The following is a 288,358-nucleotide window of genomic DNA, read 5'->3' as shown; positions in this document are numbered from 1 at the left end:
ATTTTTTTTGTTAAATAGATGGCTTCTCACTCTGCCTTAAGATCTGTGTCTAGAAAACATAGGTGAGCCTCATATATATATGTTATCCCGTATGGGAGGGGGTTAAAAGAGTGCCACTATGGGCCAAAAATATTCGATTATAAATATGGCTCTTGTTTTTACAGCCCGAGCAATCCACAAGAGAATTCACCTAGAAAACATAAAGAGAAAACGAATAGGTGTGTGAACTGCAATCAAATTGCACCTAGTGGACGTAACTTATGTCTAGATTGTCTGACTGAAGCCGCTGAAGGAAGGGAGAGAAGAAAGTCTCCACAGACAGAATTGAAAAAATGGATTGCAGAGGCGATCGCAGAAGGGTTCAAAACCACAAGCAAGATGTCCTCCTCTAAACGCCTGAGAAGAGAAGAAATCTCCTCGGAGTCCAGTGATAATAGGGAGATGGAGGATATGTCAGACGAAGAGGGTGAAGCTAAAAATGTTTCAAAAAGTCTGGATTCTAGAGCAGTTGACAAATTGATCAACATAATCAGAGAGACCCTGAGATTCCCAGAGGAAGAAGCTGAAATGAAGGAATCTGATAGATATTTTGAGGATTTGAGAGCCAATAGGCCTACTTTCCAAGTACACGCTACCATAAAAGAGATAATTTCTCAAGAATGGCAAAAACCAGAAAGAAAAGCGACGCTGAAAAGTAAGGTGTTCAGATTGTATCCTTACGCTAAGGAAGACTGCAAAACCTGGAATTCTGTTCCCAAGATTGATTGGGCAGTCATTCATATGGCAAAAAAGACAGCCCTTCCTATTGACTCCATGGCTTATTTGAAAGAACCTATGGAAAAAAGGCTAGATGCCAGCCTGATAAAGTCGTACCTGGCTTTAGGATCAGCACTACATCCAGCAGTAGCATTAACAACATTAACAAGAGCTTTTAAGGTATGGCTAGACAACTTAGAAGAAGATATCACTAAAGGAGTTCGCAGAGAGCATCTACTGGAAGGAATGAGAGATCTGAAGCTGGCAACTGAATTTTGCTCAGAAGCATCTCTGGATGTTACCAGAATGGTGGCGAAGAGCATGGGCCTCTCTGTAGCAGCAAGGAGAGCTTTATGGCTACATTCTTGCGGGGCAGACTACGCTTCAAAAGCATCCCTGTGCGCACTTCCTTTTCAAGGGGATCTCCTGTTTGGGAAGGTGTTGGATGAAGCGATACATAAGGCTGCAGATGGGAAGAAAGCGTTTCTTCCTCAAGTCAGAAAATACGGCTCTACAACATGGAAAGATAGGCGATATAAAGACCGGGCCTTTCGAGAAAGTAAAGCATATAAACCGGGGAAAGAATATTCCAGACCAAACTGGAGAAACACCCAGCAAAAATCTTCCAGAGGAAGGGGAACTAGACAAGGTAAAAATTTCTGAACGTGTGCCGGCCCAGCCAGGTATTACAGGGGGAAGACTACATCTTTTCTATCCTGTCTGGGTCAGAAGTGTGACTGACGCCTGGGTCCTTTCAATATTGGAAGAAGGATACAGGTTAGAGTTCGAAACCATGCCAACAAAAAATGTCTTTACCCAGTCTCGGGTAGCAAAAGGAGAAAAGGAGAAAGCCATGAAAGATTGCATCTCAAAACTCCTGAAAGATCAAGTAATAGAATGCGTTCGCTAGCTTCAGATGCGGCTGATGATGACGTGATCACGTGAGCGCGTCACGAACGCACGTCGAGAGGCGGATCTATGACGAGCAGACGAGGGCATGGTGGAGAGAGATGAGGGGAGTTGAGGACGGACGCCGAGAGACGGGAAGCGGATACTCCAGATACTGCCGACTTGGCAGCTTAAATCCCTCAAAGTCAATCTATAACCAGAGAATCTCAAGCGACCATAAAGGAGAAAGGGGAAAGAAATCAGGATCGAAAAGGAGAGACTAAACCTACGGCTCAAAGATAAGTGCACATTAAGCTTTATTAAGAGTTCTATTGAGAGGAGGTCTAAGTCTGGGAGCCGAAGGGTCTGCCTGGTTTGTTAGGGGCTTAATATGCTGAAGATATAATGAATGCATATATGCATAATTAAGTTCAGAAGTGTCGCTCAATAGAACTGAATGGTTAAAACGGTAACCTCATTTAAGAGGTGGGCTAAGACGGGGAGCAAAGGGTCTGTCTGTTTTTTCAGGAGAGTAATACTCTGAAGATACAATCAGTGCATAATTAAGATTAATAGTGTTGCACAAGAGAATCGAAGACACTGGTTAAAATTGTAGCCTTATTTAAAGGAGAACTTTTCCTTTCAAACATAGATAGGAGCTCCAAAATGGCGTCTAAAAAACAAATAAAAACCAGAGACAAAAAAGATGACTCCCAGCCAACGAGATTATCGGGGTTTTTCTCACCAAACAGAGAAAAATTGGGCCCTAAAGATAGCGACACGATATATCAAGACCAGAATACACAAACAATAAGCACTCATAATGCAGAACAGAAGAATTATGTCTCTCAAAACTTTCTGGTGACCAAGTTGGAGGAGCAAGGGACACTTATAGCCAATCAGATCACCAATAGTCTGAATATAATTAAAATTGAGATGGAGAGAATGAACACAAAACTAAGCTCTGCATTAGAAAAAATTAACACATTGGAAGAGCAAATTAACAATTTGCAAACAGATTATATCCAAACAGAAGACAAGTGTTGAATCTGCTGAGAAACAAAGATAATCTATCTGAGAAATTCAAAGGTATTACCACATTTCAAGATCTCTCAATTCAAACTCGACGTTGGAGAAAAACCTTTTACCAAGCACTAGAACCATTGAAGCAAAACAATATGAAGTATAGATGGGTACAACCATCTAAAATAATTGTGTGGTGGGAAGAAAGATGGAGACCATTTACCTCTGCTAAAGACCTAGAAGATTGGACTAAATCATGTGGGCTTTCACAATCGAAAAGATCCAACTAATAATTAAGGGACTAATGAGAATGTTGATTTTTTTTTTTTTCTCTCTCTCTCTCTCTCTTTTCTCTTCTGCCTCCCGGAGATACGAAGTAAAGGGGTATAACCAGGAGAAATATTGAGATCCGGGAAGACAGAAGTGGACTATGGTTATCAGTTAATATTCTAGAAGTTTTGTCTACAATGTATATAATCCTAAAGATAAGAAAGTGTTTTTTTTTTTTTTTTTGGTGAATATAACACGATAATGGTACTTAAGGATAAACTAAGAATTAGCAGTAATTAGTAGTAACTATAGAAGGTTAGAACAACACTTAGGAGTGTTTTGAGAGAAGTAGGATGAATGACCAATTAATATTATGGCACAAGTGGGTTTATTATAGTAGGATAATTTAGGTTAACCCAGAATCATTATAGATAGAGTTAAAGTCTCCTAGTAGAGAAACAGTCACAATAAGTAAGATAGGAGATAATAGTGTGTACAAAGAAGGGAGAGGGTTTATACTGCGTTATGGGAGGTATTGACACAAAAAGTATTGAAGGGAGAATTGAATATGGGTGTCTATTAAAGAAATACATAAATTTGTCTCCAGTAGAATATAGTCACTACAATTTATGGGTTGTAATAGAATGTGTAAATTAGCACAAAGAAATAGTCACTATGATCACATTGAGAAGTAATAGTTAGTATAAGGTCGTAAGAGTATGTATATTTTGGTACTGGTAAACACATTATAAAAAGGATATTGAAAGATACTGAAAGAGTAACTGGAAAAAAGTTATCACCAAAGAAGTATAGACAAAGGTCTCTAATTAGAGAAAGAGTTATTAGAATTATATCGGACTGAACAAAGGCACTAGAAACAAGGAAAATCCATGAAAATGTATATTGTTGAATAAGGATAACCAAGGGTTAATTTTTTTTTTTTTCTCTTCCCCTGTCTCTCTTCTTCTTTCCTCTCTCTCGCTGGTTTCCTCCTGGTCAATGCCCTAGGATGCCGACCATGGATCTGCCTGATGCTTTTATTAAGCAGAAGTCTCGGGGTAATTGGATACCCACGAGACGGGGTCTTTCCACAGAGGTTAGGTTTAGTCCTTTGTGAGAAAGGTTTAGGTGAGGGACTAAAAGATGTCCCAAATTTTTGTAATGTTGTGTGTTAAATTTATGTGTTATCTGCGGGGCTTTAAAGTCAGGAGGTGGGAAAATAGAAGGAGAGGTTTAAAATATGGTTAAGTTTATGTCTGTAAATGCTCAGGGCCTGAATACGATGTATAAAAGATCTCTGCTAAGAAATCAAATGATAAAAGAAAAAAAATCGATATTTGCCTAGTTCAAGAGACCCACTGGAGGCAAAATGAGAAACTAACATGGGGTGGAAAGAAGCTCCCAAGTATTTTACATGCCTCTATGAAAGAGAAAAAAAAAAGAGGAGTTGCAATGCTAATCTCAGATAGGGTTAAGTAGGAGTTACTTTATCAAGAATTAGATAAGGAAGGAAGATTTATGATTTTGGTATGCTTGATAAACGAAGTTAAATATACCATAGTTAATATATATTTACCCAATGTAGCCCCAGTTTCTCAACTGAATAAAATACTAAACAAAGCAGAACGAGTTAAAACAGGGATATATATAGTTGCAGGTGATTTTAACTGTATATTAGACCCACAAAAAGACAAAAAACTGTTGAAAGGGAGCGTTATGAACAAAACAATTATAAAAAATGCCAGCTCACTGACTAATACTAAAAACAAATTTGATTTATTTGACGTCTGGCGGCTTCAAAATCCAGAACAAAGAGACTACACCCATCTCTCTAGAGTTCATTTTACATACTCAAGAATTGACATGATATGGGGCAATTTAAGTCTGGTGAATAATTTAGTAAAAATAATTATAGTAGAAAACGTATGGTCTGATCACAGTATGTATATATTTGTAATAAAAGATAATCTGATAGCTAGAAATAATACAACGTGGAGATTAAACAATTATCTGCTACATAATAAAAAATGTAAGTCTAAATTAGAGAGACTGATAGTTTGCTTCTTTAAGGAGAACGACCCATCGGAAACATCAAACTTAAATAATTGGTGTTCTTTTAAAGCAGTTATGAGAGGTTACCTTATAAAGATAAATCATGAAGTTAAAATTAAAGAAAAAAGATTGGGAGACCTGTACATTGAATTATATAGACTAACCGAGGATAATAAAGCAGACCCTACAATAGAGAAAGGAAGACGAATAACAGAGGTTCAAAACAACATTACACAGTGCTTGAACATTAAAATAGCAAATAATGTTAAAAAATTAAAACTGAGATTTTATTGTAGAGGGAACAAAACAGATAAGATGTTAACTAACAAGTTGAGGAAACAGTACGCCAACGCTCGGATATCTAAGATAATATATAATCAGGGCCGGTGCTAGGATTTTTAGTTACACAGGCGAAGATGCATTTTGGCGCCCCCAACCCTCATTAAAAAAAAAAAAAAATGCATCTTCACCTGTGTGTCTTTCCTCCCAAGCCACAGGCACACAGGCATCATTTTTCAGTCACACAGTCAAAGTCATACAGGTACACTGTCATACAAAGACAGAAATAATCATACAGAGACATACAGACACATACAGTCAGAGACATACAAGCAGAGATAGACATGCAGGCATATAAAGACATACATGCATACAGAGGCATACCGTCATACAGACACATACATACAGACAGGCATACAGAAACATACATACAAAGACATTCAGGCACATACATACAGACATACAGGCATAAAGAAACATACATACAGAGACATACAGGCATGCAGACACATACATACATACATACATACATACAGAGGCATACCGTCATACAGACACATACAGAGGCATACCGTCATACAGACACATACATACATACAGAAACATGCATACAAAGACATACAGGCATACAGAGACACACACATACGTACATACAGAGACATAAAGGCATACAGTTACATACATGCATACAGAGACATATATACAGACATTCAGAGACAAACATACATCCAGTTACATACATACATGCATACAGAGACATACAGAAACATACGTACAAGACATACAGACACATACATACATACAGAGGCATACCGTCATACAGATACATACATACAGACAGGCTTACAGAAAAATACATACTCACACACACACACAAACTCACAGACACATACTCGAACACACACACACACTGACAGACACACATACACACACACACACTGACAGACACACACACACACACACTGACAGACACACACACACACTCACTGACAGACAGACATACAGACACACACACACACTGACAGACAGACAGACACACACACACACTGACAGACACACACACACACACACTGACAGACACACACACTCACTGACAGACACACACACTCACTGACAGACACACACACACACACACTCACTGACAGACACACACACACACTCACTCACACACACTGACAGACACACTCACACTCACATGCACACACACATACACACACAGTAATTAATTATCTAAATTAAAATAAAAAATTCCCACCCAGCCTCCCTACCTGGAGTGCTGGCGTGGGTCTTTCATTGGTGGTCCAGTGGGGCTGCTGGGAGGCGTGCGGCTGCAGTTGATTAGGAGGAGGCGGCGAGGGAGCTCTCTGATCTCTCTGACCGGCTCCCTCGCAGGCTGTTTTCTGATGCCGCGGGAGCCGGAATATGACGTCATATTCCGGCTCCCGCGGCATCAGCAAAAGGCGCGCGAGGGAGCCGGTCAGAGAGATCAGAGAGCTCCCTCGCCGCCTCCTCCTAATCAACTGCAGCCGCACGCCTCCCAGCAGCTCCAGGGATCCAGGAGGTGACCAGGCAGGAGGGAGCACTTCCCTCCTGCCGGTCACTGGAATTTTGCGCCCCCAGAGCCGGTGCGCCCTAAGGCGGCCGCCTGTGCCGCCTTATGGACGCGCCGGCCCTGTATATAATCAAACAACTTATACAAATCCAAGCGATATTGGTAACTGCTTTAGAGAATACTATAGTATATTATATAATATCCCTGACGAAGTCTGTATAGAAAAGGCTAAACAGTATCTGACTAGTACAAATTTATCAAAAATAGATCAGACTCAGAAAGATAGTCTCAATAAGCTGATTACAGAGGCGGAGGTTATCGCGGCTATATCGAAAACCCAGAAACTAAAAACACCCGGCCCAGATGGATTCTCCAATCTGTTTTTCCATACATTCAAATCTATCCTGAGTAAACAACTGGCACTAGCATTTAATAACGCGGTTCAAATAGGAAGTTTTCCGGAAGAAATGACAAGAGCAAATATGCTCCCCATCCTGAAACAGGGAAAAGATCCAACTGCCGTGGCCAGCTACCGCCCCATATCATTAATCAATTCTGATGTAAAAATATTTTCATCTATTTTAGCAGACCGTCTTAAGAGTATTATAAGGGCATTAATCCATAACGACCAAATTGGTTTTATACCAGAGAGATGGGTGGGCTCCAACTCAAGAAGAATTATAGATATCATAGATAATGCTAACAAAAAACTTATCCCTCTTATGACCTTAGCAGTCGATGTAGAAAAAGCTTTCGATAGGCTGAACTGGAAGTTTTTAGAATTATCTTTGAAAGCATACGGAATAGATGGTTGGATGTTAAGAGGCATTATGTCCTTATATAAAAACCCTACAACTAGAATAGTAGGCCCAAATGTTTGCTCAGACTGGGTATCAGTAAATAATGGGGTGCGACAAGGCTGCCCACTTTCGCCATTATTATATATTCTTTCAATAGAACCTTTAGCAGAAAATATTAGGAAAAACGAAGATATAAAAGGATATAGAATAAGGGATAAAGAATTTAAAATCAGTCTTTATGCGGACGATATCTTGTTATCAATTACTGATCCAATCAGGTCCTTGAATTATTTGATGGAGGAAGTTAGACTGTATAGCCAATTAGCCAACTATAAGTTAAATAATGAAAAAACAGTAGTGATGAGTATTGAACTGGATAAGAAATCAAGAGAAGCAATTAGTAATAAATATGCATTCACATGGGCATCACAGAAATTCAATTGCCTAGGTATATCCATCACAAAGAATATAGAGAAAATGATGGAAGAAAACTTCCTAAAGTTATTAAAAAGTACAAATGTATTACTTAAAGAATGGAGAAATATGCAAATCACTTGGTGGGGCCGTATTAATGTTATTAATTCCTACATTATTCCCAACTGGAATTATTTATTTCAAATGATCCCACTTAAGATTCCAGATACCTGGTTGACGCTATTACAAAGCAATCTTGAAAACTTTATAAATAAGGGTAAGAAAAATAGAATTAACAGAAACATTCTTTCTTTGAAAACTAAGGAGGGAGGCCTAAACTTCCCCAATATAAGAGTTATGTACTGGGCAAATGTGATTACTCATATATATAGATCCCAGACGGGGACAGCTAAAGAAGAAAGTTGGTTTAATATAGAAATGGAAGATCTGAGATTAAAACATCCTGAGGGTCTGATATGGAATACAAAAAATGCGGATAAAATGGGGATTGATATTAATAATAACTTGATATGGGCTCAAATGCTGCCTGTTTGGGAGGAAATTAAAAAGAAATTAGACCTTAGGTACGCAATTATGGACACGGCAGATCTGAGGATAGTAGAAGCTAATATGACAGATTTGTCCCTACATGCCTGGAGAGCACAGGGAATAAATAAAGTGTCACAGATATTATCCTCAGGCAAAATAATGCCTTTTGACTCTATTGTGCAAAAGTATCAACTCTCCCAACGAGAGAGGTTTAATTATCTGAGGTTTAAATACTTTCTGCAGAAACATCTTATCAGAGAGTCTGGAAAAGCTCCCACTCTGATAAAATTCATATTCTCAAATCAGACTGTTCCTAAAGTCCTAGCTAAAGCTATAGATGTAATTAGAAATATTAAGGAGGTATCTAGCTTCCCTCAGAAGAATAAATGGGAAAAAGATCTAAATTGCTCTTTGGATTACCAAGATTGGTGTAAAGCTATAAATAATACTCGCAGTCAGGTCCAATGTTTAAATCTATTAGAGACCCATTATAAGGTCATTTACAGATGGTATTTAGTCCCTAGTAAGCTATCTCAGATGTTTCCAGGAGCTACTTCCAGATGTTGGAGATGTGACAAAGAGGATGGATCATTTCTCCACATATGGTGGAGTTGCTCAAAGATTCAGATCTCAATTGAGAGATTGATAAGTTTTATAAAAGACATAACAGGAAAAGCTCTAGATAAGAAACCGGAGGTAGTTTTGTTGCATATGCACTGGCCGAAAATGCCACATACAGTGAGATGTTTTATAATTCACTGCTTTATTGCTTTTAAAATTGTTTTGGCACGAAATTGGAAATCCAATCAAGTATTATTGTGGGATGACATTAAAACTCAAATCAATCTTCAGGTGAAGATGGAAAGAGATTTAAGTATACCATACCTGAACTCCCCAAAAAGAATGGATTTATGGCAAAGCTGGGTTAATAAATTAGAAATTATCTCTTAATCTAAATTGGAATATATTGACCTGTACTTATCTGATTAGCAAGAGTCCTGAGCACAGATAGATCTCTCTCCTGGTCCATTCCCCGCAGATAAGGGCGTAATAAGTCATGTGTCTGTCTATTGAGGTTTTTGAATGTTGTGACTATGTAAGGGTGTAAATTGATCTGTGTTGTATTGTCGGTCTTTGTATTGTATTGTATTGTTTTTTTTTTGGCAAAAAAGAAATAAAAGAATTTATACTATAACAACAAAAAAGTAATAGAATGCGTTCCAAAAAGAGAAAAGAAGAAGGGTCACTATTCTACTGTTTTTCTAGCCCCAAAACCTCAAAAGAAGTGGAGGCTTATCCTGGACTTAAAGAAGTTGAATTTAACACTAAAAAGAAAATCATTCAAGATGGAATCTATTTCAACGATTATTCCAAACATCAGTGCAGGGGATTGGATGACATCAATCGACCTAAAAGATGCGTACCACCAGATCCCAATCAACATGGGGCATCGGAAGTTCCTCAGGTTTTGTGTTTTTGGAAGTCACTACCAGTTCAGGGGTCTCCCATTCGGATTAAGCCTGGCTCCGAGAACATTCTCAAAGGTGCTTATCGCATTAGTCGCAGTAATCAGAAAGAAAGGGATAGAGATATACCATTACTTGGACGATTTTCTGATTATAGGACCATCCAGCCAGACGGTAGCACTCCACACCAAGTGGGTCGTGAATATTCTCGTGAAACATGGATGGAAACTAAACTTGGAGAAGAGTATGATGGTTCCCTCTCAGAAGATTATATTCCTGGGGGCTACCATAGATACAGTAATCGGGCAAGTGAATCGATCAGTGGAAAGAATGGAGAGGATTCAGACAAAGATAAGGAATCTTCACTACAAGAGTTGCATTACGGCACGGGAATTTATGAGCCTTATAGGTTCCCTTACATCAACTATAGGCCTGGTGAAATGGGCACAGTGGAAGATGCGCCCGATCCAGTCGCAGTTTCTGCGAGAATTCAAGACGCAAGAGGAAAACTGGGATCGAAACATTCCTATTTCTCGAAGAACATTAGACGACCTGACTTGGTGGGAGAATACCAAAAACCTTTCTGTGGGGTTTCCCCTGGAGGATCCAACTTGGATCACGGTAACGACAGACGCAAGTATATGTGGTTGGGGTGCACACTTAGAAAGGGATTGGATTCAAGGATCCTGGACTCAGAGAGAGAGCAAGCTGCACTCAAACCTAAGGGAACTGAGAGCAATTTTATATGCCCTGCAAGGGTTTCAACACGTAATATCGAATTCTTGGGTGAAGGTCCAGACGGACAACAGAGCAGTGGCCTCATATGTAAACAGACAAGGCGGAACCAAAAGCAAGGCTCTGTTACGAGAAATATCTCCATTGATGGAATTTGCTCAAGACAAATTGCAGGGCCTGAAAGCAGTATATCTACCTGGGAAAGAAAATGTTCTGGCAGACTATTTGAGCAGAACAAAGATTCTTTCGGGAGAATGGCAATTAAACCCAGAGGTTTTTCAACAGATAGCATCAAGGTATCTCAAATATCTAGCCTGGCACAGAGGAGGAGCTTGTACTGTATAAATTGAATGCCTGTTGCTTCCAGTAAATCAGTCTTGTTCCAGCATTAAGCTTTGGCTCATGTGTGGATTATCTGGCGATACCAGCGATATTTATTCCTGTGGATTCTAGGCGATACTCTGCTATTGGGAAAAGGAATACTAGACGGTGATACAAGTTACTACCGTCACGTAGCCAATTAAATAGGCCTTTACATACTGCCAGACAAAACTTTAAAAAATAAAATAAAAATAAATGTATCAACTCAAGGCAGTCCTTCAGTGCAAAATCTATCCAGATATTATAGAGGCCAGTTATTCAGTCATTTTAGAGGTCAGCCAGCCCACCAGCCTGTCAGCCTGAGCCTGCCAGAAGTGGTCATGTCCTCCTCCAGCTCCTCAAGTGATCTAACCATGGATATAGTGGACGGGGCATTGGCCACTCTGGCCAGGAGCAAGGAGAAGCAAGAGGTAGAAGCAAGGAAAAGAGGCAGTCCAGGATCTTAAAGGCTGCAGATCCTGGGAGGAAAAAAAAGTATGCAGAGAACTTTGGTGCAGAGGAGAATGCAGTACTGGTCACCAAGTTGTGCCAGTACTACCAATGTATTTTTGGGGGAGCAGCCAAAAATACTTCTCGTTCAAAGAAGAATCATCTGTGGAGGAAGATTGTGGCAGAGGTGAAAGCTGTTGGTGGGAACAACCGCACTGAGTACGTGGTAAAGAAACGGTAAGTGCACTTATATTCCTAAAAAAATCCTTTATTTTATTCCATGTGCTTTTGCTACACACCCCCACCATTGGCAGCTATGCTTTTAAAGTCTTTTAAAAGTGAGGGTTGGTTCACTTAAGCACATAGAGGGAAAAATACACCATGTGCAGCTCAGGAACATTATAGTGACAGGAGTACAAACATGTATTGCTGTCACTATAAATGTGAAAACACAGTTTAGCCTCCCTGTCAGCAATGTAACTGTAATTACTCATCCTTATAGCAGAGCTGCGCAGGTTCATCACAGCTGGCTCCACACACACACTGCATCCTTGGCTGCGATCGTCATAATTGACCAAATCAGCCAATCCAATGCTTTCCCACAGGAAAGCATGGGGAGGCTATCATGTTGCAAAACGCTACTGTTCTATCATAAATCTATATCAGATTTCAATACCTACGTCACTTCCGGTGCCCCCACGTCACCAGAAGTGATGCGAGATCAGCTGCGCACAGGCACACGGGGTATAGAATTCTGGTAGAGGGACCGCGAGCATGTGCGCCGCCTATGATGGCGCTTGATCAGCTGGGCCTTTAATCTGAACGGTGTACCACGCATGTGCGTGGCACATACTTCAGCTATCGAAATCTGATCTACAAATCTGACAGGTGTACTACGCAGGCGCTTGGTGCATCTTTTAGATTTCTATACCACAGCATTGGATATTTACCATAAAGGGGACAAGAAGTCCAATGATGAAGAAGCACAAATTACCATACCCATGACATTCCATTCCGCCAGTTACAACATCTCTACAAATATTAGAAAACGTATATTGGCATCCGATCAATCTTTGAGCAATATATTCAGAAGACCGCCTAGAATAGCCTATAAACATAATAGGAATTTCAAAGATATACTTATTGTAGAATATTGCATATTCTGTATGTTCCTATTCAAATACATATTAAGGTTTGGCTGTCTAATGGGTTAAACAGAACAGATGGCGTTTGCTATTCTTTACCATGAGGTATCTGGAATTTGCTGTATAAGAGAGATTTGGGGTGGTCTTTATATGGGGAATTACGTTATGACGTAATTTGGGCTATAAAGGGCAGAGGACAAAGGACCACGCTCTCTTCCTTCCACAATCCGTTTTGCGCTCCTCTCTGATGTCCTGAGTTGCTGATACAAAGACGACTCTCTGTAACGTCGTTAAGAAATACCATCTGTTAAGTATATTATTGTTTGCTACGCTGAAATTTATGGGTATTGATAGAATACCAGAACTCCCTAGAGGAGGTGATCGCTCCAAACTTTTGCTGCAAAAGGAAACATTCTGGATGCGACAATTAGATACTGTCCAACCAAAAGGTTTAAATGAATACATATCCTTTAATTCATTTTTGGAAACCAGATGAGTCATATATGATGTTTTTGGGTATCTAATTAGGCTACATTTGGATTTTATTTGGAATCTTGTTCCCCTATAGTATCTCCACCAGGGGATAACTGTTTTAGGTTTACCGCTGTAGTCTTCGCATTGGTTAGGATTAATTGAAGATTATGCTAGCGCAGTGTACTAATAATCTTAATTTTAATAATGACAGGAGGCGAGTATTTGCATTAACTTTCTTTACTAACTGCATAGCAGCAAAGAAAAAAAAACTGTTAAAAGAAAGAACCAATCAGAGTGCGTCAGAGCAAGCATGACCAAACATTTTCTTTTGGCTAGAGCGACATCACAAGTCTGTAAAATAGTAACTTTGTCCAATTCAACTTGAACTCTTAATCCAACGTGGAAACATTAGGGAATATAGTCTTCTCCATCCCTGATTCTTGTTAAACTGAAAAGAAAGAGAGACTAGTATCAGTGATACGGAACAGGCCGTATGAAGCATATGTCTAGGAACGTATGTAGAAACTCCTAAATTACTATACTCGACTGGTATTAAGATGTTATGTTAGTTAAATCATGTTGCAAGTAGTGATGTCGCGAACACGAAATTTTCGGTTCGCGAGCGGCGGACGCGAACTTACGCAAACGTTCGCGAACCGGCGAACCGGGCGAACCGCCATAGACTTCAATGGGCAGGCGAATTTTAAAACCCACATGGACTCTTTCTGGCCACAATAGTGATGGAAAAGTTGTTTCAAGGGGACTAACACCTGGACTGTGGCATGCCGGAGGGGGATCCATGGCAAAACTCCCATGGAAAATTACACAGTTGATGCAGAGTCTGCTTTTAATCCATAAAGGGCAGAAATCACCTAACATTCCTAAATCACAATGGATATGGATTGACACCTGACATATGACATATTGACACCTTGACATATGGATTGACACCTGTCCTCAGAGACCCTGATACACACTGACACATAGCAGAATAGGGACTGTTCCCCCTACATAGGGTCACTTGGCAGATGTGGATTGACACCTATCCTAAGGATCCCTGATACACACTGACACAGAGCAGAATAGGGACTGTTTCCCCTACATAGGGTCACTTGGCAGAAATTGGTTGACACCTATCCTAAGGATCCCTGATACACACTAACACAGAGCAGAATAGGGACTGTTCCCCCTACATAGGGTCACTTGGCAGATATGGATTGACACCTATCCTAAGGATCCCTGATTCACACTGACACACTGATACACCCCCTACATAGGGTCACTTGGCAGATATGGATTGACACCTGTCCTCAGGGACCCTGATACACACTGGGGGGGGGGGACCTACTGTCCTCCCCTCGCCCCCACCCCTGCGTGGTGGGTGGGGGCCATAAAAATAATGAGGGGGGACCTACTGTCCTCCCCCCGGCCCCCACCCCTGCACGGTGGGTGGACCTACTGTCCTCCCCCCGCCCCCACCCCTGCGCAGTGGGTGGGGGCCATAAAAATAATGAGGGGGGGACCTACTGTCCTCCCTCCCAGCCCCCACGACTGTGCGGTGGGTGGGGGCCATAAATCACAATGGGGGGAGGACCAACTGTCCTCCCCCTGCACCCACCCCTGCGCGGTGGGTGGGGGCCATAAAAACAATCAGGGGGGGACCTACTGTCCTCCCCCCTGGCCCCCACCCCTGCGCGGTGGGTGGGGGCCATAAATCACAATGGGGAGGACCTACTGTCCTCCCCCTGCCCCTACCCCTGCGTGGTGGGTGGGGGCCATAAAAATAATGAGGGGGGACCTACTGTCCTCCCCCCGGCCCCCACCCCTGCGTGGTGGGAGGGGGCCATAAATCACAATGGGGGAGGACCTACTGTCCTCACCCTGCCCCCAACCCTGCGCGGTGGGTGGGGGCCATAAAAATAATGAGGGGGGCACCTACTGTCCTCACCCCCTGGCCCCCACCCCTGAGCGGTGGGTGGGGGCCCTAAAAAAACAATACTGTCCCACCCCAGCCCCCACCCCTTAGTGGTGGGTGGGGGCCCTAAAAAAAAAATCCCCCCCCCCCAATCAAAGGTGACTAGGGGTCCCCAAGCCACTAGTCACCCACCCCCCGACCCCAAAAAAACTTACCCCCTACCTACCCCCCTCACCCTAAAAAATAGTGAAGGGGGAATAAAATAACTAACCTGTAAAGAAAAATTCAACTTACCATTTGACGTCTTCTTTTTTCTAAAATCTTCTTTTTTCAGCCCCAAAAAAGGCCAAATAAAAAGCCATAAGAACCGACGCAATAAAAAAAAAAAAAACGAGCGCAAAAAAAAATTTGCCATCTTCACCCATGGAGGGCTCCGCGCAGACTGAGCTCTGCAGGGCGGGGGAAGGCTTATACAGCCTTGCCACGCCCTGCAATTAGGCTAAGAACACTCTGATTGGCTGGTTTAAGCCAATCAGAGTGCTCTTTGTCATTTTACACAGCGTGGGAAAATTCCAAAGAACTTCCCCACGCTGTGTAAAATGACACAGAGCACTCTGATTGGTTAGATTCCAAGCCCACCAATCACAGTGCTCTGTGTCATTTTACACAGCGTGGGAAAGTTCTTTGGAATTTTCCCACGCTGTGTAAAATGACAAAGAGAACTCTGATTGGTGGGCTTGGAATCTAACCAATCAGAGTGTTCTGTGTCATTTTACACAGCGTGGGAAAGTTCTTTGGAATTTTCCCACGCTGTGTAAAATGACAAAGAGAACTCTGATTGGTGGGCTTGGAATCTAACCAATCAGAGTGCTCTGTGTCATTTTACACAGCGTGGGAAAGTTCTTTGGAATTTTCCCACGCTGTGCAAAATGACAAAGAGCACTCTGATTGGTGGGATTGGAATCTAACCAGAGTGTTCTGTGTCATTTTACACAGCGTTGGAAAGTTCTTTGGAATTTTCCCACGCTGTGTAAAATGACAAAGAGCACTCTGATTGGTGGGCTTGGAATCTAACCAATCAGAGTGCTCTGTGTCATTTTACACAGCGTGGGAAAGTTCATTGGAATTTTTCCACGCTGTGTAAAATGACAAAGAGCACTCTGATTGGTGGGCTTGGAATCTAACCAATCAGAGTGCTCTGTGTCATTTTACACAGCGTGGGAAATTTCCAAAGAACTTTGACACGCTGTGTAAAATGACACAGAGCACTGTGATTGGTGGGCTTGGAATCTAACCAATCAGAGTGCTCTGTGTCATTTTACACAGCGTGGGAAAATTCTTTGGAATTTTCCCACGCTGTGTAAAATGACAAAGAGCACTCTGATTGGCTTAAACCAGCCAATCAGAGTGTTCTTAGCCTAATTGCAGGGCGTGGAAAGGCTTTATAAGCCTTCCCCCGCCCTGCAGAGCTCAGTCTGCGCGGATCCCTCCATGGGTGAAGATGGATCATTTTTTTTGCGCTCGTTTTATTTTTTTTTAAATTGCGTCGGTTCTTATGGCTTTTTATTTGGCCTTTTTTGGGGCTGGAAAAAGAAGATTTTAGAAAAAAGAAGACGTCAAAGGGTAAGTTGATTTTTTCTTTACAGGTTAGTTATTTTATTCCCCCTTCACTATTTTTTAGGATGAGGGGGCTAGGTAGGGGGTAACCTTTTTTTGGGTGGGGGGGCTGGGTGACTAGGGGCTTGGGGACCCCTAGTCACCTTTGATTGGGGGGGGGATTTTTATTTAGGGCCCCCACCCACCACTCAGGGGTGGGGGCTGGGGGGGGTCCCCCCTCATTATTTTTATGGCCCCCACCCACCGCGCTGGGGTGGGGGCGGGGGGAGGACAGTAGGTCTCCCCTCATTATTTATATGGCCCCCACCCACCATGCAGGGGTGGGGGCGGGGGGAGGACAGTAGGTCCTACCCCCATTGTGATTTATGGCCCCCACCCACCGTGCAGGGGTTGGGGCCGGGGGGAAGACAGACGGTCCCCCCTCATTATTTTTATGGCCCCCACCCACCACGCAGGGGTGGGGGCGGGGGGAGGACAGTAGGTCAGGGATCCTTAGGATAGGTGTCAATCCATATGTGTATCAGGGATCCTTAGGATAGGTGTCAATCCATATCTGCCAACTGACCCTATGTAGGGGGAACAGTCCCTATTCTGCTCTGTGTCAGTGTGTATCAGGGATCCTTAGGATACGTGGCAATCCATATCTGCCAAGTGACCCTATGTAGGGGGAACAGTCCCTATTCTGCTCTGTGTCAGTGTGTATCAGGGATCCTTAGGATAGGTGTCAATCCATATCTGCCAAGTGACCCTATGTAGGGGGAACAATCCCTATTCTGCTCTGTGTCAGTGTGTATCAGGGATCCTTAGGATAGGTGTCAATCCATATCTGCCAAGTGACCCTATGTAGGGGGAACAGTCCCTATTCTGCTCTGTGTCAGTGTGTATCAGGGATCCATAGGATAGGTGTCAATCCATATCTGCCAAGTGACCCTATGTAGGGGGAACAGTCCCTATTCTGCTCTGTGTCAGTGTGTATCAGGGATCCTTAGGATAGGTGTCATCCCATAGTATCTGCAGTAGGAGGGAGGGAGTATCTGCAGTAACACAGGGTGTCTGGAGGAAGTATCTGCAGTAACACAGGGTGTCTGGAGGGAGTATCTGCAGTAACACAGAGTGTCTGGAGGGAGTATCTGCAGGAACACAGGGTGTCTGGAGGGAGTATCTGCAGTAACACAGAGTGTCTGGAGGGAGTATCTGCAGTAACACAGGGTGTCTGGAGGTAGTATCTGCAGTAACACAGAGTGTCTGGTGGGAGTATCTGCAGTAACACAGAGTGTCTGGAGGGAGTATCTGCAGTAACACAGAGTGTCTGGAGGGATTATCTTCAGTAACACAGGGTGTCTGGAGGGAGTATCTGCAGTAACACAGGGTGTCTGGAGGGAGTATATGCAGTAACACAGAGTGTCTGGAGGGAGTATCTGCAGTAACACAGGGTGTCTGGAGGGAGTATCTGCAGTAACACAGAGTGTCTGGAGGGAGTATCTGCAGTAACACAGAGTGTCTGGAGGGAGTATCTTCAGTAACACGGGGTGTCTGGAGGAAGTATCTGCAGTAACACAGGGTGTCTGGAGGGAGTAACTGCAGTAACACAGAGTGTCTGGAGGGAGTATCTGCAGTAACACAGAGTGTCTGGAGGGAGTATCTTCAGTAACACGGGGTGTCTGGAGGAAGTATCTGCAGTAACACAGGGTGTCTGGAGGGAGTATCTGCAGTAACACAGGGTGTCTGGAGGGAGTATCTGCAGTAACACAGAGTGTCTGGAGGGAGTATCTGCAGTAACACAGGGTGTTTGGAGGGAGTATCTGCAGTAACACAGAGTGTCTGGAGGGAGGATCAGCAGTAACACAGGGTGCCTGAAGGTAGTATCTGCAGTAACACAGAGTGTCTGGAGGGAGTATCTGCAGTAACACAGAGTGTCTGGAGGGAGTATCTGCAGTAACACAGAGTGTCTGGAGGGAGTATCTTCAGTAACACAGGGTGTCTGGAGGTAGTATCTGCAGTAACACAGGGTGTCTGGAGGTAGTATCTGCAGTAACACAGAGTGTCTGGAGGGAGTATCTGCAGTAACACAGAGTGTCTGGAGGGAGTATCTGCAGTAACACAGAGTGTCTGGAGGGAGTATCTGCAGTAACACAGAGTGTCTGGAGGGAGTATCTGCAGTAACACATAGTGTCTGGAGGGAGTATCTGCAGTAACACATGGTGTCTGGGGGGAGTATCTGCAGTAACACAGGGTGTCTGGAGGGAGTACCTGCAGTAATACAGTGTCTGGAGGGAGTATCTGCAGTAATACAGAGTGTCTGGAGGGAGTATCTGCAGTAATACAGAGTATATGGAGGGAGTATCTGCAGTAACACAGGGTGTCTGGGGGGAGTATCTGCAGTAACACAGGGTGTCTGGAGGGAGTACCTGCAGTAATACAGTGTCTGGAGGGAGTATCTGCAGTAATACAGAGTGTCTGGAGGGAGTATCTGCAGTAATACAGAGTATATGGAGGGAGTATCTGCAGTAACACAGGGTGTCTGGAGGGAGTATCTGCAGTAACACAGAGTGTCTGGAGGGCGTATCTGCAGTAACACAGAGTGTCTGGAGGGAGTATCTGCAGTAACACAGAGTGTCAGGGGGGAGTATCTGCAGTAATACAGAGTGTCTGGGGGGAGTATCTGCTTGTAACATTTATATGCACTAAAAAATAACAAATAGAAAAAAATAAATAAAATGGTTGCAGCTTCCGAATGAATCTAAAATGGATGCTGTCCAGTTGGTGGGAGGTTCTGCTAGGGAGGGTGTGCTGCTGATTGGCTGCAATGTGTCTGCTGACTGTGAGGTACAGAGTCAAAGTTTACTCAATGATAAAGAATAGGGGGCGGACCGAACATCGCATGTGTTCGCCCGTGGTGGCGAACGCGAACATGCTATGTTTGCCGGGAACTATTCGCAAGCGAACCGTTCGGGACATCACTAGTTGCAAGAGATAACAGTACTCTTCCCCTATACATATGTATTCGTACTTAACTCAAATACTGGAGACAACTTATATTCGTTAACCTTAACCTACCTACATAAGGGTGGGAACGTCAAGATGAAGGGGAGAAAATACTCGCCTCCTGTCATTATTAAAATTAAGATTATTAGTACACTGCGCTAGCATAATCTTCAATTATATAACATGACAGGAGGCTTCGTATTTGCAATTTTAATGCTTAGGTAGAAGAGCGAATGTGGCGTTGGACGAAAATAGAAGGTCCGAAACATCAGTTTGCGGGACCAATCAGCCCTTTGTAATATGTCTGATAATGATGTGCCTGCCATGACAGCTGATGATGCCGCTGCCCCTCTCACGGAGTGCGCTCCAAAGGCAGATTCTCTCCTGGCTAGGGAGAGGAGCCACGTGATCCATCTGGCCAGCGTGGTAGTTGAAACCGCCCCGTAATAGTCAACATATCAGAGGGTCTTGTCCGACCGCTCTCCCTTGGGACGGCACGTGGGCTGACGAGATAGCAGATCTGATAACATTGATGGTGCGATACGATTTGCCTTCCTCGAAGTTAACCGAGAGAAAATTCATGATATCTGAAACAGGGGCTGTAAAGGGATCCAGGTTCCATCCCATGCACCAACTGGTCCATGCGGATAGGTAGCTCTTTCGTGTTCCCGGGGCCCAGGAGTCCCATAGGAGGTCTTTAGTTGTTGCCGATAAGACGTTGGTACACCATGCTCCTCTGAAAGAGTCCAGGCCACCAAGGTTAGGCGGCCGTCCAACAGCATCGGGTGTGAATTCCCTGCTGGGTCCCTGAGTAGACTGTCGTCGTTCAGCAATAGAATCAGGTTCTGGCAAGACAATTCGAGAAGGTCTGGGAACCAGGGTTGGCTCGGCCATAGAGGAGTCAGGAGGGTTAGTCTTACCACTTGTCTCTGGATGTGGTGTAGAACCCTCACAATCAAGGTGAATGGGGGAAAGGCATATGCCCCTTGTGTTGGCCAATGTTGGGTGAAAGCATCCACCGCCAGGCATTCCGGGTCTGGGAGTCAGCTGTAAAATTGTGGTACCTGGTGGTTGTTGCATGAAGCAAACAGATCCAGTAGGAAATGGCCTTTCTGTTCGTATAGGTAAGCGAACACCTGTGGGTTCAATTGCCAGTCGCTGGTGTCTCTCCAGTGTCGGGAGTACCAGTCTGCTGTAAGGTTCGACTCCCCTGGTAGATGTTCTGCGCGCACGTGATGTTGCATGAGAGGCAGTAATCGAAAATCTCCTTCATTAAATTCCATAGCTTTTTCTAAAGACGCAGCTGCATTGATCATGGCTTGAAGGTCACTTGTATTAATTGTGTCCTCAATTTTAGTTCGAGCACTATTCTACAGGCACAGGTATAGGTATAAGAGGTGAGGGTCTGTTTGGGAGGGACCTGAATAGGCCGTCGGCCGTATTAGTATGACTCGCTCAGTGGCGTGAAATCGGACTCACACTGGGGCTCACCCAGGAGATCGTAAACTGCTTGGACAGGTTCCTTTAGGCAGCACTTTGGGGCTCACCCTTGCCAGGTTACTAGGGTATACCTAACTGGCAGTCCCACTCCCCAGGGGTAGTAACACCAACCTGTGTAGGTCCAACTCAGATTTCACTTCTGATATTTCGCTGGAAATGCTTCCAAACGAGAGTCTTAGCTTGCTGTGATTTGTATTCCTGCTAAACTTCACAAAATGGCCGCCGCGGTTCTCGCGAGAGACCCTGGGTGGCTGACAGGGAAAAGCCCGCGAAAATGGGAAGTCCTGAATCGCAATTTTTTTGTTGTTGTTGTTTTTTAATTCTTTATTTTGCATGCAGGGAATTACATCTGATATTACAGTGCCACAACAGCATCATCAAGCAGTACAGTGTCATGCAACATGAGACATTAGTATGGCAGGCTAGGTCATTGCACATTTTTTTATTAAATTATAACTGGAGAAGCATTGCATATAAATCCAATATATCAGGGTGCGACACAGTGCTAAAGGTAGCTGGAGATGGGGTAACTAGATTCTCAAAACGCACTGGTCTTTTAATTAGTGCATCGCCTCTGAGGTGCACTAATTAATAAAGGTGCATCGCCTCTGAGTGTCACCTGGGTGTTGCCAGCTATGTTGGAGCGGTAGTAGAGAGGGCTAAAACACATATATGAACATCATGTTAACATTTCTCACTAGATTTGGTGACATGCATAGTGTTTGTTTAGGCAATATATGGTAGGTCATTTGCAAAATTAGGCGAAACTGTAGACAGGTCTTGTCATCAACTTATAAGTGAAATACTATAATAACTAAGTACTGCCCTGTGATTAGCGTAGCCTAAGAGAAATGATAAAAATTGCTACGTTTAAGGCAAACTTGCATAATATAGGTAGTCCCCAGGAGGCCTCCCATGTAGGGCAACATGGATTCCTATGGGGGACCTTTGCAAAGTCATCCGTTGCCCCTTCGGGGGAAGGCAGCGTTCGGCCACCAGTGCACCTCTAAGAGATGTGGTGTTCAGAAACTGCACATTTTCTTGGAAAATACGTTGAAACAGTCTAGTATCGATTTTGGCATGTAATGAAAATTATACACTTTAAGCTAACATTAATAAACCAATGCTGAAGTAGTATGCGCTTCTTTGATTCAAGCTAAGTTAGAGAAAAACTTATCTATTAAATTGTGTCAAACGATAGTCACCAGTCTAGAGCTGGGCTATATAGGTCAGTGGTGAGCGTCTGACTCTCTAGTCCTGGTCAGTCGACCAGTCGTTAGGATTTTGTCTTTGCGTCTGGGGCTGTGGTATGGGTTGCTGTGGTCAGTTGCCGTATCAGGAAGGTGCATGTCGTGAGGTGCCTATTGTGTGACCTGGAGGCTAAGTCCTGTCCGGTGCATTATCGTGGGAGTCTGAGCGTCTTTAAGGTCCCTTTGTTGCTTATGAGACTGGACCTCGTGTCTGCTAAGTCTCAGCAGGACAGTCCAGTCCCTGTGAGAGAGCGGTAGCTGTATGGGTTATGCTGTGAGGAGCGTTGGCCCGTCAGTGTGCCGGAGAGATAGATGTGGAGTGGTGGGCATTTGCGCACCTCTAATCCTCCTGTTGGGTTGTATGCTGCGCCCGATTTACCCTGGGTCACGGAGGGGGGGAAGGTGGGGGGTGTTCTTGCCGGGGGACTGTCTGTGGGGTACAGGCCGGGGCCCGAATACGTGTATCTTGGTGAGGTGTCGTGGTAGAGGTATCATGGTCAGGGTGTGAGCCCTCTGTCGTCCCACCGAACCCCTATACGGTTGTAAAAGAGAGCATCAAAACTGAAACATAAACTGTAAATTAGAGGAGGTTGTCCTGGTTAGAGGCCTGCTGGGGCCCTCAAGAGTTCAAGTTGTGGCCGCTGCATAGGCTCTCTGTCATGGCTCCGTTGCAGTTCTGCTGCATGTACGGGGTCTAGGCCTCGAGAGCATGTAGGTGCCTCTTGTCCGAGGGAGTCCGAGGGGAGATCTAGGCCTCTCAGTGCTGCTGCAGCTTCTTGCAGGTCGTGTATCACATGTGTTGCGTCTCCTTTGGTGACAAGCAGTGTGTTGGCTGGACCCCATCGGTACCGAAGTTGATGTGTGCGTAGTAGGGAGGTGAATGATCTCAGTGTTCTCCTCCACGCTAGTGTTCCTCCAGAGAGGTCCGCATAGAAGGAGAGCTCCATCTCCTCGAAGAGGTCGGTTGGCTGACCTCTAGTGACTGCCAGTACTGCGGCTTTGTCCCTGCGGCTTAGGAATTGGATCACCAGGTCTCCAGGAGCTGAAGTTGGTGCCTTGACTGGTTTTGGTATGCGAAATATGCCAGTTAGTTGGGTCGCTTTTGCCGTTTTGGGGGTCAGAAGTGCAGATAGGAGCCGCCTGGTGAAGTGTGGCAGTTCAGCTTCTGTAATGCTTTCTGCTACTCCCCTGATCTTCGAGCTTGCGTTCCGTGAGGAGATTTCGTTGCTTAAGCTCTGAGACCGCCCGCTGCAGCTCTTTGATTTGGTCTGCCTGGGTGTTGGAATTACCTTCCACAACTCCTAGTCTGCTTGACAGACCACGCAGGTCGCCTCGGATTGTGGCCACCTCTGCTGACATTTTTTGATGGTGGTCCACCATTAGCTTGCTGATCGCTTCCATTGTGACCGGCGTGGAGGCCGCTGTGGGTGGCGGGGGTACCCGGGACAGAGAGATTACACATTCTTCTCGGTGGCTCACTCCACTTACTCCCGCATAGATTTATTCTTGGTCAATCAGACAGGGATCCCCTGGATCCAATCTGCGCGAGTAAACCTCATTTCGTGGTCGGACCACGCTGACATAGAGCTTATACTACGAATCCCAGGGCCTAAACCACCATGGAAATGGAGGTTGAACGGCACACTTATTAAAGATCCCGAGGTGGCAAAGCTTATTCAGGACGAACTAACGTCCTACTTTGACAAAAATGACATGCCGGGCTTAACACAATCTACAATATGGGCCGCTCATAAGGCGGTCATCCGGGGCACCCTCATTAAACTAGCAACTCGGCGGAAAAAACAGAAGGCGGAAACCCTCTTCGAGCTCCAAAAGGCGCTGAGGAGGGCCGAAGCCAAGCACAAACAAACCCCCCCCCCCACACCACAGGGACTCCAGGACCTTCGGGCACTCCGTCACAGGATAAGGGCCACGGCGGTAGAGGATCTCGGCAGGGATCTAGTCCGTAAAAAACGCCTTTATTATGAACGCTCTAATAAGATGGACACCCTCCTGGCCAGGGCACTCAACCCCAAACAACAGTTCAAAACCATAACGGCGATCCGGGACAGGACAGGGCAGGTGACACACAACCCCACGTAAATTAACCAGATCTTCATACTTGAGCTCCTAGACAACATCTATAATCACTCCCCAGAACTAAACGGAAACAATGAAGCATATGCACAAGCGGTCGCAAATTACGTAACCAAAACGAATATGACACGTCTAACGCCGGAGGACATACTAACGTTGGGAGCTCCGATAGAGGAGGAGGAGGTAGATAGGGCAATCACGGTACTTAAAGGAAACAAGGCCCCAGGACCGGATGGCTACGACGGCTCCTACTATAAAATCCTTAGAGACACTTTGATCCCACGGCTAGTGAAGGTGTACACGGAATGGATGGACGGAGGTCATCCTAACCCAGAAACACTAACGGCAGACATCACTCTCATCCCCAAACCAGGTAAAGATCCGACGGAGGCGGGGAACTACAGGCCCATCTCGCTGATCAATTTTGACGTAAAGTTGTTTGCTAAAATCCTAGCGACGCGCCTGAACCCCCTACTGGGAACATTGGTCCACCCAGACCAGGTTGGCTTTGTGCCATCTCGGCAACTGTACAAGAACACCAGGAGAGGGGTGGATGGCATTTGGTGGGTGGTGAGGACCCGGACGCCTTCTCTGATCCTATCCTTGGACGCGGAGAAGGCGTTTGACAGGGTCCTGTGGCACTACATCTTCTCACTCTTGTACACAGAACCGCGGGCGCAAACAGCCGTTCCAGGAACAGCTTCGACCCCATTCAAACCCACCAACGGCACCAGACAGGGCTGCCCCCTCTCCCCGTTGTTGTTCGTCCTAGCGCTAGAGCCACTTCTGCAACGGATGAGGGAGGATAGGAACATAACAAGCATTAGGGCGGGAGGGGAGGAATACAAAGTATCTGCGTACGCAGATGACATCATGGTCACACTCACCAACCCCCAGGGATTCTTGCCACACCTTCTCTCCCTCCTCGAAGAATACGGCCGGGTGTCAGGCTACAAAATTAATTTAGAAAAATCAGTGGCCATGCCACTGGAACTGGATACGGTAGAGATCACAGCCATACAAGCCAACCACTCCCTCAATTTCTCAAGAACCGACGTTAAATATTTAGGGATTAAACTAACCACAGACCCAGAGAGACTGTACGACGCGAACTACACACCCACATTGCAAAAACTATGTAGGGATATAGAAAAATGGCAAGAAAAGCCAATCTCATGGATTGGGAGACTACATGCCATAAAAATGACGTTGCTTCATCGCCTACTGTCCTGTTCCAGGCCCTGCCGATTAAAGTTACTAAGCAAGATCTAACGACACTACAAAGACACATAGATAACTTTATATGGGCACAAAGATGACACAGGATAGCTAGACAGGTGCTGTATCGACCAAAGTCAAGGGGAGGATTGGGACTTCCAAATCTGTACCAATACTACTTGGCGGCTCAGTTAGCCCAAATAATAGTATGGCACGCACCAGAAGGCTCACACCGGTGGGTCGACCTGGAAACGAAGCTCATGAGCACGGATCTGCCACAATTCTGGATATGGGTGCCCAAACAAGACAGACCAGCCCTACGAACCACTTGCCCGGCAATTCTAAATTCCATACGAATATGGGACAAGATAGCTACCAAGTACGCACTTAAACACACACCCTCGCCATTGACACCATACTTGAGGAATAAAGCGTTTGAACCCGGGCTGAGCGCACGAGACTTTAGGGGCATAGAGAGTACGGGGATGCAGAGATATAGCCACATGTACGAGGGGGACACCTTTAGAACGTTCGACAGTTTGAAACTTTTAACACCCCTAACTACAAAGGACGTATTCCACCATATGCAATTACGAGACTTCACCAAAACCCCAGAGGTTAAAAAAGCAGCACACACACCCATGACGTTCTATGAACAGCTCTGTAACACTGAAACCTTACAAAAGGGCTTAATAACAACTATTTACGCACAACTCAGCACCCATACCAAAGATGCTAAAGACCCACGATACATTGGCCAATGGGAAACGGACCTAGGGGGGGCACTGGAGGGAGAGGACTGGGTGGACATATGGGAAGCGACAGCCAAAACTTCAATCTGTGTACTGCACCAAGAACAATCATATAAAATGATCATGAGATGGTACACTACACCAGTGCAACTGCATAGAATGGGGAAAACCACGACAGACACATGTTGGAAGGGTTGCGGTGGTAAGGGCACCTTCGTGCACATGTGGTGGGAATGCCCTGAAATACACATATATTGGAAGCGAATACAGACACTACTGGCTGACGTACTAATGAAGCATGTTGATCTAGAACCGTGGTCGGTCCTATTATCCAAACCCATAGACGGCTTACCCAGAAAAGAACAACAACTCTTTAATAAAATTACACTGGCAGCTAGAACGGCTCTTGCCCAGACGTGGTTGAAGCCCACCCTGCCCACGGATAATGAAGTGATAGTGAAGATCAAAGACACATATTTGATGGACAAACTCACAGACCAAATTAGGAACACAGAGAAATCATTCCATAAAATATGGCAACCCTGGGAAGACTACCTTGACGATTAATGTCACACCACCATGACAAAGATAGAGGCACCAGAGAGGGCCTGGATCCGCCGTACGCCCCAACGAACAGCGTTCCCCGTCCTTCCCCCCTGCCCCCAGCACCACGACCTGGCCCACCCCCTCCCCCCTCCTTTATTTTTATTTTTCATTATATACAAATCGGACAATGTGACGAATTTAAACAGACACCAAACCAAAAGTAACACCACACCACTAAACTGATATTACGCTGTGTAAGTAACGCACCGCGATCACCTTAAGCACACGACCCGGCACTGGGGCCTCCCCATGATACTCCCCTCGGTCCCGAAGGGAAAGATGGGACGGCCCATGGGATGGGTCGACACTAGTCACAATTGACAGACTCGAACCTACACGACTGAAACACCACCACGACATGACTCTAACCCACATACAGCGTTGGCCACGACACAGCCGACAGCACAAAAACCCGAACTGCGCTACGCAGACAAACGATTGTATGCACCCAATGTGAATAGGTTGGAGAGTGACTCGAATTACGTATTGCACTCTCATCGCACTCTCCCAGTTTAAGGTACATTTCTTTTTTACATTAATGTGTTGTGTTGTAGTGTTCTTTTTACTTTATGTACGGGCTAGAAACGCCCACTGCGGTTACAAACGACACAGGAAGGCAAAATACCAATGTCATGTACCTTGAAAAAACACCTCTTAATTATTGAATGCCAAACGAAACTTATCGGTGATCGGCCGCTGCGTGAGCCGCTGTATATCACCATGCCACCCTTAGTGTCGACTCAACACAAAGAAATTAAAGCCCGACCTGATTTAAGCAAAAAAGAGATTGTATGTTACCACTGTGAATCGGTTGGAAAGTGTCCTGAACTACGTATTGTACTTCTACAGTGTAACGTATTTTATTGTATTTTATTTTATTGTATTGTTGTGTTCTTTTTACTTTATGAACGGGCAAGGAATGCCCTCCTCAGTTAAAGACGACACAGAACGGCAAAATACTAATGTCACATAAGCTGAAAAACCACCTGTCTATTGTTACATACCCTGTAAAACGTATTGGTAATCGGCCCCTGCGTAAGCCACTGTATATCACTATGCTGCATTCCGTGTAGAATCAAAAATAAAGAATTAAAAAAAAAAAAAAACATACCAAATTTCAAAGAGACTTTCGTGACTTTAAAGAAGGACAAATCGGGGGCGGAGCCTAACCGGGTAAGAAGATGGCCGCTTAGCGCGCAAACTCCCACCATCGGGCGCAAACTAAAGCCAGCAATAACGCTAAAATCGGCACGCAGACCCCCCAAACACACAGGCACACACACCAGGACGCCAGCACCCACTTACCGATATGGGCGGCAGCCGCAAAAAGCAAGATCAAACACCCTCGGTAGCCACAATGTTCCGGTCCCAGCGCGGTCCGGCGCCATCTTCCCCACAACAGGCGGACGAAACAGCCTCAAATTCAGATCAGAGTGAGGCAGCCGATCCAGCAGCAGCCCCCCTAACTAAAAGAGATCTGCAGCTCCTGCTCAAAGAAGCAGCCACAGACATCAAGACACACATGGCAGCTGAGCTGGAGAAGCAGCTGCACAGCATAAAAGCAGAAATAGCAGACCTGGGAGAGAGAACAGACCAGGTAGAACAGAGAGCAGACAAACTCCTAGACACCTTAAAGGCACAGGAGGAAGACATTGCCACAATGAGACACAGAATGGAAACTCTGGAAACAGGTATGGAAGATCTGAACAACCGCTCAAGACGCAACAATATAAGGATAAGGGGCCTCCCTGAGACGGTAGCGCTGGACATGTTACCCGCCATGCTACGCAAAATTTTCTTGTCCCTCCTACCAGACGCTACACCACAAGACCTGACCATAGACCGGGCACACAGGGCACTGAAGCCCCCCAGTCAAAACCAATCCGCACCCAGAGATGTCATAGTACGCCTACATTACTTCACCTTCAAGGAAGCCATCATGACAGCCACCAGGAGAAAACTGCCAAAATTCGACGCCACAACGTTGCAATTTTTTCAAGACATATCACCCATCACCCTTGCCAAACGCAGAGAACTCAAACCTCTCACTAACGCACTGGCACAAGCGAACATTGCGTACCGCTGGGGGCACCCATTCAAACTCCTAGTACGCCAGTATGACACCACACATGTCCTTCAAGACATCTCCAAAATGGCAACCTTCGCAGCAACACTGGCCATCCAAATCCAGGAACCACTGGTAAAGTCTACAAACCCAGCGACCAGTACCAGAATCCCCCGGGCACCACTCTGGGAAACACCACGACCACATCAGAACCATCCAGCCAAGAAGCAGCTGCAACTCATCTGACAAGCACAAGACCACGACTCGTGAATACAACAAAGCTGAAGTCCAACAGGCGCAAAGGAGAACCCACAGGGACTGCTCTGGGCGGCAGAGCGGAATAACCGCCATTGACCGTCCCGGACGAAAAGAACTCTAACATATATCCTTTACTGAAACTGTATAACTGTTCATAATTACAAAGTTTAGTGATAGGACTGAGCAAGAATACTGGGACGCTACTTAAAGAGTTGGGGGAAAGGGGACGGAATAGAGGGGACAGGGAAAAGGCGCTAAAAGCAGGATAGGGAGAAGGGGGTGGAGGGAAAAGCAGGGACAGGGGACACATCTGGGTATCAATGAAACGGGGGGAGGAAAGGGAGGGAGAGGCGGGGAACTGTGATGATCAATGTTAACAAAAGCACACCTAAACACTGATCCAGGACCTCAGCGCCCTCGCACATAAACACGTCATACACCATAGCAGCCCAAAAGAAAGGGGACCCCAGGCTAATCACCCCAGCCCACTAGCAATCTCCAAAACCCATAGGATAGGCCCAGTACAGACCCCCTGCGCGCGAACCCTAAACTAAACCAGCCCAGCGGGACGCACTGAGAGGACCCCCCGTGTGATGCACCACAACACACGGGACAAAAGGCGCACACCTCATCCAAATCAGGATGAAGCCGCGTACCCCACTCCACCATGCCTGGCAAAAGACCTAAGACCAGGCAGTTGTTATTGTTTTTGTTGTTACTGGTTAAATATGTTAAGTTGGTCTCACTTGGTCTCACTAAGGGGTAACGCAATGACCTCCCAAACGGGGTCCCGCAAGTCTACATGGGACAGGCAGGCAGGTCACTCCAATACCCAGATGAAACAAACCCAACCACACCACCATGCCAGCTAGTCTAACGTGCATCTCTATAAACTGCAAAGGGCTAAACAATCCTACAAAACGACACAGACTCATGCGATGGGCCAACCGCACCAAAGCAGACATCATCCTCTTACAAGAAACACATTACTCCACAGAGCGCCCCTTCCCCCTCCTGAGACGCCACTTCAAGGCATGCCACTTAGCCAATTCTGATACAGGTAAACACAATGGAGTGGCAATCCTTCTGAGGAAATCATGCCCACTACAGGTCAAGTCTACTCACAAAGACCAAGTCTACTCACAAAGACCACCACGGACACTACCTAATGATAACAGGCACAATAGGGCCATCTAAATATGCTATCTCCTCCATATATGCCCCTACAACCCCGGAACCTGAATTCTGGCCCACATTACAAGCCCACCTCAGTCTACACCCGAATCACCAAAAAATCATAGGAGGCGACTTTAATGCAACCATCTCCCCAACGATAGACAGACTGCGACAACCACAGTATCCAACTACACAAAACCAACCATCCAGATCGGCCAAACTCATGGCAGACTTTATCTCCAACACCAAACTTATCGATATATGGAGAATACACCATCCAACTGCACAAGACTACACATTTTACTCCCACCCACATAAAACGTATTCCCGCATTGACTACTTCCTAGTCTCCCCGTCACTTCTCCCAATTACGACAGCAACAGCAATAGGCAATATAACCTGGTCTGATCACGCCGAAATATCCTTAACATTTCAGCCACCACAAATCTCCAAACCCTGGTGTGGCAAACCTAGCCACTTCTGAACTATATTCATTACAGGTTGTCCGTAGGCTGAAGGTATACTGTGTAACGTTAAATGTATATGTATTGTCCTATGGCCGTTCGCATGCTGGCAGCCGTATGCTGCCAGCATACAAAGCATTCGTACGACGAAACACGGCTATCCTGGCCGTTCGCCGTACGAATGTGGACTCCCCAGGTAGACCACACATTCACAGGTCGTGTGGCACCAATTAACCGACTGCAACATTGTTGCAATCGGTAATTAAGGGCTCTCCTAGGTGGCCGTCGTTCGACTACCGACCATGCGGCGGTCGGCCATCTTGGATCCTTTGTCTCTGCAGCGGTGTTCGGTCGTCGAGAGCCTGGAACTGAAAACGGCTACTCAATGATCCGAACACCGCTGGACTTCCAGAGCGTTCGGGAGTTCCGCGTTCGGTACATTATGTGTCCCGTACTTATTCGGTACTTTTAAACCCACTTTAATGTTTAACTGTATTATGTGCGGCGTTCGGTTAGTTTAGCTGGGATCAGAGCGGTATTCTCACAAAATGTGCGCTCCGACCCCAGCTATCTACCGAACGTTCGGTTATTCCAAAGTACCGAATATTATGTGAATTATGTATTTTAATGTCAATTGTCGGTTTTGCTGCACGAGGGGATAATCCACTTAATCGTCCATTTTGGTGGGAGTATCCTTCTCGTGCAGCAATGCCTGTTGGGAAAGTCACGATGCATGTTGGGAGAAATCCCCTGGATTATCTGTATGGAAACCCCTTGCATGGGGAACTGCATAAATACGCTGCTTGTGAATAAACCGAGTTAGTTGACTCCCAAACTGTGTTTCGTCCGGTTATTGGGAGGATTGGGAATATTGCCTTGCTTTCTACTCTGACTGTGGATTTCCTGGATATACCGACGGATATCGTATACTACTATACTGCATTCCGTTACAATTGGTGGCAAGCGACGGGATCCGAACCTTACAGCCGAAAAAGCAGCGTTCGTGTAAACTGGAACTACCGAACAAGGAAAGCAAGGGCAATTCGTATGGAGATTGATTATACCATACTGAAACGACAGACTTTAAAAGAGCTACTGGAAGCCAGGGGTAAGATAGCCAGCAACAAATCTAAGGCTGTGCTGATCGCTGAACTGATGGAGGGAGACAGAACCCGCAGCGCTACACCCCCACCAGCCATGGAAGAGACCCCATTCCAAAAAGAGCTACGAACCAGGTTGGCGTTCCTACCGCAACCAGTACCGCTGGAAATATTGACCGTGATGGTATCGGATGTACAGGATTATCTGATGGCAACCAGCACACCAGCGACACCGCCTAGGGCAGAGTCTGTTACTGCCTCCACCTACGGACAGGTAAAGCCCAAAGTCCCACATCACGCATTTAAAGCGTTTTGTGAAGGAAAGGACGAAATTGATGGGTATTTGCAGGACTTTGAGCGGCTGTGCGATTTGCACGATTTGGAACCCGCAACATGGGTGCCGCTGCTGGCAGGCAAATTATCGGGTAGGGCAGCTGAAGCCTACCGTGCTGTACCCCGAGAGGACAGCAAAGATTACCCTAAAGTAAAGAGGGCGATCTTGGAGAGGTATGCTATTACCCCAGAGGCGTACCGGCGGAAATTCCGGGGCTTGCGCAAGCCTGAGAAAGATTCTCATGCCGAATGGGCGCACAAGCTGGACCAAGCATCACTAGGCTGGATACAGGCCAGCAACGCTACTAACATGGAGGAGTTGAGGCAGTTAATGCTGCTGGAACAGTTTTTTAATGGTTTGTCCCCAGAAGCACAAGAATGGGTGAGAGACCGTAAACCACTCACCCTACCCGAAGCCGCTAGATTGGCGGATCAGCATTTTGATGCCAGGAGGCATCACGGTGCCCAAAATAAGACTCTCCCTCGGATTACAGGGCCACCCAATAATTTTATCCCTACCGGCCCCACCGTACCCCTGCACAGGCCGGCACTGAATACTCCACCACCCCCCTCCCGATACAACGGCCGGGCTAACATTCAGTGTCACACCTGCAAGCAGTGGGGGCACATTTCTCGAGAGTGCACCCAAAACCGGAGCCGGCAAGCTTGGAATCAGGTGCGACAAAATTTGGCACCCAGGGCTGCTGCGCACCATTACCAGGTAGCACCCGCCACCCAAGAATTACTGAGCGCTCAAATTGAGGAACCTCTAGGGGTGCTGCACGAAGTAATGTCAGTCCGAGCCACCGACAACCGACAACATCATCGGCAGTTAGTGACCCTGGAGGGGAAGGAGGTACAAGGGCTCCGGGATTCGGGAGCCACTTTAACTTTGGTTGCACCACATTTGGTACCAGGCGCAACCCACACTGGCGGCTCCGTGGCAGTACGGGTGGCCGGGGGAGCAGTATACCGGCTACCTACTGCCAAAGTTCATTTGGATAGGGGTGTGGGAGAGGGAACTGTGGAAGTGGGGCTAATGCAGAATTTACCTGCAGATGTTGTGCTGGGGAATGACTTGGGCCAAATGACTTCCGCTTTTATCCCCCAGGCTCCGTACCAGGAGGCTCACCCCGTAACCACCCGGCAACAGGCTCGCACCACGGCTACACCGATACACTCTGAGGCTCAGGTAAGAGACCATGTTCCCCAACTGACCCCCATGTCCTGGGATACCCCGACTACCTTTGCGACCGAAGTCCAGACCGATCCCACCCTCCAAGTATATAGGGACCGGGCACAAACAGACCAAGCAGGGTTAGAGGGGGAGCGGTTCATCTGGGAGAAAGAGTTGCTATACCGTGTCACGGCAAAAGATGTGGGGGGGTCTGTCACCTTAACTAATAAACAGCTAGTGGTACCCCAGAAGTATAGACAGGAGCTGCTGAGAATTGCTCATGACATCCCCTTGTCAGGACACCTAGGGATGACCCGTACCCGATACCGTTTGACACATGCCTTCTTCTGGCCCGGGATCTCTCAGGATGTGCGCCAGTATTGCACCTCCTGCGACGTCTGCCAGCGTGTAGGTAAACGAGGGGATCGCCACAAGGCCAGGCTATGTCCCCTACCCATCATCGCAGAACCCTTCAGCCGAGTAGCGGTGGATATCGTAGGGCCCCTGCCAAAACCCAGTCCCTCTGGCAAAAGATATATCTTAACTATAGTAGACTACGCCACCAGGTACCCCGAAGCTGTGGCCCTCTCTAATATCCACGCTGAGACCGTAGCGGAAGCATTAATGAAGGTATTTTCCCGAGTAGGGTTTCCCCAAGAGATCATCTCGGACCGAGGTACCCAGTTTATGGCCGAAGTTACCCAACATATGTGGAAGGTGTGTGGCATTAAGCCAATAGTTAATTCCGCCTACCACCCCCAGTCCAATGGGCTATGTGAGAGGTTCAACGGGACCCTGAAGCAGATGCTTCGGACGTTCGGGGAGACCCACAAAGACTGGGAGAGGTTTCTGCCTTACCTACTCTTTGCCTATAGAGAGGTTCCCCAGGAGTCGACAGGATTCTCCCCGTTTGAACTACTATTTGGAAGGAGAGTGCGGGGACCCTTGAACTTAATTAGGGAACACTGGGAGGGAGAGAGTACCACTAACGAAACCCCTATCATATCATACGTCCTGGAGTTCAGGGACCGTCTGGAGGCGCTAACTCAGGCTGTACACACCAACCTCCAGGCGGCCCAGCAACGCCAGCGACGCTGGTACGATAGAGGAGCCAGGGACCGCAGCTTTCAGGTGGGACAGAAGGTTTTGATCTTAAAACCCGTCTGCACAGATAAGCTGCAGGCCATCTGGCAAGGCCCATATCAGGTAGTGGAGCAGCGATGCGACACTACCTATGTGATCGGCCCCTGCTCAGGGGTAGGGAAGAGACGCATGCTCCACGTGAACATGCTCAAGCCCTACCATGAGAGGATCGAGGATGTGACGGCAATCTGTGCCTCCTCCTTAGAGGATCAGGAGAACTTACCCTTACCTGACCTACTAGAACCCGAGGAACAGATAGAGCCCTCCCGGGGAGTTCAGCTGGGGGAGCGGCTAAGCCCCCAGGAGCGTGCCCAGGTACAAGCGCTGATTGTAGCCAAAGGAACTACCTTCTCCAATTTACCTGGATACACTCCGCTAGCCACCCACCGAGTGGAGACCCCGGGACAGCTACCTATGCGCCAGGCTCCATATAGGGTTCCGGAATCAGTCCGTACCCATATGAAAGCTGAACTAGACGAAATGCTGCAGCTAGGGGTTATCGAACCCTCCGATAGCCCCTGGGCATCGCCGGTAGTCCTGGTACCTAAAAAGGATGGCACCACCCGATTCTGTGTTGACTACCGGAGGCTAAATGACAAAACGGTGTCTGATGCCTACCCGATGCCCCGGATAGACGAGCTGTTAGATAAGATGGCACGGGGCCAGTATCTCACTACCATTGATTTGTGTAAGGGGTACTGGCAGATCCCTCTAGCCGATGACGCCATCCCCAAGTCGGCGTTTGTCACCCCGTTTGGCCTGTACCAGTTCAAGGTCATGCCCTTCGGGATGAAAAACGCTCCGGCTACCTTTCAGCGGATGGTAGATCGGCTACTGGACGGTTTTCAGGAGTATGCCTGTGCCTATCTAGATGATATAGCCATCTTTAGCCAGACCTGGGAAGACCACCTACACCACATAGGGGCGATCCTAGATCGCATTGGAGAGGCTGGGTTAACGCTAAAACCTAGCAAGTGCCACATAGGTATGGCCGAGGTGCAGTATCTGGGCCACCGTGTAGGGTGTGGGCAGCAGAGGCCCGAGCCAGCCAAGATTGAGGCCGTAGCCAAGTGGCCTACCCCCAGGACTAAGACCCAGGTGCTGGCGTTCTTAGGGACGGCCGGCTATTACAGGAAGTTTGTTCCCGACTATAGCACCCTGGCCAAACCCCTAACGGACCTGATGAAAAAGAACCTTCCCCGACTGGTTGTCTGGGCCCCAGAGTGTGAGCAGGCATTCCAACGACTCAAGACAGCTCTCACTAATGCTCCTGTGTTAACTGCTCCTGATCCAACTAAAAGATTTCTTGTTCACACAGACGCTTCAATGTTTGGATTGGGGGCAGTACTGAGCCAAGTGGGAGCCGATGGCGGAGAACACCCCGTAGCCTATTTAAGCCGCAAGTTGCTACCCCGGGAAGTGAGCTACGCCGCCATCGAGAAAGAATGCCTGGCCGTGGTGTGGGCCCTTAAAAAGTTACAGCCATATTTGTACGGACAACCTTTTTCCTTACTCACAGATCACAACCCGTTGGTGTGGCTAAACCGTGTGTCTGGAGACAATGCCAGGCTGCTGCGCTGGAGCTTGGCGCTGCAGCCCTTTGACTTTACTATCCATTACCGGCCAGGAAAACAAAACGGTAACGCTGACGGGTTATCCAGACAGACTGAACTCGAGAAGTGATCTGTGAGTACTCTCCCGGACATCCCCAAGCCGATCCGTTGGGATCAGACTGTGTATGCCGGCTTGGTTCTGGGGGAGCATTGTGGCAAACCTAGCCACTTCTGAACTATATTCATTACAGGTTGTCCGTAGGCTGAAGGTATACTGTGTAACGTTAAATGTATATGTATTGTCCTATGGCCGTTCGCATGCTGGCAGCCGTATGCTGCCAGCATACAAAGCATTCGTACGACGAAACACGGCTATCCTGGCCGTTCGCCGTACGAATGTGGACTCCCCAGGTAGACCACACATTCACAGGTCGTGTGGCACCAATTAACCGACTGCAACATTGTTGCAATCGGTAATTAAGGGCTCTCCTAGGTGGCCGTCGTTCGACTACCGACCATGCGGCGGTCGGCCATCTTGGATCCTTTGTCTCTGCAGCGGTGTTCGGTCGTCGAGAGCCTGGAACTGAAAACGGCTACTCAATGATCCGAACACCGCTGGACTTCCAGAGCGTTCGGGAGTTCCGCGTTCGGTACATTATGTGTCCCGTACTTATTCGGTACTTTTAAACCCACTTTAATGTTTAACTGTATTATGTGCGGCGTTCGGTTAGTTTAGCTGGGATCAGAGCGGTATTCTCACAAAATGTGCGCTCCGACCCCAGCTATCTACCGAACGTTCGGTTATTCCAAAGTACCGAATATTATGTGAATTATGTATTTTAATGTCAATTGTCGGTTTTGCTGCACGAGGGGATAATCCACTTAATCGTCCATTTTGGTGGGAGTATCCTTCTCGTGCAGCAATGCCTGTTGGGAAAGTCACGATGCATGTTGGGAGAAATCCCCTGGATTATCTGTATGGAAACCCCTTGCATGGGGAACTGCATAAATACGCTGCTTGTGAATAAACCGAGTTAGTTGACTCCCAAACTGTGTTTCGTCCGGTTATTGGGAGGATTGGGAATATTGCCTTGCTTTCTACTCTGACTGTGGATTTCCTGGATATACCGACGGATATCGTATACTACTATACTGCATTCCGTTACACCTGGTCATGGAGACTCAACCCGATCCTGCTACACGATCCACAAACAGTACAACAACTTAAATCAGAACTCACAAACTATTTCACCACGAACGAAGACTCAGTCCAATCACAAGCAATCCTATGGGCCGCACACAAAACGGTACTTAGGGGCTCCCTCATCAGCACAGCAACAGCATGCAAAAAAACACGCCTAGCACACATAGAAACAACTCTTAACGAAATTAGAAACCTAGAGGCCAAACACAAGCATACACCCACCCCTGACCTCACTGCACAATTCCAACTACAAAGGCAAATCCTCAAGAACTCAATGACAGCCGATGCAAATAAAGGACACGATGGACACGACAAATGTTTCACGAAAAATCCAATAAAGCCGATACCCTCCTTGCACGCAGGCTACGCAAAAGAACACAGGTCAAACATATAGACTACATTTGCACACCTTCTGGTAACACCACAGATATTCCAGTGAAAATTGCAGAGACATTCCAAACATATTTCTCAAACCTATACGACCACTCCCCACAGCACAGACAAAACACCTCCAACCTAACGGACCGCATCCACACATTACTCGAACTAACCAAATTACCCACCTTACCAGACGGCGCACTCGCACAACTCTCGGACGACGTCTCGGAACAGGAGGTGACAGCCACCATTGGAGCCACCAAACCAAATAAAAGCCCGGGCCCAGATGGATACTCAGGCATTTATTACAAAACATTCCTAGACACACTACTGCCACATATGATAAGGCTATATAACTCCCTACTACAAGGAGAACAACTTACCCAAGCCCAACAAACCCCTATCAGACCCAGGCCACTACAGACCCATATCCCTCTTAAACGTGGACTTGAAGATTTTCACTAAAATACTCTCCAACCGGCTCTTGCCATTTCTCACCAAACTGATCCATCCAGACCAGGTGGGCTTCATCCCCACCCGACAAGCCAGTGACAACACCAGAAGGATGATAGACCTGATCTGGGTGGCAAACCGACACAATATTCCGACCCTTCTCCTATCCCTAGATGCCGAGAAGGCCTTTGATAGACTTCTCTGGCCATTCCTTTTTGCCACCTTGGAGAAATTCGGCTTCCCCAAATCCTTCCAAGATGCAATCAAAACAATATATACCAACCCCACGGCCAACCTCCTCATACCGAACACAAACCAACCTACCTTCTCCATAGCCCACTGTCCCCCATCCTCTTTTCCCTATCCCTTGAACCCTTAATGCACCTCATTTGCACCACACACACGATAACAGGTATCACAGTACGCACACAAACATACAAAGCAGCGGCGTACGCCGACGACCTGCTATTTTCACTCACGAACCCGTCACACTCCCTCCCACCGCTCCTCAAACTCATAGAGGAATATTCCGAGATATCGGGATACCGACTAAATCTAGATAAAACCGAGGCACTCATGCTCAATATAGAACCAAACCACAGACAAGAGATACAAAACACATACCCATTCAGATACAACACCTCACACATCTCATACTTAGGAATTGCTCTACCAGCGGAACTACACTGCATATACGCACTGAACTTCACTCCGCTGATAGAAAAAACAACAAATGACCTGTTCTGCTGGGGGGACTTGTCTTTGTCGTGGCTGGGACGTCTAGCCTCGGTAAAGATGAGTCTGCTACCACTCTACCTTTACCTTTTCCAGACCCTCCCCATCCCAATACCCAACTCGGATTTCAAATACATACAGACAATTCATCTGGGTGAATAAACGACCCAGAATAAAATGAACAACGATGTACATCCCCAATAGAACCGGAGGTCTGGGTCTACCCCATCTCCAACACTATTACCATGCTGCCCAACTCACCCACATACAAAACCTCCACGCACCACCAGGGATCAAACGGTGGGTTGAACTGGAACATGATCTATTTGACTTCGACCGCCCCTCCCTCTACCTCTGGGTACCAAGAAAATCCAGACCCATGCCACCACCAACACCCCCAACACTGTCAAACTCCATTGCCATATGGGACAAACTCACCAAGAAATACCCCATCACCAATAACCCAACCCCCATACTGCGCAATAAAGCCTTCCTCCCAGGCATGAAGACTTTGCACACTATGAATACAATGACCTCTATTGGTTCTACCACTTCTTTGTTGGTGGGAAACTACTACACTACAACGAACTACCACAACCACACCAAGCATACAACACTCACGACCTCTTCAGATACATACAACTGAGGAGCTTCCTGGAACTCCCAGAAAATACGACAGCAGCCACCACCAGATTTACAACTTTCGAAAGAACATGCATACAAAACCCAACCCATAAAGGACAGATCACTAAAAATTACACACTATTAATCACTAACCAACCACCGGGAGCAATGGCATATGTGGCGGCTTGGGAGAGGGACCTGGGACCACCAGACGACCCGACAGACTGGCAGGAGGTGTGGGAGGCCACGGCATCCATATCCATATGCGTAAATCATAAAGAACAGGCCTACAAAACTATGCTGAGATGGTACCTAACACCTACACGGCTATACCACATGGGAAAGGCAGACACAGTCCTGTGCTGGAAGCAGTGCGGACACAGGGGCACATATATACACCTTTGGTGGCAATGCTCCAAGCTGACGCAATTATGGACAGAAGTAGCACATCTTATCTCCAACCTCCTCCACACTGACATACCCCTAGACCCCTGGATATGGCTCCTGTCCAAGCCATGGGAACCCCTAACTAGAGCACAAAACAACTCACGAACAGACTGGCCTTAGCAACTAGACGAGCAATAGCAGAACTCTGGGGCACCCCGAATATACCCACATTAGCTGTAGTCATACGCAAAACCAGGGAGGCTATGGAGATGGACAGGCTCTCAGCCAAGATCCACAAAACATCACATCACTTATATAAAATTTGGGACCCATGGCTGAACGAGCCCTCCCTAACATGAGACCCCCCAAACACTAGGCCAAACAGCAGGGAGATCCCTGGCACAGACTGGGGTGGAGGGCCCACACAGGAGCTCATCCGAGCAACCCATGAGCAGGCCCAACACACAAGATCACACCCAAAGAGCACGCATGGCCCGCAACAAAAGATACACAAAAAGCAAGTAAAAAGTAGGCGCTCGTAATAAAATAGTCTAGAATATAACTAACCAACAAATATTATATATTATGAAGCTGCACCAAAAACAAGTGTAAAACTCCTCCAAACACTCATGTGAATATACTTAAAATAATAAGGTGCGCTGTGTCTTTAAGACCCAATTATACAAAGTGCAACAAGTGCAATCTATATAATAAAGTGCAAAGTGATACAAAGTGCACTTAAAGTGTGTAATATTAATATAAAATATTATACATACATATGTCCTCTCAAATGGAAATATACATAGAAAAAAAAGACACAGAAAAACCCAATAGTGTAAAACCATATTAAAAGATAAAATTAAATTATAAATGCCAAATATGTGTGTAACGGATCTCCGTGTACTCCGACCGAGTACCCTCCGTTGATGGATGATCCTAGCGCTTCCAGAGGACTCCAAGCACTCCACCAGACACCATAAGCACCGCAGGCTGCAGCTATCTCCTTTCAGAACGAAGCAGGAACAAGCTCTTACAAGAGCTAAGTGATTAAGCTCAGGGGAATATGCAGAGCATAGCAATCCCCAGTGTGATACAGCAATTCCCTCCAATAACGAGACAAGGCTACGTTTTGAAGGGTCAAGAAGAACTGAGGACTGGGACACCCAGCCTGCTTTTTATTACAAAAAGGTACACACAGGACACTCCCAGGGGGAGGTTGAAATTAACCAATCACATACATGGTACCACCCCCACGTCTCCTCCCCTCAGATAAACACATAACATAATTATAGCATACAGTAAAAATACAGTTTTCACACATACACTGTAACTTTAAAACTATACATTCAATAACAATAACTCCATAACAATTACATATTTGGAATCAGCATACTTCAAACATAAACACTTCCAAAAATCTGCCAAATCCCCCCAGTGGATCAAAAGTTAGCTGGAGGTCCCTTTATGACCGACCGCAAGCACAATTTCCTGCCCAAAACAGTTCCATAGATTTGGGCTGTGCGGCCGGTCAATTTCATGCTGAAAAAACGACTAAGTCCCATTTCAAACGGGACTTAGTCTCTGGAGCTGAAAACGAAGTGTAGGAGAAGGTAAGGGTCAGCGGTGTTCGGTAAAATGTGTAGCCAATTTCAGTTCCATGAATTTGGCTACACATACCGCTGACCTCGTTCGAATGAACAAAGATGGCCGCCGCCACATGTTCGTTTGTCGAATGGCGGCCACTTCGAATACTTCGGCTGCATCCGAAGTGCCCATTTAAAGCTGCAGCACTGTTCCAAATTATTTAAAGGGACAGTCTTATAAAATCCAATCTGCTAAAAGAGTCTTTAACAGGTAATACCTTCCTGGGTATTTTGCTGTGGTGATGTGGTAACATGCTGTGGGGACTGGAAGGGCAGAGGCCAGCAGCGCTCTGCCCTGATGCCAGCTCTTCTGCTGGGATAGCCTGTAGGACATCAGGATCAGGGACAAAGGTAGGGCAGAGGCCAACTGCACTCTGCCCAGCTGCCAGCTCTTCTGCTGGGGTGCTGGGAACATAGTCCGGCTCAGTAGCCAAGGGAACATGGACGTCAGTAGGGGTTAACATCGCCTCTGTTAACCCTGGTGCCACGCTAGGAGTTAGCTGGGGAGGGGAATTTGTACTTACCCCCTCCTCCTGTTGTCCCGGTGAGGGTAGTTGGGGATCTGGACAGGCTGTCCAGCATCCCTGTAGGTCAGGCACAGAGACCACAGTCCCATCTGCGCCGTCTGGGAGATTGGTGTCTCCCCTTGTTAGGGTAAGCTGCCACTGGGGAGAGGGGGTGCTGTGCTCCTCTCACTGAAACACAGGCTGCCGCTTAAGAGGGAGACCGCCTGTCTCCACTCCCGTAACATTGTCCTGCTGCTGGAGAGAGGGACCAACTGTCTTTGCTCTCTGTAGGACACACTGCTGCTGGGGGGGAAGGTCGACACCTTCGGCCCCCTGTAACTCACACTGCCGCTGGGGGGGAAGGACGACACCTTCAGCTCCCTGGGGTTCACACTGCCGCTGGGGGGGGAAGGACGACACCTTCGGCCCCCTGGGGTACACACTGCCGCTGGTAGGAAGGACGACACCTTCAGCTCCCTGTAACACACACTGCCGCTGGGGAGTGAGACCGACTGTCTCCCCTCCCTGTAAAACATACTGCCGCTGGGGATCTGGGCCGGGTGCCCAGCATCCCTGTGGGGCCGGTAGAGAGACCTCGGTCCCATCTCCACCGGCCACTTCGGTTTCTTCCTCGTCCCACTCTACCTGTGGCTGGAGTTTCTCCCAACGTGCCCACTGGCCTTCCCTCAACGCCCTGTGTTGTAGGTTCCAGGTCACCATGTCCCACACGAACCGCACGTATTTCTCCTCTGGATTGGGTCCGTAAAACTTCAGGCGCAACCCTACCATCGTGCCAAACTCTAGTACGGAGTAGCTATACGCCATGCTTGCTGTAGCCACTGCTGGTTCCATTATCTTAGACAAAAAAATGAATGCCTTAAGAGAGCAATTAATACCTTTTGCTGATACAGAGGAATATTTTAACTCTACTTTGAAAATTAAAAAGAATGTAGAAAAAATAGAGTATGACACTAAAAAAATCAAAATTAATAAATTTAATAGAGATAAATACGACTACGCACATAACCAAGTACGCACTTACAACACAAAAAAAACACAACCCCCAAATAAATGGAGAAATGACGATGCCCATATGAAGAACACATACACGGCTCCGAATAGAAACCACTTTAGACCAAGAAGATTGCAGAGCAATGATTTTCAGAGACAACATTTTCCCCAATATAAAACACACTATAGGTATAGATCACCAAAGAAATTCACAGAGCCACTCAACAGAGACTACCGATCACGGGCCAATCATGAAGAGAAACTACCAAAAAAATCATTTGAAACTAAACAAAACACAGCCTCTTCACATCCAATTATCAACAGAAGAGACCACAACAGATACCACAATTACAAACACAGCATAGATGATTCCCCCTTAATAGTAAGACCCAAAACACATAAATTCACATATATACCTGACTCACCCAAATTTAAACCAAGAGAAAGAAAGAACTCATGAGAAAGAGTTACTACTAAAACACACCGTAGACACGAAGAAACAAAACCAAGCTCACCAATAGATGACGTAAAAAGCAATAGATACCATGCCCTCTCTTTTTGCGAACCATTCGATGAGACTTCTTTTTTAGAAATTCCCACGAACAGAGAAAAACACACAAATCGTCTAAACATTACACCTATCAAAAGTCGCAAACGAGACTTAGAGGAGGACGATCTGGTAGAAGAGAGCAAAAAAGGAAGAATCGAGAGATTCTAGATAAAAACAGTATAAAAAGCCCTACTGGCATTTTTAATTTATCAGAAAAACCTCTTAACAATACCCAATTGAATGTCTTAAAACAGGGACTGAAGTTTGCCCCAACTAAAAAGTACGACCCCTTCCTGGCATACATTGACATCAACAAATTCGTAAGGAATGCCACTCTAAAACGTTTTTATATGGGCAAAAAAAAATACTAACATCACAAACATAAGTAGTAACGAAAATCAGACCACTTATAAAAAAAGTTTTTTAAAAAATAAATCCACTTTCTACCCAGCCCATTGTAAATCGAGCGCCTTAGAGATGTTTGAAATTAAAGTATGCAAAGACCTAAAAACCTTGAATAGCAGCAAAAACGATAAAACTAACATCAACAAAAGAGAGAGACAAACATTAAAAGACCTCTACAATGATCCATCAATAGTGATCAAGCCCGCCGATAAAGGCGGAGGGCTTGTAATCCTATCCAGCGACAAATATGAAGCTGAGGCCTATAACCAATTAAACGATATATCTACTTATACTAAATTAAAAAATAACCCTATCATCGGTATTAAGGACAAATTAAAAGCCTATCTAGACAAAGGAAAAGATCACGGCATAATAGACGATAGAGAATATAAATACATACACATACTACATCCCAAAATTCCAGTCATATATTTTTTACCCAAAATCCACAAGGACCTCACCAATCCTCCGGGTCGTCCCATTGTGTCAGGCATAGGCTCACCACTCTCTAATTTGTCTGAATATATTGACATTATGTTACAGCCCTATGTTGTTAAAACCAAGCCCTATCTGAAAGACACGATTGACCTTATTAAAAAATTAGAAGCGGTAACATGGCAAGAAGATTTCACATTAATGACCTGCGACGTCAAATCACTATATACCATCATTCAACATGATAAAGGATGTAATGCAGTGAGGACAGTATTGGAAAAGGACGACTCTATGCCCCAAGAACAGATAAATTTCGTAATAGAGGGGATAGACTTAATCTTGAAAAACAACTTCTTTTGGTTTAAAGACCGGTTCTATCTACAAAACACTGGTACAGCCATGGGCACCAGGTTTGCACCCAGCTATGCCAATCTCTATATGGCCGATTGGGAAGATCGCATGGTCTGGAGTGGGCATGGCTGGGTGGACAGCCTGGTAGCCTATGTGAGATATATTGACGATCTCCTTTTTATATGGAAAGGCCCGATCTCCTCGACACAGGAATTTGTATCTTTCTTAAACACCAATGATGAGGGCATCATTCTATCAGCCAATATTAGCACTACGTCAGTGACCTACCTTGACCTTGACATATATATAAAAGATAACAAAATACACACTAAGACACACTTCAAAGATGTACACGTCAATAATTACATAAAAACTGACAGTTGCCATAACAAAGTATGGCTGGATAATATACCTAAGAGCCAAATCCTGAGACTCTGAAGGAATTGCTCTGAAACCCCAATCTTTAACAAACCGGCACATGAGTTAAAGAAAAGATTTATACAGAAAGGGTATAATAACAACAAAATAGAAGAGACTATCAAGGAAACTTTATTTTTAAATAGGAAAGAACTGGTACATAAAAAAAAGAAAGACGTGAAACAGGATTTTACACTACCTATTGTAATGGATTTTAATAATAAAAATAAACAACTTAGATACATTTTAAATAAACATTGGCACCTTTTAAAAGAAGATGATGTATTAGGTAAAATTATACCAGATAAGCCAAAGATAATCTTTAGAGGTGCCCCCAATTTAAAGATGCACATCACAAAAAACTTTACAAAAATTGACCCGAAAAAAACAGATAATTTTATGGCTACAAAAAAAGGTTTTTTTAAATGCAACTGCTGCATAGCATGCAGAAAGACAAAACCAACATCCAAAGTAACTACCGACTTCAGATCCAACAACACAGGAAAAATTTATAATATTAAAAACATCATTACTTGCAACAGCAAAAATGTAATATACTTATTAGAATGCCCATGTGGGCTTCAATATATCGGCAGAACTATCAGACCCCTCAAAACCAGAATAGCAGAGCACTGTAGGAACATAGAAAAGGGCTTTGCCAACCACGCTGTCTCTTCTCACTTTTGCACACACGATAATAACCCTAAACTACTTATGTTCACGGGTATTGCAATTGTTAATAAACACTGGAGAGGTGGTGATATTATCAAACAGATCGGAAAGACAGAAATGAAATGGGTATACTATTTAGATATCCTACACCCCAAAGGTCTGAACATCGAATTCGATTTATATAATTTTTTATAATCAAGTATTTTTTAATAAATTTTAATTACTGACCAATATATTATATTTTCTACTATTTTTTTTACTTTTTACTTTTTATCTTTTAATTACCTATATTTTCTAATTTCATATATACCCTAATATTTTTTTTTTTTAATATATAGTTTTTATGAGTTACGCCTTTTTAGCCATAGTTTATCTTTATATCCATTTTTTTTTTTTTTGTAAATTCTTTATTATGACGAACAGGTGAGTACAGAAACACACAGTCATACACCACAACAGTGTATATATGGCAAATCAGTTCGTAAATTAACATCGAAAGTAAGCATTTTTATCTTCTAATCATCTGATATGCAACAAGCGTCATATGGCTGTTCAACAACCAATAAAGCGTAGGCAACTCGAGCAAAGTAAACAATCAATCAAATATAGATAGATGCATCTTTAAAAGCTAATACCGTTCCAGTAACATCAAAAACCTCTCAATGAAAGCTAAATAATGGGATGTCTCAGGGCCCCCGTTCCGTGGCACCTTCAGGTGGCCCGGTTTATAAGTCTAATAGCCGGGAGAGTAGGTAGTATTCATATTTATAGTCATGGTGAGATGCGACATATATGACTGAGGGCCCCTGCGTAATCCCAAGTGGGAGCAGTGTCGAGGACATGAGAGTATTTATCGATGAGCTAAGTACATTGTGTAGCAATTGAGAGTGTGAATGTCAAGCACATACAATGCACCACTAAGGGTGTAACCCTCAAATCCTCGTCCTAGTCTAGGGTCCCCTGGAGGAGAACCTCCAGTGGCCACCCATGTTACAGGAGTGGTTTGGGTGCGTCTGTCCACTTCAGAAGTCCGTCAGTCAGATGCCTGATGAGGTGCCTTGGAGTGTCGCAGGGCGTATGTTATGTTCCCTTCCTCTCGTCGGTCTATTGAGTCATACTGTGGAGTCGTTGGTCAGTTCGGTCAGTGTCCTAGTCGTCCCTGTAGTCAGTTTTTGGTGATGGCACTGGAGCGCCTCCCTGGGATCTACTGCAAAGTTCTCCTATTGCTCGCGCATCCTCACAGTCAGGTACCCCCGGTCCGGCCCCCCTGGGGCAGTCCGAGCCGCCGCCACTGTGTCCCAGAAATAGGTCGCGTGGGGATGAGTAAAAAGCCTCGTATATTGTTGGAAGGAGAAGAAGGGGGGGGGGTGGGGGGGTGGATGAGGGGGGGGGAAGGGGGGAGGGGTTGGGTTTAGATGTGGCACCAGACATCAGCGCACGTTCGGGCACTCCAGGACCGTACGAAGTGGTGTGTTTCATGGTCTCCCTGCTCCTGGTCGTGAGAGGTATACATACCACGGGGTCCAGGCCTCGACATGTTTGGTGCTCCTTCCTAGCAGTTCTGCATATCGCGCCTCAGCCGTGTGAATGTCCTCAACCCTCTGAAGCCAATCCGTCACAGTCGGTGGTTGTGTTTGCCTCCATTTAGCGGGAATGGATGCTTTGGCCGCATTTAGTAGGTGTCGAACTATCGACCTCTTATATTGGGCTATTGAGCCTTCGGTGTGATGGAGTAGGGCCATTTCTATGGTGAAGTCAGGTAGATCCCCCAGGATGATCCCCATCTCCCGTTGTATATCCTCCCAAAACGGCTTAATCCGTGCGCAGTCCCACCAAATGTGTCTTATTGTGCCTGTGTGGGTTTCGCATCTCCAACATGCGTCTGAAGATCCCGGGAATATTCTATGTAGTAGGGAAGGAGTCCTGTACCAGTGGGATAGCAGCTTGAAGTTGACCTCCTGGTAGTTGGTACTGATGGAGCTCTTGTGCTGCAGAATCAATATCTGTTCCCATTGTGTGTCAGTGAACGTCCTATCCGTCAGCTCTTCCCATCTTCTCTTGAACGCCGTGTTCCTGGAGCGTTCTCCCGTTATTAGCCGTTGATATATGACTGAGACTCTGCCATCGGCAGCTGAGTCGGTCGTGCAGAAGCGTTCAAACCACGTTTGTTCCCTATGTATTGCTACCCTGTTGGGAAGGTTGTAGTAAAAATGTCGTAGTTGCGCATAATGAAACCTATGCATGAGTGTCGGATGTGGTATTCCACTCCAGTCCCGAAGGTTCTGTATACCCGCGTTACTGAGGACTTCGGATATCGGGACAAAGTCTCCATTTCCTTCAACTGGCCAGGAAGAACGGGGAAGTCCTCCGCCTATATCAGAATTGAAGGTGATCGGTATCAGGGGGCTCGGCTGCGGGGAGATGTGTTGGTTACGTCTCAGGTGGGACCATGTCTTCAATGTTTGAGCGACGGGCGATTCAGCGCCTAGCATTGACGTTGCGTCCACCGAAGTATGCCACGTGAGTCTGTGGAGGGCTTTGTTGATACCCTCTCTATTCAACGCCACCCACAGTTTGGTGTCAGGTGCCACATGCCAATCCATGATCCGCTGCAGTACCGTGGCATGAAAGTATTTGCGAATATCTGGCAAAGCCAGGCCTCCCCAATTCTTGGGTAGGCATAACCTGTCAAAGCTGAGTCGAGCCCTTTCTCCCTTCCAGACGTATTGTATCACCGCTGACTTAAGAGATGTAAAAAATCCCGTCGGGATGTGCCAGGGGATGGTGTGAAAATAGTAAAGTAACCGCGGGAGAATGTTCATCTTTATTACCGATATACGTCCCTGCCAGGAGATGTGGTCGTAGCTCCAGCTTTTGAGATCGTTTAGGATTGTGCGCAAAAGGGGGATGTAATTCTTGGCATACACTTCTTTCGGGTTCCTGGGTATCCAGATTCCCAGGTATCGCATCTGGTCCCGACACCAATGAAAGGGGTATTCACGTTGAATTTGCTCTCCTACGTCCGTCGGGGTCGAGACATCTAATATCTCGCATTTAGTTAGATTGAGTTTCAGTCCCGATAACCGGCCATACGCATCGAATTCTCGCATCAATGCCGGCAGGGAATCAGTTGGGTCGCTCACGAAGAAGAGCATGTCGTCTGCGTATGCAGCTACCTTATGTTCCTGAGTCCCATGCCGAAACCCCCTGATCTCCGGGGTATGCCTCACCCTATCCAAGAACGGTTCCAGCGAGATGGCAAACAAGAGTGGCGATAATGGGCAACCCTGACGCGTACCGTTGTGGATGGTGAAGGCGTCCGTAAGAGCGCCATTCACCCGTACTTTAGCGCAGGGGTCTGTATAGAGCGCCTCTATCCAAGCCATCATCCCTCTTCCTAGTCCCACTTTTCGTAGTGTCGCCATCATGAAGCTCCAGTTTACCCGGTCAAAAGCCTTTTCGGCATCCGTGGAGAGCATTAGTAGGCCTGATTGTTCCCTAAGGGCTAATGCCTGAATAGAGAACGCCCGGAGCGTGCAATCTCTGGCTTCCCGTCCCGGAACGAAACCCGTTTGGTCCGGGTGTATCAAGCGTGGCACATACTGTTGTAGTCTGGTGGCAATGATCTTAGTGAAGAGTTTCACATCCGCATTGAGAAGCGAGATCGGCCGGTAGCTGCTGCAGTTTTCGGGGTTTTTGCCAGGTTTAGGAATTACCGTGATGGTGGCTGCCAACGTCTCCTGGCGAAACGTGTCACCCTGTTGGAGTCGATTGAGGGCTGTCATTAGATGCGGCGCGAGAATGTCCCTAAATGATATGTAATATCCCGCCGAGAGTCCGTCCGGTCCCGGAGCTTTCCCTCTCTTTGCTGTCTTAATCGCCGCCTGTACCTCTTCCGTGGTGATCGGGGCCTCCAGCAGTTCCGCTTCTTCTGGTGTTAGAGCGTCGGGTTGGAAACCTTGTAGGTAACGCCATGTTGCGTCTTGTAGGTTCGCTCCGTGGGCGTCGGGGAGTGATGGTGTGGAATTGTATAGTTGTCTGTAGTAGTTACATAATTCAGTGGCAATTGCTTCAGGGAATTGAGTAAGTGTGCCATCAGTCTTCCGGAGTTCATGGACCTGTGCCCTCGCTTGTTGGGGCCGGATCATGCGAGCCAGGAGTCTCCCTCCCTTATTCGCATGGATGTAGAAGAAGGCCTTGGATCGTTGTGTCACCCTATGGTGTTTGCTGGCAACCAGGTCTGCCAGTTGTCGGCGAGCATCCAAAAGTGGGCGATAGTGTTCTTCAAGTTGTGATCGTTTGTGTTGTGTTTCCAAGCGGGAGATTTGGTCGGTGAGCTCCAACATACGTCGCTGCGATTCCCTCTTCTTACGAGAAGCAATTCTAATGAGGTGGCCTCGAAGTACACTCTTATGCGCCTCCCATAGCGTCACTTTTGATACCTCTTCCGTGTCGTTTTCCCTGAAGTAATTAGTGAGGTGTTCTGTCAGGTCAGCCAGCACACCCGGGTCCGAGAGGAGCGACTCATTTAGTCTCCACTCCGTCCTGGTGGGCCTGAATAGCGGGGAGTCAAGCTTCACGGCCACTGCACTGTGGTCCGACCACGGTGTAGGTGCGATTGTTGCCGACTGCAGGTGTTGGAGGCCTTCTTGTTGGATAAGAACATAATCAATGCGAGAGTATCTCCTATGAATGGCGGAGTAGTGCGTAAAATCACGGGTTGTTGGATGAATGGTCCGCCACGCATCCACCAATCTCGAGTCCCGCATGGTCTTCTTGATGGCCCTAATCGCGGATTGTGGGATACTACTGTGTCCTGTCGAGGAGTCCAGCAACGGATCAAGTGGTGCGTTAAAGTCCCCCCCTATGATGAGGGAGCCTTCTGTGAATGCTGCCAGTTGGCGGAATGTTTTGCACAAGAACATCGCCTGTTTTGCGTTTGGCGCATAGATAGAGGCAAAGGTGTATGTCTTCCCCGTAATCGTGCCTTTGATGAAGAGAAACCTACCATTGGGGTCTGTCTGTCGGTCCAGCAGAGTGAAGGCCAGATTAGCGGCCAACAGTATCGCAACTCCTACCTTGCGGGTTTCGGGATGAGTGCTGTGATAGTTAATTGGGTAAACTCTGTCCTTCAGTCTATGGGTGTCCGAGGATTTGAGATGTGTTTCTTGTAATATTGCTACCGAGATCCGTTTGCGGTGAAGTTCTCGTAGGAGGTGTGCGCGCTTCTCAGGTGAGTTAAGGCCTCGGCAGTTCTGCGTAAGGACATGTAGAGGCGCTGCTGTGTACGCCATTGGGATAGTGCGGGCGGGGTCGCTGGCGACTCCGCAGTCGTGTTCAGGTGTTCTGGGTCCAGTGGCCCTCGCGCGCGCCGCCTGCCGGTGTGAGGGGGGGGGAGAGGGGGGGGTGATGGGAAAGAAGGATACAAGTGCAGTTAAAGAAGAGGAAAGGTAGAACCTTCGTAAGTTACAAGTCCCACGAGTTGGGGGCGGCTCGGCCCACACCCAGTGTAGCCCGTCCCAGGAGGCCCCTGGTGTAAGTGCTCAGTGTTACTATGTCAATAAGAATTAGAATTATCCCCTCCACTCGAGGGTGTCCTGTGTAGCTGGGTGGATAACAAGACCGTACCGTTCCCTAGCAAGCTAGGGCAGCCACGGTCTTGGGGCCCCCAGTAATGTGGTCTACACAGGTGTATGTCGGGGTGGCGGTGTGGCCGAAGAAGTCCAGTGTCACTGTCCAGTCAGTAGTAGATGCACAGTGTCTAGTGGTGTAGTAGTGTATGTATTCTCAAAGGAGTGTCCGTGTCCCACGTGTTCCTAAGTTGAATTCAATGGCCAATACTTGTGAAAATATCGAGTATTACGGTCACGTAGTATGGGGGGGAATGGGTCAACAACCGTAGGGATAGACGGTGCGGGTGGCTGCTGGTCCTACCCTGTGTCGGGGCGGATGGCCCATTGCTGTCGTAAGGTAGTTCGAATTGTGGGCCGTGTCTGGCCGGGCTGGCCGCACAGGGAGTTCGATCTAAGACCCCCCGTCACCCATAGCGGGCTCCGTCCCTGTTCCTCTATTCCGGGGACAGGAAGCGGGGCAGGCCGTCCATGGGGGAGGGGGGGGGGGCAGGAGTCAGGCGGTATGGGTGTGCGTGTGTTTGTCCGCCAAGAGTGAACATCGCAAGTGGTTCCTATCATACAGTGCAGGAAACAAACAGTGCTGCCTAATAAACACATGACATCACATCTTAGCATTATTCAGAGACCAGCCGCCCCCCCTCCCAGCCCGACCCCCCCACACCCCTCCAACCCCAGAAATCTGGTACTATTGGTACATTCGTAGGTGTAGTCCCAGTTAAGCTCACTTTGCGACCTTTATCCCTTTCATAGCCCTAGGGCTCTACAGCATCTCCGCCCTTCTCCCACCCATAAAGCTATCACACCCAACATAGCCCGGCATATCAGTATCAACGAAATAAGATCTATATTCACATAAAAATCCCCCATTCTTTTCCCACCTCCCTCGATCTATCCCCCTTCTGGTGCCATAGTCAGTGGTAAGTTATAGCTACGACCGGACCAACTCTCAATACAGCATCAGTAAAACCAAAATATATCAAGCGCTTGAGTGTCCCGTGATTAACCAACAGTCTCATGAAGCGGCCTAGTTCGTGTTCCGCGTGCACAAGTGGGGCATGTCTCGCAAGAGTCCCATCCCGCGGGCAAGCTAGATGGTGCATCCCATCCCCCTCAGGCCCCCCTCCCAAGCAACTCAGAACAGCTTCCCTTCTCCCGGGGCGTGTTGAGAATGTGTGGCAACACCCGGCCATGAGGAAGTCTCCATATACGTGCACGTGTGTACAGCATTTCAACAGTCCCGTATAGTGACATAGGTTGTGTCTTACGTGCACATGTGGGATATGCCCTGCAAATACCCCCTCCCACGGGTAGGCCAAACGGTGCGTCCTCCCCCCTTCAGGCCCCCCTCCCTAATCAACTTGGGGTAGCTTTCCTCACCCAAGGGTGTGATAGAAGAGTGTTGTAACACCCGGTCATGGATAAGACCCCTTACATGTGTATGCGTAAACAGTACTTATCTGGCATCTGATGTACACGGGATAGCGTTGTCATCTGTGGTTGTCAGCGGGCCGTGGTATGTTAGTGTGTCCTGGTCGGTCTTCCTTGCTTGGTGGATACAAGTGGGGGGGCAGAACTTTATTCCTCCGGGTCCGTGGGCATCAGTTGCCTGCGGGCCTGTGGGCGCCTAGGTGTGACGTCTCGTCGTCTTCGTTGCAAGTTCGGGGTGTGTAGTCCCTGCCTCTGGTCCAGCGGCCCTAGGATCCAGTCGGTGACCTCTGTAGGCGGGAGGTTGAGGCGCTGTAGGAACCTGGGCACCTCTTCCGGCCAGCGTAGCGGGAACCAGTCGTCATGATGTCTGGCTAATAACATAAAGGGGAAACCCCATTTGTATGGGATCCCCCTATCCCTGAGTAGCGCTGTGATGGGTCTCAGGGCCCTACGAGCCTCAAGCGTGAGGGGAGATAGGTCCTGATAGAGGGCAACGTCTGCGCCATTGAAACGCCAGGTGGGACTTGCGCGGGCTTTGTTCATAATTTTCTCCTTCAGCTTATAGGAGTGGAGGCAACATATAATGTCTCTCGGTGTGTTATCAGACGTGCGTGCTCTGTTAGCCCTATGCGCCCTGTCAAACGTTATGGAGTCTGGCGCTTCTGGGCCCAGTATGTCGCGGAACAGCGTCTGTAGTGTTGCTTCTACGGCCTCCGCCCCTTCAGGTTCCGGTAGGCCGCGGACCCTAATGTTTGATCTGCGGCCCCTGTTATCAAGATCTTCGGTTTGGCGTCTCAGGTGTAGGAGAATATTGCCTTGTCTATGTATAGCCAGATTTGATGCTTCAACCCTCTCCCCAACAGCTTGCACTGAGGCCTCAGCTGCCTGTATCCTGGAGGCCTGTGTGGAGATTTCGGCCTTAATAGAGTTTACCTCTGTGCGGATCGCCGAGTGTAGATTCTCGGATAGGGCCTGCATGTCAGATTTAGTGACCATTGCTGCTGCCAGGGCTTTAATTGCCTTTATGTCTGCACTGATGTCCGCCAGCGTGGGTGCAGCCGTCTCCGGAATTGGTGAGGAGGCCGGGGAGTCGGCCATGCTTGCGCCGGCTGCCTCGTGGTATTCGGCGGGTGCCGGGGCCAGGTATCCATCCATGGGGCCCGTGTGTGCGGCAGTCGCTGGATGCCTGGGTGTTTGGGAGCCGTCAGGGCGTTTAGTGCGCCCCATTTTCGTGCCGTGCTGATGTGTAAGCCTGCTGTATTAGCTAAGTGGGTCGGAGCTCGTCCTTTACGCGGCCATCTTCGTTCACGGCCAAACCACGCCCCCTTATATCCATTTTTACCTATATCCATATATGTTCATATATGCCTTTGGGGATAAGTCTTTCCTCTTTTTGCCATATACATTCCCCCTCTTCTATTACAATATATTCTTCTGTAATAAATATCTGTTATCATAGTGTACCTATGTAGATACCACCAATACTGCCATAGTTAGAGAACTGTGTATATTTCAATATTTTAATATTTTAATATTTATACCTTGTTATTCATCACCTGTTAAATTATATGTCCTTCATTTGTTATTCTAAATATGTTTCCATGGCAATTTCAATTTTACTTTAAAAGATTTCGACCATGCATCTCACTGATATTCCTATGTTCTATTATATACTAGCTTAGTATACTTATACTGCATTTCTTTTCCCTATTACTACTTTCCCCATCTCCATCCATGGGAGACATAGGTTACCCATGCCTGGAACGCAACGCACGCCATTTTTGATGATGCGTGCGTTCCAGGCAGAAGACATGTGACCGTTGAACCACAGGTCGCGTCACGTCACTTCCGGATATGACGCGTGCGGTCCACGATGGTACGCATGACGGCCGGAACTTGCCGACTGTCCCCTATCTTGCCACATCACTTCCGGTATGCATTACGGAACCGGAAGAGACACTCACCAGGTAGCATTCTACAATCAACTCGCCCCTATTTATGCAGGACACTGAGGAATCATCCCACACTTTTGATAAAGCCTCTGGAGAGGCGAAACGCGTCAAGTGGGACCCCCTTCCCTTTGGACAATTGGACTTATACTTTTATATGCTTTATATTTTATAACAATAAAATAGTGTATTTTATATTGCATTGAGCCATTTATCCTTTATTATTTTACCTGCATTTCAATGTCCTGCTGACTACCTGGTTCCATCATATCCTTAGGTGGGGATAGTACCACCCATGCTGTAATCACTAGAGCAGGTCTTGCTCTACAAATTGTAAGTACAATACCTTTATTTAACTATCCTGGATTTACAGTACTTACTACACTATCAGAGTGTCTCTCCCTTTTATTTTTTATATTCTCATCTGGAGGATCAAAATCATCTGTACCAGCTTGTATCCTTAGACGGGGATTATACCGTCCACGCTGAACAAAGTAGAGCTCTTTTATAGCTCTACCCTATGTGAGTGATTTTCCTAAAGTTACCCAGCACAAATATTTGCACTGTTATAAACTGTATTGCACTATTATTTTCCTCTGTTTTTATTTCGAGGTATTTTACCAACCTTCCCCTCAGAGGTGTATGTACGTATTACCCTTGGGCGCAGTATACGCCATATTTTATATATTCTTTGTTTCACTAATATACAAGTGTAACGGATCGCCTGGCACCCCGACTGGGTACCTCCGTTAATGGATGCTCCTAGCGCTTCCTGAGGACTCCAAGCACTCTGGCACCATAATCACCGAATCCGAGAAACCTTTAAATTCTCCCAAGCGTATGAATGCTGTAGACCATTGAATAGGAACCATACGAATAGGCTTGTACTCCTAGCAGTCAACTGGAACAGCATACATTAAATCCTTCCCCCAATAATGAGACGACACATCACTTTGAGGGTAAAACAGGAACTCTGGACTGGCTCATCCAGCCCGGCTTTTATTCACAAACAGGTACATACAGGACGCTCCCAGGGGGAGGATGAAATTGACCAATCACATGGATGTACCTCCCACACCTTTCCTCCCCTTAGATTAACACTTAATCCAATTATACAGTACACACTTTTCCCCAATTCCTGGATGTACCCCAAATACATATGATACACCCCTAAAACAGGTATCCCCTGATAGCCCTGATCTGGGTGAGCAACATACTCAAAAATCACCCAGATCGGACCAGGGGTTCGGGAGTTATGAGCAGGCAAAGTTTTGACCGACCGCATGGGTAAAGTATCCGAAAACAGTTCCATGCATTTTGGCCCTGCGGTCGGTCACAAACAAGGGAATGAAAAACAGGCGAATTGCCTGTGTTATAGAGCCTGGAGAGGGTTTGAATGAATTCCCTTGTTTGAGGGGTTCTTTCTACCGAACGGCGGGCCATTCGGTAGTTTCTATACGAATTTCTGGAAGTATGGAGGTCTCAGCGGTGTTTGCCTAGTCAAGTGTCCGATTTTAGTTCCAGACACTCGACGGCAAAACACCGCTGTTCGGTAGTTTAAGATGGCCGCCGCCACGTGTTTGTTTCCCGAATGGCGGCCACCCAGAGGACAAAGCATACATTACACTGATTGCCAATTACCCGTTTGCAACATTGTTGCAAACTGTAATTGGAGGCACACTTATTCCTGGGTGGTCTGGTTGTTCGGTAGTTTCACTCAATATAATAAATGGAGTGATTCTACCGAACAATCAGTGAATGCTGCATACATATCCCAGGTTAAACTTAACACACAAATACACATATAATATTACAGGCAGTACACTAGAATATGTATCACAGTCTTAAAGGGACAGTAGTCCCAAAAGTCCCAATATGTCCATAGATGCTGTTAAAAGGGCCAGTAGCAGCAATATACAGTACAATATGCCCCAAATAACCCAGGGGCCATAGTCAGCAGGTAGGAGGCTAGCAAACAGGCTTCTCCAGGGCCCAGTGGCGAGGTTGGTTTCGCCACAACAAGGTTTTTGGGAATACTTGTATTGTATACAGCAGCCCTCACTGATTCACCACGTTATAGCGAGCGCCTATATACTCTGTTTTTTTTCTATACTTCATATTCCCTCATAGGCAGCCCTATACTTCTATAAATATGACACTATTCGAATATCGCGATAATTACACCATAGATATTGAAGAAGTCTTCAATGAATTAAAAAATACAGAAGATGCTAACACTAACAAACCCCTCATTATATTTGATAATCTTCAAGAACTTCTTAAAGAACTTGAATTTTCACTCACTAAAGAAATGAAACTTAGATGGGAGATAGCTACACTCACAAAATACGTTGACGAAAAAATCACCCCTAGAGGTTTAAGACTTTTCAAAATGCCAACATCAGATACCGACAATACCAATTTTATGAACGAATGGTATAACCATTTGGAATTCTGTACCTTTGGTTTAATGAAGAGCCTAATCAAGGTCAAAAAAGAAAGACTCATTATCTTAGACAAAAAAATTAATGCCTTAAGAGAGCAATTAATACCATTTGCTGATACAGAGGAATATTTTAACTCTACTTTGAAAATTAAAAAGAATGTAGAAAAAATAGAGTATGACACTAAAAAAATCAAAATTAATAAATTTAATAGAGATAAATACGACTACGCACATAACCAAGTACGCACTTACAACACAAAAAAAACACAACCCCCAAATAAATGGAGAAATGACGATGCCCATATGAAGAACACATACACGGCTCCGAATAGAAACCACTTTAGACCAAGAAGATTGCAGAGCAATGATTTTCAGAGACAACATTTTCCCCAATATAAAACACACTATAGGTATAGATCACCAAAGAAATTCACAGAGCCACTCAACAGAGACTACCGATCACGGGCCAATCATGAAGAGAAACTACCAAAAAAATCATTTGAAACTAAACAAAACACAGCCTCTTCACATCCAATTATCAACAGAAGAGACCACAACAGATACCACAATTACAAACACAGCATAGATGATTCCCCCTTAATAGTAAGACCCAAAACACATAAATTCACATATATACCTGACTCACCCAAATTTAAACCAAGAGAAAGAAAGAACTCATGGGAAAGAGTTACTACTAAAACACACCGTAGACACGAAGAAACAAAACCAAGCTCACCAATAGATGACGTAAAAAGCAATAGATACCATGCCCTCTCTTTTTGCGAACCATTTGATGAGACTTCTTTTTTAGAAATTCCCACGAACAGAGAAAAACACACAAATCGTCTAAACATTACACCTATCAAAAGTCGCAAACGAGACTTAGAGGAGGACGATCTGGTAGAAGAGAGCAAAAAACGAAGAATCGAGAAATTCTAGATAAAAACAGTATAAAAAGCCCTACTGGCATTTTTAATTTATCAGAAAAACCTCTTAACAATACCCAATTGAATGTCTTAAAACAGGGACTGAAGTTTGCCCCAACTAAAAAGTACGACCCCTTCCTGGCATACATTGACATCAACAAATTCGTAAGGAATGCCACTCTAAAACGTTTTTATATGGGCAAAAAAAAATACTAACATCACAAACATAAGTAGTAACGAAAATCAGACCACTTATAAAAAAAGTTTTCTAAAAAATAAATCCACTTTCTACCCAGCCCATTGTAAATCGAGCGCCTTAGAGATGTTTGAAATTAAAGTATGCAAAGACCTAAAAACCTTGAATAGCAGCAAAAACGATAAAACTAACATCAACAAAAGAGAGAGACAAAAATTAAAAGACCTCTACAATGATCCATCAATAGTGATCAAGCCCGCCGATAAAGGCGGAGGGCTTGTAATCCTATCCAGCGACAAATATGAAGCTGAGGCCTATAACCAATTAAACGATATATCTACTTATACTAAATTAAAAAATAACCCTATCATCGGTATTAAGGACAAATTAAAAGCCTATCTAGACAAAGGAAAAGATCACGGCATAATAGACGATAGAGAATATAAATACATACACATACTACATCCCAAAATTCCAGTCATATATTTTTTACCCAAAATCCACAAGGACCTCACCAATCCTCCGGGTCGTCCCATTGTGTCAGGCATAGGCTCACCACTCTCTAATTTGTCTGAATATATTGACATTATGTTACAGCCCTATGTTGTTAAAACCAAGTCCTATCTGAAAGACACGATTGACCTTATTAAAAAATTAGAAGCGGTAACATGGCAAGAAGATTTCACATTAATGACCTGCGACGTCAAATCACTATATACCATCATTCAACATGATAAAGGATGTAATGCAGTGAGGACAGTATTGGAAAAGGACGACTCTATGCCCCAAGAACAGATAAATTTCGTAATAGAGGGGATAGACTTAATCTTGAAAAACAACTTATTTTGGTTTAAAGACGGGTTCTATCTACAAAACACTGGTACAGCCATGGGCATCAGGTTTGCACCCAGCTATGCCAATCTCTATATGGCCGATTGGGAAGATCGCATGGTCTGGTGTGGGCATGGCTGGGTGGACAGCCTGGTAGCCTATGTGAGATATATTGACGATCTCCTTTTTATATGGAAAGGCCCGATCTCCTCGACACAGGAATTTGTATCTTTCTTAAACACCAATGATGAGGGCATCATTCTATCAGCCAATATTAGCACTACGTCAGTGACCTACCTTGACCTTGACATATATGTAAAAGATAACAAAATACACACTAAGACACACTTCAAAGATGTACACGTCAATAATTACATAAAAACTGACAGTTGCCATAACAAAGTATGGCTGGATAATATACCTAAGAGCCAAATGCTGAGACTCAGAAGGAATTGCTCTGAAACCCCAATCTTTAACAAACAGGCACATGAGTTAAAGAAAAGATTTATACAGAAAGGGTATAATAACAACAAAATAGAAGAGACTATCAAGGAAACTTTATTTTTAAATAGGAAAGAACTGGTACATAAAAAAAAGAAAGACGTGAAACAGGATTTTACACTACCTATTGTAATGGATTTTAATAATAAAAATAAACAACTTAGATACATTTTAAATAAACATTGGCACCTTTTAAAAGAAGATGATGTATTAGGTAAAATTATACCAGATAAGCCAAAGATAATCTTTAGAGGTGCCCCCAATTTAAAGATGCACATCACAAAAAACTTTACAAAAATTGACCCGAAAAAAACAGATAATTTTATGGCTACAAAAAAGGTTTTTTTAAATGCAACTGCTGCATAGCATGCAGAAAGACAAAACCAACATCCAAAGTAACTACCGACTTCAGATCCAACAACACAGGAAAAATTTATAATATTAAAAACATCATTACTTGCAACAGCAAAAATTTAATATACTTATTAGAATGCCCATGTGGGCTTCAATATATCGGCAGAACTATCAGACCCCTCAAAACCAGAATAGCAGAGCACTGTAGGAACATAGAAAAGGGCTTTGCCAACCACGCTGTCTCTTCTCACTTTTGCACACACGATAATAACCCTAAACTACTTATGTTCACGGGTATTGCAATTGTTAATAAACACTGGAGAGGTGGTGATATTATCAAACAGATCGGAAAGACAGAAATGAAATGGGTATACTATTTAGATACCCTACACCCCAAAGGTCTGAACATCAAATTCGATTTATATAATTTTTTATAATCAAGTATTTTTTAATAAATTTTAATTACTGACCAATATATTATATTTTCTACTATTTTTTTTACTTTTTACTTTTTATCTTTTAATTACCTATATTTTCTAATTTCATATATACCCTAATATTTTTTTTTTTAATATATAGTTTTTATGAGTTACGCCTTTTTAGCCATAGTTTATCTTTATATCCATTTTTACCTATATCCATATATGTTCATATATGCCTTTGGGGATAAGTCTTTCCTCTTTTTGCCATATACATTCCCCCTCTTCTATTACAATATATTCTTCTGTAATAAATATCTGTTATCATAGTGTACCTATGTAGATACCACCAATACTGCCATAGTTAGAGAACTGTGTATATTTCAATATTTTAATATTTTAATATTTATACCTTGTTATTCATCACCTGTTAAATTATATGTCCTTCATTTGTTATTCTAAATATGTTTCCATGGCAATTGCAATTTTACTTTAAAAGATTTCGACCATGCATCTCACTGATATTCCTATGTTCTATTATATACTAGCTTAGTATACTTATACTGCATTTCTTTTCCCTATTACTACTTTCCCCATCTCCATCCATGGGAGACATAGGTTACCCATGCCTGGAACGCAACGCACGCCATTTTTGATGATGCGTGCGTTCCAGGCAGAAGACATGTGACCGTTGAACCACAGGTCGCGTCACGTCACTTCCGGATATGACGCGTGCGGTCCACGATGGTACGCATGACGGCCGGAACTTGCCGACTGTCCCCTATCTTGCCACATCACTTCCGGTATGCATTACGGAACCGGAAGAGACACTCACCAGGTAGCATTCTACAATCAACTCGCCCCTATTTATGCAGGACACTGAGGAATCATCCCACACTTTTGATAAAGCCTCTGGAGAGGCGAAACGCGTCAAGTGGGACCCCCTTCCCTTTGGACAATTGGACTTATACTTTTATATGCTTTATATTTTATAACAATAAAATAGTGTATTTTATATTGCATTGAGCCATTTATCCTTTATTATTTTACCTGCATTTCGATGTCCTGCTGACTACCTGGTTCCATCATATCCTTAGGTGGGGATAGTACCACCCATGCTGTAATCACTAGAGCAGGTCTTGCTCTACAAATTGTAAGTACAATACCTTTATTTAACTATCCTGGATTTACAGTACTTACTACACTATCAGAGTGTCTCTCCCTTTTATTTTTTATATTCTCATCTGGAGGATCAAAATCATCTGTACCAGCTTGTATCCTTAGACGGGGATTATACCGTCCACGCTGAACAAAGTAGAGCTCTTTTATAGCTCTACCCTATGTGAGTGATTTTCCTAAAGTTACCCAGCACAAATATTTGCACTGTTATAAACTGTATTGCACTATTATTTTCCTCTGTTTTTATTTCGAGGTATTTTACCAACCTTCCCCTCAGAGGTGTATGTACGTATTACCCTTGGGCGCAGTATACGCCATATTTTATATATTCTTTGTTTCACTAATATACAAGGTTTTTGGGAATACTTGTATTGTATACAGCAGCCCTCACTGATTCACCACGTTATAGCGAGCGCCTATATACTCTGTTTTGGTTCCATTATGTTGCTGAAGATAGGGACGCTGCACAACTCCACACGTTACCGGTGTCTCTGAGCTGCTTCTCCTCGCACTAGGACGCCATCCCACCGCTTGCCACCAATGTAACGGATCGCCTGGCACCCCGACTGGGTACCTCCGTTAAAGGATGCTCCTAGCGTTTCCTGAGGACTCCAAGCACTGCAGCAGACACCACAACCACCGAATCGGAGAAGCATATGAATGCTCTCAGGCGTATGAATGCTGTATACAGACGAATAGGAAAAACCATGCGAATAGGTTTACACTCCTAGCAGTCAAACTGGAACAGCATACAATAAATCCTCCCCCAATAATGAGACGACACTTCACTTTGAGGGTTAAGCAGGAACTCTGGACTGGCACATCCAGCCTGGCTTTTATTACAAGAGTACACATACAGGGGGAGGCATAAAATAACCAATAGTATCACGGGTGCAACCCACACATCCCCTCCCCTTAGTGTGACACATAATCCCATTATTCATACAGTTTAAAATATACTTTTTACACAACTTTCATAACTCTAAAACCATACATCACATTCACCTAAAAATACATATCCACAATCAATCCATTCAGGGGAACAATCTTCCAGGGGCCATAGTCATGAGGAAGGAGGCTGTCAAATAGGCTTCTCCACAATCCAGGGAAGCAGGGCAATTTTCCATTTAAAGGGCCAGTTACAAATAGCGATTTGTAACAATGTGAGTGCAATATTTACATTATTTACAATATTTACAAACCATTAACAGGTTTTATGGTGTTTTGGAAAGTTACAGGGTCAAATATAGAACGTTCCATTTTCAAATTGAAATTTGCCAGATTAGTAATGTTACCTTTGAGACGGTGTGGTAGCCCAGGAATTAGAATTACCCCCATAATGGCATACCATTTGAAAAAGTAAACAAGCCAAGGTATTGAAAGTGGGGTATGTTTAGTCTTTTTTAGTAGCCACTTAGTCACAAACACTGGCCGAAGTTAGCGTTCATATTTGTTTTTGTGTTTAAAAAAGCAAAAAACGAATATTTGGCCAGTGTTTGTGACTAAGTGGCTACTAAGTAAGACTGTACATACCCCACTTGCAATACCTCGGGTTGTCTACTTTTGCAAATGGTATACCATCATGGGGGTAATTCTCCTTCCTGGGCTACCATACGCTCTCAAAGGCAACATAACTAATCTGGCAAATTTCAATGTGAAAAAAATGAAATGCAAGCCTTATATGTGACTCTCTAACTTTCCAAAACACCATAAAACCTGTACATGGGGGGTACTGTTATTCTCTGGAGACTTCACTAAACACAAATATTAGTGTTTTAAAACAGTAAAACATATTACAACAATAATATAGTCCATAAAAGTGCCGTTCGTTTGTAAAAATGCAAAAAAAGTCACTTTAACTTAAAATATCATTGTTGTAATACAATTTACCAGTTTGAAACACTAATATTTGAGTTCAGCGAAGTCTCCCGAGTAAAACAGTACCCCCTATGTACAGGTTTTATGGTGTCTTGGAGAGTTACAGGGTCAAATCCCCTCCCTGTGCTGTCATGCATGTCAATCAAATTTGAATTAATCAAATCACATAATTATGTTAAAAGATTACTTAAATATACATGTAGAATTTTAATATATATATACATATATATGTATTTAAATTCTATGTGTATACTAATGTCATCTTTTATGTAATTATATGTATTTATCTATATATATATATATTTGCGGTTATTTGTATTTTATATATAGATAGATATATATAGAATGTCATTCTAAGTTTATTTTGTTACCAATATATATATATATATATATATATATATATATATGTATATATATATATATATATATATATATATATATATATATATTAAAAACAAAATACAGTTAGAATGAAATTACATATGGATATATAATTTATATTAAATTTTGTTTCAATATTTTATTTATTTATTATTGTAATTATACGTATATATATATATATATACGGGTGACGGACCTCGTCCGTCACCCATTAAAATTAACCCCAGATAGCCGCAATCGCGGCGATCGTGGGGTTAATGGTGCTCCGGTCTGCCTCTGCATTAGAGGCAGACCGGGAGCACCGGATCCGGCTGCCCCAATACATGTGCCCGCTCTGACAGCATGCCAGAGCGGGCACATGTGCTCTCTATACTCACCTCCGCCTCCCTGCACTTCCGGGTTCAGTGTGAAGTGCAGGGAGACGGATCAGTGTTGATCCTGCCCCCTGCTGGAAAAAAAATAAAGTTTATTTAAAATCCCACCCCCCTTTACCCCCACTTTACCCATTTTAATAAAAAATTAACCCCTTCCCTGCCAATTGATCACTGACTGCAGTGATCAATTGGCAGGGATTACATTTTACTATGATCTGATTTTTTTTTTAACCCCTGAGGGTTAATTCTTTTTTTTTTTAACCCTCAGGGGTTCAATTTATTTTATTAATTAATTTAAATATTTTAAAATTATAAATTTAGCTAGCTGGGGAGGGTGGAAGTTAGTGGGGAATTGGGGGATTTAGTATTAGGCTAACTAGGGGTTAACGTTAAAAAAAGTTTAAAAATAAGCTTTAAAAAGTTAAAAAATTAAGTTCAAAAAAAGTTTTAATAACGTTTAAGTATAAAATTTAAAAAAATAAACCCTTTACCCAGTCCAAATAAAAATTAACCCCTTCCCTGCCAGTCGATCACTGCCTACAGTGATCAAAATACAGATCACAGTATTATACTGTGATCTAATTTTTTTTTTAACCCCTGACGATTAACTTTTATTTATTTTGAACCCTCAGGAGTTAAATTTATTTAACTAACTATTTTAAATATTGTATAATTAAATATTTTGCTAGCTGGGGTGGGTGGGAGTTATGGGAAAATGGGGAATTTACTGTTAGTGCTGCTTACTACTAGTTAGGGGTTAACGTAAAAAAAAAGCTTAGAAAAATGTTAAATCTGTAAAAAAAAGTTTTACTAAAGTTTAGGAAACTTAAAAAAAATTAATAAGCAAAACAAAAGTTTAAAAAATAGTTTTAAAAAGTAAAAAAAGTTTTAAAAAGTAAAAAAATACATTTAATAACGCTCATTACCACTACACCTGGTACAAGCTAGCGGAAAAATGATCCCACGCTAAGGTTCAAAATATGCCTTTTTAAATACCCTGGGATGTCTTCTTTAAGAAATGGTATGGCTTTATGGGGTATTTGGTTTATATAGCCTGGTAAAATACTCTAAAATGGGACATGGGCACAGCGTAAAAATTCAAAGTTTGAAAAAAAATGCAATGGCTGTGTCCCAAATGTGCCCCTCCGATGTCCACATATACCTGGCAAAGGTACATACGGAGGTATTTTTGTACTCAGCAGACATAGCTGAGCAACATATGAAGTATTATACAGTGGTAGTACACATAAGGTTTGCAAAATATACTGTGCAAACTCACTTTGTGTGTCAAAAAGGCAGAAAAAACGCTTATTACCACTACACCTGGTACAAGCTAGCGGAAAAATGATCCCACGCTAAGGTTCAAAATATGCCTTTTGAAATACCCTGGGATGTCTTCTTTAAGAAATGGTATGGCTTTATGGGGTATTTGGATTATATAGCCTGGTAAAATACTCTAAAATTGGACATGGGCACAGCGTAAAAATTTAAATTTTGAAAAAAAATGGAATGGCTGTGTCCCAAATGTGCCCCTCCGATGTCCACATATACCTGGCAAAGGTACATACGGGGGTATTTTTGTACTCAGCAGACATAGCTGAGCAAAATATGAAGTATTATACAGTAGTAGTACACATATGGTTTGCAAAATATACTGTGCAAACTCACTTTGTGTGTCAAAAAGGCAGAAAAAAACGCTTATAACCACTACACCTGGTACACGCTAGCGGAAAAATGATCCCACACTAAGGTTCAAAATATGCCTTTTGAAACACCCTGGGGTGTCTACTTTAAGAAATGGTAGACCTTTGTGGGGTAGTTTGAATTTAAAACCTGCAAAGATGCTTGGAAATTGCACATAGGCCCGGCGTCAACATTCAAAGTTCGGTCAAAACTGATATGGCTTGGTCTCCTATATGGCACTGTAGCTTCACAAAATAGTGCCATAGACATACAATGGGGTGTCCTTTTACTCAGAAGACTTAGCTGAGCATAATTTGGGGGGTTTGAACTTAGTGGCACACATGAAATATACAAAATGCCCAGCAAAAATGCAATCCGTATGTAAAAAATGCACAACATTATTTTTTACCACATACTTTGGCATGTAATGGTAAAAAAATGGGGGCATGTTAAGGCACAATATGCACCTTATGAGATACCCTGGAGTGTCTACTTTTACAAATGGTAGGCCTTTGTGGGGTGTTTTTGAACAGTCAAACTGTTATAATACCCCAAATGGAAGCATAGGCTCATTAAATCCGTCTCTCAAAATTCTACTGTGAATACTGAAAAGGACAGGTCTCCTGTATGGCACTGTAGCTTCACGAAATAGTGCCATAGACATACAATGGGGGTGTCCTTTTACTCAGAAGACTTAGCTGAGCATAATTTGGGGGGTTTGAACTTAGTGGCACATATGAAATATACAAAATGCCCAGCAAAAATGCAATCCGTATGTAAAAAATGCACAACATTATTTTTTACCACATACTTTGGCATGTAATGGTAAAAAAATGGGGGCATGTTAAGGCACAATATGCACCTTATGAGATACCCTGGAGTGTCTACTTTTACAAATGGTAGGCCTTTGTGGGGTGTTTTTGAACAGTCAAACTGTTATAATACCCCAAATGGAAGCATAGGCTCATTAAATCCGTCTCTCAAAATTCTACTGTGAATACTGAAAAGGACAGGTCTCCTATATGGCACTGTAGCTTCACGAAATAGTGCCAAAGACATACAATGGGGGTACCGTTGTACTCAGCAGAAGTAACTGAACACATAATAAAACTTTGTACAGGAATAGCACACACCAACTTTACAAAATACACATGAGAAGTTCTTTGTTATAAGTTTGTGTGCGAAAACCCCCCAAAAACACAATTTGACTCCAATATTTAGCAGAGGTTGACGGTAAAATGGCTACGTAGAAAGTGTCAAAACAACCTTAGGTAAATAGCCTGTGGTGTCTACTTTATATAAATATATACTTTTGTGTTGCAATTTTGTTTTCTTTTATGGCTATTAGGCTTACAAGACAAACATACCAAATTCTAAAATCGCTCCACATAAAAAGTTTATTTTACTCCTTGTGCTTTGTGACATGTAACTACCAAAAAAAACTTAAAATTCCAGACACATTATATATTCTGTAATTCAGAACAACTAAATGAATTTATTTTTAATTACTTTCCTTAACCTGCACTAATTATGTACACATTATTATTGCAAAAACTGTAAAAAAAAACACACAAAAATTCATTTTTTTGCATATTTCTGTATTTTTTTAATATAATAAATAAGCATTTATATATATATGTGTTACATCAAATTAAAGCCCTTTCTGTCCTTTAAAAAACGGTATATAATATGTGTCGGTGCAATAAATTAGTAAAATGCAAATTGCAGTTGAACACAAATAGCAAAAAATGCCGTTGTCATTAAGTGAAAGACAAGCTTCTGAAGCTCTGTCCTTAAGGGGTTAAAGGAACACTATAGTCACCTAAATTACTTTAGCTAAATAAAGCAGTTTTAGTGTATATATCATTCCCCTGCAATTTCACTGCTCAATTCACTGTCATTTAGGAGTTAAATCACTTTGTTTCTGTTTATGCAGCCCTAGCCACACCTCCCCTGGCTATGATTGACAGAGCCTGCATGAAAAGAAAACTGGTTTCACTTTCAAACAGATGTAATTTACCTTAAATAATTGTATCTCAATCTCTAAATTGAACTTTAATCACATACAGGAGGCTCTTGCAGGGCCTGGCAAGCTATTAACATAGCAGGGGATAAGAAAACTGTAATTAAACAGAACTTGCAATAAAGAAAGCCTAAATAGGGCTCTCTTTACAGGAAGTGTTTATGGAAGGCTGTGCAAGTCACATGCAGGGAGGTGTGACTAGGGTTCATAAACAAAGGGATTTAACTCCTAAATGGCAGAGGATTGAGCAGTGAGGCTGCAGGGGCATGTTCTATAAACCAAAACTGCTTCATTAAGCTAAAGTTGTTCAGGTGACTTTAGTGTCCCTTTAAGGGGTTAACAAAACGTATCCAGAAGAACACATCTGGCATGGATGTATATGTACATTACCTGTTGGTATAAACGTAAATCAGAACAATAATTGCCTACTACTACTGTGCTGTTTCCTATATCTAACAAGCAAAAAAACGGGTTTTTATTAAACAGCTGTTTTCTAACTTCGCATCTGTTTCAGCCATATAGAGTCCTTTCTTTGCACTGAGGATTCGCACGTTCGAATACAAAGGTTGTGTGCAATTCTGCAGTCTTATGACTTGGTCGTCTCGTGATAGCGCAAGCGGTCACGTGACATAGTACGGCAGATTATGCTGAAGGAGGGTTTACCACTTATCGTTAATTTCTTCTGCTCCATATTTAGCAATCAAATAATTGTTGCTTCTGCGTTTATAATTAAATACAAAATAATGGTACTATAGATTTCGATAAACGCTTATTGTTTAATATGCGAGCTCGATCTTTTCACGGGCTTGCGAGGATTCCCCTATTCTTGAAATTTGGTACAGGTCCAGTCGCTTTATCTGATCCATTCTTGTTTGACTCAGCTTATTTCTTTTTTATTTGCGTGAGTTCAGGTACGTGTTCTTTGTGAGGGGTTTATAACGAACAGGAAACGAGGTAAGTGGACAAAAACGTGATACAGGCAAACCAATTGCAATAAAATTTATAACAGATGTCTTCTTAGGACGAAATTGAGGAGAATGACACTGAAGTATGAATGCTCGGAGACCGCACTCTGTGATAGTTTAAATGTGAGGTCCGCGCTCTCAGACCTGTACCTGGAGACTCTGCTTCAGAAAAAGGGACCGGTGCAGGTAAATGCGATGATCTGCTTTTCATGCATGAACTAAGGTGTTGGTTTTTTTTTTTTTTTTTTTTGTGTTTTTTTTTTTTTTTTTTAAGGGAGCTCATGTCATATACAGACGTTTTCCAATGCTATGTACTCATGTGAAGGCAGCGAATTTGAGCTTGTAAACTCCCTGAACGTCAGATAACGGTGTGCTGATGTGTTGTGTGTTTTTTTTTTTTTTTTTTAAATGTCTTTTATTATGGTAAACGACATTTTATTCGTAGCTAAATTTCAGAGAAATTTGCATGGGTTCAAACCAGTGAACGTTGTGGATGTTGAAAACCTAGATTATCTTGGACAGGTTATTATTTATGGCTTTGCTGTTTCAAGACAGCCCTCCTATTAGACAGATTGGAATGCTCTGCAGTGACCTTTGGTCCCAGTGTGCAGATAACAAACAAGCCAAAATGTTACATTGCTTACATTTCAATTTCCTTCATTTCCTTCATTCCTTCAATTTCCTAGGCTACTTTTTCATAATTTTAACACGTGTGTGTGTGTATATAAAAGCAGATATGTGTTAAAATTATTTATGACCTATTGCACTATTATTTTGTTATGGTTTTTATCTCCTTTTGAGGGTCATATATGTATGTATATACCATTATTTTTTTAGCACATTCACTTTGAGCATCTTTTGGCGCGGTCTACCATCTTGTGTTTTTTTTTTTTTTGGGGGGGTGCTTTTTTTTTTTTTTTTTTGACAAGCAGGTATTGGGAAGCCTTGCTGGTTTATGGCTGCCTTATATTTGGTTACTTTAGCGAGCGCCTAAATCCTATTCCGATATAATCATATATATCTCTTTTTTTTTTTTTTTTATATTCTTTATTTTTGTAGTGCATTAGAGGTAACATATATGCGCGAGGTACCCCGTCGGCAATCCTCTTGCAATGTCAAAGAGTACATAACAGTGGGGTTAACAGTAATACATGCACATATTTTATATTTATAAATGAACAACTTCGGTTAAATGACGATGAGTATGCTTGGATAACATTTTGCAGAGTAACAATAGTACCGGTAGGGTAGACTAGGCCGCCAGGATACAGGTCCTGCAAATAGGGTATACAAGAAGGGGGTTCACCATATGCATGGGATCAGTACTTTGCCACGTCTAGGGTAACTGGGAGGGTATACTCATGTTACACTATGAAGATGGTAATCTCGAGACATATGTAGGTGAACAGATGTTATTGCGGCACTCAGCTAAGCTAAGGGGCTCTCTTTGCCTTAACAGCAGGCACCCACTAGTACGAGAATATAGGTGAGACCGCGTTTTAACAGGTAGTACTATCTCAAGGGTAGATGGCGTCAGGCGCCATTGTGATTCATGCCACCGTGTCTGTTTCAAGGTAGGCCGGTCTAGGATACATAACAGGTAAGTGCCTTGTTCTTTAAAGAGAGTGCGTGTGCTTTGCTGCCACATTGCTCCGGTATAAGGAGCGCAAGTTAACATTATGACACTGGAGCGTGTATATGTCTGCTACTTGTCGTCCTGAGTAAGGGCAGCCCTAACGGTGTTTATGGAAAAGCTGTTATACAAGCTAGATATGTTATCTGGGTGCACTGAAATAGTTAGGTAGATATGTAAAACTGGAGAGATAATACGCTTAACAGTCAACAGTTTGCATATATAGAATAACCTGCTTAAGTAAAGTCGCTTATAGTTATGTTGGCGATGCTTAAGGTTATAAACGTGTGACTTGCTAACGGTATAACATAAATGCCTTGAGAGTCTAATATTAGGATTGAAGAGGTAGCATTATGCAATGTTCAGCAAGCTAGTATGTAAGGTACATGCCTATCTAGCAGTTTAAACAGATAAAACAGATTAGTGTGGTATCACTAGCAGAGAGGCACAACATAAGGGTTCTACTTAGGCAGTACGCTAGGTATATTAGTAAGATTAAGCTAGCAGATCGAGCAATGCAATAATAAAACAAATGATCGGTGGACCCATTACAGGCTGGCCCTGCCTATACTGTAAAAGGCTACAGTGTTGAGACAGGAATAGGGAAAAGCAAATCATTAAACAACAAATGAAAATAATGAATGCAAACTGGGTTCAGCTGCAGTTAAGAGTCCTTAGTGAGAAAAGAACAGGGCAGTTAGCTTAAAAGTCTCGATAGTCACTTAGCCCACGCCGGCTGCTGGAATGCCATCGTCCCCCAGAGTGGCTTCGTGCAAAGACAATCCACTCCCCACAGTCCGTGCAGGCTCTCTGGCTTCTCCTACCCGCTGTCGTCTGAATCGTTGGGTGGTGAGAACCCTGGATTGGCATCCCTCAATTATGGCTATGGGCGATGGGATGTTGAAAAGGAAAAACACTGAATTGGCGGTAGGCTGCCATAGCGAGATGAGAAGTAAGCGCTTAGTGTCAGCAGTCCAGGTAGGGTTTGCTGTATGTCAGTGAAACAAAATAAAATGCGGAAAATAAGGTAGTAACTGAAATACTGATTGAATGAAAAGTTCAATAAAGTCCCCGAGGTTTTAGGTTGCTCGATGGAGGTGGGTGGTGGGGCCCGGTATTGTCAGGTTAGGGCTCTGTCGGGGTGGAGGTGAATGCGCCTCATTTCGATTTAGGTGGTAATTGCAGCGTATGTAACTGGCGTGAGGTTCCGAGGTACAAATGGGGCACTGCCCGCTGGGTTCCAGCTGTGAGCCGGTGTGGTGGAGGCTGCGGGGCTCGCCTGAAGGATTGAGTCCCATGTAAGACCCAAGGTCTGTAGTAGTTCTGTTGAGTCTTGCGGGTCTTGGATCTTGTGGGTTGTCTCCCCGTGCATTACATGGAGTGAGTTGGGGGTCCGCCAGCGATACGGAATGTTGTGTTGCTGGAGTGTGGTGGTAAGGGGTCGGAGTGACCTGCGCCACGCCAAGGTGCCCCCTGACAGGTCCCCGTAGAAGGTCAGCTTGGTATTTTCAAATAGTAGGGGGGTCTTTCCCCTAAGTGCGGCAAGGACCGTCGCTTTGTCCGCTCCGTTATGTAAGGTGAGGATAGTGTCCTTCGTGGCTGAGGTAGGGGCCTTGGCAGATTTTGGGATCCTGAAAATAGCTGCGGGCACGATAGGTGCAGTATTACCTGGAGGTAGTATGCTGGTCAGAAGGCGTTTGACCATGTGCGGGACTTCTGTCTCCGGTAGCTCCGCTGGCAGCCCCCTGACCTTGATGTTAAATCGTCTCTTCGTGTCTTCCTGGGCGTCCAGGCGCCGCTCCAGCAGCGCATTTTTGCGGTGCAGTTCCTGCATTTCACTTTGCAGAGTAGCAATGGTGCTCTTGTGTGTCTGAGAGGAGGCCTCTAGCTCAGTGATGCGGCCTGTCAGGCCTCTCAGCTCTCCCCTTAGGGCCGTTACGTCCGTGAGGATATTGCTTTGCAGGTCTGCCAGGAGGGCCTTAAGCACCCCCGTGGTCACTAGGTCGGCATCAGGGTCTTTTCTCGTAGTGCTGGAGGTTTTCTTTGGTTTCGGGTCCGGAGGTGGGAGGTATTCCTCCTCGGCTTCCTCGGAATAGTCGTCCGAGAAGTCCGTGCAGCCTCCATGGAGCGCCGCCATATTGGCCTCACTCGGGCCGCATGCTCTCCTCCACATTTCCCCGATCGTGAGCCCCGGGGTTGTTATTTCTGCCGCCTTCTTCTTATGTTTTCTTCCCATTTGGCTTGTGGGGTACTTGCGTGCAAGTAGCGGTGAGCGGTGACGGTTATGGCGATCTTTAGGCGAGATTTCTCGGATTTTGTCACGGAGCCCCTGAGTAGTGCGTCTGATCACCTCGAGTTGTCGACCGGAAGCCTTCTTTTTTTTTTTTAATTCTTGATTTCTCCATAAGTGGAACTTCCGTTGATCCAGTTCTTGTGGCCTTTCCACCGAGTTGTTTTATTTGATTTCAATGCACTCACAGCATAGCTACCTGTTTTTAGAGTTGCAGTCTTTGATGACAAAAGCCGGTGGAAGAATCTTAAGATCTGATGCATTCCTGATTCTACATGCAGAATTTCCGCATTTTCTCTGCCAGCTGTTTCCTTTCCTGCCAAACAGTACCTAAAGCTGTACAATCTGATGTTTTTCTCCCTCCATCTTCCTCAAGCAGCACTTGGCAGGCCAGGATCCTCTTCTCACTATTCATCCATGCTGCAAGTGTGCCCATATATATCTCTTTTGACACGTTTGTTTGGAATCTAGGACAGTCATGTTGTAGTAGTTGTTCTGATGTCTATAGCCTGTCCCTGCAGTCTTTTTAGTAAAAACACTGCCTTTTCAGCGAAAAATGCGGGGTTTATATTGCTGCTTGGTAACACCTCTAGTGACAGTCACTCAGATGGCCACCAGAGAATCCTGGTTCACTGCTGCACTCTGCATGGAGGCGCTGAATATTCCTCAGATTCATTAATTTAAGATGATGCGGATTGGCTTATTTGCGGCGCATGCACACACGCCTTCCAAAAGCATTGGTTTAGATGAGATTATAAAAATTGATCTCAGCCATGGAGGTGGGACCAGCCGTGGCAAAACTGGCACGGCGTGGGGAAAAAAGGTGAGTAAAAGCACCTTCCTCATGCAATCGGAGGGGCGTGTGTGCACACACTTTGACAGGCTCACTTGCACTCTGACACAACTATATTTTTGTTTTACTTGAACCCCACTCAGTCTCCCTACCTTTTGAGAGAGCTGAGTCAGTCTTTCCTTGGGATCCAGTGGGGCTGCTCTCTTCCTGCGTGTGAGAGCAGTACCCGGTCTGCAGCTCCTCTCTATTCCCTCGCTTTCTGTAATGATGCCGGGAGCCGGAATATGATGTCATATTCCGGCTCCCTGCATCATTAGACAGCGCAAGGCAGCAGAGAGGAGCTGCAGGCAGAGTACTGCTCCCTCCCACGTTTCTTCAGCAGCACGCCTCCTTGCTGCCTTGGCCGGCCATTTCCATGCTCCCCAGGCAGCTGGCTCCAATATTACCCACGACGGCTGCCATTAAAGCTCCAGCGTCCACATAAACTTCATTGCTGGCTAATACCAGACACCAGGGCGAAATTTCTTATCCCTGGGATTTGTCAAGGTCTCTTTCCGGACAGAACCTTGAGGAGCACCAACAGAGCGGAATTGGGGAGAAGAGGCAGAGAGACACACTAAGAGAGCACTGGGAGAGGTAGGAAGAGCACCAGGAGAGAGTGGTATCTCGTAGACTGAGATTACATAAATTAGAAGCTGTTGATAATCAGCAGTGTCGAAAGCCGTAGAAAGGTCAAGGAGAATAAGGATAGAGTAGTGGCCATGGGATTTTGCAGTGATAAGATCATTGGATGCTTTGGTCACAGCTGTTTTAACAGAGTGACGAGCACGGAATCCAGATTGGAGCGGGTAAAACAGAGTTGGCTTTGAGGAAGCCTGTCAATCTTGCATACACAACTCTCTCAATGATCTTGGAGGCAATGGCCAGTAGTGAGGACGGTGAATTAGGGTCAAGGTTGGGCTTTTTCAGATTCGGGGTTACGGTTGCATGTTAGGGTAGAGGAAATATGCTAGAGGAGAGGGAAAGTTTTTGAAAATTCTAATGAGGCAGAGCAAGAGATAAAGTGCAGATGAGATAAGAGGGAATAGGATCGAGGGAACAGGTGAGTTATTTTTTTCCTCTGGCCCTGCCTCTTCTCCCTAATTCCTCTGTTGGTGTTCCCAAAGGGTCTGTCCTTGGTCCCCTATTCTCAATCTATACTGCCTCCCATGGGAAAACTCACCAGCTCCTTTGGCTTCCAGTATTGTTTCTATGCGGATGACACACAAATTTATCTGCCCTTCCCTGATTTCTCACCACCCCTCTTGACCTGTGTCTGACTGCCTCTCTGTTTCCAACTGGAAGGCTGCTTATTTCTTTAAACATTACTTCTGGTCTTTCCTCCCCAAAAACAAGATGTAAAAACCATACATAATTAATATTAAAGGGACACTATAGTCACCCAGACCACTTCAGCTCAATGAAGTGGTTTGGGTGCCAGGTCCCTCAGGTTTTAACCCTTCACATGTAAACATAGCAGAGAAACTGCTATGTTTACATAGCAGGGTTAATCCAACCTCTCGTGGCTGTCTTCCTGACAGCCGCTAGAAGTGCTTCTGCGACGCTGGATGCGAAATTCGCATCCAGCGTGCAGAACGTCCATAGGAAAGTATTAAGAAATGCTTTCCTATGGACTGTTAGAATGCGCGTGCGGCTTTTGCCGCGCGTTCCGCTCCACTCCGAGTTGGCGGGGGAGGAGAGGTCCCTTGGCGCTGGATTAAGGTAAGCTGCTGAGGGGTCCCCCAAGGATGACAGTGTCAGGAAAACGGGTTTGTTTTCTTGACATAATAGTGATCCTTTAAGGTAAAGTACCTATTTTATGGGGTCCTGGAGGAGTGTTTCTGTAAGCATATTTGTATTCACCGTTTACATTATTGATGGGTAGAAATAATATAATTTTTTATTTTTAGGCTTCTATTTCTGCAACCAGTGCTTTAAGTGAAGACCTCCTAAATGGATCGATTGATCAGAGTGGAAATGAGAAAAGGAGAGTTCGATTGGTACAGTTTGAAAGGGAAACTGAAGAGCCCATGGTGAGGAGCAGATGTAAAATGGGAAATGTTGATAGCAGAAGAGGTTTTTAAAACAGGGGATTGCTTGATAAGCAATCTAAAAGTATGACTGATTCTTTATGGCATTGAACTTAAAAGCTTATAGTTTCAGCAGCAAACTAAACAAATCCTGTTGGCAGATTACAATAGATACAAATATTGGGTCAATCCAAATATAGGGGAATAAAAAATAACATAGTACAACTCCGTATGATACTATTTATAATTATATGTGCCAATGGGTCACTCACACTTTGGCTGTTAAAACAGGGCGTATCAAAAATCAATGTAGCTCTCAGGCAGTTCTCTGCTTCCAATGTCTGATCTTCCAGATCTCAATTACATGGGGAAAATAAAATGCATCCAGAATGAAAAGAATTTATTACACACATAGGTAAGGATCAATCGGCATAAAAACAAGTTAAAACTCGTTTCCTCCCACAGCAGGGACTTCCTCAGGGTCTTTGCAGCAGTGTGACAGGTACAACAATGAATAATTAATATATATATATTTTTTTAATTCATTGTTGTACATGTCACACTGCTGCAAAGTCCCTGCAGTGGGAGGAAACGCGTTGGACAGACTGTGGACAGTTTTAACTTGTTTTTATGCTGATTGATCCTTGCCTATGTGTAAGTAATAAATGCTTTTTATACTTTTTGCACATCTTTCTACTTTTCACTCTGGATGCATTTTATTTGCCCATGTAATTGAGATCTGGAAGATCAGACATTGGAAGCAGAGAACTGCCTGAGAGCTACATTAATTTGTGATACGCCCTGTTTTAACAGCCAAAGTGTGAGTGACCCATTGGCACATATCATTATAATAGTATCATACGGAGTTGCACTATGTTATTTTTTTTTTATTCCCCTATAGTTGGATTGACCCAATATTTGTATCTATGTATTTGTGGAAAATTTTGAGGAGATCTTCGGGTTTAAATCCACAACTTAGAGGGAAGTTTCTTTACATATACCTCTTTATCTATTAAAATACTTGGTGGTCTATTATATGCTAAAATAGCAATATTGGTGGAAATTATAATATCACGAAGTGATATAGTGAAAGATTGCACTTTTTTCTGTATTAGCAGATTACAATAGAATAGCTTTTTTTTAAATTTTTTTTTTTTTAAAAGATATATTTTGTGGAAGGCAAAAGCTCATGGAAGTTTAGTTGGCCAACTGTTGGAAGTCCAATATCTGAAAATACCTATCGCAGTTCTGCCACTTTGATGGGTATACAGTAATCTTTGTAAGTTACGTGTTCAAAACATGTAGGCCACCTGTGGAATTCATTTCTGAAATTTATACTAGAGGCAATGATCACTACAAGGTTTGTTTGAGCAATCATGGAAAACTAATTGACAAAAATAAGTCCTGTGCTCAAACTCCCACTACTCCTGGGCAGCAGCAATGGCCATAGCACACATCAGCCCCTATAGATACAATAAAAAATCAAAGAAAAGAGATACCTGTGCAATATCCCAAATTCATATGTCTGTAAATAAATGGAGGGTATTTAGTAACTCCAATGGCCTTTAGGTGTAAGCCCACCAGCCACATCAAGGCAAACCTCTTAGGTGGGTCTTAGATTAACAATTCACCTTGCTTTATCCAGCTTCAGGCAAAGAAATCTGAGGCAGAGAGGGGTATTTTTCTAAAACTCTTCATACTTATTAACCCTGGAAAACTGTTGAATAAAAACTTATCTAGCAGTCTATTAAAACCTCTGCTGCAATTATATTTCTTAGAAGTTTGATATCACCCTGCAATCTCCAGAGATAATTTTAAACATTGCGCTCTGGTTCTGTTGGATATTATATATATTTTTTTTTTTTTTTACAAAACATTATTTTTGTTTGAGTAAGTGCATGCAGGCTTACAATGCCACAACAGTAAAAGCAAACGTTTCGGTAATAAAACTTGTTTTAGAGTCATGGCATATCTAGGGTTAACCCTGCAGCTGAGAAACTGATATGTTTACATATGGGTTAATCCAGCCTCTAGTGACTCATTGAGAGGCGCTTCTCACTGTGATTTTCACAGTGAGAAGATGCCAGCGTCCATAGGAAACCATTGAGAAAATGGCACATTCAGCCGATGACGTCGGAAGAAGGGAGGAGAGTCCCCAGCGCCGAGGGAGCCCGGCGCTGGAGAAAGGCAAGATTTTTAATTCTTTCCTACCCCTAGAGCCCGGCGGGAATGGGACCCTAAGGGTGGGGGGGACCTATTAACACTATAGTGCCAGGAAAACGAGTTTGTTTTCCTGGCACTATAGTGGTCCTTTAAAACCAATTTGGCTTAATATAGAAGTAAAACAAGAGATTGAAAATAAGAAAAGGGCATTTAAATCGGACAAATCAGAGACATCCTGTAAAAGCTATATAAGGAAACCAATAATGCATGCAAAAAGGCGATTTAGATTCATTAAACTTCAAAATGAAGAAGTGATAGCCAAAGCGAGCAAAACCAACCCCAAAGCATTCTTTAAGTACATACATTCTAAAAGAAAAAAAGTGGTACACTAAACTGGGATGGGGGTGTTGGTTAATGAAGACCAGGAAAAGGCAGAAATTTTAAACCACTATTTCTCCTCTGTGTATATATTAAGGAAGAACCTATGGCAATAGATATGCAAGTGATTGCTGCCACAAAACTTGCAGAAAAATTGTAATTGGCTAACTCGAAACAAGGTGCTGCAGCAACTAACGAAAGTTAATATAAACAAAGCTCCAGGGCCTGATGGTATTCATCCACGGGTACTTTAAGGAACGGAGTGTAGACATAAGTGAACCTCTGTTTTTAATCTTTCAGGATTCTTTTCTTTCAGGAAGTGGATTGGAGGAAGGCAGATGTGGTTCCTATATTAAAAAAGGGTTCAAAATCCTTGCCTATAAATGAGACATTTGAGCTTAACTTCTGTGGCTGGGAAAGTATTTGAAAGGTTATTAAGGGATAATATTCAAGTATTCCTTGAGAAGAACGTGGTTATCAGCAAAAATCAGCATTGCTTTATGAAGCACAGGTCCTGTCAAACTAACTTGATTGCGTTCTACGAAGAAGTAAGTAGAAGTATAGATCAGGGTGTTGCAGTGGATGTGATCTATTTGGATTTTGCCAAGGCATTTGATACAGTTCCACACAATAGATTAGTGTTCAAACTCAAGGAAATCGGTCTAGATGAAAATTCTTGTTCTTGGATAGAACATTGGTTTAAAAATAGAGTACAGAGAGTTGTCATTAATGGTAAATGTTCAAGCTGGACTGAAGTGACAAGTGGTGTCCCTCAGGATTCTGTTCTGGGACCCCTTCTGTTTAACATGTTAAACATGTTGATCTTGGGGGGGAAAAAAGCACTGAATGTCATGTTTTAGTGTTTGCAGATAAAACAAAACTCTGTAAAGTAATACAATGTGAGCAAGATCATTACTTTGCTGCAGAGGGATTTTGATAGACTGGGATACTGGGCACTCAAATGCAAAGTTATGCACTTTGGCATAAGAATTATTTTCCTAGTTTTTGCCTGCTTTTGGATCAACAGCAAAAAACAGCTGTGAGGAAGGCTGATCTTGATGGACACGTCTCTTTTCATGTAACTATGCCCTGCTGCCTGTGCTAGCTATATGACCTTTACAGCACACTTGGCCAGACACAAAATGGAATTCTGACGCTTCCGGGGCCCAGCTCACCGCAACAGACCTGCAGCAATTTGCTATAAGAAAAGTTCCCAATGAAGTTCCGGCACGCACAGCTAGTAATCTCAGAGTGCCGGAACTTCAGTGGAGAACATGTCATAACCCTGAGGACCTGGCCAGCCTCCCTCTCCATATTCCTATGATTTTATTTTTTAGTTTTGAGCTGATCGGGGAAAATTGGGCTTTCCTGTCACTATCACCAAGAGGTGGGGGGTGGGCAAAAGGCTGCCCCTGTATAAGGGTCTGGAGATGTGAGTCCGAAGTGATGAGTTAAGGCACATCCTTGCAGTTCATCACGAACCAAAGACCCTCTAGGAAGAAATCTAGGAAGGTTATGTAACAATGCAATGGGGCTTTGCAGGAAAAGTACTCCTGGATACGCAGAACAGACAAGTGAATTGCAATAGAGTAGTCCGGTATGGTTCCAAAGGTCGGGGCAAGCGGAAATCAGGCAAATACAGTAAACCGTGCTGAAGGTCAAAGCAGGAGTCAGATGAACTATAGTTTCCAAGACGGGAACAAAACGATCTGACAAGGAGGAAGTGGTAAGGCAGGGCTTATAAAGGTAGCTAATAAGTTACTTAGTACGGAAACATGTGCAGGTGTGATAGTAGTCCAGGCTTAGTGATGCAGATACCATAGCATGAGAAATTAACTAGAATGAACATAAGACGTTGCGATGAGGTAAGATCACTGACTAGGATGAAGAATAGCCAGATTCAATCCATGATATCCTGTCAAAGGGCTGTGGAGCTATGAACGGGCTGGCCCTGATAGATATATATATATATATGGTTTTTGGTCCTGAGGAAAGTCCTGTTTGTAGGACTGAAACGTCGACCTCATTTTAATTTGTTCGAAATAAAGATTGGATTTTAAAATTATTCCGTGAGTGCTGCTACCTTGTTGGATTTTCTGGATATTCAAGCCCTGGCAAAGCACCCGGTTCTCGAGGCATACTATAGCGTGAGTGCAAGAACTTTCTCCTTTTTTCTTTATATATATATATATATATCAGTGCACTCGCTTATTAACTAAACAGTGATTTCAAATCCTACATAGTACTATTTAAAAACACCTCACCTAGGTAACAAATAATGGGGGTTTGGTTACATTATATGATCATACATTGCATAAGCCTGCCAACTGCATCAAAGTACCCCATTCTTGGCAGGTCCTACTCTAGCAGCCTAGAGTAATCCACTTACTTGGGAAATGCTTCCTTACTGGGACTCTCTGCAAGTCAAGGCTAAATAGGATCCTGGAATGAGACACCTGTGGCAGGGAGGGGTGCAAAACCCAGGGGTTGGCCTAGACCCCTATACTCATAATTATTTGAAATCACTGTTTAGTTAATAAGCGAGTGCACTGGTTTGTGTATTTTGTATTTTGGTCCCAGTAGCACCCTGTAATAAATCCATGAATAAATGCATGTTTAGGTGAGTGCAGCCCTCCTGACCGTGTGTGTGTGTGTGTATGTATATGTATGTATATATATATATATATATATATACATACACACACGTGATACTCGAAAAATTAGAATATCGTGCAAAAGTTCATTTATTTCAGTAATGCAACATAAAAGGGGAATCTAATATATGAGATGCATTACATGCAAAGCAAGATAGTTCAAGCTGTGATTTGTCATAAGTGCTATGATTATGGCTTACAGCTCATGAAAACCCCAAATCCACAATCTCAGTAAATTAGAATTAAATTTGGTAAATTAGCTACTGGACTCATTACTTGGTTTGGGCCCCTTTTGCAGCGTGACATGGAAGCTATCAGCCTGTGGCACTGCTGAGGTGTTATGGAAGACCAGGATGCTTCAATAGCGGCCTTCAGATCTTTTGCATTGTTTTGTCTCATGTCTCTCCTCTTTCTCTTGCCAATGCCTCATAGATTCTCTATGGGGTTCAGGTCAGGCAAGTTTGCTGGCCAATCAAGCACAGTAATCCCACAATCCTTGAACCAGGCTTTGGTGCTTTTGGCAGTGTGGGCAGGTGCCAAGTCCTGCTGGAAAATGAACTCGGCATCCCCATAAAGCTAGTTTGTGGAAGGAAGCATGAAGTGCTCCAAAATATCCTGTTAGATGGCTGCGTTGACCCTGGACTTAATGAAGCACAGTGGACCAACACCAGCAGATGACATGGCTCCCCAAATCAACAGACTGTGGAAACTTTACACTGGACTTCAAGCATCTTGCAGTGTGTGCCTCTCCATTCTTCCTCCAGACTCTGTTTCCAAATGAGATGCAAAAGTTGTACCAAGTCTGTTTTTCTTTAGTCCAGATAAGACGCTTCTGACGTTGTTTAAGGAGCAGCTTGACGAGCAATATTACATCTGAAGCCCATGTCCAGGATCCGTCTGTGTGTGGTGGCTCTTGATGCACTGACTCCAGCCTCAGTCCACTCCTTGTGAAAGTCCCCAACACTTTTGAATGGCCTTTTCCTGACAATCCTCTCCAGGCTGCCGTCATCCCTGCTGCTTGTGCACCTTTTTCTTCCACACTTTTCCCTTCCACATAACTTTCTATTAATGTGCTTTGATACAGCACTTTGGGAACATCCAACTTCCTTCGCAATTACCTTTTTGAGGCTTGCCCTCCTTATGGAGGGTGTCAATGATGGGTTTTCTGCACAACTGTCAGGCCAACAGTCCACCACTTAAGACCACTTAAAGACTCAGAAACCCTTTGCAGGTGTTATGGCTTACTTAGCCGATTAGAGTGGGACATTGTGAGCCTAGAATATTGCACCTTTTCACAATATTCTAATTTACTGAGATTGTGGTTTTCATGAGCTGTAAGTCATAATCATTGCATTTGTGACAAATCACGGCTTGAACTATCTTGCTTTGCATGTAATGCATCTATCTCTTCTATTAGTTTCACTCACATGCAGATACAGACCTACAGATACACACACTGACCTGCACATAGATACACAGAAATACAAATACTCACAGGAATATGAACACTGACAAACATGGATATGTAAAAAGGTAAATCACTGATAACTAAAATGATAAATTATATAATGTTATTTATATAGTGCCAACAAATTCTGCAGCGCTTTACAGTGGGTGGACGAACAGACATGTAGTTGTAACCAGACAAGTTGGACACACAGGAACAGAGGGGTTGAGGGCCCTGCTCAATGAGCTTACATGCTAGAGGGAGTGTGGTAAAGTAACACAAAAGGTAAGCATAGTATTAGACTAATGACAGTTGCAAGAGAGGAATCCGTTGGGAGCTATTAACAGTTTAATTGATACGCTTTTATGAAGAAGTGGGTTTTTAATGATTTTTTTTGAAGGAGTGGAGACTGGGTGAGCATCTCTAACAGAGGAGGAAAGTGAGTTCCACAGAAACGGTGCAGCCCTTGAGGTTTGGAAGGCGAGCCTCGGAGGAGGGTGTACGGACAGAAGATAGGTGTAAGGGCCTACACTGGACATGTGTATTAGGGAGGATAGGTAGGTGGGAGCAGCATTATGTAGAGATTTGAAAGCAAGAACCAAATATTAACTTGGCAGCTACATACCAGGGCCGCCATCAGAAATTTTGGGGACCCTAACACAGCTCAAGGTCTGGGCCCCCGGTGCCCGCCTCCAAGCCCTGCCTCCAAACCACACCCACAGGAATACAGACACAAAAGGACACAGACACACACACATACGAAGACACAAATACTGAAACAGACACACACATACTGACACACACACTGACGTACATACTGACGTACATACTGACAGACATACATACTGACATACACACCTACAGATAGATATATACTGACATACATACATGCATGTATACACACCTAATTTTTCAGCCACCCTCCTCTTCCTTACCTTTTCATTGCAGGAGGGTGTCTGGGGATGATGTGAGCGGATGCCTCTCCTCGGCTGTCTCTCCCCCCGCGTGGAGTAAGCTGGGAGGAAGTGACCGGACGACACTTCCTCCCAGCAGCACTTGCGGTGCACCCGCAACTTTTTTAAAGCGGCCCGGTCGCGCTATTACACGGCTGCAGCGCTGACCGGGCCCCTGAAGATATAGGGCTCATCGGGTGGCCCTAAATGCTTTGAGCACCTGATGGGCCCCGGTGCAGATACAACCCCGTCATGGTTGTCACCCCCTGACGGCGGCCCTGCTACATACACATTTGAAAATTCCAAATTGTATAAAATAGTGTGTGCGCTCCTAAACAATCTGTAAAACAAAAGACCGTGTCTCTCAAAAAACAAATTCTTTAATAAAAGGTAATATCTCAGAATGTCGCTGGATCTTAGCTCCTCACACAATAGACACTAAGTGACTAGTGTTAAAATAAACCTCATATACACTAGATAATCGTGAGAACAATAATGATAAAAATTATATTAGACTCACAGCTTATAAAAACTGCTGATATAGTATAGATGATAGAAACTCCTAATAGAGCCCCTCAGGTCAGGAAAAAATGCAACCGTTTAAAAAAAATTAAGCAGCGTGTTGCAACCTGGCATGTGGGTACAATGTGTAGGTTTGTATCCAATATCGATCAGAGGATATACTGATACAGGATAAATATATGCACACAAGCAATGGAAATAAAATACATATATGAGAAAAAAGAAAGTGAAAAAACAGATCGGCAACTTAAAGGATCACTATAGTGTCAGGAAAACAAAGTGGTTTTCCTGACACTATGGTGCCCCCACCCTCAGGGTTCCCCTCCCATGGCGCTGAATCTGTTAAAACCCCTTCAGCCTTTTACCTTATTCCAGGGCTGGGCTCCCTCGGTGCTGGCTACCTCTCCTCCCCCGCTGACATCAGCTCCTCCGTCTGACGTCAGTGGAGCCGAATGCTCAGTGCCGCGCGCGCATTCAAAGTATCCATAGGAAAGCATTTCTCAGTGCTTTCCTATGGACGCTCTGCGTGATGGGAGCATAATATGCCTTCAGCGTCGCAGATGCGCCTGTAGTTGCTGTCCGGAAGACAGCCACTAGAGGCTGACTTAACCCTGCAATGTAAACATAGCAGTTTCATAGACTTACAGATACGTACACTGACAGATGTAGGCATACAGCTATACACATAGACATACAGAAACACATGCAGAGATGTACAGGTACGCACATGGACACTGATACACAGATAAACACAGACGTATAGATGTACACATTCACTCACACACAGACTGACATATATATATATATATATATATATATATATACACACACACACTGACAAACATACAGATAAGCACATTGAAACACACGGGCACACAGATATAGATACACTGACACACACAGATGCACAAACATTCAGATACATACACTGATTTAAACACTACTGTCAACCAAAACACATATGCACATACCTTTTGGGTGGCTTCTGTGGCTGAGGCTGTTGGGAGTTGAGCACGATCTCCTCTCCTGGTCCGCTCTGCCCCGACCCCCTTCTCAGCCCCTTTCTGCGTGGCTTAGTTGCAGCTGGGAGGAAGTGTGTGTCTTGCTCTCACTTCCTCCCAGCTCTACGGTCAGGTTAGAAGGGTTCCAGTGGTACAATTTCTGAAATAAAAGATTCTTGAAAGATTAAATACAGAGGTTCACTTATTTGCACACTTAGCTACTTAAATTGTCAAGCCCTGGAGCTTTATTCACGTTAATTTTCTTTAACCGCTGTTGCACCTTGTCTTGAGTCATCCAGTCACAATGTATCTGCAAGTTTTTGGCAGCAATCATTTGCATATCTATTGCCATAGGTTCTTCCTCAATAGATATGGAGGAGAAATCGTTATTTAACATTTCTGCCTTTTACTGGTCTTCATTAACTAACAGACCCAACTCTGTTTTCAGTGTATCTACTCTTTCTTTCTAATTTTTTTTTTTTTTATAGAATTGATGTATTTGGGGGGGGGTTAAAACCCCTTTAGCCACTTACCTTATTCTGGCGCTGGTGACCTCTCCTCCTCCGCCAACATCAGCTTCCCCGTCTGACGTCAGCGGAGCCGAATGCGCATGCGCGGCAGTGCCGCACGGGCATTCAAAGTGTCCATAGGAAAGCATTTCTCAATGCTTTCCTATGGACGCTCTGCGCGATGGAGGCATAATATGCCTCCAGCGTCGCAGATGCACCTCTGGTGGCTGTCCAGAAGACAGCCACTAGAGGCTGTCTTAACCCTGCAATGTAAACAAAGCAGTTTCTCTGAAACTGCTATGTTTGCATCTGAAGGGTTAAAACCTGAGGGACCTGGCACCCAGACCACTTCATTGAGCTGAAGTGGTCTGGGTGACTATAGTGTCCCTTTAAATAGGATGCCTCTGATTTTGTCAGATTTTAAATGCCCTTTTCTTATTTTTAATCTCTTGGTTTTATTTCCTACGAAGCCACACTAGTTTCAATTTGTTTATTTTATATTTATTACCCAGTGGTACATATTACAAATGTACCTGCCTAATTTTGAAGCTATTGCATTTATCCTCAGTGTTTTTTCACTAATGAGTTTATGCCAGTCAATATGTGGTAGAGCTGCCCTAATCTTATTGAAGTTGGCTTTTTTAAAATTATTATACGCTTTAGTATACCCCAAGTGCTTTAGCTTTTGAGTTTTTCAAAAGTCATGATATTGTGATCAAGATTTCCCAAATGATCCCCTGTTAGAATATTGGTCAAAAGATCAATATCGTTTGTTATAGCCAGATCCAGACAAGCATTCTTTCTGGTTGGTGCTTGTTCCAGTTGTGAAATGAAGATGTCATTTAACACATTCAAAAACATGATATCCCTTGCTGAACTACTAGTCCCTCTGTCACAATTTATGTCTGAGTAATTCAAATCTCCTATAACGTGTTATCCAGATTTGCAGCTTTCCCAATTTGCTCTAGCAGCTGTTATTCTTCAATATTAGGTGGTTTATAGCACATCCCAACCAATAATTTCCCTTCTTTTGCACCAAGCAGATATTTACCCATAAAGTTCCACATTTTCCTTGTCACACTCCACATCTGAGCAGTGCCCACTGTAGGTGTCCTTAGGGGCCATGTAGGCACTGATTTTTCTCTGAAAAGTCAGTGTTTGCATAAAAATGCTTGCAAAGACTGATTATACTTACTAGAAAACTACATTAATCTGTAGTTGTTCTGGTGACTATAGTGTCCCTTTTAAAGACTTGTTGAAATAATAAAGTAGTATTAAGTGACCATTGTCAAGGTCAAAATAGCCAAAGTGAAATATTCTGTCTGCTATGCTTTCAGTGTGGCCTCTAATCTTAAATTCTCATTTTACTAACTAACCCTACTAGCTTTGTGTGTGATGTGACATTTGAATGGGGGGAGAGATGTTGTTATCTATTATCTTTAGCCCAGGACTGTTACAGAAATGGATCTGTAATCGATCTTAACGTTACTGATAATTAAAGAAAAATTTACTTTATTTTCATGGATATTTATATAGTGGTCTTTATGTTGGTCTTTGTATGTGAAAATGTAAAATAAAGAATAAAAATAAGTTACTGATGATTAATGTGCCATTTAACCATGCCACAATCACTGCTATAACCACTATAATTTTTTGTCCCTAGGGTATAACTCTTAAGTTGAATGCTCAGCAGAGTTGCATAGTTGCACGTATACTACATGGGGGATTTATCCACAGACAAGGTGATTATAATTTTTTTTTCAATTTCAGAATACATTTTTCTGCTATTCTCTCCATTAAATTTCAGCATGTACACTTTTTCACATTTTATAATGAGAATAAAAATACTGAAAAAAGGCTTCTATAAGCAAATTCTCACTTGGACAGACTTGTCACTCCTAAATGTATGAAATGTACTAGAGTTTAAGTCTAGTTTTTCAGCACATTTTTGTGCTGAAAACCCCCCCCCCCACTCGACATATACTAGAGTCACTGTCTGTATTATGGCAACTTACATTGCCATAATACAGACAAGGACCGCCGGGCTCATTACAAGCCCGGCGGTCCTGTTGGGGGATGGCAGGAAGCTGTTGCTTACCTTAACAGCAGCTCCTGTCAGCTCCCTTCTCTCTCCTCCGGTCCGGTCAGCTCCCCTGCAAGTCTCGCTAGAGCCACGGGGTCAGAGCCCGTGGCAACACTCCGCACGGCCGCAAGACTTGCAGTGGGAGCTGACGGGAGCTGACCGGACCGGAGGAGAGAGAAGGGAGCTGACAGGAGCTGCTGTAAAGGTAAGTAACAGCTTCCTGCCAGCCCCCTCCTACACAGCCCATCCACTGGACCACCAGGGAATGAGAGCCTTCCTCCCTGGCCAGCTAACAAGCAGGGAGGGGGGACGAAAAAAATAAAAATAAAAATGTAAATAAGAATAAAATATTATTAAAAAAATAATCATAATAAAAAAAATTAATCATATAACAAAAAATTTAAATAATAATAATTAAAAAATAAATAATAAAAATGCCCACCCTCCACCAAGGCTCTGCATTTATTTATATATATATATATATATATATATATATATATATATATATATATATATATATAATCATTATATACACACACTGTAAATAAATATTCAATTAATATAATTTTTTGGGGATATAATTTTATTTAGAAATTTACCAGTAGCTGCTGCATTTCCCACCCTAGTCTTATACTCGAGTCAATAAGTTTTCCCAGTTTTTTGGGGTAAAATTAGGGGTCTCGACTTTTATATTCGGGTCGACTTATACTCGAGTATATATGGTATGTTTCATACATTTTAGTAGTGACAAGTCTGTCCTAGTGAGAAACTATTGAGAATTAAAGGAACAGTCTGAGCACAGTAACATCTACAGAGCACTGTAATGGTTATGGTAGCAGGATTGTGCTGGTCCGCCACTATAAATTAACCGTTTGCAATGGTTTTGACTTTTTACCTGGAGTGCTGCTTCCTACCTCTTCCCTCTAGTCCTAATGGCCAAATTCTCACCTGAGCTAAAAAAAACATTTTTGATCCCATTAGAATTAATAGAACTATGTGGCCTGGAATGCGCACAAGGCTGTGTTAAGAGGCCATTTTATTTCTAAAGTTTCTCACCTAAAGAGAATTAATAACGATAATCTGAGAAATTTGGAAAAAGAACTATACAATCTGAATCAGGCAAACCAATCTGGCCCATCCTTTTCCTTATCAGAAATGATAGGCGAGATTAAATTTTAAGATACAAAAAGTTAATCTGGACCGCACAACTCTTATGGTGAGACGACTTAGGAAAACCTTTTATTTAAAAGGTAACAGGGCCTCAACTCTTCTGGCGTCTAAACTCCGGCATATGAATTCCCAATCAAAAATAGCATATTTGCTAGATGATCAGGGATAAAAAAATATTTCACCCGACTAAAATTAGTGATCAATTTGCAGAGTATTATAGCAAACTTTTTATAATTTGGAATCAGATTCGAACCTCACCCAACCATCTGAGGCAACAATTAATAGTTTTTTAGATAAGGTGTCGTTTCCTCGACTGTCTTCTTATAAACTAAAAAACTTAGTGTGACATAACAGGTGAAGAGAGAGCCTAGGCAATTAAACTTATGCCATCTGGAAAGGCCCCTGGCCCAGATGGATTTACTATATTTTATTACAAGACCTTTCCAGAAATTTTAATTCCCCATATCACTAAATTGTTTAATTCCTATAAGTCCGGGGGGAAGATGCCAGGAAAGTCCTTGTGCGCACAAATAGTCACCTTGCCGAAACCAGGAAAAGCTCCAAACAGATGCCCTAACGTTAGACCCATATCTTTAATCAATAATGATTCGAAAATTTATTCTAAAGTATTGGCTAACATACTAGCTAAATTGATCCCTTTGCTAATTAATAACGAAGTGGGTTTTGTTCAAGGTAGGCAAGCTCCAGATGGAACGAGGAGGTTCATAAATTTAATCCAACACATCAATTTGACAAACTCCTTCTATGCTCCTATCATTGGATGCAGAGACGGCGTTTGATAGGGTACACTGGGGGTACTTGTGGAGTACACTGAGTAGGTATAATATACCATTGTCTTTTATTGATGCAATAAAGACACTTTATGTTGCCCCTACAGCCTATGTTTCGGCCTCGGGTTTTCATTCAAGAACCTTTTCCCTTACTAATGGGACACGGCAAGGTTGCCCTTTATCCCCGGTTCTCTGTTTTGGAAATGGAACCCTTGGCTGAACTAATCAGAAGGACCCCAGAAATTGAAGGCAATGTGTTTGACCATTACAGCGTGAGGTTAAAGCTACTCAGTTTCAGGTTAAAGTATTGCTTAGAAACACGGGAGTATTAGTCTGGTGATCAAACATAAATTGCAATAACATGCTTCAACAAAATGAAAAAGTGATCCAAGTTATACTAAAACAGAAGAAACATCATAGTGTGTCTTGTAGTTAGCGTTATTCAGGGTCTATACACAAAGATTATATGAACACGATTACGCCAGTAAGCTCCTGCTAGGCTGATTGGCTAAACGGTGATATGTCTCACTTGTCTGCCCAAGCGGTGATTAACTAATTGCATGTAATGTTATCTAGAACGTATGAGTAGCTTAAACATATAAAGCAGATCATATCAGTCAATCTAGCATATTATCAATCCAAACTTGTGTAGGAGCTTAAGACTGTTTTAAGGTATAGAGTGAGATAGAATATCAGCTATGACTAACAAAAACAGTAGCAATAATATTGATAGCTTTGTGCACGACATACTGTGGAAACCAAGGTGAAGTCTGCCTATGTGGGTGGACACAGATTGCAGGTAAAGTCCTGAAGCCCGGGTCAACCATTTTTTTTTTTCTTTCTTAGTCGCCCAGGTTGGAATTTTCCCATGGTTCCCATATGTGGTGAAAGGTTTTCAAGGTGCCCCTTACTCTAGCTGTCAGGTCGTCCATCAGATGGACTTCTTTTATTCTACTAATGACCCCTGAGAGGGGTGGTGTGTTTGGCTTAAGCCAGTCGGATGCTACGGCCCTCCTGGCTGCCAAAGTAATCTTATGTAGCAGCTTTTGTTCATGTCTAGTCCAGCCGTCAAGAGTCCTGCTTAAAAGGAATAGCCAAGGGTCTAGGTCTGGTGATCTGCCAAAGACCTGTGTCAATAATGTCTGAATCTGCTTCCAGAATGTTATCTGCTGACATTCCCACCACATGTGGACATACGTCCCTCTCAGGCCGCACCCCCTCCAGCACACATCTGTGGGAGTCTTGTGCATGTGGTATAGCTTAACTGGGGTAGTGTACCAGCGAAGCATTGTTTTTAGGGACTGCTCCTGGAGTGTGACACACGCACTCCTAGATCTCTCGCCACTCTATGCCTTCCAGCGTGTCTCCTAGGTCCCTTTCCCATTGATCCGTATAGGCTAATTTTCCCCAGTCCCTAGCTTCTGAACAGAGGTGGGCGTACATGAGCGTTATCATGCCCTTGGGTATTATCTCTTGGAGGCATATGCGTTCAAAGAACGTCAACTGTTTCCGGGCCGCCGTTTTATGTGAGCCAGATTCGCGAAGTCTCTAATCTGCACGTATCTAAAGAAATCTGCTGGGGTGAGGTGACCCCGCTGTCTTAATGTGTCAAAGGCGATGACCTCTGCTCCCTCATATAGTTGGCAGATGCGTTGGAGCCCTATCCTTTCTAAATTCCTGAAGTCCCTTGCTGTCATACCTGGGGGGAAGGCCGTGTTGCGCAAGTATGGCGTGATTGGGGACGGGTCCGATGCCAACCGGTATTTAAGCTTATATGTGTCCCAGATCTGTAGGGAGTTGAGTATGGCTGGGCACGTGATTCTGATCTCAGGTCTGTGTGCTTTGGGTACCCACATGAGAAGTTGTGGGAGGTCGGCTCCCGTCATGAGAGATTCTACATCCGCCCATTTGCGTTCCCCCGGTGGGGAGTGCCACATCGCCACCGGAGTCAATTGTGTAGCTATATAGTAGAGATAGATATGCGGGAGACCCAACCCCCCCCCTGTGCCTTTTGTTCTGCCATATAAAAGCACCAATCGCCCGCTGTAGGGGCTGCAGGGAGGCTTTTGTGACGCGAATGGGGAGCGCTTGGAACATAAATAAAATTCTGGTCAAGATGTTCATCTTAACGGCGTGGATTCGACCCATCCATGAGATGGGCCTATCCACCCATATCTCCATTTCCCGCACTAGCTGTTTTATTAAGGGTGTGTAGTTTTGGTCGTGGAGTTTTTCTGGCTTAGCCGTCAGTCGAACTCAAAGATATTTGAGGGCCTGCCTTTCGATTTGTAGGTGGTAGGTATCCTGTATCGAGGAGACAATGTCTGCCGGTACCTCAATTGGGAGGGTGCCCGATTTCGCCATATTGGCCTTGTACCCCGAGATGACCCCAAAGGTATTCAATACCTCTTTTGTAAGGCCTCCATTGACTTTGCGGGGTTGGTCAAAGCTAAGAGCACATCATCCGCATAGGCCGATACCAGGAACTCGCGACCCCCCACGCGAACTCCCTGAACACTCGGATGGCGCCTTAGAGCCTGTAATAGGGGTCCTAGGGAGAGCACAAACAGTAGAGGGGACATCCCTGTCTTGTACCGTTGGAAAGCGTGAAGGGTCGGAGCGGGGCCCCCGAAATCTAACATTTTTTTTTTTTAATTTGGATTAGCAAGGTGTAGTCCGGAAAGTCCCATGTTCAGTATGTGCCCGGTCTCTCCTCCAGAGTCCTGAGGGCTTCAGTGTTGCGGGTCATATGGAAGACTTAAAGCGGCACTGTCATGCCGAACTTATTTTTCCTCAATCTCTTCCTTTTCTCCTCCTCTCTCAGGATCTGTTCTTCTTTTCTTCCTGTCTTCTTTAGTTTTCTTTAAAATCATAAGACAAAGTAGGGACTCTTTGTCTTATGGAGGATTTCTCCGCTTGACCAGCTCAGACCAGCGGAGGAGCAAAGTGTGCTTCATTTCCGCTGGTCAGAGCAATTTTCCCATGATCCCTAGCTTTCCTCCCTGTTCCCACTATGCTTCCTGTCAGTATTGCCGAACGTCCTGTCACTTAGACAGAACGCCGGCAAAACTGCCGAATTGCATCCTAACAGAATGAGAAGAGTTTCTCAATTCGTGTTAGGATGCAATTCAGTACTTTGTTCGTATCGGAATTTCATTCTAATGAATGAAACTCCGATCCTATTCATTGCCGCGGCTGCATCTTGCAGCCGCTTAGTAGATAACTCCCTAATTCCCACGGTATCAGGGAGCTATCTGCTAAAAGGCCGAAAGACCTAAATTGGTCTTTCAGACAAATTTACTAATACTAAGTAAAGATTACTTAGTATTAGTAAATAATATGCCCCTACTCGCTATACCGCAAGTAGGGGCATGTCTAGTAAGCAGTCTGTGGCTGCTCACTGTAAAAAAAAAAAAAAACTAATACGCGCGGGGGTTAAAGATGGGGGACACCTACTGTCCTCCGCCCCCACCCCTGCGCGGTGGGTGGGGGCCCTAATAAAACAATAAGGGGGGGACCTATTGTCCTGGCCCCCACCCCTGCGTCCTGGGTGGGGGTCCTAATAAAACAATAAGGGGGGGACCTACGGTCTTCCCCCCCTGGCCCCCACCCCTGAGCGGTGGGTGGGGGCCCTAAATGAACCCCCCCCCCCATCAAGGTGACTAGGGGTCCCAAGCCCCTAGTCACCCTCCCCACCCAAAACATTCTATCCCCTACCTACCCCCCTCACCCTAAAAATAGTGAGGGGGGAATAAAATAACTAACCTGTAAAAAAAAAAAAAAAAAAAATTAAACTTACCATTTGACGTCTTCTTTTTTCTAAACTCTTCTTTCTTCAGCCCCCAAAAAGGCCAAATAAAAATCCATCATACCCGAAAAAAAAAAAAAAATTAATCCATGTTCACCCATGGAGGGCACGCCGCGCACTGAGCTCCGCAGGGCGGGTCAAGGCTTGTAAAGCTTTGCCCCGCCCTGCAATTAGGCTTAGAACACTCTGATTGGCTGGTTTAAGCCAATCAGAGTGCTCGGTGTCATTTTACACAGCGTGGGAAAGTTCTTTTGAATTTTCCCACGCTGTGTAAAATGACACCGAGCACTCTGATTGGCTTAAACCAACCAATCAGTGTTCTAAGCCTAATTGCAAGGCTTTATAAGCCTTGACCCACCCTGCGGAGCTCAGTAAGGAGGCGTGCCCTCCATCGGTGAACATGGATTAATTTTATTTTGCGCTTTTTTTTTTTTTTTTTTTAAGTGCGACGGGTATGATGGATTTTTATTTGGCCTTTTTTGGGGGCTGAAGAAAGAAGAATTTAGAAAAAAGACGTCAAGTGGTAAGTTTAATTTTAATTTTTTTTTTATACAGGTTAGTTATTTTATTCCCCCCTCACTATTTTTAGGGTGAGGGGGGTAGGTAGGGGATAGAATGTTTTTTGGGGGGGGGGGGGGAGGTGACTGACTAGAGGCTTGGAATTTTTCAAATCCTGTTTGGATCTTTATATATGTTCCCTAATCCTTAAATGTAATGGTCTAGTTGTTCTCCCTACATATTTTAGTCCACATGGGCATATTAAAAGATAAACTACATTTTTTGTATAACATGTCATAAATTGTTTAATGGCGATTTTTACATCACTATTAAGAGTTATTTCTTTAATTACCCTCAAGGTACATCCTGACTTTTTTTACAGGCTGTGCATAAGCCACACCCATAAAAACCCTTCTCATTTTTAAATAGAGTTGATGAGTGATTATCCTCTTTAACCCCTTAAGGACACATGACATGTGTGACATGTCATGTTTCCCTTTTATTCCAGAAGCTTGGTCCTTAAGGGGTTAAGGGAACTTCGTACTAATGTGCTTTTGAGATTTCTTACTCCTCTATGGATCATCCTTGGTTTAATAGGCAGGATTTGTTTCAAAGCTGGATCCTGTAATATGATTGGCCAATACTTTATTAATAATCCTACGTACTTGATAATTATTCGTGATACAGATAAAAGGAACATCTTGTATATTTGTGTCGGTTTTAATTTTATAAGTTAACAATTCCTTTCTTTCCCTATTTTTAACCTCTAATCTTGAATTCTCCAATTTAACTGCATCATACCCTTTAGCTAAGAAGTCTGTTTTGATTCTTAGTGACTGTTCCTCATAATTCGCCAAATCACTACAATTTCGACGGATTCTGAGGAATTGTCCCTTTGGGGCATTCTCCAGGCAAGGTGAATGGTGGCAGCTTATGCTTTAAATAAAACTGTTTTGAAATGGTTCCTAGTTTTGATTTCGCTGCCTTCGATATATATATCCAGGTCTAAAAAAGTGACCTGTTGCTTACTCCATGTGCTTGTTAGTTTAATACCCCAATTATTGTTATTTAAGAATTCTAAAAACATTTTCAGGATACGTTCTCCCTTTCATATTAATAAAATGTAATCGATGTAACGGCCATAGAAGGCCAAGTTCTCCCCCCAGGCATGCCCACCATACACAAAAGAATCTTCCCAAAATGCCATAAATAGGTTGGCATAATTGGGGGCAAACTTGGTCCCCATGGTCGTCCCATTGATCTGTAAAAAATAGGTGTCATTATACCAAAATAAGTTATTCTTCAGTATAAGTTCTATCCCTTCTAAAATATATTCAGCTTGTTCTGATAAAAAAATCATTGGATTGGGTTAAAAAATATTGCACTGCTTTACACCCGTATATGTGAGGTATATTACTATAAAGGGCAGCTACATCACAAGTTACCAAAATACTATAAGTATCCCAAGCCACAGTTTCCAGACGGTTTAAAACTGTAATTGTGTCCTTAATGTGGGATTTGTTTTTAAATACCAGAGGTTGGAGCTGAACGTCTATATATTGGGACAACCTGCTTGATACCGAATCAATCCCGGCTATAATAGGTCTGCCCGGGGGTTTATTTATATCTTTGTGTACTTTAGGAAAAAAGTAGAAAACCGGGATTTTAGGGAATTTAATGTTCATAAATTGGAACTCTTTGAGGTTTAAAATATCCTTGTCCAAGCCTTTTTTTTTTTTTTTTAAACGTTAAAAATGTCTGATTAATTTCCTTGCTTGGGTTCCTATTTAACTGTTGATAAGTGTTTGCATCTTTTAAAATATTTTCTGCTTCAGTATTGTAGAATAATTTCGACATAAGGTTGAGCACATGGTTTGCGCGCAGCACCCATCTTGGGGGGGTAATCCACTGTGGGGTGGATTCTTTAGGCCCAGATTGGCACATTGGTGGCTCCCCGTGCAGACCGGGATAACCCCCCCCCCGGTCCATGGGGGGGGGGGGGGGGGAGCTAGATGCCGACAGGAGACCCAGGAGAGAGGCCATCTCGTCCCAGCTCAAGCTCCAACACGCTCCGGGCCCCTGTCAGGTTACTGTTGATGCCAGGCAGGGTCTTGAGAGGTATCCCCGTGTACCCCAACAGCTGGGGAACAAGTTAATCGCCGATATGGGTTGCTGTTTGGATTTGGCTCCCAGTTAGCACGGATTTTTTTTTTTTTTTTTTTCAGCCCTGAAGCAGGAGCTCAGACACGGCATGTCTGATCCCGTCGGCGGTCAAGCCCCGCCCCCCTTCCTGACATTTCTTAAAGAAATCTTACTTAGGTCCCGGGTCACAGCGCGGGTGGACCGGCCACATCCCCCACAGCTTTGTCCCAGGTAGGCCGCAGCAGAGCTCTCTGGCTTTTTGGGTGCTTGAGTGCTGTCGTTTGCCCGGGGTCCCCTGACCATCAGTATAAGATGCTGTACGTGGAAGCCTCATAATCGGCCAAAATACCCCAAAATCAGGCTAAGTTTCAGGAACTCAGGCTTTCCACGTCTACTCGGCTCAGAGGTCAGGCTCTGCCCCCTGGTTTAGTTTTTTTTTTTTTAATCATTAAAGGGAATATCTTTTTGCTCTGACCATTTTGAAAATCATTTAAAAAATTTTGTATCAATGGTACTTGGCTCCGTCCAGACTACACAACATGAACAACATGTATTCTGACCGGTGTTGGAGAGATTGTGGTGGTTTGGGAAACATGGCCCACATATGGTGGTATTGCCCAAAAACAACCACATACTGGAAAATGATTTATGACCTAATCATTAAGGTAGATAGAAACATTGGTACTTTCATATCTGAGCTTGCTTTATTCAAGAAATTCCCTGAGTCCGTCAGCAGAATTAACAAAATAATAGGCCACATTCTGATAGCGGCCACCTCTTGTTTGCCTAGGTACTGGAAATCTAAAGAGAAGTACTGAACCTACTCCTAGAAAATAAAGCGCACCAACTATCACATAGAAGTAACTCGTACCTCTTTGCACAATTGAAGTATGATTGGGATATGTGGGAACACAAAATAAAAAAAAGCCTATAATCTGTAACAATTTGTCCTATTGTTGCAATGTATCACTCAAATTGTATGCCTTATATATTACTATATTAATCGTCACATTGGATGGATCTCCCCTTCCCTCTTCCAAGTTTCCCTCCCCTTCCCAACCCTTATTACAATGGTTTTTATAATTTGTTGTAATCTTACAAAAAATATTTTTTTCAATAAAAACTATTTGAAAAGAATTAATAGAACGTCAACGTGTACAGAGATGTAACTATAAATAAATCTCAACAGAAGACTATTAAGAGGCCACAAAAAAGTAAAGTTTTAACTCTTAGAGCAGTCTATTTGCTTGCCTAGTTCATTTGTTCTCTTGATCGCCTTGTGTAAGGTTCAGGCTTACAGGAACATTATAGTTTGATTACAAACATGCATTCCTGATGCTATAGTGACCTGCACAGGGTTTTGTTTATCACTGCCTCCTCCCTTCTGTGAATTATAATGGTAGTTTTACTTCTCTCAATCCTGATGATCTCAGCAGTTCCAGTGCTTTCCAATAGGGAAGCATTGGGAGGCGAGTGCACATGTGCTGGAAATCTCCCCACTTTGCACCAAACAAATGCTCTAGTAGCAGCTTTTGATTGAGAACAGAATTTGTCTCTGTTCCCACAGGGAAGTTCCTTTAGTAGCTATCAGGAATACTGCCACCACTAGAGGTGTTTAACCCTACAATAGAAACAGAGTTAAACTAAAGGGCCACTGAGATGAAGTGGTCTGGGTTCCATTACTAAGCCTTAAAGCCACAATTTCAAAATGTCCGGCCCCTTTGTTGCCTGATTAATCTCCTTGAACACCCTCACTTTCGGCAATAAAAGGAAGTCTTGGTGGGTAGAGTCTGAGTATAGGAAAGATGCCAGGATGTTTTGTCCATTTTCAATGCATCCACTCATAGGAAGTGTAACATGCTTCCAGATAATTATGCTCCAGCTTCCTCACAAAATGTCGAATTTGTGAACACTGAAAATGCTCCGGCTTACTGTCTCAGGTGCACTAGTCACCAGATTACTTACAAGAGGCAATGTCCTTGTCACTGTAACAAGCAAAGGGTCTAACTACAAAGAAAAAGGGGCTGGGAAGCATAATAGTTACCGTATATACTCGAGTATAAGCCGACCCGAATATAAGCCGAGGCCCCTAATTTTTCCCCAAAAAACTGGGAAAACTTATTGACTCGAGTATAAGACTAGGGTGGGAAATGCAGCAACTACTGGTAAATTTCTAAATAAAATTAGATCCTAAAAAAAATATATTAATTGAATATTTATTTACAGTGTGTGTATAATGAGTGCAGCGTGTGTGTGTATGAGTGCAGCGTGTGTGTGTATGAGTGCAGCGTGTGTGTGTATGAGTGCAGCGTGTGTGTGTATGAGTGCAGCGTGTGTGCGTATGAGTGCAGTGTGTGTGCGTATGAGTGCAGTGTGTGTATGAATGCAGTGTATGAATGCAGTGTGTGTGCAGGGCCGGTGCAAGGATATTTGCCCCCCCCCCCATATGTCCTGACCTCCCCTCCTCCTCCCTCAGTGGTCCTTACCTCCCCACCCCCGTGTTCCTTCACCCCCCTCCCCCAGTGGTCCTGACTCACCCCTCCCCTAGTGGTCCTTACCCTCCCCTCCCCTAGTGGTCCTTACTTCCCCCTCCCCTCCCCTAGTGGTCCTTACTTCCCCCTCCCCTCCCCTAGTGGTCCTTACTTCCCCCTCCCCTCCCCTAGTGGTCCTTACTTCCCCCTCCCCTCCCATAGTGGTCCTTATCCCCCCCTCCCTCCCATAGTGGTCCTTATCCCCCCCCTCCCTCCCATAGTGTTCCTTATCCCCCCCTCCCTCCCATAGTGGTCCTTATCCCCCCCTCCCTCCCATAGTGGTCCTTATCCCACCCCCTCCCTCCGATAGTGTTCCTTTTCTCCCCCCCTCCCTCCGATAGTGGTCCTTATCCCCCCCTCCCTCCCATAGTGGTCCTTATCCCCCCCTCCCTCCCATAGTGGTCCTTATCCCCCCTCCCTCCCATAGTGGTCCTTATCCCCCCCTCCCTCCCATAGTGGTCCTTATCCCCCCCTCCCTCCCATAGTGGTCCTTATCCCCCCTCCCTCCCATAGTGGTCCTTATCCCACCCCCTCCCTCCCATAGTGTTCCTTATCCCACCCCCTCCCTCCCATAGTGGTCCTTATCCCACCCCCTCCCTCCCATAGTGGTCCTTATCCCCCCCTCCCTCCCATAGTGGTCCTTATCCCCCCCTCCCTCCCATAGTGGTCCTTATCCCACCCCCTCCCTCCGATAGTGTTCCTTTTCTCCCCCCCTCCCTCCCATAGTGGTCCTTATCCCCCCCTCCCTCCCATAGTGGTCCTTATCCTTCCCTCCCATAGTGGTCCTTATCCCCCCTCCCTCCCATAGTGGTCCTTATCCCCCCCCTCCCTCCCATAGTGGTCCTTATCCCCCCCTCCCTCCCATAGTGGTCCTTATCCCCCCCTCCCTCCCATAGTGGTCCTTATCCCCCCCTCCCTCCCATAGTGGTCCTTATCCCACCCCCTCCCTCCCATAGTGGTCCTTATCCCACCCCCTCCCTCCCATAGTGGTCCTTATCCCACCCCCTCCCTCCCATAGTGGTCCTTATACCCCCTTTTTTATTATTATTATTTTTTTTATTATTATTATTATTTTTTATTATTATTATTATTTTTTATTATTTCTTATTTTATTTATATTTTTATTTATTTTTCGTCCCCCCTCCCTGCTTGATACATGGCAGGGAGGGGGGCTCTCCTTCCCTGGTGGTCCAGTGGTAGTTCAGTGGGGGGGGAGAGGGGGGCTGGCAGAGCTGTAACTTACCTGTTCTGCAGCTCCTGTCAGCTCTCTCCTCCTCCGCGCCGTCCGTGCAGCTCCCTCTGTCAGCTCACAGTGTAAGTCTCGCGAGAGCCGCGGCTCTCGCGAGATTTACACTGGGAGCTGACCGAGGTGCTGAACGGACGGCGCGGAAGAGGAGAGAGCTGACAGGAGCTGCAGAACAGGTAAGTAACAGCTCTGCCAGCCCCCTCTCCCCCAGTCTGTATTATGGCAATGTAAATTGCCATAATACAGACCTTGACTCGAGTATAAGCCGAGTTGGGGGTTTTCAGCCCCAAAAATGGGCTGAAAAACTCGGCTTATACTCGAGTATATACGGTATATTAAAACTATAGTACTAGGAATAGTACTGAAATTAGTGTTCCTTTTAAGAGCTTTGAAATTCTAAAAAGACGCAGATTCTAAATCTTAACAAGATGCAGATTTAGACAGATTTCAGAAACTCTGATAACTTGCTGGTTAATTTTTAATGAAGGTTCAAATGTCCTTTGGTCTTACAAGAACCCAATTTGTAAGACATTTTGGTGTTTAATTTTATACATATCTGTTGATCTAGAACTAGACATCTGAAAACCAGATAGAAGTGATAAGAATGTAACTCCACCACATCCTCCCCCACCCCCCCCTTCACAGCATTGGGATGTGCAGAATGTGCTCCCCGTTTACCAAATGGGTCTAAGAAGAAATATTGCTATTATTTTATTATTTATATAGTGCCATCAGATTACGTAGCACTGTACAATGGGATCAGTGCTCTAAAGATGCTATTGCTGAATCCAAACAAAAGGAAATTGGTTCCGTTCCAGCATGGTTTAAGAAAATCCTGCAACAAACCTTTGAAGGGAGCACAGGTTCTTCTTATTTTCCAGAAAAGTGTCTGACATTTCCAGTAGTGCAAATTTAAGTCATTAGCTCCTTGGTGACCTTACTGTTAAGGACCAGGGCTCTTTTTACATTTCTGCGGTGTTTGTGTTTAGCTGTAATTTTCCTCTTACGCATAGGAAGGTTGCCTATACCTGCCATAAGGTATTTCAAATGGTGGTATTTTAACACTTTCCATGCATTAATTCTACCACCAGTCTTTGTCAAACTTTTGGGTAGTAATTTTTTGTTTTTCTCTCACATTGTACTTTAGGCATGGATTCTCAGTTCCTGTTATGTGTTTCTGACAAACCCCCAATATGTGTTCAGCAACATCTCCTGAGTACAACAGTCAGTGCCCCCAATGTACAGGTTTTATGGGATTTTGCAAACTTACAGGGGTCAAATGTAGGGCTTTCCCCTTTTCCATGTTTGCACATTGAAATTTGCTAGATTGGTTTTCTGGGCTTATGTTGCCTTTGACACCGTATAGCAGCCCAGGAATGAAAATTAACCCCATCATGGCATACCATTTGTAAAAGTAGACAACCCACGGTGTTCAAAATGGGGTATGTCCAGTCTTTTGTAGTAGCCACTACACAAACGCTGGCCAAAGTTAGCGTTCATATTTGTTTTTTTTTGTTTTTTTTATTTTATTTTTTTTACACAAAAACATCACAACAATGAAATCACCAGTAAAAGTGCAAAGCTTTAGTGTTTTAAACACTCATATTTGTGTTCAGTGAAGTCTCCTGAGTATAACAATACCCTCAATGTACAGGTTTTAATGGGGTTTAGGAAAGTTACAGGGTCAATATAGGGCTTGCCCGATTTCATCTTGCCAGATTGGGTCTGTGTTGCCTTTTGAGACCATATGGTAGCCCAGGAATGTGAAATAACCCCATCATGGCATACCATTTGAAAAAGTAGACAACCCAGGGTAGTCAAAGTGTGGTATGTCCAGTCAATTTTAGTAGCCACTTAGTCACAAACACTGGCCAAAATTATCGTTTGTATTTGTTTTTTATAAATGTGTGTGTGTGTGTGTGTGTGTTCCCATGTGTACATTAAAGCATTGGTAGTACTTGCCGGGTGCCAGTCCCCATGAGGATGTAGATAAACATAGAGGAAAAAGGAAATCCAGGGCTGCACTCACGGTCTTAGAATGAAAAAAACTTCTTTATTCCATAAAATGAGAGAGATCTCTCATTTTATGGAATAAATACGGTTTTTCATTCTAAGACCGTGAGAGCAGCCCTTTATTTTGTGTGTGTGTGTGTCTCTGTCCTGAATTTGTGGGAGGGGGTGATCTGGCCTATATAAATCTAGACCCAGAAACAGTGAGCAATACCTACACGAATTACGTTCTTACTCACAAACCACACCAAATCATACGAACGCCGCTATACTCCCCTAAACGACTAATTCAAACGTACGAACAAACTACACGAACGGTAAACTGCACGAAATTCCTATGACCCGAAACGGTTTTATACTAACGAAATGAGTACCATACAAACGGCTTTACACGTACGACTAAAAACATCACATTTTACTAAACTCACGAACGGCTCAGTCACATTAGAAAATCAGACTAACGCATAGCTATCAAGGACGAACACCTGAAACCAACAACCGCACGAAACAGGCCTCAAACCAGAGTCTCAAGTCCACATCGCCATCTACTGGCAGAAATCGGTCATTACAGCCATAAATGTTATGCATTACTAAGCCTATAAGAAGCACAAATAATTTTATGCTGGTTGGTTATATTATGCTTAGCTTCTTAGCATCTGGTTAGGGGGAAATGTTATAAACTTCTAAATGTGGTATTGGATGTTTTTCCATACACTTGGCACAAGTTATTTTATCCTTCCAGATTGTGACTTTTCTCCCTGACTATTCACGCAAAGTGATAAATTCAAGACCTAGAAACCACAGTATGTTATCAGAACACAATTACGGGGAATAATAAAGTACCATAACCACTTAATACGACTATAGGAAGGAATTACTCATTAGGTCATCAATTTTGATATTGTCCTTGTACGGTTTCATTTCAGTACGAACCTCTATCAACATAAAATACTACTCCCACCCAGTCGGGTATGCCAAAACGATCATACGCAGCTCTAAAACACAGCACCTATTCTCCTACTAATGTTCTAACTTCTACTTACCTGTTCCTGTTGGCACCATCTTTATTGCTCCCTCTCTGCTTCCCTCATCTCTATATTCATCACATGCACTTTACTCATATTTATCCATCCTTTCTCCACACGCCCCTCCTAAATCCACTAAATACAAGCTCTCGTCCCCAACATTTAAATCTTACTCCCACCTTCTTTCTTTCCATCCTACTACTTCTAGCAGCTGGTGATGTCCCTCCACTACTCTCACACTGTACAAACACCAGAAACCACAACAACCTAATACCCACTCCATGTAATCCTCACTATAAATCCTCCTTTAAAGCTGCCCTCTGGAATGCACGCTTTGTGTGCAGCACCTTTAAATCTACTTCCATCCATGACTTATTTATCTCACACTCCCTAAACCTACTTGCACTAACAGAAACATGGCTCTCTCCCTCTGATACTGCTACCCCTGCCTCACTGTGCTTTGGTGGTGTTCATTTTACCCACAATTCAAGACAAAGGTGGTGGTGTAGGTTTAGATTTTCTCCTCTAACCACACTGCTTCTTTAAAACCCTGCCCACCCCTCACCCCCTTCCTTCTCTTTCCCATCATTTGAAATTAATTAAAGTCGCCTTTTTAAACCCTTCTCTGCTAACATTGCCGTTATCTATTGTCCCCCTGGTTCCCCTTTCCTCTTCCTTGACCACTTTGCTGCCTGGCTACCCTACTTCCTCTCTTCTACATTCCATCCCGAATTCTTGGAGACTTCAATATTCCCATTAACCCACCTTTGACCCCAGCAACCTCTAAACTACTTTCAATTACTTCCTCCCTTGGACTATTGCAATGGGCTAATTCTCCCACCCATGTAGCTGGCAATACCTTCGACCTTATTTTCTCTTATTCATGTACAGTATATAATATCTGCAACAATCCATTTCCTCTCTCTGATCACCACCTCTCATCGCTTGCTCTCAATTACCCCCTCACCCAACAACCTTGGCCTAACCCCCCTCAACTCAGCTGCTGGAGGTCAATAGAGTTACGGTTCCTCCTGTCAGCTGACATTGATTCACAACTGCTATCCATCCCTTCCCTCACTGGCCATCTCCACATATAACACTACCCTCACCTCTGCCTTGAACGCTGCAAACATGCAGGCTTGTCGCAACCGGGCAGGCAAACCAAGCAATTGTTTGGTGCCCCAAGCAGAGCCGGTGCTTACTATAAGGCTATACTAAAGAGGGCCTCAGGCGGCTGCAGCACTCCTCTCTCGTCACCTCCCCTTCCCTGTAGCGTGGCCGAGCTCCTCTTCCTCCTAGCTGTCAGTACGGCTGGGTACCGCGCGGTACAGGAGATTCAGTTTCCTGTTCCCGGCCAGACTGATGAGAATTTCACACTGAGACTGACCGCCAGGAGGAAGAGGAGCTCAGCCACGCTACAGGGATGGGGAGGTTAGAACTGAGAACATAGAGGGGGGGGGGGGAGTAAAAAAAAATATGGGGGGAGTGTAAAAAACATGGGGGATGGGGGGGAGTGTAAAAAACATGGGGGATGGGGGGGGAGTGTAAAAAACATGGGGGGGAGTGTAAAAAACATATGGGGGGAGTGTAAAAAAACATATGGGGGGGGAGTGTAAAAGAACATATGGGGGGGAGTGTAAAAACACGGGGGGGGGGAGTGTAAAAACATATGGGGGGGAGTGTAAAAACACGGGGGGGGGGAGTGTAAAAACACGGGGGGGGAGTGTAAAAACACGGGGGGGGAGTGTAAAAACACGGGGGGGGAGTGTAAAAACACGGGGGGGGAGTGTAAAAACACGGGGGGGAGTGTAAAAACACGGGGGGGAGTGTAAAAACACGGGGGGGAGTGTAAAAACACGGGGGGGGAGTGTAAAAACACGGGGGGGGAGTGTAAAAACACGGGGGGGAGTGTAAAAACACGGGGGGGGAGTGTAAAAACACGGGGGGGGAGTGTAAAAACACGGGGGGGGAGTGTAAAAACACGGGGGGGGGGAGTGTAAAAACACGGGGGGGGGGGAGTGTAAAAACACGGGGGGGGGGAGTGTAAAAACACGGGGGGGGGGAGTGTAAAAACACGGGGGGGGGGAGTGTAAAAACACGGGGGGGGGAGTGTAAAAACACGGGGGGGGGAGTGTAAAAACACGGGGGGGAGTGTAAAAACACGGGGGGGAGTGTAAAAACACGGGGGGGGGAGTGTAAAAACACGGGGGGGGTGTAAAAACACTGGGGGGGGGGGAGTGTACAAAACATATGGGGGGGAGTGTAAAAACATATGGGGGGGAGTGTAAAAACACGGGGGGGGAGTGTAAAAACACGGGGGGGGAGTGTAAAAACACGGGGGGGGAGTGTAAAAACACGGGGGGGAGTGTAAAAACACGGGGGGGAGTGTAAAAACATATGGGGGGGAGTGTACAAAACATATGGGGGGGAGTGTACAAAACATATGGGGGGGAGTGTACAAAACATGGGGGGGGGAGTGTACAAAACATGGGGGGGGGGAGTGGTAAAAAAAAACATGGGGGGGGAGGAGTTAAAAGGACATGGGGGGGAGTGTACAAAACATGGGGGGGAGTGGTAAAAAAAAACAGGGGGGGGGAGGAGTTAAAAGGACATGGGGGGGAGGACACGGAGGGAGTAAGGAGTAAGAAGGACACGGAGGGAGTAAGAAGGACACGGAGGGAGTAAGGACGACACGGGGGAGTAGTTTTAGATAATTTGCACATGTTTATGAGAACTGAAAAATGTTAATGTGAGTGTTTTAAGTATGTTGGATTTAGTTATTGTGCACTTTTTAAATGTATATTTGACTTTATGGTACAGTGGTGTTTTTTGCAAATGTTCAAATTTGATGCACATTATATGCAACTGCAGTATTTGCACTGTTAACCTTTTTATTTATATAAAGTGTGGGTGAACTTAAACTGTAAGGCTGTGCTGTGGTTCCTGTAGGATTTGCGTGCGTGTTGGAGGGGGGGGGGGGAGGGGTTTAAGGGGGGCCTCCATGTCCATTTTGCTTGGGGCCCCCAAATTCCTTCAAACTGCCCTGCAAACATGCACCTCAAAGATGACACAACCCCAACCTTTGCATACTAAATCAACACACTATCTGCAGAGTTGCTCCCGTTGTGCTGGACGCTCCTGGAGGAAGTCCCACACCCAGGCAGACTTTCTCCACTATAGATTCATATTGCGCTCATACATATTGCGTTCTTCTCTGCCCTGCTGTGGCCACCCCCCAAACTAACCTTACAGCTGATAGCTTTGCATGCTACTACCGACAAGATTGAACAGCTAAGGAAACAATTCTGCCCTCCTTGCAGTTCTTTCTCAACCACACGTAAATCATGCCTTTCCTACCCTTCAGACTTTCTCCCCGGCTACTGAACAAGAGGTGTCTGTGCTTCTCCAATCCCTTTCGCCCCACCACTTGCCCACTCAATCCTGTCCCATTTCACCTCATCAGATCTCTCTCCCCTTGTCTTGCGCCTACCCTAACACACATCTTCAACTGCTCTTTCTCTTCTGGCACTGTTCCTGCTGACCTTAAACATGCCACTGTAGTACCTATCCTGAAAAAAACATCTCTTGACCCATCCTCCCCCTCTAACTATCGTCCCATATCCCTGCTCCCTTTTTCATCAAAGCTTTTGGAAAGACTTGGATTTACCCGTGTGTCTCGCTTCCTCAATCCCAACTCTCTCCTTGACCCTCTTCAGTCTGGCTTCCGCCCTCTCCACTCTACTGAGACTACTCTTATCAAAGTTACTAATGACCTAATCACAGCTAAATCCAAAGGTCACTACTCCATATTCTCCTTGACCTCTCTGCCTTTTACACCGTTGATCATGTTCTCCTCCTTCAAACTCTTCAATCGCTCGGTCTCTGACTCTGTCCTCTCATGGTTTTCCTCTTATCTCTCCCAACACTCATTCAGTGTCTCTTTTTCCAAGGATACCTCCTCCCCTCATCCTGTACGCTGATGACACTCAAATATACCTCTCCCCTGCCGTCCTGCAACGTGTCACCGCTTGCCTTTCTTCCATCTCTGACTGGATGTCCTCCCGCTTTCTAAAACTAAATCTCTCTAAAACTGAACTCCTCGTCTTTCCTTCTCCTAATACTGATCCTCCTCTCTCGCTCTACCTTCTAGTCAGTGATATCCACATAAGTCCATCCTTGCAAGCACGCTGTCTTGGCGTCCTACTTGACTCTGGCCTCACCTTTACATTTTACTTCCTCCTGCCCACATTTTCTACCTTATATTTTTGGCTACGGAGATTTTGTTACATAGAAACTGTTAGTAACAGTTTATAATAATTATTTCACTCCCACAGTGGCCACTATATATCTACCGTGTGACTACTGCATCTTTTGCAGATTAGCAATTGATCCTATTTTACTGTTCAATATCACGGTACATACACTTCTCACTTTACTTTGTTTAATTTCTCCCCAAGAGGGACCAAAAAATATTTATTATTTTTTAGTTCCTTTTATGCTCTAAGATTGGCAATTCATTGCCCTACGCTGGTGGAGCAGCTCTACTCAGGGTATAGAGTCTGATTCTGGGGGCACTGTCTTCGCTAACCCCTCTGTCACTTCACTCTCTACTATACAATATCATATGTCATTTTAGCATGTCTCACCTGTCGGGTCAAGAAGAGGACTTCTCATTCCCGATACACTGACCAGACCAGCTACACCAACCATAGCCACTGCCATAGGCCAAAAACTAGAGACTTCAAGTCCCCGTTCATTGAGGTCATGGACTATCCCAAAAACAGTCACTGAACTAAGGCGTAGAGGAATTGCGTATCTGGCCACTGCCAGAAAAGCTGAGCTGTATAAGCTCCTCATGGCCAACTCAGACAATCCTATACCAAGGCCTAGCATGCAGGCCAACATCGGCGAAACTCTAGCTGGGATCCAAACCACCATGTCAGCAATGCTGGCGTCAATCAAGAATCTTGATCAGAGAATGGAGAAGCTGGAATCCCCAACCCCAGCTAATGTAAACTTCACAGTTCTCTCAGCAACCATAGCCACCGCACAAGTTGCAGTCGCACAGGGTAATGCCACTATCACGCCACCTGCACAGGGGTCAGATACGCACATAATCACCCCAGCACACATGGTCCAACCCAATTTAAAAAAGGGATATTTTAGAGGGTAAGGATGTGAATCTCATGTCACTCTTGATAACATCCCAGGACAGAATCGACAATAAGAAATACAAATACGGTGACTTGCCTGTGGTTCTTAAAGCCAAAGACCACAGGTTAGACAAAAAAATGTCCATCCCAGACTTTGTGCTAGCCTTTCGGTCTCTACAGAGATGTCATTTGCTTTAATTTCCCACAAGCAGAGAGGAATTAGACCTCTACTTGTACAAGTTGGTAGACCTGGGAAACTAATACCATCAGACAAATTCTCCCTGCATGGTAGACCATGCAATACAGGTGATATTGGAGGCAGGCGAAGCAGCCTGTTTAGGAAAAACTGACATTTTCAATGCCTCCCAATACGCCAGTCACTGTGGCATCTACACAGTATAAAATGGAAAGGCCTATACTATTTTGCTGTTAGACTAACCTTTGGAGCAAAAAACAGCCCAAAGTTATTTGATTTGTTCGCTGAAACACTATGCTGGCTGTTAGACATCCAGTCGTCATCCACTATCTAGATGACTTCCTGACTGTAGAAAAACATCCCACTAAGCATTTTGAAAACTGTGGCACTATTTTCAACCCTAGGAATGCTGGTAGCTTTGGATAAAATGCTGGGATCTGTCACCAGATTGTCATTTCTCAGGACAGAGAGAGTTGTTTCTCAACAAAGGTACAACTAACCGGAAAAACCTACAGTCACTACTTGGTTCTCTGAACTTTGTTATACAAATTATCGCACAAGGACGGGCTTTTATATCTAGGCTACTTAGCCTCTTACCCAAACTACCCAACGACCTCCGCATTGTCACTCTAGACCAACATGCTTGGTCAGACTTATCTATGTGGAGACAATTCTTGTCTCAGTGGAACGTTATAAATATGTTCATTCCACCTTGGACACAGCTTTCCCCAGTGTTATGGACAGACGCAGCTGCTCACTCAGGGTACGCAGCCATTTTTGGCGATAGTTGGTTTAGAAGCACATGGCCAGTCAAGACAGCTTCTTTTCACTCGTTTAACACTACATCCGCCCTTTTTGAAGTATACCCAATAGTGGCAGCTTCTAAAGTCTGGGGGCACCTGTGGAAGGGACAAACCATAAAATGCTACACTGACAATGCAGTTACGTGCGAAATAATCAATAAAGGCATATCCTCCACTTTGTCCATCATGAGGTTAGTCAGGAGACTAGTATGGTTGGCAGCCACTCTACACTTTCACCTCACATGTGAGCACATACCTGGCCACCGCAGCTGATGCCCTGTCTCGCTCTAACTTTCAGGTGTTCCGTCAAGAACATCCCACAGCCGAGACAAACCCATACAATCCTCCGCTGTTCCAAGACCTCATCCTAGACTGAATTCACTCATGGCACACAGCAGAATGCTAGCACAGTCAGCACTCTCTGCAAACACCAAGCGATCATATAACCGAGCCCTTACTATTTTCAACCGGTTCATCACAGAATACAAAATCAGTAACCCATGGTCGTTGGATACCATGGTGGCATTTCACCTCACAAACACATATCCCAGTCACAGAACTTTCATGTCAACTATTCCCATTAGAAACGTTTTAAAAGGTATTTTACGAACCGATAGATGCAAACAAGTTCCGGGCATTAACCGATACATTGGATATACTGCCACACGAAAACTAAACGAACAATACATTAAAAATGGCTATCTAGACTTCTAAGGGTTCTTAAGACCAATACAAACGACTCATACTGCCAACATGCTGACAATGGCAAACCTCAACAAAATAGGGGACCACTATGTTTTGACACTATGACACTCCAAAACGAATCAAACGGGACCTCCCGACGAAATACTGATATACCCCACAGGTAACAAATGGTGCAGAGTACAACTATTTGACAGCCTATACCCACGCTTAAAAATACAAGATAAGAAAGTGTTTTGCCCTCTTTATTTACAGGCCTGCCTGTACATTTGGTTTCGGCACACTACAACCGAATTTAGCTAATAACACAATCTATGATTACTCGGCTAATTTCCCTGACCACAAATAAATAATAATAATAAAAAAATAATCTCTCCCTCTCCCTCTCCCTCTCCCTCTCCCGAGGAGTTAAGGTATTCCCTGCTCTGGTGTGTTCATGTCTGTCTGTCTCACTCGGGTACCCGGCGGGGGGGGGGGGTATTCCATGATGTCTCTATATCGAGGCATCGTTTAATACCCTTAGAGCGGCTGGAAGCAATACCGGACCAAATGTCTGTTTGGATGCAGGAAGTACCTCCGGTAGCTGTCTGTGAGATGGCCACTGGAGTCAGATTTAGTGCAAGTTTCATTGCAGTCTCTCTGGACCACTGCTGCTAGACCACCAATTCGCTTAAGTGGTCTGGGTGCTTATACTGTTCCTTTAAGTGTGTTTTTTTTTTTTTTGTTTTGTTTTGTTTTTTGCATGATATTGCAAACCTTCTTAACACCTAATTTTATAGGAATAAAAACAAAGTGTGAGAATTTAAGAATTGTTGTTTTCTTAGTTCTGCATGGCATTTTAACTGAATGTCATAATACTGTTGTCTTGTGAGTACAACAGAACAGGTTTATGGGATTTTGGTAACTTACAGAATCAAATATAAGACTTGTCCATTTACATTTTTGCCCATTGAAATTTGCCAGATTGGTTATGTTCCCTTTGAGACGGTATGGCAGCCCAGGGTAGTCAAAACGTGATATGTCCAGTAATTGTTAGTAGCCACTTGGTCAAAAACCCAGGCCAAATTTGGCATTCATTTGTTTTTTGCATTTTTCTTTTTTTCACACAAAAACTGCACTTTCATTCATGATATCATTGGCTTGATAAGTTTTAAAACACTCCTATTTGTGTTCAGCGAAGTCTTCCAAATAAAAAAAGATGGCCACCATGTACGGATTTTAGTGTTTTTGGAAAATTCCAGTGTTAGATGTATGGCTTTCTGAAGAGCAGAGTGAGGGGGGAGAAAGGGAGAAGACAAACTGTATGCTTGTTTGTTTTTCTTCTCCCTCTCCTCTCCCTCACTCTGCTCTTCAGAAATATATTTATTGCTGCAAAAATTGTCTATTTTCTAACAAACCTGTGTCTTATCTGCACTCATGTCGCTTTAACCCCTAAATGACAACTCAACTTTGAAGTCTGTGTCATCTTGCTCAGAAATGCTTCAGACTTGAGAAAGGGAGGTTTTCTTGAAAGCTTGTCATTACAAAATTGTTAGTCCATTAAAAAAGGTATTACAAGCTACGAATCTTCTGTTTTTTACATCTACATCACTGGACTAATACGGCTACAATCTCTACATATGTAGAAAGGCCATTAGGCCTGAATTTGTGGGAGGAGTAAGTCCCCTAATTAAACTCCCAGCCCCTACTCACCTCTGCCGTTCAGCTGATTGTCTATCCCCATAGCAACCAGCACTTCCGGTCCGAGCTTCCCGCCAGAACAGCTTCAGTCTCCTGCAGCAAGAGGTCCAGAGCAATCCTCCGTCTGTTCTGAGGCCCCGCCACTCTATTTTTCCTCCCGGTTGCGTTACCTGACTTCCAGTCACGAGACCAGCATGCTTACGTAAGCTAAGTGAGGGAAATGGCATTCGGCTATTTCCCTCCGTTCTGGCCTAAGAAGGTAGGGGTAGGCTCCCTTTTGTCTTCTTTAAACGTATCCATGCTCGTTTCACGTATTCAGCGTTCGCGCCAAAATGGCCGAACGCCCGTTACACTTACGCATCATTTACCTATTCGTACGGAAAAAACTGCCGTACTATGTATAGGTATAACGCTAATAGTAATCGTTGTATTTTTGAGTTACTGTTAGGTCATACGCACGAACCACGTACTTACCTACTTACCGTATATACTCGAGTATAAGCCGACCCGAATATAAGCCGAGGCCCCTAATTTTATCCCAAAAAACTGGGAAAACTTATTGACTCGAGTATAAGACTAGGGTGGGAAATGCAGCAGCTACTGGTAAATTTCTAAATAAAATTAGATCCTAAAAAAAATATATTAATTGAATATTTATTTACAGTGTGTGTATAATGAATGCAGTGTGTGCGTATGTGTGTGTATGAGTGCAGCGTGTGTGTGTGTGAGTGCAGTGTGTGTGTGTGCATGAGTGCAGTGTGTGTGTGTATGAATGCAGTGTGTGAATGCAGTGTGTGCAGGGCCGCTGCAAGGATATTTGCCGCCGTAGGCAAAAAAAAATTTGCCGCCCCCTCCCCCCCCCATATGTCCTGACTTCCCCTCCTCCTCCCTCAGTGGTTCTTACCTCCCCACCCCCGTGTTCCTTCACCCCCCCCCTAGTGGTCCTGACTCACCCCTCCCCTAGTGGTCCTTACCATCCCCTCCCCTAGTGGTCCTTATCCCACCCCCTCCCTCTCATAGTGGTCCTTATCCCCCTTCTCCCTCCCATAGTGTTCCTTATCCCCCCCATCCCTCCCATAGTGGTCCATATACCCCCCCCTCCCTCCCATAGTGGTCCTTATACCCCCCCCCCTCCCTCCCATAGTGGTCCTTATCCCACCCCCTCCCATAGTGGTCCTTATACCCCCCCTCCCTCCCATAGTGGTCCTTATACCACCCCCTCCCATAGTGGTCCTTATACCCCCCCTCCCTCCCATAGTGGTCCTTAACCCACCCCATCCCTCCCATAGTGGTCCTTAACCCACCCCATCCCTCCCATAGTGGTCCTTATACCCCCCCCTCCCATAGTGGTCCTTATACCCCTTTTTTTTGTTATTAATTTTTTTGTTATTATTATATTTTTATTTCTTATTTTATTTATATATTTTTTTTTTCGTCCCCCCTCCCTGCTTGATATATGGCAGGGAGGGGGGCTCTCCTTCCCTGGTGGTCCAGTGGCAGTTCAGTGGGGGGGAGAGGGGAGCTGGCAGAGCTGTAACTTACCTCTCCGAGCTGTAACTTACCTCTCCTGCAGCTCCTGTCAGCTCTCTCCTCCTCTGCGCCGTCCGTTCTGCTCTTCTGTCAGCTGGCTCTCGCGAGATTTACACTGGGAGCTGACCGAGGTGCTGACCGGATGGCGCAGAGGAGGAGAGAGCTGACAGGAGCTGCAGGAAAGGTAAGTTACAGCTCTGCCAGCCCCCCTCTCCCCCCAGTCTGTATTATGGCAATGCAAATTGCCATAATACAGACCTTGACTCGAGTATAAGCCGAGTTGGGGTTTTTCAGCCCAAAAAATGGGCTGAAAAACTCGGCTTATACTCGAGTATATACGGTACCCGTTCGTGCATCTTTAACGTTAGACGAAAATCCTATTCACCCCTCGCTATTTCCTAATTCACTACTGGTCTATTCGTACGGTTTAAATGAACGCACGGTACAAATCCCTAGTACGGTTAATTCTTTTAATCCATTCTAAATAATTCATGAATGTCATTCACACGAATTTTAATGTAAGTGCATATTCCCTGTTCGGTCAGTTAACCTACCTGTCAGTATTGGTTAATTAATCAGGTCTAAATACCATTATTTTTCTATACGGTGTTTGCCGGTTTGTTATATCTAAAACATTAAAATCTCAACAATTGTTTAAAAATATCCGGTCCTTTCCCCTACACCTAATTAACTAGTAACTACATTTTAATAGTCACTTTATCAATTCTAATAGATTTCTCATGTCACCAATATAAAGAACAGGTTTTTCTAACTATACACCAACCCTATTCAAACCCTACATACAGATATTAATTATTTAACATGATCTTCTAGGGCAATCCCGTTGAATCCACATCTGTACTACATCTTCTCCTTAAAATTACGCAGTCATTTATCCTTGCTTCTGTCACATGTCTTTGGCTTCACAGATTGCATCGGTTTCTTGCATTCCTGCTCAGTCACTATTTAAAGTTATTTTTATTACAGGAACAGGTATAGTATTTTATCACTCTGGTTTCATCCAGGTCTAGGCCTCAAATACAATTAAGCAATCTAGACTTGTCACAGCGAGACATGTTGGTATTTATTACATACTGTCACATCTGTCGTTAACTACTTAAATATTCATTGGTTAATCCTTAGCTCCAGTATTATTCTAGGCCTCCACCGGTTTCTACACATTAAACCAAATACGCTCATCACAAGTTCCGTACTTCATTCAAGGTATAGTTCTCCACTCTTTTCAAGACCTTAGGAGGTCTCGGTTTCATTAAAATTGACTCACGGTCTTACGCCCACGGTATGTTGATTCTTTACAATTTCTCTACCCAGGCCTATGGTCATACTGCCATCAGGCCAGGAAAAACATCCAACCTACCTGACCCGGTACTCAGCCATACCACCAGGTACTTACATCCTTACTCATGTACGGCAATCACTACCCCAAGGCCTCAATCAGCCTTTCTCTTTAACGCAAACTCGTCCCAATCCTATACTAAACCTTTCAGATCCCTCAATTCAGGATCTCATGTTGCGCTCCTAACAGCCAACCCTCACTACAAACCATACGCCACCACGATACGCATAAATACATCAACATCTGTCTTAATCCTCAGGCTTCTTCTTCAAGGACAGCAGCAGACAAGACTCACCACATTAAAAATAGTAGAAGGTTCCAGTTATCATTTACAACCTTTCAAGGTTAGTATCCACACATTACATCAGAATTTCCCAGTCAACCTTAAGTATACAATTGAACTGGCTACTGGGTCTAGACTACCGCCTTAGCTCACCCTATTAGGAAATCCAGTCCCGCGAGGCCATCTCCCACCTCAGCATGGAGGTACGGCCCCACGCCCAAATCATGGTTATACGTCTTGCCCGCCCTACTACAGGGCTTTAGTCAGGGCCTCACCTGTCACGGCCACATGTTTTGAATTTTATTTAGTCACCGAGAGGCCAACACCCTGCCACCACGTCTGTGGCCTCAATTTCCTAAGCCAAATCATAGGTAGAGCCTCTCACCGCCACTTGGCATTAGCAGGGCCTCACCTATCAAAAATCCCACAGATAAGTTTTCGCTTCGGCACTAGCATTACAGTCCAGTTCTTCCAATAAATACCATCCCTCATATCCCCCCACGTTCCTTACTCCCCTTCTAATATCTCATTCACAAAATAATTTCTTTTAGAATGTCCCAAGAACCCATCCCCATCGAAGAACTGCCAGAAGAGATACCGTTTACGCCAACCAGACCAGAGTCTCCAGGCGAATCTCTCACCCCTTCAACTCCCACGTCCTTGAGAGCATGGACTATTCCTAAAATTACGGCCGAGCTTAGGCTCAGGGGAATCCTCTTTCCGGCCACAGCTAGAAAGGCAGAACTTTACAGGCTGCTTACCTACCAAGCCCCTGGGCTGAGGCCAAGCACTAGCTCTCAAGGACAGGCTCCAAGCGCTGGCACGGCCACCCAGGATACCCTAGCAGCAATCTTTGCCAACCTGCAGACCCTTAATAGCCGGCTATCTAAGGTGGAGAGTGCAATCGCCTCCCCAGGTAATACCCCGGGCCTCCCAGTCTCCACCCCGGCTGTCCCAGCATGCCCCCCCCCATACTCCCCTCGCCAACACCAGTCACAGCTATAGCTCCTTTCGAGTCACCAGCTCACTCCGTCCCAGACTATCAGGAAAGAAATCTTAGACGGGAAGGACGTGTGTCTGGTGTCTCTGCTTATAGCTTCAGAGGACATACTGGAGAACAAGGCATACAATTACAGGGGCATATCAGTAGTGCTTAAGACGAGAGATCCCATGCTTAATAAACTTTCAATTCCCCAGTTTGTGATAGTTTTCGGGATATACCGTGACGTCATCTGCACGGTGTATCCCCACAGAAGAGAGGAGTTAGACCTCTACCTTCAGAAGGTGGTGGATCTAGGCATCAAGTTCCGGGACTCTTCTTTCTACGACTATCATAAGTCAGTATCAGCGAAGGCGGCGACCCATCTGAAACAGTTCAATGTTAGAATTAACTGGTGTCAGATGGATAAGGAACTATTCTGTCGCCACTTCGCTGGTCTCAGGCCCCCGTCTTGTGCCATATTCCACATCCCACATGGCGGACTTATGTCCCTCTGAAGCAGATCCCACCACCTCCACTCCCACCCCTCATCCCACTTTCACCTCTCACAACAAACCAGCCGGTGGTCCACGTGACATGCTGGGTAGGCCCATTTCCTTTTTAGGCAAGGCGCAGGTGTGCAATAATTTCAACGCAGGCGCCTGTAGATTATTGCACATCTGCTCCATTTGCTTCAGGGCACATACCAAGACCATGTGTCCGGCCAGGTTGTCCCCTAACAAATGACTAACCGACATTAATGTCGACAACCTGTTTTTTTTTACCTAAGGTCACACCCTAGCAAGCACTTGGTGGAATATCTGACCACGGGGTTCACACAGGGGTTTCTCACGGGTGTAGTAGCCATCCCCTCAGGTACACTAGAATTTCCTAATCTCCTGTCAGCACGTCTAGACCCAGTCTCCACAGACACTCTCCTTTCCTCTGAAATTACCAACGGTTTCATGATTGGGCCTTTCACCTCCTCACCTTTTTCTTCCTGGCGCACTAACCCAATCGGTGTCACAGTTCACAAATATTCAAATAAAAAACGTCTATCGATTTATTGGCACCGCACTCCTCTTTTGTTCCCAGCATAAATGCACTCATTCCAGCAGACAAATTCTCACTCCAGTACGTAACTATTGACGACGCCATACAGTCCATCTCTTCTGGTATTCGCCCCTGGCTCAGCAAAACGGACATCACAAATGCTTTTAAATTACTACCCATGCACCCCTCACTCTGGCACTTGCACGGTGTAAAATCGCGAGGAAAGTACTACTTCTCCACACAACTCACTTTCGGTTCTCGAAGCAGCCCCAAACTTTTCGATATTTTCGCTGAGACACTATGCTGGCTGCTTCTGAACGTCCTCAGGTGTCACTCCGTTATTCACTACCTAGACGACTTCCTACTGATAGAGCCAGGGGCACAAACACCTACCGCTATCAGCCGCACTACAGCACTTTTTTCCACACTTGGAGTACCTTTGTCCCCATCTAAAACAATCGCCCCACAACTAAATTAACCTTTTTGGGGATAGAGCTAGATTCTGTTACCCTCCGAGCTAGCCTCCCCCACGACAAACTGACCCGCTTGAGAAGGGAGATAGACATGTTCCTGCGGAATGATGTTTGCACCAGGAAGGAACTCCAGTCCCTTCCCGGATCCCTGAACTTCGCCATGCGCATCATCCCGCAGGGAAGGTCTTTTATATCCAGGCTTCTTTGCCTGCTCCTCTTGCCCAGTTTCATTGGACCCCCACGCCAAGGCTGACTTGGCTATGTGGGGGAAGTTTTTGGCAGATTGGAACGGTACCTCCATGTTTATCCCCCCCCTCTCCACTTCTTCACCCATCATTTACACAGATGCTGCAGCCAACGCTGGTTTCGCAGCCATCTTTGGGAACCACTGGTTTAGGGGTCACTGAGACGAATGCCTTGCCAGGATTCAGGGAGACCTCAGCCCTATTTAAAATCTATCCCATTGTGGCGGCCGCACACACCTGGGGTCATCTCTGGTCCGGCAAGGCTGTAAAATGCTACTCTGACAACTCTGCAGCTTGCAAAATCATTAACAAGGGGCGCTCATCATGCGGCTAAATTGCAAGCTGACCTGGCTAGCAGCAACCGTTCAGTTTCACTTAGTTTGTTTTCACATCCCGGGTATCCACAACACGCCCGCTGACGCTCTTTCTCGCTCTCAATTACAGGTATTCTCTCAGGCACTCCCTACGGCTCACCACCAGCCATCCAGGACACCACGGTTTCACGAACTAATCCTGGATTGAGCACACTAATGCATCACGCTAGGACTCTCACTCACCAAGCACTGTCACCTAACACAGCTATCTGTTATAATAGGGCACTTACCATATTTAACAAATTCACTGCAGAATTCGGTTTACAAGGTGACCTTTCTATACAAACCATGGTGGCTTTTGCCTCTTTCTGCCACTTACATCTTAAACTTTCTCACAACACCATTAAACTGTACCTCACCGGGGTTCAGCACCATAGCCTCACAAATTTCCCTAACAACAACCCCTTCTTGTCATCATATCCCATTAAAAAGGTATATTGGGTTTCAGCTCAACTCACTATCACAAGGCTACCTATAAATGGGCCTATCTTCAGATCACTTGGCAATCTCCTTGACGAATCCCCGACACAAACCTGGTGATCAAAGCAGCTATCTATCTTGCTTTCTATGGTTTTCTCAGACCTAGAGAGTTCACCGTTGTTTGTCAAGGAGATATCACGCACAGCCTAAAAACATTGCACCTCACAAAGGTGGAGGATCACTATCTACTTTCGATCCCATCAACTAAAACCAATCATTCACTACACCCCACTGTAATTCCTCTCTTCCCTACTGATAATGCCTGGTGTCCGGTCAAGGCGCTAGACCACCTACGGTCAACCCATCACACGCACTTACCAGACTCTCCGCACTTATCACTACAAGGGCACCCGCTTACCACTGCTAAATTCACGTCACACGTCAGAGCACTATTTTCTAAACTGGGTTTCAATCCGGCTTCATTCTCCGGGCACTCCTTTTGCATAGGAGCCGCCTCTTCAGCCTCCAGCACTAATACACCGGTCCACATCATCAAGAGACTGGGGCGTTGGAAATCCTCCATATACCATACTTATATTCCACGACCGGAAAAAGAGCTTCGTCAAGCTTTCAGGAACTTGGTTCTGTAAAAAGGCAATAAAGTGTGTATTTTCTTGAACTGCTCTTTTGCCCTCTTTTATTTACAGGCCCACTCGTACGTTGGTTTCGGCACACCACAACCAACTTTGCCCTTACAGATACTATCCATTACGTATTAAATTCCGAGCACACCTATATATATATATATATATATATATATATATATATATATATACTTTTTTTATATATATTAAAAAAAATAAAAAAATTATATAGATAATTAGGTAATTTTATTAATTACAATTTGCGAGACCTGCCTGACAACCCAGGCCAAAAGTATAGGGTTCTAATGAAAGTATGGGTTCTAATGAAATTCCTATATCTGCCTCCCAATGGGATATTTAATTTAATGGACCCCAAACTGTAGGTTCATCACTTAAGTGATTATAAAGATCGGATATAAGATCTATCTTTATCTTTCCTGCTTTGCAGACTTTTTTAAAGTGAGGGAAAGTTTAACTGCCATTTTTATTTCCGCTGAGTAAGCCAGGTCTCTAATCTCCAAATAATGGAAAAAGTCTCCTGTCCTCAGCCCTGTTCTGGCTGTTAATCTGGAAAATAAGACCACCTCTCCTAACCAAAGATCTGAGTATCTATGGATTCCTCCTGCTTTTAGATTTTGAAAATGGTGTACTTCCATTCCAGGGATAAAGTGTCTATTCTTAAAAACTGGTGTCCAAGGAGAGGGAAGGTTAGTTAAATCATGTTTTAACTTGAGTTTGTCCCAAATATATAATGAGTTTGATGTTGATGGGCATATTTGTTTTAAGACTGGTCTGGAGACCTTATTTACCCACATATACATTCCCGGTGAGTCTGATATCAAGTCTGCCTCTATGTCTGCCCAGCTATATTTCCCTTGAGGTGCATGCCATCCGATAATTTGTGCAAATTGGGCGGCATATTAATAGAAAATTAAGTTAGGTAGACCTTTGTTTCTAGGTCTATTCAAGAGTGTTCTGGCTACTCTGTGCCGTTTACCCTGCCATATGAATGTGTCTGGCTTTTTGAATGTTCTCTAAGTCCCCTTTGCACACCCGAAGCGGCAGGGCTTGGGGAAAAAAAAAGAAGTCTCGGTAAAATATTCATTTTTATAGAATGGATTCTGTCGATCCACGAGATTGGCTTATCATGCCAATTCTCTAAATCCTTTTTCAAAGTTTTTAATAAAGGTGAATAGTTATCTTTAATGTGTCATAGTAGCGTCCAATTCTAATACCTAAATAGCACAATGACTTGCCTATGGACAAATGGTATTTAGATTGTAGCTGATCTTGTTCCGCCTCTGATAAATAAAAAATCACTCCACATGATTTTTTATAATTAACCTTATACCCCGAAATATCTCTAAATTGTTCTATCAAGTTAAACAATTCGGGGATGGAATCAAAAGGATTTGCCATAGAGAGTAATACATCATCAGCATAAGCCGTTGTTTTATAGACCTCTCTGCCTATTTTTTTTTTTATTTATTTTTTTTTCCAATTTGAATTTTATTGAAATTTTTTGCATTAAACATCTTTACCAGATCATGGTTAAGGTAATTAAACACTGATGACGTGGCACATATGACTGTGTACATCATGAAGAATAATTTTACAAGACCATGTGAGATTACGTGGGGCAGATGCGTGCACAATAAAAAAAAAAAACAAAAAACAGTATGAATGGGTGACGGGAGTCTGGAAATATCCTAAATGCAGGAAAACCTGGTGGGAGTAGTTCTGTGTCTGAGCATACATCTGTCCATATTTCTGAGCGTGCTGAGTCGGAGTGAGATGAGATGAACCCCGGCGCCTGGGAAGGTTCAGCAGGCTTCAGTGGCTCTTTGTGTTAATCCCGCAGGGTTTCTGGTAAGTGAGTCTCTGAACTTTGAATAGTCCATCTATATGTCGCGGTTTGCTTGAGCTGGCGTCCTTGCCCTGTATTGCGGGTTGTGTCTGTTTGGCCGGTGTGAGCAGACTTTGCCGGGAGTCAGGGGTGCCGCTGGTCATGGTCTCTCGGTGGTTTTTGGGTGACTCTGCTTGTGTTTCTTCAGCGGGTGTCCGTATACGAAGTGGGAGCCCAAGTTTCTGCAGCAGGGGCTCAGGATCTTCTGCCGACGTCAGTATTGTAGTTACGTCTCCACTGGTCACCACCAGTGATCCCCCCTGCCCCCAGCGATACCTTATGGAGTGTTCTCTTAGCTGCCTGGCGGTTGAGGCCAGCTTCTTCCTTTCCGCTAGAGCAGAGAACGGTATGTCCGCATATATAGAGACCACTTGGCCTTTGTGTTGTACCGGTCCCCTTTCCCTGGAACGCTTCATAATCTCTGCTTTGACTGAGATGTCACTGGTTACGGCTATGATATCTCTAGGTGCGGTGCTTGGTGCTGCCGCAGATTTTCTCACTCTAAATGCTGAGCTTATGGCATGTTGTGCAGGGGTGTCTGTGATGCCCATAGCGTTCGTTAGGTCTCTTACAAAGGTAAGTATCATCCCATCAGGTATCTGTTCTGAAACGCCTCTGAGACGCAGATTTTTTCGCCTGTGGCGTGTTTCTAGCGTGGTCACTGCTTGGGTCAGTTGTTGTACCTGAGAGGAGAGGCTCTCCAGTCTGCTGTCTGTGGAATGTATATGTTGAGCTCTGGATGCCTCTCTGTCCTCCATTTCCTGCACCCTGTGGCGGATCATCCCTATTTCAGCCTGGGCTGCCTGTAGGTCTTCTTTCCAGACCTTCCTGAGGTCGGTCAGTAGCCTCCTGATGTCTCCTTTTGTGGAGGGTGTTTCATCTTCCCCTGCCTCAGATAAGCTAGACTCCGCTCTGGAGCATGGCGAGCTCGTCGGGTCTTCCTCCTCCTGGGAGGCCTCTGAAGGCTCCGGCGTCCCCTGCTCCTCCGGCGCCATTTTGGTCTGGCGCTTTGCCGGCGGCCTCTCGAAAGAAAGCCGAATATCTTGCTGCCGGGGAGCTTCTTGTTGGTGAGTTCTCTTGTGTTTGTGCCCCATAGTCACTCTGTGTGGGGGATATCGATTTTAACTTCGGATTTGCTATTTTCGCGGCTCTCTTGTCGAGTATTCTCCCAGGCCCTTACGGAGCTCAGGGGAGACACGTCTGCTTGCTTGCTCTGTAGGCCACGCCCCCTCTCTGCCTATTTGAACACCCTGAATATTACTGCTTTGTCTAATGAGGATCAGAAGAGGTTCTAATATAAGGGCAAACAAGATTGGGGGGAGAGAGGGCAGCCTTGGCGTGTGCCATTATGTATACCAAATGGGGCCTTATCTGTGCCAGGGAGCTGTATTAATGCTTGTGGGTTAGAGTATAGTGCTTGGATTATAGTAATAAGATCAGGAAAGCCCCAATGTTGTAGCACATCGAATAAGGCCATGCGACCCTATCAAATGCTTTCTCAGCATCTAGCGACAAGAGTATTGATGGTATTGTAACGGATCACCTGGCACCCCGACTGGGTACCTCCGTTGAAGGATGCTCCTAGTGCTTACAGAGGGCTCCAAGCGCTCCGCAGACATCACAACCAACACAGACCCCACGAACCGCCGCAGCTTGGTTGGGGTCTCGCCGTCTCCTTTCCACCCTGGACCTCTGACAAGGCTCCAGGTTCCAGTGGGTGATCCTCTCCTCCAAGAGAGTGAAGCAGGAGCAAGCTCTTAAAAGAGCTTAGAAGTGATTATCCAAGGGAGCATGCAGAGCATAGCAATCCCTTGTAGTGATATAGCAATTCCCCCAATAGGAGACAGGACTCTACATTGAGGGTAAATGGCAGGTACTCTGCTTTTATGCAGTGCTCCTCTGCAAGGGAGACGCCCACAGGCAATTAGGCATTAACCAATCACATATCTGTTACATCCCACATATTCCCTCCCCTCTGCTTGGGAGATAGAGTTTCTTACTGTATCTACTCAATTATCTCCAAGCTAAAAAAATCATACTTTTATAACTTTAAAACTATACATTCAATCTTAATAAAAATATATACCACACATTATTAATCAGCATACTTGAAATATGAACATAGTCAAAAATCATGCAAATCCTTCAATTAGTTCAAAAGTTAGCTGGAAGTCTCTTGTGACCGACCGCAGGCACATTTTCATGCCCAAAACAGTTCCATGGATTTGGGCTGTGTGGTCGGTCTATTTTACCCCGAGAAATTGACTAAGTCCCATTCGAATGGGTCAGCGGTGTTCGAGCATTTGGGTAGCTGCAAACCGTTCCATAGTTTTGGCTGCACACCCTGCTGACCGCGTTCGAATAAGTTAAAATGGCCGCCGGCACGTGTTCTTTTGTCGAATGGCGGCCACTTCAACACTTCGGCACTTCGACTGCATTCGAAGTGCCAGTTTAAAGTTGGAACACTGCTCCAAAGTATTTAAAGGGCCAGGAACAGCATTTTTAACACCTAAACGGCACTTACACTGATATTATTGCTGTAATACTTTTTACTGTTTTGAAACACAAATATTTGTGTTCAGCAAAGTCTCCCGATTATAACCATACCCCTCATGTACAGGTTTTAAGGTGTTTTCCAAAGGCAAATATAAGGCTTGCGTTTCAGTTTTTTCACATTGAAATTTGCCAGATTGATTATGTTGCCTTTGAGACCGTATGGTAGCCCAGGAATGAAAATTGCCTCATGATAGCATACCATTTGCAATAGTAGACAACCCAAGGTATTGCAAATGGGGTATGTCCAGTCTTTTTTTTAGTAGCCACTTAGTAACAAACGCTGGCTATATTTGACCCTGTAACTTCCCAAAACACCATAAACCTGTACATAGGGGGTACTGTTTTACACGTGAGACATCGCTGAATACAAATGTGTATTTTATTGCAGTAAAAGCAAACCGTATTATGACATTCACAGTTAAATGTCACGTAGTTCATTAATATGAACTTTATATTTTATTTTTATTAAATTGTTTTATACCTAAATATTTAATGTTAAATGAAAGCCTCGTTTCCCCTGAAAAAAATTATATATAATAAGTGTGGGTGCATTTAATATGAAAGACGTGAATTACGGTTGGACAGACATATAGCGCCAATGCCAGGTTTTGTGTACATTTGGCATAGTTCTTAAGGGGTTAATCTAAATGTATTTTAGTGCTTAGTGTCCCTGTAAACATCAGACATATAAAGCCAGATATGTTCTTCAAAACATTGGAAAGTGTTGGGGGCTGATCCTGGCACCCATCCTGAGCGGTCGCACACTAGAAGAGCTCCGCACAAAAACGCTCAAACCCAGACAAAATCGGGGCATAATCCTCCCAAAACGACACCTAAGTGACCTGGAGAAGGGAGCCCAAGACTGGAGACAAGCGTCAAGCACTCCGACCAAACTCAGCGGCTCCTACCTGGGGATAGACCTGAGGCCTACACAGCTACAACGGGGGAGGCGGACGATCCCTTACGTTGACTGCAGCCCACTAACCTGGAGGTCTCCCCAGTACACTCTCCCTCCCCCTGCCGGTGAGGGTTATCCTGGCAACCAAAGCCTGGGATAAAGCATAAAACAACCACAGTGACTGTCCCACACTGCCGGCACAGCACTGCACATCATGGCAGTCACCACGTGTAACCCACTGGCAGACGTCTCGCTGCCGCCCCTTGAAGAAAGGCTGGACCGCCTTTTGGGCCAAAATTTATCGCCAAGGGGCCTCCGACGAGGAAACCCCACCAGCAATAACCCAAGGAGAGGCCATGCTGAGAACTGCAGCTCCCGACCGGGGCGCTGGCACAGCTCGGAGAGCGGGAAGGAGGAGGTGGATGATCCGACATAAACCTCTAAACCGCAACCCCAGACCAGCGGTGAGTTGTCCTACCCCCCCCAGCAGGGACTGCCCCTTCGCAGCCTCACAACCCTCTGGAAATCGGAGCTCACCAGGTGGGGAACACTCATAAGAGATTGCAGAGACCCAAAGCGGAACCACGCCGACCACCCACTATATCACTGAGAACTCTCACCCGAGAGACTGACCTGCCTCACACCACGACGACAACCAAAGCAGCTCCCAGCCAGCATCATGGTCCTTCGGTGCCAGCCTGGTGATAGGGTATCGGCTAACTGAACTGCCACGCATGGGGCCCTCTGCATCCACATCCTCTCAGGGGACTGTCATACCCAGCAAAGGGACTTTACCACAGAGGTGCAAAACCAGCGTTGATCAGCACTACAGAATTCACACTATATGTAACACTTTAATCAATGCCACGCTGATGCAGCATGACTAATATTCAGTTGTCCAGTTAATTCTCTGTTGACTAGTCTGCACTACGAGTTATTTGCCTAATATAACATATAGATCCCAGCCTTATGTTTAGCACGTTGGGTTGTAGCATCTCACCACATGTTGAATGCCCGCAACACTACACAAGCACTCGCCTTGACTATCGGGACTTTACCTGTCGGCCATAGGCTGAACTGATAGCACTTCGCAACCAAGGACTGGGGCTATATATGCCTTCCAACTCATTTTTACCCAGTGGCATTTCTCATTTGTATTTTCTTATGTTTATTCTCTGAGACCCATATGTATGTATTACCTGCTAGTCTCATAGCCCAAAGGCTTCCCCATGTTACCAAGTAGGGAAACAGGGAACTACTTCCAACTCAGAAGCCAACTACCAGCACCCAGTAGGCTAACAACAGTATTGTTTAACATTTAAACTGCAGTGTGTATTTTCAGCGTAGACTACCTCTCTTCGAAGTTAAAGGACCACTCTAGGCACCCAGACGACTTCAGCTTAATGAAGTGGTCTGGGTGCCAGGTACCTCTAGGATTAACCCTTTTTTTTTTTATAAACACAGCAGTTTCAGAGAAACTGCTATGTTTATAATGAGGGTTAATCCAGCCTCCAAATCCGCTAGTGGTTGTCTCATTGACAGCCGCTAGAGGCGCTTGCGTGCTTCTCACTGTGAAAATCACAGTGAGAGCACGCAAGCGTCCATAGGAAAGCATTGTAAATGCTTTCCTATGCGACCGGCTGAATGCGAGCGCGGCTCCTGCCGCGCATGCGCATTCAGCCGATGACGTCGCAATCAAGATGGAGAGGAGGAGGAAAGCTCCCCGCCCGGCGCTGGAAAAAGAGGTAAGTTTAACCCCTTCCTCTCTCCAGAGCCCGGCAGGAGGGGGTCCCTGAGGGTGGGGGCACCCTCAGGGTACTCTAGTGCCAGGAAAACGAGTATGTTTTCCTGGCACTAGAGTGGTCCTTTAACTAAGCAGATAATTCCTCATTATGTTTCATGTTTATAAGTTCAAGGGTGCCCTCTTGCACCTGGGAATATTAAATCGACATCCCACCTCCTTGGTTAGACAGGAAGGATTAGCTGGAATTTAGAATCAAAAGGTCCAAATGTTCTGAAGGGCTTTTCTAACCTCTCTCAGCATACTTAGCTTGTGTTTAGCAACCTACCATCACCCATCATACATCTCACAAGCATGAATATCTTGATGTTATAATGTAATATAAAAAAAAGTGCAGTGAATCAGACATGTAATGTACTCTACCAGTTAATATTGTCTGATACCAATTACAATGTCTCTGTTAATCTGTCAAATCTGCAAAGCACTACAAATATAAGGAATTAAAAAAAAAACAAAAAAAAAAACATTGGAAAGTGTTATGCTTACGCAGACAAAGTTAACCCCTTCAGGACGGAGTCAATAGTACACGTTCTGATCAAAACAAAACCTGGAATTTGCACTGTCTGTTCAACCGTAATTCACCTCTTTCATATTAAGTGCACACAATTATTATATATAATTTTGTTCAGGAGAAACTGGGCTTTAATTTCTCATGAACTATTCATATTTGAAACCTAATTTTTTATGAATAAAATGTAAAAAACTGAGAAATGTAAGATTTAAAAAAAAAAAATGTAGACTTTTTTTTAAAATCTTTATTTTTGGTGCAAGTCATGACTAGTGATGTCGCGAACATGAAATTTTCAGTTCGCAAACAGCGAACGCGAACTTCCTCAAATGTTCGCGAACGGGCGAACCGCCATAGACTTCAATAGGCAGGCGAATTTTAAAACCCACAGGGACTCTTTCTGGCCACAATAGTAATGGAAAAGTTGTTTCAAGGGGACTAACACCTGGACTGTGGCATGCCGGAGGGGGATCCATGGCAAAACTCCCATGGAAAATTACACAGTTGATGCAGAGTCTGGTTTTAATCCATAAAGGGCATAAATCACCTAACATTCCTAAATTGTTTGGAATAACGTGCTTTAAAACATCAGGTATGATGTTGTATCGATCAGGTAGTGTAAGGGTTACGCCCGCTATGCAAACTCCCCATTTGCACAAGGTTGGATACCAAGCTAGCCATGTCCCGTTCCTTGTCCTCACTGATGTCATTGAAGGTCTCTTCCTCCACCCAGCTACGTACAACACCAAGGGTCCCCGAAAGGTGACAACAAGCCCCCTGTATTTTTTTTTTTTTAAATGTACACTACTGTTACACCAGATAATGTATAATAAACACAGGTTACTGGATATGGGAGGGATAATGTATAATAAACACAGGTTACTGGTGTCAGGATCGGGACAGGGATCCAACACGCAGAGTACATACAGGAGAAGTTACGTATACCGGACCTTAGAATGGCCGGACTAACGTAAGGAGTAAGTAAAGAATGGTCTAGAGACAAGCCGAGGTCGAGGGAACGAGAGAGCAGGTAAACGAGAGACAAGCCGGGTCAAAAAGGTAATAGAGGTAAGCAGGGTAGAAATAATACGAGCCGGGTCAGAACCAAAGAGACAAATAGAAATAAGAGCGCTGAGTGATTAGACTAGCTAGAACCACGACAGGGCAATGAACCAATACACAAAACCTTATTTTATACCCTGGTTCTAAATAGATGATCACGCCCCCGACGAGTCCTGATTAGTGCTCAGGACTTGATTGACAGATCGGAACGGATATTCGTTATGACGTCGGCTACTAGAGCCGCGTCATAAAAGGAGGCGGATCAGAGGCGTCCGGCGTGTAAACGGCCGAGAGGACTGCGAGGAACGAGTGAGTCAGCCCCTCTGAGAGAGCGGAATTCTGAGTGTCTCACCTCCTCTGAGGTAGAGACAACAGGTACCCTGACAACTGGTTGTGGGGGGGGATAATGTATAATAAACACAGGTTACTGGTTGTGGGGGGATAATGTATAATAAACACAGGTTACTGGTTGTGGGGGGATAATGTATAATAAACACAGGTTACTGGTTGTGGGGGGATAATGTATAATAAACACAGGTTACTGGCTATGGGAGGGATAATGTATAATAAACACAGGTTACTGGCTATGGGGGTGTAACGGATAACGGATCACCTGGCACCCCGACTGGGTACCTCCGTTGAAGGATGCTCCTAGCGTTTTCTGAGGACTCCAAGCACTCTGGCAGACACCACAATCACCGAACCGAAGAAGCATATAAATCCTCTCAAGCATATGAATGCTGTAGACAGTCGAATAGGAAACCATACGAATAGGTTTACGCTCCTAGCAGTCAAACTGGAACAGCATACAATAAATCCTCCCCCAAGAATGCGACGACACTTCACTTTGAGGGTTAAAACAGGAACTCTCTGTCCTGGCCCATACAGCCTCTTTTATACCCAATCCCCAAACACAGTACAGCCCACAGGGTTTTACAGAACAACCAATCAATCCGTACAATACACACAGGCACTCCCACATAAAATCCTCCCCTCTGCCTGTGATATGATTACTGAACACAATGGTTAATCTCATTATCACAGGCAGAGGAATACAGTTTTTACACAATATTTATAACTTCTAAAATATACATGTCACAAACATAAAACATACATTTTCATAATCAATCCATTCAGGGGAACAACATATTAAAAAATGGCACGAATCAGACCAGGGGTTCAAAAGTCAGCAAAAGTATTTTTAAAACCCACTGCCAGCATGGCTTTCCAGCCCAAACCAGTTTCACAAGAGTCTGGCAGTGTCCCTGGGACAACACCCTGCTGGAGAACAATGGATCCGGGGGAGGGGAAGAGGAAGTGTCCAAAAAGTTTCAGTATTTCCCTTCACTGTTGTTAAAAGGCCAGCACAGTACAATAAAGTACAATATGTCCAAATGCAGTTCTTTAAAGGGTCCCATCTTCCCGGGACCATAATCACTGGGCAGGAGGCGAGCAAGCAGTCCCCTCCAGGAAACTGGGTCAGACTCTGGTGCAGGGTCCAGTCCGCTACAGGGAGGATAATGTATAATGTGGGGATATTTATGGGATGATAATAGTAAACAGTTGAGAATTGCCCACTATTTCAATTCTCAGATCCCAAAGATCGTTATCATGTAAGTGAAATGTATTCCATATAAATAAAATCACAATTTCTTATAAAAATAGTATTAATTTATTGTGACATTTTAAATAATAATAATATGTAACATGCGTGATAATAATCAATGAATATTTAGTATAACATGATATGCAATACAATGGCAATACACATTCCAATGGTTAACACAGTCAATTGTCAAGACAAGATTTATGACGGGCTTCACAGAGAACGAAAGTGAAACTTACACACATAGAAAAGCTTTCTTTCACACAGCTTGCAGCGTTAGGCCATAAAACTTTAGCTAACAGTTAGAATAACCCTTTCAATGCTGGCTAGATCCTTCTAGGCATATATTATCCTATTTCATGTAATTTTAAATAAAATAACATTTAAACCAGCTCATCAGTCATTTCCTAGAACCATCCAATAAGAGTAATCTACCATGTTCTATAAGCAGAATTTTAACTTGCCTAAACAGATATTTTATCTTATTTTAGAGCAAATCAATACACCTGGATAAATATCACTATATGCTAACATGTGATTGTAACCACATTAATATATAATTATTCTTTTCCCACCTGCAGACTGGGATGCTATAACTATATATTCTTTAGTAACTAAGATTTCTAAATATCGAAATCTGATTGTGATTTATCCAGTCATACATCATGCTATTAGAACATTTTAATTACTTTAGATTAATTAAATGAAACCAGTATAATTACCAGTTGAGTAGACATTCTCATCAGATGAGTAGGTAGTCTCAGGAACTGAATGGATGTGTGATTGGTGTGTAAGAAATTCTGAGTGCCCTGGAGTGGATATCTGTCATGGATTTCTCTGCATGGCCGAATCTGAAACCCAAACTCCAACTCACTTCAACTCCGACTCTTTGACTTTGCCCCCCTCTTCCCTTTGTCTTAACTTTTTAAAGGGAAAAATTCTCTGTTCGTCACTAGGTGATAGACCAATAGAAAACTGGAGGTGTGGTTACCTTCCAGATAGCAATTTAAGTATTTGGTCTATAGAGGGCAGTCTCGTCCCACTAAACATTCCTATCCAGGAGAGAGTTAACTTTTCCTCGTGGCTATTCTGACGTTATTTTGGCTCATCTATATGGCTGCCATAATTTAAGGTTGCTTGTCAGTTCAAAGAGTTTGCCTCAGTCTTTGTGTCTGCAATTTCTTCTGTAATTTCTAAAACTGACTTAATTTCAACTTTTACTTACAAAGGGACCTTATAAAATATCGAAAGTAAAATTTAATTATTAATTCTTTTCTCTCACAAATGTCTGGGTTTAGAATTAATTATATTCCATTAGCATTTAGACAGTCTGTCCATGTCACGTATTCATCCAGTTATAAAAATGTGGTTAATGACATTTACTGTCCACACAGGAAAAGTTGTGCTGAGCAGCAACCTAATCCACAGAAGGGTTAATGCTGAGCAGCAATTATGCAAATGAAACCTGGTAACTGACTTTGGGGTCAAAGGCCGGTTACAGCCTATCAGATCTAGAGGAGGGGTATTTAGGCCCAGTTCTCATCCTGCTCAGTGCCATGTCGTGGTTTCCCTTGTGGTTGTCCGAGAGAGCGTTCCTGTTTATAGTTTTCTACCTGGTTTTTTACTTTGGCTTTGTTTATTCTGGTATCCTGACTCCTGGCTTTCCTCATCGCTGTGTCCCTTTCTGTGTTCCCTGACCTCGGCTAGTATTTTTGACTATTCTTTGTACGTTAAATCCGGCCATTCTAAGGACCGGTAATACGTTACTTATTTGTCATCTGTGCTGTACAGTTCTACGTGCTGGATCAAACAGTAATCCTGACAGTCCATCCCCCGTTCTCATTTCTTATCACTTGGTTTGTATATACTATGCATTCCTTAGCTCTGGCAAAGTGGTTAGTTTTATAGAAGGGATAGAAATCATGTGTCTTTTTTTTAGCTTGGAATCCAAAATGGAGTCTGCTCTGTTCTGAGTGATTCAGGCAGTATACACTTTTAATTTCTATCATAGCACAAAATGTCTGCCGATATAAATATCCTGACAATAATAAACACAGGTTACTGGCTATGGGGGGATAATGTATAATAAACACAGGTTACTGGCTATGGGGGGATAATGTATAATAAACACAGGTTACTGGCTATGGGGGGATAATGTATAATAAACACAGATTACTGGCTATGGGGGGATAATGTATAATAAACACAGGTTACTGGCTATGGGGGGATAATGTATAATAAACACAGGTTACTGGCTATGGGGGGGATACTGTATAATAAACACAGGTTAGTGGCTATGGGGGAATAATGTATAATAAACACAGATTACTGGCTATAGAGGATAATGTATATTATAATGTGTCGATATCTGCAGGTAAGGTGAGGTAGTCTGCTACCTGTTGGTCGAGTCGTTCTCTGAGGGTGGACCCCGAAGGGCTGTGGCGATGCGTAGGACTTAAAAAGCTCTGCATGTCCTCCATCAACAACACGTCTGTAAAGCGTCCTGTCCTTGCCGGCGTGGTCGTCGTCGTCGGAGGATTACTTTCACCTCTTCCCCGGTTAGATTCATGTTGTGCTGTGACATCACCCTTATACCCTGTGTAAAGCATACTTTTAAATTTATTTTGGAACTGCTGCATCCTTTCCGACTTGCGGTAATTCGGTAACATTTCAGGCACTTTCTGCTTATACCGGGGGTCTAGTAGCGTGGACACGTTAGCCAGTTTGTTCTCCTTCAGACTTTTTATACGAGGGTCCCTCAACAGGCACGACAGCATGAAAGACCCCATTTGCACAAGGTTGGATGCCGAGCTACTCATGTCCCGTTCCTTGTCCTCAGTGATCTCACTGAAGGTATGTTCTTCCCCCCAGCCACGTACAACACCACGGGTACCAGATAGGTGACAACAAGCACCCTGGGATGCCTGTTGTGGTTGGTCTTCAAAGCCACATTCTTCCTCTGACTCCTCTTCCTCACAATCCTCTTCCAGCGGTGCTGCAGGTCCAGGAAGCGATGCTGATAAGGCTGTTTCTGGTGGTGATGGTGACCACAACTCTTCCTCTTCACGCTGATCCAGCACTCTTCGCAGGGCACGCTCCAGGGAGAAAACAAATGGTATGATGTCGCTGATGGTGCCTTCGGTGCGACTGACTAGGTTTGTCACCTCCTCAAAAGGACGCATGAGCCTACAGGCATTGCGCATGAGCGTCCAGTAACGTGGCAAAAAAATTCCCAGCTCCGCAGAGGCTGTCCTAGCACCCAGGTCATACAAATACTCGTTAACGGCTTTTTCTTGTTGGAGCAGGCGGTCGAACATTAGGAGTGTTGAATTCCAACGTGTCGGGCTGTCGCAAATCAAGCGCCTCACTGGCATGTTGTTTCGCCGCTGGATATCGGCAAAGTGAGCCATGGCCGTGTAGGAACGCCTGAAATGGCCACACACCTTCCTGGCCTGCTTCAGGACGTCCTGTAAGCCTGGGTACTTATGCACAAAGCGTTGTACGATCAGATTGCACACATGTGCCATGCACGGCACATGTGTCAACTTGCTCATATTCAATGCTTCCAACAAATTTCTTCCGTTGTCACAAACCACTTTGCCCATTTCCAGTTGGTGCGGAGTCAGCCACTGATCCACCTGTGCGTTCAGGGTGGACAGGAGTGCTGGTCCGGTGTGACTCTCTGCTTTCAGGCAAGTCAACCCCAAGACGACCTGACACTGCCGTATCCGGGATGTGGAATAGTACCTGGGGAGCTGGGGGGTGCCGTTGAAGTGGAGCAAGAAGCAGCTGCAGAAGAGGACTCAGCCGAGGAGGTTATGGAAGAGGATGGAGTAGGAGGAGTAGAGGAGGTGGCAGCAGGCCTGCCTGCAAGTCGTGGCTGTGTCACCAACTCCTCTTCAGAGCCACGCATTCCATGCTTGGCAGCCGTCAGCAGGTTTACCCAATGCGCAGTGCAGGTGATATACCTGCCCTGACCATGCTTTGCAGACCTGGTATCAGTGGTCAGATGGACCCTTGCCCCAACACTGTGTGCCAGACATGCCATTACTTCCTTTTGCACAACCGAGTACAGGTTGGGGATTGCCTTTTGTGCAAAGAAATTTCGGCCGGGTACCTTCCACTGCGGTGTCCCAATAGCTACAAATTTGTGGAACGCCTCAGACTCCACCAGCTTGTATGGTAAAAGCTGGCGGGCTAAGAGTTCAGACAAGCCATCTGTCAGACATTGTCAAGGACATGTTTGAGCGTAAGAAGCCAGACACCTGACTGCGGGCAGATGAGCAGGAACTGCTCAAGGCGAGAGACGGAGTGGCAGATGGTTGGAGGGGGCAAGGAGGACAGCAGTGGTTGACGTGGCTAAAGATGCTGGACCAGGAGGAGGATGGCGGCTTTGAGTTTGTGTGCTGCTTGTACTCATGTGTTGATCCCATAGGCATTTGTGATGTGCGATCATGTGCCTTCGCAAAGCAGTTGTACCTAGGTGGGTGTTGGACTTCCCACGACTCAGTTTCTTTTGGCACAGGTTGCAAATGGCATCGCTGTTGTCAGAGGCAGACACACAAAACAATGCCACACTGCTGAGCTCTGCAATGACTGCATTCTGGTGGTGGCAACAGCATGCGTTGATTGGCGTGCTGTCTGGCTGACCCCGGGTGCCGATGCATGCTGTCTGACTGTGCCTCTAGCTCCTTGCGACGACCTCCCCCTGCTTCCAACTCGTGTCCTCCTCTCTGTCTCCCCATCTGAACTTTCCCCCTGTTCTTCTTCTCTTATAGCGGGCACCCACGTGACATCCACGGACGCATCGTCATCATCAACCGCTTCACTTGTATCGGACAACTCAGCAAAGGAAGCAGCAGCGGGTACAACATCATCATCATCACACCGTACGTCCATGTGTGTAATGCTGCCTGACTGGGACATATCCCTGTTATCTACATCCTCTGGCAATAATGGTGGTTGCGCATCACTCATTTCTTCCAACGGGTGTGTGAATAACTCCTCTGACATACCAAGTAAAGCGGCTGTGGTGCTAGTGTTGGTGGTGGCGGCAGGCGGGCGAGTGGTAATTTGAGAGGTGCCCGAAGCTAAGCTGGAGGAAGATGTTGCGTCAAGGTTCCGAGCGGAAGCTGTAGAAGATTGGGTGTCCTGTGTTAGCCAGTCAACTATGTCCTCAGAACTTTTTGAGTTCTGGGTACGTGGCCTCTGAACACTGGGCAATTTCTAGGGTTTTTTTTTTATGTACACTACTGTTACACCAGATATGAGTTGCACTGGTGTGACACTGTGCCCTGGAAGGCCCTGAAACGCACACGTGCGAAGGAAACTGACTTCTATTATATTACAGTCAAAAAAGTTTTTTGTTTTTTTTTTTTAAATGCAAGCTATTGTGACACCAGATATGAGTGGTGGCATTGGGCAAGTGGGCACAGTATACGCTGTGAGCCTGAGACACACGCTGGCAGGCAGGCAACTGCATTTAGATTACACACAAAAAAAAAAAGCAGACTGATGTTCTAGCCCTAAATAGGGCTTTTTGGGGTGCTGTCCTTACAGCAGAGATCAGATGAGTCCTTCAGGACTGTAGTGGACACTGAATACACTAGCCTAGCTATCTATTTCCCTATTAAATCAGCAGCAGCACATTGTCCCTCCTCTCACTAAGAATGCAGCTTCAGAATGAATCTAAAATGGATGCTGTCCAGGAGGTGGGAGGGTCTGCTGCTGATTGGCTGGAATATGTCTGCTGACTGTGAGGTACAGGGTCAAAGTTTACTCAATGATGACGAATAGGGGGCGGACCGAACATTGCATATGTTCGCCGTCCGTGACGAACGCGAACATGCGATGTTCACCGGGAACTATTCGCCAGAGAACCGTTCGGGACATCACTAGTCATGACAATATTAACAACATAGGTAAAGTATGCCACTGCGGCAAATAAAAGTCTGCAGAGTCTTAACGGTAATAGACGTGACATTGATAAGCGTTGCACATTTTTATATAGCTATATAGCTATAGGCACAGGTTGCTAGCTGTCTTATCTATAACATCCATGTTCCTGTACAAAAGCAGCCCTCCTGGTCCGATTGTGTCTAAGGGTTTGTCTGTGTATGAGAGTGGTTGGCACGGCTCCTGGACCAGCCTGGGGTGCTACTCTAGTGAGCTATTGTAGGGATTAGCCCTGTATGTACATTTTGCATTGAGACATGCCTCTTGTGTATCGTTTTGTACAGTGACTGGAACACTCGTGGAGGGGGGGGGGGGGGTAGGCTTAGCACAAGGCTTTTACCGAGACCCAGTGGAACGCAGATCGAGACTAAGTGAGACGCACGCGAAGGTTCAGACAACTATCTTCCCGGCTTTCCCTCTTACTGCTACCTCTTGACCGGCCAGAGGTTTAGTGAGTAACCACTTACCCGGATTCTGCTTATCCCCAAGGACTTTGTAGATATACCTATTTGATTTTTCATTTTACCCCCTTTTTTTTTTTACTCTAATATTCAAAGATGCTGTGAACGTTTTTCTAATAAACTTGATATATTTTTTATTCATACGATGGGTGTTTGCTGAATTCAATAGATCCCTGAGGGCATTCACTGTATCACTCTAGATCTATGCCAGTGACCTAGTTTGTGATCATAAGCCTCTGCTGCATGACAAATGACCGTATTTGTTATTTACCATACGGATATATTATCACAGATAGAGATACAGTGTAGCTGGTACGTATTTCTATTTCGTTACTGGCAATCTGTATCCACTGTTACACTTATTTATACAGACTTTACCTTACATTTCTAAGGATTTTTAGTATTTTGGGCCAATTTACTTATTACAGAGACTTTATATGTGGCCAGCACTACTGTTAATATATGTAATTTCAGTGTTTTTTTCTCATTTCTTTCTTTCTTTCTTCTTTTTTCTTTTTTCTTTCTTCTTTTTTCTTTCTTCTTTTTTCTGTGCTCCTACTTCCATGTGTACATATTTTAGCTTCAGTATTTACATATTGTAGATATTGTAGACTCTCACCTTTTTTAAAAAAAAAAAAAAATTTTGTAGTTAGGAGATCTCCTGGTACGCTTAGGGTGTTATCCCTTTTTCAATTAGTTTAACAGTTTCAGAGCTTTAATGGGAAGCTTTTTTTTTTTACCAGTTGAGATCTTCTTCCTATTCTTTCACCTAAAGGTTGTACAATCCATAACACAATTTTCTCCACTCACTTAGGGTAGAGTTTTCCACCCAATTTTATATTAGCACACGGCTTGTCTGTCTATCAGTGGGGTTGTCTGTTCGGTGCAGTCAACATGAGTCAGAGCAGGCTGCGTTGTCGAAGCATGGTTATGTCTTGTGTCTATTGGGCAAGTGTTATCTTGTGATATTTGTTGTGTTGGTAGCATATCGTTGCCCGCTAGGGTTTGTCGAGTTATGTGCCTAATGCATTTAGGGAGTTGGTGAGCAGTCCGGGCCAAGATTATGATGCCGTTATAGGTCCCATTTCCCTGAGGGTGTTGAGCTTAGGAACTAAACTGGGTGTGAGACTTGTAGGTTAGTCTAGTGTGTTAGGAGTTGAGGTTGTGTGGGTAGCGCTGGGTGTACCCTGTCTGTCCCGCTTGGTGTCAGGTCTTGTGGCCGGGTAAGTTAAGGCTCCTGGGTGGGTAGTGCCCCTTTACCACGGGGTGGTGGTGGGGGGGGAGGGAGGTTATGTCGCCGGGGTTGGGTGCGTTGTTACTTGTCATGGCCTTTGTGGGCATTGTTCGTGTTTGGGCACCAGGTAGGGTTCTAATCCCTTAACAGTTACTATATGCAAAACAAAAGAACAAATAAAAGATTAACAAAAAGAAACTTTAGATTATGTCGCTGCGGCCTCAGGTCTCAGCACTTCGACTGTCTCTTGGGACAAAGAGTGGTATGTCTGCTACATTCCACTGGTGAGACCGAGGTGGGTCTGTCGAGGTAGTGTTGTGGACGTCCAGGCCCAAGGCCGTTAGGAGTGTAGGGCCGTCTTTGGGATCCGTCTTAGCTGTAAATGTCACACTACCGTTAGCTTTAACTGAAAAAAACAACACATATTTGGATTCAGCAAAGTCTCACGAGTACAACAGTAACCCCCATTAACGGTTTTTACAGTGTTTTGGAAAGTTACAGGGTCAAATATAGCACATTCCATTTTTCAGGTTTTTTTAATTGAAATTTGCCAGATTAATAATGTTATCTTTGAGACCGTGTGTTAGCCCAGGAATGAGAATTACCCCCATGATGACATACCATTTGCAAAAGTAGACTACCCAAGGTATTGCAAGTGCGGCATGTCCAGTCTTGTTTTTGTGTGAAAAAAGTAAAAAACTAATATTTGGAGAGTGTTTGTGACTAAGTGGCTACTAATAATGACTGGACATACCCCATTTGCAATACCTTGGGTTGTCTACTTTTTCAAATGGTATGCCATCATGGGGGTAATTCTCATTCCTGGGCTACTATACAGTCTCAAAGGCAACGTAACCAATCTGGCAAATTTCAATGTGAAAAAAATTAAATGCAAGCCTTATATTTGACTCTCTAACTTTCCAAAACACCATAAAACCTATACATAGGGGGTACTTTTATACTTGGGAGACTTCACTGAACACAAACATAAGTGTTTCAAAACCGTAAAACATATTACAACAATATTGTCAGTAAAAGTGCCGTTCGTGTGTGAAAAATGCAAAAAAAATTATCTTTTACTAAATATATCATCGTTGTAATACAATTTATCATTTAAAACAGTACCCTCCATGTACAGGATGTATGGTGTCTTGGAAAGTTACAGGGTTAAATATAGTGCGTGTGAATTAAATTCTCTGCACTTTCTGCCTGGATTGTCAGGCACGTCAATCAAATTTTAATTAATGAAATCACATAATTATGTTAAAAGATTACTTAAGCATACACATAGAATTTATATATATATATATATATATATATATATATATATAATGTATTTAAATTCTACGTGTATACTTATGTAGTTATTTATGTAATTATATATATTTATCTATAAATATTTGCAGTTTTTGTAATATATATATATATTATGTCATTCTAAGTGTATTTTGTTACCTATATATATATATATATAGATAAATGAAGTAAAGCAAGCTGCACTCACGGACTTATGAATTCAAATGGTGTTTATTCCATCGAAGGTAGAAAAAAAAGAAGATCGACGTTTCGGTCCACACAGGGACCTTTCTCAAGATCAAGTGATACAAACATTTCATAGAAAACATCTCAGATATATAGGACATTACATTAATTAGAACAACTTACCCCAGGTGATGTGCTTACTCGCCGGCGTTCACCGCTGAACACCGCGCATGCGCGCACTGCCTTGTGACCCTACGTTAACCCCCGGTCCATGCGTAATGACGCAACGTGTACATCGCTGTCATAGCAACGTATATAGACGTTGCCATGGGACCGCCGTGGAAGCTCAATTAAACCATAACAGTGCTTAATGGTGAAAAAAATTAAAAGAAAGATGAGAAATGGATTAATTTACATTTAACTAACTCTTAAAAAATAAAAAATGAAAAAATGAAGGAAATGTCAACAATTAGTTAAAGGCAGATATTAAATCCCAGAAACCATTAAGGTTGGTAAATAGCAAGTTAAAGCCTGTTAAGGTTTATAGTTTATGGCGTGGGGAGTATGTCTTATGGTGCTATCACAGCATATAAAAGTGTTGGATTATCTTAATCCTATCACACTATGGTTTGGAGATTTACTCCTTTAACTTCAAATTCTGCCGTGTTGAGAAAAGATTCACCTAAAGAACAAAAAGTCCCTTTTTAGCTATATTACATTATTCTATGGTCATAGGGCGCCTGGTTAAACTACAATGGACCCCAAATTCACTTATTCCTGCTTAGGGTAATGTTTCGTGTGGTACTAAATTAGTATATATTGGATTACATATTCGCCCCCAAAGTTATCTCGAAATTATTGCCATGGGCAACCTGTATTTCTATAGTTCCCGAAGCATAAGGGCATCCTTAAAGTTTAACACTAATAGACATTTTCAAATATTCATACAAAAAAACTTATTTACATAATATACATTCCTATTGCAAGCAATAGATCAAATAAATGAATGATACGATATCATTTCGTTAAGGCCTCTTGGTGAGACAGTGTCCAGTCTGAAGATCCAAAACGTTTCCCTATTAAGGAGTAATTTCCCTCTATCCCCACCCCTCCGGGGTTCAGGGATATGATCAATGGCCGTGAACTTTAATGAGGAGAGGGGGTGCTTAAGCTCCAAAAAATGTCTTGCGACTGGTTTGTCGCTTTTTCCATCCCTGTAGGCAGTCCGAATATTGGAACGGTGTCCCCGTATACGGTCACAAAGCTGTGTTTCGGTTTTGCCTATATAAGATAGGCCACACGGGCATAAAATTTTATAAATCACGAACATCGTTTTGCATGTAATTGTGAACTTAATGAAGAACTCTTCATTGGTGTGTGGATGGTGGAAAGAGCGTGTGGGAACCATATGGCTGCAGGTAACGCAGCCAAGGCATCTTACGCTGCCTCGTTTTTGTGTCTTTTCCATCTTCATATAGCTTTGTGTGGGGTCCGATTTTACCAGCATGTCTCGCAGGTTTCTATTACGTTTGTAACATATTAGTGGTTGTTGTTTAAAAATTCCCGGGAGTGTATTATCCTGTGCCAGCATATTCCAGTTCTTCTTGATGATGTTTGATAGACTCGGTGCCTTACTGTTATAAGTCATTGGACATAATATTCGACTTTGAGATATCGCTCCCTTTCTTGGAGTATGATCTCTGGCTTGCTGTAGCGCAAGGATCCAATACACCCCCCTGGAAGACCGATCGTTTCAGCGGTGGGGGGTGTCTTGGAACCGGTAGCTAAGTGGTTGGACAATCTTTTTAAAAAACCAGTTGCCGATCTGGAAACGTGTATTAAAGACACCCCTACACTGATCAAGACATTAACAACAATTCGATTACAAGGCAAAAAGGTGATATTAATGACCATGGACGTCAAAAGCCTTTATACAGTAATTCCCCATACACAGGGGATAGAGGCTATGCGCCAAGTCCTAACACACTCCAAATCCTACAAGGGACCAAATATAGAATATATTCTCTACATGTTGGAACTGGCACTATCTAATAATTATTTTCGGTTCGAAGAAGAGTGGTTTATGCAGATTGCCGGCACGTCCATGGGGGCGGCAATGGCCCCCATGTACGCAAATGTATATATGTATATTTTTGAAACGACCTACATACTTCCAGTCTACGGTGATAAAATCATGAACTTTTTCAGATTTATTGACGACCTATTAATAGTTTGGACAGGTACAGCTCAGGAAGCGCAACAGATGGTGGATAATTTAAACAAATTGGATACACCTATTCGATTCACGTCGGAAATTAGCACTGAGAGGGTACATTTCCTTGATCTACAAATATGGCCAGATGGAAATGAACTTCAATTTTCACTGTATACCAAGCAAACGGATCGCAACACACTCCTCCATGCACGGAGCGCTCACCCCGAACATTTAAAGGCATCATTACCCAAAGCACAATTTCTAAGAACGATACGCAATAACTCTACCTGTGCGAAAAGGGAAGAACAATTAGCGGAAATGAAGAACAAATTCCTATCTAGGGGATATAATAAAACGGACCTGGAAACAGCGCTACAGCAAGCCAGAGATCATACTCCAAGAAAGGGAGCGATATCTCAAAGTCGAATATTATGTCCAATGACTTATAACAGTAAGGCACCGAGTCTATCAAACATCATCAAGAAGAACTGGAATATGCTGGCACAGGATAATACACTCCCGGGAATTTTTAAACAACAACCACTAATATGTTACAAACGTAATAGAAACCTGCGAGACATGCTGGTAAAATCGGACCCCACACAAAGCTATATGAAGATGGAAAAGACACAAAAACGAGGCAGCGTAAGATGCCTTGGCTGCGTTACCTGCAGCCATATGGTTCCCACACGCTCTTTCCACCATCCACACACCAATGAAGAGTTCTTCATTAAGTTCACAATTACATGCAAAACGATGTTCGTGATTTATAAAATTTTATGCCCGTGTGGCCTATCTTATATAGGCAAAACCGAAACACAGCTTTGTGACCGTATACGGGGACACCGTTCCAATATTCGGACTGCCTACAGGGATGGAAAAAGCGACAAACCAGTCGCAAGACATTTTTTGGAGCTTAAGCACCCCCTCTCCTCATTAAAGTTCACGGCCATTGATCATATCCCTGAACCCCGGAGGGGTGGGGATAGAGGGAAATTACTCCTTAATAGGGAAACGTTTTGGATCTTCAGACTGGACACTGTCTCACCAAGAGGCCTTAACGAAATGATATCGTATCATTCATTTATTTGATCTATTGCTTGCAATAGGAATGTATATTATGTAAATAAGTTTTTTTGTATGAATATTTGAAAATGTCTATTAGTGTTAAACTTTAAGGATGCCCTTATGCTTCGGGAACTATAGAAATACAGGTTGCCCATGGCAATAATTTCGAGATAACTTTGGGGGCGAATATGTAATCCAATATATACTAATTTAGTACCACACGAAACATTACCCTAAGCAGGAATAAGTGAATTTGGGGTCCATTGTAGTTTAACCAGGCGCCCTATGACCATAGAATAATGTAATATAGCTAAAAAGGGACTTTTTGTTCTTTAGGTGAATCTTTTCTCAACACGGCAGAATTTGAAGTTAAAGGAGTAAATCTCCAAACCATAGTGTGATAGGATTAAGATAATCCAACACTTTTATATGCTGTGATAGCACCATAAGACATACTCCCCACGCCATAAACTATAAACCTTAACAGGCTTTAACTTGCTATTTACCAACCTTAATGGTTTCTGGGATTTAATATCTGCCTTTAACTAATTGTTGACATTTCCTTCATTTTTTCATTTTTTATTTTTTAAGAGTTAGTTAAATGTAAATTAATCCATTTCTCATCTTTCTTTTAATTTTTTTCACCATTAAGCACTGTTATGGTTTAATTGAGCTTCCACGGCGGTCCCATGGCAACGTCTATATACGTTGCTATGACAGCGATGTACACGTTGCGTCATTACGCATGGACCGGGGGTTAACGTAGGGTCACAAGGCAGTGCGCGCATGCGCGGTGTTCAGCGGTGAACGCCGGCGAGTAAGCACATCACCTGGGGTAAGTTGTTCTAATTAATGTAATGTCCTATATATCTGAGATGTTTTCTATGAAATGTTTGTATCACTTGATCTTGAGAAAGGTCCCTGTGTGGACCGAAACGTCGATCTTTTTTTTTTTTTTTTTTTCTACCTTCGATGGAATAAACACCATTTGAATTCATAAGTCCGTGAGTGCAGCTTGCTTTACTTCATTTATCTACAATTTAACTCCCTGGAAGTCTGGCACCCGGCAAGCCTCTTAAGGCACTACTTCATACGTTGAGCGTGAGTGCTGAGAACTGTTGTATTTCTATATATATATATATATATATATATATATATATATGTGTATTAATAACAAAATACAGTTAGAATGAGATTACATATGTATATATAATTTATATAAAAAAAATGTTATTTATTATTGTAATTATAAGTGTGTGTGTGTGTGTATATATATATAAAACGTCATACGTAATGTATTTTAATATTAATATAAGTACATATATTAATGTTAAAATACACTTCGAATGACATTACATATATACATTACATATATATATATGTAATGTATATATGTAATGTCATTCGAAGTGTATTTTAACATTAATATATGTACTTATATTAATATTAAAATACTAACTCATTGGCTGGTGTCAAAGTGGGTGTTACAAACACTCACTTTGACACTGATCTTTTCCCCTCTCCCCTCTGTAGCGTTTTGTGAGGCGAGAGAGACAGAGATCGTGATATATCTTTAACTGCTCTCTCTCTTCTGGCACTGTTCCTGCTGACCTTAAACATGCCACTGTAATACCTATCCTGAAAAAAACATCTCTTGACCCGTCCTCCCCCTCTAACTATCGTCCCATATCCCTGCTCCCTTACTCATCAAAGCTTTTGGAAAGACTTGTCTTTACCCGTGTGTCTCACTTCCTTAATTCCAACTCTCTCCTTGACCCTCTTCAGTCTGGCTTCCGCCCTCTCCACTCTACTGAGACCGCTCTTATCAAAGTGACTAATGACCTAATCTCCGCTAAATCCAAAGGTCACTACTCCATATTAATTCTCCTTGACCTCTCTGCTGCCTTTGACACAGTTGATCATGCTCTCCTCCTTCAAACTCTTCAATCACTCGGTCTCTGTGACTCTGTCCTCTCTTGGTTTTCCTCCTATCTCTCCCAACGCTCATTTAGTGTCTCCTTTTCCAAGGATACCTCCTCCCCTCGCCCTGTCTCGGTTGGAGTTCCCCAAGGCTCTGTCCTTGGTCCCCTTCTATTTTCTCTTTATACTGCCTCTCTTGGAAAACTTATTGCCTCTTTTGGATTCAACTACCACCTGTACGCTGATGACACTCAGATATACCTCTCCTCACCGGACCTCTCCCCAGCCGTCCTGCAACATGTCACTGCTTGCCTCTCTTCCATCTCTGACTGGATGTCGTCACGCTTTCTCAAACTTAACCTCTCTAAAACTGAACTCCTTGTCTTTCCTCCTCCTAATACTGATCCTCCTCTCTCACTCTCCCTTCAAGTCAGTGATATCCACATAAGTCCATCCCTACAAGCGCGCTGTCTTGGCGTCATACTTGACTCTGGTCTCACCTTTGAGTCTCACATCCAGTTTGTTGCCAAGTCCTGTAGGTTCCAACTCAAAAACATAGCCCGCATCCGCCCCTTTCTTACGCAAGATGCTACCAAGGAGCTTGTCCATGCTCTAGTAATTTCCCGCATGGATTACTGTAACCCTCTCCTGATTGGTCTCCCCAAAAGCCGTACTGCCCCGCTACAGTCTGTAATGAATGCTGCAGCTAGACTGATTTTCCTATCCAGTCGGTCCTCTCACACCTCGCCCCTCTGCCAGTCCTTACATTGGCTCCCTGTATCCTATAGGAGTCAATTCAAAGTGCTAACCCATACATTTAAAGCACTGAACAATTCCAACCCCTCTTATATCTCTTCACTGATCCAGAGGTATGCCCCTCCTCGTACCCTCCGCTCTGCCCGCGACCACCTCCTGACCGCTGCTCGCACCCGTACGGCCAACTCACGCTTGCAGGACTTCTCACGGGCGGCTCCTCTCCTATGGAATAACTTGCCTACTGCCATCAGACTCTCCCCTAGTCTTCAATCATTTAAGAAGGGCCTTAAAACCCATCTCTTCAGGAAAGCGTATGGCCTCCCAGAGTAATCTCTCCCTTACATACCTGTCGCTTGCTCTCCTATGGGATAGTGCTTTGCTCTCTCCTCCAGCTCTGCTTCACTCCTACTTGATATTTCCTATCCTAATGTTTCTAATACCCCACCTCCTATAGACTGTAAGCTCATTTGAGCAGGGTCCTCTTCAACCTATCATTCCTGTAAGTTTTCTTGTAATTGTCTTATTTATTGTTACATCCCCCCCTCTCAAAATATTGTAAAGCGCTACGGAATCTGTTGGCGCTATATAAATGGCAATAATAATAATAATAATATATTGTTGCAGCAGGTGTTCCAGAGAGTTTTAAAAAAGTATCAGCAGTGAATAAAAAAACCCTTTTAACCCCTTCCCTGTCAGATATGTTACAGACAGTGCATTTGTACTGTCTGTATTTTTTTTTGCCCTTAAGGGTTAACTTTATTTAAAAAATCTGTGTCTTAGATTGTCTTAGTCAGTCAGTTTCCTTTCCCCAAATCTCCATTATATTCTTTTAACAGTAGTTAGTTTAGGGATTACTGTTTTAGTCTGTTTTAGTAGCGCATGTACAGCTTGGAGGAGGCATATGCCTTCTTGGCGTCAGACTCTGACGCCACTGACACTGCGTCCGATTTTGACCCAGGTCAGTTTAGCGAAACGTCTAGTGACGTGTCATCTGTGTGTGAGCCAGCTGCTAAAAGAAGCTGTGCTTCCACTGCTACGCCGAATGTGGAGGAGGACTGGGTACCTCCACAGTCAGCTGAGCCCAACATCCCCCCTTTTAGTGCCAACGCAGGCATTAATGTGAATGTGGTTGACTTCTCCCCTATACAATATATAGAGTTATTTTTAGGGGATACCATCTGGGAGGAAATGGTTTCCCAGACTAATTTATACGCTAGCCAATTTACTGAGACCAATCCAGGTAGCTAAACAGTCAGGGAGCATGCTTGGCATCCCACAGATGTCCCTGAACTTAAAACATTCTGGGCTCCTACAATGCTCATGGGGATAATAAAGAAGCCATCAATCCGCTCTTACTGGAGCACCAACCCAATTTGTTTGACTCCTATATACTCCCAAACAATGCCTAGACCAAGATATGAGCTGCTGCTGAGATACTTACATTTCAACGACAATACCCACTGTCACCCCAGAGATCATCCGCAATTGATAGGCTTCATAAAATCCGCCCACTAGTAGACCATCTTCAGAACAGATTTTCTGAAGTTTATACTCCACAACAAAATGTATCTATTGATGAATCCCTTATGAAATATAAAGGGAGATTAGGGTTCAAACAGTATATCCCCTCAAAGCGCTCTAGGTATGGCGTTAAAGTGTACAAACTGTGCGAGAGCGAAAGTGGCTACACATTTGCCTTTCGTGTATATGAGGGGAAAGATGGTCAACTGAACCCTCTTGGCTGTCCTGACTCTCTGGGAACAAGCGGGAAACTTGTTTGGGACCTACTGATCCCCTTGTTCAATAAAGGTTACCACCTTTATGTGGACAATTTTTATAGCATTGTCAGTTTGTTTCAAACTCTTTATGGTTTGCAGATACTGGCCTGTGGCACTGTGAGAAGAAATGCCAAGGATTTCCCCAGACCTTTTATAGAGGCCAAATTAAAAAAAAGGTGAATGTAAAGTTCTGGGCAAAGCTAAAGTGCTTGCAATAAAATGTAAGGACAGGAAGGATGTTAATATACTAACCACCATCCATGACGAAAGCATGTCAGACGTCACTGTCCGAGGCAGAGTACAGACCAAACCTGTTTGCATCAGGGCTTAATAGGCACATGGGGGTGTTGATTTGGCTGATCAGCTGATGCAGCCATATCTTATCTTAAGAAAGACAAAAGCCTGGTATAAAAAGGCCTACCACATAATTCATTTAAAAAAAATGAATCCAGAAAGAACCACCTTTCTCCAATTTCAGTTCAAGCTGATTTCCACAATAATTTATGGAGATGGTCAAGTTCCAACAACGGTGCCAGAGGAGTCCAGACATTTTATTTTTAAAATACCGCCAACTACAAAAATAACAAATCCCCTGAAACGTTGCCGGGTCTGTTATAAAAAAGGGAAAAGGACAGATACCCCTTTGCACTGTTTTTTTTTCTTTTGAAAGCAGCAAATTTTAGTTAGTCAGTTTCCTTCCCCCAAATCTCCAGTTAGATTATTTTTGCAGGAGTTAGTTTAGAGAATGCTGCTAAAGGTGCATTTGATACCTGCACATTTGGTTAACAAAGTTTTATGGCAGTAACGTATAACTGGCTGGCCGAAACCAGATGACGTGTGCATAAAAAGCAGAATTCAAAAATTACCACCATGCACGTTCTCTGAAATTTGTTTAGCACAATGGTTGTGGGAAGGATTTGAAAACACCCCATATACAATACCCTAGAATGTCTACTTTATAAAAATATAAACTTTCATGATATTAACATTAACAGGGGGATGCATAAATATGCCAAACTGAAGATAGGCCAAGCATACCTATAGATTAAGTTGAAAAACTGATATGTACAAGTCTCGATCGTGGCCTTTTAGCCCCCAAACAACCCGACAAGCATATGCATGGGTGGTATCACTGTACTCAGGAGATGTTGCTGAACACATATTGAGGTGTTGTTTGGCAATGTCACATAACAGGATCTGCTAATTCATACCTAAAGTACAATGTGTGTGAAAAAAACACCAAACAAATTACTACCTAAAAGTTTGACAAAGTCTGGTGGTAGAATTAGTGCATGGAAAGTGTTAAAATACCACCATTTGAAATACCCTAGGGTGTCTACTTTCCAAAAATATATGGTTTGGTGTGGGTAAAATACATTGGTCGGCCTTACAAATGCCCCAAATAGGACATGTGCGCAGGTTGACTACATGTCAAAATTCCAAGTTGAAAAATGGATATGCGCACCTGCCAAATGTGGCCTTTTAGCCCCCAAACAACCCGACAAGCCTATGCATGGGTGGTACTCGGGAGATGTTGCTGAACATATATTAGTGTGTTTTTTGGCAGCAACACATAACAGGATCTGTTAGTTTATACCTGAATTGCAATGTATGTGGGGAAAAAAAATAAACCTACCTATGCAAAGTTTGGAAAAGACTGGTGGTAAAATGGCTGCATAGAAAGTGTCAAAATATCCTTAGATGAATAACCTGGGTTGTCTACTTTAAAAAATATATATATATATACATGTGGGGTGTTTTCCAGAGATTTTTTTTTACAGATAATAGTGTTACAATGTCACTATTGATACATTTTAAAATGTATGTTTTGAAACCGCAATATCCTACTTGTACTTATAGCCCTATAACTTGCAAAAAAAAGCATGTAAACACTGGGTATTTTTAAACTCAGGACAAAATTTCGAATCTATTTAGCAGTTTTTTTCATTAGCTTTTGTAGATGAGTAAAAGATTTTTCAAGTAAAAGTCAAAAACATGTATTTTTTTCAATTTTGCATTATATATATTTTTATTTTTTTAAATTAAATTACATCAGATTATATAAATAATGGTATGGAAAGAAAGCCCTTTTTGTCCTGAAAAAAACAATATATAATTTGTATGGGAACAGTTAATGAGAGAGCGGAAAATTACAGCTAAACACAAACACCACAAAAATGTAAAAAGAGGCCTGGTTGCAAATGTACAACATCGCAAAAACAGTCCAGTCCTTAAGGTGTCTGAAATGCTGGAACCAGCCCCATTGTGAAGGATACTGCCACTGATGCTGTACTCAAGCACTGTACTTAAGTTATGGAGTGACTAGTTCTTAGTACTGTGAAAATTATCTATTCAGGTTTGGTACTATTTAGCCCTAGTGCTCCAATAAAAAATAAAGGTTAAAAAATACCCAAGTGTCCCTATTGGGGATTATTAGAGCAGAATCAAGGTATAGATGTGCTCAAAAACAAAAAAAAAGGGTCAATATACAGGCAGAGTGGATAACAGAGCAGTAGTAACCAATGCAGGACTCTGGGATGGTACTGCGATTATGATACCTATGGTGGCTAAACTAAACTATTCACCAACCCTGGTCGCTGGAGAGAACCATAAATGTTTGTGTCCATCAATGGGATGGATCAATAGATCAAAAAGTCCCTTTTTAAGGGGATAATAGATGCAGCACTTAGTTGTGGATGAAGGGGGTGAAATTGAACTCCTCATTGAGTCCATGAGGTGCCACTGTTTTGAATTGATGTATCCATCTTGATTCCTTTTTTAAAAATTATAAGATTAAAGTTACCTTTTCTTGTATTAAGATGGATACGTTCCAAAATTTGGAAAGTGAGATTGGAAGGATCGGTGTTGTGGAAATTTCTCACGTGATTTGCTACAGGAGTGGAGATGTTTAAGTTTGTCAATGAGTTTACATGTTGTAATACTCGCCTATGGAATTCTTGGTAGGTTTTCCCTATATATTGAAGATTGCAGCTACAAGTTATGACATCGATGACCCTAGTCGTGCTGCAATTCATGAATTCTTTGACATGTACAGTTTTTGTATTGGTACATAGTACTGTTTTGGATGGCATAACATATCTGCAGGCCTTACAATGTCCACACCTGTACAGCCCCTTGGATGACTGTAACCAGGTCAGCGGTGGTTGTTGTGGTTCCAGGTGACTATGGACTAGTAAATCACGTAGATTTGTTTGCTCTACGTGGTGTGATGCTAGGAAATTGTGGAAGGCTGGTTGCCACATCCTTATCATGAATGAGTATGGGCTAATTATCTTACGAATGGGATCCCAATACTGATCATAGGTTCCAATGCATCTTATTGTGTGTTTCGTGGATTTACTCCTTTGGTTTCTAAGGCTACTGGCTCTGTCCATCAGTGAGACACGGAAAGCTTTTTTTAAGGATCCTGTTAGGGTATCCTTGCTCTTTAAAATGTGTTCTGAGTGCCTTGGCTTCCTTTTGGAATGTTTCCTCATTAGAGCAGTTCCTTTTGGCTCTAAGGTACTGTCCGAAGGGGATACCCGCCTTTAGTTTATAAGGGTGGTGGCTATTCCAATGTAATAGATTATTACATGAGGTGGGTTTGCGGTATAATTCCGTTTCAATTTCTCCTCCTGCTGTTAATCGGATTGTAAGGTCAAGGAACTCCAAATGATTCTCACTGATGACATGAGTGAGTTTTAAGCCTATTTGGTTCTTGTTTAATTTTGAAACCATCTCCTCAAAGGTGCTAATGGGTGCTGTCCAGAACACTAGGACATCATCTATGTAGCGGTGCCAACTGAGGATACGTTGCTTGTAACCAGATTGTAATATTTTTTCCAAGATGGTGGCTTCCCACCAGCCTATATAAAGATTAGCATACTAGGGGCACAGGCTGTTCCCATAGTTGTGCCCCTAGTCTGCAGATAATAGATGCCATTAAAAACAAAGAAGTTGTAGGTAAGTATAAATTCCAAGGTTTCTAATTGGGGGTGTATAGTTACTTGCCATATTAGGCAGTTTAACCGTTTCAATTGGACTCTGACTGCAGCAGAGCCTATTCTATAGAGATAGCTACTATCTCTCTCCCCCGAACTGCTCTGTATAACATTGTGTAAATAGATACTTTTTCATCATATTATCTTTTATTTTGATACTTTGAGGTTTTACGATTATCTCTTTGTGACAATTACTATTACAACTCTTACACCACATGTAATCAGGAGACACTTTTTGGTAGTATTTTTTTTTCTTCCTTTTTGCTCTTTCAATTAACATTTAGGGGTTACCCCCCATTTTTGCCATTAACTACAATTTCTTAGTCTCCTTTCACCGTATAGGCTTTTTTTCTTTTCTTTTTCATCTGTGTCTTATCTGCACTTATAGAAACATAGACAAAGAAACATAGAATGTGACGGCAGATAAGAACCATTCGGCCCATCTAGTCTGCCCAGTTTTCTAAATACTTTCATTAGTCCCTGGCCTTATCTTATAGTTAGGATAGCCTTATGCCTATCCCACGCATGCTTAAACTCCTTTACTGTGTTAACCTCTACCACTTCAGCTGGAAGGCTATTCCATGCATCCACTACCCTCTCAGTAAAGTAATACTTCCTGATATTATTTTTAAACCTTTGTCCCTCTAATTTAAGACTATGTCCTCTTGTTGTGGTAGTTTTTCTTCTTTTAAATATAGTCTCCTCCTTTACTGTGTTGATTCCCTTTATGTATTTAAATGTTTCTATCATATCCCCCCTGTCTCGTCTTTCCTCCAAGCTATACATGTTAAGATCCTTTAACCTTTCCTGGTAAGTTTTATCCTGCAATCCATGAACCAGTTTAGTAGCCCTTCTTTGAACTCTCTCTAAGGTATCAATATCCTTCTGAAGATAGGGTCTCCAGTACTGTGTACAGTACTCCAAGTGAGGTCTCACCAGTGTTCTGTACAATGGCATGAGCACTTCCCTCTTTCTACTGCTAATACCTCTCCCTATACAACCAATCATTCTGCTAGCATTTCCTGCTGCTCTATTACATTGTCTGCCTACCTTTGAGTCATCAGAAATAATCACCCCTAAATCCCTTTCCTCAGATGTTGAGGTTAGGACTCTATCAAATATTCTGTACTCTGCCCTTGGGTTTTTACTTCCAAGATGCATTATCTTGCACTTATCCACATTAAATGTCAGTTGCCACAACTCTGACCATTTTTCTAGTTTACCTAAATCATTTTCCATTTGGCTTATCCCTCCTGGAACATCAACCCTGTTACATATCTTAGTATCATCCGCAAAAAGACACACCTTACCATCAAGACCTTCTGCAATATCACTAATAAAAATATTAAAGAGAATGGGTCCAAGTACAGATCCCTGAGGTACCCCACTGGTGACAAGCCCAAGCTTCGAATATACTCCATTGACTACAACCCTCTGTTGCCTGTCACTCAGCCACTGCCTTACCCATTCAACAATATTGGAATCCAAACTTAAAGATTGTAGTTTATTGATAAGCCTTCTATGTGCAACAGTGTCAAAAGCCTTACTGAAATCTAGTTAAGCAATGTCTACTGCACCACCCTGATCTATAATTTTAGTTACCCAATCAAAAAAATCAATAAGATTAGTTTGGCATGATCTCCCTGAAGTAAACCCATGTTGTCGCTGATCTTGAAATCCATGTGTTTTTAGATGTTCAACAATCCTATCCTTTAACATGGTTTCCATCACTTTCCCCACTACTGAAGTAAGGCTTACTGGCCTATAGTTGCCCTACTCCTCCCTATTACCTTTCTTGTGAATGGGCACAACATTCGCTAACTTCCAATCTTCTGGGACTACTCCTGTTATCAATGATTGGTTAAATAAATCTGTTAATGGTTTTGCTAGTACACCACTAAGCTCTTTTAATAGCTTTGGGTGTATTCCATCAGGCCCCATTGACTTATTTGTCTTTACTTTTGACAGTTGAAATAGAACCTCTTCCTCTGTAAACTCACATGTAATAAATGACTAATTTATTCTTTTTCTTAACTGAGGTCCCTTTCCTTCATTTTCATCTGTAAATACCGAACAAAAATATTCATTGTGGCAGTCAGATAGACCTTTATCCTCATCTACATACCTTCCTTCTTTTGTTTTTAATCTAACTAATCCTTGTTTTACTTTTCTTTTCTCATTTATGTATCTAAAAAAAGTTTTGTCCCCCTTTTTTTTACTGACTGTGCTATTTTCCCTTCTGTGTTTGATTTGGAAGCTCTTATAACTTGCTTAGCCTCTTTCTGCCTAATCTTATAGGTCATTCTGTCTTCCTCACTCTGGTTTTTTTTTATAATTACTATAATTATGTTACTTTAACCCCTGTATCAAAACTAAACTTCAAATTCTAAATGTCGTCTTTCTCAGAAATGCTTTACACTTGAGAAAGGGAGATTTTCCGAAAGCTTCTCATTGAATTGTTAGTCCAATAAAAAAGGTATTACGAGATATAAATTTTATCTGGTTATTTACATCTACATCACCGGACTAATACGGCTACAAAAAGAGTTGTGGTGGGGGAAAAGTGTTGATGAAAACCCCTTCTTTGAGCTCATTTGCATGAGCAAGTCATATGGCTTGAGTGGTGTGTGTGTGTGTGTGTGTGTGTTTGTGTTTAGCAATGTAATATATCTATATTTACAGTACGCTGTAATGTTTGATGTCAGGAGTGTCTTTTGTTTGAATACTTACCTGGTATTTGCCAGGTGCTGGTCACCACATCTACATAGAGGTACTGACTGACACCTTGTCAGACCACATGTCTGTTGGCAACCAGCATGACTGCTTGCATGGGGTGGAGTTAGGGCACTCCTGGCACTGTGAACACTGCAGAATGCTATAGTGGTCATAGTGCTCAGACGGTTTCTTTTAGTGACCCATTTTTAAACATTGAATGTAATGTACACCCTTTTGTATTTTAACCCCTTAAGGACACATGACCCGTGACATGTCATGATTCCCTTTTATTCCAGAAGTTTGGTCCTTAAGGGGTTAAAGTGAATCTGTCGGAACAGGTTTCCATTAAGTAAGTTGGAATATCTCCTTTTAAAAGCAAAAATCTAGGTAGCCCCTGCACTCCAACCAAAACAATAAGAAAAGAGTACCTGGTGCTCTGGTGGTTGAATGATACAAAATACAAAAAATACCGGCACTCAAGGATTTTCAGCAAGTCAAATCTTTCTATTTCGAAGAAAAGAATCGACGTTTCAGCTCCTCACAGGAGCTTTCATCAGGACACCTATTTTAACCCCTTAACCCCTTAAGGACACATGACATGTGTGACATGTCATGATTCCCTTTTATTCCAGACGTTTGGTCCTTAAGGGGTTAAGGACACATGACCTGTGACATGTCATGATTCCCTTTTATTCCAGAAGTTTGGTCCTTAAGGGATTAAAGTGAATCTGTCGGAACAGGTTTCCATTAACCCCTTAAGGACACATGACATGTGTGACATGTCATGATTCCCTTTTATTCCAGAAGTTTGGTCCTTAAGGGGTTAAGTAAGTTGTAATATCTCCTTTTAAAAGCATACATAATTTTTTATCTAATGCAAATGCATAAAGGAATATATGGTAAATGTGCCATCTCCAGTGCAAACTGCTTACACAATCTGCCACAAAACTGGCACAATGGTTAAAGGGATACTCCAGGCACCCAGACCACTTCTGCTCATTGGAGTGGTCTGGGTGCCAACTCCCACTACCCTTAACCCTGCAAGTGTAATTATTGCAGTTTTTCATAAACTGCAATAATTACATTGCAGGGTTAACTCCACCTCTAGTGGCTGTCTACTAGACAGCCACTAGAGGTCACTTCCTAGTTTCTAGCACAGGTTTCCTGTGCTAGAGCGTCGCTGGACGTCCTCACTCTGGGTGAGGACCTCCAGCGTCGCTCAAAACCCCATAGGAAAGCATTGAAATGATTTTTCAATGCTTTCCTATGAGGAGACGTAATGCGCATGCGCGGCATTTCCGCGCATGCGCATTAGGTCTCCTCGGCCGGTGGGCGAGAATAGTCTCGCCCACCGGCCGACGTAATCACAAGGAGGAGCGTCGCGGAGGCGGAGACAGCGGCGAGGGACATCGCCGCTGTCCCAGGTAAGTCACTGAAGGGGTTTTCACCCCTTCAGTAACCGGGGATTGGGGGGTTGGAGGGAGAGGGACCCTCCAGTGCCAGAAAAACGGATCGTTTTTCTGGCACTGGAGTTTCCCTTTAATCAATGGCCGTTGCCAGGGCCTTCTTTAACATTGATTGGACCCTGGGCAAGCATTTGTTTGGGCCCCCTGGATCCTGCCATCCCTCGCCCTCCCCGGAAACTTTCACTCTCTGGCATGCAATCACGCCCTCCACCCCAACACAGTGGCAGAACTAATGTAGACAGGGCCCTGGTGAAAGACATTGTTTTGAGCCTCCCCTCTAGCGCAAGAGCAGAGAAAAGATAGATCCTCATCTGTTGTACAATTCCCACGATGCTATGTCAGCTGGGAATCTACCATTTGACCATTCTTGCAGGGCTGTATTTGTGAGCAGTGTTTGTGCATTTGAATGTGAGCATGTTGTTGTATACAGTATGTGTGTGCATGTAGGGTGTAGTATTGGTGTTTAAGTGTAGGGATGTGCTTCTATATACTTTTTGAGTTTGAATTCAGGGGTGTGTTTGTATGTAATGTTTGCAGGGGTGTGGTTGAATGTTGTGTTTGATTGCCTTGATGAATGATATACATTCACAGATATACATACACATTAGCACACTGATACATGCAAACATCTGGACACATGCACACACTGACAAAGACTGGCGTATACACACACAGCCACATACATAAATACACGTGCAAACACAGAGATAAAGACACTGGCACATCCACACACAGAGATACACACTTACACACACTGACACAGATATATACACAAATACATATGTATTTGTGTGCAGTGTTGGCGTAGGAATGCTGAGATGTATGCCTTGTCAAACAGATGCACTCTCACACAAACAGTGATACACACAGGAACACAGATACACATGCAGTGGTGTATTTGTGTGCATTGTTAATGTTGGAATGCAGGGTTGTATTTGTGTGCAATGTTAGATGGGATGTATGCATTGCCACACGCACAGATACACACTTACACATACTGACACTCATACACACACAGGTACATATACACACTGACACAAAGGTACATGTACACTGACACAAACACAGCCAGATAAACACACACTGACATACAGCCAGATACACACTTACACACACACACAGTCAGATACAAACACTGACACAAACACAGCCAGATACACACACAGCAGATACACACACAGTGAGATACACACACACACACACAGTGAGATACACACACACACAGTGAGATACACACACACACACAGTGAGATACACACACACACACACACACACTCAGATATACACATACAGTCAGATAAACACACAGTCAGATAAACACACACACACACACAGAGTCAGATACACAAACAGTCAGATACACAAACAGTCAGATACACAAACAGTCAGATACACAAACAGTCAGATACACAAACAGTCAGATACACAAACAGTCAGATACACAAACAGTCAGATACACAAACAGTCAGATACACAAACAGTCAGATACACAAACAGTCAGATACACAAACAGTCAGATACACAAACAGTCAGATACACAAACAGTCAGATACACAAACAGTCAGATACACAAACAGTCAGATATACACACACACACAGTGAGATACACATACAGTCAGATACACACACACACACACACACACAGTCAGATACACACACACACACACACAGTCAGATACACACACACACACAGTCAGATATACACACACACACACACACAGTCATATGAATTCACATAGTTTAGCCACCCTCCTTACCTTTACAGAAGTGTGGCTTCCCTGTAGTCCAGTGGGAGCTGGATGGTTGAGATTGATGGGAGTCTTCTTCTTGGTCTGTACCTCCTCCTTCTCTCCATGTATGTCTAATCCTCCCCAGCGGCACTCTGTTAAATGGGAGGAAGTGACCTCACAACACTTCCTCCCAGCAGGCCGGAAGACAGGGGCTCGGTCAGGAGCTCTCTTAAAGGGCCGGGGGCCCCTGATTACATCACCTGCTGCAGCCCACTGGGATATTTCTCAGTATCCCGGTGGGCTGTTCAGACCTGGCTGCGGACAGGGGGCCCACAGGGCAGCTGCTTTGGGCCCCCCAGGAGCCCAAAAGCCCCCCAGGAGCCCAGCAGCTGCCCTGTTTGCCCCTTGTTAAAGACGGCCCTGGCCGTTGCTCATTAAAATATATATGTGTGTGTGTGTGTGTATGTGTATATATATACATTATATATATATATATATATATATATATATATATATATATATGTGTGTGTGTGTGTGTGTGTGTGTGTGTGTGTGTGTATATATATACATTATATATATATATATATATATATATATATAGAGAGAGAGAGATAATTAAATGTTTTTTTTTTTCCCTTTTAGGATCTCTTCATGTTGGAGATGAAATTCTTGAAATTAATGGAAAAAGTGTCCAAAATCAAAGTGTGGATCATCTGCAAAGTGAATTGGTGAGAAAGCTGACCTGCAACATGGTTTTTGAAAGATAAGCATAAATACTTTGGCAGGTAGAAAAGGTCCTATAAAATCCTTATAAAATCCCAAATCCTTATAACTTTTGATAAAGCCTCTGGAGAGGCGAAACGCGTCAAGTGGGACCCCCTTCTTTTGGACATTTGTACCTATATTTATATATGTGATATTTTATAATAAATAGTCTATTTTAATTCATTTTAGACATCTACCTTTTATTATTTTATACTATTACTTTTTTATGTCCTGTTAACTACCTGGTGCCATCATATCCTTAGGTGGGGATAGTACCACCCATGCTGTGATAACTAGAGCAGGTCCTTGCTCTACAAATTGTAAGTACATTACTTTATCCTATTACCCTGATTTTATAGTACTTACTACACCATCAGAGCGTTTTTTTCTCTTTCATCCCCATTGTGCATTTGGAAGACCAATACCATCGTTTACCATCCTGTATCCTTAGACGGGGATTATACCGTCCACGCTGAAAAAAGTAGAGCTCTTATATAGCTCTACCGTATGTGAGTGTTTTTCTTACAGTTACTTAGCACAAAAAAATTGCACTGTTATATACTGTATTGCACTATTATTTTTTTCTGTTTTATTATTCCGAGGTATTTTACCCACTTTTCCTCGCAGAGGTGTATGTACGTATAATTTTTGGGCGCAGTATACGCCATATTTTATATCTAACATTAGAAAATGCCTAGACCAGTGTAGTTGGGGGATTCATTATTTTCTTCCAGTGTGTGTCTATATAATATTTGTCAACCCTATCTTGCCCCCCAAAAATATTAATCTTTCTTAAATTTCTGAGCTTGTAGATTAAAAGTACTACAAACTGCTCTGTGCAGTTTCTCATTACCTGTGCTTCTGCTGCATTAAAGGACCACTATAGTGCCAGGAAAACAAACTCGTTTTCTTGGCACTATAGGGTCTTTGGGTCACTCCCAGGCTGAAGGGGGAGGAAGGGGTTAATCACTTACCTTTCTCCAGCGCCGGGCTCCCTCTTCCAACGTCAGCGCTGCATGTGCGGCAAGAGACGCGAGCGCATTCAATCAATCCATAGGAAAGCATTTCTCAATGCTTTCCTATGGACGGCAGCATCTTCTCACTGTGATTTTCCCAGTGAGAAGCGCGGAAGCGCCTCTAGCGGCTGTCAATGAGTCAGCCACTAATTTCTCTCAAACTGCTATGTTTACAGCTGCAGGGTTAACCATAGATGGACCTGGCACCCAGACCACTAAATTGAGCTGAAGTGCTCTGGGTACCTATAGTGGTCCGTTAAGCAAACAATTGGTTCACAGCTACGTTTTTAAAGCTGGTGCTGTTTTTTTTAATGATTTTCCATATATTTACATGGAATAAAGAAAGTACACCCTCTTTCAATACTATGGTTTTACATATCGGGACATAATGATCTGTTCCTCAGCAGGTCTTAAAATTAGGTAAATACAACCTCCGATGAACTGGAACACATGACCTATTACACCATGTGTTAATATCCTTAATGCTTTCTTACAGGGACACTATAGGCACCCAGACCACTTCAGCTCAGTGAAGTGGTCTGGATGCAAAGTCTCAAGTCCCTTAACCCTGCAAAGGTAATTATTGCAGTTTTTAATGAAGAGGGTTAACTCCACATGTAGGGGGAGGGGGCACTATAAGTAGCTACAGTACCAGGAAAACAATGGTTTTCCTGGCACTATATTTTCCCTTTAAGAATTAAGAGGCTAAGTAACAAATGCTCTTGATTGATTTATCAGCAAATGTGACCACCTCCATAAAAGCCAAAGTTTTAGCAGATTGCTGGTCTGGAGCATTCAGGTGTCAATGCCAAGGGGGAAATAAATTGGCAATGATCTTAGAAAAGCAATTGTTGTTGCCCATCAAACAGGGAAACGTTATGAGGCCATCATCAATCTATAGTGAGAAAGATGAATCTTTGATTCACTTTATCCTAAGGAAGGTCCCTGCGTAGACCGAAACGTTGATTTTTTGATACAGGGAATAACTGATTTTTCAATTTTGATACCACAAGTCTGTGAGTGCATCCTCTACTTCTCTTCTATTGTGCTCAATATATGTAGGAGTAGGTGGTATGATCCCCACCAATGATATCACTCCTCGAGTCCTCCAGTGGGTGTGTTGGAGAGAGTAAAAGGAATTATATTATAAAATAAAATAGAATAAAAGGATAGGCTTGGAGGCTCCAATAGCATAAATGAGCTATCTTTATTATGAAAAAATAGTAACATAAAACAGCTTTAAAAAACACTAACACGTTTCTCCTGCAAAGAGGCTTTATCAAAGTGTTACAGCATCAGAGGCCTATCCTGTTTAAATAGCAGATACAATTGATTACATCATCACAATTAGTTACATCAATCAATCATGTGATACAGAAAACATATTAAAACTTATTAAAACAAACAATAATACAGTGCAGATGGGAGGGGAACATAAAATAGGTATAATTATCAAATGGATAAACATAAATCTTAAAATTGAGGAAGATAAAAGAAGAGGATGTGGTGGTTTTAAGAAGGGCACCAAGATGGCTGCCAAATTATGTTAATGTGGGACAGGGCCGCCATCAGGGGGTGACAACCATAACTGTTGTCACGGGCCCGGCGGCCCTCGTGTAGCGGCGGAATTGCCCGCAAGCTGATGGGGCCCATTGGGAGGCACATGCACTTAGGGCCACCCGATGGGCCCTATATCTTCAGGGGCCCGGTCAGAGTAATTGTACTCACGATATGCTCGGACGAGTTCTGTGAGCAGTGTATGCACTCACTATAGGCACTATGACGAGTTGCTGTGCACAGTATATGTACCCAATATATGCTCTGTGTGTGGGTGTCTAAGATGACTCAGCCTCAGTAGGGGTACACACTATAAAGTCCTTGTATAAGGACTAGATCCTCTTTAGATGTATCCACTAGATGCTCTATGTCGCATTGTTTTGTTATCCACTCGACCTTAGTAGATGCACCCACTATATGCTCTATGCCGAGTTTGAAGTGTGGACTCCGCTTCATTAGTTGTATGCACTGTATTCGTTAGGAATGAGTACTCAACCTCCGTGCATGCTCTGTTTAGGAGTTACTTGACAGCCTTAGTATATGCATCTACTATATACTCTGTCGAGTTGATGTGAGGTCTCAACTTCAGTAACCACTATAGGCGATTTTAGGAGGGTTCATTTCCTTTTATATACTCTAAAAAATAAAAAAAATAAAAAAAACAGCCTCTATATGCCTTATGTATGAGGTACTGGGAAGACAGGGCCTCAGTATATGTCTTCACTAGTTTCTCTATGGATGAGTTACCAGGAGTTGTATGCTCATGAGACAGTATAGAGATGGCATCTTCACAGAAGCTCATAAATCTATATCTATATCATCTCCACAGGAGTTGCGTAACCCTGGTATAGGGCATAGGTTGTGTAGGTATTCCTTCTGTTCATACAAGATTCAGTATAGGTTACTGATATCTCTGGCAATTTGGACGGTTGACGAACACACACACAATGTAGGTGTTTTCAAGGTGCTGCCTGATCCAGAGATGTTTTTTGTTATTAGTTTTTTCTTTTCATTTTTTGCTCAACACACTGCAGAAGAGGATTAACCTCTTCCCCAATCGTTTCATAAATTGCAGTTGTCTATTAAAATTCCGTTACTTGTATCAGGTGATTAACGTGTAACCTCGGTACTGTCTAAAGAAGTACAGTTGTGTATATTAAGGCGATTATTTAAATTTTTTGGAGAACAGACGCAGCGTACAGAGGTAAAAATTTCTGAGACCGACGTTTCCCCAGCAATCCATATATTCTATTGCCTATTCATAAGAGTCCCTAGATCTCGTAACATGTTAAAAAAAAAAAAAAAAAGGAAGGAACCGGTGTAGGCGCTCTCTCTCTCTCCTGCATGCGGTTATCTTGCTGAGGTGCAAATTCATCTAGTAGATATTTCGGTAGTTCCTTTCAGAGGGATTGTCATAGCCGTCAAGCTCAGAGAGGGTATTTGGAATTAGGAAGTTTGGTCCTTATGTCCGTGTAATTTGATTCCTCTCTGGAGAGGAAAATTATTGTTCCAGCCAGGGCTCTGTTCACAAACTTTTCAACGACCAAGTCACTTCCTGTTTCAGTACAGGTCCCTCGGTGATGGATAACTCTCTTTGTAATGTGTCTTACTTCCGCTTACGTTTTTTTCTAGTTGTCTTAGAAAATTAGGTCTATCGGAGCCTTATCCTGGTTCTTAGTCAATGCTGAGCATAAAAGATTCTGATTCCCAAACGTTCAAAGCTCTATCGGTCTCATGATATATAGGGATCTACCCTAGTGGTTCTGTAGAGTTTCAGGTTGATAGCCTGACTACGGCTAGGGTGCTTCTTCATCATCTAGGTCTGCAAGAAGATTTGTTTGGCTATGTTGCTTGGCTAAAATCGCCTATATATCCTGTTTTAAGGTCTACTTTCTGATAAGGGTTAGAAATTTTTTGGGGGGATTTTGGGAACACCCCTGCTGGTGTGTTTCATTCGTCTAAAAACCCTTGCTTTAATGTCTCCTGGTTTTTTGTTCGGCAGGCTTCGGCGTTTTCTGCTTTGAGGTCCAGGCCTTCAAGCCTGAGAATGCTGCTGTTCTTAGAGTTTACATCCAGATGTTAAGCTTGAGGTTTTTTGTAATCTGCCAGGTCCAGACATTCTCCTAGAGTTCTGTTTTCCCTTCCTGGTATTTTTGTCCTTGAATTGTAATTTTTTTTTTTAGTAACACCCGTTCGAGCCTGTTAAAGGGTTTCCCTTACAAGTTTTGTTTCTCCAGGACACCTTCTTGGGGGCCATCTTATCGGCTAAAAGGTTCAGAGAGCTTCAGTCGTTTTCATCCCCAGATGATTTTTCAGTATTGCTCGTGGACACGGTGGTTCTTCACGCTAAATTTTTTTTTTTTCCCCTACGGGTTGGTACTAAGTGTCAGTGTTTTCTGTTTTCCTTTTGGTAGTTTTGCCACCTCTGCTCGGGGGCTTGAATAGTTTTTTTTTTGTAGCTTGAAGGAGCTTTGTAATATCTCTCCCTAGGACTGAAGAGATCAGTTATTCTGGTCCTCTGTTTGTTATCCTCCCATAAAAGGTGTAAGGATACAGTGATTCCTGCAACTCTTTTGTTTCATTTGACTCAGGCGAGTATGTTGGTTGGCCATTTTCTCCCGGTGGTCTTCAAGTTCCGGCTTCTCTCAGGACGCTTGGAGTATTGGCTGCCTCTGGGTCAGTAAGAACACTTGTTTTTTTTCTAGTGGCCATCTGTTAGGCACCATCTTGGGCTTCCATTCCACATTTTCATAAAGCTCTACAGGTTAGAGATGTTCTCATGCTCTGAAACTGCTTTTTAGGCGTATAAGTTGCGACCTACGGTGACATTGGACCCGCCCGAGTTAAGGATCTTGCTATATCCCACAGGTACTGCCACCATATGACAGAAAAAACAGAAATTTTTGCTTACCGTAAATTCTTTTTTTCTTAATATGGTGGCAGTACAGCTTCCCTCCCTCTATATTACATTTTCTTGATTACAGTATGAGTTCTATTTGGGTTTTTTCTTGCTACTTACTGAGGTTGGTTTTGCCGGATAGCCCTTCTTATAGGGCAAGGGGGAGGGTTTTTTGTTGATTTAATTAAGCTTGTTAGATGCTTGTCCACAGGAAGGAGCAAAACCCACAGGTACTGCAACCATATTAAGAAAAAAATAATTTACGGTAAGTAAAAATTTCTGTTTTTGCATTTGTAGAACCCCTTATGTTGGTTAAAGAAAGAAGGGGTATGGGAACTGTTTTTTTTTTTTTGTATGGTTTTGGTGAGGCAGGTTTTTAGGTTGGGGGCCCCCCTAAACATGATATATGTTTTTTTCTGGTAGACGTTTATTTAAAATCCTCTTTCAGAATATTCCAATGTTTTTTAATTATTTTTTTTAATTTAAAACTTTTATTATTGTAGTCTAAAACGATAGGGAGAGTAACCTCTTTGTGTGTTTTCAAATTGTTGTATTGTAATAACTGCCTTCTATCTGCTTGATTTATTTCAGCAATTAAAGTCTCTATATATTTTTCATTATAGTTTTTCTCTTTTAATTTTTGCCTTGAGATGTTTGGCTTGTTCATAGAAAAATTATCATTACAATTACGTTTTAATCGTATAAGTTGGCTCTTTGGGACGCTACAGAGCCACGGGAGATAATGGCAGCTGCTGAAGTCTATGAAAATATTGGTGTGCACTTTTTTAAAAAAAAAGTTTTGGTGTGCAATTTGCCGTTGTCTATATAGATTTCTAGGTCTAAAAATTGTACCTTAGTGGTGCTTATTTCAGTGCTAAGCTTAATACCCCTATCATTGTTGTTTAAAAAATTGTAAAAAGTCATTAAGATAATTTGTTGTGCCTTCCCAAATAAAAAACATATTGTCAATATATCTACGGTATAAAATATTAGATTTCCATTGTATGTTAGACCAAATATAGTTGTCTTCCCAATCGGCCATGAACAGATTGGCATAACTTGGTGTTACCTTCGTCCCCATAGCTATGCCTTGTTGTTGCATATAAAATGAGTCATAAAACCAAAAATAATTATTATTAAGAATGATGTCCGAGGGGCGGAGCAAGCAAGGTAACGGAACGGATGCACTTCTTGGAGCTCCGACACTAACTCATGCAAACTAGCGTTATAAAGCGAAACCCGAGCCCAACCAAGCCCAAAAAACCTACCCACGACAGGCAAGAAAATTATGGGCAGGAAATCAAAGAAGGCAAAAGCCGAAAAGAGTCCCCACGGGAGGGATATTGGAGATATGCTCCGGAGCACGCAGCAGGCCGCATGGGCCAAGATGGTGCTGACGGACGAGCTATCCTCATACTCCTCTGATGATTTTGCCACAGACCTCCTGGAGGGAGCGTCCTCCGGGCGCCCTCCGGACCGCAAAATTGATTCACAGACGGCCAGGGATCCGGTCACAGCTGGCAGAACTCCTCAAGGACCTGGCGGTGGATATGGCCTATATATGGCCTACAAAGAGGCTATTGAAAGGGCAGTTACAAAAATCACACGGCTGGAGGCCTGCACTGACACCCACGAGGCTAGACTTACAACGGTAGAGCAGCAATTAGCAGATCTGGCAAAGCGGCAGACCATCACTACCGACAGACTGGATGCCCTGGAGGACCAGAGGAGGCTCCACAACTTGAAAATAAGGGGGATACCTGAGTCAGTTGACCTCGCTGACCTTCCCCACTAAATAAGGTGCTTCCTAGCAGCCCTTCTCCCACCAAAACAAATGAAGTCCCTGAGACTGGATGGGATGTTTAGAATACCAAAGCCACCACGAGCACCAACAAATGCGACTCCAGACCTCATACTGCGCTTCCAAACCCTCTCCGACAAAACCGCACTGCTGACCACACTGAGAGGGAAAACCCCTATGTTGTTTGAGGGGGCCACACTAACAGTGTTCCCAGATCTCATTAAAAACACCTTAACCTGGCGGAAATCTTTACAGCCCCTCCTACAACACCTACGGGCCAGAGAAACTCCCTACAGATGGGGTACACCTCGAGCCGTAATGTTTACCCATAACGGGACTGTATACAAAGCGCAAGACTACCAAGAACTTGAACTACACCTGCAATCAACAGGCATTCTACAAACCGCTACAATACAAAAACAGGGACTATCCCAAATAATCCTGGCCGCCATCCGAGACTTCGTCCCATGGAATAACCCCAGAGCCTCACCTAGGAGCCTGCCTACCTGAGGAGACGGAAGAAGACCACCAGTGGTGACTCTTCAACGTACTACTCACACTTTGAGCATACTACACAAGTTAGAGACTACGCCTAGTTATGATGCAAAATCGTTTTGCCCACACATACCCGATTGTATTACTACTTAGACTTTAATCCAACCCGCTCCCACTTTTGTACACATACACCAGGAGCTACTAACACACCGGCAACAGGAGACCGACACGCTCACATAATCATACGACATAGACACACATATGCTCAACACCATACCACCCCACCCCCCTCCCCCCCCCCACCCCCGGGCGAATCTTGAGTGACCCCGCTACGTACACTCATAAGGTCAATAGGCTAGGGGTAAACCCCATTGTGGACATCACCTACAGAATAGCGCACCACTCTACTCATACCCACAAGGGGCACAATAATTGCTTCCCACTACTGTTATACCTAATGTTGTTTATAAAAATGTGCAATGTTCTATGATGCCACTATTGTACTTCCTGATTGATACCCATGCGAGCATCAACTATTGTGGTGTTGCATTCACCTGTATCTTCTCTTTGCACAAACGCAAAAAAAAAAAGGATGATGTCCAGGCCCTCTAAAATAAAATTAGTTAGAGTTGAGGGTGTATCTCTATCTCTCTCTAAGATACGTTTTATAGCAGCGCATCCGAGGTGATGAGGTATAATGGTATAGAGGGACTGGACATCACTGGTAACTAAGATGTAATTGGGCTTCCACTTAAAATCATTTAAAATCTGTAGGAGACTCGTACTATCTTTCAAGTATGATCTCATATTAGAGACGTGGGGTTGGAGGCGGGTGTCCAAATATTCTGATAGGTTGGATAGGACAGAATTGATGCCCGAAACTATGAGGCGGCCTGGAGTTTTTTTTTCATTTTTATGAATCTTGGGTAGGAAATAGATGACTGGTATAGTTGGATGAGTTATATTTATAGAAGTGTATTCATTTATGTTAATAGTCTGCTGGTCTAGTCCTTTATTTAAAAGAATAGTTAAAACGTTTTTGATATTGGGGGTAGGGTCAGATAAAAGTTTCTTATATACCGTGGTGTCATTTAGTTGGGAGAGAGCTTCCTTCATGTACATGTCTGTAGGGAAAATAACTATCCCACCCCCCCTTGTCTGCTGGTTTTATGACGATATTCTTATCATTTTTTAGAGTTTCTAAAGCCATTTTTTCTTTTCTTGTTAGATTTGATTTGTCAAATTTGCTGGTAGTAATTCTGTAACACTTTGATAAAGCCACTTTGCAGGAGAAATGCGTTAGTGTTTTTTAAAGCTTTTTTATGTTACTATTATTTTATCTCCAATAAAGATAGCTCATTTATGCTATTGGAGCCTCCAAGCCTATCCTTTTATTCTATTTTATAACATAATTCCTTTTACTCTCTCCAACACCCCCACTGGAGGACTCGAGGAGTGATATCCTTAGTGGGGATCATACCACCTATGCCTACATATATTGAGCAATATTCTATTTGCTCTTCACTTGTGAGTATACCTCCATTTTTTTTTAATTTTTAACTTTTTAAAGTTTATTTTAAAACTTTTATTAACGTTAACCCCTAGTTAGCCTAACGCCAAATCTCCCAATTCCCCACTAACTTCCACCCACCCCAGCTAGCTAAATATATAATTTTAAAATATTTAAATTAATGAAATAAATTTAACCCCTGAATTGGCAGGGAAGGGGTTAATTTTTTTAATTAAAATGAGTAAAGGGGGGTGGGATTTTAAATAAACTTTATTTTATTTTTTTGACAGGGGGCAGGATTATCACTGTTCCGGCTCCCTGCACTTCACACAGAACCAGGAAGTTCTGACATGCTGTCAGGGCGAGCACATGTGCTGGGGCAGCACGATCCAGTGCTCCCGGGTCTGCCTCTTATACAGAGGCAGACCGGAGCACCATTAACCACGCGATCCGGGGTTAATTTTAACGGGTGACGGACAAGGTCTGTCACTCGTCGTTATGGCAATCCCCTGAGTGACGGACCTCGTCCGTCACTCGTCGTTAAGGGTATACGTTGCTTGTGTATTCTTTACGCCAAAGTGCATAACTTGTGTGGAAATTTCACTGTCCATCACTACTTACATTGTTTTAAGCCCTTTCTGGTGTGCTAAACAGTGTGAAAACAATGTGTACTTATCAAGAGTCACAACTGCATACATGTAAAGAATATTTAAAAAATAAAAAAGCACAACCTTGAATGCAAAAAAAGTTACATTTTTAAGTCCCCATGAGAGATGCATAACATCACACATGTACATTTATATTAGGCCCTTTCTTGGCCTTCCACAACATATGCTTTATTTGGCCCTCAGTGGGCAACCTACTACAATCAGTGCCATGTTACTCAAGTGTCTCCTCATCTCTAACAGTCCTGCCAGTACGGGCCTATTACGGGTCAAGTTGGTTTAATACACGTTATGATATGGATATCTGCCATATTGCATCACTGTGTAAATTTCAACTGCTCTACAGCCCAACAACCATTAACCAACCCACGTCACTTTATACGCACGCTAATTCTCATACTGCCATGCAACTCATGAATTGCTATGAGCTCTCTCTGCTTTCTACTCCTATACCTTGACACTCAGATATCACTAGGCCTTCACTTACATAAGCTTCATACGGTCCCAGGTGGGCTTATACCTACAGCCTCATTTTGACATTCCTGTTGCTCAGGGTTTATATATTGCCCCTGAACATTTAAGTACACCACTCAATGTAAAAATAAATTAATTAAAACCAGATCAAATACCAGAGCATCACTACTGTCCATACTCCATTTACAGTCCATTTCTACAACTTTGGTACATTAACCTACATTTGTTAATGCCATAATCATTACTTTACATACAACCTATTATAGACCCGGCAGCTTGAGACTTACATTTGGTAATATTGGCCTTCCGCCGCAATACCTCTACACGCGGCCGTCACTCCATACATTATATACGGCCCTCTGTGGGCATTCCAGTACGATTCCAGTAAGTTCTGCCACACATTTGGGAAATTACATACAACATTTCCAGCTTTACAAGGGTCAACTACAACCCTGTCATATTACGGTTGACTATTCCTCTCAACCTTGTTATGCCCACGCAATTTCTTCCTTTACGAACCTATCTCTGCACTCCTGAGAACCAAGAACCTCTCACTCATTTAACAATATTCAGGCCTCCTTGATCTGTCACTGTTTTACCTAAGCCTTTTATAATCCAGAACTCCCGTCATAGGCACGTACTAGATCTTGCATATTTTTCTTCCTTTTTAGTAAACTAGGGATGTGCCGATTTTTTTCATGCATCAGGTACTTCTTGTGGAAGGACGCACAGTGGGAACTCCCAATTAGACACATCACTTCTAGGTATCTTTTTTTTTTTTTTTTATATATATACATTTTGACAATCATAAGTTCTATTATTATCTAGGTTTCTACTATCACTACTTATAGTCCTGTTAACGTTTTAATCCTTAACCACAACACAGGTACATTATACCCTTAAACATAAAGCATATACAATCTATAATTGGTAGAAAAGCCTATGAAGGCGTGGATAGAGGTGGAATGTGAGTGACCAATAAGTTACTAACAGAAAATAAATTGGTAGCAGGCACGTAAAGGTTTCTTTATGGGACGTGGATATTCTGTCACTTAAATCATCAGCCATATATGGAACAAAAGGAGAAAAGCAAACAGTGCATTCCTTTAAAAAATTATAACACCTTTTATTTAAGTCACACCTACAAGCTGGATTCTTCAAACTTGCGTATCATGAGTTGTTTCAGGACCCAGAGTACAAAACAACACAATCCTCTGTGGTCAGCAACTGGATAGCAGCCTCAGATCCAGATGTACAGCAATTTAAAAGTTGATAAAAAAAAATACAATAAAATACAAAATAAACTAAGTCACTGTGTCCTTTCTCCTGGCCCTACACGTTTCGTCCTTTTGACGGACTTTCTCAGGGGAATATGGCAGTGGTTTATACCCTTACCTCAATAAGCTCTTACCATACTGGACATATTTCTATTAACGTTCCCATTGTGTCTTTAGGTTGATCCCGGATATTACTTTCTCAAGCTCAACCACACACTAGTTCGGCAAGATATGTACGTTCCAACATACTTTCTATTAATTCATTACATTTCTATTCCTCTACATTCCTTAGTGATAGATCAACTGGCTGTTAAGAGTATTGGTGTGGGCCATATTATTGTTTATTTGTAATTCAGTCATGCAAGGCCTACACCCATCCTCATGCTATTCATCCATCGACCCAACTCATAGCTAAAGCCTTGCTCCTACCTCTCTAGGTCTTAGGTAGGGCCTCACATGTCACAAACACTCCTTTGAATCCATTCTTGCCACATTGTTCGGTGGCCTCAGTCCCTCTGCCAATTCATAGCTAGAGCCTCTCAGTCACTTGGCACTTAGAAGGGCCTCACTTTTCCCTCATTTAGCTTATTTTTCGCCATTCAACACTATGCAAGCTGCCAGTTGTTATACTATCGCCTATATACCTGTCACATTTACTCTACATATAGATGTTGCACAACTCAGAACTAGTAAGATTTTAATCCAGGCTCCCCAGCCAAACCCTCCACCCCACCTAGTCCATGCACTCCAGCCATAACCCAGCCCCAGTTCTTGGCGATCTTGTACCATTCCATTTATCGGTGAGCTCTGACATAAAGGCGTGCCATTCCCTTCTTATGCTCTTAAAACTGTGCTGTATAGACTTGGGTTTCTAGCTCTGGGCTCCCCTACCTTGTGTCAGCACCCAAGCTGGAAACACAGACAGCATGACATGGATGTAAGCCATCCTTTCATCCTTATGAACAATTGTTGACACTAATAATGTATAGAATTTCCTGACTTGAGACGTCTTACCATCCCATGTAGTACCCTACATCATGCTCCTTACTTCTATCCCCTCAGTGTTACACGACCAGTTGCTGTCCAGGACATGTTTCCTCGTCTAATGTTATTATCTGTAGAGTAAGTTCCTCTTTACTTGGGATGGACATAGCAACTAGACTTGCCAGTAGTTCAAAGATAGGAAACACAGATGGTATAATCTGACTGTTCCATATTCGTTCTCACCTTTTGTCACTAAGAGCCATCTCCCTCAATACTCACACTTCTCCTCTAGTTGTTTCTTTACAGGTGTCACAGTAGGCTTACACACAGGCGTAATTTTACTTCTAACAGGTATTGGGGTTTGTCCTAACCTCCAATTTATTAGTTAAGACTAATTCATCTTTATTACCATTAGTGGCAGAATCGAATATTGGTTTATATTTTTTTATATTTATTAAGTGTTTTCTTAAATGCATGACTAATAAAACATCACCATTCCATTTGAGAAGTTTGTTAAATACAAAATACATATCAAATAAGATATGTATATTACAGTCCGAAAATCTTCCAATAGTGCCTATAATAAAGATAGGGACATGGGAGAGAGAGATAAAAAAAAATAAAAAATATCTATATGAATAAATGAAAAAATAACTTCTTGTAACATTCTTCTCCTCCATTCATTCTTTCATACATACATACATACTTTGTTCAAACATATATTTCAATAGTGTCAAACTAACCTAATCATGTCAAACTAACCTAATTGCATTTTATGAAGAAGTAAGTAGAAGTATAGATCAGGGTGTTGCAGTGGATGTGATCTACTTGGATTGTGCCATGGCATTTGATATGGTTCCTCACAATAGGTTAGTCTTCAAACTAAAAGAAATTCGCCTAGATGAGTATTCTTGTTCTTGGGTAGAACATTGGCTTAAGAATAGAGTACAACGAGTTGTAATTAATGGTACATTTTCATGCTGGACAAAAGTGGTAAGTGGTGTCCCTCAGGGTTCTGTTTTGGGACTGCTTCTATTTAACATATTTATAAATGATCTTGAAATAGGCATTGAAAGTCATGTTTCAGTGTTTGCAGATGACACAAAACTTTGTAAAGTAATAATTGCGTGCAGGATATTGCTTTGCTGCAAAGGGATTTGGATAGATTGGGGGACTGGGAACTAAAATGGCAGATGAAATTTAACATATAAAATAATTTGGGTTATGGCAGTATTACTTGGTATGCCTTCCCCCTGTCCCTCTACATACAATGACAGAGTGTCCTTTAACAACAATTTTAACAAAACATTACTTTTATTCGTTTCCTGATGTCCTTTTAACAACCCCCTTTTTTTTTGCGGGTATGCCTATCATTTTAGCCTAATTAATGGGAATCCTAATAATATCTGCTCAATTTTATTATTGGCTCCTCGTTCTTTAAAGTTCCCAGCATTAGACCTTGGAATTTGGCTTATCTTAAGGGCCACAGAAGCAGCCTGACTAGGAAAATGCCATATTCCTCATCTTCAAGTTGCTCCCAGTGCATCGGTCCAAGTGGCATTTGCACAATATTTGGCGAACTGAGCATTTTACTTTGCCCCCCCGTCTTACGTTTGAAGCGAAGAGATGCCCAAACTATTAAATATAGTTGCATAATCTATCTGTAGGCTCCTCTTGTACATCAGTACTGTCCCGCTGTAATATATTATCTACATGAGTGTAACGATTATGGAAACGAACGCCGCACCCTGAAGCAGATGTCTTTTGTATCTGGTACATCCTTTGGAACTCTGCTGTCTCGATCAACCTTTTGCCCCTACACCAATTTTAATTTCTGGAAATACATTAGGCTTGATTTCATTGCAGTTCAGCCTCCCCGCAGACTAAGTCCAGCATATCCGGGAAAGGGAAAATCCTTTCTTGGCAACAATGCCAATTTCCCATATGGATCTTCAGTCTCTTTGGTCTGCTGAACTTTACCATATATCTTACACAAGGGAGCTAATTGATTCCCAATCCACTCAACCTGCTCCCAGGTTCTCCTGTCAACAATAGCGCTATTACGTTCAACACATGCTTGTGCAGTCCAGTTCATGTCGCTAAAATTTCTATCCCACCAAAACAGGGAAACCATGTTCACTCCACCATTGTTACTCATCTCTGGACTACCCACACTGGATTGCAGCCAATTTCATAGTTAACTGGATCTGTGACACTTTTCCCTCAGTGACACGGAACCTACCCTCTTTTAGTAAATCAGCAGCATGGGAATTATTACCAGTTAGTGCCCCTCACTAACAATAATAAGGTTGATTTGGAAGAGATCTGTCTGGCAGCATCACAGAAACTCGACTTTGCTCATATACCCATACCAGGCTGTCCCAACATAGCAACCGATGAGGTGACTCGATCACAATTTGTTGTATTCTTCCAAACTCTCCCCACGGTGGCTGGACGACCTGCCAAACCCCTACATTCCAGGGTTTAATTGCTGGCATACGCAATACTCTCTGCCAATGCCACCTGTTCATGCGTTGGGCTCTGGCCATTTTCAATAAACTCTCTTCCGCATATGAAATCCTCAAACCCTACTCATTCGATTCCATGTAGATGTTCACATATTTTTTTCCAACCTTAACCTTTAACTAGCTCACAGCACTTTAAAGTTACTTGAATACAACTGTTAACATTTTCAGGTCATTATTATATAATATGTGCTGCTCCTACTACCTTTAGTAATATCCCAGTACATATAATCTAATGACTGGGACAGTAGAGTCATCTGCATATGCCATATATATCCCTCAACCTTACGGGGAATTAAGACATGCATTGAAGTATTGGTTATGTAATGTCAACATGTGTTCAGTGTTAAACATTTTGCCCCCTTTTACAGGCCTACCCTTTTTACGTTGGTTCCGGCACACGACAACCGACTTACACCACCATTACTATAACTCAGCTTATTGTATACGACCAGAAATTAGAAGGCTGAGCCGTTAGGTGAAGCCTGTAGTTGAGGGAGGAGTTATCTGGCCTATAAATACAGACCATCCCTTCCTGTGGGCTGAGACTGCCTGGTTCAGCCCACCCACCACTTACTTTTTTTTTTTTTTATTAACTCTGCTTTATATTTTGGCATGGTTTTATTTGTAAATTAGTATCTTGATCATGAGGAAAGTCCTAGAGAGGACTGAAACGTCAATCTATGGATATATAGATGTAGGATGGCAGAGGTTGGGACTGCCTGACACTAGGAATAGGCTGGCCCACACTCCATGCCTGCTGCTTGGCTGTTAAACGCACGGCCATACTCTGTATAATGTTTGCAATACCTTTGATATTTTGTTAGTATGTTTAGATAATATACCTGTTTAGCACACCTGCCACAGTTTAATTTAACACAGTATAATTTAGCACATATTATATAATATTTGTGTTTCATATATCTTATGTGGTTTATATATCTTGTACTCACCCACAATTCTCTGAAACTGCCTATTTAACTCTGTTTATCCTAAGTAGAGTTGTGCTGTTAATGCTCACTCCTGTCCCTTAAAAAATAAATTTTAAAAATAGTGCCGTTCCCTAGACATTTCCTGATATGACTATGCCCTTTTTTTGTTGTTTCTATTACAAATACATGTTTACGTACTTTTGTATGATATGCTATGCACTAAATAAAAAATTTTTTTAATTATTTTTTTTTTCAAAAAACTTGATGCTTCTATGATCAAATATTTGTAATTGCATGTTGTAATTTCTATTTTCCTATTTTTAGTTAAAGGAATACTATAGGGTCAGAAACACAAGCATGTATTCCTGACCCTATAGTGTTAAAAACACCATCTGGGCCTCCCTTACCCCTCCTAAATATAGGAAAATCTAACCATTTATTCCAGTCTGCTGCTGCTGTCTCTATCCTGATCTGCCTGCTTGGCTGACCTCATCAGAAGTGTTTGATCAAATGCCAATCACAATTCTTTCCAATAGAAAATCATTGGATTGGCTGAGCTTGTCAAGGAGGCAGATCTGGGCAGAGCCCCAGCACAAGCCACACACAGCTCTGGCCAATCAGCATCTCCTCAGAGAGATGCATTCAATCAATGCCTCTCTATGATGAAAGTTCAGTTTCACCATGCAGAGGGTGGAGACACTGAATGTCAATGATGCACAGTGTGCAGCACTGTTCTGGGAAGCACCTCTAGTAGTCATCTGAGAAGTGGTAACTAGATGTATCGATAGGCTGCAATGTAAACACTGCCTTTTCTCTGAAAGAACAGTGTTGACTGCAAAAGTCTGAAGGTAATGATTATACTTACCAGACCAAATAAAATAAGCTGCAGTTGTGCTGGTGTCTTTAGTACCCCTTTTACTAGTTACTCTGTGGGGGTATGGAGTGCGATTTAGTTTACTGTCAGACCAATAAATTTGTATTTTAAGGACATTGTGACTTGGGTGATTTTGTTTTTATAGAAAGAAAGCAAAGGAACTGTTGTTTTAAAAGTGTCTCCAACACAGAATTGCCGCAAAACCCCTCTGCAGGTAAGTTATAAATCACTTTATTTTTGTATTAACATAGTAATCACTGATTTAATTCTTAATCATCTGTATATTCAATATAAGTTTTCAATTATTTTTTTGTAGTAGTGGAGACTGGGTTAAAGTCTAACAGAGAGGGGATGGGCGTTCCATAGGAATGGTGCAGCCCTAGAGAAGTCCTTAAGATAGGAGTACGGACATAGGTTAGATGTAGGTCTTCGGCAGAACGCAGGGGCCTAGACGGGGACATATTTGTGTATTAGTGAGGAAAAGTAGGCCGGAGCAGCATTGTGCAGAGATTTGTAAGCAAGTCCCAGGCTCTTATATTAAGCCCTATATTTACGGGAAGCCAATGTAGGGACTGACCGAGTGGGTAGGCATGGGAGGTGCAGGCAGACAAGAAGAGGAGTCTCGCTGCCGCATTCATTATAGACTGTAGCGGGGCAAGTTGGGAACACATAAGACCACTGAGAAGTGGATTACAGTAGTCAAGGCGAGAGAAGACCGTGGCATGGACAAGCACCTTAAGGGCAGAGGCACTATGTTTTTGAGGTAAAAGCGGCAGTATTTGGCTTTTGATTGGGCATGAGGTTGTGTGAAGGAGAGGTTGGAGTCCAAGAACACCTAGGCAGGAAGAATGCGAGGTACGGTTGATGGTAGCGCCTTTGACTTGGAGGGAAACAGACAAGGGGACACTTGAGGGAGGGAAGACCAGAAATTCGGGACCAATATTCAGTTTGCTTGTGTACTTAAAGGAACAAACATGTATTCCTGACACTATAGTCCTGTAGTGGCTGTTTAAGTGACCGGCTCCTTCCAGTCCTTTTCTCCTAGGTTGCTCTTGTCTGATCCTGGCTGGCCATGCCTGGCTCTGCATTTATGGCTGAGATCATCAATCTTGATAATTTCAGCCAATCCAATGCTTTCCCATAGGCAACAAAATTATGTGCTGTAACAATAAGCATTTCCTCATAGAGATGCATTAATTTAATGCATCTCTATTGGGAATGTTCAGTGCCTCTGAAAAGGCAGCAAGTACATGGGAAAGGCCTACATGGACAGGATTTTTTGGCATTTTTGCTAGTTATGTGTTCAACCACAATTTCCATGTTTCTTGTTTACTGCACCAACACATTCTTTACTGTTTGGTTTTTATATATTTATTTTTGGGGGCACAGAGAGCTTTAATTTGATGTGACGTGTTTGCATTTTTTTCTCACAATAATTAAGAATTTATAAACAGCCCACATTTTTTCAGTTTTTGCAATAATAATGTGTGATTAGTGCAGATTAAGAAAAGTAAATCAAAATTAAGTTTAGTCCTAATTTACACAGTTGCATGTAGGGATCGACCGATATTGGTTTTTAGAGCCGATACTGATAATCTGTGAATTTGCAGGCCAATAACCGATAACTTGCCGATATTCAGTACATTTACATTATGGAAAAATAAACTATTTCTAAAGGTAAATGCACAGCTAGCTTTTACCTCCCAGCATCTCCTTTCAGCTCCAAGTGTAAATCTTGCGGTCTGCGTGCCGCGCGGAGCGTTGCCATGGTAATCCGTGGCAACGCTCTGCGGCCGCGGGTCTCACGTGATTTACACTGGGGAGCTGGAGGAGCTGCTGGGAGGTAAGTAACAGCTAGCTGCCGGGGGCCCCCAGGACCGCCGGGCTTGTAATGAGCCCGGCGGTCCTGGTATGTATTATCGGCAATATCTGTATCTATATTACCGATATTGCCGAAAATGCCAAATATCGGACGAAAATATCGGTAAAACCGATAATCTGTCGATCCCTAGTTGCATATTCACCTTCCCTCTGCTGGGTTTTTGTGAGAAATATTTTTTCTACATAGCATTTTAACTATAAATGTCATAATACTTACAGCGTTTACTGCAATAAAACATACATTTGTATGCCGTGATGTCCCATGAGTACAACAACGCCCCCCCACCATGTACAGGTTTAATCGTGATTTGGAAACTAATGGGATACATATTGGGCTAGCCCATTTCAGTTTTTACACATTGAGATATGCCAGATTGGTTTGCTGGACATATGTTGCCTTTGAGACCGTATGGCAGCCCAGGAATGAAAATGACCCCCATCATGGCATACCATTTGAAAAAGTAGGTAACCTAGGTTATTCAAAATGGGGTATGTCCAGTCTCTAGTAGCCACAAACCCTGGCCAAAGTTAGCGTTAATATTTGTTTTTTGTATTTTTCACACTGCACTTCCACTGACGATATTGTCATTACACGTATCACTCATGTACGGGTTTTATGGGGACTGGGAAAGCTACAGGGTCAAATACAGGGCTTTCAAATCTTTATTCTAAGGTATTTCTGCCTGGGTTGTCGGGTAGGTCCCCAAATATATAATATATGAATGCACCTAGAATGAATGAAAATATGCACAGTTGTGCTCAAAAGTTTGCATAACTTGGCATAAATTCAACAGTTTGGCAAAGATTTTAGAAAAGGCTGATCATGCAAAAAATATATATATATTCAAGATAGCGATCACGTGAAGCCATTTATCATCACATAGTTGTTAGGCTCCTTTTTAAATCATAACATAAATCACCCAAATTACCCTGATCAAAAGTTTACATACCCTTGAATGTTTGGCCTTGTTACAGACACACAAGGTGACACACAGAGGTTAAAATGGGAATGAAAGGTTCATTTCACACACCTATGACTTTTTAAATGGCAATTTGTGTCTGTGTATAAATAGTCGATGAATGTTAACACTTACGTGGATGCACTGAGTAGGTTAGATACTGAGCCATGGGGATCAGCAAAGAACTGTCAAAAGACCTGCGTAACAAGGTAATGGAACTTTATAAAGATGGAAAAGGATATAAAAAGATATTCAAAGCCTTGAAAATATCACTTGGTACTGTTCAACCACTTATTAAGAAGTGGAAATTTGGGCATCTCTTGATACAAAGCCATGATCAGGTAGACCAAGAAAGATTTCAGCCACAACTGCCAGAAGAATTTTTCAGGATACAAAGAAAAACCCACAGGTAACCTCAGGACAAATACAGGCTGCTCTTGGAAAATACGATTTGGTTGTTTCAAGGAGCACAATACGACGACACTTGAACTAAAATGAGCTGCATGGTCAAATTAGAAACATAGAATGTGACGGCAGATAAGAACCATTAGGCCCATCTAGACTGCCCAATTTTTTAAATACTTCATTAGTCCCTGTCCTTATCTTATTGTTATTAAACTCATTTACTGTGTTAATCTCTACCACTTCTGCTGGAAGGCTATTCCATGCATCCACTACCCTCTCAGTAAAGTAATACTTCCTGATATTATTATTATTTTTTTTTTTTTTATTCTTTATTTTTGCAATGGTATTGGGTAGACAATGCGTAGTGTTGTGGCTCGTGCAAGAGCCTAGTGAGTTTCAGTAGATAATATCCATTTACATTCATGTTACAGTACATGGTTTGGTTATTCAAATGAGACATGGCATTGCTACGGTTAACCATTGTCTTTTATATTGAAAAAGAGAAATTAAGAAAAGAACATAATAAACACAATAACTATAGAGTAAATACACGGGCCGGGACACCGGTCGTCTCGACCCAACAATGGTGGTGGGGGAGGGGGGAGGAAGGGTGGGGGGTCGTAACTCAGTCTGTCATGAGTAACTTGTCTTCTCTCCAGTTTCCTTGTTCTTAATGGTCGCTATAGGTTTCCCATGGCTCCCAGGTCTTAGTGAAGGCTTTGGTGGTACCTCGCACTTGGGCTGTTCGTTTGTCCATGAGATAGCTTTCTTTCATCTTATTTATCACTGTCGTGACCGAGGGGGTGTCGGGTTGTAGCCATGTTTGGGCCACCGCTCTCCTGGCTGCTAAAGCTATTTTGTTGATTAATTGTTGACTTGGTTTAGGCCAATCTTCTTGGGGTCTGGCCAGTAGGAAGGTCCATGGGTTGAGGGCGATAGGTCTGGCCAAGATTTGGTTGGATAGAGTTTGGATGGTTTTCCAGAAGGTTTGGATTTTGGGGCAGTGCCACCACATGTGGGCATACGTCCCCTTCTCTCCGCAGTTACGCCAGCAGAGGTCTGTGGGCGTTCTCTTCATGCGGTACAACTGAACCGGGTGGTATACCACCTGAACATTGTTTTGTATGCCTGCTCCTCCATCGTGACGCAGATAGAGGTTTTGGTATGTGCCTCCCATATGTCCTGCCAGTCTATGCCCTCTAAGGTTTCCCCTAGATCGGTTTCCCACTTGTCAGTGTAATGAAGGCTGCCCCATTCCCGTGTGGTGGAACAGAGGTAGGAGTAGTGGAGGGATATCATGCCCCTGCGGTAGCGCTCGGCTAAACATATATTTTCAAAGAAAGTTGGTTTGGTTTTGGCCGCTGATTTGACCGACTCTTGGTTAGCGTAATTTCGAATTTGTAGGTATCTGAAAAAATCTGCCAGGGTTAATGTCGTTCTAGTTTGCAGTTCTGAGAACGGGACGATTTCGTTCCCTATGTATAGTTGGTGGACTCGTTGTAGGTCCGCCCTTTCTAGGCCTTTAGGCCTCATGCCTGGGATGAATGCCCTATTTCGATAAATGGGGGTGAGGGGGGATGATGCTGCTGTTGGGTCATATTTTATTGCGTACTTGTCCCAAATGTGGATTGAGTTTGTGATGGCTGGGCAGTTGGTCCGCAGGAGTGCTCTATGCTCTTTCGGGGTCCAAATGTAAAACTGTGGAAGGTCTGATTGCATAATCAGAGATTCCAGGTCTACCCATCTCCTGGTCTCAGGGGGGGTGTGCCACATTGCTATTTGCGTCAGGTGGGCCGCTAGGTAATAGAAATGTAAATGTGGAAGGCCCAGGCCGCCTCTCGCTTTGGGGTGGTATAGGATGTTGCGGGATACCCTATGTCTCTTGTTGTGCAAAATGAAGCGGTCAATAGTCCGCTGTAACGGCTTCAGGTCGTGCTTTGTAATGGGGAGGGGCAAGGTCTGGAACAGGAAAAGGATGCGAGGTAGGACATTCATTTTGACCGAATGGATCCTCCCGATCCATGAGATTGGTTTGTCCGCCCAGGTCTCCATGTCCGCTATAAGTTTCGTGATTAGGGGGGTATAATTTAATTTGTGAAATGCTGCAGGATCTGCTGATAGTTTAATGCCGAGATAGGAGAGATAGGATTGGGACACTCGTATGTGGTACTCCGAAGTAATTCGGGTGATCTCGCGTTGTGTGAGGAGGATTGGGAGGGCACTGGATTTCTCCATGTTGACCTTGTAGCCTGAGATTGTGCTGTAGTTCTGCAAGAGGGGCATTAGCGCATGTAGGGAGTTGAGGGGGTCGGTCAAGGTGAGGAGGACGTCGTCCGGATACCCGGAAACTAAGAATTCCTGGTCTGCTATTCTCGCCCCTGTTATGTCGGGGTGTTCCCTGATTGCCTGTAGGAGGGGTTCGAGAGTTAAGACAAAGAGCAACGGGGAGAGAGGGCATCCTTGTCGAGTGCCGTTATGTATACGGAATCGCGGGCTGTTTGACTCTGTTAATTTTATTTGCGCTGTCACGTCTGTGTATAGTGCACGTACTGCTGTGACGTAGGGGGGAGGGATGTGTAAGTGATCCAACAGCGTGAACATGTAGGGGTAGTTCACCCTGTCGAACGCTTTCTCAGCATCGAGGGATAGGGCTACTGCTGGTGTTTTGTTTGTAGTGAGCGTCCAGATTATGTCAATGTTTCGTCACGTATTTTCAAAAAGCTGTCTGCCGGGCACAAACCCCACTTGGTCAGCGTGAACGAGGCGGGTGAGGTGTGTTTTGAGTCATGTTGCTAGTATTTTGGCTAGAATTTTACTGTCATGGTTTATGAGTGAGATAGGTCGGTATGCCTCAGGTTGGGAGTGGTCTTTGTCAGGCTTCGGTAGCAGTATGATGTGTGCTTGGGTCATGTCTGGAGTAGGTGGCGTCCCCTCCATTAACTCACAAAACAGAATTTCCATGTGTGGGATCAGTTCCTCTCGGAAGGTTTTGTAATAGCTACCTTCGTAGCCATCTGGGCCCGGGGCTTTGTGGCTGTTCAGAAAGGAGATGGCCTGGTTGATTTCGTCCTTGTTAATTGGGGCGGAGAGTTCTTCTATGGCTGCAGTGTGAAGTTTGGGGAGGTTAAGGTGCGTTAGGAATTCTGATGCTTTCTGGCATGTGGTCGCATGCGGCGTGTCGCCTAGGGGGGTGTGGTTGTATAGATTTTCATAGGAGGTGAAGACCTGTGCTATCTCTGTCGGTGTGGACTTCAGGGAGGCGTCTGGGCCTCGTATGGATGTGATGTGGGGGCGTTGTGTTCTGGGGCGTAAGGTGCGGGCCAGCAAAGTGTCCATTTTATTTGATTTGTCATAGTATGTCCGTTTAGTCCATGTCAGTGCACGTGCTGTGTCGTCCAGTAGCAGTTGCCTGAGGGATAGGCGGGAGTCTTGTAGGTGTTGTAGTGTTTGTGGGTTTGCGTCTGTTTTGTGGCGCTGTTCCGCTGAGCGGAGGGTGTTTAACAGTTGGTTGAGTTTTTGGGTTTTGATTTTCTTCTTATGTGTCGCTATTTTAATGAGGTGGCCGCGAATTACTGCTTTGTGGGCTGCCCATACTACTGTCATCGGTACATCTGGTGTCAGGTTTTCTGTAAAGTATGTATGTAGTTGTTTTTGTATATCTGCAACAACGAGTGGGTCGTTTAGTAGGGAGGTATTGAGCCTCCATGTCCATGGGGTGGGGTGATATAGGCCATCTAACTAGATTGCAATGTCCGCGTGGTCGGACCAGGCTATTGAACCTATTTCTGTTTTCTGGGTTTTCGTGAATCCTATTTGGTTAGTCAGAAAGATGTCGATGCGGGAATAGGTGTCATGGGGGGGGGGAGATAGTAGGTGTAGTCTTTTTGGCTAGGGTGTTGGGCTCTCCACGCGTCTGTGAGACCCGTTGTGCGAATAAAATTATGTAATTGTTTATCCTGGGCGCCCATGCCGTGGGATCTAACTTGACCCGGTCGTGAGCTTCTGTCAACTGCTGGGGAGGGAGTTGCATTTAGGTCCACCCCAAGTATGATAGCTCCATTAGGCAAGGCTAGGACTGAGTCTGACAGTTGGTTTCATAACTGTGGGGAGGGGTTGTTAGGGGCGTAAATGTTGATCAAATGTATGTTTTGTGAGTAGATTTGGCCTGTCGCTATGATATATCTGCCGTCCGGATCGGTTAATACGGGTTTAGTCGTTTCAGCTCTCGGAAGAGCATTCACCTCTTGCGTGGGGCATTGAGGCCCCTAACATTGAGTGAGGATATTTTCATAGCCATGTTATCTGGCTTAAAGTGTCTCCTATGGGGTTGGGGTGTCGGGGTGTGTCGCGGGGCTCAGCCCTCTCCCACCTCTGCTCCCCCAGCTTCCGGCGTGGGTGTGTCTCTCTGCGGGATGGAGTCTTAGCATTAGTTCGTGACTGAGTTACGTGGGTAATGGGGTTTGGATAGTTTTGTAGCGGTGTAGGTAGTAGAATAGGGGAGGGGGAATGGGGATGTGGGGTGTGGGGAAGGTACAAATGTGCCTGTCTGGTCTTATGCCTTGCCAGACCGTGGGGGGGTACTTGGGCCTTAGCCTCCGTCTGGTTGTCTCCCATCGGGGGGATCTAGGTATTGAACCAAATCTCTGGGGGCGGCCCCTATACCATTAAACTTTTGTGTGTCAATTGCTGCTTTCAACTGAAACAAGTCACATGTGTTGGTTGCCTTTCCTGTCGCCAGTGCTAGTGTTCTAAGCCGCTATGGTCATTTGTTCATGGGGTGTGGGGTCCTCTTAGTCGTGCCTTTTCTTAGCATCCTGGTGCATACTACGAGGTAAGGGGGGGGAGGGTGGAGAGGGACGTTCTGCCCTGTTGGACTCCCATTGCTATGTATAGGTGTTGGTATCTGTGGGCAGATAAGATGAGTCTTGCCCTTTATGATTTCTTACTGGGGGGATATTATTTTCTGTTGACCCGATAGGCTGTATTATGCGCCAGCGGGGCACCGAAGGGTGAAGAGGGGTGTGGAGCTTAAGCCATTCGCCTTCACGTCCGGCCCATCCTGTGCTCCCTCCATTCCAGTCTGTTTCTGTCTGTGAAGTCGACTTTTCACTGAGAGTGGACCCTGCCTGTGGGTTGTCGTGCGGGGTGGGGTGTTGGGGGTGCGTGGGGAGGGAGAAGTTGCTGAGCTTCATCCACGGTTATCAATTCACACATCGTATTGCATATAACACATATACATACAGGAATACATTATCAACAGTTTCTCTAATGCCATATCAGGTTGTTTGCGTAATGTGTTTAGCTTCCCTCCTATCCCTGAATCTGGTCTACAGTGTTACATTATCAGGTAGTATAAGGCCTTGCTTAAGCAGTGGCCTAGTGGGCGTAGGTGTAGCCCGTCTTGTTATGGTGGACTCGGTTCTTGTCTGGTTCGGCGTAGGCTAGAGTACTGTGTGGGTGTCTCTGTATTGGTTGTGGGGTCTATTGGGGTGTGGGTGTCGGCTGCTGCGCCGTTTTTTCTCCTGTATGCTCTGGGTAGGTCTAGTGTTGCAGGCGGAGCTCTGATGGGTGCAGTATTTCATGTAGCTCGTTTTTTATTTCATTTTTTTTTTTTTTTAATTCTTTATTTTTGTAGTGCATGAAGGTATATCAGTGAGTGTGTGGTACCCCGACGGCATTCCACACACGTTTTAATGACAGTAATAACATTGGGGTATTTAGGTACTTTGCACATTTTTAATATATTAACATGAGGGGTCAACTGCATGCGCTGTAGCTTATAGGAATGTTCAACGCTTGAAACAAGGTAAAAATAGGTTACGTTATGAATCAGGATTGTCAGACATTGCTAAACAGTGGGTCCCGGAGACCTTTTAAGATTCACAGGCATTTACTAGCTGTTCATCTGGCGTGGTTATAGCAGAGTAACTGCTACTAGTAAGGTAATGAATAGGACACTCGTAGTGAGTATTAAGTATGCTAAGATTTGTAGTTAAGAAGTCGTTAGGCTTCAGTGAGATTGTTATAAGTAGTTAAATAGGCCAGTATGCAGGCTATTTAATCAGGCCTAGCTCCCATCGATAGGTACTTATGCTGGTATAGAGTTTTAACTAGCAAGATACATTTTGCAGTGTTGTTGCTTGCCTGATCAGTTATACATGGACAAACATAGATAAACATTCTGCAGAGGGACAGAAAAATCAAATAAAAAATTTCTAGCAAGGGCTTCTGAGCATGTTATGAATCAGGGAAGACCATAGGTAAAAGTACATATCTGTTTGCAAAACTCTGGCATGAACGGGTAAGTTCGGTTAAAGTTCAGCCGATCCCTGACACTGGGAAGCGCTGGCGCTCTGTCGGGCAGTTCTTCTGGGTCCCGAGCACACACGGGGGTCCCCGCTTTTCCCCAGTGGGTCGTGAAGGGGCTCTCCGCCGGTTTCGTCTCCCTTGGTGTTGTCTCGCTGCTTTTTGGTTTGCGTTGTCGTGGGCTTTGTGAATGGTAGCGTGCAGGCTTGTGCTGTGCCAGTCCTCTGTTTCTGGGACCGCTGTGCGAGGTGTATATCCGAGCTTGTCTCAGGGCCCGAGACGATGGATTGTGGCAATCGAGGGATCCGGCTTTGTTTCCCGCCTCTTACGTGAGCTTTGGTGCCGCTTGGTTTTGGATGTCGCTCTGTGTTTGCGAGGGGGATGCCATTGCAGGGTGCGTCGCGTGGCCGGGCGGATCCACGCCACCATCTCTCTCATTGCCATCCGATGAGGCTGCCTTCTGGCTTTGAACTTTGCCCATAGGTAGGAGCATATCAAGTTTAGAAAGTCCCCTGTGTGCTTTGGTGCGATGCATGGGTGCTTGGCCCTAGGTCGCGTCCGCTCCGCCACTTTAGCTGGATCCTGCAGTCTTCGTCCGTTTGACGACTGGGTCGCTTGTGCAGGTATGATTGTGGGGGTAGTCGTCCCCAGCGAGGACCGGGATGTCCCCCGCCGGTCCATAGGGGGGGTGGCAGGGCTGGTTCCCGTTTAGGAGTGAGCCCCTGGCCGGTATATCGGCCGCCATCTTCAGGCTGCAGGCTTTGCTCCGGTTTAGGCCGCATGGTCGTGTGAGGCTTGTCCGCGTTGTGTCGGTGCCGGGGTGGTATCATTGTGTTCCCACTGCTGTTCTGTGACTGTTCCCGGTCACCGGGCGCCGTTTATATTATAGTGTCAGTCGGTATTTTCACGTTTTCGTCCGAGGTTGCTGGAGCTCTCAAATTGTGCGGCTGGCCATCTTGGCTGTCAGGCCCCGCCCCCCTCATTTTCATTTTTAATGGAACATTTTTTTTTTTTGGATCTTGTTTAGGAGAGGTCTTGTGTTTACCGTTCCCGGGTATGTGTGCGGTACTGACTGTCCAACCTCTCTGTAGTACTCCCTGTCTGTATTTGCGGTGAATAGGTGCCTGTGTGAGGCTATGTGGGGTGTGTGCTACCTGTAAGCTATGTGTCTCGTTTGTGTGTGCTCGATATACATTACAGTTCACTTGGCAGGAGGCAATGATGGTCGTGCTGGAAGTTTTTCGTGGGATGGTTCTGTATCAGTCCAGGCATAGTCAGCTGCTGAGCAGCGCTCAATGGTCAGCTCCAGCTGTTCGGTAGGGAGGTCCCGCTTAACGCAGGCAGATGAGTGTGGGTTCGTCCTTTTCAGTTACTGTGTGAGCAATTCCGCTGCGAAGAATGGGTGGTAGGAGGACTGCAGATGGTCCCTGCGTGGCTCTGTGGCGGGCCTCGATAAGCGTCTTAGTGTGAAGAGTCTTCTTCTTAACATCCGCCGTCGTGTGCCGTGGGTCTCCGCTGGTTCGGGATGGGAGGTGGCAAGATGGTGTAGGCAACGGGCGAATCCAACAGTGATGGCGGTGGTGGTGCGCCCTACTCCGCGGCCAGGTACCAATCCCGTGGTAGGGGTCGGAGTGCTGGGAGTGTAGCTGTAGGAAGGCTGAGGTTATTGGGGGGTGCTATGCCCAGGTCCCGAAGGAACGGCGCTGGATTTGCTCCTGGCAGGAGGATGTATGGCCTACCCTGCTTGAAAACCATTAACTTGAAAGGGTGACCCCACGCATATTTCACTGCTTAGCAGGTCTGTGACTGGTCGCCACTCACGTCTGCGTTGGAGTGTAATGGGAGCTAGATCCTGGAAAAGGGAGATCGCCGCGTTGTTATGGGTGATTGGTTTGTCTCTTGCCTTCTTGAGTACGGCCTCCTTCGTCTGGTAGTGAAGGAAGCGTACTATAATATCTCTAGGCCACGTGTTGTCTTCCCTTCTGGTGCGCAGGGCTCTGTGCGCCCTGTCAATATGCCAGCGCTCGTCCGGGATGTCTGGGAGGAGGGGCCGGAGAAGGGTAAGCACCGTGGATGCAAGTGGGCCCTCATCTGCCCGTTCAGGAAGGCCCCTGATGCGTACATTATTGCGGCGTGAGCGATTCGCCAGATCTTCCAGGGCGGCCTCTGATGCTTCCAGGCGTGTGGTGAGTGCATTGGTGTGGCCAGTGGCCGAATTATGTGCCGCTACTGTGGCCTCAACGCGTTGTTCTAACTCCGAGGTCCGCGCCCCCAAAGAGAGTATCTCCGCCATTACCGCCTTGGAGCTCTGCTCAATTTCTCGCGCCAGGAAGGACTTCATTGCCGCCATTTCGGCCAGTATGTGTGCCGTTTCATGTGCCTCATCTGGGGTTGTTCCTCGTCCGTCAGTGGGGTAGGAGCCCTCAGGCTGTGCTCGGTGCCATCTTGGGAATCCTGGCGGGAATGGCGGGAGGCCGCGAATAGATCTTTCACCGTGGCCGGAGTCTCGGTGAGTTTTTGGGGCTGCTTTCTGGGTGTTCGTTTGTCCATTGTCGTTGGTCAGCGAAGTGGCGTGGGTATATCGCTGATGGGATGGCTGCAGTTAGCTTTTGGTATAGGGGTCGGTGAGGAGCGCTAGACAAACACGTCCAGCTTGGTTCCCGGTCAAGCCACGCCCTCCCTGATATTATTTTTAAACCTTTGCCCCTCTTGTTGTGGTAGTTTTTCTTCTTTTAAATATAGTCTCCTCCTTTACTGTGTTGATTCCCTTTATGTATTTAAATGTTTCTATCATATCCCCCCTGTCTCGTCTTTCCTCCAAGCTATACATGTTAAGATCCTTTAACCTTTCCTGGTAAGTTTTATGCTGCAATCCATGAACCAGTTTAGTAACCCTTCTCTGAACTCTCTCTAAAGTATCAATATCGTTCTATAGATACGGTCTCCAGTACTGCATACAATTCTCCAAGTGAGTGTTCTGTACAGTGGGATTATCACTTCCCTCTTTCTGCTGCTAATACTTCTCCCTATACAACTAAGCATTCTGCTAGTAGTATTTCCTGCTGCTCTATTACATTGTCTGCCTACCTTTTAAGTCATCAGAAATAATCACACCTAAATCCCTTTCCTCAGATGTTTAGCTTAGGACTCTATCAAATATTCTGTACTCTGCTCTTGGGTTTTTACATCCAAGATGCATTATCTTGCATGTATCCACATTAAATGTCAGTTGCCACAACTCTGACCATTTTTCTAGTTTACCTAAATCATTTGCCATTTGGCTTACCCCTCCTGAAACATCAACCCTGTTACATATCTTAGTATCATCAGCAAAAAGACATACCTTGCCATCAAGACCTTCTGTAATATCACTAATAAAAACATTAAGGAGAATGGGTCCAAGTACAGATCCCTGAGGTACCCCACTGGTGACACGCCCATGCTTCGAATATACTCCATTGACTACAACCCTCTGTTGCCTGTCACTAAGCCACTGCCTTACCCATTTAACAATATTGGAATCCAAACTTAAAGATTGCAATTTATTGATAAGCCTTCTATGTGCAACAGTGTCAAAAGCCTTACTGAAATCTAGGTAAGCAATGTCTACTGCACCACCCTGATCTATTATTTTAGTTATCCAATAAAAAAAATCAATAAGATTAGTTTGGCATAAAGTAAACCCATGTTGTCTCTGATCTTGAAATCCATGTGTTTTTAGGTGTTCAACAATCCTAACCTTTAACATGGTTTCATTACTTTCCCCACTACAGAAGTAAGGCTTACTGGCCTATAGTTGCCCGACTCCTCCCTACTACCTTTCTTGTGAATGGGCACAACATTCGCTAACGTCCAATCTTCTGGGACTACTCACATAAATCACAAGTCAAACACAGGAAATCACAAGGGAATCACTAGGAGCACTAAACAAGGTTCTAAATCTGTTGATGGTTTTGCTTGTACGCCACTAAGCTCTTTTAATAATTTTGGGTGTATTCCATCAGGTCCCATTGACGTATTTGTCTTTACATCTGACAATTGAAATAGAACCTCTTCCTCTGTAAACTCACATGTAACAAATTACTCATTTGTCATTTTTCTTTACTGAGGCCCCTTCCCTTCATTTTCATCTGTAAATACTGAACAAAAATGTTCATTAAGGCAGTCAGCTAGACGCTTATCCTCTTCTACATATCTTCCTTCTTTTGTTTTTAATCTAACTAATCCTTGTTTTACTTTCCTTTTCTCCTTTATGTATCTAAAAAATGTTTTGTCCCCTTTTTTACTGACTGTGCTATTTTCTCTTCTGTGTGTGATTTGGAAGCTCTTATAACTTGCTTAGCCTTTTTCTACATAATCTTATAGATATGTCTATCTTCCTTACTCTGTTTTTTTTGTTTTGTTTTTTATTACTAAATGCTAACTTTTAGTTTTTTACTATTCTGTCCACATCTGTGGAGTACCCGAGTGTTTTTGTTTTTTTTAATTTCCCCCCTCCCTCAGCTTTTTTGCAGGCCTATCTGACCCTCACATATGTTTCTTCGACAGCCTGATTTCCAAACTTTCCAGCCACATTACTGCTGAAAGAAAGTCTGATACTAATCTCCCCCGCCCATGCCCTATCCTTTACTTCCTTCGAAGTCCACACTGTCTGCCTTTTTAAACCCACTCCTTTAAGAATTGCTATAATCTACCTACCCCCATCTTCATCCTAGGCTATTCATTGAGCACTTTTCTGGCTACCTCACTTCCTCTACTCTAGCACTCTTTCCCTTGTACTTGGGGATTTCAATATCCCAATCAACATCCCCAACTGAGAAAGAAAGAGGGCGTATACCGCGCCTATTAATTTATATATGCAAAAAATACATACATGTATCTTTGGATATTCCAATTAATCGTAACCTCAAAAAAGAAATTAAGATAAAAAATAATAGTGCAATATAGTAAATTTTATCTTAAAAGTAGGTAGTTAGTAACTATGTACAGTCCACTCACATGGAGATGAGCTATAACAGAGCTTTGCTGTGAAGCGCTTGGACGGTACAATCCCCGTCTTTGGATTTGTAGTAGTTACCACAGATGTTCTCAGGGTGCAATGTGCGTAGTTGGTATAAAAGAAAGATAGCAGCAATATGGTGAAGAAAGTACCAATAATATAATAGATAATAAATAGTATTGTACTTACACTTTCCAGAGCATGTGACCTGCTCTAGTGTAAAAATATGCCCCAATATGTACACATATCAATTGGGTTCACTTATTTCCATCAATTTTCACAAGATTCCCCGTGCCTTTTAGAGCTCATACAGTTATAAAACATCAGTGAGCCACCACCATGCTTTTTAGTGTGGATTGTATTTTTTTTTCAATATAGGCCTTTGTTGAGCCCTCTCTAAACATGGTGCTTATGGTTGTGACCAGAAAGCTCTATTTTAGTCTTTCCACTCCAAATTACTGTGTGCCAAAAGCTGTGAGGTGTTGTCGGGCATATTGTAACCGGGCGTATCTGTGGCATTGGCGCAGTAAAGGCTTCTTTCTGGCAACTCTACCATGCAGCTAATTTTTGTTTAAGTATCGTCGTATTGTGCTTCTTGAAACAACCACAGCAGAGCAGCCTGTATTTCTCCTGAGGTTACCAGTGTGGTTTTCGTTGTATCCTAAACAATTCTTCTGGCAGTTGTGGCTGAAATCTTTCTTGGCCTACCTGACCTTGGCTTTGTATCCAGAGATCTCTGAATTTTCCACTTCTTAATAAGTGGTTGAACAGTACTGACTGATATTTTCAAGGCTTTGGATATCTTTTTATATCCTTTTCCATCTTTATAAAAGTTCCATGTGACGTGCTATATTTCACCCTGTAACTTTCCAAAATGCCATAAAACTTGTACAAGGGGGGGTACTGTTTTACTAGTGAGACATCACTGAATACAAATGTGTACTTTATTGCAGTAACCGCTGTCAGGGAGACAGCCACTAGAGGCTGAATTAACCCTCAATGTAAACATAGCTGCCATATTTACAACTGCAGGGTTAAAACTAGAGGAACCTGGCACTCAGACCACTTCATTGAGCTGAAGTGGTCTGGGTGCCTATAGTTTTTCAGGAATTAGAGCTACAGTAGCTCTTCCGTGTGATCATACCAGACGGGCTAGCCTTAGCTACCCATGTATATGAATGAGCCTTGGGCACCCATGAACCTGATACCTGTTTAATGGTTGTCCTTCAGGGCAACACTTTTGTTAGATACTAACTACTGCATACTGGGAACAACCCACAAGCCTTGCTGTTTTTGGAGATGCTGTGACCCAGTTCTAGCCATCGCTATTTGGCAAATTTTTCCTACTTCCAACACATGAAATTCTAGAACTGACTGTTAGCTTGTAGCCTAATATACACCACTCCTTGACAGGTGCCATTGTAACAATAAAATCAATGTTATTCATGGCTTTATTGTTGTGGCTGATCAGTGTGTAAAATGGTGGTGAAATATACCCTAGACAGGCAGTTTACCTTCCAAACTGCAAACATTCTTGTATTAAAGCAAATGTTGCAAAAGGCTGCAATCCAGGTTCAAGAAGTACTCTAGTTTCCTCTCAATTTATTTTTCTAAGAAATTTCACTTTTAGCTACATGAAACAAATAAGGCTTTTTTTTTTATTTACCATGTAACAATTTAAATTTAATTTCTTTAGATGTACATGCGAGCCCTTTTTGACTATGATCCATTGTCTGACCCTCTGATCCCTTGTCGTGAGGCTGGTTTGCGTTTCCACACTGGAGAAATACTTCAGATCATAAATAAAGATGATCCAAATTGGTGGCAGGGTCGTGCTCAAGGGACAGAGTCAGCAGGGCTTATCCCTTCTCCAGAACTGCAAGAATGGTAAGTTCACTAATATTAGTATTTGGTAAATTGCATAAAAATGCCCATAGATCACGTTTATATGGGTTGCCTACGTTTATAGTAAGAATTACTTTAAAGAAGGCTTAAAGAAGCATGCTTTTCTACAAGACTAAAATGTAATACCATCCAAGTTTGTATGCCTGTGCGGTACAATTCCGGTCTATGGATGCAGTCTGTGTCTTCCAGCATTATGTAAGTGAAACAGAGGATACCAATATGCTGTGTGTGTGTGTGTGTGTGTGTGTGTGTGTGTACATATAGGAAAATGTAAAAAACAGATAACATTTGTATCTTGTAATACCTTTTTTTTATTGGACAAATGGAATTTTGTAATGACAAGCTTTCGGGAGAACCTCCCTTTCTCAAGTCTAAAGCATATCTGAGCAAAGACGACATATAGAAGTTGAGTTGTGATACAGGGGTTAGTCCAATAAAAAAAAAAAAAAAAAACATTACAAGAAATTTTCTGTTTTTTTACATCTGCATCACTTGACTAATTCGGCTACAATCTCTACTTGAACTATATAGGAAAATGTATTCATACTTACCATCATTTTATATTCCTAGTCATAGGCCATGGCAGCACAACAATGGGTAGCTCATCACTATCCATAATTAGACAGGAACTAATTAAAAGAATGGTATAAATACCCACTCCACCCCTTCCTCCTCATTCTTGTTACCAACAATATCCTAGGGTGGGATCCTTGTACTGCCATGGCATATGACCAGGAAAAGAAAATTACGGTCATATGAATACATTTTCCCTTTTCATGGCCATATCAATGGCAGCACAACAATGGGTAATAACCAAGTAATAACTACAGGAGGGAAGAAAAACACAAGACTGAATAATTAAATACAAAATAAAGAGTATTAACACCGCAACCAAATGTGAACACACACAAATTGGAATCAGGGGGTGGAAAGCGAAAGGACAATTTTACCAAACTGATCAAAATGCCCCTTTAACATCCAATTGGTAATGTCTAATAAAAGTGTTGAAAGAAGACCATGTGGCTGCTCTACAAATTGGCTCCGGAGAGATTTTTGTAGCTGCTGCCCAAGAGGATAAGAGACCATGTGGAATGGGCTTTAAATTCTTCCGGGACCGAGACTCCTGAGACTTGATATGCCTGAATAATAGCTGACACAATCCACCTGCTAATAGCGGCTCTAGAAGCTAAAGTCCCTTTTTTAGCCCATTTATGATTTGTGAAGGCCGATAAGACTGAAACATTGACCTTTAAGGTATTACAACTGAGACATCTGTCAAGTCCAGATTGCAGGTATCCTGATATATCTTTAGTGGAAGGCTTTAAGGTATCAAAGTTCTTCGAGGAAGGCCAAGCAGAAAATACCCAGACTCTGTAGTATGTAGCAGACGTGGAGCATTTCCTTGCCTTTAAAAGAGTATTAATTACTGCTTGGGAAAAGCCTTTGTCCTTCAACCCTTCCCTTCAATCTCCAAGTCATCAGGTTGAGGGATATTGGGTCTGGATTAAGAACAAGACCCGGCCACAGAAGATCTTGGATCCTCAGAAGCGCCAAGGAGGTTCTTTGCAAAGGCTCTGTAGAAGAGGGAACCATGGTCTTCGTGGCCAGAATAGAGCAATGGGGATTATGGATACAGTCTCTAACCTAATATCCTCAGGATGGGAAATATCAGAGGGAATGGAGAAAATGCATATCCCAGGCTGAATTGCCAGCTGCAGGACAGGGTGTCTTTTTCCCAGAGCTTGAGTGTTGTTGCTTTTCGAGATGATATTAGGGACCTTTCTGTTGTTGCGTGTAGCCATCAGGTCTACTTCGTCCCCATTTCTCTATCATTCTGAAAACTTTGCTTGAAAGACTCCATTGTCCTGGATCCAGCTGGACTCTGCTGAGGAAATCCGCTACTGAATTATGAACTTTTGGAAGATGGACTGTTCTCAGCCAGGCCAGGTGTTTTTGGGCTCAAGACGTTAAATGCTTCATAATTTTCATCATTTTGCAGTTTCTCGTCTCTCTTTGATGGTTGATTTAGGCGACTACAGTGGCGTTGTTTGTCTTTATTTTTACCCAGAAGCTGGGGCAAAAAAATGTTTAAAGCTTCTAGAACAGCTCGAAGTTACAGGAGATTGGAGGGTGTATTGTGCAAAGTCCCACTTCCCTTGAGCGAAATTGTCTTGATAATGGGCTTCCCATCTCCATTGATTGGCATCTGTTGTTACTACACTCCATGTAATGTCTCCTATGTGAAAGCCTTTGGATAGACCTCTTGTGCAACCATCATATCCGAGAAAGACGGACCTGTGTTGGAATTCTAATGAATTGGTGAAGATTCCCTGAAGTGAACTGGCGAAGGAAATGGGCTTGAAAGGCCCTTATTCTCTACTGAGCCCATTTTGTCAGACCTATGGGGGAAGACATAGAACCCTCTCTGGCTATCTCCTCATATAGCGGTACCCTTCCCTCTGCCCTAGACACTGCAGCCCTGCTCCAAGCACGCACCACAACAAGGGTGCACCTCCAACTGTGGCATATCCATAGACTAAGTGAACACGCTACCTGCAGAGACGCTGCTGGAGGAAGGCCCGCACCTTGTCAGACTTCCTTCATTATAAATTAATTTTGTCTTTATATAGCACAGCCTTCACCCTTGCTTGACAATCCTACTTTTCATCTCTTGTTAGTTCATGCTCAAGCAATCCCAAATGTCTCTTTAATACCTTCAACTCTCTCCTTCACCCACCTCAAGCCACCCTTCAAACTGACCTTTCAGCAGATAGCCTTGCATGCTACTTTACCGACAAGATTGAACAGTTAAGGAAATAATTCTCCCCCCTTTCCTCCTCCCTTTCGCAACCACACATAGACTGTACCTTCCCTACCCTACAGGCCTTTCCCCAGCTACAGAACAGGAGGTGGCTTTGCTTCTCCTCTCCTCTCATCCCACCACCTGTCCACTTGATCCAACACCTTCCCACCTTATCAGATCTCTCTCCCCTTGTCCTTAACACACATCCTAAACTGTTCTTTCATCTGGTGTTGTCCCTGCTCCCCTTAAGCATGCTACTGTCGTACCCATCCTAAAAAAGCCATCGCTAGACCCATCTTTCCCTTCCAACTATCGTCCCATATCCCTGCTTCCTTTTTCTTCCACTTCGCCACTGGTTTTTGGAGGGGCCTGTTTGCCAGCCTCCAACCCTGGGACTATGGGCCCTGTGATAACCCATGTTCAAAAGTACTGTTTCTGCCCTCCGTTTAACTGGAACACATTCAAACATGTGGCGGTGGCCATCTTAAATTGTCCAGCGGTGTTTTGTCATCGAGTGTATGGAACAGTTTTGGGCATGGGACCATGTGCACGGTGGGGCAAAAATAAGACTTCCAGGAAATTCCTGAACCCCTGAACCGATCTGGGTGATTTTTGGATATGTTGTTCACCCAGATCGGGGCTATCAGGGCATGTGGGGATATGTTGTATTTTGGGGTACTTTTGGGGTTTATAAAAAATTATGTTTTTCCTGTTTAGAGTTAATTGGGTTAGCCCATTGTCTTTGTTAATTGTATCACAGGTAGAGGGGAGGGATTGTGTACACTGTACACTGTTTTTATTGGTTTGTTAATTCTTTGTCCTGTGCCCCACAAAGTTCACCTGGGCATCAACCTTGTGGGGAAGAACTGTATAAAAACTCAAGCTGTTCAATAAACCTTCATACCTTCTTACCCTCAACTCACAGCCTCGTCTCGTGTTGTAGGGAACTGCTATAATCACACTGGGGATTGCTATACTCTATACTCCCCTGGGTTCTAATCACTAGCTCTTCTAAGAGCTGTTCCTGCTTCACTCTCTGAAGGAAGAGAGGTTCACCCACTGGATCCTGGAGGTGGTTAGGAGACGGCGAGACTGCAAACCCAAAGCGGCAGCTAGTGGGGTTGGCAGTGCTTATGGTGTCTGGTGCGGTGCTGATGGTCCTTGGTAAGCACTAGGAGCATCGGGTCCTTGGTACGCACTAGGAGCATCGATTGACGGAGGGTCCATCACAACTCCTATGACTAGGAGCTAAATTCCAGCTCCCTCCTCGATCCTCTTCAATCTGGCTTTCGCACCCCTCCACTCTTCTAAGACTGCTCTTCTTAAATTTACAAATGACCTAATCACAGCTAAATCCAAAGGCCACTACTCCATACTAATTCTTCATGACCCCTATGCTGCCTTTGACAAAGTTGATCAAGGCCTCCTTCTCCTAACTCTTCGATCTCTTGGTCTCTGTGACACAGCCCTCTCCTGGTTCTCCTCCTAAAACTCCGAATGCTCCTTCAGTGTCCTTTTTTCCAACGACACCTCCTCTCCTCGTCCAGTCTCAGTTGGAGTCCCTCAAGGTAAAGTTCTTGGTCCCCTTTTGTTCTCTCTTTACTGCTTCTCTTGGCAAACTCATTCATTCATATGGATTCCTCTACCACTTGTATGCCAACAACACCCAGATATACCTCTCCTCCCCCGACCTCTCCCCTGCTGTTTTACAACGTGTCACTAATTGCCTCTCTTCTATCTCTGATTGGATGTCTTCCCGCTTTCTGAAACTCAATATCTCTAAAGCAGTTTCTTATTTTTCCTTCTCTTAACACTGATCTTCCTCCTTCACTCTCCCTGCAGGTTGACGGTACCTCCCTCACTCCATCTTTTCAAGCTCGCTGTCTTGGTGTAATTTTTAATCCTGGCCTCACTTTTACTTTTACGCCTCATGCCCAGTCTGTTGCTAAAACCTGTCGATTTCAGATTTAAAACATTGCCCACATATACCCCTTTCTTAAGCAAGATGCTGCCAAGGAGCTTGTTCATGCTCTAGTAATCTCTCGCATGGATTACTGTAATTTTCTCCTAATTTGTCTTCCCAGAAGCCGTAATGCCCCCTTACAATCTGTGATGAATGCTACTGCCAGGCTTATCTTTTTCTCCTGTCTCTCCTCTCACACCTCACCCCTCTGTCAATCCTTAAACTGGCTTCCTGTACACTACAGGTGTCAATTTAAAATACTAACGTTTACCTATAAAGCCCTAACCGACTCTAGCCTCTCTTACATTTCTTCACTGATTCATATGAATGCCCCCTCTCGGTCTCTCCGCTCTACTGGTGACCTTCTCCTGTCTGCTGCTCGCACCCTTACTGCAAATTCACGCCTGCAAGACTTCTCATGGGCTGCTTCTTTCCTTTTTGGAACTGCCAGTCTACCCCTGTCAGACTCTTCCCTAGACTTCAATACTTTAAGAAGTCCCTCATCTTTTCAGGATTGCGTATGGCCTCCCAGAGTAACTTCTATCTCTCAAACCTTCCTCTTGCTCTCTCCGAAAGGGCCACACTCCACTCTCACCTCCAGTTCTTCTACTTTCCTACCATTAGAAATATCCTAAGATCTGTGAAATAAAGACTGGATGTGTTCCTCTTTAGAAGTATCTTAAGGATTTATGGTTAAAGGAGTTTAAGCATGCATGGGATAGGCATAAGGCTATCCTAACTATAAGATAAGGCCAGGGACTAATGAAAGTATTTAGAAAATTGGGCAGACTAGATGGGCCGAATGGTTCTTATCTGCCGTCACATTCTATGTTTCTATGTCTTACAAACCCTAGATATCAAATGATCCACCTCTGAAGGCTCAAGGAATTCAGGAATAGGTTTTATTTCTTCTGCAGATGAGGAAGCTACAGTCAGGTCCATAAATTTTGGGACATCGACACAATTCCAATCTTTTTGGCTCTATACACCACCACAATGGATTTGAAATTAAATGAACAAGATGTGCTTTAACTGCAGACTGTCAGCTTTAATTTGAGTGTATTTACATCCAAATCAGGTGAACGGTTACAACAGTTTGTATATGTGCCTCCCACTTTTCAAGGGACCAAAAGTAATGGGACAGATTAACAGTCATAAATCAAACTTTCATTTTTTAATACATGGTTGCAAATCCTTTGCAGTCAATTACAGCCTGAAGTATGGAACGCATAGACATCACCAGACGCTGGGTTTCATCCCTGGTGATGCTCTGCCAGGCCTCTACTGCAACTGTCTTCTTGTTGAGTCAAACTGAAGATTAGCAAACTTTTTGGGGTGTGGTGTCTTTATAAAGGCATCTATAATGTAACTGTATTCTGGTTACAGACAAAAGCACATGCACTATGACCAAATGACCAGCACAAGCAAAAACGTAAAGCCACAAATACCAAAGATCCCTAGGCCTTTGCGGCAAAACTACGGAAAACCACTATATTTAATTCAAAGTTAAGTCGCGAATACCCCCAGTCCCGCTTGTATAGCCACTAATGCTCCCAAACGAAACTGAACACATTGCTGCTAAACCAAATGCACATGGGCAAACCAACATTTAAAATACTGTTCTTGCTAGGGATGCACCAAAATTACAATTCTGGGCCGAAACCAAAAATTCAGGATGCCCTTGCCCGAAAACCGAAACCGAAAAGTACCTTTTTCCTCAAATTATAATTTTTTTTTTTTTTTAATTCTTTATTTTCTTTGTTCACGGAAAATACATATCATGCTTACAGTGCCACAACAGCAAGAAAAAACAGTTCATCTCATGGTTTAACATTAGTTAGGCATTGGAGGGTGTTGCACTTTTTTTTTTTTTTTTTAACGTCGCTTGTTAAATATTTACTCCTGCTCAGCTTATCAGAAGTGAGGTGCAGGGTTAGTTAGAACAGGAGAATATAAGTAGCATGAAATAGCATGAATTAACAGGAGATCAGTTCCCCAGCTTAGTGCGGTATTACACAGGCTTATAAGACTAACACAGCTTAGGTGGGCGGTTATTAGCATGGTGTTGCATTAGTTAGGCATTAGATGATATTGTCCATGTATATGTATTAATATTAATGGTGCTTTTCAGGGTTCACACTTAGCTAGGACAGATCATCTTAAAACTACATACAATCTGTGCTAAAGATTATAGTATTATTATTATTATTATTTTATTATTTATATAGCGCCAACAAATTCCGTAGCGCTGTACAATGGGTATGTATGGATAGTACGTAGCTACCTGACGTATGTTGAACAAGTTACATAAGCTAGTGTCTGCTGAGTGTATGTTGCTGGGATTCCCATACCCGTTACTGCTCACGGTAAAACATGTGATGGCATTTAGCTTCATGGCACATGCCACAAATAGAAAAAAGAGAACGCTTAGGATACTTAGGAGGTACATCTAACATTAATTTAGCGTTAATCTAGCGTCCATTATTGTCGGGTCGTCCCTTGGTTTAGCAGGTTGTCGGTATCCGGTAGGCAGACTGTTCTCTGCTCGGGGGTCCTTCACCCTACTCCCTGTCTGGGCGTGGCATCACAGCGGCTAATAAGTCCTCCAGGGGGAGATCTGTATTGTCTCGTGCATTGGCTCACTGGTCGCTGCTCGAGGTCCTGTAGGTGGTTGCTTCCATCCCCTTAGGGTTGTGGTCTCCCATGGTGGGAAATTGTGCCCAGGTGCTTTTCCCAGTTGGGGCCGTGATGCAGGGAAGTTGCTGGGTCGGGCCTGGCGGGTTCTACGGCGCCGTGTTTGTGTACGTGGCCTCTGTTTTTTCACCCCTAGTGGCAATGCTGCTCCGGAGCTTCGCTTAGAAGTCACAGTCTGCCCCGTTGGTAAGTGGCAAGGGGAGTTCTGGCTTGGCTCCATCAGACTTGTGCTGGCGTGCAGCTATTGTGGCCCAAAAGTTTGTGAGTAAAGCGTCAAGCTTCTCCTGCAGGGTCAGTCGCTTAGTTTGAGGCAGTGGGCTGCACGAGGCTTCCGCCATCTTGGGTCACTGAATTGCTTTTATTTCTCCTTTAGGAGCCCGTTTGTGCGGAGCTCTCAGTGTGTGCGACCGCTCCGTGCGGCTGCCATGCTCCGCCCCTCCTCAAATGATTTTTAATGAATCTAAAATGAAAAGCTTCCCTTCTTTTTTTCTCTTTTAGTGCCCCCCCGCTTAATGTCACTCTTTTTTAGTGTTCTTTCCTCCCTACTCCCCATCCCATAGTGTCGTCGTCCTCCCTCCCCTGTCCCATAGTGGTTTTTTTTCTCCCCTCCCCTTTCCCATAGTTTTCTTTCCCCCCTCGCCTTTCCCATAGTGTTCTTTTCCCCCCTCATAGAAACATAGAATGTGACGCAGATAAGAACCATTTGGCCTATCTAGTCTGCCCAGTTTTCTAAATACTTTCATTAGTCCCTGGCAGGACTAAAAGTTAGGCAGACAATATCCCATAGTGTTCTTCCCTGTCCCATAGTGTTTTCTCCTTCCCCCCTTCCCAAGTGCAGTATTCTTGGCTTTTCATGTTATCATTGCTATCTTGTAATTTATAAGCATCTGAATTGTTAATGCAAGCATGTCTGTTAAGCTATGCACTTTTTGTTTTTTTTAATTTTGGCAAATTTGACCCATTTTCGGCCGAACATTTCGGCAGCCGAAATTTCGGTGCAACCCTAGTTCATGTCTGCGCATTTGCGGGAAAAGGACGCTGAACTGACGTAGCACATACCTGGAAGCTGATCCTGATGCTTAAATACCAAAAAAGGGGAAGATTAAAACTGAACATACCAAATATACATATATATATATATTTATTTATTTTTTTATTAAAGAAAGCTGTGTATCCCCCCTTCCTTTTTACCTTTGCCCAGGGGACATTACAAGCCTTGGTGGTCCGGTGGTGAGTAAATTTAGCCTGCAGCTCCCCTGTCGGAGAGTTGTCGTGAAAACCATGGTTATTCCCGGCGGAGTTGCAGACTAGAGTCACCAGGTCCTCTTCGCAGCAGTGAAGTGCCTGTGGGTTTTTGATTTCCCCGTCTGCCCGTCATGGCACACAACAAGACTGGCAGGGGAGATCCTGTGATGCCTCTTGTTGGCCTCTGCCTATGGCCATCGTGAACCACCGGGCATTTCCTCAGTTTGCCCATTGGCTAGTCTGGGCCTGGTAAAGATCTAGCAGAGACCATTAATTGTGCTTAATATAGACTTTTGTGGAGAGATGTCTTCTTAGTAGTAAGAGATCTTCCCACTAGAGTCTGTATTAAGCACAATTAATGCCAGACATAACGTATCAAAACTTGCAAATAGAAGGTACACTAATCTAATATACTTGGTATCCCATTTCATTGTCTTTTATTTTATTTAATCAAGGACATTGTTGGTTTTTATTGTACACTGTTTTTGGTTTTATGTTAATGATTTTATTTATTTGGTCGCAATCCTTTTTTGATCTCTGGTGCACACTATGCTTTGGTTTTTTTAAGCCTTATTATGTGCCCACTCTCTGTCCATCCATATCATAGTTTGTTAAATATGTCATATTTCACATATAGTTTTAAATGTTTTTAAATAAAATTGTTTTCTTCACCATTTAAGGCGTGTTGCAAGCTCTACATCAGTTTCTCGGATACCTCAGAGCTGTAGTCCCTTCAGTAAAAAAAAGAAGTGTAAAGACAAATACCTGGCAAAACACAGCTCCAGTAAGTCCCTTACAAGTATTTAACAGTTTGCAGTCAGCAGAGATACGTGTAATAATTCAGTTTTTTTTCCTCCAGTATTTGACCAGCTGGATGTAATTTCATATGAAGAAGTCGTTTCTCTTCCAGCTTTTACACGGAGAACACTTGTTTTAATTGGTGAGTAGCACAATTGAAAGATCACAATGAGAGAAACAAGACCTCATTTGCACTTGTACTGTATCCATTTTTTAAATTTAAAAAATGCACCGAAAACGTGCTATTGGTCTGTGAGCACGGTCTCTGTCACTGTCAATTTTCTGTCAAACTGTTTTTGAATGGTTTGAAGAAAAATGTGGAACTATCTGGCACAATTATTTTGCCCTCTGTTCAGCATCACTGAATAGGCGGAAACACTTGTGCGTTACCAAGATGCTGTAATATTCCACCTATCTCCAAAGAGTGTTTTTGTATTTCTCTCTAGTTAAATGGGGCAAGAGTTGCATAAAGTCTTTGATCTTACTATGTGGAAAGAGAAAACAGGACCTTCATCTATGTTTGGTTTACTGGCTTCCTGTAAGTCCCCAAGATTGACTGATGTGCGGTGTAAGATTTGGTCTGTTTGTGAAAATGGCAAGACTGCATTTGAATAACTAGGACTACATGATACTGTACATTGATACAGTCTTCTTGTCTGTTACTGATTGTAAGATTTCACTGCTGTTTCAAAGCAGCAGCCTATTATAACAGTAGACACCAGATTTCTATCTGTGGCAGTGAAGAGTTACACCATGGAATTAGGCATGTGCAAGCTTTCTGCATAGGTAAGCAGCTCTGGGCCACTTTTAAGGGGCACTCCAGGCATCAGCTCCACTTAGAGGACACTAAGCACAAAAAACAGATTACCTATATTAAGTGGCTTTGGTGTATAGATGATGCCCCTGCTGTTAACTGCTCAATTCTCTGCCATGTAGGAGTTAAAGGGCTACTCCAAGTATCATAATCTGCAGTTATTGGTTATGTAAACCAGGGATACCCTGACCCTATTCCCTGAAAATAGGCACATTTTTTGTTACGGTTTACCCTCTCACCTGGGTTACCACCTTGGATCCGAGGATATTTGCTGCTTTTTGGATGCCACTGTAATTTATTGACGGAGAGCATCAACTGACCACTCTCAACCAATGAATTACATGCTGTGCATGGATATTTGCATAAAAGCCATTCCGGAACCCTACAATTAAAATTCTTTATACAGCAGAAACATATTCCATATTGCTGTAGAATAGATAACCAGGTGAATAGGGCTCTGCCCAAACAGGGTAGAGCCCTCTATAGGCTAGTCTAAATGGAGAACAGTCACATAAACAGAGGGAAGTGAGGGAATCCAGTTAAAACTTACTGACTTGGTGGTGTAGCAGGTAGGCTTGTTTATGTACCTGAATTAATTTCTGGGCTGGCTTATGACACTTCAGGGACGCTGTCAGAGGTAGAGTTACCCCTCTGTCATCAATTGGGTTAAACTTGAACGTTGCATGTGCAGCACATGGCACATACAGATCTCAGGCACCAGGACAACTTCCAATTTGCTTGGAATAGATACTGCTCTGAAAATATAGGCGACCATACAAAACCTCTAGCAAATCAACAAATTAAATTGAACAGTAAAACACTGGTTCAACACAAACAGGTAATTGGAGAAAAAAAGAACAACTTAAGTGTGAATACACTAAACCTCATAAAAACAATTAAATGCACATATGTATATAAAAATGAAAGATCACTGAAATTCTAAAATACACACTGTGACGGTACCAACCCCGCCACTGGGTATTGGAGGAGCCTGGTTGCTCAACTGCTCCCTCTGGACTATGGCCCCATGTTGAAATGCTTGATTTTCCCCTGCAAAGTCAGGAAAGCCGGGTCATTCGGTACTTTCCCTATCTGAACAGTGATACCCTAGATAGCTAAACCATGAAGCCCATTCGTAAAACGAAAGACTATGTGAAAGACTTTGGCTCCATGGCAATTGAACTGTATGTATATGAGCTGAGCGCCATTCAGTAATAATGTGTGCTCAGATCTAAGCTATCTGGGGATATGTTGAATGTACCTGTTTTGTGCAATAGCTGCACAGTTATATATGTATTTTATTGTCTTTTGCTACCATGTAGCTAATGGAGTTTTGCCTTTGTCCTTGGAGATAATTGGATTACTTCCCAATTATCTCCAGGATAGAAGACTCTGTGGAACCGGTTTTGGGTAGAAAAGCCATGCTTCATTTGGTCACAAAGGACTTTGATCTAACTTTTGACCCACTGGACCAATTTGTATGATTTTGACGTATGTTTGTATTTGGAGTATGCAGAAAATGTAAGTTTTATGTGAATGTCATGCATACTTTTAAAGTTATGAATATTGTGTAAAACTGTGTATTTTCCTGCCTGTGATAATTACATTAACCCATTGTGTAAGGTAATTGTATGACAGGCAGAGGGGAGGATTTTGTGTGGGAGTATCTGAGTGTATTGTACATGTTTATTGGTTGTTTTACAAAACCCTTGTGGGTGGTACTAATGTGTAAGAATGTGTATATAAGAACAATAAACCCACAGCTCTGGCTGATTCTGCTTGAACCTCAAAACGAAGTGTTGTCTCGTTATTGGGGGAATTGGATTGTATGCTGTTTCAGATCGATTGCCAGGAGTGTAAACTGTTCGTATGGTTTTTCCTATTCGGCTGTTTACAGCATTCGTATGTTTGAGAGCATTCATATGCTTCTCCGGTTCGGTGGATTGGTGTCTACAGTAGCTGCCTGTATATCTGGAAGGGGAATATCTCCTAAATTGCTGTTAACCTCTTTCATGCCTGGGGGTGCCTTTACACACACGTTAAAAGGTCAGTTCATCCAAGGAGTATAACATGGAAGCAAAAATAATAATGTAAAAATATAACAAATAGTAGATACGAATAGTAACAGATATCATATATTGTCAAAAGTTGTAGACCAGTATAGAGTTCCACAAGAGAATGTAGCAAAATAAAAGTATTTGATACTGCGAGAAAGAGAAAATACACAATAAGGTGCAACAGTGAAAAAGTGCTAATGCAGTGCAGCATATTATTCACACTATGTTGTCACTCCAAAACACCAAAAAGCATACACAAAGAATAATAAATAGTATAAGTGTAATATCAATAAAATATGCACATTAAGATACCAAAAAATAATACTATTACCATATAAAATGAAATTGTAAAACACAACATAAAAATATATGGTGTAGTATATCAAGGTATTAACTCCTTCGCCACCGCGGACAAACTCATGAAAAATGGGGGCAAAGACAAAATTGTTGTTTATAATTTTGTTCAGTGTATATATTTAAGTTTTATGTGCATATTTATGTATTATTTTTACATAATTAAAGGGAAACTCCAGTGCCAGGTAAACAATCCGTTTTGCTGGCACTGCAGGTCCCCTCTCCCTCCCACCTCCCAATCCCCGGTTGCTGAAGGGGTGAAAACCCCTTCAGTCACTTACCTGAGACCCCGGCCAATGTCCCACGGCGGTGGTTTTGGGTCGCCGTCGCTCCTTCCCTTCCTTACGTCAGCCGGTGGGCGAGACTGATCCCGTCCGCCGGCTGAGGAGACCTAATGCGTGGCAATGCCGCGCATGCGCATTAGAGCTCTCCATAGGAAAGCATTAAAAATGCTTTTCAATGCTTTCCTATGGAGAATTGAGCAATGCTGTAGGTCCTCACACAGCGTGAGGACGTCCAGCGATGCTCTAGCACAAGTTTTCTGTGCTATGAAGCAGGAAGTGCCCTCTAGTGGCTGTCTAGTTATAAAAAACTGCAATAATTACACTTGCAGGGTTAAAGGTAATGGGAGTTGGCACCCAGACCACTCCAATGGGCAGAAGTGGTCTGGATGTCTGGAGTGTCCCTTTAAGTAATTTTATTGATTGCAATGTGGAGGACCTGCCTGACAACCCAGGCAGAAAGTCCAAAGAATTTAATTTGTTAGCACTATATTTAACCTTGTAACTTTCAAGACACCCTAAAACCTTTACATGGATGTTACTGTTTTACTCGGTAAACATAAATATTAGTGTTTCAAAACAGCGTATCACAGCGATGATATTGTCAGTGAAAGTGATGTATTTTGCATTTTTTTACACACAAACTGTACTTTTACTGATGATATTGTTATGATACGTTTTACTGTTTTAAAACCCTAATATTTGTGTTCAGTGAAGTCTACTGAGTATAACCGTACTTGATTTTACAGGGTCAAATATAACGCTTGATTTTCATTTTTTTCACATTGAAATTTGCCAGATTGGTTATGTTGCCGCATATGGTAGCTCAGGAATGAGAATTACCCCATGATGGCATATTATTTGCAAAAGAAGACAACCCAAGGTATTGCAAATGGGGTATGTTTTTAGTAGCCACTGGTCAAAGTTAGTGTTCATAATTGTTTTTTGTATTTTTTTTTTATTCTTTATTTTGGGTCACAACAGCGACATCCAGAAGAATAGGTAAACATTGGTATTACATGTCATGGCATTCGTTATATAGGCACATTTTTATAATATTAATACGATCTCTAGTACAGTAGTTTAGGTTTACGTTTAGTTTTTAATATGTTGGCATAATGCACATGTCATGGAGAAATAGGTAGAGGAGAGACAAAGGAGGAAAGCATGGCTTGTGCAGAGAATGTACATATAAGATTATTCTAATAATTGACTGATTCAGTGCAGGCAGCTTGTTGACGGCCGCCATCTTGGGAGAGCCGTGTGGGCGCCAGCACTGCTTTATCTTTGTTTTGCGTCTTCGTGTAGCTGGTGGCTCCGAACACACAGTGTGGACCGGGATGACCCCCGCTGGTCCAGGGAGGGGTAGGAGGTGAGTAGCGTGGAGGTTCTATCTGCAGGGTCGCCCTTGAGGAGAGCAACCGCCTCTCCCCTACAGGGTCTTGAGTAGGCCTCTTGGTGCTGGTGCCGGTTCCCGGTAAGTAGCAGGTTAATGACTGGTTTTAATCGGTTTGCCCGGGTCTCCCCGACTACGCTGTCACCCTCCAGGTGCTGTGCGTGCAGTTTTATTGGGGTCTTTGCCCCGATCTTTGCCATTATGCTCAGGAGCTCTGTTTCAGCACGTCCATGCAGCCTGGAAGCCAGGCTCCGCCCCCCGTTTTTTTTATTTTTAACACACAAACAAATATAAATGCCAACTTTGGCCAGTATTTGTGAGTAAGTGGCTACTAAAGACTTGACATACCCCATATTGAATATCTTGGGTTGTCTACTTTAAAACAAATATGTCCATGTGAGGTGTGATTCAGAGATTTATGACAGACAACAGTGTTACAATGTCACTAAAAATTTTAAAATGTATGTTTTGAAACAGCAATGTCCTACTTGTAGTTATAGCCATATAACTTGCAAAAAAAAAAAAGCTAAGAACATTTTAACATTGGGTATTTCTAAACTCAGGACAAAATTTTGAAACTTTTTAGAACGGGTATTTTTTGGCGGTTGTAGATGCGTAACAGATTTTAGAGGTCAAAGTGTGTTTTTTTATTTATCATATTTTATAAAAAGAAAATTTATAGTAAATTATATGATGTGATGAAAATAATGGTATCTTTAGAAAGACCATTTAATGGTGAGAACAACTGTATATAATATGTATGGGTACAGTAAGAGAAAAATTAAAGATAAACACAAACACCGCAGAAAAATAACAGCCCTGGTCCGTAACGGTAAGAAAATTGAAAAACGGTCTGGTCAATAAGGGGTTAAAGAAAATGTAAATACTGAGTATAACACATTAAAGTACTGCTGAGTCAATCAAAAGCTGACTCCGCCCTAAAGGCTAGATGTAAATATTCCTCTGTGAAATGCAGGTCTCTTGTAGGCCAAAAAACGAAATTTATTCCACAAAGGGTAAATTCACAAAAAATACAATAAGAGTACCGTATATACTCGAGTATAAGCCGACCCGAATATAAGCCGAGGACCCTAATTTTACCCCAAAAACCTGGGAAAACTTATTGACTCGAGTATAAGACTAGGGTGGGAAATGCAGCAGCTACTGGTAAATTTCTAAATAAAATTAGATCCTAAAAAAATTATATTAATTGAATATTTATTTACAGTGTGTGTGAGTGCAGCGTGGCGTGTGTGTATGAGTGCAGTGTGTGCGTATGTGTGTATGAGTATGAATGCAGTGTGTGTGTGTGTGTGTGTGTTGCAGAGCCTTGGTGGGGAGTGGGCAATTTTTTTAAATTATTTTAATATTTTTTTATGATTAATTTTTATTATTTTATTTTATTTAATTTTTTTTTTATTCTTTTAATATTAAATTTTTATTATTTTATTTGTAATATTAATTTTATTTTTTTTCATCCCCCCTCCCTGCTTTATACATAGCAGGGAGGGGGGCTCCTTCCCTGGTGGTCTAGAGGCATTGGTAGTTCAGTGGGGGGAGGAGGGGGCTGTCAGAGAGTTTACTTACCTCTCCTGCAGCTCCTGTCAGCTTCCTCCTCCTCTGCGCCGGTCTGTTCAGCACCTCTATCAGTTCACACTGTAAGTCTCGCGAGAGCCGCTGAACGGACGGCGCGGAGGAGGAAGCTGACAGGAGCTGCAGGAGAGGTTTAAATTTGTTTTATTAATATTATTACTCCTACACTGTTTTTTTATCATTTACTGCAAGATAAAGACTTTGATCAAAGCACTGTTTGCCGAAATACTATAGAATCGGGGGCGGCGGAGCTTGGACTGCATGAGCTCTTGCTGCCAATGATGTTGACCCAGTGATATCCTGGGCTAATGAGTCAGAGACCTCAATCCGAGGTGACTCCCATGCAGGGGGCTCCTTGATCTACCTTTTGACACCTTAATTGATGCCCTGAGGTTACCGAGAACCGCTGCGGCCTACTAGAGACTGAGTGGAGAAGAGACGGTCCTTTCCTCCCTCAATATAAGCGACTCCAATCAGCAAGATATCTAGCACTTACAAATATAGAATACTCACCATGTCTAGTACTTAACCTTAAACTCTATGTGCCCTACTTAACTGAAGCACGCAACCGCACTTATCTAGCCTGTTAGCGCACAAAAATTATGTATAAGTAACTACAACGGCACCTCAGTCTAGCCACTGACCTACACAGATAGGGTAGCACAGCGTGGAACTGATACTCTACCTTTAATTCTTGTACTCTACCTGTTGTATCACAATTAGCGCTGATCTGCTGTGGAATGGATACCACTAAGCTCTACTGCTAATGTTTTTATTCTGCTTTAGACTCAATGCCTTTTAACTTTTTATGCTTTCTCACCAGCAGTTAGATATGTGGTAGGTGCCAGCAATAATAAATATGATTATTCTGCACTGACTATCGTCATGTTGGAATATTAGCCTCACATATCCGTTCCTGAGCTTGTCAGTCTTGGGTTTACACCTGTAGTTTAGCATGTTTATTAAAATTTTTAAAAAGTGCAGGTCTCTCTGACTCTGACACCTTATCCACATGTATACTCATAATGTGCTTGTCACTGTCGTTGGGACATTACAAGCCTGTATGTTACTCTTTGCACTATGAAAATAAAGAAAATGAATATATACCATAGTATCCAACAGGAATACGAATAAAGTGGTACAAATACTCTTCTGGGAGACACCATTCACTATCAACTAAATGAGTGTGACATCAATCCACAATCGATATCTGGAAGAGCAGAAACAAAGGGGACACAGTGTACTCCATAATGCTGGAACGCACGACGGTCACAAAGATCTCTGCTTGCCACTCACCCCTCCAAATTCCTGGCCGATATAGAGGGGAGAGGACGCACAGCCTATCTACGGAAGGGACCTGTGATCCTGTATAGGGGCTACTTTACCTCAGTTTTGTAAGTTTTTTTTTTTTTTCATTTAATACATTTCTATGCTTTATGGAGTACACTATGTCCCCTTTGTTTCTTCTCTTCCTGATGTTGGTCATGATTTAGTTGATAGTGAATGGTATGTTGAAATAAATAATATATCCATTTATCCATATATAGCAATCTTAGTTTTTTTATATTTTTATATATATATATATATATATATATATATCAACAAATCTTGCACTCCACCCAAAATAAAGTAATATAATGCCCGGTGCTTAAATCAAACATAGAAATATAAAAAAAAGGATGAAGATGGAAAGCACTCCAAGGACTTCGTTAAAATGTAACTTTTATTCGATTTCCAAAATAAAAGGGTCAACGTTTCAGCTTGATATTCTCAAGCTTTCCTCAGGACACGCTATACAAAAACAATAACCCAATATATAGCATAAAACATAACGCTTACTTACCCCCACCTGTGTAGCATCCGACTCCCAGGACGACCGGAACGAGACTGCCGCGGGCTGATGACGTAAGTCCCAAGCCACGTGGTGTCGCGCTCAATGACGCGACCCAGAGTCGTTGCCATGGACACCTAGATATACAAAAAGTAAAAACCATTAAAAACAACCCTCGAAGTTCTGTCCTGATGATAGCTGCAACTATACTGTTGATGGGAGTCCTGAGTGGGCATATATATACTCAGATGGCAATAATAAGATATAAATTAAACCCATATAACTGACATGTTCTAATTCAGTGTAACCACAGTCCGATCATAATAACTGCAATGAAGGTGATAATAGGAGTACTGTGTGGGCATATGTATAAATTAATGCCAATAAAAAAAATGCAGATTACATTTGGATATCTCTCCTATGTTCTGCATAGATATAATCACGATCTTTAGTCTTTAATGGGAAACTGACAATATTTCGTAATAACGACCATAATGCTACAGCCACACCGATCAAGAGGACTCCTACTCCCAAGATTCACATCCTACAGGAAACTCTGATCTATATAACCTTAGTATCCTATTAATAATAAAGCAGTGGTATTTTAACTAAAGAAAGAACTTGAATAGAAAATGCGAAATATAAATCCTAAATCTTCATCAAACATTTGTTGTTCCCATACCAAGGAAATACCATTATAATACTGAGATATATTCACACAATATTTGAAAATTAATCGCGCTCAGTAATCTAATCAAAAAAATATTAATTGTAACTATGAAACAATAGGAACAAGTAGATATCTCTGTCTATCTCCTAACTATTCCAAACAATATTAAGTGTTTTACCCCTTATTATGATCTCAGGAGGAATATAGCTAGGGTGACTTATTAGTAAGAAAATAGCGCCCTTATCAAATTAAAGGTCAGAATTAACAAAATCTATCCCTCTAGAATGTTACCAAACTACACCCACTTCTAGTGTTCTATAGAATGGGAACCTAACCTATGGCCATATAAATAAACACTCATGATCCAAAAAATAGAGACCAAATTCCATCAATTCAAAATCCTATCCCCCAGGATGGGCTCACAATCACACCTTAATCGTGAACACCAACCACTGTATACAATATAAAATAATAAAGTGGAATAATCTGAACATGTATGCCTATCCCCCAGGGTGGGCATCACATGTCATCCACATATTATAAAAATGCCGATAGGTTGTATTTCTCATTGAGACCGTTTGGATACACGGTTTTCAAAGTCCTGATCCAATAAAGTTCACGTTGGAGTAACATTTTTTTTTCCTCTCCCCTCATATCCAAATTCAATCTGCATTTTTTGATTGGCATTAATTTATACATATGCCCACACAGTACTCCTATTATCACCTTCATTGCAGTTATTATGATCGGACTGTGGTTACACTCAATTAGAACATGTCAGTTATATGGGTTTAATTTATATCTTATTATTGCCATCTAAGTATATATATATGCCCACTCAGGACTCCCATCAACAGTATAGTTGCAGCTATCATCATGACAGAACTTTGAGGGTTGTTTTTAATGGTTTATACTATTTGTATATCTAGGTGTCCGTGGCAACGACTCCGGGTCGCGTCATTGAGTGCGACACCACGTGGCTTGGGACTTACGTCATCAGCCCGCGGCAGTCTCATTCCGGTCGTCCTGGGAGTCGGATGCTACCTATGTGGGGGTAATGTGGGCGTTATGTTTTATGCTATATATTGGGTTATTGTTTTTGTATAGTGTGTCCTGAGGAAAGCTTGAGAATATCAAGCTGAAACGTTGACCTTTTTATTTTGGAAATCGAATAAAAGTTACATTTTAACGAAGTCCTTGGAGTGCTTTCCATCTTCATCCTTTTATATATATATATATATATATATATATATATATATATATATATATATATATATGTATGTGTGTGTGTATGCATGTGTGTGTGTATATGTGTATATATATATAATTAATGTAGATCCCCAGCACTCACATTTATAGTATACCAGCGCCAGGCGCAAGACCACGGCTCCAAATAGATAGATGATCCAATGAGAAAAGCTGCTCTTTTGTCCTGTTAAATTTAACCCTGAAGAAGGTCCCGAGTATACATACATTTGTGTTCTGGGCCATTTCAGTAATGGTATGAAATAGTGATTAAGTACAATACCATAATAAGAAAAAGTCGGTTGAGGTGTGCCGATACCGACGTGTGTGGTAGGCCTGTAATTAAGTGGGCCTACCTTAGATAGAATTGAATAGAGGCAGAGGAGGGTGGGCCAGAAGTACGTCTGGAACCAATTAGGTAAGTAGGTAAGAGAGGGGAGTCCCTTTTAAAGGCACATAGCCCCTTCCACAACTTCAGGCCTAGCCTTCCAATTTGTGTTTGGGGCCATTTCAGTAACGGTATGAAATAGTGATTAAGTACAATACCATAATAAGAAAAAGTCAGTTGAGGTGTGCCGATACCGACGTATGTGGTAGGCCTGTAAATAAGTGGGCAAAAAGGAATGCTGATTTTATAATACCCAAGATATTTATTACGAAAACACATGATAGGATACTGGTATATTTATGATGACATTCTAACAAATGCTTCTTAATTCTTCTATAGACTGCAGTATATACACTGCATAAGCGGATTACCTCTTGTAGTTTGTACAGATTTGAGTACTGTAGGTAATGTTTAGAATCATGTTGCCCTGTGACCGTGAATGGGTCGGAGGAAGCTTTAATAAACCATGTATATATCGGTTTTAAGAACGGTGTTCGTATGCGTTCGAAAGGTGTGGTATCCAGTAAGCCTGAAAATACGTTTGACGAAATGTCCACTACTTCTCCTGCGACAGACTTCTGCCCGTAGAGACAGACACTATCCCTGAGTGTCCCTAGGAGGAAATAGTTGTTGCTTTAGTGCGGTGAGACTGTAAGGGTGAATGTGGTGTATCACGGTCTATGTCGTCAATCTTTTGGTGAAGGAAAGTCGGGGTAGTCTGGTCGATTGTCTGATCAAGTGTCTTTTGTAGGCATTTCTTAAGACAGGGTAACAAACAACAAACAAGAAGGGTGAGGATGATTATCGTTATTAAAATAGCCACACCTATTTGGGCCAGAGCACCTTGCCATCCAGTCATCCATCCACACCATCTTTCCCACAGATCTGTGGCCCCAGAATTCCGTTTCAGCTCATTGGACAAACTCTTTAACTTTTCTATTGCCAATGTTACCTTACCATTAGGGCCTGTATTATTTGGGATATAGGTACAGAAGAGATAGTGAGTGTCTGGGAGTATTTTACATACCCCCCCTTTCTCCACCAGAATCATGTCTAAGGCCATTCTATTCTGGAAGGTCGTCTGAGAGGTAGCTTGTAACCGCCCTATCCCACCATATATCCCATAACAAGTATAGTTCTCTGGATATATAGTAATGCCTTTGTCTGGGTTAATATTTTTAGTAATGATTGGGTATTCATTTTCCATGACTCTCATGCTGACCGATTAGGTTTAAATATAGTGTAGAGACTTAAAAAGCATACCTCATATCCGGAGGAAGGTTCAGGGATACAGTACCTGGGTGAGGCCTCGCTCCTCTGCAGACATAGCAGTTAGACTTGTTATGTTTATACGCATTGTATTTCATCCATTCAAGCCACAAGTTAGTGTCAGAGAAACCTGTCTCTACAGCCATAGTATCCTCAAATATGGGATGACTACCATGTCTTTTAAAGTCCTAATGTGTGGTTTGAGGGGCTTAACAGTCATGTGCATGGCACCTACCCATTCAGGTGAGTCATACATGTCCCGTAAGTAAAAGGTCCCCTGTTTATTGTATGAACCTCCTCCCTTACAATTCAGATTTTATTAGCTGTAATGCTTGGGAGAATAGATTCAAACTTAGTTTCTTACCTTAAAATTATTTGGTACCCCCCTTGACACCCCTATGGCATGAATATATATATGTGGGTAAAATCGCCCTTTATAGGGGTGCTCCTTTTTGTCCTGAAGCATGGATGTGGTGTGTCAAGAGTACCTTGGTGATTTACATGGATTATTTGTATGGACATAACCTTGGCTAGGGCACATTTACTTATTCTTTAATCATGTTAATCCTGTCTCATGCTACCTTAGTACTGGCAGACTCAGATCATTTAAAAATTCAATATTAATATCACCACAAACTCAAGATAAGCAGATGATCCTGAAGAAGCTTCGACCGTGCGTAGGCACCACAGCTTCCAGACGTGAGGGCTGCAGGGTAAGGAGTGCGTCTGTTTCTCTTTAGTTTCATGAGGTCCCTTTTGGGGTATTCGGCTTTCCATCGATGGCAGGTGGTCAGGCATTACGGCCATCAAAACACCCACTTGTTGATATTTTCTCCAACAAGTATCTTTGCTCTCTAAGAATGGAGTTTCAAAAAGGGTTGTCAAGATCAACAAATGCTACTTCCCATGAAGCAGAGGCAGGCTTGATTCTGGAATGATGAATCCACGGGGTGATCTCTTCAACTTTCACGGTGCACTACTCAGCATGTGGTCTTGGTTATCACTTTGGTGGCTGGGTAGGCCTCTGGCCATCCTGATAACATTTCTACTATAACTAGAGCATATTTGAACCGGACACTCTTTGGCATCTGGATGTAGTCAACTTGACTCCTCTGGAAGAGATAGTGAGGTTTGGCTAGATGCTTGGGGCTTTCCTCCATTCTTCCTGAGTTGCCCTTGGCACAAATGGCACAGGATCTACAGTAACTGTTGGTCAGAGAGGCAATTCCTGGTACTTGAGAGTATTTGTTGATGAAAAGAGTTCATGAGGGTTCTGGACAGATATAATGCTGCGTAGGCCCACTGGACCACTGCTGAGTATATGTTCTTGGGTAAGCAGAACTTGAGATTGTTGAAGTACAGCCCGTCTTTAAGGGTTGCCCCTTTCTGTTTCCAGCTTGTGTTTCTTCAGGGTCAGTAGCTGCTTCTTATTCCTTCAGGAGCTTGAGGTCTGTGGGTAGGATCTTACATGGTGAATATGGGAGTTTCTTAAGCGGACACTCTTCTGTCCACTTCCCTTAGTGCACTTACAACTTCTTGGACAACTTGGTCAGCCAGATAGTTGACGCGTGCTTCCTCTGAGTTCAGTCTTCCTTGAGCCTTTATCTTCAGTGCGGCCACTTCTTCAGGAAGGTGTAGGGCATCCATCAGCTCTTTTTAGCCGTGCTGTACTTAACTGGCGTGTCAGTTGCTGTAAGAAATCTTCTTACTTCCAGATTAATTCCGAAGTCATGTGCCACACCTAGTGCATACCTTGTGGTAGTGTAGATATTGGCGTGTCTTCCTTCAGAGATCTTGCATGCTGTGGTGAGAGCCTATAGCTCAGCTTCTTGTGCAGACATTGTTGAAGTGAGATACTTGGTCCACTGTAGTGACAGCAAATCCTGAACAGATCTGTTATGGTAAGTTGCATCTCCACCAACTGGAACAGGTCTTCTTCATAATGAGGTTCAGGTCCTGGTGTATTTGTGAACCACAAGATGCAATGAGGAAAAGGCTGAAAATACTAGTCAGTGTCTAGGTCTAAGCCAAGACCTTATCATTTCCCCCCCTGGGAAGTGGCAGAAGAGTGGCCAGGTAAGAGAGTATCATCTCTGCAGGGTGACAGTATCCTTCACAGAATTTGTCGTTACAGGGAGAAGTGGGATATTGCAGGGAGAGTCTCAGGGAACCAGGGCACCATTTGACACCAGAGCCTAGGAGTATGCGTGACTGTGGATAGTGGTAAATCTGCCTTATCCATTCTCATATATTATTCCTTTTGTCTTCTGTATATCCAAAACATGTGTATGTCCAGGAGTTGCAATATACAGTAATCCATTATCGGTCATGAAATTAAAATCTCATTCTCATGAATTAAATCAAAGATTTTAATCCAACCCCAGAGGTAGTTTTTCCTTCTGTAAAATGATTGGAGGTACTGTATAAGCGCGTACACCCAAAATAACATACATTGCATGTTCCTAATAAATAAAAAGGAAAGAGACAGCGCTAGATAACTATTAGGCAGCAACCTTAAAAAAGGGGATCCCTCAAACCCTTTGAAACAAGATAAATAAAAACAATAAAAAAGGCTGCGCACACGAAATAAAGTCCAATTAAAAGTAAAGAAAGTCCAACAGTTTTTTCTTACAAGTGTCCTTTGATAGATGAGGTCTTCTACTATTGTAGTGGTTCCACTTATTATGAAAGATAAAAGAGAGACGGCCAATGGTGTAGTATGTAAAATTCAAATATAGATGTATAAAACTCACATTTACCAGAGCTAATGTCCAGCTCTGGAATGAAGCGCGTACAGCGGTTTAATCCCCGCTTATGGGATATAAAGCAGGTTCCTCTCCGTGAATGGTGTCCACATGTTCCTAACAACTGCTACATTAGTGTATTTAATTCTGACACACTTGCAACTTTAATGTCAATTTATTTTAATTAATTAACCTAAATCTTTCCTATAACACATAAGAACAATGAAAAAAACAGTCTAACAGACTAACAATTCAGTAAAACAATAAACTAACCTAGATCTCTATTCTTGTGCTGTTTTTAACTCTGGAATAAGCCTGTGCACATCTGTTGGCACTTATAGCCGTGCTCATTCTCTAAAGCTATCATGTCTGATGAAGTTCTCTGATTCTTATAACTTTCTATGTTACACTGCATTAATTGACTCAAACATTTCAGCATTAGTAAATGCATCCACCGATGTGTCATAAACTGGAATACATTTCACAATTTTCATTAATTGTGTTACAATTCAAATAAACATTCTATTACATAAACAGTAGCTCTTAGATATAATCAGTACGAAAAGGCACTTTATAATAGGTGTGAGCCAAACACAGGACAAACACTTTACACTATTAATTCCTATGGTTATTGTCCGGCAATAAACCTCCATTTAACTTAGCAGCAAGCCCTCTATTTATAACCATCAGCAGACTTATCTCCCTCACATTCCTCACTGGGTTTCATAAGCGTATCACCCATTCATCCCCTCCCCCTTTAAAGGACCACTACAGGCACCCAGACCACTTCAGCTTAATGAAGTGGTCTGGGTGCCAGGTCCAGCTAGGATTAACCCTTTCTTCTATAAGTTTCAGAGAAACTGCTATGTTTACCTATGTGTTAATCCGGCCTCTAGTGGCTGTCTCATTGACATCCGCTAGAGGCGCTTCTCACTGTGATTTTCACAGTGAGAAGATGCCAGCGTGGGGGGGGGACCTAGAGACCCTATAGAGCCAGGAAAACGAGTATGTTTTCCTTGCACTATAGTGGTCCTTTAACCAAACATAAGGGTGGGGCCGAAAGAGAGAGCACAAGCAATGGCTGTCAGCATTTGAGTGCTGTACTGGAATGTAAAGAATACAAAAGAACAGGAAATGACTCTACATTCATTGCAAACAAAAACCCCTGCAACCATGGTATGTACGCCAGTGCATGCAGATACGCACACACACTTATAGGACCACTACAGACACCCAGATCACATCAGCTCAATGAAGTGGTCTGGGTGCCAGGTCTCTCTAGTTTTAACCCTGCAGCTGAAAACATAGCAGTTTCAGAGATAAGACGCTAGACGTCCATAGGAAAGCATTGAGTAATACTTTCCTATGGGCAGTTTGAATGCGCGCGCGGCATTTGCAGCGCATGCGCATTCAGAGCTGAGAGGCGGATCGGGGAGGGGGGATCCCCAGCGCCAAGGAAGTCCGGCGCTGGAGAAAGGTAAGTGCTGAAGGGGTTTTAAACACACACACTCTCATGCACAGACGCATACACACTAGCTAACAGACACACACATTTACTGACAGACACACTCAGCGACATACATACACAGTCACAGACAGACACACATACACACTCACTTACAAAACATACACTCTTACTGACAAACACACACTCACTAACAGCCATACACAAACTAACACACTCAGTGAGTGTGTGTGTCAGTGAGTGTGTTACTGTGTGTGTCTGTTACTAACAGGCACACACTCAATAACAGACACACAAAAACTAACACACTCACTAGCAGACACACACACAGTAACACACACACTGACACAAAAACTAACACACACACACTCTCTAACATTAACACACACACACATGTTTCTTTAAAATTTAAACCCCCAGCCTCCTTACCTTTGGGAGAGCTGAGGGGATTCTCTGGGGTCCAGTGGTGCAGCTGGGCGGTCAGTTACCGGGCGGGCTGGCTGTCTGTCCAGTGGGGCTGCCCGGGGGGCCTCTCATGCGGGCACGAGAGGGAGCACTCTCCCTGGCCGAACGCTCTCTGCCCAGCTCCCTCGCGCGCCGCTTACTGATGCCGGAGCCGCTTACTCGTGCGGTGCAGAGTTGGGCAGATAGCGCTCAGCCATGGAGAGTGCTCCCTCGCGCGCGCGCAGGACCGGCCACCCGGTGACACCAACCCCTGGGCCCCCCAGGAGAAGAGGTTGGCCACACTGGCATACATACCGGGCCGCCTGGTGGGCCTGGCCCGGTCGCAGCCGCGACCCCGGTATGTACGCCACTGCCCCTTAGCTTGGTTAGTTCCCAGAATTGTTTTAATTCTGGCACACTGGTGGGGTACCAGCTCCCTTTTGTGGCAAGGTGACTTGATGCATTTTGTGCCAGATACTGCGCTGCATAAAGATTTGTCTGTGTAACAATCTGCCCTAAAAATTAATCCCCAAGGAACAGCTCCATAAAATCCTGGGAGCTATAGCTGGTCATGCCTGCCTGAATAACAAGAGAGGCAGTGAACACAAGGATGTCTGGTACAAAATTGTTGGGGGGCACTCAGTTATCAGCGCCAGGAGCAGTGCCAGGGGTATCGTCACTTTCTTCATCTGTGTCTGGTACGCAGTCACCCGCTGCACTCTCTGAGGCAGTGTCGGTTGCCTCTGAGTCGGCCGCCAATATGTTATATGCCTCCTCGGCACTAAACCTTCGAAGCATGGTGAAAGCTTAAAATTAACTTTAACTAAATAACTTTTTTTTGTTTGTTTTGTTTTTTACTTTTTTTTTTATACTTTTTACATTTTTTTGAAAACTCTTAAAAACTTTCTAAAACTTAAAAAAATAAAATAGTAAAAACAGAAATCAGATAACCGCTAAACACAGTACTTACACCTAGTAAAGCAGAAATGCTTTGACTTAAAATAAACAACTTGTTCATGGGAGAATCTCAGGGAGGCACCACAGGTCTCCCCGACACCATACCCCTTAATGCCGATATCACACAATCCCAGTATAGGAGGCGGACTACCTGCGGAAGCCTGGGCATTTATAGGTGACGGGGACTACATCCCAATCTACAAAGCTACTCGAGACGGCAACCTGAAGACACTAGGAGAGCTGATGGGAAACCAACCGCGGTCCCCGATGTCGGTACTACGATATATACAACTACGTCATTACAATAACTTACTCCCACATAAAGAAAAACTACGAAGAAACCTGACATGGTTTGAAGATATCTGCTCCCGCGGTACATCACCCGGAAGATCTGTCTCGATCCTCTACCAATACCTGTTGACCGACCCCACTTCGGAGAACAATGCCTTCCAACGACGCTGGGAGAGAACTGTAGGCATAACATCACACAGATGCAATGGGAGAAAGCCTTGATATGGCAACACAAAAGCTCCTCTAGCTCACGCTATCAGGAGGTGAATTACAAGCTACTCTCCATGTGGTATAGGACACCAGTGTTGCTGCACAGGATCTTCCCCGCTACTCCGCCGATGTGCTGGAGATGCCTAGAAGACCGAGGAACTCTCCTGCACATTTGGTGGGAATGCGGAAACATCACCCCATACTGGGCCCAGATCAAGTCCGACATTCAACTGATCCTCGGTGACGATATCGACTGGTCGGCGGAACTAGCCTTACTGCACATCTCCTCACACCCACTGTCCATATACAAGAAATCCATTCTGCGACACCTGTTGAACGCAGCCAAATCGCTCATACCCGTATATTGGAAAAAAACTGAGATCCCCACGGGGAGGAATGGATTCATAGGGTCGAGGACATCAGGGCTGTGGAGGCACTCCAGGTGGAACTGACGGGCAGGGAAGCAAAATACACTGACTCCTAGACGCCATGGTTTGTCCCGTAGGGGAGGGATGTTGATGAGGGGGCTTGGGGACGGGAGCCGGTGCGGCCCATGCGACACACCTATATCATACGTTGTGACCTGCCACCACCCTACGGAACTAACAGGATCGGACACTGCACCTCACATATCGACCGCGCCCCCCCCCCCCCCGACCACAGTCCCCCCCCACTACCGCGACGGTCACGGTCGGACAGAAACGGGATAACCAATGACGCAACCTAGTCTCCACTGACCCTGACAATACTATACAAGTTAACGGCTGATAGCTAGGACCCTGCGACAATGCGAACCACAGGACCTTAGGGGTGTTCCTGGAGGACCCAGCGGACCCTACACTCCCACACCACTTATCGAGATACAGCAACTACCACTTCTCTCACTAGGACATATAAGACACACTCATCCCTCCACCCACTGATATGTGCTGACTACCTGACCACCTCTCTCACACACCACCCTCAACACGTGACGGCATGCTACCACCTGGACCGCCTAGGGACATGGTGTAGTAGTTGACTGGAACATTTGAGTCCGGGGTAACTGCGTAGACGTACACATGCGGAGATCCCCCCCAGGACACTATGAGACACGTCCCCCACTGGTTTAGACATGTTCAATAGCGACGATCACAATATAGACAGGAGAGAGATACTTATGGAGGACTACATGACTGGTAGGGAAGCTCGATACAATATGGTCGGACGTAATTGGTCCCGACCTGTCCCCTGTTATTTTCTCTTCATCCACAGTACTTGCTCTGTGCCAGGCCTCTACTCTACCACCGGACCCCTATGGGCCATACCGTAACACAACACTATACGACACGCTTACACACTTCTCAACCAAAGCCGACGATACGGATTGTTTGTAGCCGCACCATACTAGGGGAACCCCGCACAACACTATACCTACATTAATTTAATCTTTGAGGGACTGACTTAACTAGCCAAGGCTCCCACACTACGTAGCATCGCAGTCTCGGCTGAGAAACGCGATAACAACCACACCAAGTCGTTGCATGGAAGCAGATGTAGATAATAGTTATAACCCTCTCTCCAAATGCACTACCTGTATTGATATCTCCTACACCTGCATTAAGCTCACACATCATGCTGTTGATACGGGTCAGGGAAGCCTAAATCTATCCTACCCACGATTTGATATTCAATTCTAGACATGCACTCCACCACTGTCTACGGTTAGACCCACATGGGCCCTACCACGCTATGACACAACACAAACACAACACACTCTCACACTTATTAGTGAAAACTGACGATATTAACCACCTATAGCCATGCAACCCCAAAGAAACTCCACACGGCCACGCGGACATGGCAATTACAGAACTAGTTTGTTCAACCACGATTTTCACGCAACGTAACGCTAACATTTCGGTTGAAAGATTACAATCACAAACTCACCATGATTGGATACGAGTTGATATTGCAAACGATACTAACTCTCACTATGTATATTTACTCTATATGATCATAGAATGCTATTATATTGTAACTGTACATTGCGATATTACTGCGGGCCTGCGTGCCCACAATTTGTCTTGTTCACGCTCCAATAAAAAAACGATTATTCAAAAAAAATAAATAAATAAACAACTTGTTTTTTCTCTTTTTTTATACTCTTTTTACAAATTTTTAAAATGTTTCTAAAACTTTTCAACTTCCTAGCTACCGGAATGCTAGATTCCCTAATTTCCCCTAGCTTCCACCCACCCCAGCTAACTAAATAACTGAAAATAAAAGTAGAAATATAATAAATTAAATATATTGTGGCAAACACAGCCACTGTATATTGTTATTCCTGTATGTATCATGTTATTGCATATGTGTATACCACTTTAAAGAACCAAGCGTGTGTCTTTTGTATAACATGGTTCTGGTGATCTATAGCATTCGTATGCTGACGGCATGAAAACCGCCAGCATTCCTGCAATTGTTTCACGAACAGTAAATTTCAACACTATTCGTGAAACGAACAAACTACCGAATGGAGACCACACACAGGAGGTCGTGTGGCTCCCATTAAGGATTGCAACATTGTTGCAATCGGTAATTAGGAGGATTCAGGGTGGCCGTCGTTCGACTACCGACCACGCAGCGGTCGGCCATCTTGGATCCTTTGTTAGCCCAGCGGTATTTGATCGTCGAGCGCCTGGAACTAAAATCGGCTACTCGGCGGCACGTATACCGCTGGACTTCCAAGCCATTCGGGAGCCCCGGTCCTTCGGTAATGTGTTTCTCTAAGGTCAATCGGTAGTTTAAATGTAACTTAGAAATAATGTGTGTTTCGTTCGGTTATTTTAACTGGGATCAGAGCGGTACTTTCACGAAATGTACGCTCAGATCCCAGCTATCTACCGAACGTCCATTCGTTTCAATCTAACGAATGTTTTAAGATATGTATTTTTATGTAGAATATTGGTTCTGCTGCACGAGGAGATAATACACTTAACTGTATATTCTAATGGGAGTATCCCTCTCGTGCAGCAGTGCCTGATGGGAGAAATGCCCAGGTTATTCAGTCCCCCATGTAGTCCCCTACTGTACAACCCCTGGAATGTCTGTAGGGAAACCCCTTGCATGGGGAATCCCATAAATACTGTGACCTGTGAATAAAGACCTCAGTTGACTCCCAGCCTATGTTTCGTCTAGTTCTTGGGAGGGAAGTATTCTTATAACGCTACCTGGATTATTGTATGCTGTACCTGCCTATGTGGATTATTGCCTGCTTTTCCTGTCTACCAGCGGAGACCTTGTGGATTATACTACCTCTCCGCTACATATATTTAACCCCTAAGGTTTAAAAAAAAAAAAAAAAAAACTCTGATCACAGTAAAGTACTGTGATCAGTATTGTGATCACTGCTGTCAGTGAATAAAGTGATCCCTGGTAAATTTTAAATCAGGAACGGATAAAGGGGGTTCTGACACTTTAAAACACTTTGTGTCCATCAGGGACACAAAGTGGCACACGATCAATCTCTCTCTACTTCAACACACACACAGACACAGAGGTGGAGGGAGGCGGATCAGAAGTCCCAGCAGCACTGTGATCGCTGTCACAGCGCTATTGGCTGTTGCTGGTCTTCCTCAAACGCTGAGACACCCAGCAACAGTGTTAACACCACGATCTGGCGTTAGTTTTAGTAAATGACTGAAATTTTACGTCAAGCTTCCTTAAAAGTAGGTTTGCCTTGACGGAAAATTTTAAGGGGTTAAACAGATATCTAGTCAAAGTCTGTGCTTTGTTTACTTTTTTTTTTATCACAACTTGTACATTTGGCTTCATCTTTAAGGGGTTAAAGGGTCGAAATGTTGATCATTTTGTACACAGAAATTATGAATTATTGAATTGAATTTTTTTCAATATATACACCAGTCATCTTTAACCTAAGACCTGCAAGTGCATCCTATTTTTCCTTTTATGCTACATATTCCAACGTGGGATAATTGCACCCAGACAAGAAGTACTTTATAATTACATATTGGTGGAGTGCCAGCAGACTTCTATTGGCAATATCTATCCATAGACTATCCCTAGGCTATAATGTAAACACTGCCTTTTTGTCTTAAGACAAAAAAAAAAAAAAAAGTATTTGCTGCAAAATGCCTAAAGGGAATGATTAGACCCTGTTCCAAATTATTATGCAAATTATATTTGTGTCACAAAGATTAACCCCTTAAGGACGGAGCCAAATGTACACGTTGTGAACGAACCAAAATGTAAACAAAACCTGGCATTTGCGCTATATGTCTGTCCAACCGTAATTCACCTATTTCATATTAAATGCACCCCCCTTATTATATATCATTTTATTCAGGGGAAACAAGGCTTTCACATTTAGCTATGAAACATAATTTAATATGAAAAAAATGGGAGAAAATAAGATTTTTTTTTTTTATTTTTTTTTTAGTTCTACATGACATTTTAACTGTCAATGTCATAATACTGTTTGCTTTTACTGCAATAAAATACACATATTTGTATTCAGCAAAGTCTCACATGTAAAACAGTACCCCCTATGTACAGGTTTTATGGTGTTTTGGGAAGTTACAGGGTCAAATATAGCGTGTTACATTTGAAATTGAAATTCGCCAGATTGGTTACATTGCCTTTGAGACTGTATAGTAGCCCAGGAAATAAATTTACACCCATAATGGCATACCATTTGCAATAGTAGACAACCCAAGGTATTGCAAATGGGGTATGTCCAGTCTTTTTTTAGTAGCCATTTGGTCACAAACACTGGCCAAAGTTAGCGTTAGTATTTGTTTGTGTGTGAAAAATGCAAAAAACGCCAATTTTGGCCAGTGTTTGTGACTAAGTGGCTACTAAAAAAGACTGGACATACCCCATTTGCAATACCTTGGGTTGTCTTCTATTGCAAATAGTATGCCATCATAGGGGTCATTTTCATTTTTGGGCTACCATAGGGTCATAAAGGCAACGTAAGCAATCTGGCGAATTTTAATGTGAAAAAAATGAAACACAAGCCTTATATTTGACGCTGTAATATTTGAAAACACCATAAAACCTGTACATGACTTCGCTGAACACAAATATTTGTGTTTCAAAACAGTAAAAAGTATTGCAGCAATAATATCGTCCGTGTAAGTGCTGTTTGTGCGTGAAAAATGCAAAAAACTTCACTTTTACTGGCGATATCATCGTTGTAATACATTTTACTGTTTTGAAACACTAATATTTGTGTTCAGCGAAGTCTCCCGAGTAAAACAGTACCCCCCATGTACAGGTTTTATGGTGTCTTGGAAAGTTATAGGGTTAAATATAGTGCTAGCAAATTAAATTCCCTATACTTTTGGCATGGGTTGTCAGGCAGGTCCCGCTAATTGTAATTAATTAGGATACCTAATTATGTAAAAATATTACATAAATATATGTGTAGAATTAATATATATGTATATATATATACATATGTGTGTATATATATATACATATGTGTGTATATATATATAATTTTTTTTTAATATTTTTATTTATATATAGGTATATATATATAGTGATATATACGTATATATTTATGTATATAGATATATATATTATTTCGTTCTACGTGTATTTTGATATAAATATATATATATATATATATTAATATCACAATGCAGTTAGAACGAAATAAAACACATCTATATATTTTTTAATATTTTATTTTTAATTATTTATTTTATTTTATTTTTTTACGTATTTACATTTTTTTTTCTATTATATATAAATATATATATAAAACAATAATTATATATATATATTTAATCCGTATCAGTCTACGTGTAATTTGATATTAATATATATATATATATATATATATATATATATATAATTATGTATATATATTAATATTAAAATACCCCTAGACAGTGTGTGTGTGTGTACGTATATGTGTATGTGTGTATGTATATATTTATTTATTTTTACACTTATTTTAACTGTTGTTTATTTGAATTTAGCCAGCAGGGGGACTGTCATTACAGTTAGTCCCCCTGCTGGCATTGCTGCAGCCAGCTATCCCGGCCATGTGATTGTGAGGTCCTCGCAAGGACCTCACTCTCACATGGCCCGGGGGGCTGAAGAGGACGGAGGTGCCCCCTGGGAGTCCCCCCAACCGCGATCGCCGGCGTGGGATCGCCGGCTACCGGGTAAGTAACAAAAAAAGGAGGGCGTACAATTACGCCTTGCGGCGTTTTAGAGCCGCTTTAAAAGGACGTAATTGTACGCCCTCCAGTCTTAAGGGGTTAAATATTTTGTTTTTCAGTTTAACTCATGGATGGCATTGTGTCTCAGAGCTCTTTTGATCACTGAAAACACTCTCGGTCACCTGTGATAATTAGATTGCCAGGTGAGCCCAATTTAAGGAAAAACTACTAAAGGAGGGTGTTTCACATTATTAAGCAGAGCACCATTTTTATGCAATATGGGGAAGAAAAAAGGATCTCTCTGCTGCCAAAAAGAGTGAAATAGTTCAATGCCTTGGACGAGGTATGAAAACATTAGATATTTCACGAAAACTTATTCGTGTTCATCGCACTATTAAGAGATTTGTGGCTGATTCAGAGCACAGATGGGTTTGTGCAGATAGAGGCACATTGAGGAAGATTTCTGCCAGATCCTGTTATCATTAGGAGGTTTGTTCAATAAAATTTGAATTGTACTCTTAATAGTTGATAACATGAGAGTTATGCTGACTGTTATTTACATCAATTATTTAGGTAAATGAGAAAAATATAATTTGCATAATAATTTGGAATAGGGTGTATACTTACCAGAACAAATACGAAAAGCTGTAGTTGTTCTGGTGCCTATAGTGTCCCTTTAAAACACTTTTATGTGATTTTGTTAAAGCAAAATTGGCAAGATTCAAAATAGGAATTTCTTTTTCACATTCTTTGCGCTATCAGTTTGTTTTTCAATTTCTTCATTTACCCCTCTCGTCTTGTCTCCTTCCCTTTTTATTTTCCGGTTTCTACTTTCTGTGTTTCCCCTTCTTCCATCTCTCTGATTCTTTTTCTCTACATACTTAATGGGGTTGCCCTTAATTTCCTCCTCCTCAAATCCAGTCCTAAAAAAATTATCTAACTATTGTCTTCCCCTATTTCACTTATAAAGGACCACTACAGGCATCCAGACCACTTCAGCTCATTTAAGTGGTCTGGATGCCAGGTCCCTCTAGTGTTAACCCTGCAGCTGAAAACATAGCAGTTTCAGAGAAACTGCTATGTTTTACTGAGGGTTAATCCTGCCTCACTGACAGCCGCTAGAGGCACGGTGAGAAGGCGCTGGACGTCCATAGGAAAGCATTGAGAAATGTTTTCCTATGGGCTGTTTGAATGTGCGTACAGCTCTTGGCGCGCATGCGCATTCGGCGCTGACGTCGGCAGGAGGAAGAGTTCCCCAGCGCCGAGGGAGCCCGGCGCTGGAGAAAGGTAAGTGGCTGAAGGGGTTTTTAACGAGTTTGTTTTTCTGGCACTATAGTGGTCCTTTAACATATCTAATCTATTATGGATGGGTATTACTTTCTGAATTATTTCCTCAGCCTATCTTCTTTCCCTGTTATAATTATTTCTTTCTTGATTCATCTGGTGTTTTTGTTGGATTTACTACATAAATCCAGTAATACTTTTCCTTTTTCTGGACAATTTCTGGGTTCTTTTGTTTCTTTCTTTTTTCTTTTTTACTTTTTACAGGCATTCTAAAATCCCCTTTTAAATCTTTCCAGCACACTTTTCTTGGAGCCTTATCTTGGAGGAATATCCATACCAAACCTTTGTCTGTCGGCTGGAATTGAGTTAGCAGTGTTTGAGTGCATACAATTTATTGGATACATTATATTTGAATTTTCATGTGCTACACTATGAATTGTTTATTTGTATGTAACAGACTCTTGCATACGTTTAAGAGATTTGTTATAGGTATTTGTTGTTTGCATAGTATACTGGTGCATCTACACCTACATGTTTGTATTATTCAGGTGTGTGTTAAAGGATCCCTGAGGGTGCCCCCACTCTAAGGTCCCCCTCCCGTGGCGCTGAAGGGGTTAAAACCCCTTCAGCAACTTACCTTAATCCAGCGCCGGGCTCCCTTTGCGCTGGTGACCTCTCCTCCCCGTCTGACGTCAGTGGAGCCGAATGCGCGGAAAGTGCCATGCACGCATTCAAAGAGTCCATAGGAAAGCATTTCTCAATGCTTTCCTATGGATGCGAAATTTGCATCCAGCGTCGCAGATGCGCCTCTAGTGGCTGTCCGGAAGACAGCCACTAGAGGCTGGATTGACCCCAAATGTAAACATAGCAGCTTCTATGAAACTGGTATGTTTACATCTGAAGGGTTAAAACCTGAGGGACCAGGCACCCAGACCACTTCATTTAGCTGTAGTGGTCTGGGTGACTATAGTGTCCCTTTAACACAATGCCAAGGAGGAGAGACATCAGCAATGATCTTAGAGAAGTAATTAATGCTGCCCTTCAAACTGGAGAGGGTTACAAGGCCATTTACAAACAATTTAAAGTCCATTCTACAGTGAGAAAAATAATTCAAAAGTGGAAAACATTCAAGACAGCTGCCAAACTTTCCAGGTGTGGTCATCCCACAAATTCACCCCAAGGTCAGACTGCAATGCTCAGAGAAACTGCAAGAAATCCAAGAGATACATCTCAGACTCTACAGGCCTCAGTTAGCATGTGAAATGTGCATGACTGTACAATTAGAAAAAGACTAAACAAGTATGGTTTGTTTGGAAGGGTTGCTGGGAAAAGCCTCTTCTCGCTACAAAGAACATGACAGCTCGGCTTAGGTTTGCAAAGTTGCATCTGAACTAGCCACAGTATGTCTGGAACAAAGTCCTTTGAACAGACAAGTCTGTGGAGATATTTGTCAAAAACCCAACCCAGCATATCGGCACATGCACCTCATACCAACTGTCAAGCACGATGAGAGATGTAGTGGAACCTTAAAGACACCAGCTGTCTAAACATCCAGAGCCAGATGTTAATTGACTTTTGAATGAATGGACATTCTAAACGGTGCACTGTATTATTATTATTGTTTTAAAAGATAACACTATGTTTTGTTTTATATCATCCTTAAGAGTATTTCTACTGTTGTAAAGATACAGTAATTTAATTCACTATTGCACACTTATCACTTTTTTGTTTGTGTTATAAGAACTGTCACTTCTCATCCTGGTTTTGTGGTGGCCTTACGGCCTGCTTGGGGTATGGTCCTATACGTTGTGCTTGTAGACTCTCTCTGTCTTAGGAAGGAAAACAAAATATTTGTTATACCTGGCTAACTGACATAAATGCACATCTGACATATTTCATTTAGTGTCTATTTTATCCCATCTTTCATTCAGTGCTTTGGCATGAACATCAGTTTCCCTGCTAACTTTGCAATTTCTTCCTGCCTGCCTTCCTTCCTCCTCTGCTTTATCTACACATGTAACTGAGGATGCATGAAGGAGTTGCTAGAGAGGGAGAAGTGTTAAGCATTGTGTTTTGTGTGTTCCTGCCTTACATGTGAACTCTAAACATCCAGTAGTGAACACATTTGTCATGCAAGTCACACATTCAGTAATCTATAATGGTGTTTCTTTTTGTGTGGTACTGCAAGGATGGTGCTTTAATGAATGGGGAATAATGCATGTTCACTCCATGCAGTTCAAGATCTCTAATCTCAGGTTGAACCGGGACATGCATATCATCAGTAATAAAGACTAGTAAAGCTGTTTTTATCCTCTTTTTTCTTTTATTTCTTTCTTCAGGTGTGAGTGGAGTTGGACGCAGCCACATTAAGAATGCTTTGCTTGCCAAATACCCTGAAAGATTTAGCTACCCGGCACCATGTAAGTATCCACTTTCTAAATCTACCAACATTTTTTAATTTTATTGTTTCTTTATTATAGATCCCACTTTATTATAGATCCCACTTGTGCCATGTGAATATCCTTCAAACACTTGTAAACATTCTTAATATGTATATCAAACGTTGATTAGATAGTTGAAATGTGCAAGTAATTGATTTCAGAGATTGGGAGCTATCAAAAGACAGCTGAAAGAATTCTAAAAAATGAAAAAAAATACAAAACTGTAAATAAATTCTTATAAAACAAATTCAAAATTGAAGATTATGCTAGCGTTAGTGTACTTATAATCTTAATTTTAGTAATGACAGGAGGCAAATATTTTGCATTAAACTCTCTTTACTAACTCCACATAGCAGTAAAGAAAAGTGAAAACATTAACCAATCAAAATGCAATAGGAAGTATAGTATTCACAGTGATGAGGCTCCTCCCCCTCTTACGAAAGTGACATCATAACTGATAAAGTTCCAAAAAGTCCAAAGTCTTGTTACATGCACCAACGGGTGACTCTCCAATAAACTAAACCTCAAGGGATGAAGGAAGGTCCCAAGGTGTCCATCCTGAGAATGAACTGTAACACCACAAATTTACACTGAAAGAGAACGTCAAATAGGTTAGGTACAGGTCTGGAAACTGTTTGAAGTAATGATAATAACCCAACACAAACTCGCAGGAATGTTATATTATTGACTATAAACGACAGACTATAAACGGCAAGTAAAATGTTATAAACAAACATAATCAGAACAAACCCCATACCTAGGAGGAGCAATCAAAGACCGATGCAGGGAAGAAGTAGACAGAAGACAAATATACTTACGTGAGACCTCTCTTCCCAGGGTGGGAAAATACTCGCCTCCTGTCATTACGAAAATTAAGATTATAAATACGCTAGCATAATCTTCAATTTTACCACATGACAGGAGGCTTCCTATTTTGCATTTTTTAACGCTGATGGAGGAGAAAAGTGGCCGCCCCCCAGGCTCGGGCGGAAGTAGAATGTCCGAAAGGTAGATTCTCGCAACCAGTCTGCGGAACGTAGGATATCCGCCAGCGAAGCGCCCGCCGTGACAGCCGAAGAAGCCGCCGCCATGCGAACGGAGTGGGTTCCGAAGACCTCATCCACCCCCGCCAGTGATAGAATCCATCTGGCGAGAGTGGTAGTCGAGACTGGTACGTGTGGTCTAACATAAGACACCAAAAAGTAGTCCTGAAGTGGACGCCCGAAGCGGGGATGTGACCTCCACATACCGACGCAGGGTAGACACCACGCAAAGTTGTGGATCGGTAGGGAAAAACGGGTAGAAGACCGACGTAGAGTTTGATATTGTACGCTGCGATACTTGAAAGGTAACACCCTCAGGGGAGACTGAAAAAGCGTTGAAGTCAAACGCCCGCACGTCCGAAACCCGACAGAACGAGATTAGGCAAAGCAGGAGCGTCCGTTTAGCTGAGAGTTGTCGGAGAGAGTCTGCCGTTATCCGGCCAGTCTCTCAAGAATTGTAAGACAACCTCGACGTCCCATAAGCGAGAGTATTTGTGTCTCGGAGGTCTCTGTAATTGAATGCCCCTCAGGAGTCGGCTTACCAGTGGGTCCTTTCCTACGGGTATCCCTATGAATGATACGTGGGCTGCCGAAATCGCGGAGCGCACGACGTTGAGCGATCGGGAGGAGCGACCCGCGGAGAAAAGATAGGAAAGACCATACAGGATGGCCGTTATAGGTGCAGTAAAGGGATTGAGGTTCCGTTCACTGCACCAAGAGGACCAGGAGTTCAAAGCCGATAGGTAGCATCGCCTGGTTCCTGGTGCCCATGAATTCCATATGAGATCTCTAGCTGCTTGCGATAATTCGCTGGTCCGCCAGGCGCCCCAGAAAGAGTCCAAGCCAGCAAGGTGAGAGGGTGAAGGTTCCCTTTCGGATCTGTGAGGAGCGTTGGATAAAATGGTAAGAGTAGGGGATCCATGTAAGACGATGCTAGGATGTCCGGGAACCAGGGTTGGCCCCGCCATAGGGGAGTGATGAGGAGCAGAGACCCGCGTTGAGTCTTAAAGTACTAAATCGTCCTCGCTATCATGGCGAACGGGGGAGAGGCGTACGCTCCCCTGGTGGGCCATGGTTGGAGAAATGCGTCCACCGAATTCCTCGTGCTCGTAGATGTGCAACTACTGGCTTCAGCAGCTTGGTGAAGCACCACAGGGCCGAGCTGAGGCCGAAGGGAAGACCCGTGAATTGCCAGGGTAGGCCTTGCCACCGGAACCTTAGAAATTGGCGGCAGGTGAGGTGGACGGGTACTGACAAGTATGCGTCCTTGAGGTCCAGTCTTGTGAACCAGTCCCTGTCTTGGAGGAGGTCTCTTAGATGATGAATGCCTTCCATCTTGAAATGCCTGTACATCACATAAGCATTGAGTCTCCTCAAGTTTATGATGGGTCGGAAAATCCCCGGATTCTTTTTTCACCAGAAATATATTGCTGAAGAAACCCCCTTGATCGTGAGCGGATTCGATCGCCCCTTTTGACCGGAGCTCTCGGAACTCGCCGTCGATGAGCTGGTGGTCCTCTGCAGAGCACTGTATGGGGTGCGGGGGGTCCACGAAATCGATGATGTAGTCGAAATCGAGGATCAATGCGTCCGCAGAGATGGTTGTCCAGTTCTGAAAAATAGAGCGATACGACCTTCAATATGTGGGGTAAGTGGTACTTGAGTCAAAGGTTTGCTTATCTGTGGGGAAGCGTGCTCTGCCACGGCCACGTGGTCCTTGATCTGTCAGCTCCTCTGGTGTCTACCCGGAAGGGTTGCCTGTAGGTCACTTCCGGGTAGAAGGGTTGAGGTTTTTGAGAGTGGGGGTCTGAAGGCTAAAAGCACCTTTGTGCACATTCTCTTATGTCATACGCTCATTCTTTTACCAGGTAGAAAACAGAAAAAGGTTGCGCCAATGTTAAAAAATAACCAGTAAAAACTATACAACAATAAAAATAATAATAAAAAGTTCCAATGTGTGTCTGAAGATCAAATGGTTTTTAGTCTCTAATTCCGCTGTGGGGGTGACTTCTCTTGTTGTTATGGTTCACACCGTATTTAGATGAGCTATAGCCAGCTCTGGGTTTGTAGGCATATAGCGGAATAATCCCCGCTTACAGGATTTGTTGATGCTTGTCCTTCAGGGGTTTGGTCCAACTTGCAGGAGAAGAAGATAAAAACAGCAGATAGTGCTCTCTGATGGTATTTAGAGTGATGAATAAAATAAGATAAAATATACTCACAAAAGGAGTGCAGGTCTCACTGCACTTTTTGGATAGCGTTAGTGGTATAATCCCCACTTCAGGATATATAGTATAAAAATGCCAGGAAAAATAGTAAAAATTATAGTTGTGTATAAAAAATGATAATGGTGCATATATCTAACCAAAAAGTCATTTATTATTTAAAACACAATATAAAATAACCATAACGCGTTTCACCGCTGGGGCTTTATCAAAATGGTATAACATATAACCTGGCACAAGAATAGTTTATATAGGTACACTAGTACTTTAAAAAATGGCGCCAAGATGACATCATAGTTAGGTGGCCAATCAGAATCATACACTGTACATTTAGAAGCAGATTTAAATTTGAGTTTAAAATTTTAAACCAAAAGGGTGTATCTTTAATAAAACGTTTGTTTAAGTCATATCCGATCGTTATTTTTTTAAAACGAGGTTTAGAACTTCAGAAGATTAAAGTTGTAAAAATCGCACGTCACGTGACCCGCACGGCACCATGGGTAATGTAGTGCGTCGGTCACGTGATCGGCTTCTACAGAGTGGGAAATGCTGACGTCCATTACAAGAGGGGCGGATTGTGAAACATCACGTGACCCGCGGCCAAAAGGAGGAGGGCACGTGGGTCACGTGATCGGCAGATCGGCGAAAGGGCGCATGGGAAATGTAGTTTAGCGCGCCCTTTCGATAATAAATCAGTATAAACTGATAACCTGAAAATACATATTAAATATGTATACAAGTGGGTAAATAAATGAATGATGGTTGAATTAATCAAGTATGATTAGTACTAGCTGGTTAGGCATATAAAATATAACATTTGATGTAATAGTGCAAATAGGGAAAATAAAATGAGTATATAGACATCACTTAAATAAACTTATTAAAACCAAAAAGCAATAGAGATATTTTTAGACACATTATATGTAATAGATAGATAAAAAAAATAGAATAATTGAGATGAAATAAAATAAAATAAAATAGAATAAAATAATATAATGAGACACATCTAAAAGAGTAACTAGTAGTGGAAGCTCTACATTTTAGGCTTTCATTAAGGTGCATATACACATTTGAGCATATATATTAATGATATATATATTAATGATGAACATATAAGCGATAATGCGGTCAGGCTGGGGGTATCCCAGACTATAATGCCGTAGGTGACAGCTATGAATTGGATAGCCCCAGACTGACTGCATAAAACCATACATAATAAAATGACATTAATTAAAAAACCAATCATATTATTATAAAAAATTAAATAAATCAAAGTCAGCGTTTAAGCCTTGGGGGGTTAGAGTTTGTAAATTGAACACCCACTCCATTTCTGATCTCCCTAAGATATTTTTTATGTTGCCCCCTCTCCAGGGCAATTTACATTTTTTGATACCTATACATTTTAAAAATTTGGGATCCCGATTATGTTTAATAAAGTGCTTGGACACGGAGTGATTAGGGTATCCGTTTTTTATATTCCGGCAATGCTCTGCTAATCTAGTTTTTAGACATCTGGTGGTCATACCTACATATTGGAGGCCACATGGGCACTCCAATAGATAGATGACGTTGGTGGTGTTACAACCGATAAAATCTTTAATGGTATAGTTTCTGTTGGTGATATTGGATTTAAAATTAGTAACTTTACAGTGTGTGGAGGGAGCAGTGCTCTTACACACAATGCATCTTTTGCATTTGTAAAATCCTGTAGCTCCATCTAAAAAGGTGTGTGGTGGATTTTTTATTTCCTTAGTATAATTATCAGTTAAAATGGATCTAAAATTTGGTGCACCTCTAAAAACAATTTTCGGTTGTATTGGTAAAATTTCTTTCAGGAGATCATCCTGTCTTAAAAGATGCCAATGTTTTTTGATTGTTTTTTTGATAAAACCATTTTTGTTATTATAATTAAAAATTATAGGAAGGGTGGGGGCTTCTGTGTTGTTTTTATCCTTATAGGTGAGGAGGCTCTCTCTAGGTTTTTCTTTCACTGATAATATAGTGTTATCCAGTTTTGTTGGTGAGTAGTTTTTTTCTATAAATTGTTTTTTTAAAACCAATGATTGTTCGTTAAAATCATTAATGTGGGAACAGTTTCGGCGTATTCTTAAAAACTGGCTTTTCGGTGCACTCTCCAGCCATGGTTTGTAGTGACAACTGGTGTGGTCAATTGCCGTGTTAGTGCATACTTTTTTAAAAAATGTTTTAGTGTGTATTGTACCTTCTTGGATAAAAATGCTTAGATCTAGAAAATTAATTATCTCTTTACTGTATTCACATGTTAAAACTATCCCTTTGTCGTTGGAATTAAGGTGTGATATAAAAGAGTTAAGTGAGTCCTCCGTGCCCTTCCATATAAAAAACAAATCATCAATGTATCTAAAATAGGAGACTAGGTTATGCTCCCAGGCATGCCGTCCCCAGATGGCGCTGGATTCCCAGTCAGCCATGAAGAGGTTGGCATAACTGGGAGCAAACCTAGTCCCCATAGCTGTTCCCCTCTTCTGAAGATAAAAAGAGTCATAAAACCAAAAGTAATTGTTAGTTAAAATGATGTCTATACCTTCTACAATAAAATTAATCTGAGAGTCTGGAATTCTTTTTTCGTTAGATAGTATTGTTTTGACAGCATTGCATCCAAGTTGGTGGGGGATAATGGTATACAGGGAGGTGACATCACATGTAACGAGTATAAAATCTGGTTCCCAACAAAAACCATTTAAAAATCTCAGTAGTGACATTGAGTCCTTCAAATAAGATTTCATAAGTTTTACCGCTGGTTGTAATAGGGTATCTATATATTGGGACAAATTGCATAACGGGGAGTTGATCCCGGACACAATGGGTCTGCCGGGGGGGTGTTGAGCGTCTTTGTGTATTTTTGGTAAAAAATAAATTACTGGGATTTTAGGATTTTTTACAAACAGGTAATCAAATTCTTTTTTGTTCAGAATATTTTCATCTAGTCCTTTTTGTAGAAAGGTAATTATTTTTTGCTGTATGGATGATGTGGGATCCCTAGATAATTTCTCATATATAGCAGTATCGTTTAGTTGTTTATAAGCTTCATTAATATACATTGAACTCGATTGGATAACTAGACCCCCACCCTTGTCTGCAGGTTTGATAACAATGTCTTTGTCTTGTTGCAATTGTTTGATAGCTCTCTTTTCTAGTGCATTTAGGTTCTGTGCATCATATTTATTGTATTTGATTTTATTAAAATCTCTTAGTACTGATTTCTCAAACATCACTAGTGGGGCTGATTTAAAATGAGGGGAACAGCTATGGGGACTAGGTTTGCTCCCAGTTATGCCAACCTCTTCATGGCTGACTGGGAATCCAGCGCCATCTGGGGACGGCATGCCTGGGAGCATAACCTAGTCTCCTATTTTAGATACATTGATGATTTGTTTTTTATATGGAAGGGCACGGAGGACTCACTTAACTCTTTTATATCACACCTTAATTCCAACGACAAAGGGATAGTTTTAACATGTGAATACAGTAAAGAGATAATTAATTTTCTAGATCTAAGCATTTTTATCCAAGAAGGTACAATACACACTAAAACATTTTTTAAAAAAGTATGCACTAACACGGCAATTGACCACACCAGTTGTCACTACAAACCATGGCTGGAGAGTGCACCGAAAAGCCAGTTTTTAAGAATACGCCGAAACTGTTCCCACATTAATGATTTTAACGAACAATCATTGGTTTTAAAAAAACAATTTATAGAAAAAAACTACTCACCAACAAAACTGGATAACACTATATTATCAGTGAAAGAAAAACCTAGAGAGAGCCTCCTCACCTATAAGGATAAAAACAACACAGAAGCCCCCACCCTTCCTATAATTTTTAATTATAATAACAAAAATGGTTTTATCAAAAAAACAATCAAAAAACATTGGCATCTTTTAAGACAGGATGATCTCCTGAAAGAAATTTTACCAATACAACCGAAAATTGTTTTTAGAGGTGCACCAAATTTTAGATCCATTTTAACTGATAATTATACTAAGGAAATAAAAAATCCACCACACACCTTTTTAGATGGAGCTACAGGATTTTACAAATGCAAAAGATGCATTGTGTGTAAGAGCACTGCTCCCTCCACACACTGTAAAGTTACTAATTTTAAATCCAATATCACCAACAGAAACTATACCATTAAAGATTTTATCGGTTGTAACACCACCAACGTCATCTATCTATTGGAGTGCCCATGTGGCCTCCAATATGTAGGTATGACCACCAGATGTCTAAAAACTAGATTAGCAGAGCATTGCCGGAATATAAAAAAACGGATACCCTAATCACTCCGTGTCCAAGCACTTTATTAAACATAATCGGGATCCCAAATTTTTAAAATGTATAGGTATCAAAAAATGTAAATTGCCCTGGAGAGGGGGCAACATAAAAAATATCTTAGGGAGATCAGAAATGGAGTGGGTGTTCAATTTACAAACTCTAACCCCCCAAGGCTTAAACGCTGACTTTGATTTATTTAATTTTTTATAATAATATGATTGGTTTTTTAATTAATGTCATTTTATTATGTATGGTTTTATGCAGTCAGTCTGGGGCTATCCAATTCATAGCTGTCACCTACGGCATTATAGTCTGGGATACCCCCAGCCTGACCGCATTATCGCTTATATGTTCATCATTAATATATATATCATTAATATATATGCTCAAATGTGTATATGCACCTTAATGAAAGCCTAAAATGTAGAGCTTCCACTACTAGTTACTCTTTTAGATGTGTCTCATTATATTATTTTATTCTATTTTATTTTATTTTATTTCATCTCAATTATTCTATTTTTTTTATCTATCTATTACATATAATGTGTCTAAAAATATCTCTATTGCTTTTTGGTTTTAATAAGTTTATTTAAGTGATGTCTATATACTCATTTTATTTTCCCTATTTGCACTATTACATCAAATGTTATATTTTATATGCCTAACCAGCTAGTACTAATCATACTTGATTAATTCAACCATCATTCATTTATTTACCCACTTGTATACATATTTAATATGTATTTTCAGGTTATCAGTTTATACTGATTTATTATCGAAAGGGCGCGCTAAACTACATTTCCCATGCGCCCTTTCGCCGATCTGCCGATCACGTGACCCACGTGCCCTCCTCCTTTTGGCCGCGGGTCACGTGATGTTTCACAATCCGCCCCTCTTGTAATGGACGTCAGCATTTCCCACTCTGTAGAAGCCGATCACGTGACCGACGCACTACATTACCCATGGTGCCGTGCGGGTCACGTGACGTGCGATTTTTACAACTTTAATCTTCTGAAGTTCTAAACCTCGTTTTAAAAAAATAACGATCGGATATGACTTAAACAAACGTTTTATTAAAGATACACCCTTTTGGTTTAAAATTTTAAACTCAAATTTAAATCTGCTTCTAAATGTACAGTGTATGATTCTGATTGGCCACCTAACTATGATGTCATCTTGGCGCCATTTTTTAAAGTACTAGTGTACCTATATAAACTATTCTTGTGCCAGGTTATATGTTATACCATTTTGATAAAGCCCCAGCGGTGAAACGCGTTATGGTTATTTTATATTGTGTTTTAAATAATAAATGACTTTTTGGTTAGATATATGCACCATTATCATTTTTTATACACAACTATAATTTTTACTATTTTTCCTGGCATTTTTATACTATATATCCTGAAGTGGGGATTATACCACTAACGCTATCCAAAAAGTGCAGTGAGACCTGCACTCCTTTTGTGAGTAAATTTTATCTTATTTTATTCATCACTCTAAATACCATCAGAGAGCACTATCTGCTGTTTTTATCTTCTTCTCCTGCAAGTTGGACCAAACCCCTGAAGGACAAGCATCAACAAATCCTGTAAGCGGGGATTATTCCGCTATATGCCTACAAACCCAGAGCTGGCTATAGCTCATCTAAATACGGTGTGAACCATAACAACAAGAGAAGTCACCCCCACAGCGGAATTAGAGACTAAAAACCATTTGATCTTCAGACACACATTGGAACTTTTTATTATTATTTTTATTGTTGTATAGTTTTTACTGGTTATTTTTTAACATTGGCGCAACCTTTTTCTGTTTTCTACCTTGTATTCTTTGTATAGAGGGTTAGAGGGTTACCCTCTATAAGGTCGCTGCCTGTTCAATATATTATTAGCGCTAACCTACACCCCTTTTTCATTCTTTTACCATGCTGGCATCGAATTGGTCAACCCTTGCAAATGCATCGTCCGCCAAATACATGATGTGGGAAAGTGGGCCAATGGAGTCCAGTAGCTTGTCCTGAACTCAGTGAAATCCTTTCTCCACACCTCTCCGGGGGTCACGGCCACCCCGAGACATGAAGGTGGTCATGACCTGGTCGAATTCCGGAGACTGAGACACATGGTCGGGAAGTGAAGGGCGAGGGCATTCGGAGCATAGGCGGTTACACACTGTTTTGTCCTGCAGTTTTCGGAGCCAGAGATGCATGAATTTAGAGAGGTGTTCGGGGGAGTCCAGTCCCCTGAGCAGGGATGTCGGATATTTCGAGGGTCGAAAAGACGTTGTCCCATGGGGTCCAGGATGGTTTCCCCTTCTTCTTGGGCGGGTGTAAGGTCGTCCGGCAGTTGGATGTCGTCCAAGAAAGTGCCTTGTAAGAACCCAGTGTGGGATCCGGCATCTGAGCCCCAGTCATCGTCCTGCAAATCAGAATCCGTGGCCTGCACGAAATCCACCTGACCGCAGCAATATTATAGGGGCCTCACCCCAAATGCACAGGGTTAGCAAACCCTATAGTGCAGGCTATAGTCTAGGCAACTGACCTGGTGACCCCTGCCTGAACGTGAGGAGTATGTGTCCGGTTGCGGAGCGATCAGGAGCCGGAATAACGTAGATTGTGGGTCTACTAAGATGGCAGCCGTGGGTCTCGCGAGATCCAAGATGGCCGCCGGAGACGGGCAAAAAGCTTCCCGTCATGCTGGCTGGCGTGAGTGCGGCTGTGGAGCTGCGAGGGAGAGAACGGGTGGAGGAGGGTGATCGTTACCCTCAGAAACCTAAAAGAATGAGGCATGCACAAAACGATCCGTCGGCGAAAATAAAGACCGACGGGTCAGATTGGCGCCAAAACAAATAGGGGAGCAAAGTTAGAGTCCCTGAAGAAAAGTATACTAATGTGGGAAAGAATCCCCTAAGACAAATAGAGAGAACACAGTGTGTATATATATGAAAAGAAGCATACACAAAATCGCTATAAACAATAAAATAAAGGGAAGAGCCAAAAAGCTCTGACCTGTCTGCAGTCCTTTAAGCAGTATGTCCTGGAAATCCTGCCCAGCAGTAAACAGAGGCTAGATCAGCCTGTCTCCATACAGTAGTACAGTGTAGTGAAATATATGGTAGGGGTATCACCCCAGGTGCACAGGGCATGAACCCTTCAGTGCAGGTCACAGCTCTGGCAGAGAGCACTAACCTGTGCTCAAACCGTTAATACAAGGTTATGGGAGATATTCCTAAGCAGTATGTCCTGGAAATCCTGTCCAGTAGTTAACAGAGGCTGTAACAGCATGTCTCCATACAGTATCACAGTGCAGTATAAATATAGTAGGGGGCTCACCCCTTGAGTGCTGGCCACAGCCCTGACAGAGAGCAGTAATCCAAGCTCTAATAGTTAAAACAAGGTTATGGGAGAATGTGAGATATTCCTTTAAGCAGTATGTCCTGGAAATCTTGTTGAGCAGTTAACAGAGGCTGTAGCAGCCTGTCTCCACTCAGTAGCAGAGTGCAGTAAAAATACAGCAGGGGGCTCACCGTTTGAGTGCAGGCCACAGTCCTGACAGAGAGCACCAATCCATGCTCTAATAGTTAATCCAGGGTTATGGGTGAAATCAATTTAAACAGTTTATGGAAATGGCTTAATTCAATATTAACATGTAACCTCAGTAAGACCTCAAACCCCAGAGAAGTAAGAGCAAGGAGGGGAGAGGGCAGAAACCATGCATAAGGTACAAACACAATAAATAACATAGAAAAAACACAGCTGCACATAGTACAGAAGCACAGCAAGAACAAACATCAAAGTATATCAAAAAATGTAATATAGAAACAACCTCAAAGAGGCAATAGAAACATAAAGTAATGGAGAAGAGTAATACTCTGACCTGTCTGCTTGATGGAGCAGTAAAGAAAGAGGGGGAGGAGCCTCATCACTGTGAATACTATACTTCCTATTGCATTTTGATTGGTTAATGTTTTCACTTTTTTTTACGGCTATGTGGAGTTAGCAAAGAGAGTTTAATGCAAAATAGGAAGGCTCCTGTCATGTGGTAAAATTAATGAATATAGGGTAAAATATTTGAGAAAATCTGCACAACAAAGTAATGTGGATATTGCAATTTGCAAAAGTAAATAACTAGCAATTTTTAACATAGTTCATTATACTGCATCTGAATTTTAACTTGGACTAAACTTCCTATGGACTCTTCAAAGCTGCTCCCCATTTCAAGCTCCTTCATGGCATTAGGATGGCGTGGAGCGTCTTTACATTTTGTTGTGAGCAGGGGTTAAATATTTTATGTAAGCATTTGCATATCTTTTGCTACAACATCGTTGTCATCTTGGGCCATTTTTAGTGGCCCCAAGCTGACCAATTCGCTATATGCAGAGGTCAAGAATAAAGGCAGACATTTGATCTATTACCCCATGCCAATTGTGATCTGCACTGGGATTTGCCCAGCTGAACACAATGTAATTGGCGAGCCTAATTTTTCAGCATTACAAGATTTTATTTTTCTCTAATGCTGAAAACGGCCAGTTTATGGTGGCAACATATGATTCTCTACTCTTTTAAATAGAAACCCCACTTGCTCATATCATTACTGATATTATGGTTTGTGTAGTGTTATGGTTATGGTTATGGTGGGTTAGGGTTTGTGTAGTGTTAAGGTAAAGTAGGGCTAAATGCTGGCTTAGGTTAATGTTGATTTAGGGATAGTTAGTATAGGTTTAGGGGTAGTATTGGTATAGTGTTTTGGGCAGGTGGGTGGGGAGGGCTGGTATATTGTTACCGTTTACCAAATGCTGTTTAATTCAAATCCTAGGCATATGAGAAACCTTTTATATTCACAGACACTTCTCGCCCCCCCAAGCGTGGTGAGGAAGAAGGAAAAGCCTACCACTTTGTTTCTGCAGAGGAGATGAGCCGTGCAATCTCAGAAAATCAATTTCTAGAGTTTGGGAGCTTCAATGGCTACATGTTTGGGACAAAGGTCCACACAGTGAAGGAGATTCATAAAGATGGCAAGGTGGCTGTCTTGGATATTGAACCACAGGTAATGAAAAAAACATAACCACAATATTTGAGCATAAGCATAGATGTGGTGTAAGAGCAAGTTATCAGTAATCACAGGTAATATTAAGTAGTAATTAGCAGATGACAATATGCAGATATTCCTAATCCTAGATGAATGTTTGCCTTTTCTGATTGTCAACATGGTCCAACAAAATATATTTTTTGACAATTTTGACATGAAGCTTGTGGCGGTCCAGTTCTAAACATCTACTCAGGGCCGGCGCCACCCGTAAGGCGACCTAGGCAGCCGCCTAGGGCGCAACTTACCAGGGGGCGCCGGATCCCTGTCCCCGCTGCGCCTCCTCATGCTGCGCCGCCTGAGCGCTTTAGCAAGCCCCAGGCGGCGCAGCACTGCTGCATGGAGGGCGGCCGGGTTTGTGACCGGCAGGAGGGAAGCGCAGAGCGCTCCCTCCTGCCGGTCTCTCCATGTAGCGTGGCCGGGCGGCGCGGAACCCAGGACAGGAACCTCTGTTACCTGTACCCGGCCGCCGGCGGAATGACAAGAAGTGCTCACTCAGTGAGCACTTCCTGTCATTCCGCCGGCGGCCTGGTACAGGAAACAGAGGTTCCTGTCCCGGGTTCTGCGCCGCCGGCCACGCTACATGGGCAGGAGGGGAGGGTAAGGACCACTAAGGGAGGGGGGGGGGTTTAAGGACCACTAAGGGAGAGGGGGGGAGGGGGTATAAGGACCACTGGGGGGGGGGTTTAAGGACCACTAAGGGAGGGGGGTATAAGGACCACTAAGGGGGGGGGTATAAGGACCACTAAGGGAGGGGGGGGTGTAAGGACCACTAAGGGAGAGGGGGGTATAAGGACCACTAAGGGAGGGGGGGGGGTATAAGGACCACTAAGGGAGGGGGGGGGTATAAGGACCACTAAGGGAGGGGGGGGTATAAGGACCACTAAGGGAGGGGGGGGGTATAAGGACCACTAAGGGAGGGGGGGGTATAAGGACCACTAAGGGGGGGGGGGGGGTATAAGGACCACTAAGGGAGGGGGGGGTATAAGGACCACTAAGGGAGGGGGGGGCGTATAAGGACCACTAAGGGAGGGGGGTATAAGGACCACTAAGGGGGGGTATAAGGACCACTAAGGGAGGGGGGGTATAAGGACCACTAAGGGAGGGGGGGGGCTATAAGGACCACTAAGGGGGGGGTATAAGGACCACTAAGGAAGGGGGGGGGCTATAAGGACCACTAAGGGAGGGGGGGTATAAGGACCACTAAGGGAGGGGGGGTATAAGGACCACTAAGGGAGGGGGGGGTACAAGGACCACTAGGGGAGGTATGGGGGGTATAAGGACCACTAGGGGAGGGATAGGGGGGATAAGGAGCACTATGGGAGGGGGGGATAAGGACTACTATGGGAGGGCGGCAATTTTTTTTTTTTGCCTAGGGCGGCAAAAATCCTTGCACCGGCCCTGCATCTACTAATGTAAAAATAAACACTCCCAGCCCCATAACCACTACAGCCTGTACAGTGCACTGTAGTCCTCCCCGTGAGAGTTGTTACACAATTTAAGAATGGTTTGACAACTTATGTGTGGTGTGCCAGGCTCCAACCTTGCCACCACCTCTTCAGACAGAAGCTCTGCTACTGCTATGCCCAGCAAGTACAGGGCTTAGCTCAGGGAAGCAAACAGGAGCGCCTCTCTTAAAGAGGAGGTGTCACTGGGCACCCAGTGGATCTCAGGTAAGTTGTCAAACGTCTCTTAAACTTTTTGACTACTTTCATTGGGAGGGGACTCTTGGACCATAACCTCTACAATAGTGTTTGTAATTTGAAGTGTTCCTTTAAGTATTGGGCATACCCATTGATTATTCAAGTATGTGAAAGTAGCTCACTATAAACAAAAACAAAAAATAGATTTTGGACTTCGTTTATTTTTTTTTGTTACTAGAGAGTAATGGTGGGGGTTACTCAGAGCGCTGACTGTTTCTGTTCTATAGGCTCTAAAGATGGTCCGCACAGCAGAACTTGCTCCATTCATTGTGTTTATCTCACCCACTGATAAAGAGGAGGTGAGTCCAAGTTTTCACGTAGGAATGTGAAATAGCAGTTGTTAATAAGTTTGCAAAATACTGCATTGATTGATCCAGATTGGACTGATATCACTAATAATGTAAAAGCCATGAACATTTGTATGTGTAATTTCTATAGCAGCTTCTCAGGGTTTTATAGTCCCATCACGCATATATAGAACTTTTAAAAAGACAGTACAAGACAGAGGTAAAGGGAGTATAGAATAGTAACAATGAAACAAGCCTAAGTGAAAAATTATATATATATATTATTATTATATATTATTTGTATATCTCTCAGTGACCCTTTTTTTGGTCTCTAGTACTCTGCAATTGTGTTTGTCTTAGTTAGTATCTGTGTGTTCATACCTTATTTATCTGTATTTTCTATTAGGGATATTTCCCTCCTGGCCATAACCAGAGCCAGTTAGATTTTATTACTATTTGTGTATCCTCTGTTTTATTAAAGGTACAAATACCCATGTCTTTTTGCCCCCTTTCTTCTTTTCCCTTTATTGTTTGTTTTTTCCCTCCCCACATAAGTACATTCACTTTAGGGGTATAATCTATCGAGTGAGCAGTTCTCCACCCTCATACCTGTACGTATGGTGATCTTCTAGCTCACTCTTTTCCTTTTTTCTATATTTATCTTCGGGGTCAAGCCCCCTATACCCCTTGTAACCTTTCTCAGAGTCTGGGGAGTTGGTTTCTTCCAACACTCCATTTTTCTCTTCTTATTTCCATTACCATCCTTGTCAATACCTTCTATTTTAGAATGGCCTTTGGTTTTCTTCCAATATATGGTTAAACCATGTTCCTTAACCAACTCATCGATTTTACAAAACAATTTCCTATGTTTAACAGGTTTATTATTGCTTTTCGGCATTTGGTTATGTTTCCAGCTAGGCAGATATTCGACGAAACTGTTGCAAACCTAGTTGGAATCAGTTATGATAACAAATTCTGTGATACCATATTCTATTGCCATTTGAATGGTCTTATATACTGCACAGAGTTCAGCTATTTGACTGATTTTGGGACCAATACTGTATCCTTTAGATACATTGGGATAATCACCTATCCAGGCGATTCCGATACCTGCAACTAACTTCCGTTCAGCACCAGCGACGTAGTGATATGAACAACCATCAATGTATACCCACGGTAGTGGTCGACAGAATTCCTCGTCATAAACTTTATAAGAGGATAGCCATTGCTCTTCTAGGAAGTCATCTCCGGTGTCATTATCATCAAGAGATGGAGCAGTACAGTCATGTAATTCTGCTAAACCTTGGGCAACTGGGCTTCTCTTATTATGTTTATAACGGACTTCTAACGGCGATCCCTGTAATGATAGAGTCCATGCAGTAATCCGACTGTTAGAGAGATTACCGTCTCTAATTCTTTCACTCTGCAGATACTGTAGAGGTTGGTGAGCTGTTTCTACAATTATTTTCTCACCTTGGATATAGCTACGAAAATTTTGTAGTGGCCAGACAGTCGACAATAACGCCTTCTCACACGTGTTGAATTTAACTTCAACAGGTGACAAAGTCTTGCTAGCATATGCAATAACTTTGTTTAAACTGTCCTGCTTCTGATACAGAACAGCACTTATGCTTAAATCGGTATATCCCGTCTCCAGATAGAAGGGTTTACCCCCCTCTGGGTATGCTAAACAGGGTGCCTGAGTGAGCTTCCTCCTCAGTTCACTTACCGCTAGGTCCTGAGGCTCCCCCAGTTCCAGGTAGTTTCCTTTTTAAGCAGGCGTAAGAGTGGTTTCGTTATTTCTGTATAGTTATCTATAAACTTACGGGAGTAGTTAGTCATACCAAGGAACGATCTTAATTCCCTGATGTTTGAAGGTGTTTTAGCCTTCAGTACGGCTTCAACCTTCTTCCTCCTTCAGAGGTTACCTCATGTCCGAGGAAATTGACATGGGTGCGACACCATTGCGCCTTTTGTATAAACAGTTTAATCCCTGCCTCTCTTAACTGAGTGAGAACATGTCTAATCTCTATGATATGCTTATCAAAGGAAGTGCTTTTCAGCAAGACATCGTCGACATATGATAACGTTCCTCTCTCGAGTGCGTCAGGCATAGCTTTATGCATGAACAGAGCGAATTCATGACCAGAGTTTATGTAACCGAAGGTCATACGGGTCCAGGTATACTGCTGCTTTCCAAATGTGAAGGCCAATTTGTATTGGTCTTCATTATGGACTGGTACGGTCCAATATCCCTGCGCACAGTCAATGGCAGTGAATATTTTGGATCCCTGCATTTGTACCAAGCATTGGTCTATGTATGGCACTGGCCAACCAGACATATAGACACGTTTATTTAGCTGTCGTAAGTCAGCGCATAAACGCCATTGTCCATTAGGTTTCAGAATCCCCAAGATCGGATTATTATACGAACTGTGCACTGGACGTATAATGCCCCCTTTCCTTTAAATTCTGAATGATGTCTTGTAGACCATCATATGACGCTAATGGGAGTCTATATTGTTTGATAAATACAGGTGGTAAATTTGGATCAGTTTGTATTCTGGCTACGTGGAGGTTAGTTAACCCACAGTCGTAGGAATCTTTGGCAAAAATATCTTGGAATTCCAAAAGGATTTCCTTTAGCTGTTGCCGCTCAGCATCGTTGGAGCAACCGTCAGCTAAAGATATTTGCTCTTCTAGCCTTTCCTGAAATCCTGGAAAGATTTCAGGCTGTCCTATCTCATAAGCTTCTTCAAGCCTAGAAGTTAGGTCAGTTCGGTGTTGACTTACCTTTTCTCTTTGGTCGTGATACTCTTGTGATTCCTGCTCATTGAGCGGATGATCGAAGGTGATTGATGCTTCTTCGATTTTACACGAGCCGTCTTCGACGTTGAAGGGATACACAGATAGGATAATGAATAATCCTTCTGGGGAGGAATGGAATATTTGATCGACAATTTCGTCCTCAGTTAAGTATTCTTCAGGGATGAGGCCTATAATTTGGTTTTGGAAACCAAATGTATAGTACTCAGCATCCAATGCTAGACCTAATAATGTTCCTTTTGGTAAAGTAACACTATTGGGTGTAACATTGTTGACCATTATATAGGTGGGATTCTTACTAATACTTACCATTGGTGTAATTGTTGTATCCTGTTGGATAAACAGATTAGGGCATCAGAGTTTTCTAATCTCTGACCCTCCTTGACCTGTATGGGTAAAAGAAAGTTACTTGTCCCTTGTGGAATGTTTATGTCATCAGGTACTTGGATACTTACCGCATAAGGTAGCATTTGTCCTGATTTCAGGGTGTTTTCCTTGTGTAGGTATCCACAAGGATTACCTTTTAACCTTGTCCACAAGTTGGAATTAATCAGGTCAAGGTGTATGGCAAAGCGATGTATGACATCATTGCCAATGTAAACCTGATAGCGAGGTTCGTCTATCACTCGGAAGAAATGTTTAACTGTCTTATTTCCAATGGAAATAGATAGTAAACATTTTGCTATCACATTGTGACTCTCTCTGATTCGCCATCCAGGTTCTGGATCCACCTGTCATGTGGGGAAGCGTACCTGATCATTTTAGGATGAGCGATCTGCTTTAACAGACTTCTGCTAATATAGCTGTTCTCACTCTTTAAGTCCAGCTTTGCATTCCTATTTCTTCCTAAGTCATTTATCTGAATAGGAAAGAATAAGTTGTCATTAACCCTTTCAATTCTGGCAAGGAATTGAGCATGACCTGCCAGATCTACAGATTCAACATAGTCCCTGTGGAGAGAAATGGTTAAAACATCACCTTCCAGAGAGACATTCTGGATCCTCTCTGGAGCAATTCTTACGGAATGCTCATCTACAGGTGCGATTGCATCATTCACCTGCAGGATAGTCACGTCAGGTGACTGACCATTCCTAAAATGTACCTCTATTGAGTCAGGTCTTTCTTCTATTACATGGCAGTTACGATCAGATTGTACATGTGATTTCTCATAGGTTATAGGAACCTTAGCTTGTGACCATACAATTCCATTCACACAGTCAATAATTGTGTTAAGTCTTCTGAGTATGTCTATACCCAGAATCAGTCGGTTATAGGGGAGATCTACCACTATCACCGGGTGTCTAAAGGTTTTGTTACCTATTTTAAACTTTAACCAGGTATTGCCAATAACATGAAGTGCATTTCCTCCAACACTCAATAGAGCATTGGGGAAATCTCTTAGCTTCGGCTTATCCGTTGCTAAGTCCATTACCTGCTGGAAGTAGGTATTGGATAAGATCGTGGCTTGTGAACCAGTATCTATTAACCCTTTGAAAGGCTGGGGTAACGAATCCTGTATTTCTACAGACATGTAGTACCTTCCTTCATGTTCTTCTAATTCACTTAAGAATTTAGAATGTGTCAACATATTACTTGTTTTCCATACATTACCGGTCACAGCAGTAGTTTCTACCTGTACTGAGGAATGCTCAGTCTTACCCACAGGCCCATCCTTTTTAGGAATATCTTGAACTGTCAAGCGGGAACTAGTGGTCGGCATCTCATCAGTTAACCCTTTCAGGGCTGGATCCTGGAAACTAGTGGTTGCTGGGGCTATTTTAGCCTTTGGCTGAAATGAAAAAGCAGAGGAACACGTTGCGCCTCCTTGACCCGGAAGTGAAGTGACGGGATAGGCAATAGGTTTCCTAACACAACTATCGTTTATTTGACTGTTAGTGCCTGGAAAGGAAACAGGGTTAGGTATTACATCTACTGACAACCTAGCCTGTTTAGTCACTGTAGCTATATTTGCTGCGGCACTTGTTGTTGCTGCTGCAGTTGCACAGGTGGCTCTGCAATTGGAGCTGTCCCTAAAAAAGGATTGATAGCAAAGACTTGGTTAATCTTTGTTATTTGCTCCATTAATTTGCCCATCTGATCTGTCAATTGACCAACCTGACGACGCAAATTATTTCCCCCCTTGCCGTTTTGTCTTTGCCCATTAGAATTTGGCTGGGATGGCTGAGACTGTTGGGAGTTATTGGAAGCAGATTGGTTGTTTCTGTTTCCATATCTCCTATTTCCTTGAGGATTCCTTCTCTATTGGGAATTGCCTTGGTTCTTATTAACCCAGGGGCGTTTATTCCCATTGGTATTGGATTTTTCAGAGTTATTGTCAGAGGAGTTTGCAGAATTGCTTCTGGCATTTTCCTGTTTTTGAGGTTTTGGTGTTTTCAAAACCTCAGAATAGGTCCTCTTTTTCTGTTAGGTTTCTAAACCTAACTGAATTTTAGTCTCTGACACCATTTTATCACCAGGTTTCTTAACCTTTTGCTGATTTTCGTCATGTGCATGGTGTATAGTATACAATTTCATGCACTGACTGACTAGCCATTCTAACGGTAACTTACAGTCATAATCTCTTGCGAGATTCATTTGTATGTTTACTGGCATGGCATGAAAATACAGATCTTTGAAGTCTGTGCTTTCATACCTGGGTTTTCTTTGGGCCCCGGAGTATGCATTCTAAAGAGTAATTAAAAATTCTCTGGAGCTTTGATCTGGACGGCACTTTAAGTTATAAAGCACCTTCTTTGCAGAAGCAATGGTTTTATACTTACCATATTCCATGATTATTTCATATTTCATCTTGGACCAGGACATTAACTGTAGCTTGAAGACTTTCTAGATAAACACTGCACATTGAATCAAAGGTCCATGTAATGAACCATTTCTTATGAATGTCATCATACATGCCCAATGAATTCATTGCTCTATCATAATTTTCCAGATGTTCAGATATGTTTCCTGAACCTCTAGAAAATTGTGGGACAGTTTCTCTAAGGAATTTAATAACCTTTGGCGATTCATAAACAGGCATATTTAATTTGCGATCTCTGTTTCTTTCCCTGCGATGGGGTAAACGTCTATGCGATCTGTCTGCTGAAGAGGAATTAGACCCGTACAACAGTGCAGATGGCATATCAGTCACATGGCCTTCAGAGTGGATAGTGCAATCACTTTCACTTCCATCACTCTGAGCTTCTTTCACTGTCACAATTCTGATCAGCATCAGAATCCTGCCAGTGTACAGAACCATGTCTGTTTTCATTCCTATCAACCTGAGTCTGATTCCCTCTGTCAAGTTTAGCCAGGACAGTCTTTTCAAACTGTTCTGCCCAAGATTGCCAAGAATCTACAGGTGTTTTTTTAGAATTACTCACATCTTTTCTTAGAGACTGTTTTATGAAAAGCTGGTTTGGTGTGTGAATATCAGGGAATTGAGAAGAATTACCTGGGTTTTTTTTCCAGTAATTTTTCACTTTACTTTTGATATTCATCTAACTGCTTCTGTATCTGTTTTATCTGTTGATCATAATCATCCACCATTTTGCTCATTCCTTCCAGTCTATTTGAAAGGTCAGAATTTTGAGCTTGAAGGACATTATTTTCATCAGACAAAGTGTTGAACCTTCTTTGTTCGAGCATCAGGTCTTTTTGACATTCGTCTAATTTAAGTTCAATCTCATTATGCCTTTTTAACATGATTGAATAACCCAATATGAAAAACGGGCATGATTTGGTAACAGATCGCATTGAAGATTCTTCGTCTATGTTGCTAAAATATTTAACCATAGGTGAATCAGCCGATCTATCATGAATCGAATCATCAACCTGTTTTTTTTTTATTTGGAGTATCCACTCTGGATAATCAATTTTAATATTTAGGTGCTGATATAAGATGCTTAAGGGAAAACCTTGTATTTCCGCTAACTTCTTCCGATTCTCTGATTGAGATGAAGCGCTTTCAGCCATATTTCTATATACTGATTTAATCTCAATACAAAACTCTTTTCTATATCATAGGAAAATGGGTTGGCCCATACGATAATTATAATGTAACTGGACAGAGAGGGGGTAACCCTCAAAAGTTTGAACAAGAACAAAGAGAGAGAACACTGTCCTAAAGAATGAAAACACAATAGTGAATATTGGTATCACAAGGGACGTTCCCAACGTCAAGTGTCACAATTATTCAAAATAATGTGCTCTAGAATATAAAACGTTTAAAAAACAATATTTAATGAGTAACAGAAAAACGTTCCTAAGGTAAACTGTCCCCAGTGTATTTAATCCAGTGTATCGTGGCTAACTAGTAGCTGGTAGCCAGAGTAATGGATATAACACCTATGGAGGCGTGTACCTATGGGGTGAGGTGGGAAACAGGAAAACGAATGGGGGAGGGTTGGGAGGACAAAAAGACACAAAGTGTAGCAGAAGATGTGTTGCCACGATAAGTGTGATCCACTACACCAATACTCCCATAATAGTTAAATCTCTCACTAAAATGGTAAGCTTGTAGTGACAACCATTCAAATAATTTGTCGGTTCCAGTACAGGTAGTCTGGATGGACCGGGATGAGGATATACCTCTGAGAATCCCTGTGGTCCAGACCTTATAGCCAAACTATTAGCCAGTGTCAAAGCCTCAGTAGGAAATCACTTAGTGAATCTCTAGCGCTACAGGAAGTGTCCAAGCCTCAGTAGGAAATCACTTAGTGAATCTCTAGCGCTACAGGAAGTTAACCAAGTTATCCTGAGGTGGTCACTGTAATAATGTATCGTTATAGATACTGTGTTACAATGGGGATGATCTGTACAAGTGAGTCTAGCGGTCTCAGCAATTTCACAGGTGCTACGGTAAGCAGTGTAGCCCTTGGCACCACGCCAAGATACTTTGGGGGGTCCGTATAGAGGGATAACTATTGCACGGATCATAGAAATCCTATTGATCCTGATAGTTCTCAATGCTACAGAAGTTTTGTTGGCTAGATACGGAGTGTGGTAATATCTAGTCCAGCATAGGGTGATAGCTGAGAGAGCGCCATAGAGATACAAATCAAAGCCTTAGGATTGCTACAAAGTAGGAAAAAATGCCTTCATGGGCATTTAGTCATAGGAAAGAGAGGTTTAGAAAGGGTTTGAAAGAACTTGCTGGTATAAAAAGTAAGTACTGGGGGGCGGGGCCTGACAGCCAAGATGGCCGGACGCACAATCTAAGGGCTCCAGCAACATTGAGCACAAGCAAGCGACAACCGACCGGTCCGTCAACGCTGGCAGCACACGGTGACCAGAATCCGTCTCACAAAATCAAGCGGAACAGAATGATACCAGTCCGGCACCGAAGTGAAGCGGAATGGCCCGGGCCGACCATGCAGCCTGTAGTGGAGCGGAACCCAAGGCCCGAGGGACCGACACAAAAGCCTAGATGCAGCATTGCCCTGCTGCCCCCCCCTCTGGACCGGCGGGGGATATCCCGGTCCTCGACGGGGGCGAACACCCCCGCAACCAAGCATGACCAAGCTATGGCACCCAAAGCGAGATGGGCCAGCCTAGGCCCAGACAAGATGGCGGCTCACACTCAGCCAACCTTAACCCGCATGCAAATTCAGCCTCCACGGCACACATGGGAGTTCCATGACCAGATGCGCGCCAGCCTCTGGGCCAAGCTACATACCCAGAAATGGACATTCCGAAACGCGATGAGTGAGGTAGAAGCCTGGATCCGCCCAGCAACCCGGCGATGCCCAAGCGGGAATGCCCCTCGCGCATCCAGAAGGGCTCTCGGACAACGCCGATGCCGAAGAACAACAACGCCAGGTACCCGGGGCCCCAGTGGGTGCGTCCCCACGCCTCAGGGAGAGACACGCCAGCTCACGCGACTCACCAGCACCTCGGCAGCCCCAACAACCCCCACCCAGCAGGGCGCAACCCCGCACCTGCAAATTTACGGTGTCGGCCGTAACGATTACCAGGAGGCAGGGAGACTCAATACCGTCGGGAGTCACAGGCGGGGAGCCCCTCCGCGGCGCAAGAGCGGGAGAACGCTGACCCAGGAGGCCCACACAAAGCCCAGCAGAACAGGCGTCGGCTGATAACAATTGAAGCTGCAGACAGAGACCTAGACACCCCTACCAGACACTGAAAGGCTCTCACTCAAAAATATGGATTGTCAGCACACCGTACACCCATACCTTACTGACCCTTATCTTCCTGGGCATTCATGGGTACTCTGGACTGGCTATAAGAAGGGGGTGAGGAATTAATTAGACTGTCTCTCCACAATGGCAAGGCATATCCCTCACTAACTGTGCCATGTTTTGTTGGGTTTTGTACACTCGTCACCTGATGTACCTTAATACACTAGATTGAAATGCATCGCACAAAGCTACACATACCAGATAATAATGGCATAGGTACAACAAAGTGACCCTCTCCGAACCGCCATGCCATGTAGTTAATTTAACTTTCAATGCACTTGATTTAAACGTAAGCCTGTTTCGCTTAAAAATAATCCACTGCACACCCTCTCCGATAGGGCTAAAGTTAAAGCTAATGTTTAGGATACTGTTAATGTTTAAGCTCATATTCAATGTGAATGCCACTTCTGTGCTGATCTCTTGCATTAAGATGCCGATGGCGCACCATGCCTGGTGGAAACTTACTCTAATAAGCTTGTAACCCTCAAACTATATGCCATAGTCAGTCAGAAAACCACGCTGTGTACATAATGAATAGTCACTTATAACTGACAAGTTGATCTATAACTCGATTAAACTTCGTTATATAAAATTTCAAAATGTGCTACGTTCTAACTTGCCACGCAATTGTTCCTATGTGTTGACAGATAAGGCAGATACTGCTGTTGTGGCTTTACCTGCTCCATTTTCTTGCTATGCACAATAAAATAAAGAATTAAAAAAAAAAAAAAAAAAAAAAAAGGCATTTAAAAAAAAAAAAAAAAATGTAAGTACTGGCAGAGAGTGGCTATAGTACCAGATGGTTGGCACCACAAACGGTATGGAGCTCAATACTGCTCGTCACTTACTACCATCAGGTAAGTATGCTGACGAAAGTGCAGAGAGCTTAGTAAAAGTGTGTATGTATATATATATATACAACCCCGGTCGGAATAGCACTCAATACTACTCGTCTTTTCTATATCAAGATTAATATTTGCATGAATTACAAATATTATTATTTGTATATGGAATATAATTTCAATTTAAACAATCTCAGCAGCGTGCCTCCAATTTGTGGGGATATTTATGGGATAATAATAGTAAATAGTTGAGAATTACCCACTATTTTAATTCTCAGATCCCAAAGATCGTTATCATTATAAGTGAAATGTATTCCATATAATAAAATCACATTTGTTTATAAAAATAGATACATTTTTATTTTTAGCAATTTAAATAATAATAATGAGTAACATGCATGACAATAATCAATGGAAATTCAGTATAACATGAGTATGCAATACAATATGGTAATATAAAAACATCTCCTAATGGTTAACGTAGTTTAGAATCTACAGCATTTAGCTGTCAAGACTGATTTACGATAGGCTTCACAGAGAAAGAATGTGAAAGTTTCACACAGAGAAGAGAATGCAGCATAAGGTTGTAAAAGCTTTAGCTGACAGAATAACCCTTTCAATGCTGGCTAGACCTCCTAAGTAATTAAGATCTACTCTTATGTAATTTTAAATAAAATAACATTTAACCATTCATTAGTCATTTCCTTGAATTCATCCAATGAGAAATCTACATATTCTATAAGCTGATTTTTATTAATTTGCCTAAACAGATATTTAATCTTATTTTAGAGCAAATCAATACAGCTGGATAAATGTCACGATATGCTAACATGTGATATGTCACATAAATACAGAATTAGTGTTTTATCTGCAGAATAAAAGTTTAATAATGTATTTCTTATTAACTAAGATTTCTAAATATCGAAATCTGATCGTGATTTTATCCAGTCATATATCATGCTATTAGAAAATTTTAATTAATTTAAATTAATTAATTGAAGCCAGTATATTTACCAGTTAATAGATATTCTCACCAGATGTTCTCAGGTAGCTAAGTGTCAAGGAATGTTTCTCTGTCTTTTCTTTCTTAGCCTGCTTCCGACTCTTTTGCCCCCGACTGCTTTCTCCCTCCTGATTTTCTTGATTACTCTGATCTCCGATTGCCTGATTCTTTGAATGCTTCCTCTCTCTTCCCTTTGTTTTAACTTTTAAAGGGACAGATTTTCTGTTCGTCACTGGCTAATGAACCAATAGCAACACTGTAGGTGTGGTTCCTTCTAAATAATAAATTTAGTATTTGGACTCTAGATGGCAGTCTCGTCCCACTAAACATACCTATCCAGGAAAGAGTTAACTTTTCCTGGTGGCTATTTTGACGTCATTTTGGGTTATCTATGTTTTTGCCCTAACTCAAGTCTTCTGTCAGATCAAACAGTTTTCTTGAATTTTCTTCAGACTATGTGTCTGCAAATTCTGCTGTAATTTCTAAAAATTGACAGTTTAAACTTAATTTCAACTTCCACTCACAATGGGATCTTTTTAGATATAGAAATAAAATTATTTAATCTTCTCTGTCACCTATGTCTGGGTTTAGAATTTATTCTATTCCATTAGCACCTAGACAGTCTCTTATCACTTGGTTTGTTTATACTATACATTCCATTAGCTCTGGCAAGTTTTAGAGAACGGATAGAAATTTCGTGTCTTTTGTTAACTTGAAAATAACAAAATGGAGTCTGGTCTGTTCAAAGTGACTTCAGAATATACACTTTGTATTTCTATCATAGCATAAAATGTCTGCCGTTATAAATACCCTGACAATATATATATATATATATATATATATATACACACACAAACAAATGGAAACCTCTTGCACTCCAACTATAACAAATGATACCAGGTGCCAAATTCCAAATTTATAAAATATCAAAAAATTACCGGCACTCGTGGGTTTCTTTCATCCAATTTATTGTAGGTAAGTACTGCTAGGTCAACGTTTCAGCTCCTGGTCGGAGCTTTCATCAGGACACCAAAGGCATATAACATGACAAAAAGCAAACATATATAGGACATCAAAGCATGTAAACCAATAGACACTCACCTTATCAGCTGTGTTCTGTTCACCCTGATTTTCGGCGTGCACTTGGCGCAACTGCGCATGTCTGTCATCGGCATGAACTTCCGCGTCATGTGATCGGGAGGCAGAGTTTACATCTAGGAAGCGTCACAGTATCTTAGCAACCGCTGATACATTCAGCTTAGGTTGCTACTGTGTTTCCAGCCACCATCAGGAGAACATCTCCCTTCTGAAATGAAACCAGCCTCTCGGTGACATCGGGTTCTAACATTCCGATAGTTAGTGCTTGCCGAAAATCCTGATAAACAGAAGAACTATCGAATCACACATATTAAAATCTGAGTACAGTTAATTACACACATCTCCTGTCTTTACAATATAAAGCAACTACCATACAAAATAATTATTAATCATAAAAATGATAATGACATAAAAGTGTAAAATCTGTGAAAAAACACAATATGAAAGTATATGTACAAAAAGTGAAAATAAGTGTATAATATGTCAAAAGGGTATACAGATACATATACACGGGTATCTAAGTGCCTATGTTATATAATGATCCTAAGTGATATATAGTCAATATTTACATGTGTACCGTATTATAAAGGGGTATTCACTATTTACATGTGTAACATATTATAAAGGGGTATTCCCTTCTTAATCAATGGTGATATTTTAAGAGGAAAGAATATATGAGACGTAAATACGTGCCAATAAGTGTATAAATATACTAAATATACGTGCCAAAGGATAATTATTCTGCCCCAAAAGAACAGACCGGTAGGAAAGGGAAGAATGTTCATCAGGAGATACAAATTCCAAACAATCATGATTCAGATATGTAGATAGTTCTAGGTGAGTGTCTACAGTCATAGTTATCAACATTATTGGGTGCATTTAATCTATTATAAAGTTAAAAAAGAAATTTTCAAAAACATATTTAAAAAAATATTTTTAAGGAATTATTTCCAAAGGTCACTCCCAAGAGTGACCCTCAGAAGTACTCCTTCTTCCATATAATTGGAGAGAAAGGACATGTATATCCAAAAAAGGAGGATAATATTTAACCCAAGAGTAGAGGATTATTTATAAAAAAGAAATAAGAACATTTTTCGTTTAAGCCTTTAGGGGAAATGGTGTCAAGTTCCATTATCCAGTAGGTTTCTCTTTGTAAGATGTCTCCCCCTCTATCCCCACCTCTAGCTGCCATAGGCACATGATCAAATGCCACACAGCGTAAAGCAGAGTGGATGTTGTTTTTCCAAGAAATGTCGGGCCACAGGTTTGTCCGACCTGCCATCACGATAGGCAAGTCGGATACTCGATCTGTGGCCCCTAATTCTCTCGCACAGTGCTGTCTCTGTCTTTCCTATATAACTCAGTCCACAAGGACATGTGAGTTTATATATAACAAATTCTGTGCGACAATGTATCCTGTGGGCAATTTTATAAATTTTACCCGTATGAGGATGAGACAGTGTCTTAGAAGGAATTATATGCCCACAGGTTACACATCCTAAACATCTGACACAGCCATTATTAACTTTCCCTTTCGTAGAGGGATTATAGCAATGGATAGGATCTGTTTTAACCAATAGGTCTCTTAAGTTCTTATTCCTCTTATAGCAAAACATTGGCTTAATTGTCAGTTCTTTTGGAAGTGTCGGATCTTGTCGCAGGATGTTCCAGTTTCGAGTGACAGATTCAGTGATTTCTTTGCTTGCAGAGTGTAGTTTCATTGGAAAAACTATTCGGTTGGTTAATTCTTTCGGGGAATTATTTCCTTTCTGATGTTGTTCTCTTGCTTGTCTCAAAGCTTTTTCCAATACCGGTCGCCTAAATTTTGAGTACATCGTCCATGAACCGAGAGATCCATTCTGTAGACCAATTTGGATTCCCGGTCCCTTTACACAAGAACCACTGCATTAAACCATAATGATTTTGGAGCTTAGAGTGTTCCTTTAAAACATTTATTTTCATCAAAGGACAACTATGGTGAAATATTTTTAAAGGGACCTTTTTTGGTTTCAAGTGATGATCAACAATGTTTTATAATTTCACATGTTCTGTTCTTGCTATCCCCTACTTTGTCCTAATTTCCCCCTCATAATGTTGTTTGTTTATTTTTTTTTCCTTTGTAGTCTGATGCTCTTCAGAAGCTTCGTGCAGATTCAGAATTGCTTCGCTCTCGCTATGCTCAACACTTCGATCTGATGCTCGTTAATAATGGCGTGGAACAGTCTGTACAGGATATTCTGGGTGCATTTAATATAGCCTGTACTTCACCACAATGGGTACCTGTTGCATGGGTTTACTGACCACTAATGTATCAGAATCACATCCATGTCAGGCACTGTAGTAAAATCTAGTAAAGTCAAAGGAATTTACATCATCTACCCAAAGAACTATCCTGTAAAGAGCAGTTGAGGTTTTACAAAATATGCCTTCTGAACCATATTCATCAAGGCAAAACTGGAGCAGTTGTGAAGTTTGTTCTAGCGGATACTTGATGTTTCTACTGCTTTATCCATGTAGGTAAAGCAGTAGAAACAAAATGTATCCTCTAGAAAAAGCTCCACAACTGCTCCAGAATTGCATTAACTATGCCTTATTAAATATGTCTCTTCAATGCCTTGTGTTCCACTCACAAACAGAAGGTGGTATCCTGCCCGTACAATTCCCTGAATACCATGAACATACCAGATATTCATAATACATCTATTTGACAACATATCTCACAATGTTAAATGGTATCCTGTTCATACATTCCATACTTTAAAATTGCCCCTGTGGGTTTTTTTTTTATTTCTTTCTAAACTACCAGATAACAAAAATGAGGTGTTAAGAGCTTGGATGTTACTATTCACTTTTCTCAGGTGATATTTTATGATATAATATCGCAAATGTAGTAAGATAAAAGATGATTAAAGGACCACTATAGTGCCAGGAAAACATAGTGCCCTGAGGGTGCCCCCACCCTCAGGGACCCCCTCCCGCCGGGCTCTGGAGAGAGGAAAGGGGTTAAAACGTACCTTTCTCCAGCGCTGGGCGGGGAGCTCTTCTCCTCCGATTCTCCTCCTCTCCTCCCATTCGGCTGAATGCGCACGCGCGGCAAGAGCTGCGCGCGCATTCAGCCGGTCTCATAGGAAAGCATTATCAATGCTTTCCTATGGACGCTTGCGTGCTCTCACTGGGATTTTCACAGTGAGAATCACTAGAGGATTTGAGGGCTGGATTAACCCATTTATAAACATAGCAGTTTCTCTGAAACTGCTATGTTTATAAAAAAAAATGGGTTAACCCTAGCTGGACCTGGCACCCAGACCACTTCATTAAGCTGAAGTGGTCTGGGTGCCTAGAGTGGTCCTTTAAATTGTTATAGGAGGTTTATTAAATGCATCGAGAAACAAACTATGAAAATATCTTGAATTATCTAAGAGCATGTGAGCAAGTAAATCTCTGTTTACAGAGGTACGATTTGTATCTAAGCATTCATATATGTTCAGTCACTTGATGCCAAGAAATATTCTGAATAAAATTTTTACAATCTTGTGTTAAAGTGAGATAATAAAAAATATATATATATATGGCTCTGTCTGTCTCATCTCCAAGAGGGCTGCACTCACCTGAACATGCATACATTATAAGGGTGCTGCTGGGGCCAATTCATACAACAGACAAGTTCCAACATGCTCACAGAATACAATAGTGTTTTTTTAATACCTGGCCTAGATTGGATATTCCCAGGAGGAAGGATTTCCCAAGTAAGTGGATTAATATTGTAAAAGCAGTCATTAGGTTGGTAGGATAGAACCGGCAATAAATGGGGTACATTGGCATTGTGATAGGGTTATGCAATGTATGATCATATACTGAAACTAAATTTCTTTTTATTTTTGCCTAGGTTAGGTGTTTGTTTATTTTTTTAACTGTTACATTTGGTGAGCTTTGAAATTACGGTTTAGTAAATGTAAAAACATACAAATCCAGAGCACACGTATGTTTCAAGTCCTGGTACAAGGGCAGAGAACTAACTTTAGGTTCAGGAGCTGGTAAAGGGGAGATAGCCTCACCGCAGTCATACTGTCCCGACCTCAATTTCAACAATATTATTATGTTATTTATGTAGCGCCATTAAATTCCGCAGCACTTTACAATGGGTGGACGAACAGACATGTAGTTGTAACCAGACAAGTTGGACACACAGGGACAGAGGGGTTGAGGGCCCTCCTCAATGAGCTTACATGCTAGCGGGAGTGGGGTAAAATGATACAAAAAGGTAAGGATAGTGTTAGGCTAGTGACAGTTGCAGAAGAGGAGTTAGTCAGGAGCTATTTACAGTGGGTTTTTAACGATTTTTTGAAGTAGTGGAGACTGGGTGAGCATCTAACGGAGGAGGGAAGTGAGTTCCATAGAAACGGTGCAGCCCTCGAGAAATCTTGAAGACGCATGTAACAGATCACCTGGCACCCCGACTGGGTACCTCCGTTGAAGGATGCTCCTAGCGCTTCCTGAGGACTCCAAGCACTACAGCAGACACCACAACCACCGAACCGGAGAAACATATAAATTCTCTCAAGCATATGCATGCTGTATACAGCCGAATAGGACAAACCATGCGAATAGGTTTCCACTCCTAGCAGTCAAACTGGAACAGCATACAATAAATCCTCCCCCAATAATGAGACGACACTTCACTTTGAGGGTTAAGCAGGAACTGACTGTACTGGCACATACAGCCTCTTTTATTCCCAATCCACAAACTTAGTACTGCCCACAGGGTTATACAGAGCAACCAATAACACACGTACATTACAGAAAACACTCCCAGCAATTACACACAAAATCCTCCCCCCTGCTTGTGATCTAATTATGGTACACAATTGGTTAACATAATTATCACAAGCAGGAAAAATACACTTTTTATATATGTACTATAACTTCTTTCAAAATATACATCCAATCTTCATAAATAAATTACAAATTCATCCAGTAGATCAAAAGTTAGCTGGAAGTCCTTTGTGACCGACCGCAGGCACCTTTTCCTGCCCAAAACAGTTCCATAGATTTGGGCTATGCGGTCGGTCAATTTCACACTGAAAAAATTACTAAGTCCCATTCGAATGCACGAACGGGGCCATTCGTGCATTTGGCTCAGTATAACAGTGAGTTCAAACTGCGGAACGGGACTTAGTCTCTGCAGCTGAAAACTGAGTGTAGGAGAAGGTAAGGGTCAGCGGTGTTCATTGAAATGTGTAGCCGATTTCAGTTCCATGGATTTGGCTACACATACCGCTGACCTCGTTCGAATGAACAAAGATGGCCGCTGCCACGTGTTCCTTTGTCAAATGGCGGCCACTTCGGCTGCATCCAAAGTGCCAGTTTAAAGCTGCAGAACTGCTCCAATACAATTTAAAGGGGCAGCAAGTCTTTTAAAATCCAATCTGCTAAAATATTCTTTAACAGTCAATATCTTCCAGGGGCCATAGTCTTAAAAGGGCATTGTTCCCAAAAGTCACAGTATGTCCCCAGATGGTTCTTAAAGGGCCAGCAGCAGCATAATAAAATACAATATGCCCAAATACTGTATTTAAAGGGTCAAATCTTCCAGGGGCCATAGTCAGGAGGCGGGCAAACAGGCTTCTCCCATGCCCAGTGGCGAGGTTGGTTTCGCCACTCTGGCCTTCTGTCGGTCAGTGCCTTGGTTAGTCCAGCAACCCACCCACAAAACATAGTCAGTAGTGCTGCCCACCCACAATGAAAAGTTACTGTACCTGGTGTAGTGGGTAGCTTGTCCATGTCCAGGGGCTCCACCATGGGTCCGGGGGGTACAAGCCCTCCGGATCGGTGGGTTGCTGCGTGGGCAGAGACCAGGGGTACTCTGCCCTGGTGCCAGCGCTACCACGGGAGTAGCCTGGTTGGGGCTCAGCTGAGGAGAAGGGTTAGTAGACTCCTCCCTCCGGACCTGGTGTTGCTGCTGGAGGGAAAGACAGGCTGTCTCCCCATTGGATAAACAGCCCTGCTGCAGGGGGAAAGGACCGACCGTCCCTACCCCCTGTGGTTTGGGCACAGAGACCACGGTCCCATCTGCACCGGTGTGGGGCTTATCATCTACCCTTGGTGGGCTAGGCTGCCACTGGGGAGGGGGGACGAGGTTCTCCCAGTAGACGACTCTGCCGCTGGGGAGCAGGACTGACTGTCCGTACTCACTGTAGCTGGGGCGCAGAGACCATGGTCCCATCTGCGCCGGTGGGGAACTTAGTGTCTCCACTTTGTGGGCTAAGCTGCCGCTGGGGAGAGGGGGTAACAAGCTCCTCTCCCTTACACACTTTCAGCCGCTGGGGAGGGGAGACACTGCTCTCCACTCCCTGCATTTCACACTGCCGCTGGGAAAAGGAGACACTGCTCTCCACTCCCTGCAAATCACACTGCCGCCCGCCCAGCATCCCTGTAGCTCACCCTGCCGCTGGGGAGGGAGGACACTGCTCTCCTCTCCCTGCAATGTACACTGCCGCTGGAGATCTGGGCCGACTGCCCAGCATCCCTGTAGGGCCGGTAGAGAGGCCGCCGTCCCACCTCCATCTGCGGGTCTTCCCAGGACCAGTCTGTGAGGTCTCTCAACATTTGCGAGTAAGGACTACCTGTTTCCGCACCTCGCAACTCCGGCTGCTGCTGGGGATCTGGGACGGCTGCCCAGCATCCCGGTGGGCCCGGTGGAGAGACCTCGGTCCCATCTCCACCTGCCTGTTGTGGTTCCTCACAAGACCAGTCTATGAGGACCACTACTTTGGGTTCCTCCGGCCGCCTCAGGGGAAGACGGCTAACCTCCTCGGGTGCAGCCTCTACTCAGCTGCTGTGACACTCCTTCCGCTGAGCATACTCTCTCTCTTTCGCCAGCCGGAATTCTCTGGCCAGCCTTGTGTTTCGCTCGTCCGTGACCTGGTTCCAGATCACCCGGCGTATCTCCATGGGTACATCATCCCCATACTGGGCCACTTGCTGCCTCACCTCGGCCAGCCAATCATCTTTAGAGTCAGAGCCTTCCATACCTGTCTGTTCCAAGTCGCTGGATACCTTTGCTCCCAGGGGCGCTGCACGAGTGCTAGTGTTGCCCTCAATTTGTAACTCCACGAATGGTGTCTCTGAGCTGCTTTACCTCGCACTAGGACGCCATCCCACCGCTTGCCACCAATGTAACGGATCACCTGCCACTCCGACCGGATATCTTCCGTTCAAGGATGCTCCTAGTGCTTCCCGAGGACTCCAAGCACTCCGCCAGACACTATAACCACTGCAGACCCCACGAACCACCGCAGCTTGGTTGGGGTCTCGCCGTCTCCACCCACTCTGGACCCAAGACCAGGGTCCAGTTCTAGTAGGTCAACCTCTCCAATTCCAGAGAGCAGGAACAAGAACCAGCTCTTAGCAGAGCTTAGTGAATATACCCTGGGGAGTATAGTGATTATAGCAATCCCCAAAGTGTAGTTCTCCAATCCCCCAAACATGAGCCGAAACTTCATGAAGGTCCAAGATGAGCTGACTTTAATTAACACACACAGACTTTTATGCAAGTCCCCATGCAAGGGGACATCCCACAGGGAGGGACAACATGTAACCAATCCCGTTGTCAGGATCGGGACAGGGATCCAACACGCAGAGTACAAAGAGTAGAGAGATACGTATACCGGACCTTAGAATGGCCGGACTTAACGTAAGAACTACGTATAGAATGGTCAGAGACAAGCCGAGGTCGGGGGAACGAGAAGACAGGTAAGCGAGAGACAAGCCGAGGTCAAAGGATAATAGAGAAGCAGGAGAGTAATAACAAAGCCGGGTCAGAACCAAAAGACAATCAGGATACAAGAGCACTGTGTGACTAGACTGGCTAGAACCATGACAGGGCAATGAGCAAATGCGGAAAGCTCCATTAAATACCCTGGCTCTAGAGAGTAATCACGCCTCCGACGAGTCCTGATTCGTGTTCCGGGCTTGAGTGGCAGGTCGGACTGGATTAGCGTCATGACGTCGGCTATTGAGCGTCGCGTCATAAAAGGAAGTAGCTCCCTCGCGGCCGGCGTGTAAACGACCGAGGGAACCGCGAGGAACGGGAGAAACGGACCTTCTGGAAGGAGAAACGTCTAAGTCTCTACCCCTCTCAGAGGTAGAGACTACAGGTACCCTGACACCCGTACAGTAAAACAGAAGGCACACCCAGCACAAACACATACAATCCCTCCCCTCTGCCTGTGATATAATTACTGAACACAATGGGTTAATGTAATTTATCACAGGCAGGAAAAATAAATTTTTTATACATACACTGTAACTTTAAAAATATACGTCCAATCTTCAAATCTAAAAATTACATATTCAGAATCAGCATACTTTAAATATAAACATAACCAAAAATCATGCAAATCCCTCCAGTGGATAAAACGTTAGACAGAAGTCCTTTATGACCGACCGCAAGTACATTTTCCTGCCTAAAACAGTTCAGGCAGAAAAATGACTAAGAAGTCCCATTCGAGCATACGTTCGAATCGCCGAACGGGACTTAGTCTCTGCAGAAAAAATACACTTTTTATACATATACTATAACTTTAAAAATATGCATCATATTCACATAAAACCTACATATTCACACATTAAATACAGACATAACCAAAAATCAGACAAATCCCCCCAGTACATAAAAAGTTAAGTGGAAGTCCTTTATGACCGACCGCAAGCACATTTCCCTGCCCAAAACAGTTCCATAGATTTGGGCTGTGCGGTCGGTCAATTTCCTACAGAAAAACTTTGAAGTCCCCTTCGAATGCACGAACGGTCTGTTCGTGCAAATAGCACATTGCAACCGGCTGTTCGAATTGTCGAACATACTTAGACTTTTACCGAAGTGTCGGTGACGGTAAGGGTCAGCGGTGTTCGTATATTTACGCAGACGATTTTAGTTCAATAGATTCTTTAGCTTACACCGCTGACCGTGTTCGACTAAATTAAAATGGCCGCCGCCACGTGTTCCTTTGTCGAATGGCGGCCAAACTTCGGCGGCATCCGAAGTGCCATATAAAAAGTACCAATCCTTCCCCATAGTTCTTAAAGGGCCAGCAGCAACATAATAAAAATCCATTAGCCCAAATAAGGTTTGTAAAGGGCCATACAATCCAGGGCCATAGTCATGAGGCAGGAGGCTGGCACTCAGGCTCCTCCAACAACCATGGAAAAAGGGCCGCTTGTCACCTAACCATCCAGGAACAAAAGGCGTTTTGTCAAAGCGCGGATCAGAGGTGGGAGTATGGAGAGAAGATAGACGTAAGTCTTCAGCAGATCGTAAGGGCCTAGACAGGACATACTTGTGTATAAGGGAGGATAGTTACGTGGGAGCAGCATTATGTAGAGATTTGAAAGCAAGAACCAGAATTTTAAATTGAGCTCTATATCTTATAGGAAGCCAATGTAGGTAGGGACTGACAGAAGGGTGAGGCGTGGGAGGTGCGGGCGGACAGGAAGATGAGCCTCGTCCCCGCATTCATTATGGACTGTAGCGGCGCAAGTTGGGAGCACGTAAGCACTGAGAAGCGGATTACAGTAGTCAAGGCGAAAAAGGACAGTGGAATGGACCAGCACCTTAGTCGCATCTGGCGTTAAGTAGGGGCGGATGCGTGCAATGTTTTTGAGATGGAAATGACAGGATTTGGTGATAAACTGAACATGAGGCTTGAAGGAGAGGTCGGAGTCAAAGAGAACACCTAGGCAGCGAGCCTGCATGGTGGAGCTGATGTTAGCACCGTTGACTGGAGGGAGACAGACACAGGAGTAACAACACTTGAGGGAGGAAAGACCAAAATTTCAGTTTTGGTCAAATTTAGTTTAAGGAAGTGGGTAGCCATCCAGTTAGAAACAGAGAGGCAGTCAGAGACACTAGTCAAGAGGGACGGGGAGAGATCAGGAGAGGACAGGTAGATTTGCGTGTCATCTGCATAGAAATCATATTGGAAGCCAAAGGAGCTAATGAGTTTACCAAGGGAGGCAGTATAGATGGAGAAGAGTAGGGGACCAAGGACTGAACCTTGGGGAGAAGAAGCAGAGCCAGAGAAAGAAACACTGAAAGAGCGCTGGGAGAGGTAGGAGGAGCACCAGGAGAGAGCAATATCTTGTAGTTCGATGATCAACAGTGTCAAAAGCCGCAGACAGGTCAAGGAGAATTAGGATAGAGTAGTGACCACGAGATTTAGCAGCGAGTAGATCATTGGATACTTTGGTCAGTGCCGTTTCCACAGAGTGCTTAGCGCGGAAACCAGACTAAAGCGGGTCTAGCAGAGAGTTGGACTCGAGGAAGTCTGTCAATCTCGCATACACAATTCTTTCAAGGATCTTGGATGCAAAAGGCAGTGGCGAGATAGGATAGTAGTTGGATGGGTAGTTAGGGTCAAGGTTGGGCTTCTTTAGAATTGGGGTTACAGTTGAAGGGTGATGGAAATATACCAGAGGAGAGAGAGAGATTGAGAATTTTAGTGAGAGGTGGAGAAAGAGAAGAAGACAGAGTACGGATGAGATGCGAGGGAATTGGATCTAGGGAGCAGGTGGTGGGGTGGGAGGACTGGAGCAGAGCAGAAACCTGTTCCAATGTAGCGGGTGAAAATGAACATAGAACAGCAGAGGGAGTGAATTTAGGGGAAGTAATGTAAGGGGAAGAAGAAATATGAGAGATATCTTCCCTGATTGTAGAGATCTTGTCAGTGAAGTGAGCTGCAAAGTCTGAGGCGGTCAAGTTAGTAGGTGAAGGAGGAACAAAACGGCAAAGAAGAGAGTTAATTGTGTAAAATAGTTGTTTGGGTTCGCGGGAGAGTGTGGTTATGAGGGTATTGAAGTAATTTACTTTTCCAGAGGAAAGAGCCAAGCTGTATGAGCTCAGCATAAATATATAGTGGAGAAAGTCAGACGCACAGTGAGACTTTCTCCAACAGCGTTCAGCAGTTCTGGAGCATTTTTGGAGGTATCAAGTGAGCTTGGTGTGTGTCAGGATCGGGACAGGGATCCAACACACAGCGTACAAACAGTAGCCAGATACGTATACCGGACCTTAGAATGGCCGGACTAACGTAAGTAGTACTGAGAGAATAGTCAAAGACAAGCCGAGGTCGAGGGTAACAGAAGGCAGGAGAGCGAGAGACAAGCCGAATCAAGGATACAGAGGTAAGCAGAGTAGAATAAGCAAGCCGGGTCAAAACCAAAGGGAATAAGTCACTGAGTGACTAGAACAAGCTAGAACCACGACAGGGCAATGAGCTGACGAGAGAAGCTCCGTTAAATACCCTGTTCCGAAAAGTAACCACGCCTCTGAGGCGTCCTGATTGGTCCTGCAGCATTTGACTGACAGGTCGTTCCGGTAGTTTCCTGACGACTTCCGGACGTGATGCTGTAAAAGGCAGTCACTCCCTCGCGGCCGGCTTTGCACGACCGGATAGACCACGAGGAAGGAAGCCATCAGGCCGTCCGGATGAAGGAACTGCTAAGTCTCTACCTCTTTCGGAGGTAGAGACCACAGGTACCCTGACAGTACCCCCCTCTCAGATACGCCCACCGGGCGGAAGACACCAGGGCGAGAAGGGAAGCAAGAGTGGAACGCCCTGCGGAGACGGGGAGCATGCACCTCCTCCTGAGGTACCCAACTTCTCTCCTCAGGACCATAACCCTTCCAATCGACCAGATACTGCAGTCTCCCTCGGGAGACTCGAGAATCAACAATGGAATTGACCTCATACTCCTCCTGACCCTCCACTTGCACAGAGCGAGGAGGGGCGATCGCGGAGGAGAACTTGTTACATATTAGTGGTTTTAGCAAGGAAACATGAAATGAATTCGGAATGCGCAAGGCATTAGGCAACGCTAAACGATACGCAACTGGGTTAATTTGAGACAGTACCCTGTAAGGTCCAATATATCGAGGAGCAAACTTCATGGACGGCACCTTTAACCGAATGTTTCTAGTACTTAACCATACTCTATCGCCTGGAACAAACACCGGTGCTGCCCTTCTACGTTTGTCAGCGTGTTTTTTAACCAGCATGGAATTGTGCAGAAGGATTTGTCGAGTCTGATCCCACAACTTCCTTAAATTGGCAACATGAATATCCACCGACGGTACCCCTTGAGAAGAAGACTCCGAAGGAAGGATGGAAGGATGGAAGCCATAATTCAAGAAAAAAGGGCTAGACTGCGTAGAATCACAAATGAGATTGTTATGTGCAAACTCCGCCCAAGGAATCAAACCGACCCAATCGTCCTGGTGTTCAGAAACGAAACAACGTAAATATTGTTCAACTTTTTGGTTAGTACGTTCAGCAGCTCCATTGGACTGAGGATGATAGGCAGAGGAGAAATTCAATTTGATGCCTAGTTGGGAGCAGAAAGATTTCCAAAAACGGGAAACAAATTGAGAGCCTCTGTCAGAGACAATTTGGGAAGGTATCCCATGCAAACGGAAAATCTCCCTAGCGAATATCTCCGCTAATTCAGGCGAAGATGGGAGTTTAGGTAAGGGAATGAAGTGAGCCATCTTAGTAAATCTGTCCACCACAGTGAGGATAACAGTCTGTTTTTTAGAGATAGGCAAATCAACAATGAAGTCCATAGCCAAACAGGACCATGGCTTTTCAGGGACCTCTAAAGGATGCAGAAATCCGCATGGAAGCGAATGAGGTTGCTTAGTCTTGGTACAAACCTCACATGCCCCTATGAATTCTTTAATATCCTTACGTAAGTCAGGCCACCAAAAATCTTTAGAGACCAGAGCATATGTTTTGCGGATGCCCGGATGCCCCGCCACTTTGCTGTTATGGAGACAGCGTAGCACCTCCAGTTGGAGAGTGGCAGGAACGAAGTGTCGATCCCCAGGAGTCTGTTTGGGTGCCAAATGCTGAGATTTCATGATCTCGGAAAGCAATGGAGAGTGAATCCTAAGATTCGTGTTTGCGATGATATTTCCCTTGGGAACTATGGAGGACAGGACTGGTTCAGTTATAGTGGATGGTTCATATTGACGAGACAAAGCATCGGCTTTAGAGTTCTTAGAACCAGGTCTATAAGTAAGTACATAATTAAAGTGAGTGAGGAACAAGGACCAGCGAGCCTGTCTGGCGGATAAGCGCTTAGCCTCCCCAATATAAGACAAGTTCTTATGATCCGTTAATATAGTAATAGGGTGTAATGTCCCTTCCAGTAAATGTCTCCACTCCTTTAAAGCCTTAATGACCGCTAACAGTTCCCTCTCCCCGATGTCATATCTGCTCTCAGACCCAGATAATTTCTTAGAGAAGAAACCACAAGGGTGTAACGGTTTATCCACCCCTAACCTTTGAGATAGAACAGCCCCAACTCCTGTCTCAGAGGCATCGACCTCGAGCAAGAAAGGCAGAGTCGTATCAGGATGAACTAGAATGGGAGCCGAGGCAAAAAGTTCCTTGAGAGTTTTGAAAGCAACAAGAGCCTCCTTAGACCAGACCTTAGCCAGACCTGTATCAGCCCCTTGTTTGGTCATATTGGTAATAGGCGAAATGATAGAGGAGTATCCCTTAATGAAGCGCCTATAGTAGTTGGAAAAACCAATAAACCTCTGGATAGCCTTGAGTCCTTTGGGCAAAGGCCAGTCTAAAATAGATTGGAGTTTTCCAGGGTCCATTTTAAAACCTTCCCCAGAAATCACGTACCCAAGAAAGTCTGTCTGAGACTGATCAAAACTGCATTTCTCCAATTTGCAGTATAGACCATGTTGCAGAAGTTTGTGTAATACCTTTCTGACCTGTTTATGGTGAGTCTCAATCTCCTTAGAGTGTATTAGTATGTCGTCCAGGTAAACAATAACACAATCATGTTGAAACTCCCTAAGTACCTCATTAATCAAATCTTGAAATACTGCAGGAGCATTGCAAAGTCCAAATGGCATAACCGTGTATTCGTAGTGGCCATACCGGGTATTGAATGCCGTCATCCACTCGTGACCATGCTGGATTCTCACCAAATTGTATGCCCCTCTAAGATCTAACTTGGTGAAGATCTTGGAGCCCTTAAGACGATCAAATAACTCAGTAATCAGTGGGATAGGATAGGCATTTCTGACAGTTATTTTATTCAAGCCTCGGTAATCGATACAAGGTCTCAGCGTACCATCCTTTTTCTTAATAAAAAAGAACCCGGCCCCGGCCGGAGAAGAAGACCTCCTAATGAATCCTTTTTCTAAATTCTCCCGAATATACTCCTCCAGAACCGAGTTTTCCTGAACAGACAAAGGATATACATGGCCCCTCGGAGGCATCGTCCCTGGTAAAAGCTTAATCTTACAATCAAATGACCTGTGTGGCGGCAAAGAATCGGCATTCTTCTTGTCAAATACTGCCTTTAAGTCTAGGTAAAGGTCTGGTATTTGTCTTTCTGTGGACTGAGTAGGATTCTCCGGTATGTTAATATTAGCTAAGGGAGAAACCTTGCTTAAACACCGCTCCTGGCAGCCCTGGCCCCACGAGAGTATCTCCCCTAACTCCCAATCAATAATAGGGTTATGTTTCTTCAACCATGAGTACCCTAGAACTATGGGAACGGAAGGGGACGAAATGAGCATAAGAGATAAATTCTCAACGTGTAGGATACCAACATTTAAATCAATGGGTATGGTCTCACGAAAGATAACAGGGTCTAGTAGTGGTCTACCATCTATGGCCTCAACGGCCAAGGGTGTCTCCCTTAGCTGGGTTGGGATGTTGTTTTTACTCGCAAAGGCCTGGTCGATAAAATTCTCCGCAGCACTGGAATCTATCAATGCCATAGCCCTTACTACTTCCTTCTCCCAAGTCAAGGAAACTGGTAGCAGAAGCCTGTGATCTTTATAATTAGGAGTAGAGGACAAAATCGAAACACCCAAGGCCTGTCCTCTAGAAAGACTTAGGTGCGAGCGTTTCCCGGACGGTTAGAACAGTTCGAGAGTAAATGACCTTTGGCTCCACAATACATACACAAACCCTCTATTCTTCTGTACTGTCTTTCCTCCTCAGAGAGGCGGGTATACCCTATCTGCATAGGTTCAGGAAGCAAAGATACCGTGGAGTCAGGACTTGGAAAAGAGGGAGCTAACCTAAAAGAAGGTCTCCGATTCCTCTCTCGAGTGTTCTGTCTCTCTCTCTTTTTTTTTTTTTTTTTTTAACTTATTTAATATTTTATTCTTTTTCTTATTTTATAGAACATATACAGCATGATATGCATTACCAATTTCTCATGTTGCAATTGCGTGATAAAAAAATTCAAGTGTATACATATCTAACATATAAAACATTGACTATACATTAACAAAAATAAACAAAAAGTCCAGACTGAGGGCTCTCTTGAGTCAGATTAGATTTTAATTTAGTAATTTTACATTCCTATTATAGCATCTAGCTATCTTTATATCAAATGTAAGCAGGGTTTATCTATGGACTAATTTTCCTGTATGATACCTAGCCAGTTTTTCAAAATACTTGGTTCTTTAACTATCCCTATCTCCATTTTCAACTGATAGATTAGTTGTGATTTTACTTCCTCCCATATTGGGATTTCTCTGGCTTTCCATTTCCTAGCAATTGATATTTTAGCTGCTAACAGTGTATGGACTATCAGGACAACATATTGATCCAGATTCTGAGACATATATAGTTGTAACAGAAATAACTGTGGTTTCCTGTCGACCTTAATTCCTGTCCATGATTCAATATTCATAGTTACCATATCCCAAAATCTTTTTATCTCACCACATTCCCACCATATGTGTAGCATTCCTGCCTTATGTTCCCCGCAGCGCCAGCATTTATCCGATGCATCCGGGTACATTTTAGCAAGTTTATCTGGCGTTAAATACCATCTATTCATGATTTTGTATTGGAGTTCCACTAAGTTCAGACAGTGTACATTTTTTATGGTCAAATTCAGTGCTTTCATCCAGTCGTCGTAACTTAGGTTATTGTCTATTTCCTTCTCCCATTTTGATACCACTAGACCAATAATTCCTTCCGGGTCAGTTTCGATTAAATTAAAACACTTTGAGACTAACTTTTTAATAATAGTATGGTCTTTTAATAATTGTTCCAGTATTAAATGTTTCGCTGAATAATTTTCTATTAAGTGCTCTTTAAGATACCCCTTAATTCTCATATAGGTAAATATCTCTTTGGCTTGTAGCTTATATTCGTCTGTTAAAGTATTAAAATCTTTTATCTTACCATTATCTATTATATTGTTGATTTTATTAACCCCTGCATTGATCCAGCTCTGGATATTTAGATCCATTATATTTTTTTGCAGCTGTCTAAAATCAATGCTAGTAAGCAGTTTGTCTTGTAAGTCTAGATCTTTTCTTAATTTATACCATATGGGGATTAAATTGTTTAGGATCAAGCCCTTATCATAATTACACTGTCTAAGGTTTTTTCTATGGTCTGTCTTCCAGAAAAGAGAATATATATCTTCCTTTATTTCATCGTTAAGTAGACTCTGTTCCATTTTAAACCAAATTTGTTCTTTTGCTAAATCGGATTGGGTTATTATTGCTTGTGCTATGTTACAAACTCTCCAAGTATGATTTAATTGTGGGATTCCCAGTCCACCCGATTTTATCTTTAATTTTGAATGGTTTCTACTTAATCTAGGACGTTTTTGACCCCAAATAAATTTATTAATAATTGATTGTGCTAAAGATAACCAGCTTTCTGAACAGTAAAGGGGTAGCATGCGGAAGAGATACATCCACTTTGGGTATATATAGAATTTTATAATATTTATTCTCCCCCACCATGATACTTCAATTCCCTTCCAATTATTCAGGGTTTTTGCTGTATCTTTCATTAGCCTTAAAAAATTTTGTTCCATCATATTATTCGGTTCATTAGTAATTTCTATGCCCAAAACTTCCATGGTTTTTTTTTCACAATTAAATCCGAATTTGTCAAATAACTTTTGTTTAGTATTCAACGTGAGATTGAATGAAAGTGCTGTAGACTTGCTTAAATTTAATTTATATCCTGAATAGAATGAATATTCCTCTATGGAATCCATGACCTTTTCCATGGATTTCATGGGGTTTCTCAGAGTAAGTACCACATCATCTGCATACATTGTAAGCTTTAATGATTCCTTCTCTAGTTCTATTCCTTTTATAGAGTCATCCGCTCTGATTTTGTGTGCTAATGGTTCAAGACTAATCAGGTATAATAGTGGGGACAGGGGACAACCCTGTCTTGTTCCATTTGTTAACTGGAACCATTCGGAAGAAAATCCGCTTCCCACTACTCTAGCCGTTGGAGTTGTATATAAAGCCATGATAGCCCTGGTGATATTACCTTGAATTCCGAAACCAGATAGGGCTTTCTCCAGAAACTCCCACCTTACCCTGTCAAAGGCCTTTTCGGCATCTAATGACAGGGCAAGGAGGGGGATCTTGTGTCTGATTGCCAAATCTGCCACATCTGTCTCTCTCTTAAACGTTCATCTATACGAGAGATGAACGAAATTAAATCTTCTAAATTCTCAGGGAGTTCTCTAGTAGCAACCTCATCAAGGATTACATCAGATAGACCATTCAAAAATACATCCATATACGCCGGCTCGTTCCACTTGACTTCTGACGCCAGAGACCTGAACTCTAGTGCATAATCCACAAGTGTTCGGTTCTCCTGTCTCAGTCGCAACAGTAATCTGGCTGCATTAACCTTTCTACCTGGAGGGTCAAATGTTCTTCTAAAAGCAGCTACAAATGCGTTATAGTTATATACTAATGGGTTATCGTTCTCCCATAGTGGATTGGCCCATCTCAGAGCCTTCTCAATAAGTAGGGTGATAATAAATCCTACCTTTGCCCTATCTGTAGGATAGGAGCGAGGTTGCAATTCAAAATGGATACTAATTTGGTTTAAAAAACCACGACACTTCTCAGGCGCCCCACCATAGCGTACTGGGGGGGTAATGCGAGAAGAAGCACCCACTGTGGCTACCTCTAAACCTGAACTGACAGGAGAAATAGGGGTATTACGTATCTCCTCTGGTGGGTTATTGGCACGAGATAATAGTGCCTGTAGCGCAAGTGCCATCTGATCCATTCTGTGATCCATGGCTTCAAACCTAGGATCAGGAGAAGCAAGCTGACTGTTTGTACTTGCAGGATCCATTGGCCCTGTCGTAATGTCAGGATCGGGACAGGGATCCAACACGCAGCATACAAACAGTAGCCAGATACGTATACCGGACCTTAGAATGGCCGGACTAACGTAAGTAGTACTGAGAGAATAGTCAAAGACAAGCCGAGGTCGAGGGTAACAGAAGGCAGGAGAGCGAGAGACAAGCCGAATCAAGGATACAGAGGTAAGCAGAGTAGAATAAGCAAGCCGGGTCAAAACCAAAGGGAATAAGCAGAACACAAGCACTGAGTGACTAGAACAAGCTAGAACCACGACAGGGCACTGAGCTGACGAGAGAAGCTCCGTTAAATACCCTGTTCCGAAAAGTAACCTCGCCTCTGAGGCGTCCTGATTGGTCCTGCAGCATTTGACTGACAGGTCGTTCCGGTAGTTTCCTGACGACTTCCGGACGTGATGCTGTAAAAGGCAGTCACTCCCTCGCGGACGGCTTTGCACGACCGGATAGACCGCGAGGAAGGAAGCCATCAGGCCGTCCGGATGAAGGAACTGCTAAGTCTCTACCTCTTTCGGAGGTAGAGACCACAGGTACCCTGACAGTGTGCCAGGGTTGTTGTTGGGGGCGCCTGTGGAGTTTAAATGTAGAAGGTGCCATGATGTCTAGTTGAGAGGAGAGGGTGGAATTGTAGAAGGAGGTTGCACTAGGACAGGTGAGGTTTGAGATAGGTAACAGGAGAGTTTGGAGATTAGTGGAAAAATGCTCTAGGTCAAGATCAAGGTCTAGGTTTCTGTGAGAGTGATGTTCAGACGGTGTTGTCAATTGGGTCTTGGGTATGCCAATATCAAAAGTCAGCAGATGGTGGTCAGATAGAGGAAAATGAATATTGGAGAGATTAGAGGCAGTACAGAGGTTGGTGAAGGCGAGATCAAGAGTGTCCCGCTGTATGGGTTGCTAAATTGGACCATTGTGTAAGGCCAAAGGAGGAGGTTACAGAGAGCAGATGAGAGGCATCAGTGCAATTGGGGTTGTTGATTGGGATATTGAAATCCCCAAGTATAAGGGGAGGAGTGCTAGATGAGAGGAAGTGGGGAATCCAGGAAGAAAACTGCTCAATGAATAGTCTAGGACAGGGGTAGGCAACCTACGGCACTAGTGCCATGCACGGCACTCGAGGTGTCTTTGCATGGCACTCGAGGCTGCTAGAACCAAACAGGCTCTGGCCTATCAGGAGTCCCAGTAAAACTTCAGATATCTGCTAATACGAAGAGGTGGTGAAGGACAATCCTCAATTTATGCATGGCAGCACATAGAGATCACTTCACAGCACATCTGAGATCACTTCCTCCCAGCACTTGTGAATGGGAATCCACACTGTAGTAGAGCAGCCCGCAGCTGGTGTTGCAGCTCCTGTCCTTGACCTGTACCTGGCCCGCCTGGTCCCCACTGGAACCCAGGGAAGCCACCCACACTGCTAGATATACACAGAAATGCAGAATAACAGTCCACACACAAACATACACACAATCCCCACAAACACAACACCACAAACAATCCACACACATGCACACAACCCCACATGCAGGCTCTCACATGCAATACACCAAACAGCCCCCAGACACTACCAAACACACAATGTGACATATCCATCCACACACAATTCCACAAGCAGCCAGGGCCGCCATCAGGGGGTGACAACCATAACGGTTGTCACGGGCCCGGCGGCCCATCGGGTGACCCACACACTTAGGGCCACCCGATAGGCCCCCTCCTTCAGGGGCCCGGTCAGCGCTATGGCCGGTATAGCGCGACCGGGCCCCTTTAAAAAAAAAAAAACAGCCGCAAGTGCTGCTGGGAGGAAGTGGTTACAGTGGAGTCAGGAGGGTGGCTGGAGCACTGTGTGTGTGTGTCTGTATGCATGCATGTATGTCTGTGTATGTATGTCTCTCTGTGTATGTATGTCTATGTATGTATGTATGTCTGTGTATGTCTATGTATGTATGTATGTATGTCTGTGTATGTATGTCTATGTATGTCTGTGTATGTATATGTATGTATGTATGTCTGTGCATGTCTATGTATGTCTGTGTGTATGTCTATGTATGTCTATGTGTGTATGTCTATGTATGTATGTATGTCTGTGTATGTCTATGTGTGTATGTCTGTGTATGTCTGTGTATGTCTATGTATGTATGGATGTCTGTCTGTATATGTATGTCTATGTATGTCTGTGTATGTATATGTCTGTATGTCTGTATGTCTGTGTATGTCTGTGCATGTCTATGTATGTATGTCTATGTATGTATGTCTATGTGTGTATGTCTGTGTATGTATGTATGTATGTATGTATGTCTGTGTATGTCTATGTATGTATGTCTGTGTATGTCTATGTATGTATGTATGTCTGTCTGTGTATGTATGTCTATGTATGTCTGTGTAGGTATGTCTTTGTATGTCTATGTATGTCTGTCTGTCTGTCTGTGTATGTATGTATGTCTATGTATGTATGTCTGTGTATGTCTATGTATGTATGTATGTATGTATGTCTGTGTATGTCTATATGTCTGTGTATGTCTATGTATGTATGTGTATGTATGTATGTCTATGTATGTCTGTGTATGTCTATGTATGTATGTATGTCTGTGTATGTCTATGTATGTATGTATGTCTGCATGCATGTATGTCTGTCTGTATGTCTGTGTATGTATGTCTGTATGTATGTATGTCTGACTGGATGCATGCATGCATGCATGTATGTATGTCTATGTATGTCTGTCTGTCTGACTGCATGCATGTATGTCTGTGTGTATATGTATGTCTGTGTGTGTATGTATGTCTGTATGTATGTATGTCTGCATGCATGCATGTACGTCTATGGATGTATATATGTATGTCTGTATGTCATTATATATGTATGCCTGTATGTCAGTATGAATGTATGTCTGCATATCATTATGAACGTATGTCTGTGTGTATGTGTGTATGGATGTCTGTATGCATGTATGTCTGTCAGTAGGTCTGTATATATGCATGTATGTCTGTCTGTATGTATGTCTATGTATGTCTGTCTGACTGCATGCATGTATGTCTATGTATGTATGTCTGTGTGTATGTATGTCTGTATGCATGTATGTATGTCTATATGTCAGTATGAATGTATGTCTGCATATCATTATGAAAGTATGTCTGTGTGTATGTGTGTATGGATGTCTGTATGCATGTATATCTGTCAGTAGGTCTGTATATATGCATGTATGTCAGTCTGTATGTATGAATGTATGTCTGTATGCCATTATGAATGTATGTGTGTATGGATGTCAGTGTCTGTATGTATGAATGTGTGTATGTATGTGTGTGTATGTATGTATGTATGTTGGTGTCTGTATGTATGTATGTGTCTTTATGTCCTCATGCATGTGTGTCTGTATGTATGTTAGTATGTGTCTGTCTGTCACTATGTATGCCTGTGTGTATGTCTCATTGTGTGTGTGTCAGTATGTATGCCTGTATGCGTGTATGTCTGTTTCAGTATGTGTGTCTGTTAGTATGTATCTGTGTCCTTTTGTATCAGTGTGTGTGTTTGTGTCTGTGTGTGTAGTCCTGTGGGCGGTATTTGGAGGCGGACCCAGTGGGCGGTATTTGGAGGCGGGCCCCTGGGGGCCCAGACCCTGAGCTGAGTAAGGGGCCCCAAAATTCTGGTGGCGGCCCTGCAAGCAGCCCTCATACACAGCCCACATTCATATGTATCATACACGATACCATAAACTACTAATGAACATATACAATATAATAGCTCACATACGCACAAATACCACGATACAAAGCAATTACAATAAAAATAACAAGCAGAATACGGCAGCATATACACCTCAATTTAAAAAAAATAGGATCGGCACGCTACAGGACATCACAATCCTATATCGGCACAGTGCTGCTAAAAGGTTGCCTACTCCTGGTCTAGGATAACCAGGGGGGCGGGAAATGATAGCAATTCTTAAAGGAGTAGGTTTAAATAGGCGGACAGTGTGAACTTTAAAAGAAGAAAAGGATAGGGCAGGGGGAGTTATGATTAGTTGAAAGGTACATTGAGGGGAGAGATAGATGCCTACACCGCCTCTTTTTTCCGGGAGTGTGAGAGAATGGATAGCCCACCAAAACATAAAGAGGCAGGAGTGCAAGCAAGTTTATGCCCCCCCCATATGCTTCACTCCCCTAATCTCTAGGCTATCTCTGCCCCCCCATATGCTTCACTCCCCTAATCTCTAGGCTATCTCTGCCCCCCCCATATGCTTCACTCCCCTAATCTCTAGGCTATCTCTGCCCCCCCCCATATGCTTCACTCCCCTAATCTCTAGGCTATCTCTGCCCCCCCCCATATGCTTCACTCCCCTAATCTCTAGGCTATCTCTGCCCCCCCCCATATGCTTCACTCCCCTAATCTCTAGGCTATCTCTGCCCCCCCCCATATGCTTCACTCCCCTAATCTCTAGGCTATCTCTGCCCCCCCCCATATGCTTCACTCCCCTAATCTCTAGGCTATCTCTGCCCCCCCCCCATATGCTTCACTCCCCTAATCTCTAGGCTATCTCTGCCCCCCCCCATATGCTTCACTCCCCTAATCTCTAGGCTATCTCTGCCCCCCCCCCATATGCTTCACTCCCCTAATCTCTAGGCTATCTCTGCCCCCCCCCCATATGCTTCACTCCCCTAATCTCTAGGCTATCTCTGCCCCCCCCCCCCCATATGCTTCACTCCCCTAATCTCTAGGCTATCTCTGCCCCCCCCCCCCCATATGCTTCACTCCCCTAATCTCTAGGCTATCTCTGCCCCCCCCCCCCCATATGCTTCACTCCCCTAATCTCTAGGCTATCTCTGCCCCCCCCCCCCATATGCTTCACTCCCCTAATCTCTAGGCTATCTCTGCCCCCCCCCCCATATGCTTCACTCCCCTAATCTCTAGGCTATCTCTGCCCCCCCCCCCCATATGCTTCACTCCCCTAATCTCTAGGCTATCTCTGCCCCCCCCCCATATGCTTCACTCCCCTAATCTCTAGGCTATCTCTGCCCCCCCCCCATATGCTTCACTCCCCTAATCTCTAGGCTATCTCTGCCCCCCCCCCCCCATATGCTTCACTCCCCTAATCTCTAGGCTATCTCTGCCCCCCCCCCCCCATATGCTTCACTCCCCTAATCTCTAGGCTATCTCTGCCCCCCCCATATGCTTCACTCCCCTAATCTCTAGGCTATCTCTGCCCCCCCCCATATGCTTCACTCCCCTAATCTCTAGGCTATCTCTGCCCCCCCCCCCCCATATGCTTCACTCCCCTAATCTCTAGGCTATCTCTGCCCCCCCCATATGCTTCACTCCCCTAATCTCTAGGCTATCTCTGCCCCCCCCCATATGCTTCACTCCCCTAATCTCTAGGCTATCTCTGCCCCCCCCATATGCTTCACTCCCCTAATCTCTAGGCTATCTCTGCCCCCCATATGCTTAACTCCCCTAATCTCTAGGCTCTCTCTGCCCCCCCCATATGCTTCACTCCCCTAATCTATAGGCTCTCTCTGCCCCCCCCATATGCTTCACTCCCCTAATCTATAGGCTCTCTCTGCCCCCCCATATGCTTCACTCCCCTAATCTATAGGCTCTCTCTGCCCCCCCCCCATATGCTTCACTCCCCTAATCTATAGGCTCTCTGCCCCCATCCCTCACTTACCTGATCTGTAGGCTCTCTCTGGCTATCTCTGCCCCCTATGCCTCACTTACCTGATCTTTAGGCTATCTCTGCTGGCTGCATGTGTTGCTCCCCTGCGGATTCAGTCAGAGAGAAGCAGGAATAAGCTGTAGCTTCCTATCCCTGTCTCTCTCCATACACAGCGCCACCTACTACGCCGGTATTGCAGTGTATTTTCAATTTCACACGAAAATCAGCAGAACAAGCTGAAAAATGCAGAGGGGGGGGGGGGGGCAAGTGCGACGCCCATGCATTGTGTACACCTGTTATTTTATTTTTTTACCTAAATAAAATGTGGGTGTGACAGACAATCTATAAATGTAATAATAAGCATGCGGTGGGATGGTGTTGGGAGGGGAGGGTGGGCATCAGGCTTGCTCACAGCAGTAATGGGCTTGCAAAGTTGGGGAATCAGGCTGTTCAATAAAGAGATGTGAGGGTCAGAGAGTTTGCAATAAAGCTGAGGGAGGGGGATATGTATCTAGGCACAGAGATGAAGAGATGGGTATTCACATAAAAACAAACATATCAATAAAAGAAGGGAGGGGTCATAAGTCAACTTGCAACCGCCATCAGCATAAATCCAACAATCCCGGCACTTACACAAGCTGGTCATGGATTTATGCTACTCGCAGTGTCAGTATCCCATAACTCGTTCTATGCACGCCAAACAATTTACGTCAGGACATTTGTTTTAATAGGGTAAGTTTAAGCGTCCCTTTGCAGGTAATCACTACATCAAGACCATGATGATTTTTGGCCTTTCTACCATTTACAAATAACATATTACATCATTAGTGTGACGGTCCAACCCTCTCTGACCGTCTTGGGTTCCCTTTCTCCCAGTAGTTAGCGAATAATCCTTCCAGGCAGAGTGTAGACACAAGCATTGCATAACCCCTCACACATGAGCCGAGGCTTAATGCTGGGAAGAGATCTGTTTAATGGCACACAAATCAACAGTATTCATGCAGTAAATCAACTCCTCCTCTGAGGAAAACAAAAATGACAGTTAAAAGGTCAGACAGTGTTTGAATATAACAAGGTATTAAGGGTTTAACTGGTGTTCTAGGAGGGAGGGGGAGGGAACAAAACAGTCAAACTAAGTCCATAAAACGGGTTTTCTTCACACTTCTCCCCCTTTGCTGACAGCTGCGGCAGACACAGTTGGACCCTTTTCGGGTCGACTTGGGGCTGTCCGGGTAATCCTTGCGAAATTTAGGCCGCTAATTCAGTCTGTCGGGATAGGCCATCCGCATTCCCATTTAGCCAGGTCGGTAGTGGATGGTGAAGTCATATGGTTGTAATGCAAGGCTCCACTGTAGAAGTTGGGCATTATCCCCTGCAACATGATTGAGCCAGACGAGAGGATTGTGGTCCGTGATGAGGGTGAACGGCCGGCCATATAAGTAGAGTGTTAGTTTCTTCAATGCCCACACTAAAGCTAGGCATTCTTTGTCGCGCATAGCTGTGCAACTATTTTCGACTGCCCCCAGTCCAAACATTGAAGCATCTGTGTGTACAATAAAACATTTGTTAGGATCAGGGGCAGCGAGAACAGGTGCGTTTATAAGAGCTTGCTTCAATGCTTGAAAGGCTGCCTCGCATTCCGCGGACCACAGGACCTGTTGGGGTAAATTATTTTTTGTCAAGTCAGCCAGGGGTTTGGCCTGGGACAAAGCGTCTGTAGTAGCTAGGTGTCCCTAAGAAAGCCATAACTTGCGTCTTGGTACAGGAGGTGGGCCAGTTGGCAACAGCCTCGATCTTAGCGGGCTCCGGCCGTTGTTTTCCGCATCCTATCCGGTGGCCCAAGTACTGCACCTCCGCCATACCAACGTGACACTTGTCAGGCTTCAAGGTCAAGCCAGCTGCCCCGATTCTATCCAGTACCATCCCTACATGTTCTAAGTGGGCCTCCCGGGTTTCACTAAAAATCGCTATGTCGTCCAGGTATGTGCACGCATAATCCTGGAGACCATTTAGGAGGCGATCTACCATCTGTTGGAAAGTGGCTGGGGCATTCTTCATTCTGAACGGCATAACTCGGAACTGGTGTAAGCCGAACGGGGTGACTAAGGCCGATTTCGGTATGGTGTCCTCGGCTAGGGAATTTTGCCAGTAGCCCTTACATAAGTCTATCGTTGTCCGATATTTCCCCCTAGCCATCCGGTCCAACAGTTCGTCTACCAGACACAACGGGTAGGCATCTGTGACAGTCTTGTCCTTGAGTCATCGGTAGTCTACGCAGAAGCGGTTCGTGCCGTCCCGCTTCGGCACTAGCACTACCGGCGAAGTCCAAGGACTTTCGGAATGTTCAATGGCCCCTAAGTGTAGCATTTCATTTATTTCCCTCCATATCCCTTCCCGGACTGCCTCGGGGATGCGGTAGGGGGGCTGCCGCTAGGGAGCCTGGCCTGGGGTCTCCACCCTGTGGACGACCAGTCTCATGTACCCGGGCACCCGAGAGAACGTAGCCTGTTTGGCTTCCAGAAGGGCGACCGCCTAGGCCCGTTCCTGTGGTCCCAGCCGTTCCCCCAACTGTACCAACTCTATAGCCTGTACCCTCTGGTTGCCCTCCAAAAGATCTGGCAGGGGTAGGGTGTCCAGATCCTCGGATGGTGGCGTACACACGGCTGCCACCTCCTCTTCTCTAACCTTTTATTCCTTCAGCATGTTGATGTGGAATGTGCGCTCTACATTCTCAACATCACAGATGGCTACCGTGTACGTAGTGTCACATACTTTCCCAATAATACGTACAGCGATATCATCCTCATTTAATTTAAATTCTAATTTATATACCGTTTATTATTATTTTTTCTCATTCTTTCTTATTTTAAGACATCTCATAATTGTTGGATGATCCTATTTATATTTATAATGTGTCTAGTTTTTAATTTATTATGCAAAGTATTTCCAATCACTTGCATTCATATATGAGTTCTGTGTTTTTTTTTTAAATGATTGCAATAACATCAGATGACTGATTGATTGATTTATTTATTCATTTATTCAGATATCTATCTAGTGATCCATCCATTTATTTATTTAAGTATTTATTATCTACCATCTAAGACTATTCATATTGCTGGACAATTCAGTATAACTATAATACAAGTATTTTTTATATAGATGGGTCTCTATCTACTCTTTATCTTTATTTTTATCTTCATCTATATTTTATTCATTTTCATATCACATTCTCTATATTTTATACCACAGATGAGTACTATATATGTACTTACACCACTGGTTAATATTACTCCCTTCAATCTTATTCTTATATTAATTGTATTAATTTGTTTCTTTCTCCATGTGTATTTATTTATTTATTTATTTATTTATTTATTCATTCATTCATTTTTACTTTTATTTTTATTTTCATCTTGGATTTTTTCCCAGAATTCTTTCTATCATCCTTGGATTTCCTCTTATATATATCTATTTGTTAATTCCATTTTTTGATTTTCATTGGTATCATGAAACTTCATCACTCACTATTCATTCCAAATGTAAATACAAGGTCTTTTTGCTTTATATCTTAATTTAAGCTTAATTAACATTGATCAATTGATTATTGCATACACTTTAATTTGTATATGAACCATAGAAGAATAATCATGCCATTTTGATTTAAAGTCCGTTTTATTAAATTGTTGTTATGTTGAATTGAAAGATATTTCCGTATTGCCACCACTGATATTACTTTGTTCATTGAAGATGTATCATATCGTCTTATTGCTCAATTAACACTCAAATTGTATACATATTACCCATTAATTGAAAGTGTATTTAAACTGTTATCTGAGCACCAAACTGTATTCCGTCTCTGAAGAAGTGGGGCTGACTCCCACGAAACGCGTCAGACTGAACAAGCAGGTTACCGATTCCATCTATGTTCCAGCCAGTGGTGTAACTACTTCACAGCGAAGCCTTCTCAGTCCCGGACCGGGAGCTCTGCATTACTCACCTCTCAGAGCGAGGTCTGACACGCACGCCTTCTTTACCGGCAGCCGGCAGCTGGAAAGAAAAAAGTGCTCACACCATCCACAGCCATCCGGACTCGTCCTTGAGGCTGACTTCCAACACCCTCATCCACTGTGCTGGTAATCATTCTGGACTCCATTCCTGACTCATATTTTTATCTATATTTATTTTAAATTGTGAATAAACTGTTTTTTACTATTTCAATTATTTTGTTCTAGTGGCACTTTACAGCTATATCACCATTATATTGCACTGCAGGAAACATTTTTTTGCACATACTGTTTCTTCTGCTGTATTATGTTTATATCTTTTCACTAAAGTATATTATTTGGTGTTTATTCCACACATTCTGCCTATAGCAGTTCTTAAAGGTATACACACCATACATTCTTGTTGCACCTTATCCCAGTGTTCCTTTTTGAAGTATTTCTACCCTTTTTATATATTTATATATATATATTTTTATATTTATACCACTATTATACCACCACCACCACTATTTTTCATTATTCATTATTTATTTATTTGCACATTATAGTTATTATAATTTTTATAATTTTACTATTTCTAGTTTTAGCCATTTTTGCAAGTCACCTCTCATTTTATCTTTCAATAGGTTTTTAGGTGAAACCCTATTAATATCCAGTTTTGAGCGACTACCCAAGAGTCTAATTCCCCCATTCCTGCGTGTTGCATTAGGCATACCAGATCTTTTTGTTCTGAAAACTACGGTGCCTGGCCTTCCGGTCGTACCATACCCGCTGGCGGCGCTGAGCCGACTGGAGGTTTTCACGCACCATCTGGGTCAACGCCTCCATACGGTCCCTCAGCTCCAGCACAAATTGCACCACCGGGGCCCTGCTGACTCTGTGGCTACCTCCCAATGCTCCCTAATCAGGTCTAGGGGTCCCCTCACTCACCTCCCGTATAACAACTCAAAGGGGGAGAACCCCGTTTATTCCTGCGGGACCTCCCGGTAAGGAAAAAGGAGATTCGGCAGGAATCGCTCCCAATCCTTGGAAGCGGCTGTTAACGTCTTCAGCATCTGCTTCAGAGTCTTATTGAACTGCTCGCATAGACCGTTGGTCTGGGGATGGTACGGGGAGCTAGTCAGGGGTTTTATTCCGCAGATCTTCCACAACTGCTGGGTCACAGCGGCAGTGAACTGGGTACCCTTGTCTGATAAGATTTCCTGGGGAAATCCGACTCTTAAGAACACCTTGACCAGGGCATCCACCACTGTCACTGCTTCAAAGTTAGACAGTGCTACCGCTTCAGGATATCTAGTGGCGAAGTCGACTAGAGTGAGTATGTACATTTTACCTGAGCGAATGGGATGAGCTAGGGGTCCTTTTAAGTCTACAGCGACTCGACTAAAGGGTTCTTCAATTATGGGCATTGGAACCATCTTAGCTTTAGAGTGGTTAACCTTCTTACCAACCTGCTGGCATGCTTCGCACTATTGGCAATACCGCCGGACCTCGTTAGAGATTCCCGGTCAGAAGAAGTTTTGGGTTACTCGGTACGCTGTCCGTCTAATCCCTAAACGTCCGGGCTAATAGAATATTGTGCCCAATCCTCATCAGCTACTGCCTGTGTTACTGGGGTACCACTAGCTGACATTTTTGCCTTGACCCCGGGGCATTGGTTCGGGAATCTGTAAATCTATACAACCGGCCCCCTCCCTCACAAACTGTTCTCCATCCAGTCCCCCTGGGTCAGAGATGGCCTTTTCCCGGTATCTTAGCAAAGTGGGGTCTCCCGCTACCTCTTTCCCAAAATCTTTAGGGGTGTCCCAGGGTACAAGCTCTACCGTGATGGTGGGGGAAGCATGTCTTACCTGGGTCTCCAGAGTTTGAGAGTGGCTTTCTGCAGCACGGCTCTGAGCTCGGATAATCACAGTGTGAACCTCCTGGTTACGTGTAGGCATATAGGCGGAAGAAAGTGGACCCAAGTCATTTCCGAGGATCACATCTGCAGGCAAATCCTTCATGACCCCCACTTTCACAGTTCCAGACCTCACACCCCAATCCAAATGAACCTGGGCGGTAGGAATCCTGTAGACGGCTCCCCCTGCTACCCGTATAGCGATGGATTTGCCGGGTCACTCGTGGTTGTTGAGCAAGTGTCTCTGTACTAGGGTAATGGTGGCTCCTGTATCTCATAAGCCTTACACGGTCTTGCCATTAACCATCACTAGTTGTCAGTGGTGTTGTCGATTATCTCCGCTTGAGGCCTGCAACGGGTTGGCCTCATGAAGGAACCCCAAGGGCTCCTCCCTGGTTAACTTCCGGGCCTCCCAGGTAGAGGACACGGGGTAGTCGATGGTGTGCACTGCTGGTCGGGAGCTGGTACCGGATGGACGATTCCACGTAGATTGGGTAGGTTCCATTGGGCAATCCCTGCGGTCCCGTAGTCTGGTGAGGTCGACTAATGGCTGCTGGGGCTCGCTGTAGTAGTGGATAGTTTTCCCCTGACAGTGGTGCTGGTGGCTTAACCCGTGCTGGTTGAGGTCTGAGGGACGGTCGTTCCGGCTTGCAGGCATCCGTATATTCATCTGCAAGCCAGGCTGCTTCTTGCAGGGTGAGGGGGTTACGATCCCTCACCCATTCCTTTACATCCGTTTGTAGCAGCAAGAAAATATGTTCAAGCAGCACCAGCTGTTATAATTCCTCCAGGGTGGTAGCTTGGCATCCATTCACCCAGTGGGTGGCTGCCCGATGCAGCCTGCAAGCCCACTCCATGTCCGAATCGGTTGCTGTCTTCCTGGACTCCCGGAATTTTCGCCGGTACGCCTCTGGGGTCACTGCGTACCGGGCTAGGAGGGCTTCCTTCAGCCGCTCATAGCTGCTTATGTCCTGATTAGGAATGGCTCTAAATGCATCAGCTGTTTTGCCAGAGAGATTTCCAGCCAAAATTGGAACCCGTTTCCCTTCTGTTATCTTTTGTAGGGCACATTGTCTCTCAAAGTTCGTCAAATAGCCATCAATCTCGCCTGTAGCCTCCTCAAATGCTTTGAATGCGCTGAAGGGAATTTCCCCGCTGTTCCGGGTCAAAGCTGGAACTGTTCGGTGCGACCGCTGTAGTTCTCTGCGCCTCCACTAAGCGGATTTGTAATTCACGTCGCTTATTCGCATTTTAATTCGCACTGTCAATTATGCTAAGGATGATTTCTGGCGCAGGCTTTGGCCGAACAGCGCCAGCCGTTCCCTTATTTCTCGGTCCACTTCGCTTTCTTCTGCACAAACAGCTGGGGTTGTCGCAGCCTCGCTTTCCCTTACCAGCTCCATTAGGTTGCTTACAATACAGCGCTTGGTCTTATTGCTGCCGCTGCCCCCTCGAACCTCCAATAATTCTTTCAGGGTGTTGCGCTTGAGCTGGTTGTAGTAAGCTTCCAGGCATGCTCCAAGTTCAGCCTTGAATTATAAATCCATGAGAAAGGGACGATCCCGCCGCTGCCACCAATTGTGACGGTTCAACCCTCTCTGACCGTCTTGGGTTCTGTTTCTCCCTGTAGTTTGCGAATAAACCTTCCAGGCAGAGTGTATACACAAGCATAGCATAATCCCTCACACATGAGCCAAGGCTTAATGCCGGGTAGAGATCTGTTTAATGGAACACAAAGCAACAGTATTCATGCAGTAAATCAACTCCTCCTCTGAGGAAAACAAAAATGACAGTTAAAAGGTCAGACAGTGTTTGAATATAACAAGGTATTAAGAGTTTAACTGGTGTTCTAGGAGGGGGAGGGGAATCAAACAGTTGAACTAAGTCCATAAAACAGGGGTTTTCTTCACAATTAGTTCCTACCTTCCAGGAATATTACATCACTACCTCACTACTTTTCCCAATCATACTCCTGTTCTTTCCTCATATCCCATTACAACAATCTCCTAAGGCTTCACAAACACTTTCATTGATTTTACTACTCATAACCGAACATGCATGCAGGAGCCTATTCAATTTATCGGATACCAAACCAGTCGATAATAACGCAGTTTACAAGTAACAATTATATTGCCTTCTACATTTTCTTGAGGCCCAGAGAATTCACAGTGGTACACCATATGAAGTCAACTCCGACCTTGTCACACACATCGACCTTTACATTTTCACCCTTAAGGATTTCCAAATTAACCAGATCAACCATCTAACCACAATATCGCTATTCCTGACCTGCAACATCTGGCCCATGTTAATACTAGAGACACACATACCCATACGAAACAGCTTCCACCTAACTCTGTTGCAGTCACTTCACAGTGATTCCACTCAGCCCAGTCCACATCCTTAAACTGAATAGATGGCTATCCCTATATTCAGTTCTTAGATTCTGCTTCATTAATAGAGCTCAGGGAATCGCTCACGTTTATCTTTGTAAGCATGCTAAATGAATGTTCTTCACCGATACCTTTTTGGCCCTCTTTATACAGGCCTACCAGTATGTTGGTTTCGGCACAACACTACCAACTTTCTCCCTCTCCTCTATTTTAATATACAAATTTAAGTTCCGACCACAAATATATACATGTTACCTGTCCTGATGAAAGCTCCATGTTGGAGCTGAAACGTTGATATTTTATATGGAATAAATAAAAGATAAATTTTACTACATCAACCAAGTCCCAGGAGTGCGATTGTTTCTACACACACACACATATATATATATATATATATATATATATATATATATATATATATATAAATGGTGACAGAGTGTTGGGGATGGTGGTCAGGGGTGTATATCTGGCACCCAGACTTTTGCACAGCCACTATCCCGACATGTGGGTAAGCACATGCAGCCCCAGGGAAAGTTAAGTTTAAATGTAGTTTTTTTTCCGTCTGTTGTTATTTGGGGCCCTGGGGTGGAGTATTCGGAAGAGCAGGGTGGGCCGATTCTCCACCCACTGTCAGAGTGGTTGTGCATGAGTCCAGCCCAGGTTTTCTAAGTAGTTCTGGCTCACTGCCTAACAAGGTCATTAGCCTCACCTGTAGGGGCTGTGAGCAGCTATATAACTGGAGTTAAAGCAGGGTGGAGTGAGGGAAGTGTTTTGAGGAGAAAGAAAGTGTTTTGTGGAGAAAGAAGGTTTGCTGTTTATTGTATCCTGTTACTTCTTAACAACAGAAAATAAACAGGCCAGAGGCCTTTTTGAAACTGGACTTTGTCTTGACCTGGTTTTCTTACCTTAGAGGGCTGTGCAGTTGCCAAAAGATCCTGGACAAACACACACAGGAAAGTAAGTTTGTTACATATGGTGGAGAATGCGAGCAGTGCACTGAAGAAGCCTGTGGGTATTAACTGGAAGCCAAACAAGCCTGGAGGAATATGGAGGAAGTTGTGAAAGTTTTGTTGCAAACTACAGTGGCACAGCAAAAGGCTACCACCGTACAGCAGGAGGCCACAGCCGCACAACAGGAAAATATTACAGCCCTACAGCAAACGGTAATTACGCAAAAGGCCAACACAGATGCCATGATCCAGCAGGTTATGGCAGCCCAAGCTGAGGTAAACCGCCTGCTCAGGGAGAAGCAACATCAGGCCACCAGTATGATACAGACAGAGATACATGCTTTGACCAAGGGACTGACCAGAGTTTCGGATGGGACACAGTCCGAGATTAAAATGATCAGAGCCAGCCGTTACCTGCAGAAGATGACACCTACAGATGATGTGGAAGCATACCTTCTAGCTTCTAGCTGAGAGAGAAGAGCATACTGGCACCTTTTCTTATTGGAAAACCCCAGAAGGCTTTCTATGACCTGGAACCAGCACAGCAGGGGTCTACTCCAAACTGAAGGCGGAGATCCTTGCACGACTTGGTGTAACTATGGCAGTTCGTGCCCAAAGATTTTATGCCTGGACGTTCGACCAAGCATGACCTATCCGCTCCCAGATGTTTGACATGATACATCTTGCTAGAAAGTGGTTACAACCAGAAATAAATACTGCAAGCCACATCATGGAACTTCTTGCCTGCTTCACTGCGACGATGGGTCAGTCAGAGTGATCTACAATCAGTCGATGAGCTAATTGGTTTGGTGGAAAGATATGTTGCTGCGGATGACAGACAGTGGCTTAGCAAAGTCTATGCAGAGAGTTAAGACTCCAGCTGCTGAAAGACCTGGTAAGATTTGTCAAGGTTTCAAAGACACAG

The 288,358-nt window shown here is 43.3% G+C and overlaps 1 protein-coding gene across 2 annotated transcripts; it reads left to right on the top strand.

The window, feature by feature from the left end:
• The first annotated feature begins 69,114 nt into the window (after positions 1–69,114).
• On the top strand, positions 69,115–257,254 carry MPP1 (MAGUK p55 scaffold protein 1). 2 transcript variants are annotated; one of them, XM_063432379.1, is made up of 13 exons: positions 69,117–69,348; positions 69,416–69,545; positions 76,025–76,147; positions 87,435–87,513; positions 156,728–156,813; positions 174,005–174,073; positions 190,106–190,296; positions 199,700–199,803; positions 199,879–199,959; positions 227,626–227,706; positions 240,149–240,351; positions 242,321–242,392; positions 256,473–257,254. In XM_063432379.1, the coding sequence occupies exons 2-13, from the start codon at positions 69,432–69,434 to the stop codon at positions 256,647–256,649; spliced, it is 1,380 nt and encodes a 459-aa protein (XP_063288449.1). In that variant the 5' UTR covers positions 69,117–69,348; positions 69,416–69,431; the 3' UTR covers positions 256,650–257,254. The 2 variants fall into 2 exon arrangements, with proteins under 2 accessions (XP_063288450.1, XP_063288449.1); XM_063432380.1 differs by lacking the exon at positions 76,025–76,147 and having other exon boundaries at positions 69,115–69,348.
• Positions 257,255–288,358: the final 31,104 nt, after the last annotated feature.

The sequence above is a fragment of the Pelobates fuscus genome, chromosome 9 (genome assembly GCF_036172605.1).
Source record: "Pelobates fuscus isolate aPelFus1 chromosome 9, aPelFus1.pri, whole genome shotgun sequence".
NCBI lineage: Eukaryota > Metazoa > Chordata > Amphibia > Anura > Pelobatidae > Pelobates > Pelobates fuscus.
Note: the sequence above shows the minus strand (reverse complement) of the source record. Positions and strands in the feature narration are given on the sequence as shown.

Coding starts and splice junctions, on each gene's coding strand:
- MPP1 (XM_063432379.1), top strand. CDS start 69,432: ATGACACTGAAGTATGAATGCTCGGAGACCGCACTCTGTGATAGTTTA. Junction 69,546..76,024: donor AGAAAAAGGGACCGGTGCAG/GTAAATGCGATG, acceptor TTTTATTTTTAG/GCTTCTATTTCTGCAACCAG. Junction 174,074..190,105: donor GCCGCAAAACCCCTCTGCAG/GTAAGTTATAAA, acceptor TAATTTCTTTAG/ATGTACATGCGAGCCCTTTT.